A 288,358-nucleotide genomic window follows, 5' to 3' on the forward strand; every position below is an offset into this window, starting at 1 on the left:
TAGCTGTTGTGTTTTAAAATGAAAAAACTAAAGAAAGTGAAAACATCTTTGTACATTTAAGTCTAATATAATAAGCAAAAATGAAAAAAAAAAGTGTGTTTATGTATTACATGACAGGCAATAGGACTAGGACTCTTTTAACATAATTTTTTACAACTTTTTTTGTATTCCATCCTGTGCAATATACCGTAGAAATTCTGTCTAACCATCAAGCCACAAAACAAAGATTTGAGGCATCTACCAATGCCAGCTCATCATGTCTATTTCACTGCCTGTCAGATTGTTGATATACCTTCTGTAAATTACTTTTTTTAAAGGAAATAAAATCAGCTGGAACTGAACCCTTAAACATGAGTGGGTTTGTCATTCTTGTATTCTATATTTGTATTTTGTGTGACTTGCCAGTGCATCGTGACTAGTGCAGAGGAGGAGCTTAGTTCTAAAATTAAAAGCATTGGTCCTTCTGGTAAAAAAAAAGAAAAAGATCTTAAATGTGAATGGGTAACAATGTAACCTCTATTCTGAACACGTACAGTGGAAGTAGGGAAATAAAAGCTTGGCAGGCAATTCCTCCAAGTAATGAGGCAGAGGCACAGCTCAGTCTGCTATCTAGGAAAATTTCTAGGAGTGCACTCTTATGGAAGATCTTATTCTCTGTTAAAGCACAATTAATACTAATTGATATAACCCTTGTCTTACCAGTGTTGACTGCTATTTGCTTTATAGTTACCCTGTTGCACGCATACACTGCAAATAAAGGTTACCCCTACTGCAATTACTTTATATCTATTCAGGTTCCCTGTTAACATCCCAGATGCCAAAACAGACGACTATTTTGATAAGCATGTTGTTACCATATAGTCATAAGAAGAGGGAGAGGTAATAAGCCGCTAGTACCTTACAAGAATGAGCTGGGGCTAGCTTAACATGGATGACACAGCATTTCTAACCCATAAGAGAACCTCACAGTTACTGTCTCTCCTCATCCTGAGAAGCAACATCAGCCATTTGTCATCCCTTCCTGACCTTGGTGCCTGCAGATGCAGTTCAGTGCACTGTGTCTAGCTTCCAGTAAGAAGAGCTTCATTTTTATTGCTCTTGTAAATAGTCTGAAATTTGAAAGCCTGGGACAGTTTAGTGAATTAAATTACCTTTATTAGCTTGTGTGTCCAACATTTCGGCCCCCCTTGGGGCCTTTTTCAAGGATAAATGCTTACAATAGTGATCACATATTTATACCATCACCACCCCCAGTGTTTTTGGCCCCAAGTGTGACGTCATACATTACAAAGTAAAACTATTTTGGACCTGCACCCACAAAAGTGATCTGCATGGTCAATGGAAGGGACTATCCTTGCCACACATTAAAGTGGTCACCCACATAAAAAGCTGTATAATTAAAGTCCTTTGCAAACCAAATATGAAACCCAAATTCGTTTTTTCTTTAAAACATCCATACCTTTTATAAACTCATTTAAAAGTTTCAACTGTCAATCAAATATTGCCTGCCCCTCCTCTAAGTGCCTTGGTTTGTGCAATCTCTCTCTCTCTTTAAAGCCATAGATGCTAATGGCTAGTCCCATTAGACATTTTCCATGTACACACACTTATTGTGTTATTCATTTAGTTCTCCTTTACACTCTTTCATTCTATGCTTACATTCATACACATTCCCAAATACATACACACTTTTCCCTTTTCACTACCATACACACTTTCACATTTCACTTATACATGTATACATACTATTTTTAAACTGAACATATCACTCTACTTTGTTTTTAATTACATCACTTTACTTCTACTTTTCTAAAATGGGCGTTGGTTAAGGCAGTCTCTCCCTCTTAAAAGACGCTCAGCAGTTGGCGGGGGAGGATTTAGCACAGAGTTTGAAACCAAGGCACAGGAGATGGTAAAATTCCTTTTTTACTATGATTAGAGATAAATAAGTTAGGGACCACCATGTGGGGTTTTACCTTGACGTGGTATGGTGGCTTATCAATATTATGATCATAACTTTGTAACAAAAAAAACCCTGTTTCAAAATTACATGACCTTGAATATTTACTTGAATCATTTAGACAGGGCTTTAAACTTGTGTATCCACAACCCCCCTAGTTTTGCCCCTCCTCTATGCCTCAGGCATAGAGGCAGGGCAGTCACTTACTTTCACTTTCCATTCAATACTTCCTAGATGTCACTGCACTTCTTACATTCCCCCTCACTCCTCACGCTCTATAATTGTGTATGGTACCATGCATGGGCATTAGGTCCCCACATACACAAGATTTTGAGACGATAAACAACTTGCCTTGTCACAAAATGGCACCTGCCTGCCTACTATGATTGTAAGTTCCAAGACTGAAGGAAACAAAATGTAAGTAATAAATATAGTGTGAGTAAACATTATTTTGCTCAACTAACATGATAGAAAAGAATTTGGAATTATTTCTTAGGGTGACAGGTCCCCTTTAATGCAGCATATATGATGGCAAAAAGTAAAATAAAACCCAAGCTTCAAAGTTGCACGCTGCTGTTACAGAAGATGCTCACCTTTTGAAATAACGATGTGAACCTTGATGGTGGATCTAATCTAAGTATTAATCTAAGTATTAATGCAATTAGCATCTGTTCTTTCTAGGTGTGGTGTCAGTTAGGCAATGCTATTATTTTTTCATTGTTGGTGTACCTTTTTTTCTTTCTGTTCAGGCATTCTTATTTAACTTCTGCTCTAACAACCAAACCACTAGTAGGCTACTAGGGTCAGGAATCTTAATAATAATAATGATAATAATAAATACTAATTGTAAACCTATTACATCAGACAATATGAAAAGAGATCTCCACCCAAGAGCTATTTTTTCATAATTAAACAAAATGTATTTTTAACCAATTTTTCAGTTTGATTAATAAAACTTGAATTTTTTTTAAATGTAATTGCAATTCAAAATATTATTTGTTTATCCCCTTCTGTAGTTTAGTCAGAACCAGAAAAACAGAAAATAAAAACAGAAAGACAGACTGCTTTTATTGGCAATTACATTAACAAATAACTTTAAAATCATACATATCGGAAAGTTGCATAGAATTATATTTTAATTTATTTTGCAAAAACAGTTTTACATCATTGAGTCTTTTAGTAAACGTGTAGTGTTTCTAGGAGTGTTTACACTAATTTTCTTTGAAAGTCAGCTTGTTTCTGCAGCAGCTGTGCTATGAGCTTAGACTCTGTTCATAAAAGCAGATTTTAATGTAGGATTAACTGTTTATCTCCTGTAGGCATAACAATTATGCTTTTCCTGCATAAGAAGTGCAGGGATTTCTATTTTATGGACTGATGGAAAAATGCAGGAAAATATCTTTTCATAGACAATTGTGGTAATATAGGACTCTGCCAGTACAATCGCTGGCCAGTCAATTATTGCTGACTGCAGAGCCGGGCCAAGGGGTAGGCCTCTCTAAAACTGATATGGTTCTCTTTCCTCCAACTAACACCAGTGACATCCAGGAAGTATCCATCATAGTTAACAATTCCACTATCACCCCCTCTCCCGAGGCCCGGTGCCTTGGGGTTATCCTAGATTCTGCCCTGTCATTCACTCCTCATATCCAGTCACTTATTAAATCACGTCACTTCCACCTAAGGAACATATCCAAAATACGATCATTTATCACCCAAGATGCTCCCAAAATTCTTATTCACTCTCTCATCATATCACGTCTATACTACTGTAACTCTTTTTATTGGCCTTGCTCTCCAGAGACTGTCACCTCTCCAGTCCATAATGAACACTGCTGCAAGGCTCATACACCTCAGCAACTGCTCCTCCTCTGCCACGCCATTCTGTCAATCCCTGCACTGGCTTCCGTTACCTTTTAGAATCAAATTCAAATTGATGACCCTGACATTCAAAGCACTTCATAACTCTGCCCCACCCTACATCTCTGAACTCATCTCTATATACTCACCCAACCGCTTACTACGCTCCTCTACTGACCTGCTACTCAACTCTTTTCCCATTACCTCCTCACATGCTCGCATTCAAGACTTTGCAAGGGCTGCACCCCTCCTCTGGAACTCTCTCCCACGGTCTGTCCGACTTTCTCCCAACCTTTCTGCTTTCAAGAAATCTCTGAAAACGCACTTCTTTCGAGAAGCCTACCCTCACTCTGCTTAACTACCAAACGCAACACCACATACAGTACCACATTTCTCACCCACTTAATTCGATCTTGCCCACTCCCACATCTTGTGTATTACTCCCTTCCCTTTAGAGTGTATGCCTATGCATAGGGCCTTCCTCACCTTTTTGTACCAGTATTGATTGTGATGTATGTAACGCCATATGTTCTATCTGTATAATTCATGTGATTTAGTTGTATAATCACATTTACTTTACAGTGCTACGCAATATGTTGGTGCTATATAAATACATGTTAATAATAATAATAATAATAACAGGCAGGGTAGGCAACTGCCTAGGGCGCAATCACTGGGGGGGGCGTACTTCTCAGGGGAAAATTTTTTTTAAAATTTTTTACTATTCAGTTCACTTGACCGATGTTGGCCTTTATTAAAAGCATTATAATTTATAAAAAATTGCATGCAGCAAACCCCCCCTCTGGGGTTTGTTTTAGCCTGGCAAAATTGGGAAAGTGCTACCCCATCCTGGAGCGTGAGTTGATGCTGGTGCACTGATGCACTGACGCGCTAGCGCGAGATGTCAGTCACATCAAACGTCATTAAAAAGGATCGGTTGGAGTGTTTGGCAGCTGCAGAGAGGGCCTGCTGTGTGCCTGCCTAGGTGGGAGCACACAAAGTTATGCTGAAGAGGCTGTCTGTCCTGCTGGCTGTGGCCTGAGCACTTTTGGCAGCTACACCTAAGTTTTACTACTGTCTTCTTTGATGCTTGCTGCTGGTACAGGTAGATCATGGGGGCTTCTTGGGTTGGGCACAGGCTGGTACAGGTGGGGCGTGGTGGGCTTGGGGCCTGCAGTATTAAAGGTGCAAATGGCTGGGCCTGCCCTGGGCTGGCAGTGGCACAACCTGTGGTGGGGTACAGATCATGAGGGTTTGGGCTGGGCACAACAGGCACATGTGGGCAGTGTGATGGCTGCTGGCACAGGTACATGGGTAATGGTAAGGTGGGAAATATAGGATGGGGGGGCGGTACCTGGAACCCTTGCCTAGGGTGCCAAACTACCTTGGCCCAGCCCTGCCTGACTGCCATAGTACAATTACCATATTTGCCTAGTGAAGTGTATTTTTCAGATTTTTGCAAGAGCTAAAAATGGCAATTGGGTTAGGTTAGTGAGCAGAAATGCTGTACTAGATTTAAGGTTAATGGCAAAAGATAGATTTTGACACAGGGCTTTCCCTCCCTTAGGCAACAAGCAGAGTGGGGAAACAAATGGTTGTTGGGAAGCAATTTTTACAAGGTCACCTGATTTCCTTTTACCTCCCACCTACTAGCAATACCCCTGCATTCTATCTGTCACACCTATGTTTTCAGCCCCCCAGGCTTACACTCACACATACAGTTTTCCTTTAGCACACACTATTACAAATGCTACTTTTTTAAACCTTTTCTTACATTTTTACATGCATAGTGTGAACATTCACACACAAATTAATACAGTATATACAACTTTAAATGTTTTGGGGTGTCTGTAAAACATTTATTGCACAATGAGACAATGACCACTGTGAAGTGTACCACCAATCTCACTGCTGAATTTTTTATTGGATTTATTGACTTTCTGTTATTGGAATGCTTGGAGGATATGGGGCTTTTCAAATCTGGTTTATTTTATTGCATATACAGATGTGTTTATAAAGTATAGAGTTATATAGCTTAAAAAAGAAGCTGCATTCAGAAAGTATATTTAGAAATGTTAGGATGTCCAAAAAATATTACACAAGGGGACACAACAGCAAGGTAGTGTTCAAAGTGCAAAACAAGCACAAGCCACCAGGATTTTTGCACTTTGAACCCAGATCCACCAAAAGTGTCTACAGGCACAGGAAGGACTTGTACTTTAGATGAACACAGCGATGCCTGCTTTTGGCATGGTAAACTAAGTCCTTCCCTTTGAAGAAATTCTATTGTTAGTAAATGGGCCCCTTGCAGCGTATGTTCTGTGCCAAACTTAGCATATTTGCCCAAAATGGCATTGATTGTTTTAAAAGCAGATACATAACATTTCTTATTTCTATTTTTCTATTTAACTTTTTTTTAACTATTTCTATTTTCTTTTTAACTTATTTCTATTTAACTCTTTTCCATCTTGGATAAATGTCCTCGTCTTGGCTTGTGTTGTAGACCATTTCTTTTCTTTGCTCAGTTTTTATATTTAGCTTTCTGCTGTGCTCTGTTCCAGTTTATATACAGTAAATGGTCTAGTTTTTTAATCAGGATACCTTAGACATGCTTATAAAGAAAGTTTCAGTTCTTTTGGTTTTATTCAAGCACATTATAAAGATTTACAGAGAATACACAAATTGGATGTTACTTGACATAAATGTCTTGATTTTATATATTGCTGTGGTTACTAATTTTAATAGGGCTACTAATAACTCCAGAATACAGGAGAATAATTTACATCTTATAATTTACCCACAACAGTATTTTGTTTCCATTATATTCATTTTATGCTGTAAATATGTTTTGAACACTTTCTATGGTATTTGTTGGCCAGTCACTACTACGCTATTAAACTGATGTTTTTTTTTGTAGGGAATAGTCTATAATTTTAAAAACTTTAATTCAAAAAGCTCTAGAATGCATGAATTATTTTTTGCATAGGGTACTATTAAAAGAAAAAATCCTAATTTTTCATAGATTTGATGTTTTGCTTGTTTGATGTTAAAATTGCATGTGCAGGAACAGTAACACCAAAAAATTAAAGTGTTTTAAAGGAATGACAATATAATGTTTGCACCTGAAAATGCTTTGTAAAATAGTTCTGGAAAATGAAAAATGTGGTTGCTTGATCAAATGTGTACGTCTCTTTCTTTTACAAAATTGCATTTCTATCCTGCTTAGGGTTGCCGCCTTTTGGCTTGTCTAACTCCAGGCAGGGGTCGTGGTCATGACGCGACAGCACGCAGTTGTGGCGTCAGGCAGTTTTGACCCGGACAGCCCTTCAAAACAACGGACTGTCCAGGTCAAAACCGGACAAGTGGCAACCCTAGTCCTGATTTATATCATTCTTTCTAACATTAAGATTGCATCTTTTGTGAAATCACTGCATTGTATTCATAATTTTGAGGGTGATTGGCCTGGGCCAGTGTAACTATAGAGATTTTCAGCCACTATATATATAAGTTGGCTAAAAACATCAGGAAAGGAGCTGTTTTTGGCCTGAAAATGCTTGCGAGCATTCTCAGGCTTAAAACCAATCACACTGACACTTTTACTTGTTTGGCAATCATATCAATGGCCTTATGCGGGGTGTCTGTTGTTTTGAAAACATTGAGTTAGCCAGATGTTAATCTTTTTTAACTACTTGTTCTTATGTTTAAATGTTTTTAGTAGCCTTAATTAGTTGGTTTGGTGATCCAAATTGCAGAAAGATCCCTTATTAAAAAATGTAGATCCCAGGAATTACAGATATTTACTTTTTCTGTATAAGTTCATTAAAAAAATATAAAGCAGCCATTCTCTTGGGCCTGTAAACTTGTGTCTTCCACTTTTAACTTCACTTCAGTTTTCTGTAATCCCTTTTCCTTTCGCTATGATGTATACATACATAAAGCATGTATTGCTATAGCCTCAACTAGAGTGCATCACTCTATAACTAACATGATTAAGAGTACAGTGACATCGCAAGGATGCTGTGGATACTAATTTGGTGTCACTCTGAGATGAGCATATAATAACTGGTGGCAAAATTTGCATTTTTTTTCATACCTTGCAGAGCATCTCGGATTGGTAGACCCTGCTATAATGTTTGCTTCGGCTTGGTCCATGCAACTGGAAAATATATGTATCTGAAATCAACAAACTATAGTGAAAAGTGTTATGGACCCTTCTACTTTTGTCCTCTTCTGGACCCGTGGAAGAAGTCTGCACCACAAAAATCTTTGTACTGTGTTTTTGCCTTAGAAACCACATGGCATACTCTTTTCAATCTGCTTCATATACCCTTTTTTCCCAAAAGGGTGGATACAGGAGAAAACGTGTGCTGAACACCAGATTATCTTTAAAACATTCATCTTCTGTGATTCTAGCAAAAAAGCCAAAAGCAGACTTTCATTATGTTAGCTCCATATCTCTTTACCTGGCTTCTTTTTTTATTTCAAATATTTACAGATCCTCATTTGCATTCCTGAATTGGAGGTTGCTATGGCAATGCTGGGTGCAGGGGTTTAAGGTCTTTGCATTAGATTTTTTATTGATTCAAAATATCAAAACTTCCAAGAATATCCAATAGTGGAATCACAAAGAAAACCTTTCTTTTAACATGTGATGAGAGAAAAATGTGCTGGAATCCTAGATATGCTTCTTTTCAGTGTGCTGTCTTTGGATGTCTTTTATTTCAGTTAAAATGGACCTGTTGATGTGCATTTTCATTAAACTCCATTTAAAGAATTGTTATAATTTTTTTCTTCATAGGAAAATAATTCATACTTTCAGGAAATGTAAAATATCTGCTTAATTGTGTGGCTTAATGTTTCTTATTAGGCTTTTGGCTGAAAAATATTAAGAATTTGTAACAATTTATACCTGAAAGTATTAATATGTTTTTGTAATTAAAATGCATTACAGTGAACAATATCAGATATTTTGCTTCATTATTGTGAATAAGTACAATTTAGCTAATTATGACATGCAAATCAGTTTGTTTTTTTGGTGTTCTTGACAGACCCTGTGCATTGGGTATCAAAGCAACAGATATCCATCATTCAAAATGCTTCCTATTTTATAATTACTATTAACAATCATTACATGACAAGATTTAAGTAATTTCTTATCTCCATGAATCATACTCCCAACAGATGGTCTCATTTAATATGTCAAACAAGGGAAAGTTGTGCTCACCACTATTTTTTAAAACCATTAGGCGGGGGTGCAATGAGGCTGTGACCACAAAATACATATAGTCAAATACAAGAGTCCTCTGCACTCAACCCATTATCAATATATTTAAGACAGCGACATTTTGTGCATACTGCTACTAAAAAATGCCTTACCCTTTAAACAAAACAGGGATTGTTTGTCCATATATTGCAATATATTTAAGCTGGCCAACTACGTCAAAGTCATCCCATATCTGGCCAGTCCTATGCTCAATTTTATCTGATTCATTAAGAATTCTGTTGCTTCATTATACATTTTACAAAGGGACTTGGTTTTACCTGCAACTTAACTTGCTGCTTTCAAAGTAAACCTCCATACTTGGCTGCCCTTTTATTAGACACCAGTGGGATCACCTGACCACAGCTGGGAAGGGTGGGAGCTACAACATGGAGCTGGTCACTGCTCCTGCATAAACTATAACAAACAAGGGAAAGTTGTGCTCACCACTATTTTTTAAAACCATTAGGCGGGGGTGCAATGAGGCTGTGACCACAAAATACATATAGTCAAATACAAGAGTCCTCTGCACTCAACCCATTATCAATATATTTAAGACAGCGACATTTTGTGCATACTGCTACTAAAAAATGCCTTACCCTTTAAACAAAACAGGGATTGTTTGTCCATATATTGCAATATATTTAAGCTGGCCAACTACGTCAAAGTCATCCCATATCTGGCCAGTCCTATGCTCAATTTTATCTGATTCATTAAGAATTCTGTTGCTTCATTATACATTTTACTTTGTAAAATGTATAATGAAGCAACAGAATTCTTAATGAATCAGATAAAATTGAGCATAGGACTGGCCAGATATGGGATGACTTTGACGTAGTTGGCCAGCTTAAATATATTGCAATATATGGACAAACAATCCCTGTTTTGTTTAAAGGGTAAGGCATTTTTTAGTAGCAGTATGCACAAAATGTCGCTGTCTTAAATATATTGATAATGGGTTGAGTGCAGAGGACTCTTGTATTTGACTCATTTAATATGTGCCACTTTTTTTATTCACTCAACCAATGCAGCCTCTTTTGTTTTGGTGTATTGGATTCTGATCTCTGCAGTGAAATTCTACCAGTTAAAGGGAAGTGTTGTGCTTTTGCAGAAGAAGACTGAGGGGCACATTGCACATATTTACCAAGTCCCATTAGAAAGGCTCCAGAAATATCAATGTTGCTATAAATTAAAGCCCCATCCATGCCTAGACTGGTGGGTTCTGGCAAATGTCATAGGAGCTGCTGTAAGATGTCATAGACAGTCACTTTTTATAGGGGGATGGGGTAGTTGTTTGGGCCTTTGTGTACCTGATATGCCAGGGCCTGCTCTGAGTATCAGTTTGGACCTTGTCCCGTCCCCCAACTAATCCATGCAATAGTGTTATTATATGTTAAGGTATTTTCTCTAAAAAATACCAATATTTTCTACAGAAAAAAATGTTTAATGCAAATATTATGAAGATCTGTAAGGGGTTGTTCACCTTCCAAACACTTTTTTCAGTACAGTTGTTTTCAGATTGTTCCCCAGAAGTAAAGACTTTTTTTTTTTTTTTCAATTACTTCAAAATCTAAGTTTAAAGTTTAAGGTTCCTGTTTCTAGTGTTTGAGTTTGGCAGCTCAGTAATTCAGGCGCATACTCTAAACTGTTATAATTTTGCAACATTTAGTTGATACATTTCTCAGCAGCATCTGTGGAGTATTAGCAACTATTGTATCAATTCTAATAGCTTCCTTTAATGAAACCCAGAGATTCTGCTCAGCAGGACCAAAGATAAGAAATGTATCAACTTAGTGTATCAACTTAGAACAGGGCTGCTTTAGAATGTGAAACATGACACTTTACACTTGAATATTAGAAAAACGGTCACGCCTAGAAAATAGAAAGTAATTGTAAAAAGTCATAATTTATGGTAAACTATCTGAAAACAACTAGGTGTTCGACGGTGAACAAGCCCTTTAAGACTGGAATATTTATGTTTTTATATTATAACCCATTGTAGGCACAATTAAAGGCCTATAGTAGTTTGCTTTAATATTAATCTATCCAGGAAGCACATGTTGAAGCACTAAAATAGTGTTCAAGTTTCCTTCCTCTATTCAAGTCACAGAGAAAGAAAATAAAAAAGAGCCTCTCAATCCAAGATATTTTAGGAGCATTGATAAGTTTTACATAGGGAATCCAGTAATTGGGTAATAGATTTTAGTGCCAGTGGACACCTTTAATTGCGGCCTACTATAAGAAATAACCTCCAAAATATATTTACAGTGGATGAAAGAACAACCTGACACATCAAAGCAGCAAAATCCGAAAAGAAAATGCTTTGAGTGTTTGGGTATTTTATGAAATTGAAAACTGTAGGAACAAAACTGTGTTTCCTTTGCAGGATTGCTTTTTTGCATTGAAGGCTAAAATGTAATCGCTTAGTTTGGTTGGCATCTCTACTTTATGAAAGGCAAGTGCTAGAGCACTAATCACTAGAGATGTCGCGAACTGTTCGCCGGCGAACTTGTTCGCGCGAACATCGGGTGTTCGCGCTCGCCGGAAGTTCGCGAACGTCGCGCGACGTTCGCCATTTTGGGTTCGCCATTGTTGGCGCTTTTTTTTGCCCTCTCACCCCAGACCAGCAGGTACATGGCAGCCAATCAGGAAGCTCTCCCCTGGACCACTCCCCTTCCCTATAAAAACCGAAGCCCTGCAGCGTTTTTTCACTCTGCCTGTGTGTGCTGAAGAGATAGTGTAGGGAGAGAGCTGCTGCCTGTTAGTGATTTCAGGGACAGTTGAAAGTTTGCTGGCTAGTAATCGTTTTGATACTGCTCTGTTATTGGAGGGACAGAAGTCTGCAGGGGTTTGAGGGACATTTAAGCTTAGGTAGCTTTGCTGGCTAGTAATCTACCTTCTACTGCAGTGCTCTGTATGTAGCTGCAGTGGGCAGCTGTCCTGCTTCTGATCTCATCTGCTGACTGCTGCAATAACAGTAGTCCTTGTAAGGACTGCTTTTATTTATTTTTTTGTTGTTTTACTACTACTACTACTACTACTACTACTACTACTACTATAAGAGCCCAGTGCTATTAGTCTAGCAGTGTTGGGGAGTGGGACTGGTGTGCTAATCTGCTGCTCCTAGTAGTTCAGCAGCACCAACTTTAATTTTTTTTTTTAATATTCATTTTTTTTTTATTTTACTTTTTTTTATTTTACTACCGCTGTAGTAGTGTATAAGTTGACCTTTTAGGCATTATTTGCCCTGTAGGCATTATTTGCACACTGTTTTCTTCAACCCGCCATCGAGCTGTGTGACCTTGTTCACATTCTGTCTAAATATCCATAATATTACCGTCTCCAGAAAAAACACCGGAGTCACTTTTTTCAAGCAGCCATAATATATTTTACGTAATCCGTATCCACCGCTGTAGTAGTGTATACGTTGGCCTTGTAGGCATTATTTGCACACTGTTTTCTTCAACCCGCCATCGAGCTGTGTGACCTTGTTCCCATTCTGTCTAAATATCCATAATATTACCGTCTCCAGAAAAAACACCGGAGTCACTTTTTCAAGCAGCATTCATATATTTTACGTAATCCGTATCCACCGCTGTAGTAGTGTATACGTTGGCCTTGTAGGCATTATTTGCACACTGTTTTCTTCAACCCGCCATCGAGCTGTGTGACCTTGTTCACATTCTGTCTAAATATCCATAATATTACCGTCTCCAGAAAAAACACCGGAGTCACTTTTTTCAAGCAGCATTCATATATTTTACGTAATCCGTATCCACCGCTGTAGTAGTGTATACGTTGGCCTTGTAGGCATTATTTGCACACTGTTTTCTTCAACCCGCCATCGAGCTGTGTGACCTTGTTCCCATTCTGTCTAAATATCCATAATATTACCGTCTCCAGAAAAAACACCGGAGTCACTTTTTTCAAGCAGCATTCATATATTTTACGTAATCCGTATCCACCGCTGTAGTAGTGAATACGTTGGCCTTGTAGGCATTATTTGCACACTGTTTTCTTCAACCCGCCATCGAGCTGTGTGACCTTGTTCCCATTCTGTCTAAATATCCATAATATTACCGTCTCCAGAAAAAACACCGGAGTCACTTTTTTCAAGCAGCATTCATATATTTTACGTAATCCGTATCCACCGCTGTAGTAGTGTATACGTTGGCCTTGTAGGCATTATTTGCACACTGTTTTCTTCAACCCGCCATCGAGCTGTGTGACCTTGTTCACATTCTGTCTAAATATCCATAATATTACCGTCTCCAGAAAAAACACCGGAGTCACTTTTTTCAAGCAGCATTCATATATTTTACGTAATCCGTATCCACCGCTGTAGTAGTGTATACGTTGGCCTTGTAGGCATTATTTGCACACTGTTTTCTTCAACCCGCCATCGAGCTGTGTGACCTTGTTCCCATTCTGTCTAAATATCCATAATATTACCGTCTCCAGAAAAAACACCGGAGTCACTTTTTTCAAGCAGCATTCATATATTTTACGTAATCCGTATCCACCGCTGTAGTAGTGAATACGTTGGCCTTGTAGGCATTATTTGCACACTGTTTTCTTCAACCCGCCATCGAGCTGTGTGACCTTGTTCCCATTCTGTCTAAATATCCATAATATTACCGTCTCCAGAAAAAACACCGGAGTCACTTTTTTCAAGCAGCATTCATATATTTTACGTAATCCGTATCCACCGCTGTAGTAGTGAATACGTTGGCCTTGTAGGCATTATTTGCACACTGTTTTCTTCAACCCGCCATCGAGCTGTGTGACCTTGTTCACATTCTGTCTAAATATCCATAATATTACCGTCTCCAGAAAAAACACCGGAGTCACTTTTTTCAAGCAGCATTCATATATTTTACGTAATCCGTATCCACCGCTGTAGTAGTGTATACGTTGGCCTTGTAGGCATTATTTGCACACTGTTTTCTTCAACCCGCCATCGAGCTGTGTGACCTTGTTCACATTCTGTCTAAATATCCATAATATTACCGTCTCCAGAAAAAACACCGGAGTCACTTTTTTCAAGCAGCATTCATATATTTTACGTAATCCGTATCCACCGCTGTAGTAGTGTATACGTTGGCCTTGTAGGCATTATTTGCACACTGTTTTCTTCAACCCGCCATCGAGCTGTGTGACCTTGTTCACATTCTGTCTAAATATCCATAATATTACCGTCTCCAGAAAAAACACCGGAGTCACTTTTTTCAAGCAGCCATAATATATTTTACGTAATCCGTATCCACCGCTGTAGTAGTGTATACGTTGGCCTTGTAGGCATTATTTGCACACTGTTTTCTTCAACCCGCCATCGAGCTGTGTGACCTTGTTCACATTCTGTCTAAATATCCATAATATTACCGTCTCCAGAAAAAACACCGGAGTCACTTTTTTCAAGCAGCATTCATATATTTTACGTAATCCGTATCCACCGCTGTAGTAGTGTATACGTTGGCCTTGTAGGCATTATTTGCACACTGTTTTCTTCAACCCGCCATCGAGCTGTGTGACCTTGTTCACATTCTGTCTAAATATCCATAATATTACCGTCTCCAGAAAAAACACCGGAGTCACTTTTTTCAAGCAGCCATAATATATTTTACGTAATCCGTATCCACCGCTGTAGTAGTGTATACGTTGACCTTGTAGGCATTATTTGCACACTGTTTTCTTCAACCCGCCATCGAGCTGTGTGACCTTGTTCACATTTTGTCTAAATATTGATAATATTATCGTCTCTAGAAAAACCACTTGAGTTACTTTTTTTCAAGCAGCATTCATATATTTTACGTAATCCGTATCCACCGCTGTAGTAGTGTATACGTTGACTTTGTAGGCATTATTTGCACAGTGTTTTCTTCAACCCGCCATCTAGCTGTGTGTATTATCGTTTCCAGAAAAACCAACTGAGTTTTTGTTGTTGTTGTTGTTTTTTTAAAAATAATGCCAGGCAAAGGCAGGCCGCCACGCAGAGGCCGTGCTAGGGGCCGTGCTGCTATGCAATCCTGTGGCCCTAGCAAATTGCCCAGTTTTAAAAAGCCAATGACCCTGAACTCCCAAAATGCTGAAGAGGTAGTTGACTGGCTTACACAGCACACCCCATCCTCTACCGTTTCTAACTTTACCACAACATCCTCCTCATCCTCCACTGCTATGGCCACCCCACGTAACACTTCCTCCACCACCGGTGCCCCTTCTTCACTGGGGTCAGAGGAGTTATTTTCCCATGAGTTTCTTGAACTGAGTAATGCGCAACCATTATTGCCAGAAGAAGATGAAGGAGATGAGGACCTTACACCAGATTTAATTCTGGCAGAGAACACGATAGAGATGGACATAATGAGTGATGAGGAGGAGGTCCCCGCTGCTGCTTCCTTCTGTGATGTGTCAGAAGAAATTGATGCATCTGAGGAGAATGATGATGAGGAGATTGATGTTTTGTGGGTGCCTAGTAGAAGAGAGCAAGAGGAGGGTAGTTCAGATGGAGAGACGGAGAGTCAGAGAGGCAGTAGGAGAATAAGACTTAGAAGAAGCAGGGAGGACAGCCCGCAGGGATCAGCAGGGCAACAACATGTATCGGCACCTGTGTTCAGCCGGCCAACGCACCCGCCATTGCCGCCAATACCGCCAACTCCGCCAACTTCTACTGTTACCGCCAGATCGCACACTTCCAAAAAGTCAGCAGTGTGGGATTTTTTTAATGTGTGTGCCTCTGACAAAAGCATTGTAATTTGCAATGAGTGCAGTCAGAAACTGAGCCTTGGTAAGCCCAACAGCCACATAGGTACAACTTCTATGCGAAGGCACATGAGCGGCAAGCACAAAGCACTTTGGGAGCAACACCTCAAAGGCAACAGGCAAACTAAAAGCCACACTCCTTCTGGTCCAGCATCTTACTGCTCTACCTCTGCTCTCCTTGACCCGTCTGAACCACCCTCCACTCCGCCTTCCACCTTGACCACCTGTTCCCATTCCCAGTCATCTGCCACCAGCCAAGTTTCTGTGAAGGCCATGTTTGAGCGTAAGAAGCCAATGTCTGACTGTCACCCCCTTGCCCGGCGTCTGACAGCTGGCTTGTCTGCACTCTTAGCCCGCCAGCTTTTACCATACCAGCTGGTGGACTCTGAGGCCTTCCGCAAATTTGTAGCAATTGGGACACCGCAGTGGAAGGTACCCAGCCGCAATTTTTTTTCTAAAAAGGGAATACCACACCTGTACCAACATGTGCAGAGCCAAGTTACCGCATCTCTGTCACTTAGTGTTGGGCCAAAGGTCCATATGACTACTGACGCATGGTCCTCCAAGCATGGTCAGGGCAGGTATGTCACCTACACTGCCCACTGGGTGAACTTGGTAATGGCTGGGAAGCAGGGAATGGGTAGCTCAACAACAACAGTGGAGTTGGTGTCACCGCCACGGATTGCACGCGGTTCTGCCACCACCTCTACTCCTCCATCGCTCTCTACCTCGTCTTCTTCTTCTTCTTACTCTGCTGCTGGGTCCTCCTTCTCCTCCTCCACACCTGTGCACCCCCAGCTCCCCCTAGGCTATTCGACGTGCCAGGTACGCCGTTGTCACGCTGTCTTGGGGATGACGTGCCTGGAAAGCAAAAACCATACCGGATCTGTACTCCTGTCATCTCTGCAGTCACAGGCCGATCGGTGGCTGACCCCACACCAACTGCAGATCGGAAAAGTGGTGTGTGACAATGGAAGCAATCTGTTGGCAGCGTTGAGACTAGGCAATTTAACACATGTGCCCTGCATGGCACATGTGTTAAATTTAATAGTCCAACGTTTTGTCTCCAAGTACCCAGGATTCCAGGACGTTCTCACCCAGTCCAGAAAGGTGTCGGCCCATTTCAGACGTTCCTACACAGCCATGGCACGCCTTGCTGACATTCAGCAGCGCTACAACATGCCAGTCAGGCGTTTGATTTCTGACAGCCAGACTCGCTGGAATTCAACGCTCCTTATGTTGGAACGTCTGCTGCAACAACAAAGGGCCGTCAACGAGTACCTTTTTGAACTGGGTGGTAGGACTGGATCTGCACAGCTGGGGATTTTTTTCCCCCGTTACTGGGTGCTTATGCGCGATGCCTGCAGGCTCATGCGACCTTTTGAAGAGGTGACAAATATGGTCAGTCGCACCGAAGGCACCATCAGCGACCTAATACCCTTCGCTTTCTTCCTGGAGCGTGCCGTGCGACGAGTGACAGATGAGGCTGTAGACCAGCGTGACGAGGAGCTGGAAGCGCACGATTTCTGGTCGGAATCACCAGAACGAACCCAGGCACCTGCTGCAACGCAGGGAGAGGTGCCAGAAGTGGAGTCAGAGGAGGAAGGTGGCTTTGTGGAGGAGGAGGAGGAGGACCAACAGGAGCAGGCTTCCCAGGGGGCTAGTGGTGACCTTTTGGGGACCCCTGGTCTTGTACGTGGCTGGGGGGAGGAGACCGTGGATGATGCAGTCCTTGATAATGAGGAAGCGGAGATGGATAGCTCTGCATCCAACCTTGTGAGAATGGGGTCTTTCATGCTGTCATGCCTGTTGAAGGACCCCCGTATCAAGAGGCTTAAGGAGAAGGACCTGTACTGGGTCGCAACGCTACTAGACCCTCGGTACAAGCATAAAGTGTCAGAAATGTTACCAACATACCACAAGTCCGAAAAGATGCGGCATTTACAAACCAGCCTGCAAAACATGTTGTACAATGCTTTTAAGGGTGATGTCACTTCAGGAACTCATCAACATTCCAGGGGCAGAGGTGCCAGTAATCCTGCCACGAGCACACCTGCAAGGACAAAGCCCTTTGGCCAGTCTGTAACGTCAGACATGCAAATGTTTTTCTGTCCAAGGCAGCGCCACAACCCTTCTGGATCCACCCTCAAAGAACGCCTCGACCGGCAGGTAGCGGACTACCTGGCATTAACTGCAGATATCGACACTCTGAGGAGCGATGAACCCCTGGACTACTGGGTGCGCAGGCTTGATCTGTGGCCAGAGCTGTCACAATTTGCCATGAACCTCTTGTCTTGCCCAGCCTCAAGTGTGCTCTCAGAAAGGACCTTCAGTGCAGCAGGAGGGATTGTAACTGAGAAGAGAACTCGCCTAGGTCACAAAAGTGTCGATTACCTGACCTTTATTAAAATGAATGAGGGGTGGATCTCGGAGGGTTACTGCACGCCGGAAGACTTGTTCTGACTTCTATGCAGCTGTCCTTCTCTTCAAGCCTCATGACTCCACACACAGCTGTCCTTTAGCGTCCTCCTCCTCCCTCCGCCACCGTTACAAACTAGGGTGCAAACCCTACTGGTTTAATTTTTTCTGGCCTCTGTGCTTCAGTGGCTGCAACCAAAAATCTGGGCAAACAATGTCTACAAGGTCAACGTATGGCAAAAAATGACTATTTTCAGCATTTATATGGCATATTTTTTCTGGCAACTGTGCTTCAGTGGCTGCATCCAAAAAAATGCATATTTTCTGCATTTATATGGCATAATTTTTCTGGCCTCTGTGCTTCAGTGGCTGCAACCAAAAAAATGCATATTTTCTGCATTTATATGGCATAATTTTTCTGGCCTCTGTGCTTCAGTGGCTGCAACCAAAAAAATTTATATTTTCAGCATTTATATGGCATAATTTTTCTGGCAACTGTGCTTCAGTGGCTGCGACCAAAAAAATGACTATTTTCAGCATTTATATGGCATATTTTTTCTGGCCTCTGTGCTTCAGTGGCTGCGGCCAAAAAACTGGGCAAACAATGCCTACAAGGTCAACGACGTTGACCTTGTAGGCATTGTTTGCCCAGTTTTTTTGGCCGCAGCCACTGAAGCACAGAGGCCAGAAAAAATATGCCATATAAATGCTGAAAATAGTCATTTTTTGCCATACGTTGACTCAACGTATATGGCAAAAAATGACTATTTTCAGCATTTATATGGCATATTTTTTCTGGCAACTGTGCTTCAGTGGCTGCGACCAAAAAAATGCATATTTTCTGCATTTATATGGCATAATTTTTCTGGCCTCTGTGCTTCAGTGGCTGCAACCAAAAAATTTATATTTTCAGCATTTATATGGCATAATTTTTCTGTCAACTGTGCTTCAGTGGCTGCGACCAAAAAAATGCATGTTTTCTGCATTTATATGGCATAATTTTTCTGGCCTCTGTGCTTCAGTGGCTGCAACCAAAAAAGTTTATATTTTCAGCATTTATATGGCATAATTTTTCTGTCAACTGTGCTTCAGTGGCTGCGACCAAAAAAATGCATATTTTCTGCATTTATATGGCGTAATTTTTCTGGCCTCTGTGCTTCAGTGGCTGCAACCAAAAAAATTTATATTTTCAGCATTTATATGGCATAATTTTTCTGGCAACTGTGCTTCAGTGGCTGCGTCCAAAAAAACTGGGCAAACAATGTCTACAAGGTCAACGTATGGCGAAAAATGACTATTTTCAGCATTTATATGGCATATTTTTTCTGGCAACTGTGCTTCAGTGGCTGCGTCCAAAAAAACTGGGCAAACAATGCCTACAAGGTCAACGTATGGCAGTTGTTTAAAGAGAACAGTAGATTACTAGCCAGCAAAGCTACCTAAGCTAAAATGTCCCTCAAATCCCTGCAGACTTCTGTCCCTCCAATACAGAGCAGTATCAAGCAGATTACTAGCCAGCAAACTTACTATCATCTGTCCCTGAAATCACTAACAGCTCTCCCCCTACACTATCTCTTCCAAGCACACACAGGCAGATTTTTCAGATACATTTTTGCCCTTGATCCCCCTCTGGCATGCCACTGTCCAGGTCGTTGCACCCTTTAAACAACTTTAAAATCATTTTTCTGGCCAGAAATGTCTTTTCTAGATGTTAAAGTTCGCCTTCCCATTGAAGTCTATGGGGTTCGCGAACCGTTCGCGAACCGCTCGCGTTTTTGCGCAAGTTCGCGAATATGTTCGCGAACTTTTTTTCCGACGTTCACTACATCCCTACTAATCACTTCCGCCCAGGCTCTTGCGAAACTCTTCTTTCTTGTACTGGATAAAAAATCATAAGCAAGGTGCAGAGTGCAGCGCCTGTGGGAGCAAGGCAGTGCAGATCTTTACTATCTGTCATGGGTAAGGACAGGCATCAGCACTGCTGAATGCCGGCAGCTCTGTATTCATGGGGCAGATGTAATGGACTAGGATAGTGAATAGTTAGTCTAAAGGAAGTGCAATCACATTCACTACCTGGACCAATTAAGCAGTAAGCTCAAAGCTGGAGATAAATACCATTTTTTTGTACCTTTCAAAGTTGCCTCATGCCTACATAGTAAGTCAAAAATTTAGGTGGAACAAACATCACAGTATACATAACTTAAGTATACATAAGTTCATAATGACAATGTTCATCAAGACCACAAAGATACATACCACCCAGCAATAAACAGCATAAAAGTATGAAATGGATTACCCCAACATTTCAGATGTTCTTAGCACCTTTAAGGAGAATTCAACTGCCCCAACTAATAAAAACTCCTACCCCCTACCCTCCATAGTCCCCCTTCACTGCTTCCACCTGCACAGGTGTTAACACCTGTAAATACCCCTAAGCCTGTAATTACCCCTTGTTGAAGAGTCAGCGCAATGGAGCTCACTGGCACCATCTTCGGTAATATTCGGGTCTTCTTCCGGCGCTTCAGTAATTTTCATCACTTTTGTCGCATGTGTAGTTATCACAAAGCGGAAGACTGCTCCAACTGCGCATGCACCTATATGGAGCTTACTTGCTGAAGATTACTGAAATGCTGAAGATGTCGGTCCTGAGCTCTGCTGCGAAGATTCTGCAATGAGGGGTAATTACCAGCTTAGGGACACCTGTGTGGGGGGGAGCAGGGAGGGGGGGGGGACTATGGAGGGTAGGGGTTTTAATTAGTTGGGGGGTTGAATTTCCCTTTAAATACAAATTGTAAGAAAAATATATATGGTCAAGCTTTTCTAGGCCAGAAAAGCCCTCTATTACTTTTGATTTGTCTATTGTCATGCCAGGCAAGTTTCCAGCATCTGTGAAATATCCACAAATAGAATTTAGGGGCCGATTCCCTAAACTCGAGTGAAGGATTCGAATGAAAAATACTTCGAATTTCGAAGTATTTTTTGGGTACTTCGACCATCGAATGGGCTACTTCGACCTTCGACTACGACCTTCGACAACGATTCGAACGTTTTGAACGAAAAATCATTAGACTATTCGACCATTCGATAGTCGAAGTACTTTCCCTTTAAAAAAAACTTCGACCCCCTACTTCGGCAGATAAAACCTACCGAAGTCAATGTTAACCTATGGGGAAGGTCCCCATAGGTTTGCTAACCTTTTTTTGATCGAAGGATTTTCCTTCGATCGTTGGATTAAAATCCTTCGAATCGTTCGTTTCGAAGGATTTAATCGTTCGATCGAACGAAAAATCCTTCAATCGATCGAACGAACGTTTAGCGCTAAATCCTTCGACTTCGATATTCGAAGTCGAAGGATTTCAATTCGAGGGTCGAATTTCAAAGTATTTTTAACTTCGAAATTCGACCCTTAGTGAATCTGCCCCATAATGTGTTAAAAAAATAGCTTTGGATAAACCAAAGCACATGATCGAACCATTTGCTTATCAGTCTTCTCAATTACACTTGCATTCTGCCAAAAAGATATTGTAATGTCACTCTCGACTCATGCTTTCAAATATTTCTTAACTACCTTTTTCTGTGTGGCACTTTTGTTGTTTTTTACTCAAATTTTCTTGATTGCAAAGAAATATTACACAATATATTGGAAATTTGAGAGACTTTTGACTTGATAGTAAAATAAAAAATGAAAGATTCTCAACTAATTTCCTGGTGTAGAGGAATAGTACAACTGCAATACACGTTGTTGTCCCTATTGTCCCTACTTAATCTGAGTTATTTTTTTGTAATGAGAACTGCAAAAATACTTGTAAATAGCTTTATTTTCTTTGAATTCAAACTACTGATAGATCTGCCCCAGTGTGTTTCTGAAAAATAGCCATACACAGGCCAAGAAAAGCTGCAGACAGTGTATGGGGCCCTCCGACGGGCTTCCACAATCGATATCTAGCCAAAAATCAGCAAAATGTCGATCGGGCAGGCTTAAAGCACACCATTTGAAAATATATTATCCCCAACCAAAGGTGCAGGCTTATAGAGTCCGCACAGGTGCACTTTAAAATTCCGGTGCAGCCGGTGCTAGGACCATGCGGCGGTGGGGGGGGCGTGTGAGCCAGAAGAGGCTGGCGTTGGGACCATGCAGCCTTTTGGGCCCTGCTACTCGAAATCCAACCCTGTCTGCAACATATTAAATTGGAAAGGACACAGAAGAAAAATTGGATGTCTTTAAAATTCTGCTTCATAAATATATCAGCATATTCCACTAGTAAGCAAGGGACGTCGTCGCAAAGAAAAACTTTTTTGGTTTGACAGAAGTGTTGGTGTTGAGGTTGGTAAAAAAAAACGTGCTTTAAGGCTTTTAGTTGGGACATCTGAAACACTTGTCACATATAAAGAGGCTAATAAATCATGCAAACAAAAAAAATCTGACAAGCTAAAATTGATATCGAAAAGGGTATTGCAGCAATGAGTAAAATGAACCCAAAATTATTCTTTAAATATACGAATAGTAAAAAATAAAGCAGGATGGGGTGGAACCATTGTTGTCAGAGGGGGGTCAGTTGATTGATGAGAACAGAAATAAAACAGAGGTTCTGAGATGTTATTTTTCATCTGTCTACACAAAGGAGGAGCCAAGCAATGAAGGTTACCTTCTAAATATAAAAACCTGTATACAACAAATGATGCATGGTTCACGCTAGGGGAAATTCAAAAGAGACTAGAACATGTAAATATAAACAAATGCCCAGGACCGGGTGGTATTCATCCCAGGGTACTAAATGAGCTTAGATTGCCAAACCTCTTTACTTAATTTTTCAGAATTCATTGAGGTCTGGCATGGTGCCAAGAGGCTGGTGAATTGCTAATGTGGTGCCCCTATTCAAAAAGGGATCCCATTCTCAGCCTCAAAACTATAGGCCGATTGGTCTGATATCAGGAAAAGCTTTTCAAAGGGTTACTAAGAGATAAAATACTTGACTTCATTGCAAATCATAATCCTATGAGTTTGTGCCAGCATAATTTTATGAGTAACCGATCTTGCCAAACAAATTTAAATGCCTTTTATGAGGAGGTGAGCAGGAACCTCGACTCTGCAATGGCAGTGGATGTAATCTGTTTTGACTTTGCTAAAGCTTTTGATATAGTACCACACAGAAGGTTAATGGTTAAATTGAGGAATATTGGCCTGGAACATAGTACTTGTACTTGGATAGAGAACTGGCTGAAGGATAGATTACAGAGTGGTGGTAAATGGAACATCTTCTAAATGGAACATTGTTGTCAGCGGTGGTTTTTGTAGATAACACATTGTCAAGGTAGTGTTATTCTGTATTAAAAGCAAATAGTTCTGTCTTGCATAAAAAAGGGTATTAACTCTAAGGATGAAAACATAATTTTGCCTCTTGATAGGTCCATGGTAAGGCCTCACCTGGAGTATGCTGTGCAGTTTTGGGTTCCAGTCCTGAAGAAGAATATCAACGACCTGGTTCAGTGGTTGGAAGATTTAAATTATGTGGGCAAATTTTCATGGTGGGATTGTTTTCTCTGGAGAAAAGACACTTGCAAGGGGACATGATTACTCTTTGTAAGTACATTAGAGAGGGCATTATAGACTGCTAGCAGTATATCTGTTGTTCCATACAATAGATCATTGGTCCAGAGGCCACCCCTTTTGACTAGAGGAAAATAACTTTTATTTGCAGTAATATAGGTGTTTCTTCACAGTGAGGACAGTAAGGTTTTGGAATGCACTGTCAGACTATGGTTCGAGGGCAGATTCTGTTAACATCTTTAAGAGTGGCTTGGATGATTTCTTGGACAAGCTTAATATCCAATGCTATAGTGATACTAAAATCTACAATTAATATAGATATTGGTATATATATTTAGTTTCAGTGGGTGGGTGTAGGTATGTGTGCTGGGTTTCATTTGGAGGGGTTGAAAGTGATGGACTTTGGTCTTTTTTCATCCAAACTTTACTATGTAAATATGGTTTGTTGATACAGTTCTTAATCCTACTGTCTGCATTCCTGGCCTTAAAGGAATAGTTCAGTGTGAAAATAAAAACTGGGTAAATAGATAGTCTGTGCAAAATAAAAAATGTTTCTAATATAGTTAGTTAGCCAAAAATGTAATATATAAAGACTGGAGTGAACAGATATCTAATAAAACAGCCAGAATCCAACTTCCTGCTTTTCAGCTCTATAACTCTGAGTTAGTCAGCGACTTGAAGGGGGGCCACATGGTACATTTCTGTTCAGTGAGTTTGTAATTGATCCTCAGCATTCAGATCAGATTCAAAAGCAACAGATATGACCCATGTGGCCCCCCCTCAAGTCTCTGATTGGTTACTGCCTGGTAACCAGGGTAACCAGTCACTGTAAACCAAGAGAGCTAAAAAGCAAGAAGTAGTGTCCTGACTTGTTATACATCAAATCACCCCAGCCTTTATATATTACATTTTTGGCTAACTAACTATATTAGAAACATGTTTTATTTTGCACAGCCTATCTTTTTAACCAGTTTTTATTTTTACACTGAACAATTCCTTTAAGGTTGACATATCAGTGCAAGATCCGCTCACTTGGCAACAAATGATCGGATCTGCCCATGTATGGCCTACTTTAGGCTTTTGGCATATGTGCTGTCATACTCCAAACATTTGTCATTTTCCAGTTATCAATGACCCAAAATCAATGACCCATCAGCAAAATAGAAACAGCTTTAAAAAATACACATTGTATCAGATTATTACAGATGTCTCCACGTGTCTTAATTGCGTTGTTATTATTATTATTAATAATAACATGTATTTTTAGAGTGCCAACATATTTCATGGCACTGTACAATCAATACGCATGTAAAGCTGTAACCAAACTGTTAAATGAGTAATGCACGGCACATTTTATTTTAGAGTGATTAGCAATAAAACTCTGATAATTTACTGTGACTATAACTATGGAAATTAGCTTTGCTGGCTGTAAATATTGCAGAGCTGTCACCTAAAAGGTATATTAGAAGATTTCTGTTCACTATCAGATAATTGGTGGGTGATTAGAAATGGTAGCCCAGCTCCTGCTATGACTCATTGTTGGGAGATAAATGTGACACCTCAAAAGCCTTTAAAAGCTCAACAATGTTATCACAAATCATGGGTAAATCACAACACAAAGGTGTCACTTTAGGAGGAAGGGTTAATGAGTAAGTGAATACAAACATTACCTAAGAGTAAAAACATCCAGGTGTCCTTTATTCACCTCTTCTATCTGTAACTATGCTTCGTTCTGTCATATGTAGCCTGCTAATCTTTTATCTGCTAATTTCCCATAGCAATTCAACAAATACATTTCATATTGTTAAAGGCAGAGACACACGCTGCTATTTCAGTAGATTAGTCACCCAGTGACAAATCACTTCTTCTTCGAGCGACTAATCTTCCTGAACTGCTTTCACGCCTCACAAGGAAACTTCGGGCGATTTTGGAAAGCCGAAGCGTTCCGAGTGCCATCCCGTCGGCGATTTACATTCTAGCTGATGGGAAGGCAGTTCTGGGAGATTAGTTGCCCGAAGAAAAAGCGATTTGTTGCTGGGCGACTAATCTCCCGAAATAGCAGTGTGTGTCTCTGCCCTAACACATAGATTACAAATACTAATATTTTGGGGTGCCTTTCCAAAATAGATATTATCAAGGAGATATTAATATGATTAAAAAATGACCTTTGCCTGATGTAGCCCTTTTATTTCTTACAGAAATCCTCAGTTTGGCACAATCATTATTTAATTTAAGCAGTTTTTAAAGTGAGTTTGGTAGCAGGTATGTGACTTGGGGGCATATTTATCAAGGGTCGAAGCTATTTTTGTGTACTTCGACTAGGGAACAGTCCAAATTTGATTCTAATTTGAAGAAAGTTCGAAATTTCAAATATCGAAATTTATCATGTACTGTCTCTTTAAAAATTTGACTTTGACCATTCGCCATCTAAAACTTGCTGATTGCTGTTTTAGCCTATGGGGGAAATCCTAGAACCTATCTGGAGTCAATTGGTGGACTTTGAAAATTAAATTTTTTTTTTTTAAAAAAAACTTCAAATCGAATTAGATCGAATACGATGTTACTTCGATTCAAATGATTTGAATTTGAACGAATATGGCCTATTCACCCACAGAAAAAAACGTTTAATTTTTTAAATTTCGATTGGTCTTTTTTTATTCTAATTTCGAAGTTATGGGAGTTAAAAAAACCTCCCATTACTTTGTAATTCGACCCTTGATAAATCTGCCCCTTGAAGTGTTCTTTTGTTTCAAGTATTAAAGTAAAATTAATGTGAGTTTATCTTAATAAAAAGTAAGAACTGAAATGTTATGATGAACATATAGTAACTACCAGTATAGAATATGTGTTGCATCTGTGCTGCTGTCCTACAAATAAAGACGGTTTTAATACTATTGGAGTGCTGTCTATTGGAAGAAAATATCTGTATGGTGGAGAACCTTTGTGAACAGGTCTCTGGACGTGCACCCAAGAACCAATTGGCCGAAGTAACAGGTGCGGTTTAATTGTATTTACAATAGAATATGTGTTGGTGCCTGATGGTCAGGGATATTAAGTGACTTGCTGAAGGTCATAAGCAGAAATATCTACTGTACATCACAGTCCCATGGACTCAGTGAGCTACTTGTATCCTCTGGAAGCAAATAAGCATCAACTCATTTGCACAGTGGTGCAAACTGGCTGCACCTTTTTTTTTAGACATTGCTGGTGACCCAGCATTCATCATTTTATTATATAAAAATGGACGTTTTAACAGTTTCCTTAATACATAATTTAATTCACTTTAGAACACTTAAAATGGTGCCCATCTCTTTCATCATTTAGCACACAAGTTCAAAAAAACATTTAGAAATGGAATTTGTTTCATAGATTGCAGTTTTTTCGCTTCACCTAAAATGTCTGTTTGTGGTATACCACGCTGGAGCCCATCTTGTGGCCTTTTAGAAAGTTCCCATTTGCTTGATACCAACTCTTCTGTCTTCACAATTCTGCTACAACCTTCACATGCATTATTTACTGCTATTTCCTTCCTTATCTCACTTATCAGGTTTCTGTGTATGTATATCTATTTTAAAAAGACTACGGTTGAGCCACTTTCTACCAGTCTTGGAAGATAACAGTGAGGTAGCAGAGTAAACAGGAACACACACTCGTTAAGCTAACCACATGGCTTCAGATACTTGCACCACCAATAGAGGAATTTATTGAACAGTTTTCCTCTCACATGACTTTTTTTAATCTTATTTTGTCTGACAAACATGTATTGCATTCATGATCGTTAAAGGGGAACTCCACACAAACATAAGCTTTTTGAAAAGTAAACATAATTTCAAGCAACTTTGCAATATACATCAATTAAAAAATATGCTGACTTTTCATGATTTTGACATATTGTCAATTTCCCAGCTGCCCCAAGTCATGTGACTTGTGCTCTGATAAACTTCAATCACTCTTTTCTGCTGTACTGCAAGTTGGAGTGATATCACCCCCTCCCTTTTCCCCTCCAGCAGCCAAACAATAGAACAATGGGAAGGTAACCAGATAGCAGCTCCCTAACACAAGATAACAGCTGCCTGGTAGATCTAAGAACAACACTCAATAGTAAAAACCCATGTATCACTGAGACACATTCAGTTACGTTGAGAAGGAAAAACAGCAGCCTGCCAGAAAGCATTCCTCTCCTAAAGTGCAGGCACAAGTCACATGACCATGGACAGCTGGGAAATTGACAAAATGTCTAGCCCCATGTCAGATTTCAAAATTGAATATAAAAAAAATCTGTTTGCTCATTTGAGAAATGGATTTCAGTGCAGAATTCTGCTGGAGTAGCACTATTAACTGATGCGTTTTGAAAAAAACATGTTTTCCGATGACAGTATCCCTTTAAATTTTGGTTTGGAAGCCAGAGTTCCCCTTTAAAGCAAAACTGTATATGCACATGTGCCTTGAAGTAAATATGTTTGATATATGATGTAAAAAATGTACAAAGTGAGGAAAGTCTAGGGCAATAGTTGCATGGAAAATCTGATTCAGTTTACATGATTTGTGTTTAATTGCTATATTCACCAGTCAGGTGCACCATTACAATATAATGTGTTCAGTCCAAGATTATTATTATTAACAGCCCATGATGATTTAATGATAAAAGTCACAATGCACCACTAGAATCTTACATTCACATGCAACAACCAAGTAGAAATAAATACTCAAACCCAGATATTATAAAGGATAAGATAAAGCATAACATTTAAAAACCACAGTAAATAATATTTTACAAAAACCACATACCGTATAGTGAATACAGATTCTGAAAATACCTGTGCTTGACCACCAAATGCTTTATAGCTAAGACTGGAAAGGTATGCCCCAACAATGCAAGAGATATGCTATGACCAGCTCATAGCATTACTCAACAATAACCTACACAAAAAAAAAAAGTGCAGAACACTTGGCTATATGGGCAGGTATAGTTACAGACTCTTTGATCTATATATGGCTGAAACAGTTATGCTCAACCACACCAAAACCTCCTTACCTAATCTTTCTCACCTCCTCTTACCCAGCTATAAATTCAGTCAGCTGGGCCATATAGTTCTATAAAACACTACAGCATAAATGCGAATATCAGACAAATGCATTGTTCTGAACTATAACTTTTATTTGCCATGTGAATGAATATAAACAACATTCATATATGTATGCAATACATATAAGCTGTGAAGGTTAACTACATATATAGTAAAAAAAATAAAGTAAAAAAAAAAACGTTGAAATTATTGGAAAGAACACTTTGTCAAATATGTAATATATTTATGAATAGTTATATTTACATGTTATAGAAGCAAGACTCATAGCAAACAGCTTACTGGTTATACCTGATGAGCAAATAGGATTAATTTTAACCTTGCTACGCTATGGGGCACATTTACTTAGCTCGAGTGAAGGATTAGAATAAAAAATACTTTGAATTTCGAAGTATTTTTTTGGCTACTTCGACCATCGAATTGGCTACTTCGACCTTTGACTACGACTTTGACTTCGAATCGAACGATTTGAACTAAACATCGTTCGACTATTAGATAGTCGAAGTACTGTCTCTTTAAAAAAAACTTCGACCGCCTACCTTGCCACCTAAAACCTACCGAGCATCAATGTTAGCCTATGGGGAAGGTCCCCATAGGTTTTCTAGCCAATTTGTGATCGAAGGAAAATCGTTCGATCGATGGATTAAAATCCTTCGAAACATTCCATGGAATGATTTTTCCTTCGATTGAATGAGTTGCGCTAAATCCTTCGACTTCGATATTCAAAGTCGAAGGATTTAACTTGAATGGTCGAATATCAAGGGTTAATTAACCCTCGATATTCGACCCATAGTAAATCTATTACATCTTTATATACAATTTTGGCTTATTTGTTAACTTTTTTCCTCTTCAAAATTCTCTTTTTCTTATGTTTATTTATTTATATTTCTTCCACTGCATTTTAAGGGTAGCATATACTTTCACAAGATCTGATTTATCTTTTATACATTTCCGATTTTTTAATCTAAATTGAAAAATCCCAATGATAACTTTTACTGTTTGCTGTTCACAGTTGCACTCTCTAACAAATTCTTTTATTCCTCAAGGCAGTTTTGACAGATATCTTTGGTATTAAAACAGGAAAAGTGAAAAAGACAGATGTTTATATAATGGCCTACACATAAGCTATACACACTAAAATATTTTCTTTTTAGCATACACCCTTCCTTAAAGTTGGTAGTTTCAGTTGTATGGACACTGTAGAACAGATGACACTAGAAGTAGGATGAGAAACAGAAAAGCCTTAAAGATGAAACTGATTTGAAGTTAGAGAGAATCGAGTAACTGGGAAAATAGAGTTGGTTACCATGACAGTGAGCCGTTTCTGTGGTTTATTGGTTTTTGATATATTTAATACCAGTATATATCAAACCTTCTCACATGTCAATTTAGGTGTCATTAAAAGTGACCAGTGATATTTATATATATATGTCACTTTATAGAATGCATGTGAATATATATTTATAGCTCCAATTATATGTGTAAATGCAGAGTGCACATTTTTAACTTCGTAAAATCAGTTGGCTGTGCTCTTCAAGAATTGCAACACGCAGGATGTGACATTGTATATAAACATTAGCATGAATCATTAAAAGAGATAGAGCCAAATCAATTTACACACAAGAGCAACATGAAAGGTTAAAATACGTGTCGTGACTTGTATCCACTTGATATTCTGTGTACTTATTATAGGTCCCTTAGCAATGGCCGTGTTCTGTTTGCATGATGTCTGCCACTTGTCAACTTTTAGCTCTAAATTCTTAAAATGTGGTTTGCCTGTGGTTAATTAGTATGTTAAAGAATGGCTAATTCTAAGCAACTTTTCAATAGTCCATCTTTTTTTTATTATAGGTTTATAATTATTTCCCTTCTTTGTCTGACTCTTTCAAGCTTTCACATGGGGGTCGCTGACCCCATCTAAAATGCAACTGCTCTGTAAGGCTCCAATTTTCATGTTATTGCTTCTTTTTATTACTAGTAAGAATTATGGAAAAATCAGATGGCACTCACGTGGCAATTGTGCTAATATTTTCAGTGCTTTATTTAGATCTCCACACAACGTTTTGTACCCCATAGTAACATCATGAATAAATCTTTAATTAACCTGTATGAGACACTTAAATTATGAAGTGTACAAATGCATAATGAACTGTCAATCACACATAGAAATTAGTACATAAAAAGAAATGTTGCTTCAGCTGATGTAGAATCAATATAAGCCTTAAAATACAGGTATGGGACCTGTTATGCAGAATGCTCGGGACCTGGGGTATTCCGGATTATGAATTTTTTCATAATTTGCATCTTCATACCTTAAGTCTACTTTAAAATTAAATAAACCCACTAGGCTGGTTTTGCTTCCAATAAGGATTAATTATATCTTAGTTGGGATCAAGTACAAGCTACTGTTTTATTATTACAGAGAATAAGGAAACAATTTAAAAAAAATGTGGATTATTTGGATAAAATGGAATCTATTGGAGACAGCCTTACCTTAATTTCCTTTCTGGACTATGGGTTTCCGGGTAACAGATCCCATACCTGTATATGTATATATATATATATATATATATACATATATATTAATGAATCAGATGAAAATTAAGCGTAGGACTGGCCAGATATGGGATGACTTTGACGTAGTTGGCCAGCTTAAATATATTGCAATATATGGACAAACAATCCCTGTGTTGTTTAAAGGGTAAGGCATTTTTTAGTAGCAGTATGCACAAAATTTCTCTGTCTTAAATATATTGATAATGGGTTGAGTGCAGAGGACTCTTGTAGTTGACTATATGTATTTTGTGGTCACACCCTCATTGCACCCCCGCCTAATGGTTTTAAAAAATAGTGGTGAGCACAACTTTCCTTTGTGTGTTATAGTTATACAGGAGCAGTGACCAGCTCCATGTTGTAGCTCCCACCCCTCCCAGCTATAGTCAGGTGATCCCACTGGTGTCTAATAAAAGGGCAGCCAAGTTTGGGAGTTTTACTTTGAAAGCAGCTAGTAAGTTGCAGGTAAAACTTAGTCCCTTTGTAAAATGTATAATTAAGCAATTGAATTCTTAATGAATCAGATGAAAATTAAGCGTAGGACTGGCCAGATATGGGATGACTTTGACGTAGTTGGCCATCTTAAATATATTGCAATATATGGACAAACAATCCCTGTGTTGTTTAAAGGGTAAGGCATTTTTTAGTAGCAGTATGCACAAAATGTCTCTGTCTTAAATATATTGATAATGGGTTGAGTGCAGAGGACTCTTGTAGTTGACTATATATATATATATATATATATATATATATATATATATATATATATATATATATATATATATATATATATATAACCTGAATCAGACGCTTGCACTCTAAACCAGTCTTCCATGAACGTGGGTGCTGGGTCAAAGTATTTATGTAGAGTTCAAGAGGACCCGCACACCTTGGTTAGTGAACCAAAAATTTCTTTATTTTTCAAACTTGTGCATAAGTTTGAAAAATAAAGAAATTTTTGGTTCACTAACCAAGGTGTGCGGGTCCTCTTGAACTCTATATATATATATATATATATATATATACACACAAAGAATATACAGTATATATTAAGGAATACATGCAAATACCATAATAGAGTATATACTTTCAAGTAAAATGTAAAAACATTCAAATGTAAAAAAGTTTGGGAGCATCACAAGCATGAAAAAGTCCCTTGTGGTGCCAAATAAGGGCTGTGATTGGCCAATTGGTGGCCCCTATGTGGACTCTACATGGCAGTATACTTAGTTTGTATGCAATCAAAACTTGCCTCCAAGCCTGGAATTAAAAAATAAGCAGGCCATTCAGAGCAACATCCAAGGGATTGGTGAGCAACATGTTGCTCACAAGCTACTGGTTGGGGATCACTGCTTTATAGTGTCCCAGGGAAAATTCTTACCGTAGACTGAAATATGATAAATACAATGCTTACTGCAATTAAAATCTCTGTAAAAACTGTGAACTTGGTTGCTCTGCTGTTTCTGTTACAAAAAAAAGTTTATTCTAGTCTTCCCAACATATGCATATGTTGGGATGGAGTTCCCACCTGAGCAAACTGATTTTGAAGTATCTTTTTTGGACAAGGCCATTACAATGTTGAAAGAGGAATTGGCCATCTCCAAATTGTTGCCCAAAGCAAGTACTGCTATTATTTTACTATTATAGTTATTAATAGATTTTTAAAAGGATTTACCCAGATGCCATTTTAGTCACGCATTAAAAAAACACACAAAAAGTAGCAAAAAGAAAATGATATGCATGATAGTGAGTCTATATTGAGCCGACATTGGCACCTGGGGTATGACTAAAGCTTCTCCACTCTATGTAACAGAAACCACAAAGGATACAACTGTTCAGTGAGCTGGGAAATAGCTGACAGATTAACAAACAGTAAATACACAAGTAAACATGTTATGTTGCTTCCTAAACAGAATCAAGTTAGTTCAATACTTAATATAGGTATGTACATACTAAAGTAAGTACGTATAGGTAAAACGATTCATGCCGAAAAAACTATGAAAAAAGCTGTGTAAAATAAATGGTGATAAAGATGTGTGTTTCATTATATGCCACCCTAATGCTGGATTTGATGCTGTTATTTTACACCACTTCAAGACCTTATAGAATAGCCTATTAATTGTGTGTTCATTCTTTAGGCCTTATAGTTTTTGAATTAACCACGATCTGTCTCTTTCCAACTTGCTATTTATAATGCTGTTGTTGCTTGTCAATGGCCCCGGGTAACCAAAAAATATGTTCCGGGATGCTACCAATATAGTATTATTTTCACTTTTTATTACTAAACATTTTACTAATCAGGCCTTATCCTGTTTATTCTCCAGTCCTTGACACCACTGTGTAGTTGCTAGGGCAGATTGGACCCAAGCAACCGATAGCTAATGAAATGTCAAACTGGAAAGCTGCTGAACAAAAAGCATCATACTGAATTAATTTAAAGGAATTGTTCAGTATAAAAATAAAAACTCGGTAAATAGTTAGGCTGTGCAAAATAAAAAATGTTTTCAATATAGTTGGTTATCCAAAAATGTAAAGTATAAAGGCTGGAGTGACTGGATGTCAAACAGAACAGCCAGAACACTACTTACTGCTTCGCAGCTCTCTTGGTTGCCACTGATTGGTTGCCAATGACTCGGGGGGGAGGCACATGGGTCATAACTGTTTCTTTTTGTAACTGACCTGCATACTAAGTATCAATTGCAAACTCACTGAACAGTTATGTTCCATGTGGGCCCCCTTCAAGTCGCTGACTAACTCAGAGTTAGAGAGCTGAAAAGCAGGAAGTTGGGTTCTGTTATGTTAGACATTCAGTCACTCCAGCCTTTATTCATTAAATTTTTGGCTAACTAATTATATTAGAAATATTTTTTATTTTGCATCTATTTAGGCAGTTTTTATTTTTACACTGATTAACTTGCCCAATGATATATACACCAAACACAACTTCAATTCATATTACACATTATGCAGCTGGTGGGTTAGTTCTTATAGCATTTTCTTTTTATCAGGTATCCTTGCTTTTATGCTGTGATAGAAGACAGCAGAGGTTGTAGCATTAAAGTAGTCCCTTACACAAAAGCTGTTTTTGCACAATGAAGAAATGTAATTCTAAGCAACTTTACAATATACGTTGATTTAAAAAGTTTTAAGGTTATTTGAAAATGTAACTGCTGCAATTGACAGCAGTGTTTGTTTATCCTTCATCGGTCTTATTATACAATATAAAAGATCAAGTTTATTTCTTTTTTATTTTAAGCATACCATAGTATGTAATAGCCTATCTTGGTCCTGGGAACGGGCTGTAAAAAGCATGCAAAAGTACAAAACATGCAGCTGAAAGATCCTTTATCTAGAAAACCACAGCATACCTGTGATTAAGTACAAGGCTGTCTAGTATCTGAAGTGCTAAAATCTGCACCTTGTACCAGACTTTGCATTTGGGAAATAACCCATACAATATACTGTTTAGTTGAACATTTCATTGAAATGAACTGCCAGTGGTTTTTTCATCACTTGGAGCATTATTCTGAGTTAAGTAACATCAAGTAAGAATTGTCAAGGAATTGTGTAACAACTGATAAAAAATGTTGCATTTGAAAACTGCATTTGTAACTAATTTTTATGCCTGCCCATCATAAACAGCTACAGGATATTTTCATGAACCAAAAATGTATAAAATTGTCAAATGCCGCATTCTGCAATATGCAGCATTCTATTTATTAATATATAGTTTTATTTAATTATTCCTCTGCGTGGTAAAACATAATAGAAATAGTAATTTGGCCCATGTTAAGAAAAGCTCACAATCTGTTTGTTTCGTCTGATCAACAACTAAACTATAACTTTGCCAGAAAAGTGCAGAATGCATGTGTAAATGGCTCATTAGCTTTTTTACAATGCTAAGTGTTTATGTCATCATATCAGAGTATTATGCAGACTTGTAGGTTGGTACCTGACATGTTAATTAAAATAACATGTTAGAACATACCTGCAATTTCGCATAACTTAGCCCTGATTTATTTGAATAGACTGACATGAAGTATAGATGTATCTTTATACTATGTTTGTTCTGTTAGAAATTCCTATAACCACTGTGTAAATTAAAAAGAAGCCATTATTTAACCAGCTGCATGCACTCTGCTCTTGTTCAACCTTTATGCTTTAAATAAAGGCAAGTGGAAAACCCATTAGTTCTGGCATTGCTTGGGAAGTTTGAAACCTAAGAGGAATGTGAAAACAGGAAGAGAGATGAAAGATGACAACATTTACAAAACTGGACACTAGAAATATAGTTTACAATAAAGGAAGTAGAAAGTATTTGGATATAAAATAAGCAAGGGCATGACGCATGTTTTCTCCTTCCTCTACTTATCAGATTGCTTTGTTTGTAAGGTATCACAAAGTGCTCAGAACTTTACAGGTATACAGGGAAGGCTCAACTTTTTTACGAACACTCTGTATTTTATAGTAACATTCTTTTAAATCATATTTCCGTTTGTTGCTATACGTTCACACTGTTAGAAGGACCTGTCACTGTATAGTGGCTGTAACTTGCAGGGATGTTAAATTCAAACATAAAGATCAGTGGGAAAATGTTGGGAAAGTGAATGCACGGTGACTTCTTTCTTTTCTCAGAACTCACACAGCCAATGTCGGGCCTGCAGAAGCATACACCACAAGAGTTTTTTTTAACAGACACCTAAATAGCTTTTAAATGCTAGATATGATAAAGTAGATAAGGATCTGTGCAGCTTCAGGGGTACTCTTATACTGTCAATTTGGGATTAAGCTGATATCCAGCCTGGAATATGGAAAGAAACTTTGAAAAACTTCATGATTCAGGTCCTTAGTTCTGGATGTTGTGGATTGGGTCAGCAACCAGAGAGACCTGACCTCAGGCAGTATTGTGTAGGATTTTGGAAATATCACAAAATAAATAATGAATACCAACTGGAATTATGGGGCAAATTCACTAAGCTTCGTAGTTGCGCCAGTGTCCGCTTCTCCACACTTCGCCAGGTGTATTTTCGCCAGCGCTACGCAAATTCACTAAATTCCGAAGTTGCGCTCAGGGGAAGTGTAAGGTTGCGAAGTTGCGCTAGCGTTAATTCGACCAAGCAAAGCGAAGTTACGCTAGCGATGCTTAATTTGCATACGGCGCCAAATTGAAGTTACAATGGAGGTATATGTAGTAGCACTACACAAGCCTGGGAAACCTTCAAAACAGCAAATTAAATTTTTATTTTGCCCTACACATGTGCCCACTGTATAGTTAAGGTGCCATGAGTTAGGAAATGTAGGGGGGAAGGAGGGTAGCCCCTAAAAATGTTTCGATCTTTTTCAGCCTATCACCCATAAAAAATTAAAAAATGCCAGCGTTTTTTGGGACTTAGAAAATTTTTTAACTTTTTTTGAAGCAATCCCTATCTACTCTATTGCACTTCGCCTGGTCTGAGGTGGCAAAGGAAGTCTGGCGTAAAAGGTAGCGTTCAGAAAAATCATCACGTTAGTGAATTTGCGTAGTTACGTCTGTTGCGCAAATTCGCCAGGCGTAAGGGTGCGAAGTAACACTAGCAAATTTACGCCAGTGTCCATTAGTGAATCGGCAAATAAACGAAAATGCGATACGCTGGCAAATTAATGCTAGCGTTAGGCGCTTCGTCGTTTAGTGAATTTGCCCCTATGTGTCAGTATGGCATGGGTTAAGTATTTCTTTTCTAATGATTGATTTACATTGATACTCACAGTTTTGTTTTTTAAAACTAAATTAACTATGTAAATATCTAAAATGACAAAGGTTACATGTCCCTGGACAAGGTGATCAATAATACAGTTAAGGGTATAAAAACTATTTACGGTACTAAGTAAAGAACATTTTGGCATATGTGACAGGGATCCCATAACAATGTTCAAATGTTGTCATTTATTACTTTTCTAATAGAACTTAGAAATTATAATTGTAATATTTTCCTTTTAATACAGTATATTTTCAAACCTTTGTCATATGTAAAATGACAAGGTAACATAGGACTAGGTGATCAATAATACAGCTAAGTGTAGAAAAACTAGTCACTAAGTAAAGAATATTTTGGCAAATGGGACAGGGATCCTATGACAATGGCCAAATGTTGTAATTTATTATTTTCCTTTTGTGTTTGGAAGTACTGTACGAGGAGCTGATTGTGTAATTATTTCCTTCTCTTCTGTTTTATCTAGGTTCTATAGATATATCACTGACTTAGTATGCAGTTTTATGCCTTGGGTAATCCTCCATTCTTCAGTGGGTGACCTACCATAGTCATCCTAGTGTTATAAGCCTATTAGGGTAATGGCTGACAGCAATTTATTGCAGTTTGTCACCAATGTTTTGTAGCAATATGGGAGAGTGATAGATGCTAAAAATAGCCCCCATTCAAATTTCATGGGAATGGCTTCCAAGTGCCCGTGCTTACAAGTGACAGGCTAGTATCACCTGGAAATGCAGCACTAGGTGCTTGGTGCTCAAATTCACCTCTCTGCCATTAACTTTATAAATAACCAGTGGGAATATAGGCAAACAGACATTGTCTAATGTTGCGATCAGTAATAAATAGACATAACATTTTAATTTTACAGCCGTAACTGCAACAGAAAAAAGCTGCTAATAACCTGTATGTAAAAAATAGTACAAAAGTATGTCATCAATGTATTGAAAATGCAGATTTCTGCATTAATTTGTTGTATGAAACTTATAGAGATATAAGCAGTAATACACCTCCCATAAATACATTTACAACTTACTATACATTACTATTCTAGAATATGGAACGGCACTTATCCAACTAAATATTTTTTTAGGGCCTATTAAGTGCAATTTAATGGCATTTATAATCTGCAATGAAATATATGAGCGCAAATTTAAAAAATGACAGCGCAATGCTGAGTTCTCTTATGTCTTACCCACGCATTCCAACCAAAGTAGCTATTGTCCTTCCTGCAAAAGATCAAGTTCATTACACAGAGCATATCTTGTCCTGCTCAGATTCTGTGCAGTTTTTTATACTGTGAATTTTTCGTTTTTCTGCCACATTCTAAAATCTTAAGTGTCCGTAAGCTACTGGAATGTGTGTTATCACTCCCTTGATATTTTCAGTCTCTTCTTTACCAACACCTACTTTGTTTCTTTTCTGCTCTTGATAGAGATAACCTCAAGCTCTGTCCTGTGACCTTCTCAATTTTCCCCTTTTGCATTCTGTTTAGATTAACTTATCACATTTCCCTGTAGAGGCTGAAATAGACTTAATGGCTTTTAAACATGTGTAGTTACTTTATTTTAAATAATTTGCAGCTGTGTGCATTTTCAAGGTAAACATGAGTCAATTAGGCATACAGGCATCAATATCTGTGTTCTAAATACCACGTGTTAAGTTCTGATTGCAGTTGGACCAGTATTTATGCAAATCATATGCTCTTACTGATATCTGTATAGCTGCACTTATATCCACTGACTGCTGCTCCATTTCTATCAGTAAATCCAAAGTTTTGGCTGATATGGACTGTCAGAATGTATACTGGACAAATGCAATTTCTAGTGAATATAAGTACCCTTATATGGAGTACTCATATACTATTTACACTACAGATAATGGTTCCAAATGGAATCTGTGATGGTAAATAAATTGCCATGTTTGTTACACATTCAATACGGTAAGGAGTGGCAAATAGGCAGGACATGGGCATACATTGTTAATGTGCTACAGCACATCTGATAATATCTGAAAAGAAGAACTAATTTCATAGGCTGTTTTTTTTTATTCTTATTTTATAATTTCAATACTGCAAAAGTTGCATACATTTTTAATGAGAGCTAAATCTTTTAAATTAACTTTTAATATTGTCAGTTTGTCTTTTGTGTTTAATTGTATTTATTACAGACACTTACAGTTCATACATGGGATACTGAGATGTCTTTTTTTATATTGTTTTCATATGTTTTCCAGATTCTGGACCACCATGAGACTTTGTTACTTATGCTTGTTAGACTGCCTACCACTTTGCCATGTTTCAAAGGCATGCAACTCAGTTGGAGATATACAGCTTCTGCATTTCCAAGGTAAACAGACCGCAAATCTGCTGAATGTATGTCTTTTGAAGGGAACTTCTCTGAGCCAAAAAACACAACACTTTCTTTGGGACACACAAACTGCCTTCTTTTTGAGTACACTTGTCTATCCTGGTGCCAGAATTTTAACACAAACTATCCATGTAAGAAAGAAGGCCCCACTGCCAAACTAGATATTAGCTACTTGTCTTACATTCCAACCCCCTGTCAGACTCTCACTGGTCTTTTTCAACCTCTTCACTGTATTTTATGTAAACTAAATCATATTTGCTGACTGGAGGTTTGCAAGCAGGACATTCAGCCTAACGGTACTTTAGTTATTTTTCAAAATTCTGCATGGGGTATTTTACAAACTTAAGTTTAAGGAAAAAGCACTGAAATTTTAGTATTAACCAAAACATGTGACATAAAGAATATGCTATAGTCACTGAGAACTGTTGTGCCAACTATGGAATCTGCTGAATAAAGACAGCATCATTCTGTCTTCATCCGGGTCCACTGATGTACACCTCACTGCTGTAAACAAAACAAGATAGAGGATCTCACATCAGCTACTGCCAGGGAAAAAGCCTGCAGTCACAAACTCAAGAAATGAGTCTGGGCCTAGTTGATTTGTTATAACCAAGGGGCTAATTAAGAATGCATGAGCCTTCGGAGTTGAGCATTTGGGTACTAAAATATAAAAATAGTGCGTAAACTCTTCTGTAGTTTCTTGAATCAAATATCTCAGCTTCCTGCCAAGAATTTTATGCCCCAAGCAGGTTTTTTCAATAATTAAAAAGCTTGGCACCTAAAACCTGCTCGAACATTCTTAAATCAGGCCCCCAATATAGAACCATGCAATAAACAGGTTGTTTTGATCACAGCATGCCAATGTCATTTGAGGACCCTAGATGGCATGAGTTGGGGTCCCAGAGCAGAAAACAGGGGGAATCTATGCACTGAATAACTCCACAAGAGCTACCAAAATAGGGGCAAATACACTAAAGAGTGAATTTTTGATTGCAAAGGCTTCGCCACACTCCACGCCACTTCGTGAGGTGCAAATTCGATATCACTACTCTAATTCACTAAAATGCAAAGTTGCATCTCTGCAGACGAACGCTGGCGAAGTTTCACACTTTGTTGTTTTGTAGGGGGCCCAGAGACCATCCTGAACCTGTTTATTGAAAATACCACTTAGGGTTACAAAAAGCTCGTTTGGGCTAGAAATTTGACCAGTCTTTGTGGTCAGAGTCTGCATAAAGCCAAATTTGTGCCAAATTTGTGCCTTTGTTTTCTTTGCTGGTTAGCAGATGAATATGAATATACTGTATCTTCAATGCAATATGAACCCAGATTTGATTCGGTTTTTATTCACAATTCTAATGGTATATTATTTATGAAAAAATTTGGTACAATAGTCCAGACCTGAAAATTCTAATCGAATTTGAACTTTCAAAAAGAACCTTGAATATTGCACGTCAAAAATATTTTTTAAATTTGAAATTGTGAGTTTTGAACAAAAAAAGTAGAAAAATGAATTCAAAAATCTTTAGTAAATCTGCACCTTAGGGGCAGTTCAAATGGTACATTTTTGGTCAAAACTCATAATTTCGAATTGAAAAGCACCAACTCGAATTTGAATGTGAGATTAATCACAACTTGATTCTTGCATACAGTTCTAATTTGAATACCTGCCGCGTTCATGTAGAATCAGAGGTCCTTTGAACTACTGTATTTAAGATGTTATTAGTGTTGAGTCAAAATTTTGACACGCGTCAAAAGAAATTTGACGTGTAAAAGACAAGGTTTTTTCCATAGGTAAACTCGATTCAAATTCAATTCAAGTTTTATGGTCGGTACTGTTCGATCGAATTTTAGACTATTTTTTAATTGATAACATTCAAATTGTGAATAAAATCGAATTTATTAAAGCTTATAAAAATTCACAATCACATTACTCTAAAACTGGACCTTTGATAAATAACTCCCTACATGTTAATACATGTATGATTAAAGTGAAATGTTTGCAGCAAAGATCTGCGTCTAATCATTTTTCCACACTTGCACTTTGCAATATGAATATATAGCAGGGTTCCTAGTCTTTAGTCTCTATAAAACAAACTTCTACCGATGTGGATATTTTCTGTTATAAAATAGTGAATAACATACACTGTATTGTAAAATATTAAGATATACCATGGAGTTCCAAGTGCTTTTATACAGGTCATGAAACTTGGAGGTGACTTCTCATATCTTCATGTTTAACAGGGGGTACTTTATTATGATACACAAGTTACAGTGAATCATGAGACAGAATTACATTACTAAGCACGAATTATAAATTATATCACTATTTACAGGATATTCATTGCTATTGGCCAGTTTTTATTGCAATTGCTTTTAAATATAAGCGTTCATTTTGCAAAGACTCCACACTATTTTTTATGATGTGCCAGATCTGGAGCAGGTTGTGGAACTTCTGTGGTTTATTTTGTTTAATAGTACAGGTTTAGTTACAAACTATATTGAAACTTCCACTTTACATTACAGGCAATACGATTCAGTGCAGAGCAGATGTTAGTGGCGCTATCTTGATATCATCTGTATTGTTAATGCATTGAGGGAGAGGTAGTCATCCCCCCATCTTGAAATACACAGGGGCAGATTTACTAAAGGGCGAAGTGGCTAACGCTAGTGACTTTTCACCAGCGTTGCCACCCGCAAGGGACATCGGAGATTTTCTAACGGGAACAGGCGCCAACTCGCTATCATCAGGTGATTCTACTCCGCAACTTCACTAAAATGCAGATTTTACTGAACGTTACTTCTTTCGCCAAAGTTGCCTTCGCCATCTCAGACCAGGCGAAGTGCATTAAAGTAGCTAGATCTTCCTCAAGATTCTGTCACTTACATTATATTCTGTGAGTGGAAAATGCATCAAAGTCCAAAAAACTCTGGCATTGTTTCCTGTTTTTAGAGCAAAATCCTGCAAAAGTCCTACATTTTTTTTTTGTGTAACCGGTTTCCCCCATACATTTTCTAACATATGGAACATTAACTATACAGTGGGCTCATGTGTAGGGCGTTATAACAACTATATTGTCTTTATTAAGGTTCCCTGGACATGTGTAATTAACACAGTGGAAATGCAATTTATTTGCTGCAACATATAACATAAATTGTGAAGCAATTTAATATAAAGACATCCATTCAACTTTAAAATTTCCACCGTATGTAAATTAACCTGAACACAAGACCTCTAGTGAATTTGCGCTAGGCAGAAATGAAAATTCACCAGCGTTCGGTGCCCAGGACTAAACTGCGCAAATTATCACCTGGCTAAGTGTTGTGACGCTGGTGAATTTTCCCTGGTTAGTAAATTTGCCCCACAATTCTAGAACACACTATTCTAAAATTCTCAGTTTAACCTAAATAGTTGCCATCTAGTTTATTGGTGCTAATGCTCTAAAATATATATACACTTTTTCTCCAGAAAACAAGTTGTGCGTAATAGGTTATTTATAGCTTGTGTATGTAGTGCAAATACACCAAGTACACTAAGAGATTACTTTCGGAACAGGACCGTTTAGAAATGTGTTTACTTTATGTATGGTTTTCCCAAATGACTGCAATTCTTTATGACAATAAGCACAAAATAACCACTGTGCTTGCATTGGATATATTTAGTCACCTAACCAAAAGGAAATTCTTTCTTTTTTCAATATGTTAACTGCTAAGTATATGTATTTATCCCACACATTGCTGTTAATGCTCCCATGTGCAGATCATTACATGATTTCCTACCCTAGAAACTCAGATGCAGTTAACTTTTTACCTTTTAGGATACACCACATATTTTATAATTTAGCAACAATGAAATCATCCCTGAAGTTTATTAGAACTTCTGAATACCCCTGCAATGCATTACTGCCTCCTACTGTCCCCTGCTTTGCTACACAGCTTTAATTGTGCCCCTACAGTATGTCCCAGTTTAGTTTTCCTTTGCCCTTGCAATACACCACAGATTCTTAACCCCACTTGCAACATATCAGTGTTTCCAAATGCCTACTTCAGTACATTACAGCCTCACAGTGCTCAGTATTACATACTAATACCAGCCCTTTTCATCTACACTCACCTATACTTGCAGCAGTAGGGTTTGTATTATTTCAATTTAGGTATGGTATCTTTTATCCACAATGCTTGGACCTGGGATTTTCCAGATAACGGATCTTTCTGTAATTTGGATCTTCATACCTTAAAGTGATACTGACACAAAAAAAATATTTTCCAAACATAGAGAATTTTCTTATTGTGGGGTTAGTTCTCCATTAAGTCTACTAGAAAATCATGTAAACATGAAATAAACCCAATAGGTTGTGTTTGCTTCCAATAAGGATTAATTATATCTTAGTTTGGATCAAATAAAAGATACTGTTTTATTGAGGAAAAGGAAATACTTTTTAAAAATGTGGATTTTTTGGATAAAACGGAGTCTGTGGGAGTTGGCCTTCCCATAATTCTGTGCTTTCTGGATAACAAGTTTCCAAATCCCATTCCTGTAGTCAGTCAAGCCCTAGTAAATGAGTTAAACAACATAAATGGATAATAAAATGTACATAATTAGAGGTAGTGTCTAAACCTTTGTGCTCTACCTTCTTATCCCTGCAACTACTGCTGTCAATTTTTGCCTGGTTTTCTCTTCACAATACTAGTCTGTGTAAACTGTTTTTCCTGGCTTTACTTTTGTCCAGGTATGCCAGATTTGATCAGGGATCTTTTATCCAGACCTGGGGTTTTCCAGATAATAGACCTTTCCTTAATTTGGATCTTCATACCATAAAGGAGAACTAAACCCCCCAATAAGAAAATCCCCCACCTACTACCCTAGGTAGTCCCCCCTCCCTGCTTCCCCCCCAATCCACACCAGCAGGCAGTTTACTAACTCTTATTTTCATCTGATTGTAAGCTTTTGTGAGCAACCTTACTTTTTTCCTGTGTAATCCTCGTTTGTTAAATATATAATAACTATCCTCTGTTCTAGGAATGCAATGATAGCTAGGTGGAGCAGCTCCGAATAGACAGCTCAGAATTACTATTTGGGCCAAAAGCACAAGCACAGTTAGTTTAGGATCATAAATTCACTAACAAACCAGGAGCTTTCTATTTTTTACTAGTAATGTTATTTTGTGTTACCCTTTGCTCTCCAATCATCACACTAATCTATTTATCTGAACCCTTTGAAAGAATCCATGATTATCTAGACTTAGAGTATTCAGTTTCACATTCACCCCTGGTAGATTGCACCATATGCCAATTAACCCACTATAAAATAATAGTGATTTTATATCAGTAATATTTATTTAAGCCCTTAGTAAAATTGTATGCACCATGGAAGCCAGCTGATATATCTAAAAAGAATGTGTGTGTTTTAAAAGGTCCTTTAAGATTGATTCCCCCTTATGAAAAGGAAGTACAGTATTTAATATCAGTGGACTTGGCCTTTTCACTTTCTGTACAAATGTGATGAATCAGCCTGACGAAGGGGCACGCCTCCAAAACGTTATGTTGAATAAACACGCAGGGCTTGTCCCGCTTGCATGTTTGAGTCCGTAGTGCCAGTATATCTTCTTTCTATTGCGGCTAATTGAGGGTGCCGATCCCTGTTACTGAGCACCGGACCAGCTTCATCATGAGAGGCCAGGGTGTGCTGGTGGGTTTGGATTTGGATGAATCAGCCTGTCCCATAGTTTAAAAAAAATGCTTTGTATTTGCTCTCAGAAAACTCTGGATAACTGGAAGACATCTCCCATAGAATCCATTTTAAGCAAATAATTCTAATATCATAAAAAATTATTTACATCTTTGTCTGTAATAATAAAACAGTACATAAAAATTTCAAGCCATATTCAGAAAATTTCAGGTCTCAATCATTTTGGATTATTGATCCCATACCTGTGCATACAAAACTACCTCCTATATGGTATCCAATCAGTTGTTCACTTCAGTCCATTGAAAGACAGGCTCTATAAAGTAGGTATCAGTTCCTTAACTGACCTCTCTTGCAACATTACCTTACATCATGCATTGCTCTTTTATTATTGTTGCTTTCAAGGTTTTAAAAGAGAGATTCATTGAAAAGCCACTGTTAATTATTATCAGTCAGTAAATAAATCAGCTTTAAGACTTTTCTGTCTTGTGTGACTGATTGAACCATTTAAAATAAAATCTCCTGAAACACTTGTCTTGAGGTCACTGGAATAGGTTCTCCCAAACAAATGAAATTAATTATAATACAGCCTAAGATTAAAAATCTATACGTGCTCATTAACTAACCCAGTCAAAATTTGTTCCAGTGCAATAACCAACAGATTTGATTGATCTATTTTTTCAATAGTTACCAAAAAGGAATCTACTGTATATTACCAGGATATGTGGTGGTGTTGTTTTTTTCCAACAAACTGATCTCCTCAATAAGTGAAGGAAAAGAAAAAGTGGTTATGAATATCAAGATAAGACTTTAGGTCGAGGAAAGTTTAGATAATAACAGTGGTTATATCAACTGGACTTATTATATTTTTTGAAAGAGCAGTAAAGGCCAAAAATTGTGGGTACAAATGGTTTGATCTATGTACCGAACTTAGTTTACCAGCAGAGTGATTCAGCAGTTCTATAATACAGGTATGGGATCTTTTATCATGAAACCCATTGTCCAGAAACTCTGAATCACGGGAAGGCTATCTCCCATGGAGCCCATTCGAAACAAATCATTCTAATTTTAAAAAAAGATTTACTTTTTTTTCTGTAATAATAAAACAATACATTGTACTGGATTGATAAATAGTATTATCACTGAGCCCCTGGTAAAATTCTCAAACCATTACGATATCTCTGGAATGAATCTACCAAAACTGTCCATAAAATGAAGGGCTGCATTGTAGCTACAAGGCAGTCGCAATACATTTTAATTACTAAACTAAGGGTCTGATTTACTAAAATTCTTATTTTTTTCACGTATCGTATCTTTTCTCTAAAAATTTGTTTTTTTTCTCAAAAACTCAAAAAATTGGAGATTTATAAAGTGTAAAAACCTCTAAATACAAAACTGCACCAAGTAACAGCTGTCGAGATCCCATAGAAGTCAATGGGAGCTATGTTGATCCTAATGGATGAGTTTTAATCAATTCAGACTTTTCCAAGGTTTTCAAATTACTTTTGCAAGTAATTATCAGAAAAACGTGAAGTTTTAGAGAGTTTTTGTATTTCTTAGTGCATTTCTTATGTTCATACTTTTTACATTTGGATCTTTTAATAATTTCCATGGAATTCATAGTTTAATCATAGTTTCAAAAACCTCAAACCACTTAAATTTGACCTGTAATAAATAGTCCTCCACACAGACAATATAATGTATTGTGTATTATAGGTAAGGAAACTATATAGAGACTATCGGAGTCAGTATATTGTACTTAACTAAGCTGCATGAATCCACGTTCGTGGCAAAACATGCTATTGGGCTTATTTTATGTTTAAATGTTTTTTAAATAGAGAAAAAGTATGGAGATCCAAATTACTGAAACAGTACTTATCTGGAATACTGCACCCCAAGTATTCCACAGGAGCATGCCATCTTGGATTCTTTGTTTTGTCTCAATGATACTCCACATGCTTAGTGTGCTTTTGGCAGATTTTAAGAAGCTAAGCATAGAGGTCATCAGATGTCATCAAGCAGAAAATGTGCTTCATCTGTGTAATGGAAACAGAAGTTTCTTACCTCCAAGATGGCGACGGCGTCCAAGATGGCGACGGTGTCCAAAATGGCGACTCCTTCCTTCCCCACGTGGATCCTGATGGTCGCGGTGTGATGACGTCGGCTTCCTCTCGCCCACCGATTGGTCGCCGGCGACGGAATGGTCGCCGGCGTCAGAACGTGCGTCGGCGTCACGGCGATAGCATCTTGACGCCGGCGTCAGCGTCATGACGTCATCGCATCCAAATCTTGGCGCCAAACCTTGCCTATTTAAACCCCTTGGACACTACAGATGTTGCCCAAGTATAGGTTCATCTTCGTGATTCCTGGGTGTTGTATTATTGACTGATTTCTTGTGTACCTACCTTGCCTGTTATTCGGATTGACCCTTTGCTGCCTGGATTGAACCCTTTGCCTGTACCTCGACTATTCTCCTGCCTGATCCCGTTGTACCACGAACTCGGTGACTACCTGCCTCCTCCTTGGTCCGCACTCCAACTGTTCCTTCGGGCCCTTACATTATACTTGGGCCATGGACCCATCTGAGGAGGCCGCGGCTCAACCAGATTTTGGAAGAGCCTTTCGTGGGATTGCCTCTCGCATGGAGGCCTATGAAGCTCAGCAGACGCACTTCGGCCAAGCCCTGGAGGCCATTCTGGACAAATTGTCGGCTCTCACTCCTACGGCTCAGGTTCCTGCTTCAGCCACTATTCCAGTGGCGCCGTTTCACGTCTCCGAACCCCCGGATTCCGGCACCTCCGCTCTTCAGTGGTGACTCTGAGGCTTGTAGAGGGTTCATCAATCAGTGTGAAATCCAGTTTACTCTACTACCTCATCAGTACGTCTCGGAACGTGCCAAGGTGGGATACATCATTACCCGCTTGACTGGTAAAGCCCTGGAATGGGCATCACCGTTGTGGGAGAAAGAGGATCCCCTGATCGATGACTCGAAGGCCTTTATTTGTGATCTACGCACTGTGTTTGATGCTCCTGGCCGGTCTGCATCTGCCTCTTCCCGCTTATTCCAGATCCGCCAAGGAACACGTTCGGTGCCCGAATACGCCATCGAATTCTGCACTCTGGTTGCCGAGACTAATTGGAACAACGACAGTTATCACGCTGCCTTCTACAACGGGTTGTCCATGTGCCTGAAGGACGATTTGGTCTCACGTGAATTGCCTACTCGTTGGGAGGATCTGGTGGCCTTGGCAGTCAAAGTGGACACCCGCCAAAGAGAGCACCTTGCCGTAAAGGAACGTGTGAGGAAGTTTCAACCTCCCCTGGCTCCCCGCTTCCAGAGACCTATCCTTCCCAGTACTACTCCTGCTTCCTCGGCTCCGGCTTCTTCTCCTCCCACCTCTGAAGAACCTATGCAGATTGGTCGTGCTCGTCTTTCTGAACAGGAAAAGTTAAGGAGAAGGGCTGCTGGACTCTGCTTATACTGTGGGGGCAAATCCCACTTTGCCCATGAGTGCCCTGCAAAGTCGGGAAACGCCAACGCCTAGGTAAGTTTGGGGAAACTTACCTGGGCGGAATTGATCAACTTCCCCAAACCTCTGCTCATCGTTTCCTTCTTCCTGTACAGTTCCATTTGGCTTCCAAGACCATCTCTACGCAAGCTTTCCTTGACTCCGGCGCAGCTGGGAACTTCTTGGATAAAGCCTTCGCTGAGCGTCATTCTATTCCTCTCCAAAGTCTGGCTGTTCCACTTCGTGTCCATGCCATTGATGACCGGCCTCTTTCTTCTGCCTTCATCTCCAAGTCTTCGCAGGAATTATCATTCCAAGTGGGCACCCTGCATACCAAAAGACTTTCATTCTTGCTTATTGAATGCCCCTCGACTCCAGTGGTCCTTGGACTAAACAGGCACTGAAAGTGGGAAGGAGGGTGGCGTCCGGAAGGTCATCAAAAGCGGTGGAACCAGAAGATAGGTTAAAACAGATAAACTTTAATGAAATCCTTAAAATTGACAGTACAAGCAGGCAGGGTGAGTGTAGCTTGACGCGTTTCGTGACCAATACGTCACTTCATCAGAAGCTCAAGCACCTCCCCGTGAAACAACAACTTTATAGACAACACCAATAAAGGAATGAATTCACCAATTAAAAGATCATGTTATTGCATATAAGCTATAATATAGATAAAGATACAAGTTGTATTGAAAATATATAACGATCATAATAATAATGATGGTAATAATAATTATTAATTAATTACAGGGAATGGTCCAGACATTAGAGTTTTATTTGGCCAATAAAATTAATATGAATATGAAAAATAATATGCTAAACTCAAATCCAAATTAGTTCTGGAAAATTGGGTCCTAAACCATATATTAAATAATTGTAAATTAAATTAAATTTGACCAAATCAATTTAAATCAAAAAAGGGACCCACCAAACTAATAGTAGTAATGACTAATAATAATATGGTAATAGTAAGTGCAGTGAGAGAAACATTGGCCGAATCGATGTTATATAATATATGGGATCCTCAAAGAAGATAACAAAGTATACATATTTGAAAATGTTGCAACTCCCAGGGGAATGTAAATGTCTTATCAGTTACTGGTAACAAAATAGATACAAAAATGAAAACCTGAACAATTAAGCTAAAGATAAGAAACAAAGTCACAACACAAGAAAAAGCCAAGGAACAGATATGAACTACCAATGAAACATATATGTATAGGAGACTAATAGCTTTTACGACAGGATGTTCTTGAGAGTGCATAAGAACAGGGAAAGATCGACACGAGCACAATTGGGTAGGGAACTCGAACTATAATGTTAGCCAAAAGTAATAGTAGTAGTCATGATGGTAATTAGCTGTCCGTTTTTGGCTAGACCACACGAACCTTTACTCAGAAATACAGAACGATTTTCTCTTGCGTTCCTTGCACTATCTCCTGAATACTAACTATTTTATGTTTAATGGTTCCTATTACCTCCAGAGAAGAGGCGCTGCGATGGGTGCTCGGTTTGCCCCTTCGTATGCCAATCTTTTCATGGGGTGGTGGGAACGTTTATTCATTTATGGTGAAGGCAACCCTTACCGTACTCAAATAGTTAAGTACTACAGGTACATTGACGATCTGATCCTAGTATGGGATGGTGATGTCTCTTCAGTGGAGGCTTTTGCAAAATATTGCAATAGCACAAATTGCGGTATTTCCTTTACTTGTGACCAAAATCCTGCACATATATCATTTTTGGATATTACCTTTTTGATTGACAATGGCAAGGTAGTTACTGATTTATACCGCAAACCAATCACACGCAATACTCTATTGCATGGGGCCAGTTGTCATCCTTCCAATGTGATACGGGGGGTCCCTGTAGGACAGTTCCTGCGTCTCCGCAGGATCTGTACCTCATGGGACTCATTCAATGATCAGGCCATGCTTCTGTGGGATCGTTTCGTCCAGAGGGGTTACCCCTTTTGGGATATCAAGAGAGCTTATGACAGGGCCGTGGGTACAAGCCGCGAGGATCTTCTGACTGTGAACAACACTATAAGATCCAATAGATATTATCGAAACAAACAGAGACCCGAAAGACCTCCAGATGAGGCATCAGGCGAGATTGATAGTTTCCCTCGCATAATTACTACCTACTCACATGATAGTTCATTGGTCCGCAGAACAATTGAAAAACATTGGAGAATTTTGAAATTGGACCCTAATCTTAAGGATATCTTACCTTCACGTCCACAATTTACATATAAGAGAGGCTCCAGTTTGGGGTCTATTTTATCTCCCAGTTTATTTGTGGATCCAAGGTTACAGAAACCCACACATTGGCTAGATGTCAAGGGCTGTTACAGGTGTGGGGTTACTCGCTGTGGAGCTTGCACATATATGAAAACATCTAAGGACTTTGTAGGTAATAATGGCCCCCGCAGGTTCAAAATAGATTTCTATGCTAATTGTGGAACCAAAAATGTTATCTATCTCATTACGTGTCAGTGTGGCCTGCAGTATATAGGAAAAACCATAAGACCCATTCGGAAACGCATTTCTGAACATTTGGGTTGTGTGTCACGGCGTGATCACAGCTATGCAGTTGCTAAACACCTATTGGAACATCATAATGGCAATTTATGCCTTTATTTTCAGGTCATAGATAGAGTTGTTCCGGGGGTCCGTAAGGGAGAAACGGAGACCTTACTTCTGAGGAAGGAGGCCTTCTGGATCTATAAATTATGCACGGTTGCACCAAAAGGATTAAACAGAGAATGGGAACTTAATTGTTTTGTGGACTAAGATAGATGCCCAAATTATTTATTTATTTTTTATTTTTTATTTTTTATTTTTCTAACTAATTACCATCATGACTACTACTATTACTTTTGGCTAACATTATAGTTCGAGTTCCCTACCCAATTGTGCTCGTGTCGATCTTTCCCTGTTCTTATGCACTCTCAAGAACATCCTGTCGTAAAAGCTATTAGTCTCCTATACATATATGTTTCATTGGTAGTTCATATCTGTTCCTTGGCTTTTTCTTGTGTTGTGACTTTGTTTCTTATCTTTAGCTTAATTGTTCAGGTTTTCATTTTTGTATCTATTTTGTTACCAGTAACTGATAAGACATTTACATTCCCCTGGGAGTTGCAACATTTTCAAATATGTATACTTTGTTATCTTCTTTGAGGATCCCATATATTATATAACATCGATTCGGCCAATGTTTCTCTCACTGCACTTACTATTACCATATTATTATTAGTCATTACTACTATTAGTTTGGTGGGTCCCTTTTTTGATTTAAATTGATTTGGTCAAATTTAATTTAATTTACAATTATTTAATATATGGTTTAGGACCCAATTTTCCAGAACTAATTTGGATTTGAGTTTAGCATATTATTTTTCATATTCATATTAATTTTATTGGCCAAATAAAACTCTAATGTCTGGACCATTCCCTGTAATTAATTAATAATTATTATTACCATCATTATTATTATGATCGTTATATATTTTCAATACAACTTGTATCTTTATCTATATTATAGCTTATATGCAATAACGTGATCTTTTAATTGGTGAATTCATTCCTTTATTGGTGTTGTCTATAAAGTTGTTGTTTCACGGGGAGGTGCTTGAGCTTCTGATGAAGTGACGTATTGGTCACGAAACGCGTCAAGCTACACTCACCCTGCCTGCTTGTACTGTCAATTTTAAGGATTTCATTAAAGTTTATCTGTTTTAACCTATCTTCTGGTTCCACCGCTTTTGATGACCTTCCGGACGCCACCCTCCTTCCCACTTTCAGTGCCTGTTTTGTTCGCTATAGTGCCATACCGGACCGGCATGGAGGGCTGCCTCAAGAACCGGAAGTTGATCCCCTCTCTTGGTTAGCGGCGATTTCATTTTTTGCTCTATACGCATTGCATGCTAGTGGTCCTTGGACTCCCTTGGTTGCGCACCCATAATCCAGTCATTGACTGGTCCGCAACTCAAATTTCTCGTTGGAGTTTCTTTTGTCAACAGAACTGTCTTCCGGCCCAGTCCCTGGTCAAGGTATCCTCTGTTGTTCCAAATTCTTCAATTCCTCCTGCCTATCAAGATTTCTCCAATGTCTTCAACAAAAAATCTGCTGAAATTCTGCCTCCTCATCGACCCTATGATTGCCCTATCGAGCTTCTTCCTGGTACTATGCCTCCTCGAGGACGTACTTACCCGCTCTCTCCTTCAGAAACCGCAGCGATGAAAGAGTACATCCAGGAAAATCTGCTTAGAGGCTTCATTCGTCCTTCTTCTTCTCCTGCTGGGGCGGGCTTCTTCTTCGTTGAGAAAAAAGATGGCAGTCTACGTCCCTGCATCGATTATCGCGGATTGAACAAGATTACAGTAAAAAACCGCTACCCGCTCCCTCTCATTTCCAAGTTATTTGATCAGTTCAAAGGTGCCAGCATCTTCACCAAGCTTGATCTCCGTGGAGCCTACAATCTTATTCGGATCAGAGAAGGAGACGAATGGAAAACCGCATTTAATACTCATGATGGGCACTACGAGTATCTCGTGATGCCCTTTGGACTGTGTAACGCCCCTGCGGTTTTTCAAGAGCTGGTTAACGATGTCTTTCGGGACTTACTTGGCATAAGTGTGGTCGTATACCTAGACGACATTCTAATCTTTTCTTCAAACCTTTCCGAGCATCGAATCCAGGTACGGGAAGTTTTATCTCGGTTAAGAAGAAATAATCTGTTTGCCAAGCTGGAAAAGTGCTCCTTCGAAGTTTCCTCCATTCCCTTTCTGGGGTACATTATTTCCCAACAAGGCTTCAAGATGGATCCGGCTAAAGTTTCTGCGATTCAGGATTGGCCTCTCCCCACCAGTACTAAAGCCATCCAGAGGTTTATTGGCTTTGCCAATTATTACAGACAGTTCATCAAGGGCTTCTCCTCCAAGATTTCCCCTATCCTGTCTCTCATTCGGAAGGGTGGGAAACCTCAATGTTGGCCTCCTCAAGCTTTAGAAGCTTTCAAGATCTTTAAAGATTCTTTTTCTTCTGCTCCAATTCTTAGACACCCGGATCCTCTTCTACCATTCTTCATTGAGGTGGATGCCTCCGACGTTGGGGCTGGTGCTGTGTTGTCTCAAAGGTCTTCTAATGATGGCAAACTGCATCCTTGTGCTTTCTTTTCTAAAAAGTTTTCTTCTCCTGAGCAGAACTATGATGTGGAAAACCGTGAGCTGTTGGCAGTCAAATTAGCTCTTGAAGAGTGGAGACATCTGTTGGAAGGATCATCTGTGCCAGTATCTATCTTTACGGATCACAAAAACCTTGAATACATCCAGTCTCTTAAACGCCTTAATCCCAGGCAAGCTAGATGGGCACTTTTCTTCTCCAAATTCAATTTCGTAATCACGTTCCGCCCGGGATCCAGAAACAAGAAGGCTGACGCCCTTTCTAGAAGCTTCATTCCCGAAGATTAGTGTTCCGAAGATCCTGAACCCATTGTGCCTCCCGTCAAAATTATTGCTGCCTTATTTCCCACCATGGCCTCTCAGTTATTTCTGCACAGTCCTCTGCTCCTGGTGATACTCCTTTGGGAGTCGCTTTTGTTCCTCCAGATCTCCATCATTCCATCCTTGCTCAGTCCCATAATTCCAGACAAGATGGCCATCCTGGAATTAAGAAAACTACCGAACTCCTGTCTCGCCTAGTAAGGTGGCCTTCTCTTCGAAAGGACTTTAAAGATTTTGTCTCTTCTTGTTCTGTTTGTGCTGCCTCCAAGTCTGGTCACTCTCCTCCCAAAGGATTACTTCTACCTTTACCCATTCCCTCTCGTCCATGGACTCATCTGGCGATGGATTTCATTGTGGATTTGCCTGTTTCCCTCGGTCATACAGTTATCTGGGTCGTGATTGACAGATTCAGCAAGATGGCCCATTTCATTCCCCTGCGAAAGCTACCTTCTGCTCAAGAACTCTCTAAATTATTCATCCAACATATCTTTCGCCTTCACGGATTCCCGGCTGAAGTGGTGTCTGACAGAGGTTCCCAATTCGTTTCCAAATTTTGGAGATCGTTATGCAAAGCACTTCATATCTCTCTCCAATTTTCCTCTGCCTATCACCCCCAATCTAATGGAGCTGCCGAGAGAGTCAATCAAGCTTTGGAGCAATTTCTTCGTTGCCATGTATCTTTGTGCCAGGACGATTGGGCAGATCTTCTCCCTTGGGCAGAATTCGCTCATAACAACGCTATGCACGCTTCTTCCGAGAAATCACGGCAATAGCGTCTTGACGCCGGCGTCAGCGTCATGACGTCATCGCGTCCAAATCTTGGCGCCAAACCTTGCCTATTTAAACCCCTTGGACACTACAGATGTTGCCCAAGTATAGGTTCATCTTCATGATTCCTGGGTGTTGTATTATTGACTGATTTCTTGTGTACCTACCTTGCCTGTTATTCGGATTGACCCTTTGCTGCCTGGATTGAACCCTTTGCCTGTACCTCGACTATTCTCCTGCCTGATCCCTTTGTACCACGAACTCGGTGACTACCTGCCTCCTCCTTGGTCCGCACTCCAACTGCGCCTTCGGGCCCTTACAATCTGTAATTGTAGAGTGAGATTATGCAGGACTGAATAATAAAGTCTGATACAGTATCCACTGGTCTCTAAATGGCATTGTAATGTGAATCTAAATAATTGACTTATATATCATATATATAATATATTGTGAGTGGTGCCTTAAGCTTAGGCATCTGATGGCTGCCAACCATATGCTGGGGGCAAAATTATTCAGACGCCCATTCACTTTAATGCATTTGGACAAAATAGTTGCGCGTATAAAAATTGTTACTCTCGTCAAAATTGTCATGCGTCAAAATTATTTAGACACCCATTGACTTCAATGCGTTTTGCCCATCACTTTACAGAACCTAAAACAAAACTTTTTTTTTGTATTATGTCAGAATAAACCCTCCTTTTAGGCTTGCACATAGGAATTCCTGTTCAAAAATATGATGGGACAATAAGTCTCAAAACATTTACAAAAGATCATGACAACATTTAATGGTTAAGGGTGTTTAAAAGTAGGTGGCACACATGGTTTTGTATACCTTTTCTGAAGAGACTGGCCTTGCAGTTCTATACAATACTTTCTATGTATTATTATTCTTTATTTATACAGTGGACATGTTCATACAGTGCTTACAGTCTAAGGTCCCTACCTCATTCACTATGGTCAGTTTCATTAGGAGTCCTATGACCTGCCTTTGTGTTTTTGGAGAGCAGGAGGAAACAGGAGCACCCAAAGAAAAACCATGCAGATACAGGGAGAACATACACACTCATTGCAAATATTGCTGAGGCTGAAATCAAACTAAGGATCCGAGCACTGGAAACCAATTAGCCACAGTTTCTTTCAGGCCCATGCTTTAAATTTCTAGCATTTTCCCAACAGGACTATTTGTATTGTTGTTATGTCTAGTTGTAAAGCAGCATGTACAGTTGTGCACTTTTAAAATAACATATATGCCTTTTTTGACAACTCTTACACCGTGTTGTTACCAGCATAGAGATTGTACTATAGTTTCAAGCATTGTGTGTATGGGCTTTACAAATGCTAATATAATACAGAACGTCCAGTAACTGCTGCTCCTACAGTACAGTTATCTCCTCATTATTCTTGACTCCAGTTCATGTTGGACAGTTACTCAAGCTTTATTTGTATGTTTTTAGGGTCTATCTAAGTTTGTGCATTATACAAATCCATGCTTAGCATGTATGTATAATTCTTTGCTGAAGGTAAGTTAAAGAACACCAAGATAATTGTGTGTTTGGGCTTCAAATACTGCCATGCTAGCCACAACTCCCTGAAAGACTTATTATACTGCATTTCTCCCTTTCAGAACTGACCAGGGTGCTGCACTGAATGGGGTGGTGTACTTGTTACCCTAAGATAAAAAGACAGCGGAGTGTTGAGAAAGTAGGGTGTCTTTTTGTATTTTGTGGATTTGAGGATTTTAATCTTTTGTCCGCCTCTCCTTTTTTTGCCATCCAATGCCGCTTCTTAGAAAGTCTGAGTTTGGAAAGTTGTGAAGTAGCTTCAGCTCAGTACGTCAGCATGGTTTAAACTTGCAAACCAAGCTGTGAGCGCAGTTTCTTTGTTCTGCTAAGAAGAGCCCAAGAGAAAGGGAGGGAGAGGACATCAGGCAACAATGAACTCCTTCATTGCTGGAAGAAGCAGCTCGATGTGTTGCTGCTTGTACCTGCAGCACTTACAGGGTTAAAACAATGTTTTACTTTCTTTTGTCGCCACAGTAAATTTAGAAAAGTGCTTACTTTGCCTGAGCAATATCTTGTAGATGACGTCAGTGTCATAGGGGGCTTACAACCTGTCCAAAATCATTCATCAGTGAAGCCACTACTAAAAGGAGACTGCGGGTGTCCTTCTTTCAGGTGAGTGATAAAACACTGTGTTTTCATTTTTGTTATTCTTAAGTTTCATTTTGCAATCTCTGTTATTTTTCTTACGTAAAGTTTAGCACATACAGCTTCAGGATGTTTATATGTAAATATATGTTTATTTCTATATGCGTGTTTGTATCAGACACACACACAAACCCACCCAGGTGGACATGCAAACATTAGGCAAGATGAGTACGACAATGTCTCAAACTAGTATGAAAGTAACGACAAACTTTCACATAGAATTTTCTATTGTTTTAAAGAGCGCAGAGGCAGCCTAGGCAGTCCAAACAAAAGTGAAGCATCATCCAACATTATGGCATTTGTTTTAGCTTTTGTGTTCACAATTATTTGTTGATGAACATAAGCAAAAATGACCAGACAGCTATGGTGTAAGGGCTGTGTCTTTAAAGGCTGTGTTTGTTTTGAACTCCCTCCTCTTTCCTCTCCACTGCTGGAACATGCAGTTTGTAAGCGGAGAGGGTCTGAGAAGCTGCCCATGAAATTGACTCTGTAAAAGAAACTGTTCCCAGTGTTTGTGCTGAGCCCATATCAAAACAATCATTCTCCAGTCATCTTCATTATACAGATAAAGTATTTTTCAAGTGAGTAAAGCGAAAGTGCAAATGCGCTATATCACTTTTTTTGAGTGCACATCCCTGTCCACCATCCTGGACTTTTGTTTAGTGGGAGGTGCCACAAAATTCATCTTGTTTCTAAATGGGTGTTGTTTGGGACAAATGAACTTGGTGAGGACTGGGACAGACCTGTTTATCAGTGGATGCTGCTGCTCCTGCTGCTGCCAGTGCAACAGGTAGGATGTTGTAATCTGCAATTTACTCTTTCATGGTCACATTATAGCCATGGGCAATGATAGGGAAATGCCTCAGATATTTTATAGTAATTCTTATAACTTCAGCTAAGTGTATTAGCAACCTGCTTCTCTTTAAATGACATGTATCAAAACTGTGTTATCTAAGAGTAGCTAGTCAGGTTAGGGATTTAAACAAAGTAGGATGAGTTTGGAAATCCACAAAATTAGTGTATTTGTGAAATACTGGCCAAGTGAATGAATCTAACAGACACATAAGTTTATAGCTATCAGTGCATTTATGGGGGATTTATGTGTTATGGGGCAAAAGTTTTCTGATGAAGTAACATAAGTAGTGCAATTGGTGGTGGGGAGCAGCACTTTGTGCTTGGAGCAGACAAGGGAGGAGGGCGAGGGAGGGAGGGGGAGAGAGGGAGAAACCTGCTGCAGCTCTCCAGCCCTTTGTTTGCTCGGGGAACTTGAACAAAAGGAAAAGTCTGAAGAACTCTTTATCTGCATCCATATCTTGCACTCAGTCCTACTCTGACATGCCAGGCAATGCTTGTGTAGCTCACAAGCCCCACACAGCTCTGGAAAGTTCAGCCTCATTGTTACCTGAATTCACAAAGAGCTTTTGAAGTTTGCTTTCTAGAGGTGAGTTGTAATAGCTGTGTGTGAAGTGAGAAGTAGGCAGGAGATGATCAGGTGGAGAAGAGAGGGAATTGTGGCTGTGTGTCTGTTTGTTGCACTTGGAGTACATCAGTACTCAGTACGTGTTATGGGCACTTCAGTACAGCACTGAACTTTGTGGGGTTTAGGGATACATGTAAATGGTCCAGCCTTAAGATTCATCAATGATTCTGAAGGGAAGAAAACTCTTAGTCTGTGAATGAGATTCTTTCTTCCTTTGTCAAGTGTGTGTCTATGTGGAGCCTAATAAACATTTGAAAGCAAATACATGTTGGTAAAGCTTCTGTTTGCAGATTTAACAGGAATTTAATGTTTATACAGTGTCTTAGTAACATCTTTCTCATCTAAAGATATATATTATTTTTACATGCATTTTCAGGGTATTTGCTTTTTTTTTTTAGAAACTACTTATAACTTATTGAGAAGTTTCATGTGATTTGCAGTTGTCTTCTGGAACATAAGACTAAACTTTTAAAATGCTTGTTCATTTGTAAATACAAATACAAATACAAATTTGCCTTGCAGTCTCATTCAACATCTTTCAAGAAGTTTTAAAATTTGCTTCGATGTCCTACTTTTTTGTTATATATTGAAAGCACAGAATTTTATATCTGTACATGTACATATCTCTAAATTTGTACTTTGTGGACTTTGTACAGTCTTTGTAACAGTTTCTGTTAATGGTCCCTATTGTGATTGACAAAGGTCACAAAGTTAGGGCAGCTGTTCTGTAGAAGTCTGATTCTGTTGCACAAAATATGGAATAAGGAATGAGTTAAAACAGCGTCTACGTTAAAAAATGGCAATTTATACTTATAATCTTATATTAAATATTATATTGAATAAAAATGTTCAAGAGTCATAACTGTGCTTAAATATCTCTGGGACCGTATAAGTGGCCAGATGTTGAAAGATGACTTAGCCCTTTAGAAAACTCTAAATTAACAAGAAACTTTCATCAAGAAAATTGAGGTTTCCCTAATAATAAAGACAAAATAACACAACATCATGCAAATGATCAAGTGCTTTCCTTTCCATAGTATTTTTTTACTTGAAACTTTTTTCACAACTGCACCTGAAAAACTTTATTTACCTGAAATGAACTAGGTGAGATGATAAAATTCAATCCCTCATACAAACATAAATTCAGTATATTAGTCACATTCATTCTTGTTTTTACCACCATCTAATAATAGGAATCAAGATCCAATGTTTTCAATGAACTATTGTTAAATAATACTCGTGGATCCACAGCAGTGAGGACTAAACCATTTTACTTCATCTAAATAACATAAATAGTTAATGGATTAAGAAAACCTTGTTAATAGTTAAGCTATTTAATAAATGTTAGGTGTGTGTTTAATGCCTATTCTAATTTCTCTTGTTAAATACATCACTATAATAACAGGACCCGTTACATTTCAAGCATTCAAAGAAAGTCACAATCTAGTAATAAAATAAAAATATTCCTTGGAAATGAATAACACGGCTTCCTACTTATGCAAGGGAACTTCTGCCTGTAACTTGTATATTTTTATCTCTTTCAGCTCAAGGTGCATGTGATGGATGCATTTAAAGTTCCTAAATGAAACTTTTGAAGGTTTTCAAAGTTTTGGCCAATTCATCATGGGCTTACTTCAAAAGATGTACAGAGACTTTCCTGTGTACTTTTCTCACCCATGGATATACTATCTCTAGCAAAATGATCGTGGATATACAATTATGTTATTTTATGAAAATTAAAAGAAGGCTACACACAAATTTGCTTAAGGAAAATGAAGATAGCTGATGTTGATAAAACTTGTTAAAGGTAATGTTTCTTTCTTTCTTTATGGATTAATGAGAAGCTTCAATGTATTTTTAAGAGACCACAAGTGAAACTTATTTTTCATATCATATATTTTTTAAAATAATGTCAACAGTTGCTGAGCTAATAATGAGCTACATTTATGAAGATCTTGCCAGCATAAAAGTTATAATTTTGCTTCACTTTTGGAATTGTTCTATTTTTGCTGAAAGATATGATAATTGTTACAAGCACTGTAACATGACAATGGTGCTGGTATATTACCAAAATAAAATTCAATCAAAATCAAATTTCGAGTTGAATATGGTGTTGTTTTTATTCATTGCTCAAATTCTTCTGTGAACAGACTTGTGCCATCGATGTCTCAGCCTTGATCGCAAATGTCAGTTTTGCTTTTTTGTTAAATTTTTATTTTTATCAGTGGGTTATGTATGTTCATAGTAGTTCTGTGGAAGCATTCTTCTTGCTAAAGAATGATGTTATACAGTAGAAAATTCCATTTTGATTGTAGGGGAAATGTAGAATGTTTGCGTAGCATAAAAGGTTGTCATGTGATTCATCTGCTTTATTCAAGATGGTGTCATTGTGTGGCTTTGTGCATGGGTTTACAAAAAGCTTTGAGCAATAAAATAAATATAAATGTAATAAAATACTGCTACTACTAATACATATAAACATTAATAAGCACTACATGTTAGGGTATGATGTGATCTTAGAGTGAAAATGAGCATGCTAGACAGCAGCAGGGGCTTTCATAGTCAATCATTCCTTTTTTAATGAATGTGTTGGACCATCCAAACCCAGTTCAGACCTGAGGTTTCTCCACGATACGTTTGCATGTTTTAAGAGATGTGTGCATTGATAGTCTATCTCCTTTTATTAATTTCTGAGTAATTTGTTACCTGGTTATATCAGTGAGATATATATGCATTTGTATGCTGAAATATTAAGACCTCCAACACCCTAATTCTTTGATAGTACAGAGAGACACAAAAACACTGTAAACAGAGCAGGTCTTTCAATTAAGATGGCTATGCTGTAACAGTAATCTTGTTTGTAACTAATTACACTGAAGGAACATGATATAACCTGCCGTGTGGAAGTCCCAGTTCTCTAAGGGAGAATTTTTGTCTACAAAAATTCTTAGGAAAGAGTCTACAATCCAAAATACATGTTTCACTTCAATAGTGATGAGCATTTATGGCTTAGGGGCTTTGCCCTGAAATTGTATGGTTCTCCTCATTAATATACTCTGTATATCTTGATGAATGAAAAGGAAAGATTATACAGTACAATGCTGTATCATGCTTTTGTGCAGTAACAGAAGTAAGGCATTGCATTTTTTATTTCTCTGTGCAGACCAATGTATGAGAAATCCATTTTTTTCTGTTGTCTTAGAGCACAGAGCTATTGTACATATTTTATGGTCTCGTACAAAGGAGTTTAATGAACATTCAGTGTGCTATAAGCCACACTATCCCTTTGCGCTCTTTCTTGATAAAATACATTTTATGGCGTTTCCTACAACTTTTCGCTATAAATCACTTTTGCCTCTATTAATGTTCCACCATTTCTACACATTAGAGGAATCACTGTAAATTGCTCTTACATAAAAAAAGGGATTGTTTCAATATAAGTTCTTTAAAAACATATGCTTACTTACTGCTTCTATGCTTGGAACATCAAGCCGTCTTTCTTTTTTGACTGTACATCGCTGTATGAGTGATTAATTATCTTTCAAACTATGTCCTATAAAATCTGTGAAGAAATGTTCTTTACTTGTATGTGCAATACATTTTATTCTTTATACAGGGAAATGTATGTGCTAATATACAGAATGTACAATGAATAGCACACTCTTAATGCCCCAAGCTTTTGTCCCTTCCCCATTATATAAAAGGGAGCCCTCTTTTGTACTGTAACTGAATGTCTGCATTGCTGTTTTCTCATGCTGCCTCTGCTTTCTACTCATTGTCTATGCCAAAGAAACTGTATTATATAATTTCATAAATGCTGCATAAAAATATGTAGAGAATTCTGCAACATTTATGAAATGCTTAAACTATTAATTGTGAAGTCACCTCTTATACAGTTTTTGAAAATCTTCATAGTCTCTTTTACAGTCATAGCTTCTTGGGATATAAGTTTTTTTTATATGTGTAGACATTTTCTATAAAGGCCCCACTTCCATTCACACAGAGTTGGACAATACATTGGTCTCTGTACTTGTCTCCACCATTTGTTATTATTGCATGTTTTCTGCATGATGGGATCTTGAATGTTACCCAATAATTGGGGGTATATTTTCCCAAAGAATTTGAAACTGGTGGAAAAAAGGCTACAAGTCGTATAGATTTTATTTTACTTACAAATAGCATATAAGGGAAAAAAGGTACAAGATGATTTTAGAAAAGGTTAGTTTGGAGTTTATGGAAGTGATGATTTTACTCCATGCCCATGCTCTATATTCAAAAATATATATTTTTTGGCATGTTCTCATTTTTCAAATTAGGAAAATGTAATTAATTTAGTAAAATAATTCTATTACACTTTCCACTGCTTATTTTAAAATGGGAAAGATCATGTAACCTTGTAGTTAAGAAATCCTTAGCCATCAAACAGTTAATTTCCATACGGTGTAGATTGGATAACCTAACTGAAATTAATACACTCTATTCACTGTAGGATTCTGCAGAAATCATTAGGTGCATAACTTTAGGGAAAACTAATCTCATTGAATAATTATTTTTCGACAAGGGGTTACAATACTTATGAGGCTACAGGGTTTTATTACACTAACAAGGTACCACCCCTGTGCATTCCACCTTTATCTCCTTTGATGATACCACCATTCTCCTTGCCTGCATTCTAAGACTATTTTTTTTAGTCTAGAAATTCTGGATTCTTTGCTATTCAGGTTTTGCCTTGATGTTTTTCCTTTTTTCACATTGCCACTTAGAGCCACTGCTAATGGTATTTTGAGCGGTATTTGCATTTCTTATTTTGTTGTTGTTTTTTTTTCTTAATGGGTGATACTGTTTATTATAACAATGGTGATTTGGGTTGTTGCTTTCCCCTTCCATTTCTTGCTTAGCAGAGTTATAGCAACGGATGCTCCCTAACATCTCCTGTGCTTAATCACCTTCTGTGACTATTTGGCACACAAAGAGAGCCTCCCAATTGGTATTCAGAGGATGATGGTTACACGGCTTTTTCATATCATTAATCCTTGTATGCTAGAGGAAGGTGGATTAAAATCTGGATTTAATATTGTTTTTTTAATTATATTGCTTGAGTTTTTTTAATTGTACATGAAACTTTTTTTAATTATTATAAACCTCCGCTTTCCAAATTCCCAGGTAGTTTGTTCATGGTTATAGCTGTGTTCCCTGCACAAACATAAAATGCTCTAATTTCCAGCAGACAGGTCATATCTGTTGCAAATATGCATGGTACATCTTCTATAATGTAAAATGTTTAGATATAGCTGGCATATAGTCTGATTTCTCAAATCCATAATGCCTATTTATTTTAGCCTGTAGGCACAATGTACCAGTTTTGGAAAATAAATAGTCTTAATTGAAGCTTGGGTGGATCAGGCATGATTCCAAACAGGAGAATACCAGCTAAAGGTGCTGCAATCTAAATGGTACATAAAAGAATTTGTATAAGTGATGGTAATAAGCAATTATTTCATGCTTTTGGCCTCAAAATGAGACAAATAGTCCATACTCTAAGCTTATTTTGTTCCTAATTAAAATTAATAAATCGTCAGATAGTAATGTTTCAGGTTAAGTGTAACATTCTTGCCATATGATATTGCTGGCTTCTCAATAAAGGCCTTATATAATTATGGCCAGTTTCTGTAGATATTGCATTAATGGAATAGCTTATTATGTTATCAGTGTTCTCTGTGTAAACACGCTAACAAACAATATAGTGAAAATATGGAGGTGTAAAGATGACAAACGTGCTTAGGTTTATAAACTGATATCATCTTAGCTGGGGTCTAGAAATTTGCTCTGTTTTCTTTTCTCATCTCATCTCTAAAGGTGAAGAATTTGGATTTGTCAGCCCAACTAGTGTGTTTTTCATAATAGTAAAGCTTATTGATTGTAAAAGAACAGCTATATGTTCAATTTACTTTTTATACTGCTTCTATATTCATCATACTAGTATTAAAGGTTTTATCCTAATCGGAAACCCAGAAATCCTGAAACTTCTTTAGGACCCTTATGTACTTATTTGTACTATGCTTACATCAGAAAATTGTATTGCTTAAATTAATAGAGTATGTTATGTATTACTTTAGACGCACAAAAACTCTCACCAGACCTTTGCTTCTTCTTTTCAGGAATACTTGCATATAAAGTGGCAAATGGCTATTCATCTTGAAAATTAACCCGTAGCATCTTGTATCAAACTAGGGAATTTTACCCTTAGTCTTTTTGTTTTTTATGGTTTTAATGTTACCTTCATTCTTACTAGAAAAACAAAATGCCTCAGTGCACATACTTAAGGAATACATCAAAAAAGGCAAAATTATTGGTCTTAAACAAATCTGCAGAAAAGGTTAAGTGGAAAGATTTACTCACTTATTGTTTTCACCCAAAGTAGAGCTGTTGAGTGAATAATGCTTTGAACTTAACCTTCTTTGCAGATTTCTTTAAGACCTGTAAGGGGTATATTGCATGAGAGAGAGAGAGAGAGAGAGAGAGAGAGAGAGAGAGAGAGAGAGAGAGAGAGAGAGAGATCTCCAATGGATAACACACTGTCAATCAATGCCTAGATGCAATGTAATTATAGAAATATATAGAGAAGGGGCCGAAATGTCACATTGGTTGTGCATATACCTTTAATATGCAAATTAAAATGATCTCTCTCTCTCTCTCTCTCTCTCTCTCTATATATATATATATATATATATATATATATATATATATATATATATATATACACAAACAAAACAAAAAAGTAACTAAAATCTAAAAAATCAGTACCTGTAAAAAATTGCCTTAATCTGTCTTCTACTTGTTTGGTACAGTTACAAATTAAGCAGATCTCTAACTGATCTGGCCACCCACATGGTTGTCCTTTTCGGTATAATCTAATCGTTAGGCTCTAATTCTAATGATCAGAACGCAATTGAGGCCTGTACAGACCCATAATGAAAAGACCATATTTATGGACTGATATGGTTCCTTAATTTTAGAATTTCATGGCTACGTTTTAGTTTAATACTAACCCAAATCCTAGCTGTAATGTTTCATGAAGTTATCAGTCCCAGACAGGGGTAGCTCTTGTATTATACTACTTGTAATGCTACATTAGACACTTATGTATAAACTTCCAAACAAATGTATTACATTAAGGGTATACCCAAGATATATTACGTGTCACCCACTTGCAAGCTGGCCTTCAGTGAAAATTAGGCCTTTGACATCTGGCATTAATGTGGAGGTCAAAACATCTCCCCGGCTGTCAGAATTTCCATTGGTAATACATTGGGGTAAATGGCATATTAGTCATCACTGTTCTCCCTGAAAGTACTGTTGAGTTCATAATACTAGGTGTGCCATAGACCTTAGTATAGGGTGGAATTTGTTTTCTCCCTTGACATTTATTTTTTCGTCAGTAATGGGTCCAAATCATACGGTCAAACAAATGGCAGTAGTTGAAACTGGGCAGAGAGATGGTGCACCAGCAATGTTCAAATAATACCTTCTGATCATTAAAGGAAGTGTTATAACCAATGGTTCTGTTATATCCTTGCTATTAATGGTGAAAAAAGATGATTTCTCACAAAGTTATAATTATTACTAAAATGTATCAGAAAGTCATCTCTGACTTATTTGATTTGCCTATATGACTGGAATATATGTTACATTATCCCACTGTGTGGGAAGTTCTCTGCTACTCCAGCAGTAGTGATTAGTGTTCCTGCAGACTCAAAGAAAAGCCATGCACTTTATAAAACATGTGCTAAATTGAGCTCATTTCTGGTATACAGCGACCTCAGAGGGAGGTATATTGTGAACATGGTGCCATGGGTATTAACCCTCGCTGTACCTGTTTGTAAACTCCCCTTGCAGAGTCCGGTTTTGTTAACCTTTTATTATTACAGATTATTAGAGACTATTTCAGGTAGATTTGTTCCATTCTTCTGTAGAAATAATAGGATTATAAATTATAATATAACCATGTGCATTCCAGAAGTGTGCTTTTTTCTAAACAACTAAGTTACTCTTTTTTAAATAGTTGTCTGAATGATCCTTTGCATGGGAAGCTATCCACATCTTATTGAACTAAAGGTACAGGAATTGTATCTGTTATCTGGAAACCTTATCCAGAAAGCTTTGAATTACGGGAAGGCCATCTCCCATGGACTCCATGTTAATCAGATAATTCAAATTTGTAAAAATATTTCCTTTTGTCTGTACTTATAAAACATTACCTTGTACCTGTATTGCTTCTAAGATATAATTCATCCTTATTGGAGGCAAAACAATCCTATTGGGTTTATTTGATTCTTAAATGATTTTTAGTATACTTAAGTATGCAAAAGTATTCTAAATTACGGAAAGACTTCCTATCTAAAAAAACCCCCAGGTCCTGAGCTTTCTGAATAGTAGGTCCCAAACCTGTATAAGCAGTGTACCACAGAGTTCTGTATTTGTCACAATTTTATTGTCATTTCTATATTAATGACTTAAAAGAGACCACTTAAATTAACCTCCCCTTCTTTAATATAGGGGAAGAAAGATATCAGGCATTAGGGCAGGTTGTTCTTGTATGAGATAAAGGGGCCTATTTCTGGGACCAGACAAGTTGATATTTTTGGTATTTAAATTCAGTGTTCTGGCCTGTATTAACAAATTGTTAGAGGACAAGGATTTCCCTACATTTTTGTGCAATCCAAATGTGAAATGCATTCCATGAAGAGGGCAAACCATCAAATACCAGCATCTTTGTTAATTTAAGGAATAAAATTGAATGCATTAGATTTACTTGTTACTACATTACTGTCTGTGGTAGTTATTTAATGGTGGGGCATGTCAAAGTACATTCATATACATTCTTCTATATGGATACATGGGCCACATTTAAATATAGCTAGGGAATCTATGGAAAGACATACTGAAAGGTTTCCTTATTGATTTCACGGACTGATGTTTTATTAAGCCTGCTAGTGATATAAAGATTAAACTACCCATGTACATGAACTAATACCTTTTACATGCTTTATACAGTAAAGGGATGTGTTTTAAGGTATATTGAGAGAATGTAATCTAATAAATGCATTGTCCATTAACGGTCAATTTATTCATGTAATCAACAACAGTTCAAACAGGGTTTTGCTACATAGTTATGCTGCTTATTCATTATAAAACATAAATCTTGAGCTTTGTTTAACAGTTCATATGGAGCATGTTTGATTTCCATATCCCAACCCTAATTCTCTTAGATGAGCAGGTAACAGATTCTGTTAAATAAGCTACTCTTCGTGAGCTCACTTCTTCAGACATTAAGTTAATGGCAATTAATTTGGGGTTCATTATTTAAGAGAGCTGCTCCCATATTGAACACAGAAATGTAATGTGAATCAATTTTAAATGTAAGCTCTAATTTTAGTTTCATGTTGGATATATACAGTATGTATATAGTTTCTTCTTTCTACAGTGTCACTTTACAGACATAAGATCTGAGATATAGACTGAGAAAGGGTTGCACCTTTTATCTTGATAGAACACCTTTCTATGGGCATAACTGAGAAATTCTAAGGGGAAATTTACTGTGCGCACAATGTGTTCGGCCATCATACAGATGGCAGTATTGCAGCCAAAACCCTGATCACAGGGACTGCAACAGGAAAGCTATTCAGAGAAATGAATGGAGCTTCAACCAGATAAATGGGATCATTTCCATTCAGCTATTTGTAATAATGACTGTCCAGCTCTACTTTGTTTTTTTATGTATGATTAAATCACGAGATGATAAACAATACTAATAAATAGAGTTTCATTTCTATTTAATAAAGCTTGAAAATAAATTATTGTTCAGAGGACATTCAAATAATGTAACCAAAAGAATCCATAAGGAGTCATTTTGATTTGGCAAAAACTGCCCTCATTCCTCATTCTGTTCCTAATGCATCCTTTGTGAAGAAAATGTCCATCATGTTTTAGCAAAAATTGACAGCCGTTGTATTCTTTTTGCTACCCATTGATGGCTTGATGCATACATCTGGGAGTTAAAGAATACTATGTGATATCAGTGGGTGCTATGGTAAGAGAAGGGCATTTAAGATGCAGTTCACAATGGAACATTTACTGAATAGCTAGGTATCAAATTAGCCAGGCTGTCATGAGTTTTCTATTCAATTCTATTCAATTCAGTAGGTGGATGTGGGTAGAGAATATGCCCCATGTGCCACAGACAAAAATAGCAGCCTGACACTATAACATACATGTCCTTGGGAATTTCACTAGAAGCCCCGTGACCCTGATATTTGTCGCATCTCAGGGCACAACTCTTCTGCGATCACCACTATGTACATGTGATTATGTTTTTGCCCAGCAATGGATCTAATAGAGTTATATATTAAAGCTGGAAAAGTGCTTGCCATACAAATTCAAGTTGCAGCAGCCCCTCATTTTGGTTTAAGTCAGTGCTATGAGTATAGCATGAGGCACACAAGTCAAGTCAAGTCAAGTCAAGTGGATTTTATTGTAATTTCAGCCATATACAGTAAATACAGTACATAGTAGAAACGAAATGACGTTCCTCCAGAACCCCCCAGTGCTATACAACAACTCTAGTACACGGTCATGCTGGGTAAAGTGGACATTTCAGTTCCTTATGAATATATTCAGTTCAGTCCTTGGGAGTTGAGATACCTGATGGCTTGTGGAAATAGACTGTTTCACATTCTGGAAGTCAGCGCTCGAATACTGCGGTATCTTTTACAGGATGGCAAGAGGGTAAAGAGATCATGTGCAGGGTGGGTGCTATCCCTGACAATGCTGGTAGCCTTCTGGGAACAGTGGGTGTGGTAAATATCCATAATGGCAGAAAGCGAGACCCCAATGATCTTTTCCGCTGTCCTCACCACCCGCTGCAGGATCTTGCGATCTGAACACATATCTCATATTATGAGTCTTCAGCTCCTTTTAGCCCATCTTTTCCTAACTGTGGTGATATTTCCTTTTTGCAGCAACCCCTCAAACTGTGCCAAGTTTGCTCATAAAACTATACCAATAATAGTCATGAACGTACAGTATATGACTACACTGTCAGATTGGTTGCTCACTCTCACAAGGGTGTCCAGATCTTGACATTTTGTTAGTACAGAATAAACATGGTTGTCATGCATTATCATGCCATTAAACAGCAGTGAAAATAATTTATTTTTAAAATATCACATTAGAATCTGCAACATCAAATGCCACCGATCCTTATCTGTAGAGAATGTTGTTTACAAATGCAAGCACCACATTCACAAAACCCAATTCTGATTGATTCTCCATGTGGGACTTCTGTCTACCTCTTCCCATGCATGAGAGAACTGGCACACCTTTCACCAAGGGCCTGGCCTTCCTATAGCTTTCTGGAATCACAAGAGGGCTAGAAGTTAATCAAACTAAAGTGGAACTGGTGTTCCATTCTGTATTAAAACATACACTTAAAATATCTTTTTTAATGCATGTCCCTGTGGATAATGTCTTTAACTCAGTAAAAGTCTTATTCAGTACTTTATTCTGTGATCTGTAAGCAATATATTAAAAAATCCCAAATATAGAAATTGTCATTCACATTATATAGGGGTACTATAAAACATGAATACAAATAAAAATCAGAGGAGCACAATCGTAATGTCTGTAGGGCTCATTTATGAAGCAAGTGCAATGGGCAAGAAGCAAAATCCACATGCAGTCTGCCAAACAGTGATTATAAGTAAGTAATACCGTATCAAGGCATGTTTGAATTCCAGGGCTCCTTGTGTCCATGCACACTAGTGTCTTGTACTTTGTACCTCTCTCAAAAAGGTAACACAACTGCCAGTTCAGTAAAAGTGCAAATGTAATCCATTTATTAAAGGTTAAGGTTTGTAAGAATGTGAAATCTCCTCCCACAGATTAAAAATTTCTGACCCAAATACTGCCCTCTGGTAAACTCCCAAACCAGTTAAGCTCCCAAACACTTCGCAGGCAACTAAATTCACCCTTAAGATCTGGGAAACCTGCTGTGGAAAGACACCCTTGGTGGGCTCCCCTCGCATAATGCAGTCAATCCTAGCCAATTTTCAGTTCCCCCTGGTCTCTCCGCTTCTTTCCAAGGACGTTGGGTCACCTGTTTGAGACAGAAAGTGTTTAGAAGACAATATTTTCTTGGAATTATGCCCCAGTAAAGTTTAGCAAAATGTTAGCAAAATGTGTCCAAACTCCTCAGCAATGTGCCGTAGGGCTTGTGAGCATGAGAGCTCTCTCTTCCACATTCTGTTGTACTGTCCAAAGCTATCTGAATTCTGGAAGGACATCAGGGTGATGATCACTAATCTTCTTTTGGGAAATTTCTATTCAGGCCTCTAATGCCCTCCTAGGCCTACCCCATATGGACATTTCTGCCCCTGAACAGAAACTCTTAAACATTATCTACACGACAGCTAGGCTGTCACTTAACTTCAACTGGAAAATATCTGACGCCCCAACAGTGGGTGAGATGAAAGCAAAACACAAAGGGCCTGTCCCTCAGCATGAGAGAATGTGGTCAAAATGGGACTATTTTGTATCTCAAAACAATCCGCCCTGACTGGGGAGGCAACCCCAGCAGAAGTGACAACGTCTCCCTCAATTAAAAGAGAATACATCTGTAATAACAGGCTCCCTACCCCATCTAGAGGCCTGACTAGGAGGCCTACATCCCAGGACTCTGGGGCACAGCTGTAGAGATATTGCTCCTTGTGCTACAGATATATCTTTTCCCTTTGAACAACAAGGGCACGAAAACAAATAGAGAGAGGTGTTAGGAAAGGATCCATAAACCTCAGCATGCTGATGTCTAAATGTTATTCCCTTGACTGCCTTTTTTCGTGTAACTTTTTGTGCCTATTGCCTATATATAAGCTTTTGCAATTCCATCACATGACCATTCTGTAAAATTGCAATTATGACTTTATATATCTGTCTTTTGGGAAAAGTCACAATGTCTGGAAATATAACTGTTAAAACCAAATAAAGCTTTAAGTTACAAAAAAAAAAAGATTTTCTGACATAAATAATTTATAGCTACAGTTTCCACCTAAAACACAGAAGTGCCAAACTCAGTCCAGAATCTTATAACAGGACTTATTTTTATTTCAGCTGGATTGAGGGGCATAACTACGGAGGAAGCAGACCCTGCACTGTAGGGGGCCCAGGAGATATAGGACCCCCAGGAAGCCCTAATTCATATACAATTTCAATCAATATTGGTAAAAAAGATCACCATCTGAAAAATAATTTGCTGTGGGGCCCATTCATTTTTAGTTACGCCACAGGCTGGATTAGTAAATTTATAGAGAAAAAGACAATTTTTCTTACATATTTTCACTCTTAAGAGAGCTCACTAATAAAAGTGATAAAAAATTGAAAGAAGAACTGTTTTGTGAGATAAATTGATTAAAACTAAACTAAACTAAACTAGAAAAGTGTCTCCTATTTTGATAAATTTGCACTTACATGTGCATTTTCATATATAAAAACCTGCATCGTTTAATGGGTAACTAGCTTCTTCCTATAAACTATTTCCAGATTGGTATATTTAAGGGTCAACCTAATTCATACTGCAGAGCACCAAAAGATGGCTGTTTTTTAACAGTTTTTTAACATACACTCCTTTTGTACAGGAAAAATATTGTCTATTTGTACATACTGTATTTTAGGTCTTGTGCCAGAGATTTGTCATGTCTCTGCCACACCACGTCCATGTTCTGCATCAGCACTCCTTTTGCACACACTCCAGCACAGTTTAAGAAGCACGCCCAGTCACATTTTGGCTGCAAAAGCCATATTTAAACCCTGTCTTGTCATCCTACAGAGCCAAAGCTGACTTCTGTTATAAAGAACCTACGGAGGCCCTTCCTGGTTGTCTGTTTATCTGCTGGTTTCGACCTTTGCTTGCTTCCAGGACTATTTCTTGCTAAATACCCTGACATGGGGAGGCCTACTTGAATTTTTGAGTATTTATTTTATTAAAAAAACTTGAAAACCCACCAAGATTGTGAGATTATTTATTAAAAATCAATAATGTAAAAATGTGGAAAAAAAACCCTCGAATGTAGTGAAATCACCTTCTACCGTTATTTTCAACGAGTCTGCCAAATTTCGAATAACTCTCCAAGACTCAAATTGAAAAACAGCTTTAATTTTTCTAATTGACTTCAAATAAACTTGCCATCTTAAAAGCAACAATGAATTATTATATTTGAGTTTTTCATTTATTGTGTGCTTAATAAATCTTGAATATTCGAACTTCAGAACCTCAAATCTAAATTTGGGATTTTTACAGCAACACTTTATTCGGGGTAGAAAACTGAAATCTAAATCTGCCCCTTTACCTAGCAACATATCCTGGTATCTACTACAGACCCTGACCCTTCTCATGAACTTTACTATGCTTTCAGTTAAAGCAAAACGATACTCCCAATCAATGAATGAAACATAACATGAAGCAGTGCATATATAAAACCCTGCTTCATCCAAATAAAACATTTTCATTAAAATATATTTTTTTAGTGGTGTGTGCCACTGGGTAATCCTAAAAAGAAAATTGCCATTTTAAGAACTAAGGCCCCTCCCCCGGCACCATACGATTCACCGTGCACAGAAACAAACCAAGCACATACATACACATTAGGTCACATGAGCCAATTAATGAACAAAGTTATGACTGTTGCTTCAGTAGTACAGAGAAACCACGCGCACACTCAGGCCCTTCGTAAGATCACCTGACGAAGGGGGAACGCCCTCCGAAACGTTGTTTGATGCAATAAACACACCAGGGGTAGGACCCCGGTTTAACTTGCTCCGTATGCCAGGCCTTTTTTCCTTACATGACTGTTGCTTCCACACTTCTTCCTGGTACAGTTAGAGCTGCAGTATTTCCTCAGGTGGAAACAAATGTGCAAACAAATTGCTATTTCTTTTTTTGCCCTTTCCATATACTGTACTTATAAAAGCTGTCCCAGAAGTGTTCTCTTATTTCTCCATCTATGGAAACTCCATTTATACAGTTTGGTTCTGCATATCATTTGTACTTGTGTATCGTGTGCACTCAGGAGCCCTGCTGTAAAGAATGTACATAACACGTAAAGGCTGCATTGGCCTTTGTATAGTAGTATTTGTGTGCCAATACAAATACACAAATACTAGAACAATATAAATTTAAAATAAGAGATGATATTGATTTTATTTAAAACCTTATACATACCTGTGTTTTATATATGATAACAGTTGAATGCTAGAATGCTAAAATCAGATGCAAGTGCTTGAAGCATGCTAGAATGCTAAAATGAGATGCAAGCCCTTGTGAGCACTTGCACCCAATGTTATATGTAAGCAATCAGTGGCACAACTATAGAGGAAGCACTGTTTCCTTTACAGAAATCCCCCCTCTCTAGCCACTCTATTACCTAATTTGTGCACACGACTGGGAGCGGGGGACACGGCCAACAGTGGGGCATATGTGTGGACAGCAGGTGCAGGGAGGACTGAGTAGGTGTGTACTAGGCCCCTCGGAAGATTTTTTTTTGCAGGTGGTCCAGTTGTTACACCACTGTTAGCAATCAAAATAAGTGCAAAATAAGTGTAAATGCAAAGCAGTTATGCACAAAACCTCACTATTCCAAGACAGACATTTTCCAGCTTTTGCATTATAGTTTTAATCATAGTCAAACACGTAGGTTCTTGCAAAGAACAGACTGCTGGTAAAGAAAAGCAAGAACCTCATTTATTTATGTGGTAAATCATATCAGCAGTTGTGCCAATCAGATTTAACCTGCTATATTGAAGTAGTCTTGCCTTATATTTTAGTCTTTAAGAATATAGGGTTAATTTAGACTTTTAGAGGGAAACAAAGTAGAATGCAAAAATGCCTGAATCACTTTGAAGCCACAAATGCTTCATGTAAGATCTGGGAAATGTCAGTCAGCATACTCAAAGTGAACTATGTGCAAATGCACATTGATGCAGGGTAACCCAGGAATTAACTCCAGCCTGGACTTACCAGTAATTCCTAGATACCCATACTTCTGTCAGTAGCTGTAATTGACTCCTGCCAAGCAAACCGGACACTAAATTCATGTAGTCATTTAAAGGAGAAGGAAAGGTCTTTTTACTTGGGGTTGCCAAAAGTTAGGCACCCCCAGGTGATCACATTTACTTACCTGAAACCCAGGGCCAGGGGATTCTTCCAGCGAGCACCATGGAGCGATCTTCTTCCGACTTCTGTAAGTCAAAAGAAGTTTCCCCGGGCAGACGCAGAAGAAAGAAATAGTGGTCTTTTTTGCTAAAGTTTGGCTCTTTGCTCTACTGCACATGAGCATCCGCGAGAAAAAAAAAAGAAGCCGGAAGATGACCAATCTGTGGTTCTCGCTGGAAAAATCCCAGGCCGGTGCAGTTTTCTCCTAATAGGTGCACCAGCCTGGGGTTTCAGGCAAGTAAATGCGATCACTCAGGGGTGTCTAACTTTTGGCACCCCCGAGCAAAAAGACCTTTCCTTTAACAAAATTACAAGAATTCTAACACAAATGTTATAGAAACTGTATCCTTCGCATCTTGGTGCATTTGGTGCACAACTTGTGCCACTGCAATTATCAACGAACAGATGCGGCTGCGATCCAAAGGGATTTTTAGTCCCGTCCGATCGATATCTGGCCGACTTTTGGCCAGATATCGATCCCCGCCGGAGGGATAACAGCTCCCTGGAAGATCTAAGAACAGCACTTAATAGTGAAAGCCAAGTCCCACTGAGACTGATTCAGTTACATTAAGTAGGAGAAATAACAGCCTGCCAGAAAGTAATTCCATCCTAAAGTGCAGGCACAAGTCACATGACTGGGGCAGCTGGGAAACTGACAAAATGTCTAGCCCCATGTCAGATTTCAAAATTGAACATAAAAAAATCTGTTTGCTCTTTTGAGAAATGGATTTCTGTGCAGAATTATGCTGGAACAGCACTATTAACTGATACATTTTGGAAAAACATTTTTTTCCATGACAGTATCACTTTAAAGTTACTTGTTTTTCATGGGAGTGAATATAATTTCTCCTGACCTAAGTGTGCCATCTGAGACTACATAATTGTCTTGCCTTTTTGTTAATCCCCCCATGCCAAAATAGAAGAGACAGCAAGCATACCTAAACTAAGGGCAAGGGTTCAGGTACATTTTAAGTACTGAACCAAACGTGTATTACAGGAATGGGATCTGGAAACTATGGGAATCATCTTAAGCAAATAATTACATTTTTTAAAAAAAAAAGTTTCTCTGTAATAATAAAACGGTACCATGCTTTTGATGGTGACTTCACTGCATGGATCCATATTGGTGATAAAACAATACTATTGGATTTATTTATATAATTGGTTGGATTTGATTTGATTGGATATGGTGATTCAATAATGTTTTCTAGTGTTTATTTTTTTTTTTTACACAGTATGATAATAGGCCCCTAAGGCTTCAGATTCAGTTACAATGAACTTGAGTATTAGAGGGAATTTGAATCTGGTTATACTCTGAATTGAGTCTTGAATTTGGTACATTCCTATTTGCTATTAGTGGGTACAGTGCTAATGTAAAAACATGTGCAAATCTAAGCATGTGTAAACACCATAAAATAAACTGATATACCTATGGTTCTTGTACCTATTACTAGGTGAAATTGGAGGGCATGTATGAGAAGAACAATGTTTGTCCATTCGAGGCCAAGTATAAAGAGGATGCAAATTGTGCAACCTTTACAGTATAGTTAAAAGAACACACACACAATGTTTCTGCTTGCCCACATGTACAGTGCAATGTTGTGGGGGGGATAGCAAATTGTCACAATATTGTGTATTGTGTATTGTGTATTCTGTGTCAGTTATAATCAGTGTTCATGGCCATAATTTTTATCACATGATTATACTGAAACTTGTGAATCATAAAAAAGAATGTACCCCCTGTTGTAAAATATAAGGATATTAGAAGTCACCTAGGAGTTCCATGACCTGTCAATTGGCTTTGTGCCTTCACATTTTCATGGAACTCCTCAGAAACATAATTCTTATATTTTACAGCAGGAGGTATTCTATTTCCTATACATTATATTATACCTCTAACCCTTTCTGGACCCAGCATAAATATGTTTATTCAATAAACTTATTAATACTTACTTACTTTGTGTGTTTGTATGCAAGCAAAATAACAGCAGACTACTTTTATGAGTATCCTGGTCATGAATTGGTTAAACAACTTCCTGTATTTACTACATATCAGTTGATGGAAAGTCTTCCGTTACTGTCTCTTGGTTAACAGTTGTGAGGTCACAGTATGACTTGAGCATCAATCAAATATACTGTGTCAAGCCATGCGAATAAATATTTTTTAACCATGAAATCTGAATCTTCAAATCACATTTGCATAACAAATGCACAGGTGCAGCACATCTTTGAATGCAAGTAAGGTAAAGGTAATGTTTTGCATTATTTTACTTGTATATTCGTGGTATAAGCATTTGTAATTACCCGTTATGGGCATAGGATCTATTATTTGGAAAGCTTGGGGCCTGGGGATTTCCAGATAAGTTATACCTTAAGTCTGCTAAAAATAATGTAAACATTAAGGGGGTTATTTATTTAAGTCCGAATGTTATAAACTCAAAAAATTCTAATTTTTTTTTTCTAGAAAAACTGAATTTTTTTGGAAAAAAAAACCTTGAATTTTTCGAGACTTATTATACCCCAAGGCTGCAAAAAGTCAGAATCTGAAAATCCACCATCTCAGACCTGCCGAGGTTGTATATACTGTAAGTCAATGGGAGAAAGGCAAAAGAATGAGGCAAAAATCCCAAAAATTTGTGCTTTTCGGAAAAAAGACGGAAAAAATATAGCTATTTGGGAAAAAAAATCTGAAAAATGGTACCATTCAAACTTTTCTCGATTTTCTCGAGCTTTTCCCCAATCAAATTAAATCATACTTTTTAAATAATAAATATCGTGGATTCTAGTTTGGTAGAAAAAATCTGATAAATTCAGATTTTGATAAATTACGCCCTAATTAACCCAATAGGATTGTTTTGTCACCAATATGGATCATGCGCCTAAGTTACCATCAAGTACAAGATACCGTTTTATTATTACAGAGAAAAATAAAATCATTTAAAAAAAATTCTAATTATCTGCTTAAAATAAACTCTATGGGAGATGGTCTTCCAGTAATTTGGAGCTTTCAGGAACTCTAAGGGAGATGGCCTTCCCATAATTTGGAGCTTTTAGGAAATCTATGGGAGATGGATTTCCCGTAATTTGGATCTTAGAATTAATTGGATTCCATGTCACTATTCAACTACTTACTGTACCTCGTGATCATTAGCAACTCTATTCAACTCTATTCTATTCTACTCTATTCAAACATGCATCTTTCAACACATAATAAAGATCCGTAAGAACTATTGTACATATTTTCTTTTGTTTATCTTAACTGATTAGTTGTTATTACAAAATATTAAATTCTTGGTTATTTGCTTTGCTTTACTTTGACAAAATTCTGCTAATATTGTACTTTGAATTATATGGCTAAAAGCAAAGTATCAGGAAATAAACACAGTCTGACAGTCTATTCACTTTTGTTTCTGAACATGGCAGCTCTCTAAGCAACTGGCTGCTTGACTTATTAGGGGTGCATGCTGTAGTAACTCAGGTGGCCTTCCTGAAAATATAAGGATAATGTAGCTTGGTGTATAAGATGGCAACTTATTTAATATGGGTATATATTAATATATTACTGATGCGTATTTTATTAAACACTGTTAGAATAATTTGCTGAGAGGTAAATCTAGTATTACATTGGAGAAATGCCAGGTGCCATTGGGTGTTTGACAAAAACAAGAAAATGAATGGTTCTGTGTGTAAGTCTATACTCCGTCAGGGAACTGTAACAGGTCACATTTGGATTGGCAGTGTGGAACCAAGTATGTTAAAGTATATCTCCCCTGACAGGATTCTAATACAGTAAATTCTTTGCTTAGTTTACATTGCTTATCGTTTTAAAAAGTGTAAACTTTAAATACAGCTCCTGAAGAGAGGACCACAATGCCAATTTTCTCTTACACACACACGGAAGTTGTGCAAATAAAACATGAAAATTGTGCTAAACCAAAGGAAATTTCTTGAGGTCATGTATATTGACTCCAGACTCAAGTACTAGAGCACTATGGGGCTGCAAAATCGCATCCTTCACTTGTGTCTGGGGTCTTGCTGAGCTCTGCAACTCAGACTGGTATAAAAATTGGTCATGAGTTATAGACTGAAGTGCAAGTTATAGAGAGGATGTCAGACTTAGGCAGCACTGTATTATTGGGGGGATGTAATAAAAAATGTAGTTTACTGATCTATGCTAGGGGGGGTCAAGTTAGTCATGTCCCATAACTTGTGCATCATTCAGACATGCAAGATATGAAGTAGCAATGGAGAGAGAGGTTGAATGGGCCCTGTGCAGGTGGTAAGGACATGGCTGGCCTGTGCATGCTGATGCTGCACTCTGCACTTTCTTTATATCTGTCTTAAGGAGCAAAGTGCAGTCAGAAAATGAGTGAAAGTGCTCTTCTCTCTGCATTTTTCTGTAACTGAGCAAACCCTGCACATGTGATTATGTTACTTTCAAATATTACTTACCTAAACATTCTGAAATTACAATATAGTACAATATATTGACAGCCTTTCACAGCCTGACAAGATATTGGCAACTGGGAGTCACACTGAGAACGTTGGGTGGAGAATACAAATAATATACAGAAAAAACATTGAAATTGATTTTTTTTTATTGATAAGTGTCTTGCATGCTGTGCTGGATGAATTTTATACATTAAAAATGCCAGCCTGTAATCCCTTCTGTCTATTTATACATAATATGCCATATTTAACTGGAGGTAACATACTCCTTTATGTTTGTATGAGGGTGACCGAACAATATAACTGATAAACTGCCATTATATTATTTAAATTATTACAAACCTCTACATTTTAGAGAGGAAGGATCACCAAAAATAGGTGTCTATACTTACACTGGTTCAACAATTCCCCATCCTTTACATGAGGTCAAGCTCACTTCCTGCACAAGAAACATATGTTATCAGTGATCTCAGTATGATCCACATTCAACAGGAAGTTAATCAGCGTGGGATTAGGAAGAAGAGAGAGCAGGACAAATGTAAACATGTATATCTAGCAACAAAGCATTCCTTTACATGAAAGAATAATCACGTAACAGAAGTGACATTAGTAATAAGTTGGCATACACAACAAGGGAAGAGAACAGTGTCCATTGTCTCCTTTATTTTTCTTTACCGCTCATCCAGATTTATAGGTGCAACAATGTTTACATGTTCTATTCCTGAACAACCTGTGCTTCTCAGCAGCATTGCATTGTAGGGGCAGCCTTGTGCCATTATATTCACTGAAAAGTGCAGTCTTCTGTCCTCACATCTTACTGGAAATAAAATAGTTACATGTACACAAATGTTCTGCACTATTGATGCTTTCATACAAATTCATATTTTTTTTAGATTTCAGGGTTTTCTGTTTAATGTGCAGATGTGTGGTTGCATTTGCACAAATAAAATTCAAATATTCTGGTTTCTCTTTGCCAACCTAATACACTGGGATATGCCATTGCACACAAGTTTTCTTTTTTCCCCCCTGACATGCAGTGATTGTGTAGCCCATTTAAATTGGATTCAACTTATCCCAAGTGGACAAAGCAATGAGAGTTTACAGAAGTGCCGCGCGGCAGCTGGTGGCACAGCATCTGACCCACTAAAACTGTTGAGGTGCTGGATCTTAATGATAAATTAGCCCCCTGTGAGATTAGATAATACAGATCTCTGTAGTATTACATCAGGATTGTCACTTCATATGCACTGTACCATTGTGCGGGTGAGATACTGCATTTAAATCATTGTTATGAAGTCATTGTGCTTTCAGAACCACACACATTTTCTTCAGCAGCTGAGGCCCTTCGGTAAGAAGCTACATTGGATAGATGTACCTCAGAGGTGACAGGTTTCTTCTCATGTTAAAAACAGAGTTTGTATATGTATAGCTTTACAGAAAAAGAGCAACAACACCAGGATTTCATTATCAACAAATTCTCTGTATTAAAAATATAACCAACATGGGGTTTCGTTCCCCACTTGGACCTTTTTTAAGACAAACGTACAGCTAACACTATCAAGTATATATAACCAATTTCCCACACCAGGAAATTACATCACAGTGATCTTCCTTAAAGTGACCAGTGAATGATTACATATTCACTCCCACCATATACTTTGAAGTGAACATCTCCATACCTTAAAAGAACAGTTCAGTGTGAAAATAAAAACTGTGTAAATAGACAAGCTGTGCAAAATAAAAAATGTTTCTAATATAGTTAGTTAGCCAAAAATTTAATATATAAAGGCTGGAGTGAACAGATGTCAAATAAAACAGCCAGAATCCAACTTCCTGCTTTTCAGCTCTCTAACTGTGAGTTAGTCAGCGACTTGAAGGGGGGCCACATGGTACATTTCTGTTCAGTGAGTTTGCAATTGATCCTCAGCATTCAGCTCAGATTCAAAAGCAACAGATATGACCCATGTGGCACCCCTCAAGTCTCTGATTGGTTACTGCCTGGTAGCCAGGGTAACCAGTCAGTGTAAACCAAAAGAACTGAAAAGCAGGAAGTTGTGTTCTGACTGACGTTATACATCAAATCACTCCAGCCTTTATACATTACATTTTTGGCTAACTAGAAACATTTTTTTATTTTGCAAAGCCTATCTATTTACCCAGTTTTTATTTTTACACTGAAAAATTCCTTTAAGGGTCAGGGCACACACTCAGATTCGGGGAGATTAGTCGCCGGGCGGCAAATCTCCTCTTCTTCAGGGCAACAAGAATGTAAATCACCGGTGGGATGGCACACGTAGCGCTTCGTTTTCCGAAAAGTTGCCCCACAATGAAACTTCGGACGACTTCTGAAAACGAAGCACTCCGAGTGCCATCCTTCCGGCAATTTACATTCTAGCTGGTGGGAGGCAGTTCAGGGGGAGATTAGTCGCCGCAAAGAAGAGGAGATTTGTTGCCAGGCGACTAATCTCCTCGAATCTGAGCATGTGCCCTGACTTTAAGGGGGTTATTTATCAAAGTCCGAATTTATCTCAATATTTTCTGAAAAAAACTCCGACCAAATCCACACAGGTTTTTTGGGCTTATTTACTTTCCCGAAAATTTTGTTTGCTGGAAAAAAACAGACTTTTGCGATTTTTTCGGATTTTTCACCCGAAAACTTTGGGGTATTGCCAAAAACCCAGCGCACATCAAAAAAATTTACTTATATGCAACCTCGACAGGTCTGAGATGCCGGATTTTCAGATTCAGACTTTTCCATCCTCTGGGTTTAATAAATTCCGAAAAATGTTTGATTTTTTTAAAAGTCTGATTTTATAAAAAAAAATCACAAATTTTTCGTGATTTTTGCATTCGGAGTTTAGTATATAACCCCCTAAGTCTACCAAAAAATAATTTAAACATTAATTAAACCCAAACGGGGTGGAGTCTATGGGAAATGGACATCCCATAATTTGGAGATTTCTGGATAACGTGTTTCTGGATAATGGATCCCATACCTGTACATATTCTATACAAGTATATGTCCAAGTTAGCTATAGCTGAACTACATGCTTCTAGCTCAAATTCCGGGGGCCCCTGTTCTACCTAATTATAATAGCATCCAGATATATCTGTATAGGTTTAATTAGTCATACAGTATTTACAAAATATTGTTTATAAAATATTATTCTTTTGATCATATAATAAATGGTAAAAATGTTCATAGCAAAATAGATCATAAACAATGGAAATTCCTCTAGGGGCCACAAAATCTAGTTCATGTCTAAAATGCCTTCCTTTGGAGCAGAATTTGATCTACCACTGGGGGGGAGGGTCCAGAATTCAGTCAGTTGCCATGTGTTTGTGCCCCCCGCTGTTTGGAAATATCCTGTTTTGCATCCATTTTAGGTTTGGGTCCAAATGATGAATATGATGTTGGCCACAGAATTTGTTAAATCTTTTTTGAAATTTGTTCACTAAAAATGAACATTGGTCCCTTATCCCCTTTGCTGTTTGATCTGATGATTGAACCATTAGCAATAGTAATAAGAACAGACATGGGTTATGAATGGGGCCTAACAAGCATATTCTGAGCCTATTTGCCGATGATGTTATTGCAATGATTTTTCGTCCTCTCACCGCTCTACCAAATTTATACAGAATACTGCAAAAATTTGGGTAAATTTTTGGTCTAGTTTTGAACCCTTCAAAAACGGAAACCCTAAACATAAATCTCCCTCCAGAATTAGTTAAATTATTAATGATCAACTTTCACTTCCACTGGTAAAAAAATAAAACATTTTACAATTCTAGCTATCCAGTTTATTTTTTTATAACCCGCTACATCAAGCTAATTATCCATACATCTACAAAAAGTTAAAAAAGATGTTTGAGATTGGATCAAGTACCAAATCTCCTGGATAGGCAGGATTACGCAATAAAAATTACTTTACTTCCAAAAATCCTCTATTTGTTAAGAGTGCTACCAATAAATATCAAAGTAGAGGATCTCAAAAAAGCTTGAAAACACATAATGGCATTCATTTGGAAGGGCAAATCTTCGAGAGTGAACAACACTTCATTATACAGAAGACCACTGGAAGGTGGCCTATGCTTACCAAACTTAAAAAAATATTTTATAGCATCCCAAATCGCACAGATCCCAATGCTCCACATACAACACCAGCCACCACTGTGGGTTGAATTAGAAACTTCTTGACACATCACCCGGAATCCAGGCCCAATCACTTACGTGGTGGATATCCAAGAATCTAACCAGATTAGCTGACCTATTTACAGTTAGGGGTCCTTGTACAATACCCTATGTAACTGACGCCCATGGACTTCCAAAGACAGAATTATTTAGAGTGTCCCAACTCCTACACTGCGTTAAGGAGAGATGGAAACAAATGAATCCAGGCACAGCTTCCCAAACATACTTTGAAAGGTGGTGCTCTAAAGAATTCATACCTCCAAAAACCGTTTCACTTTTATATCATAACATTATATCACCTAAGGTTGCTGCTGACCTCATTTACATTAAACTTTTGGAAAAAGAGCTGGGAAGTACTCTGATGGAAGAGGAATGATTTAAAGCTTGGTCTAACCTGAAACATACTGTAGCTCAGTCAACACAATCCTAATAGAATAGTTTCAAGGTTCTTATGCGATGGTATTTAACACCGGAAAGAGTAGCAAAGATATACGAAAAAACCCCAATAACCAATGCTTTCAGGGATGTACAATTCCTGGCTCTATTGGGCATATATGGTGGTCATGTCCTAAGGTGATCAGGTTTTGGGTAGGAGTTTACAATTAGATTTTTTCAGTACTACAGCTAAATCTAAGGAAAAATCCTTGCAAACTCTTAATGGAATTGCCCCCTTAGGATGTCCCTAAAATAAAATATAAATTATTGAACCATATATTCCTAGCAGCTAGACAAACTATAGCAAAATGTTGGAAGTCCCCTAACATAAATTACATTATGTTTAAAAGTAAAATCGACTGTATTTATATTAATGAGAGGTTAACAGGGCAGCTACAGACAAGATCCGTCCAAAAAACATGGCAGCCATGGGTTAAATATAGATTTAATGGTACACTCCCTACTTGACTCCTGCCTATAGAATAGAGATGACATCAGTTCACTCCAGACCTAACAATACTTAAATGATGACGAAAAATGACCATCAGTCTCCATTAGATTGTTTTAGAAACAGTTTATTTTCTCCAAGTTATATAAATTGTTAATTTATTGATGATATTAAACTTTAATGTACACTTTATTTGTATAATTTACAAATAACATTCATAGCTATCTATGCAATCTGCTGGTTTATCAGGGCAAAGCTTCTTTCAGCACATGTTTATGGATTATATCTACATCAGATGATATTCTGGGTTTTATCAAGTGCTCAACTTACTCGTAACTCTCAGAATCACTGGCAACTTTTGCAGCAAAGAAAGCTAAATATCTAATCAACTAATTAAAATATAACTTTTTTCTTGTCAGTCATGTTTCAGGAAACTGGTTCAAAGTTTGTTTTTTGTGAATTAATGGAAAACTGTTTTTGCTTGCTATTGATTAAGTCTTTTGTCTTATGACATTTTCTTAATCATAACAGAAAGCTTCTAAGATACTCAAAGTTATCATATAAATGAAAAAAGGAGCACTAAGCCAACGATTGCACTGGGTCCTTGATGATTTTGCTAAAGAGGTGCATAAACCACCGCTCCTCCACACTCCTCCCCCCTCGAAGGTTCGCTCTTATGCACACGAGCAATTTTCTATTCAAGGGACTTAGAACACAGGACACTTAAAGGAGAAGGAAAGGTTAAAACTAAGTAAGCTTTATTAGAAAGGTCTATATAAATACACCATTAAATCCTCAAATTAATGCTGCTCTGAGTCCTCTATCAAATGAAAAAACATATTTCTTTCCTTCTATTGTGTACACATGGGCTTCTGTATCAGACATCCTTCTTTCAGCTTGAACCTCCTGGGCTTGAGCATGCTCAGTTTGCTCCTGTCTCCCCCACCCTTCTCCCTCCTCCCCTCCCTGCTTTAATCTGAGCCCAGAACTATGAGTGAGCAGGCAGAGCCTGGAAGTTATGTCACAAGCTAATATGGAAGCTGCTATCCTAAACAAACAGAGAGGTTCTAGAGCTGTCTACTCAGGTATGGTAAAGCATTCTACAGAATAAATATAGTGTTCTAGCTTGCACTATTGTTGCTAATCTATTGGCAAGAAACTGCTTTGTAGCTTTCCTTCTCCTTTAAAGAACAACATTTTAAAAACTATGGAAGAAAATTCAGAAGCGGCTAGATGCAATTTTGCCCCAAAATTTGTGCCGCCGTAGGCCTGGGCTTTTGTGGCATTTCCACAAATCTGGGCCTGATCATTTCAGTAGTTAACGGTCCCAAAAACACTCCCAATGTGAATTGATGTTGAACAAGTGAATCAGTCTGACTTGGCCCAAGTGAATTTTTATAGTGCATTGCCAGTTTAAGGTATTGGGGTCAGTGCACAAGGACCCTTGGAATTTCTGACTGTCAAATAGTGGTTGAAAGGATGAAAACTGACCTTTTTATCAGCCTCGTGGCATTTACTACATAAACCAAACGCAACTGTATAGCCGGCACAAAAATGTTTTATGCATTGCTTAATGTCTAAAGGCAATATTGTGTATGGTGAATTGGTGCTCATTATCTGCAAATCTGTTTATTTAAAAAATATCCAGGAAAATATAGACTCAGGGGCCTAACTTCCATACTGGGAAAGAACAGGAAAATATTTTATTCAGGATTATATTGTAAACAGTAAATGCATTATGTACAGCCAACATGGTTTTATGAATAATTGTTCATACCAAACAAATCTAATTTTGCTTCTGTGAAGTAATAAACTGGATCAGTGCAAGGCTATTAATGTGATATATTTCATACTGTTATACTGTATATAGGATTAATGAGCTACATAGAATAGAAAATAATTATTGACACATATTCAGACTGCACCGGGCTTCAACGATGGACGTTACAGGGATCAGTGGTAGACCTGATCATTTCTATCTCTGCATGTAATAGTAAAAAATACAATAAATCATTATTTGAGTCTCAATAGAAAGCAAACCAGATAAAACATATCAGCTAATACCACATCAAATACAATTTGTATTTAAATAATGTGACTGCAAATAACTTGCAGACACTTGTGGGCTGGATTGATTTTGGCACCAACCAGAACCTAAATGCAGTTCTAAATGCAATAACCTGGTAGCAAGTTCTTTTAACATGTCCATATTCATGGTAATTGAATATATTTACCAGGGAAAAAAGACCATTAAAAGCAATTACAAAGACTCCCTGTATAAAATGCATACACTTACGTTGCCTCTATTAACAAGTTGTTACATCAATTGGTACAATAGCAACCAAAGAGTCCTTGTATTAATTAGACTGCAAAGATTTAAGTACAATGCAGATGTAAAAGCTTAGAGACAGTTTTATTACAAAAAAAGGCCTTTAAGTTGAACTTAATTCTGCTGGTTGGAGGGTAGTTTTACAAGGATACATTCCTCAGATCTTATATCCCAGTTCTCGTTACGCGTGGTTACTTGATCCATTCAGGTCTCATCTCTTACAGGTTATTGATTTAGCTGTTTCTGAGAACTGCACGTGAAACAACAGCGCCTAAGAGTTCTCTTGCTTTTTTTTTTGTTATCGTTGAGAAACTGTTTGTAAGGAAACAACAAGTAGGACACTGGAAAAAAAAAATTAAAATAATTATATATATAACATGGCAAAATGTGACAGTTAGATATGCATCAATTAAAACTATCCATTATAGAGGCATCTGACTGCATATATGCACTGTATTTCCTTGTGATTCCATCATTTAATATTGCTTGGTTTTGTTGTCTTTATTATATAAGTTAGCATTACTGTCATTTCCTGCATCGTAGAGCTTGCAGTCTAAGTGGGAAGTGAACGGACTTTCTCAATGTCAAAGGGTACTGAAGCAGAAATAAAACTCAGGCCTCTGTGAGTATATTCACTTAACCCCTCAACAACTCTTGTCATCTGAAAGCTTTTTGAAAGTGGGGATGATTTTTAGTGGACCTTCTCACACAAAGCCTTGACTTCAATGTATCTTTCAAATTCCTGTATTTGTTTTTTTAGCTAATGTTTTGTCAGTGCTTTATGTAATTCAGAAAAACAGATATGACAGATTGATGTACAATGCCAGGACAACTAGAATGTGTGGGAAGATGCCGTAGTACACTCCCTTTAGTCATTGTAAATGTGTCTCTGGCCTGGAATCCCTGCAAATAGAAATAGTGACCTGTTCCTTGTCTCTTCCCTGGTCCAGTGCAGAGAACAAACCCAAGATTCCTTTTAAAAGGAATGTAGCAGAGGACAGTTTGGGTGCCATGTTTTGGTATGTTATAGTAAGACAAATGGCAGCAAAAGTTGCAAGTTTGAATTCATACATGTACATGCCAGATGTGCACAAATATGGAAAAGGTATGCAATACATTTTTAGTAAACATGGAATAAAAAGCATAAATACAAAAATGTAATTGCCTGGAAAAGAAAAAATACATTTCACAATATGATTTCCTTCTTTATAGAGTAATTCTATATAACATACACTGTGCAAAGGAAATGGTGTCTGCAAAGAGGGATAATTTCTTCATATTTTCTGTTAATAATACAATAACAATACATTCTCCCATTATTTCGTACAGTGCACCTGAAGTATGGGCTTGTTTAGGTACACTATGAGACCCCTACCAAGCTATTCATGAACAGGGTTCTCATATATTATAAGGGCAGAAGCGATATCCATGCGGTCGTATCTGCAGTATGTATTGTACAATTATTGGGTTATATGATAAAAGGTGCAAAGTTTGCTACCAACAATAAATTAACAGGCAGCATTTATTGGTCACGTATTTTAATCAAAGACCTAATTAGTTGCTATAGGTTACTGCACCTTGGCAAACTTTGTGCCTTTTATTACATATTACATATACATATATTCACAGTAAAATCCATCCTTCTGTTGCCTGTGAGTACATAGGTGCATTGCTTGCAGTGCATACCTAAGCATGTCTATCTGTGATCCTTCAAGCACTTAGGGGGTTATTTACTAAAACTCTTTTTCCTCGACCAAACTCCCAAAACCGAATCCCCCTTTTTTTTACACTAATAAAACTTCTTGAAAAATCTCTGCAAACAAAAACGACAAAATCAAGAGTGAATTTGAATTGTGTGAAAAACTTGAATTTATTGGATTATCGAACGTAAACCAGCGCAAAAGCGCAAACCTTTCGAAAATCCTGAAGGTAAAAAAACATATTCCAAAGGTTAAAGGGACCATCTGTCCTTGACTTTTACATGATTTTGACAGGTTTTAGCTGGAGTATTTTTGGATTCTAATTTTTAGCAGCCTCAGAGGATAATAAATCTCGAAAAAGTTTTTTTGCCTCCGATTTTTTACCTTTTAAAACTCAACCAGAGAAACTTTAATAATCAAACCCCTTTTGTCTATCTGTCCTTTGTTTCTTACTGCCTCTTTTTTTGTAAATGTTAGAATACAAATATTCCCATGGTTTTGGGTTCACATAGTAAAAGTATGCCAGTGTGTATTTTAAGGGCTGATTTTTTTCCGTAATTTTTTTCAAGTGTGAATATAATATGTCTGCCTATAGGAAATTATTGCTTGGGACAATATATTTTGTACACTTTAAAGGACCAGTAACATCTAAAAAATTTTTAAAATAATTTGTTATTGTACATCGAAAAAAAACCACTAAGACAAATTAAACTTTAAAATCAAAAAGCCTTTATTAAGAAATAACTTACTGAAACAACGCTTCCCCTCCTCGCCTTAGGGCGACGATCCATCCTGCGGTGCTTGATTTCTCCTCCCTGGCTATTCTACTGACAGCATGTGAAGGAGGCTGGAGTGTGGGCTGGGAAGAGCAACAAGGGGTTGCACTGCGGAGCATGGGGGGCTGCTGTCTCCACTCACGGCTCCCCTGTGGAGCAGCTTGCCCTTGCACCAGTTGTACAATTTCCAGAAACACAGGGTAAATATTGGCTCTTGTCTTTCGGAAATCAGTTTGATGTCAATTTATCTTTTTGTACATGTGTGAATCTTGTTGAATGTCAAACTCTGTAATTAAAATGCAACAATAATAAAGTTTAAACACACAGTTATTGAATGCAACCTGTAGACAGGCAAATTCCTCTCTGCTGGCGCATAATGTGTTGTACATAGGTATCTAAATACTGTCCAGGTACTGGTGCCACTACCTCCTCCTCCTGGCCTTCCGTTGCTACTGGCCCTATGAAGCTAAGTTTCAGTGGCACGGCCTTGGACTCCTTATCTCCGCCTGCCGAGGCGCCCGTAACTGATTACAGCTTGGAGGGTGCAGGGTCTGGCTTCCAGATCTGTGAACAGGTCTGCAACAGGAGTGCAAGGGGACTCTTCTTGGCGTCCAGGCCTCAACGACTGCATTGCAGCGCAGGAGGAGGTAGCGGCACTGGTACCTGGACAGTATTTAGGTACCTATGTACAACACATTATGCGCCAGCAGAGAGGACTTTGCCTGTCTCGTATATTTGTATGCATTCACTACAGGTTGCATTCAGTAACTGTGTGTCTAATATTTATTATTGTTGCATTTTAATTACAGAGTCTGACATTCAGCAAGATTCACACATGTACAAAAAGATACATTGACATCAAACCGATATCTGAAAGACAAGAGCCAATATTTAGAATCGTACAACTGGTGCAAGTGTAAGCTGATCCATAGGGGATCCGTGAGTGCAGACAGCAGCCCCCCATGCTCCTCAGTGCGCTCCCTAGTTGCTCTTCCCAGCCCACGCTCCAGCCTCCTTCACATGCTGAGCGGAGTTTCAGTAAGTTATTTCTTAATAAAGGCTTTGTATGGATCCCCATACCATAAGGCTACTAGAAGTTATTTAAACATTAAATAAACCCAATAGGATTGTTTTTTCTCCAATAAGGGTTCATTTAAACAAGGAACAAGTAAATTGTGCTGTTTTATTATTACAGATAAAAAGGTAATAATTAAAAAAATGTTAATTATTTGGTTAAAATGGAGTCTATAGTAGATGGTCTTCTGTAATTCAAAACTGGATAATGGGTTTCCAGATAACAGAACCTTAACCTGTACATTTCCCTCACAACGACATGACAATAATATGGGAAGCAAGTCGGAAAATTATTTTTACTGATGTTATGGAGCAGATGTATCAGTAACACAGTGTACTTTTTTTATTGTTTAACAATGATTGGTACTTGGTAAAAGCATTTCAGATTTTTCCATAAAAATTGCATTAGCCTTTCTAGCTGACATGTTCCCATAATTTATCTTCTTACTTCTTCTTCCTCCAAAGTATTTCCTGTGCCAAAAGCTGGTTACATCCACAGTAAAGTAAATTCACCAATAATATAATAATGTGCCCCCAATGGGTAGTGCGTGGGATGCACAGAAATAATATGAAACATGGCAGCAAGTTGCTATAGAAAAAAGTACCCTGGGACAGTGCAACTTTTATGTAAGATGCACACTAGACTATTTTCCTTTTAATTGGTTAAGGGGCAGATATATTAAGGGGCGAATTGAAAATTCAAATTCGAATTTACAAATCTTTTTTTTTATCAAAACTTGATTCGAGTTTTCGGGCAGATACAATTTGTCTGAGTTTTGCATATTCAATTTTTTTAATAAATGACCTCCAACTGAATTTCGAGTAAAATCTAATTCATGTGAGTTAAAAAAAACTTGATAAACGTGCCTCCCTGTGTTTTAACCTCTTTCTTAAAGTAGAAAATTCATGTAAACTGCAAAAGTGCTCAGAGCACCACATCAATTTATCTGTTTGGGTTTAGATCCCCTTTGATCCCCACTTGAGCTCTAGCACCCCAAAAAGCAGAATGGACACAGACATAAAGTGTTAAAAAATAGGGAAATATTGACGTTTTAGAATTTGTTTCAGCTTTCCCAGTTTGATCTCTGATAAATCTGCCCATGAATTCCCTCCTAATAGTGTTAGTTTACAGACTATGGACATCCTTCCATGGCTTATACAACCATAATTTGTATTGGGTGTCTTCTGTACTAGGATTCAGATTGTTTTTATTTTAAACAAACTACAGTACAAATTGCTATCTGTTTTTATAAAGGCAACTGTTATGTCTCAAGAATACTGTAAATAGTCTTTGACAAAAACAAACGCCTTAACTAGGCCCTAAAAATAATATTGTCAAATGGAAATTAGTGTGGGAGGGAAGATTTCTGCTTCTAATTTCCTTTCTCATCGTGAGAACACAAGTCTATCTGTAAGTAAGCATTTACAGCAATTCATTTATTAGCAAAGTAGATACACAAAGTACACTTCTTGACAAACAAAACTCTTAGTTAATTGCTAAATAAATTATTCCATGACTATTGTATTCCAGAGACACAAACATGCTTTGCTATAAAATATTAATAAGTCTCTTAAAAGGAAAATATTGTATAGGTAAAATACTAGGGGAAGAGCATATTGTTTACTTAGAACAGGGCTGTCCAACTGGTGTCCCACGACCCCCCTTGTGTGGCCCCCCATATGAAAGTCGACCTACTGTGTTTGCTTACCTTGTGTAAACTTTAAAAAGCATCACTAATATGATTAACTGGCCCTTGCATTGTTTACACCTCAAATTCAGACTGTTATCCCCTGTATTAATACCTGTAATCTTCCCTGCATTGTTCCCACTTGTAACACCTCTATTGTTCACATCCTACTGTTCACACCTAAATCCCTGTTCACACCAATGTGGCCCTACTGGCCACATTGTTCACCTATTCACACTCATACAAACTGCTGAAGGGGCACCAGCACTGTGTCACTGTATGTAGTACATCTTAGAGTGATCCTGATATGTTTCCCTGTCTCCTGCTCTGTTCTGCCTTCTCTATGCTGTGTGTGCCATACTCTGCCTGCCCTATACTCCCTGTGTGTGTCATACTCTGCCTGCCCTATGCTCCCTGTGTGTGCCATACTCTGCCTGCCCTATACTCCCTGTGTGTGTCATACTCTGCCTGCCCTATGCTCCCTGTGTGTGTCATACTCTGCCTGCCCTATACTCCCTGTGTGTGTCATACTCTGCCTGCCCTATGCTCCCTGTGGGTGCCATACTCTGCCTGCCCTATACTCCCTGTGTGTGCCATACTCTGCCTGCCCTATGCTCCCTGTGTGTGTCATACTCTGCCTGCCTGTGTTCCAATGCATTTCAGTATGCTTTCTGACATTTCCCCCCTTTTTCCTTAAAACCCGTTGTTTTTACCTCTAAATGTGGCTTTTCATATTTTTAAATGTTTTTTTATATGCTACACTTTTTTTTAACTAAAAACCCCAATTGTTTTTTTTTTTGATTTTTACATTTATTTTTTCCAACAATTGTCCAGTGCTGTTGATCTAAAAGTGCAATCCCACAGTCTAAAAGGCAGTGCATGGCTTGGACTATTTGCATATCTTTATTGTTTCAGTTTGATCTAGGCCTGAGATAAGTCCAAGGTGTGTGCTGGCTTTGAACCTCATTTTCCAGTTTGCTGCCCAGTTTTCCAATTTAGTCAAATCACTCTGTAAAGTGGCAGCATCCTGCATGGAACCTATAGTTCTGCACAGTTTACTATCATTAGGAAAAATAAAAGCAGTGCTTTCAATTCCCATGTCCAGGTCAATAATAAACAAGTTGAATTTGAGATTTCTGCTTTTTTCTATATGTTTTTCTCGAATTGAAAAAAAAAGCCAGCTAGATTTTTGATAAATCTGCCTCTTAGAGTTTTTGAGTTCATCGTGATTTCAAAATTTCTAAAACCACTAAAATCTACCTTTAATAAATAGGCCTCCACATGTGTACTTCATAAATATGCTGGAAATATAAAAATCAAGGATATTAATATTAAATAGGAACTGATACTTTACACGTGAGCACAACACAAAGAATGTAAATTGAACAATGTAGTTTGTGTAGTTTTATGCTGCATTTATTGAAAACAATAAGCTAAATAATATTATAACACTCAAAATAATATGTTTAACTGCTGGAGAACCTAATTTCTATGGCATGAGCTGTCAGGGACCTGATAAGAGCAAAGACCCCAGATTTGTTTAGACCAAACCACCATGTTTAAAGGGTTAATGTTACAACATGCTAACATTCTAGCTTTTGATTTAATATTTTCTTTATTGTCAGAAAAACTGATACTTCCTGTAAAGGTGGCCAGAACCACTATGAGAGTATACGATCAAACGTGCCGTCCCAGAATAGCCAACAAAACAACTAACCGTTTTGCGCTGGGGGGGATAGGGTCATGTTTCCCTGCCCCCTTTTTTTACAGTTCTTTTAAATCAGCTCTGACTTGACAGCTTGCAAGAGGAACAAGCAGGGTTTATGAGGTTTTCCTATACAAAAAATACTTAGTATTAATGGGATCAGCTAAGACTCGGTCAGTGCCCCCCAATTGGCACTGTCTTAGCTGTTTTTTTCTTAACTGTGGAGTCATATATGAAATCATTTATGGGTAACCATTGTTTCTGCTAAGGCACTGGCTTCTATTGACCTTAGAAAGGTCACTGTATATCTCTGTGCCTCAGGCACCAGCACAAGCTTGAATGCTCTACAGGGAGACTGTCATGGAATAAAAGTTATATCTATATATATATATCCATCTATATACAGTATATATATATATATATATATATATACACATATATATAGTGAATAAAGTACCCCCTCTTGTAAAATATAAGGATATTATAAGTTACCGAGGAGTTTCATGACCATATAAAAACACGAGGCCGAAGGCCGAGTGTTTTTATACAGGTCATGGAACTCCGAGGTAACTTCTAATATCCTCATATTTTGCAACTGGGGGTACTTTATTTATTATAATACACAAGTTTCAGTGAGTCATATGACAGAAATTACATCAGAACTCACCGTTTATAACTGATGACATCAGAACTCACCGTTTATAAGGATATAATTTACAAGATATTCATGGCTTTTGTGTATTATATATATATATATATACAACTTACACTTTCTTATTCTTCAAAAATGCTTGGATCATATAAAATCGTTCATGGTTTTCAAGGAATTCCTAGTCCATAGAACTGTAGAGCCATATCGATAAGTAGCAAACCATTGCTTCTCACGAATCACTATTTACTTCTGCATGCTGTATGAATGTGACAAGTACAATTTCTGTCATTTGTCCAATCTAGTCCCATAAATAATTCCTATTTCCTATTACTATTGCCTATTTATCTTGTATAAAGCCAAAAGAAATGTTGATTTGATTTCTAACGGGACTGCTGGATTATATATCCCTACTGAATACCTGGTTCTGATGATGACGAGAGTGAGACAATTACTGTAAATTCACTTAAACCAAATAAAACAAAAATTCCAAGTGTGATCCCTTATTTATTTGAGAAAGTCTCCCATAGTTCCTTCTGGCAAATTAAACAGAAAACCCCTTCTCGATAATTTTTAAATTTATTAAGAAGGATGACAATTGTTATGATTTTGATGCAATTTTATCTGACAGGTGAAATGATCTTAGACCTTTATTCGCTCCTTTGCACACTATTTTAATTAATGCAGTGCTAAAAGCCATGGCCAGGATACCAAGCTCCACTATCTAAATGAAGTGTAAATCAGGCTTCTAAACCCATTTATTTAATCAACTGAGAGCACTGTTCCCAGGGTTTTTCCCACATCTTTACAAACTTGCAATGGGTGTAATTGAGATGCCCAATATTAAGTATTAAACTATTAAGAATTATTATATTAAGTAGTAAAATATTAAGAATTTAAAATGTTATAGTTGAATGTAATGAAATGCCTATTGAAAACTCTATTTATGAGCTTTATAAATACTTCTTAATAATAATGATGATAAGACTCATTTACAAAAGTAAGTGCACCTGATTTCAGATGGATGCAAGACTGTGTTCTTGGTGACGCTATTCATTAAAGGTACTTCACCCAAACAAACTCCATACACTTCGTAACAATGTAGCTGAATGCCTGGTTAATTGAAGCTTGGAGCTAGAACCAGCCAGAACATGGTGGTAATTTCAGGGTTTCCACTGCATCCTATATCTATAAGTGCAACAAACTTGCTACTAAAGAATCACACACTAATGCCCTTTTGATGCAGAAGTGATAAGTTCCCCACTATGAACAGTTTAGCTGTAGCATATACCCGGTTAAGAAAGGAATGCTTGTGAAATTGAAATCATTTTGACAAATGGATGCAATTGTAGTGAATGCATCACTGCAATAAAGCTGGAATTGTGGGTAAAATTCTGCATTCTACTTAAAAAACAGGGTCATTTGCATCCAAAATTACATATGAAACTGCATTTTGTACACTGCATTTGTGTAAGTATTTGAACCAGATTGTAAATGTTTTCTGAATTCATCGGTTTCCCATACAGAATACGGCGCAAGGTGGCCATACCCTGTAAAATGCACTTGGAGAAGCACATCTTTCCCTAATATGCTCATCTAAGTTGGATTTGAGCTGTCGGAACAAGGGCTGCATTAATTAGCCAATGCTCTCCCCAATCCTATGGGAAAATCAAACTTGCCCAATCAACATCCGGACGATTTTTGCCCAGATATCGGTCAGTTAGGCCCTTTGGAGGTCCCCATAAACGGGCAGACAAACTGCCAAATCGGTCAAGAGGGCCCGAATCGCTAGATTAAATCTGCCCGTGCAAGGCTCCTTTAATCACATGGTACTACCCAAGGCCTAGGAGATAGTTCCCCTTTATTGCCACTGTCACTGAATAAGTGTAAACTATGTATACTATATGCAAGCACACAGAAATACAAGGTTTGTATAAGCATATATATTTATTAGACTGAAAATGCCTTTATTTATGGAAGAAATGATTAGTTTTAGGAGAAGTACGAATCAGTATATAGGATTATCCTTCTCGGTTTTTCACACCTTATTGTGACGACACTTTAAATTATCCATTTATACAATATAACTTGCAGCGTCTTTATTAGTGGGGAACAAAATATAAGTTATTGCTGTTGATCTAGAAGATCTGTGGATTTAATCAATGTTAAAAGGACAACCCATTAACATTCTTCATCTGTACTCTGTTTCAATGCCCATTTTTAAAGACTGATCTCTGTGTTTTGTTCCCCTGAGGCTCCACTTAAGGTAGTCTGGCTTCCTTTGATGTTTGAATTTCAACCGGTCCGGCAGTGTTATTTTAGTAACTAAATATTCATGTATGTTTGCTCACTACCATGCCTATTTTACAGGCCTGTGATTAAAGAGTTCTTGACATTCCCCTGGTGTACACCATGTTATTTCTTTTTTCGTCCTAATCTAAATGGGTTCATACGTGTAATTTACATTGCATTGCATTTTGACACACTCATTTATTTATAGCTTGACATGTATGACTAAAAGGGAAATAATCATGGGAAATTAAAAATTGTACGTCACTTCAAATCACTATTGTGGAATAGCACAGCTGTCGTGGATTCTATTGCCTTTGCTTTGCAACTCTGGGAACCAGCTGTGTCTTATAAGAAAGCTACAATTTGCAGATTTAAATGATAAAACTAGGGGTGGCCCTCTTTTTTTGGGTGGGGGGTTCTGATTATATTACAGCTGGAAAGCACTGTTCATGTAACCCTGAAATAAATGGCACTACACTGCAGTGTGAGGTGCAGAGCGTAGCCAGACCCTTTATATACAGAAAGTGTTTTTTTAAGTAACCTTGCTCTTGCACTTGCATCTAGGTTCTCAGTAAATGACCCCATATGGTTCACAATTCCTTGACCCTTTTCAAGAAATATATAAATTATTTGAATCTGCAAGTTTCCAGTTGGGTCCAAATGACTGTAATTCAGTACCCTTCTCACCCACAACCCAAACCCAGTGTATCCGTCCAATAAAAATTAGCAGAGTGCAGATGAAAAATAAAAGAATTAAATAAAATATGTAATACACATTGATAAATCTACCAAATCCATACATGGCCCATTGACAGTAGAAGGACTGCGTTCCAATACAATTTTATATAGTAATATATAAATAACATATAATTCACCCCATAACATTTTATCTGTGGGATAGTTCTACACAAGCAAACAAACAATCTCTAAGCTGCTTAGGTGCAATCGCATCTTTTTATCTTTCTTTCGTCTGGTTCCATAACATCTTCCCATAACATAATAACTGCTTCTCCTCAAACCTTTTCTCCTTATCCCAGTTTTTCTCTCCACGTTTAAACACCTTGTTTTCTCTTTACATTTGCACACTGTGTTTACCATTTTTCTTCTCCCGTCAACTTCTGATTTCTCTACCTTCTGTTTTTACCTTAAAATGTATTTTCTTTTTTGCTCTCAATTATTTCCTCTCCAGGCCCATTGTCTCTCCCCAGATAACTTTATTTTATGTTCTCTCCTTATCCCTTTCTTGCTGCTCCACTTTCATTCCTAGCCTATTTTCTCTGTTCTTTACCCTTTTAAAATGTTCTTCACTCTCCTATACTCGTTTGCTCCCTTTTCTTTGGTTAAACTTTTCCTTTTTTGTCTTTTGCTATGATTTCACCCATTCCTTTTGGCCTGTGCCTTTTACGTTTCTCTTTTGCTTTGACCTCTCATTGTTCCAACTAAACTTGATCCCCTTTTTACTTTATGCCTTTTCACTCTTTTCAACTTTTTTTTGCTCTAATTCCACCTATTTCTTTTCTTTACTCTCTCTCTTTCTACCCAGTTTTCTTTTTCCCTTTATATCTGCTCTCCCCAAAGCCTTCCCCTTAGGACAATGGCACATGCAATTATTTTAAAAGTTTGTTGGCTAAGCAATCAATAGCGCCATGTGTGGGCGATGAAATGCATAGAATTGCTTACTGCTTGAACTACAGTCATGGGTGCATTCATGGGTCAGGCAATTGTCACTTGAAAATACTGACTATCACTTTCTGAGCAGAAATCTTCTGGCACATGAGTGTGCCTAGAGACAGAACTCCTGGAAACGTTACATCAGCTTAAAGTGTTCCTTCATTAATCATTAATATAGTTGCTTTGAGAGTTGGTAAGTAGTGATGGGCGAATAAATTCGCCTGGTGTGAATTTGCAGCTTATTTCTCGCGAAAATTCACCGGCGTCAACAATTTTTGGATGCGCGTCTGAAAAGTCGCTGCGTCAAAATCATGGGACGCCCATTAACTGTAACGGCAGCGTCAAAATTGACATGACGACTTTTCAGACGCACGTCCAAAATTGGATGGTGGTATCAATTTTCGAGTTTTACGATATTTTCACGAATATTTCGCCGTTTCGTTTTTCTGCAAATTGAAACGGGAGAAATTTGCTATCGGTAAGTCTTTCTTGCCTCTCTAATATTTTGAAAGTGATAATGCAAATCTGGGAAATTCAAATTTGCCAAACGTAAGCAGTTTGTGTTCCACTAACTTGTATCTGCTGGTATGGACAATTGTTTTTTAAAACCTTAGGCAGCAGTAAGTATGATTACTGCAGGGTTTTGGAAAAGATAAACATTTAGAGGGGAACTGCAGATGATTAGTGGTTCAACTGTGGCCTAAAGGTGGTTTATAGATACAGATATTATTGCATACCCAATGAATGGTCACCAGACTGATCAACTGGCATATAGTTTGGTTTATCATTAACATAGCAAAGACTTCTGTTTTGGAGACATGCATGCAAGGGCATAAATGGCTGTACATATGCAGATATCGTTATAGCATGAGGTAAAAAGAACAAAATATTCTAACCTTTCTAAATGAAAAAAAGAAAAAAACTATTGCTATCAATGCCACAATAATATCTGTCCCAATCATTTGTTCAACACACACATTTAGGGGCCGATTCACCAAGGGTCGAATATCGAGGGTTAATTAACGACTGGGAATTAAAATCCTTCGACTTCGAATATCGAAGTTGAAGGATTTTAGTGCAAATAGTTTGATCAAACGATCGAAGGATTATTCCTTCGATCGAATGATTAAATCCTTTCGAATTGAACGATTCGAAGGATTTAATTCCAATGATCGAAAGAATATCCTTCGATCAAAAACACTAAGGAAAGCCGATGGGGACCTTCCCCATAGGCTAACATTGAGTTCGGTAGCTTTTAGATGGCGAACTGGGGGGTCAAAGTTTTTTCTTAAAGAGACAGTACTTCGACTATCGAATGGTCGAATAGTCGAACGATTGTTAGTTAGAATCCTTCGATTCGAAGTCGAAGTAGCCCATTCGATGGTCGAAGTAGCCCAAAAAACACTTCGAAAATTCAAAGTTTTTTTAATTCGAATCCTTCACTTGAAGTTAGTGAATCGGCCCCTAAGAGTTTATTGTATGATATCTGATGACAATATCTGTATGTAAATGAACACCTGTAGCATCTATCTATGCTGATGGTAAGTAATGATAAAACTGTCTTTGCAAAGACCTAGCTTTCAGTATTTCTTAGCTTTTTCACATGGAGAAAATAAGCCAGAATACACCACCACCAAGTTTGCTAGTCATAAAGGATAGGTAAATAAAGTTCTTTTTTCTAATAAGATGCCTAGTAAAACAGCCTCAGGGCTAGGAAAGGGAGCAGCCCATTATATGTAATGCTAGCACTTACTCTTAAGCTTGTTAACAATAAGCTAGTATGATGCACTTGAAAAGTACACACTACACACCCTAATTAAAATGGTGAAATTGATTAACCCTTAATGGAATACCCTTTAGAAAGGTTTAAGTCAAAATGTTACATTTACATGCATTAGTTAGTAATAACTGCTAATGATAGACACATAAAAAAAAAGATTTTAGAAGAAACATAGGGTATTTCATTACATAATCTATAACAGTTAGATTATCCTCAGTTTAATCAACATACCACTTCCATGACATGACTTTCTATGTGGCCTTTAGCATACAGACTGCCACTTGACTTCCCTTATACTGTACTTTTGCTCATCAGTAGGGATCGAGTGCATGCTGATATCATTACCTGAGATCATAGTCCCAACTTTCCAACAATAATGACAAAAACATCATGCCGCACTTGTTTATCATAGAATGCCTATGTATTAACAGAATAGAGCTGCCTCCAAAGTGAAAAAGCATACATAGCTCTTCAAAGGGCAAAAGCAGAGAAGTATTATTGGGCTTTAGTTTTAAAAGGGTGGAGACATCAGGGAACAAAACCAATACATATTACTAAAATCCAGAGCCTTTTTAAATAAGTGAACAAACTTTACAAAATGGGGACATCACATCTAGGGGCAATATTATTATTTTTTGGGTATCAGAAATGAAATGCCATGTAGAATCTGGTTTTGCAGTCTTTGTGGTTACTCGTTCTTCTGTTATATTGTCACAAAGGTTGTACCAAGTCTAGTAATCTATATTGACCAATCAAATGTTTGCTTTCCAGTAAATGATGACCAGTTAACAATTTCCTGATTGGTTGCTATAGGCTAATGGATGTGCACATTTGCAAACTTACATTATATCACCCCCCCATAAGCTTTTGTAACTGTCAATCCTGGAAAATAACTGGCACCCTCTTTTACTTTGTTTGGGTGAAATCTGTCCTATTTCTGTTGATCAAGGTTTAATCAACAGTATTTCATTTTGCCTTTAATGAACATAGTAATATCCAGATGATTGATATCTGATTTAGAGTAGATGTAAGTCATGCTGATGGTGAATTGGATTTAGGGGCATATTTCTTATGTTCACCACACATCCCCATGCTTTCGCCAGGTAAATTTTTTTGACTTTTTTTTCTTAGCATGATTTCCACGAAAGCAATGTAAAGTAATGGCATCAAATGTGGCATTCGCATGGCTTCAATTTACACACACCTTAATAAAGTCACCGTTTATATTACACAGCTTTTTACAGTGAATTTTGTTTTATACAGCATAATAAATATGACCCTTAATTAAACCCTTTGCAGAATATCTTTCTACGGTATTCAATGTCTGATTACTGATGCCATCAAATAAGACTCTCGTAGCCCCTTTGTAGAATATCAGTTGTATACAGATTTTTCTTCCATTTCAATACACTCTAGAATAAAAGTATAATGTACAAAAGTAATCAAAATATCATGTAATTAACATATTTTCTAAAAATGACTATGTTATGTTGTACTAAAAATAAGTATGTAGACAAGAAATATATACGAAAGATGATTTCTGCAGCATTCCCATGGCCCAATTCTTAATAATTTATGGTAAAAATGACAATCAATGTTTCGGCCTTTGCCTTTGGAAACATCAACTGTCATCTTTCCCATCCATTATTAAACAGCATGTCTCGGTGTAGAGCTCTGTACATCACAGTTGCCAACACATAAAAAATCATTTGCAGTCATGATGTGCCGCATAAGACTTGTTTTAAAATGGATCTAAGTGTGTCTTGGAAACAGGACATTATTATTGAAGCATTCTTATGTTCTCAGTAGCCCTTTAAAAAAGGTGGCTTACTATGACAATGAGAATTGCTTTCCATTAACAGGAAAATTTAAATGTACATGCTGGGATATTTGGCCTGGGTTGTTTCCAGAATTAATAATCTTTCTGTAGTTTTCCTGCGTAATAATTTTATTATAATCTGTCTCTCATGTCAGCTATACTATTATAACTAGAGCAGATTACTAAAATTCATTGTGTGTTCAATCTGCTGAGTTGTAGCCAACTAAGTGGTTTACAAGCACACCCGGGCCTTTAATTAGCAATACTACCTAGTCCATGAGCCCCAGGGCAGACGGCACCCCCCCAACCCAGCTACGTATGTAGAAGGAAACAGAAGGTACTGGCACGCAATACAAGCAGGGAATAAGCACCTTATGTTTATTGATTGATTTTTTTGAGACAATTTACAATCAGTCTTCATTTTTTGTGAATGATTTTACTTTTTGCTCAGTAGCTCTTGAGTTTGGCAGGATACCCTAGCAACCAGGCAGTGGTTTCAGTGGCAGATTAGAAGGTGAAAAGGAGACAGACATTAACAATTTAATTGTAGCCTCTCAGAGCAATTTGTTTTTTGGATGCTGGGGTCATCAACATAAAGCGATTTAAATTGCAAGCTGAAAAAATACAAAAAAACAAAGGCAAATAATTTAAAAGTAAGTAAAAGTAAAAAATAAAGACCAATTTATAGTTGCTAAGAATAGCAACATACTAAGGGGCAGATTTATCAAGGGTCGAAGTGAAAATTTGAATTTTGAAATTCGAATTTCTGAGTTTTTTGTGTGAAATTTGACTAGGGAATAGTTAAAATTCGATTCGAGTTTTGAAAAAAGTTAGCTTTTCGAAATTTATTATGTACTGGCCCTTTAAGAATTCAAATTCTACTTTTTGCCACCTTAAACCTGATGAATTGCTGTTTTAGCCTTTGGGGGACGTTCTGGGATCAATTTGGAGTTGTTTGCAGCCTTTTTGAAAATCAAGTTTTTTTGGGAGAAAAAACTAGAATCGAATTTGATTCAAATTTAAAAAACTCCCATGAACTCATAAGTTCGACCCTTGATAAATCTGCCCCTAAATGTCAACTTAAAAGAGATCTACCTGCTTTAATACATATATAATATATCAGCAATGTGGTATTGCCAAAGATATACCTTTGGGATAGTGAGCGAATTTATTCGTCAGGCGTGAATTGACGGCGAACGTTTGCGTTTCGCGGCAAAAAAATTTGTGAAATTGCAGTGAAAATTCACCGGCGTCAAAGTTTTTTCTGACGCTGGGGACAATTAAACGGACGCCCATGGACTTTAATGCGCGCCAAATGACTACCCATGATTTAAAGTCAAAATTATTGTTTTGCGAATTTTTTAATTTTTACAAATTCGCTCATCACTATTTTGGGATAATTCTAGATCACAAGTTGTATGTACAGTGCATCTTACCCCTGACTGAAAGATTTTATTGAATTACAAATCCTACCATGCCAACAGCAGTTAGTTTATGAAGAATACAGGGAAATATAGTAAAGAGCAGATGCAATGCCATGGGCTATCTGCCTCAGCTTTATACTCTGTATTTACTCATTAAAAAAAGTCTGTTATGCATAAACATGTGTAAAGTTTGCCTAAGCTCCATAACACATAGAGACAAATAATATCTTTGTTTTCAATATTCTAAATGCTCTATTAAAAGCGAAATGCTTATTGATTGTTATGGGTAATGTGGAGAGGGATAATTTTGTATGTGAGCACAATTAGAGTTTGTAATTAGTGATGGGCAAATTTATTCACCAGGCGTGAATTTGCTGCTAATTCCCGCAATTCGCCGCTGGCGAATAAATTAGTGATACTGGCGCAAAAATTCGCTGGCATAATTTTCACCAAAAACGGACGCCTGCGTCCAAAAAACGGACACGGTGTCAAAAACAGACACCAGTGTCAAAATTGAGGCGTCATTTTGCAAATTTTTCGCTGTTTCGTGAATTTCGTGGGAAATTCGTGAATTTTTCGGCTAAACGCCCCAAATTCACCCATCACTATTTGTAATCTGCTGGAAGATTGTTGGGGTGATAAATATGCCTGGCATCATCCCAGCTTCCTTTTTCAAGATTGACATTCGTTTATTGCCACAAAGTATCACTTTTCCATTATTGCATGTGCAATGTTTGGTAAAATTCACTGGCAACAATATGTCAAACTAAGTCTTACACAGACTTATTAATACAGGCTTATTTTTTACAGAACTCTAGATTATGCAAAAATCTCTTGTGACATTAATACATTCATATAATATACAAACACTTCAGTAAACCATTCCGCTTTTTACTTACTCTTCCATTAAGGAAACTTGTTCACCTGTTTAAAGGAGGATTAAACCCTAAAAATTGATATGGCTAAAAATGCTGTATTTTTATAATGACCTTATTGCATTAGCCTAAAGTTTCAGCTTCTCAATAGCAGCAATGATCCAGGATTTCAAACCTGTTACAGGGAGTCACCGTCTTGTAAAGTGTCTGCGACACTCACATGCTCAGTGGGCTCTGAGCAGCCGTTGAGAAGCTAAGCTTAGGGGTTGTCGCAAATTATCAAGCAGAAAATGGCCTGGTTGGCCTGTAATATAAGCTGATGCTACAGGAAAGCTGATTAAATTTGATGTTAGTTACACTAACATCAAATCTATTTTTTAAAAGAGCAAACATATTTTTTCATATTTAATTTTGAAATCTGACATGGGGCTAGATATGTTGTTAGTTTCCCAGGTGCCCGCAGTCATTTGACTTGTACTCTGATAAACTTCAGTCACTCTTTACTGCTGACTGCAAGTTAGAGTGACATCACCCCTTAACTTACCCCCTAACAGCAGCATAGCAGCTTCCTGAAACCTGCAGTCCTAGGTGTAGATATGAAAATAGCAATCATTGAAAAGGAGAAACATAGCTTATCCGAAAGCAGTTCCAATGTGAAGCGTTGGCTCTTTCTGAAATCACAGGATCGGGCACAATGACCTGAGATGGCTGCCTACACACCAATATTACAGCTGCAAAATACATTTGTTGGTTTAGGTATAACATTTTATATAGGTAGAGTGAATTATTTCTATGTAAACATTGTAATTTTGAGATAAAACTACATCATAGAAATCATAACAAAATCCTTTTAATAAAAACAAGTAAGGTGGTAGCCCACAAGTTAGCCCACGTGTTCTGTTTGTTATTGAAGACATATTTAAAATATATTTGATGTACTTTAGCAATTTGGAAAGTTGTGCTCACTGCTAAACATAAACCCATAGACTGGGCTGGAATGATGGTATGACACGTGATTCAAAAAGAGACAAAGATACTCTGCACTTAATCATATCAATATATTAATGGCATTAAGACATTTTTGTCCAAATCTTAATTTCTATATTATATTGATATGAATATGATTATTTATTTTCTGATTAAAAACCAAGAGATCAGGATACAGAATTCTCAATCTAAGCGTAAACAACTGTTTGATATGCAAGCAAAAGCTTTCTTTTTGTACATAGAAGAGAAACAGGTGCTTAAGTCTATAAATGATGATTATTTATACTCTGTTTTTAGATCACACCATGCATCTATTTAAGCATTTTTATTAACTGCCTGTAAAATATAGGAGCCATAACATCGATGTTGTCTCTTGTATTAAAACACAGTAACCGGAGTAAGCCCAGTAATTGGTTTGTGATAGTTTTTCTCATAAAAATCACTGTGGATTTTTACAAGAGTTTGAGGCTATAAATTTCAGCCCATCAAACCATGAAATGCCATGTGTAAGCTTGCATCATCCTTGCAGCCTAATCTCATTCCCTAGGAAGCTAAAGCTAACACATCTCGCTAGCTATACAGAACACTAGATTTTAGCAGGGAGAATATTTTTTTCAGATGTCAACATCTCTTCCCTTACCCACATGTTCCTGTTGAATTAGTGCAGGGAAAGGAAGAAAAATAACTTTCATGGAAAAGCTAAATCCTTTCCAGGATTGGCACAGTAGTAAAGTGGAAGAAGGGAGATTTTGGCAGAAGCAGTTTTACATGTGTTATTGCTGGGTAATGAATGGTAATGGCACAAGCAAATGTGGTTTGCAGTTTAATAAATCTGCCTGACAGTTGTGCTCTTGGATTGGGAATACTGTTCCTTTCATGAGGGCACAGAGAGGAGTAAACGATGGACTAGGTTAGATCAATTATTAGATGTATGTGTCTTGTGTGTCTTTGCAAGTACGTTTTCCTAGAGGGCCCATCTGCAGTACCTAACTCAGAGCTCCTGCGCCTCTTACAATCTTTCATACTGTAAAAGGATATTCCCTTAGGTAAGAGTGTGCATCTCAGGAGTAATCACGCTGTCTTGCAGTGAAACTGGAGTGTGTTGATTCAGCATGAAGTCATTGTTAGCTTCTTACTGTCTTTCACAACAAGCAAATGGCCATTATTTCTCTGTTTTGTTTTATAGATGGAGCCATTTTTTTCCATGCATCAAGAATTTGTTTTGGTGTCATCAAGAAAAGGTCCATTAAACTCATTTTATTTCATGGTTTAGAGATGCTGAAGAATGCAAAGGGTTCATGTGCGGAATAATATATGCCATTATGTTGTAGCTACATTTTACAGAAAAATAAAGCAAAGCTAACTAGCTAAAATTCTTAATTTTTTTTAAATTCCTGAATATTATTAAGTTAAATGTTTTAAGTCCTTAGATTCAATCAAACATTTTCAAATAATATTTAAACTTTTGAAATGACCCTTGGTTTTTAAAATCACTAATGTGGTGCTGTAGGCGTTTACCCAGGGACGCTCCGCCAATGAGGCGAGTTGAGGCATTCGCTCAGGCGGCAGTGCCAGGGGCTGCAAAAAAAAAAGCCAAAAAATCAGCGCAATTGCGCTCTCTGCACTAGCGACCCCAAGAGACCACTGTCTGGAGCTGAAGGTGTGTGTCGTGGGGAGGTGGGAGGCGGCAGGCCGCCTCAGGCAGCAAATTGTGGAGGATCGCCCCTGCGTTTACCCAAAGGCAGAATAATCAAAACATTGCTGCATGTGATGAACTCCCTGGTTTTGAAACAGGGACCTGTTATGTTCCAGGCACTGTGAATCAGAAGCTTTAGGAGTGATACTGGATTTTCTTCACGGATAGACTTCTGTGTTGCAAGCTAATAAGGGCAAAGTTCAGTGCTTTTCTTACCTAAAGATAAATCCACTTGACCAGCAGTTGCCTGGATAAATATGGACTCTTCTGATTGAAAATCAGGTATTTTGGACCAGAAGACACTTAGGGGTTATTTATCAAAGTCCGAATATCTGCTATAAACTCCGATCAAATCCGCTTGAGTTTTTAACGCTTATTTATTATTACATTTTCCTGAAAAATTTGCTTTGCGGGAAAAAATCTGATTTTCACAATTTTTTGGGATTTTTTCATACGAATTCACGGTTTTTCCAGAATTTTTTACCTAAAAACTCAGAAAACGTTGGGGTATTGAAACCCAGCGCACATCAAAAAATCATTGGGACTTCTCCCATTGACTTATATGCAACCTCGACAAGTCTGAGATAGCGGATTTTCAGATTTGGACTTTTCCATTCTCAGGGTTTAATAAATTCTAAACAATTCGTGAATTTTTTAAAAGTCTGATTTTATGAAAAAATTTTCATTTATGAACAATGGGCAAATCTGCACCTAGTCCCATAACCTATAGCATGCTTTTTGCAGCCAGCTGCGTGTACAATAATGAAAGAAAACATTTTATGGTTACCATATGTTTCTACCCAGGTGCAGATTTGCTCAGTGTTCAGAACTGAGCCCCACATTGTCAACCAGTTTAATTGGCTAATGTGCTCGTGTGTGCCCAGCTTGAGGCTTTCAATTGGCACAGTCTAACCAACTATTTAAGTCATTTGCAGGTTTCATTTATTATATGATGTTGTTGAGTCAGTGTTTATTGGATTGCATAATCAGACCTGTGGTACACACACATGTACATAACTAACATTCAATACCACTGCAACCAGGTGGACTTTGTCAATTTGATTTGGTTAATATGAATTTAGATTAAATTTTTTGTTTGTTTATATAAATATTATTTACTAACACTTAAGTGTACAGAATTAGTAGATGCTGTAAAATGCAAGAAGGGTCATTTACTGATCTGTGCTGCTTGTCATTCCCCCCAAAAGGTTCTCTTTTTTTTTTTTTTGGAATATATTGGTATTTCATTGTAGATTCATACAAGGTTTTCAAAGATGTGAAGAATAGGTGACTTCCCCCAAGTATATATCACTCTTAGGAGATGTGCATCTGTGGAACCAAGGCCTACAAGGAGAAAATAGAATAATTTCTAATAACAGATGCACTTTAATGTAAGCATTTCTAATAGAATCCAGCTTGCTATTGCAGTCCAAAATCCTCTTTATAAATACACATTTAAAAAAAAAAAAAGCTCTATATTTTGCATTATTTGATGCCGTTTGGACTATTGCAGGCCCTCTGGGTAGAGATAGAGTCTGTTATGAGCCAAGACCTTGGCCTTGTAGGTTTTCAGTGGAGTTTGGTGTTGGTTCAGTGCAAGCAGGCAGGAGGTGGAAGGAATGCAAGCAATGGTTGTTTAGGCTGCCTTAGGAGAGGAAGCCCTGGGATTATATGGCTAGTTTTTGCCAAGTGCAGTTTGGCTGGCTGCTTTCTCTATAGTATCTGCAAAAGTAATTTTCTCGAGCATACTGCGCTGCTGTCTCTGGCCACCTATGGAGATAATAAGTATGTGTTTTTCTCTTATAAACGTTTGGTCTCCAGTGATGCTGCTGTTTATACAGTGCTGCTAATAATTCACAAGAGGATAAAAACAAGCTACACATGCTGTATTTATCAGTCATAAAATGAACATAGGTGCTGGGCACTTTTCTGAAGAATATGGTTAAGGACAGACCTATAAATTAGCATTACTGATACAGAATTATACTATAGTGTCATTAGCATAGACTTACATCAACTGGGTTCTCTTGCATCAGCTGATCTCAAGACCTATACAGATACATGACTTCTATATGAACTTGATCATTTATTGGGAATGTGCTGCACTGTCTCAGTACTACATGTACATTCTAAAAAACAGAGTTTTCCCTGGCCAGTAGCCAGGTACAGTCATATCATTCAAAATGGCATCTGCCATTAGATCTTGGGTACAAGTGCTTTGTGCCTAATCCTGTCTGCCCCCCAAGAATACAACTCTTTCAATTACATGCACCTCTGTACTCCTGCAAAAATTACAGGTCCTTTTGGGCGATCAGAACTGCAAGGATCTCTACATGTGGGTGCTAATCTATGGGGCAAGATAACAACCACAGAAACATTTGCAAAACCACAAAGGTAAGGTGTTTTTAGCAAAGCAATTGCATATACATTGCCTTACCTTGGCAAAAAAAAGCTCTTTTCCCCTATGCTACAGTAAAAGGCCCCCATGTTGCCAGATAGACAAGGGATGAGCTTCCCATTGGTTGATGTGGATGACAAGAAATAACATCTAAATTTTTTTCTCTGTGAAACGGGCTGTGCTTTTTATCTGAAATGAGCTGCAGAATGGGCATACTTGCTTTATAGTAAAACAATCAATGTGTTGTATTTATTAGCATTAATTAGTATGTCATGTTTGAAAATATAATGGCATATATGCACCCACAGGCCCATGGCTAGGACAGTTTTTCTGAGGGGCAGCCCTCAAGTTCCTATATGGTAAAAATAAAAATTTGACTGCAAAATTTGGAGGCAGAGCTGAAAGGGTGGGAAGCTTGCTTGTTCCTCGGCAATCGGCCCTAGGAGAAGTACAAAACAGAACCATTAGAGCATGCACAAATAGCATGGGATCAGGGGCCTAGGGCAATGCCAGACCTAAATACATCCCTGATAGCAGACTAATCTTTCTTTACTTTTTTGCATATTTGTATTTGTTTCATATGAATGGGAGCTGCCATACTATTCATTTTCAGAATAACTTCATGTAAACAAGACGGGTTGAACAGTGACCTCCAGAGGGCAATTTATATTCAAGAACAGGATTAACAAATGGTAACTAGAGATTAGCGAATTTGCTGTGTTTCTCTTTACATCAAAGTTTGTGAAACAGGAAAATTTAGCAAATCTGCGAAATTTCACGAGAAATGGGAATGGCAATGGGGAGATGAATCTGCATCTATTTATACTAATGTGAAACACTTGAGTTTGACATGTTGCTTTATTACCATGTTAAGGTTTATGCCAAAGTATATTTACCTTTAAAGAAGCTTTTTATTTGTTTTGTATGAGCACAAATATTTATTTTAGGCTTGTATATAACTATAGATGCCTTATTCAGCACTTCTGAGAATGCTGTGCTCTATGTGAGGTTTTTATATCTAATGTCTATACAGTATATATGTCTATACAGTATATATATATATATATATATATATATATATATATATATATATAATATATATATATATAGATATATAGATATATATTACTCGTCAAGCTGGAGCACTTATGTAATAAAGGCCAACTGCCTGGGTGCAGGTTAATGGTAGTATGTATAACACAATATTGAAAAAACCGCACTCACAGGACTTGTAAGATGCAAAAAAAGAAAAATGTATTACAACGTTTCGGCTCTAATACTAGAGCCTTCCTCAGGTCTGCAAAAAAAGAAAAATTTATTACAACATTTCGGCTCAGGTGTGTATATATATATATATATATATATATATATATATTAATAGAGTGATATATGCATTTTTTATGGTTCAACAGACAACATTTTCTTCTAGTGAAATGGACAAACTGGCAAATTTTTAGTGCAGATTTGAAAAAAAAATGTAATAATGACAATGAAATGTCACCAATGTCTCTTCTGCAAGCAAAACTGCACTGAGTATCTGTCATTCCTGCAGCTATATGCACTACACATTAGAGATATTTATTCATGTGCTTCCAATAAATCCAAAATCTGTACACAGTTATGTCATATAATATACACAATATTATTAATGTACTCAAAATGTTCGAGTGCATTTATATACCTATACAGTATGAAAGAAAGCTGAAAACTAAATATGCAGTAGCATATTTATTTATTTTGCAACAAAACTGCGACAAATCCGAATCTGAAAATACTCCAGCTAAACCTGAGGAAGTCATGTAGATATCAATGGCAGATTGACCCTTTAACATGTTGGGGGTTATTTACTAGACTCCTAAAAATTCTAAAAATTCCTGTTTTTTTAGTAAAAACTTGGTGCAAGTTATACTCTTGTGTCTGATTAAAAAGATTGAGCAGAACTGAGAGCTAACCTTAGTGAGGGGCAGCTCTTTGTGCTCCATTCTATAGGGCAATCATAGGGCAAAATCATAGACCCGCAGATGGAGGGGAAAGGGAACCAGCCTATAAAATGCTGCAAAGGAAAAAAATATGTGGGCTATTGGTATGAAGGACATGTAGATCATGAGATGCTAATGTGTTTGTTGTATCCTTACTTTCAAGGGCCTGTTCACTTTTAAGTCAGTTTTTAGTATACAATAGAATTTCCTATTCTAATTAACTTTTCCAATTAGTATTCATTTTCTATTTTTTATACTTTTGAAATGATTTGCTTTTTATTTCTGCCTCTTTCCAGCTTTCAAATGAAAATGAAAAACGTACTGCTCAATGAGGCTACAATTATGTCGTTACTGTAACTTTTAATTACTTACCTTTCTATTCTGGCTTTTATTCATCTTCCAGTCTCTCATTCAAACCACTACCTCGTTGCTAGCACAAATTGGACCAGATAGCTGCTGATATTCTAAACTAGAGAGCTGCTGAACAACAATTAAATAATTACAACCCCACCCCCAAAAATGAACACTAATTGCAGATTGTCTCAGAATATCATTGTCAATTCTACATTATACTAAACGCTAATTTGAAGGTAGACTACCCCTTTATTGATTGTTTGCCATCTTTTGGCAAAAACCAAACAAAAAAAACAAAAAGCATATTTTGAAGCTGCACAGTTGTGTCATTACTCCTAATGGAAAGATGAACATTTGTAAAGGTTGATATATTAGGCTTTAGTGAATATGTCCTTATATGTAGCAAAAATTAAATGCTTTGGGGCCAAACTTGCTGCATGCCACCATTTTTGTTTGATATATTGAGCTGACCAAATAATTAGAACAAGCATGTGATAAGTCAATGTAGCTGCATGCCTGGCTATAGAGTATGTAAAGTAGCACTTCAGATTACAGCAGTGTGTACCTAATTCTTTATTTTACAATTTGACATGTGTGAGAGGTTGTCAGGAAGAGGGAACAAATAATGCATAGAGATCTGTGCCATATATACAGTGCAAAAGAGGGTTGGGCACATCTACATGCGGCTTCAGTGTAACCACAAGCTGATAATGCCCCGGGGCATAAGAGGAAGGATTAATAAATACAATGTATCCACAAAGCTCTCACATAATAAAAACAGTATCCAATGCTGCCTAAAGCAAAGTAACAACCTGCCAAGTGCTAATGTACAGAGAATTTGCATGGCAACAAAGTTCTCAATAACAAAATGTCTTTCCCATTAAATATAACCCCCATCCATAATACTTATAGAAAGACACATTGTCAGTAATAAGGACCAGTCAAAAATGTGCCAAAAACACTAAAACTACCATTTAAACATGATCATCACTGTGTCACTGTGTATATAGTTTGAATCCCTTTTCTGCTCATTTGGGTGTAGTTTTCCTAACCACAATTTGTTCAGTGTTTAGATGAAGGAACTAAATAATAATAATAAAATAATAATAATAATAATTATATAATTATTAATAATAATAATAATAATAATAATAATAATAATAATAATAATAATAATTTTCTCTTTTTGTAACTCCACCAAAGTTTGCATCAATAATTTTGTGGTAATATTGCATTCATTCTTTCTTTTATCCTAGTAAAATATGCCTCAACGTTTTTGTACAGAATTTTGTTCATCAAAGAGCCTTAGTTTTATTGTGCTTGTGGAAAATATTCTATGGGGTAGATTTACTAAAGGGTGAAATGGTCGTTGCTAATGAAAATTCGCCAGAAATCCCATCCACAGGGACATTGCCAATTTTCTAACAGTAGAGGACAATTCGCTAGCGAAAGAAACCGTCGCTAGCTCAGTTTTGCGCCCTATCGCCAGGGGAATTTTCGCTCAGGCGAAGGATTGTCACTAAAGTGCGAATTTTACAGAACGTCAAAATTTCCTTTGCTATCTTAGACCTGGTAAACTGATAAGATGAAGCTACATCCTCCTCAATCTTATGTAAGTGACTTCATATCCTGTATGCCAGAAAGTCATAAAAGTTCTAAAAAGAAAAAAGAAAAAGTGTTGTCTTCAAAATTATTAAAGATTTTTGTGATTTGTTTTCACCAAAGTTCAGCTGCCGAAACACAACTTTGCATTTTAGTGAATTAGCGTAGTGGTAGCGAATTTGCACCTGTTGAAGTGGCACGGAGTGTGGCGAAGCCTTCGCAGGCGAAAATTCGCCCTTTAGTCAATTTGCCCCTATGTATTTAGATAGCGCTAATGTGTGAAAAAATTCTCCTAGTGAATACATTGGGTTTTAAACCCAAAAATCAAGCATTGCCCAATGAAAGAAAATATAACTCTAAGGCTCTTTCCAATAGGAATTTGTGGTTTGCTCCATATATATTTTCAGATATATTTTTCTGAAACTAGAATTATTTATGAAATTTGCCCCATGCAGTGGAAGAATCCACAATACTGTATATCCGAGCTGTGCATGCTCCAGCACATGCATGGATAATATTTCTTTGTTTTCAGTAGTAGTTATAAACTATCATTTTAGGTTCCTTAAAGGACAATGCAACCCTGCTAAACATATGTTACCAATAATTTGTCCCCACTTAGCTTTCCACATTCACTAAGTTTGTACTGCGGTACATTTCCCCCTTATGATGTCACTAAAGTGGCCTACAAATGACTTTGGCGCATGCACCAAATTTTTCCTTCTCTCTGATTCAGATAAAACACCATCTGCATATGTGCAAATCCTGGCTTGGATGATTTGCTTTGGATGATGTGCGCAGAATCGCTGGTCTTGGTCTTGATGTTAGACTGCTGCATTACAGGGAGTTTACATTGCATAAGGAATAGGCATGACTGAGCTACTGAGAAATCATGCAGGATTAAGAAGGATTAGCAGCGCTGCAGACTTCAGTGTAAGTAGGCAAATACTTTAACAGGTTATCTTTTTGGAGATCATTAAAACATTTTATAAGGGCATGATACTAAGAGCTAAGAAATCATAGCTCTTAGAGCCCCATGCACAAATCACTTGCATGCAGCTCTCCCAGCACTGCTTCTGCACTCCATTGGCTTGCACCATTACTGCGGGATCAAATGAGCCTTGTACCAAAGGCCTAACATAAATGCTTTAAACCTCCTGGTGCTTTGTTTCTAAATGATTGTCACGCTAGAGAATACCTAGGTGCTGCCCATTTCTTACCCATCCTCTATGCACTGCAGCCAATCACAGACACTGGTGCGTACAGAGGGTGCCATAGTTCTTTGTGATCCATTCTGGTGGCTAAAGGCAAATTGCATTAGGGAAAGTTCAAAGAACATGGCTCTTAGCACCTGTTTTTTGCACTTTGTGCCTTGCTGCTTGTCTAGATTGATATTATTTTTTATACAATCATTTTCTTTCTATAGCGCTTTTTAATCCAAGTCAAAATGATATATAGGGCTACCACCTATTCTGTTTTTACCCGGAGAGCCCGGTTTTTGGGAGGAATGTTAAAAGGAATAAAGGAACTGGATAAGTGAAGAGTTTGTAAATGATAAAACTAACTTCTAATCATTGTTTTTGTTATTGATCATGTAGGAACCTTGTCTACATTTTCATCATTTAGTGCAGTATTTAGAATATATATATATATATATATATATATATATATATATATATATATATATATATATATATATATATATATATATATATATATACTATATTTAGACTCCAAATTACAGAAAGGCCATCTCCCATAGACTACAAATAATCCTAATCTTTCAAAATGATTTCCTTTTTCTTGTATACTCAAGGTAGGAAGATCCAAATTATGGAAAGATTTGCTATTCGGAATACCCCAGGTCCTGAGCATTCTGGATAACAGGTCCCATACCTGTACTGTGCAATTAATTGGTTAACTAATTTAGTGTCTTATTTTGCTAGTAATTGAGCAGCTATGGATTCAGGCAGTCTACTGTAAGCTAAAGGGATAAACTATAATTATAAAAATGTATAGTAGTTGAAAAGAAAAGCAAGTAGCAAGTGTTTAACAAGTTTGGAAGAGTGTTGAATGTTAAACAGCAGAAACAGGTTGACTTATTCAGAGGACATTTATGTAAAACTTAGATAAACCCATATTTTTTTTTATCTTAATAAACCTTAAATTATATGTGCCAATGTCTTTATGAAATGATTGTTGATTGGTTGTTATGGGTTACTACACTAGTGCTGCATCTGGCTGACTTGGATTTTTGAGCTGTACTCTTGCTTTGGTCCTATAGTTGGGCAACTTTTATATTAAAGGAAAACTATACCCCCCAAACAATGTAGGTCTCTATAAAAAGATATTGCATAAAACAGCTCATATTTAAAATCCTGCTTCATGTAAATAAACCATTTTCATAATAATATACTTTTCTAGTAGTATGTGCCATTGGGTAATCATAAATAGAAAATTGCCATTTTAAAAAATAAGGGCCACCTTCTGGGATCATAGGATTCACTGTACTCACAAACATACCAACAAACCATACATGTTAGGTCACATGAGCCAATTAACAGACAGAGTTGTGTCTTTTGCTTCAACACTTCTTCCTGTTACAGTTAGAGTTGAAGTATTTCTGGTCAGGTGATCTCTGAGACAGCACACAGACCATCACAAAATGGTGGCTCAAGGCAAGAGATGTAAAAGGGCAATATTTACTTAAATATATATTCCATTTTGGTAAGATTCTTTACTATGCCACTTAATATTATATGAAATATCTGTTGCTTAAGTGTTCATTTTGGGGGTATAGTTTTCCTTTAAGGAATGTATTGAATGTTGCTGTGTGTGTTATTGCACGTTGGTAGCATTTACACAGGGATGTTTGTAATTGAACATTAATAATTTTATCAGCTTAAATAATATCATGTCTTTATTATTTCTAATAAACTAGCTACATGTTGTGTATTTATTGCAGTGCATAAACGTGTTACTGTTAGTAAGTATAAGAGATACTGTATTAAAGGATTAATAAATTACACTTTCCTAAGACTTTAGAAGAGACAAATGGAAAAAGTTAGCTAAACAGTACACTCTAGAACATATTGATTCAATGAAATTATTCATATGACAGCCAAAAAGTAAAAGAGGTATACTGTATATTTAGCACTGATGCTAAAAAGTAGTGGAAAAAAAATAAACTGGAAACTTGCTACTGGTATTTCTCATTCTCATGCAGGATAAATACATGATTCTTAATAGAAGTTAATAAAATGGTTCTTACTTGAACTCTTGAAAGTTATGCTTCTAATACAGATTCCAGCAAACTACAAAGAATGGATAAGGAATGGCAGGTATTCACTGAACATAATGTACTTTTGTCTAACTGTCAAACATGCTGAGCCATCCATAGAAAGCTTTTCGGCTCCGGAATCCAAGTATGCTAGGTTCCCATAAGCTTTGAGCTGGTGGAGATGACTTGCAATGATTTTTTAACCACTCTGAGTAAAAAAATTTGGTTCAAGTAACGTTAACACAAAAAAAATGAGTATATAGGATTTTTTTTCCCAGTGAATTAATTTAAGTTCCTCTCTCAACATGACTCCAGGAAATCAGGAAATTCTGTTGGGATTTTCAGCTTGTGTGAACCTTTGGGAGTGATCAAAACCCATTAAAGACATTAGTTTGATTTTTTTGCTGAGTTAAAAATAAATGAGTACTATCACTATAACATACAACATAAATTAAATATACAGCCTATTTCAAAGATAATTTAGTGACTGTTGGGGAAACAGAACTGGATTGGTGCATATTGAAAACAAAGCAATGGAAGGCAGTTATCCCAAGATTTTAATGTTTCTTCAGAATCTATTAAATTTTATTCTATATAACTCCATTTAGGCTTTCAACCTTCCCAAAACTCTGAAGGTTATTTTTATTTAAGACATTATCTGCCCTGTAAAATGTGTACTCCTGTTACTTTCAATGTAGGTTGGTAAAGAACACCTACACATTACCTCATTTAAAGTTTCTTAGCAGTTGCTTTTGTTGTAGTCTTAGCAACTTGGCCATGCCTCAGGCCATCCTGAGAACATGTCAATACATACTTGTACATATTCATATGGACCTAATTTAGGCAGTTGGCTATAGTCTATTTGTAATCGCTGGAAGGGTTATTCTGGTTTAGCAAAGTGCTGTCTCGGAGATTTGACTATCTGACCAGGATTATGACGTAAACAGGTAACACAAGCAAAAACACATTTTGCAACAAATGCTGGAAACACAGGTTCTATCCAACTTTTCTGAACTGAAGCAGCCATTGCATTCTTACCTGAGTGCGCAAGTCCATGAGTTAGATGTGCCATCATAGCATATACTGTTTTCAATAGACAGTATAATACACATTTCTCCATAGATCCATGTCATCCTTGGAGGCTCCCAGCTTCAACCACTTTCCCTTTTTCATTTCAGGGGCCTAGTCCTGTATTTTAGCCAGGATATCCATGTCCAATGGCCCTTTGTGGTCTTTCTGGAAGCAACTTACTGTCATTATAGGCAAGAGTGCAGCTGACTTGGCTCTCTCGTCAGCTTTTGCATTTCCTTGTAGCTTCTGGAGTTTGAAGCTTTGTGTGCGCTTATACTTTAAGAATGGCTACCTCAGTTGGAAGCTGTAAAGCTAACAATAGCTGTTTTACTAAATTTGTATTTGTATTCTTATTTGGATTACCTGATGACGTCATAACATTTCTGGCCCTCCAAATCAGAAGATAGTCGAGACAAATACCAATACAGTACCTGCTATCAGAAAAGATGTTTGCCCTTTGACCTTCCACTAGTGTGCATGCTGTGATGAGTGCTTGTAGCTCATCTTCTTGAGCTGACATGTGTGGAGGTAGATTCTGCTGAACTAAAACATCAGACAAATGTTACAACAGCATATGATATTTAGCATCCTCAGTACAGTAGCGAGAACCATCAAAAAACAATTCACAATAAGCATTTAACAAAGGTTCATCATTTACATTATCAAACCCATGTACCTCACTTTGTCAGGGTGTGTGAAGCATTTGATGTATCCCAATGTCTTTACAGATTTGTTGAATCTATCTGCAATATCTGAAATGGGTACATTGATTGTACATATTTGGCTACGATAGATGAGAACCCGGGGCAAACCACACTCTTGATACTGCATCACACCTCCCCCTTTTTGAAATGTGGGTGAGACCATGTGAGGCAACAACCAAAAAATGTTAACAGAGCACGGGGTGCAATAGGGCAATTGCCTAAGCGCAAAAAAGAAACATCACCTTCTGGAGTTTTGCAACCTGCTTTGGTAGTCAGATTAGGCACTACCAGATGGGATGCAATAACAACTTTGTTAACTGCTGTGAGATCATGAACAAAACGCCACTCATTCTTGCCGGGCTTTTTAATTGGCAAGATGGGCTGATCTTGTGAATTAACACTCCCCTGTCAAGTAACCCTTGAATGACTGTGCGAATCCCCTCTCCTTGCGCCCTGGACAGTGGGTGCTATGGGATGTTTCCCCAACAACAACAAACATGGTAGGCCAGATGCACATTAACACCATAACCACAGGATGAGGACCTTCTGGTACAGTATGATTGCAAACAGTCCAGAAGGAAGCTTTGTGGATGTATGAACCTGCAAGGCCCTTTCTAAAATATCACTGTCCACCTTAAAATAGATCCATCGCATTGGGGTTTGGAGTATTATAACATAATAGTGTAAAATGTATGAAAGAGAAAAATATAGAATGAAAACTCACACTAGGGACGTGGAATGTCTGGAAAAATTAGCAGAATATGTTTATGACACAATACAACACCTGTATGGTTCCAGTGCCCTAAGGGGTCCAGTGCACAAGATTCTTTCTTTTATAAGTCAAAAATGGAACAATTACAGTTGTTTTGCCATGTTAGAATTAAGTGATTTGGTCACACGCTAACTTGAGCAAGAATAGAATTGGGTATTACTTTGCTTATATCATATTTGGGTTAATAGTTTTCTTAGTATGTTACAAAAAGTGTAGGAAAATACAGACCACATCTTATATTAAATGAATATAGCAGTTTTTACCCAGTTACAACATTGATATACCGATCATGAATAAAACAGTCCATTTAATGTGTTTGGGTGCACCCAAAACTGTAATACTTTGTCCACTAGAAAAACACAAAGACCACAACAGTGCAAGAGGGCTTTACTTACCTGTAATGAACTGAAATTGTCTGCAATTTGTATATAACTGATTGGATAACACAATTGAATATTTTTTAAAAATAATCATTTATTTTTGTATTTGAACATGAGTGTTAGCAGCACCTACTGTAATTCTAAATACTGACAAGAGATTTCCCTCTGCAGAAGAAAGGAGTGGGCTAGGGAACAGGACTTGCCATTAAATATCATTGCTGAATAGCCATATGGACCAAGGCTATAGCCCAAAAGTCACATTGAACCCCCTGAATTTTTTTACCAATTGGTGCTAGAACAATGCAGTAGGATAGTAAAAGAAGGGTGTGGTGTTAGAGTAACTGCATGAACTACAATATTTTACAATTACCCTGCAATCAATAACGAGTTAGACTTTGTCTCGCAGAACCATATAATGGGTCCCTCAGAAAACAATATTATTTAATATTAAATATGAATCTTTGTCAATAATAAGGACATGAATCAAAGCAATAACACGCCTTAATTCCAAGGATCACAACCCCCTTTGCCTTTCACTCTTGGGTCATTCATAGTCTCAAGGTTCTTTTGGTATAACTACATACTTATCCTCCCTGTTGACCTTCACACATGGTGATCCTAAGGCACACAGGAACCTGCCAAACTTACTGGGTATGCAGATCCTGCAAAATATACAAATTCAGAACATTTCTCAATTTACAGAATTTTAGCATTATTGTGTTTTACAAAATTCAAGGCAGTGTTGATTGAAGTGTTTTGGGTAGTATGTATGTAGGTAAAGGGGGTATTTTCAGAATAGAAATCCAACATCTTATTGACTGATTTACAGCACTGCTGTTTTGTACCACCTGTTTCATGAAAATCTGGAATGGCTAAAGCTGGCCATACACTGAAAGATCTGCTTTTTGGGCTACCGCATTGATCTGATTATTTGACCTTAGGGCCATACAGTTGTAATACATTGATGGGATACAGACCGTCAGTGCACGGGAGGCAACTTTTATCTGTCACATTAAGACAAAAGTTATGGCAAAAAGAACTGCAAACAGTTAACCATTTCTAGGTGCTGAGATAATTCTTTTAATCACTTAGAGACTTTCAAATGGTTATTCATAATATACATGGCAATACACAACCATACTAGTGCTGCAAAATTGTTCCATTTTATTTGACCACTATTTGTTTGCAGATAAAGGGGAACAAGTTCTGGACCGGGGTCCCCAAACTTTTTTTTTTACCTGTGAGCTACATTCAATTGTAAAAACAGTTGGGGACTGGGGAGCAACACAAGCATACAAAAGGTCCCTGGGGTGCCAAATAAGCACTGTGATTGGCTATTTGGTAACCTCTATGTGGACTACAGAACACTCTCTTTAGCAGTACCTCGGGTTTTATGTAAGCAACACTTGCCTCCAAGCCAAGAATTCAAAACAAGCACATTTGAGGCCACTGGGAGCAACATCCAAGGGGTTGGTGAACAACATGTTGCTCATAAGCCACTGGTTGAGGATCATGAGTTTGCACAAAACTGAGGTTGTGAAGTGAATTTTAGAACTATAGTATCTGGTATCGCTACTCTGTGTGTTCAAGACAGTGGGTCTCTTGAGATAAATTCCATGATGGTAGTGCTTTATGTCTGTACCTTGATGAAGTAATAATTGGAAGTACTACTGTATATTCCAAACTACTGCAACACTTTTCAATTATATCTTTCCTGATAGCTTACACAGCTTTAGTCCAATATAAAAACATACCTGGTTTTAAAGGTGCTTAAAGGAGAACTAAAACCTAAAAATGAATGTGGCTAAAAATGTCCTATTTTATATACTGAAGTCTAAAGTTTCAGCTTCTCAATAGCAGCAATGATCAAGGACTTAACTTGTCACAGGGGTCACCATCTTGGAAAGTGTCTGTGACACTCACATGCTCAGTGGGCTCTGAGCAGCTGTTAAGCTAAGCCTAGGGGTCATCCATAATTATGCAGCAGAAAATTATGTTTGTCTGTAATATAAGTTGATGCTTCAGGGCTGATTATTAAATTCTGATGCTAATTGCACTGGTATCTGTGCTGCCATGTAGTAATTATATGTATTAATTACTAATCAGCCTTATATTGTGACATTTATATTCTATGTGTACTGTATATTGTGAGTGTGTCCCTAGGCTCAGTAACTGTCAGCAGCACAGAGCATGTGCAGTGAATCAGCAGAGAAGAAGATGGGAAGCTACTGGGGCATCTTTGGAGACACAGATCTTCCCTGCTAAAGGGCTGTGGTTGCCTTGGGCTTGTACAGAAGCACAAAACATAATGTACAACATTATTACCTACTTAGTTAAGCTTTAGTTCTCCTTTAAAAAATGTATGCTTATAAAAGTTGATCCTGCAAATTATTATATATTATTTTCTCCAGAATGGTGGAATGGTATGTGGAGTTTGAAGCATTGTGCTTCAATTCACTGAGCAGTAAGTGCTGTGTGGTCAGACACATTCCAATGCCTTAAGAAACTCGATTTGGCTCTAACAATGCCCCATAATCTTTTCTTTTGTGTGTACAGGACACTGAAGTTCCACATGTACAATAGAATTTTTATTTTGTTACCTGCATTACATTATTCTTTTATATTTACTTCTAGACCTTGGGATCAGCCAAAATTGAGCTAATAAAAAAAGTATTTGTGTACTGTATATAGTGATGTCTTTTTTTGCATGAAACTTACTTTAAATATTGGATCTGATTTGATCTCCTATATACAGATATCTCCTTCTTGGAATTTTAGTCATTCAGATTTGTTGTCACACACATGGAGTCACATTTGCACAGCACTCTAGATAATGATATCTTCAGATCTTTGATACTGAAAATAATAGCACAGTTGCAATGTTGATGTAACCGCACAGGAATAGAAAAGAAGCTATATAAGATGGGAAGCAGACTATAGATTTTGAAATAACAGGAAGAAATGACTGTCTGGCTTGTAGACATAGCTATGAAACAGCTTGGGGCGCAACAAGGGTCATAAATACATAGTTTGCAGCCATTTTTAGAGCCAAATTCCTTACTGCGCTCAAAACACAAAAGGACGATTATAAACTCCTATACAAGAGACAGAAAACATTCAATATATTCCTCTTGTTAATGCTCTTGGCAATATTAAACAGTAAGTCTCTGTTACTTAATATTTTCCTTTCTTCTTTAAAGATGTGGCTCAGATCTCTTCCATTGCCAAAGTTTATACGTAACAGCAGACCATTCTTTATGGCACATTTACAACCTAATTCATTTCTGAATCATAAATATTTAATGAATATTCATGCTAATGCCTGTAATACAATTACTCTCCTCCTTTGATGGAATTGAATTTTTGAATCAATGATTCTGTTATGTTCTTTTCTGATAGAAATAGGTTTAAAGAAAAAAAAAACCACAATGCTTTGCAAGCTATAGAATGTTATTTTATTGATAATGGGTGTTTCAGGTGACATTCATTCAGTAAATGTGTTGTCTGGTGGTTTTTGATTCAATATATGTCCATAGTAAACTGATAGCAAAGTCATATTTCAACAATTAACCCTACACAAAACCTTCTTCTTCTTTTTTTTTTTAGATAAGTAGACAGTGTCATTAGCTTGTTCAGTTATTATAATAACTGTGAAATCATTTATAGAGTAGTCATATAATATACCTGTAAATATAATATGATATATATATCATATTATATATACAGGTATATCAATTGACTACAAAACACACAAAAGGATCTATCGGCTCAATGTCCTGGTTCAATTATTGAGTATTTTGTCAGAGCAATAACCCTGAGGCTAATGGTTATTTTTTTTTGTTTTTTCTCATATTGTTAAAAGTATTTTGCATCTCCTATTTATTAGTAAATTCTGAGTAAGTCTTAGAAGATCAGAGGACATGGGAAGACAAGAGTTAAGCTGTCGTTCAATTACATTCTTGGTTGGAACACTTCACAGATCAATATGGCTAATCTTTCATGTTGAGGCAGTTAGCTTAATATAAACTAAAGTTATGGTGTAATCAACTAATAAACAGGGAGATGGTAGTGGGTCTCACTGAAGGCAAGTTGCTGCCTCCTCTGTTCTGTTGTATGTGATCCATCACACTCAGTATGTTCATTGGGTTCACTGGGTTCCAGATATGCTCAGCAGGACAGCATTATAATTAAGTCCTAGGACAGATTCATCAAAAATTTGTGCTTCTTCTCGATTCAAGAAAATGATGCCGTGACTAGTTGCAGGAGTATTATTTGAAAGCTTGAATAATGGGGATTTATTAAAGAAAAAATCAGTGGCAGCCTTATTAAATATGAATGCAGCAATGTGATTGTCATCAGTTTGCAACTTTTTTTTTTGCAAAAAAGTGACTATGACTATTCGATTTGAGGTTTTTCATATATGAGCAAGTATTAGAGGCAAAGTTGTGTAACAAGTCACAATTTTTTTCCCTCAACCTTGAAACTTAGAACATTTATGGGGGAATGTGATGTGTTTCATTAGCACAAAAAACATTTGTAAAGACCATTGCAAACAGGTTTGTACCATTGCATTTATCTATTAATTGAAGTTGAGGATCAATATGTTGCTCATTATCATTCTATAGTTGGAAATGCCATCCAATATTGATCCTGACTAGTCCTTGTTACTCTTCCAGATCCTGCTCTGCAGCGATCCAGTAATAAAATTCCAGAGATTCCACATTGGAGACATCTTTGTCCTTAAAAAATCTACCTTCTTCCCCATGAAATGAACACCGCAGGGCAAATTTACTACCACAGGTACCAAATTGTACTTATTAGTTACCAATAGCAGCTAATCAGAAATGCATGTGCTGCATCTTTGAAAATTTAATAATTTAATTGGTTTATCACTTATGTTAAAAGATCAGTTCCTGTCAGTTTAAAGAGAGAGAATGACAAGCGTGTATTGTGTAGCTTGTGTGCACCCATATGTATATCCATGAGCTTGGAAATGAAATGTAGCACAAAAGAAAGCAGTGGTGTAACAACAGAACCACTATATACTCCTATAGGCTATTTTCACCCCATGAATACCCCCCCTCTTCCCCCTGCACCATTCTTACCTAAAAACTCATGCTGTGGGATCCCATGCAGACACCAAGAAGGGGCAGGATTGGGTGCACACCCACTGCCCACAAAAAGGGTGCCATATATTGCAGTGGATGACATTGGTTATGAATTTATACTGTAATACCTTCCATGTTATAGCAACCCCTATCCCAAAAGTAAATGGCAAGCTTCAACACTTGCAGTAAAAGTAAAATTTTACTTTGAGCTTTAATAAGGTGTTATGGGCAGTAAGATTTGGGTTTTGCCTCTTTTGTTCTCATAAATTCATATGTTAATGTTGATGCCCTTGTAATAGTTGATCATTATCCCAGCCAATAGAAATAAAGCCCCTCATTTTATTTACTAATGTAGGGCAAATTTTCCCCAGTATAGTTATCCATCGAAACCAATGGGCAATTAGTTAATCACATTAACTACATAATAATCATTAACACTGATGTGTGACTGTTTGGTATAACCATCGGCCAGCGCAGTCAACCAGACCATTCTTATACAAGTTAAACAATGAAAGCATATGCATTATTAATTGTTATGGATTACTGCCCTAGTATAATAATGCACATATTTCTGGCAAATGAGCCCCATATTTGGCCCCTTCTATTTATTCCTCCACTCATTCTAATACATGTTTTCCCTCAACTATAAAAATGACCAGTAGTAAGTGTATGTGGTGCTATTAAAATCACAATGAAAATGCTAATAGAAACCTTCATTCGCCCTCTTCTGAGCCTCACAGCGGCGACTTCTCATTACTTATTTTATCTCATGCCCCAGTGTTTCCCACATGGCCGCTCTTCTTTCTTCTATCTGCTAGAGCAAATCCCACCATCTTCCTATTGTTCTAGCTATGCTCATCTCCAGAAAAGTTTCTTTTGGTACATTCATACTTTACTTTTACAAGAAGGACAGATAACTTAGGAAAATAAAGTCAGGTTACTTGGAACATTATTTTTCCGAATTGACCTTGTGTAAATGTGGGTCTTGGCATGTCAAATCTCACAGTACTCTCCAACAAATAAAAAATGTTGGTTTCTGAACAGGGAGCAAGGAAATAGTTCACTGTAATTGTGAATATTTTAGGCCCCTTTTATGTCTAGTATTATCCCTCTGTGAGGTATTGTTAAAATGTGAATGCATGCTTGTTACCAAACTAAATGAAAACTAGCAGAAAAATACATTGAAAGCACTTATGGTATAAAAAAACATCAATTTGGTGGCCTCATTTTATCCTAGCCTTGTTCTGTGGAGGTTAAAATGTACACAGCTTTCCAAGTGTATCTATTTTATCATAGCAAAGATTTTCAATTCTATAGTTAACACATTACATCTGTAATATAAGAATTGTGTCTTATTGGTGGAGGGACTAGAGGCTTATTGGGCCTTAGTGTAAATTTGTGAACCCAATAAATATTTATTGCCCCACCTTTGTTTAGGTTTGAGGCAACACACTTTTATAATCACACAAACACACCACAATAACTCCTATTACATAAACATGATATTATTCAGGTACGGTATGCAATCCCTTATCCAGAGTCCATTTTATTCAAATAATTCACATTTTTAAAAACAATTTCCTTTTTCTCTTTATTAATAAAACAGCACCTTGTACTAAGCTAAGACATAATTAAACCTTATTGGTGGCAAAACAATCCTGTTGGGTTTACTTAATTTTAAAATAGTTTTTTTTGTAGACTTAAGGTATGGAGACACAAATTATAGAAAGATCCCTTATCCAGAAAACCCCAGGTCCTGAGCATTCAGGATAACAGGTGTACACCTAGCAGGTTCTCCTAGAGTAAGCCAGTTCTTCTTTTCCAGATTCAAACTTAACATAGGCTCTTTCAGCAGTCCCTGCATGTCACCAGCTCCTGCCGCTCCCGCCCCCAAATCTATCAGCCTTTTATTCTATCAAACAGCCGTGAATCTCTGCCCTTTTCTAATTTATCAGTTAGTCTTTTCCTGGCTAAAACAGCTCCTTCATTCACCCCCTATTTATAAACCTCCATGCCTTTAGTTACCAATTTTATTCTCCTTTCTTGGAACAAGTTCTTGAGTCTCTATTGTTGTGAGGACCCCTATCCAGGGTAGTGAATGGGCATAAACATCAGCTTGCTGATTATCTGCCTTTTTTCCTGAGTGCTACAATCAGTAGCACTCTTTTATTAAATATTAATGGACCATTCTATGTGCCTCTGTTCAATTAAATAATAATAAAATATAGCTGCACCCTGTATTTGTGCTGGTATAGTTACAACCAACCATTAGTTGCTTGAGACTGGCATACAATAGCCTTTATTTCCCTCCACCATCTAATAGATTGCCAGTTATACACACATATATATATATACTCTGAAATAACAGGAATAAAAGCTGCTCTATCAAGGTAACACATAATTAATCATGAAAAACTGCAGGAAGGTCAAATGATTTTAAGCATATTAAAAGCAAACCCAGCTTCTTCATAGCCCTACATTTATATCTATGTACTTTATGTACAATTCATACTTTATATTATTACTGACCTCTCTTTCTATAGTTCTTTTTGTTATATTATGGCCAACAAGAATTATCCCTTCTTCTGCAAGACCCATCTCAAATGTTTTAGCTTAGTAAATGGGTTCCACATCTCCCAGTTGACCTATTATTGCTAAAATATGACAAGCTTTATACACAGAACAACTAGTGTTCGTAAAGTGACTCCTATTTCAGTGTTTTCACATGTCAATTACATGGTAAGTGTTGGAGGCATAAACAGCATTGTTAAAAAGACTTGCTTTATTTTTTTTAGTGAATTATTTATTCCTTTTGCTGTGCTTGCATTAGATTGCCTGGAAACATTGAACCTTGTGGCATTGCGAAAATATGAATATAAAAGCATACATTCATTTATATTGTATATAACTGTATATAGAGCCATGTAGATCCATTACAAGTATAAATGATGAATAAGGAAAATATTCACCAGGAATCAAATTAGCTAATGGCCGAGTGGGTAAATTGTCATGCCAATCAGTAAGATTTTATTCTCTTATGTGATGCCTCCATTAAAGCATTACATAATGGCCAACAGATTTCAGGCACCTATAACTGCATGGATTGAATTCCAGGGTAACAATAGAGAGAACAATTGTACAGGATATTCCAAATAGATCTTTCCTGTTTTCCTGACTATATATGCTTATGATAATGGTGTGACAAGCTTATACTGTAAAATCCAATATACTTTAGTTTTAGCTAAAGAATATTGTAGGCCTTTAATCTAGGAATCTATAAAAAAAATCTATCCTCACCTGTAACGTTTAGGTGATCAAAAAAATTCTTATTCATGTTAAAATTGTGCTCAATTAATTTTGGCAAAAAGGACAGAGAGCATAAAGAAATAAATTCAGATTACTTGGAAGGGGAATTTTCCAAACTGACCTTGTGCAAATGTGGGCCTCGGAGGGTCAGATCTCACAGTACATTCTCCAACAAACAAAAGCCGCTTGGTTTCTGAATGGAGAGCAAGAAAGTGGTTTAGCTGAAGACTGCATGAGAAATGCCTGTTTTATATAAAGGCCCTTTGCCTACAACTCCCACTTGCTTCTTCTTGGTTTTCATTCTCTTCTCCAAATCACTTATTAGTGAGGATTTTTTCTTTTAAAGGGCACATTGGACAACAGTCGTTCCTAGACTCTTATCTGTTTTTATTTTTTGTTGTGATACAACAAGGTGTTCCAAATGTTAAGAATAATTATCTCAGTATACATTTGATGATGACCACTGCAGTTTGATCTTGAATCATCTGTTTTGGGGAATAATAGGCACATGATAAAGGTTGTAAACTACATTTTGGGGTTCTGATACCCTTTCTTACAGTGAGGAAAAATATAAAAAGGGAGAGGAATTGTCCTTGTCTATTAGATCGGGGTGTTCCCATGGCAACCTGAATCCTGAGAGGCTTCCTCAGGTCCCTCCCTCTTGTTTGTTGAGTAGGAAGTTCTCCCTTTGCATTTCAGCAGCTTTGCTTTTAGCCAGGGGGGCTGAAGACCTAGATGCTGGGTACCAATGACTGATTATACTCTCATAAAGGTCAGATTAGTTCTGTTGAAGGAGAGGAAGCAGATATGAGATAAATGTAAATACATTTTAACAATGTTATATATATATATATATATATATATATATATATATATATATATATATATATATATATATATATATATATATACACATATATATATATATATATATATATATATATATATATATATATATATATATATATATATATATATATATATATATATATATATTGCCTATCAATTGGAAATTTGTATACGCTCAGTTTTGGATTACGTTGTTTTGAGCCATCTTGTTAAATCAAAATTGTTACATATTCAGGAATCATTTTTAAACACTTTCTTAGCATTCATTATTTATAATTAAAGTTGACCTTTTTCTCATATATTTCCTCAATCCAACTCTATAGCATTCCAGCAGGCAAAGCTCAGGTTTTAGTAACACCAAGTCCCTTTTTGTCAAGCTCAGAAAAAGTGGTATAATACAGTGTCTAACAATGGTATGAGTGTCCAGAGGGGCATCTGTATCACATGAAGATATAGGAAACACTTGTCGGTATTATATTTCCTAGACTTATTCTAAAACCATCAATAACTGCTTTTTGGATGAAGAACCCGTTTAAAGGAACAGTAACGCCTAAAAATGAAAGTGTTTTAAGTAATTTAAATAAGATTTACTGTTGCCCTGCACTGGTAAAAGGGATGTGTTTGCTTCATAAACACTACTATAGTTTATATAAATAAGCTCATGTGCAGTCTGAAGAAAGGATAAAAAGCACAGGTTAAATAGTAGATAACTGGAAAGTTCCCATTGTATTCTACAGAGCTTATCTGTCATTTGTTATGTAAATCTGAGCATTTTCTCCTTGAAATGGCTGCCTGCATGGCTACACAGCAGCTTATTTAAATAAACTATAGTAGTCTTTCTGAAACCAACAAAAAATCTTTTCCAGGGCAGTGCAACTGTACATTATAAATTAATTACTTTTAAAAAAAACATGGTGTTACTGTTCCTTTAACACCATCCTGGAATAGGGTTATATATGTTTTTCGTCTGACAATGATGAGGCAAATAAAATGTGTCCGAACTCCACACTTGATCAGACTGCCAGGAATCACCCAACGTATGGCCATATTTTGAAGTGGTTCTGCTCCTTGGATAGCTTTCTTCATTAATACATGTATAATTATGTTCTAGTCTTTATGTAACAAACAAAGAGCAACTACAAAAGGTGCAGCAGGTGAAATTCATCAACCAACTGGAAAGCATGCCATAGACATGCAGGTTTATTCTTATGTCAGATGAACAATCATCCATTGCAATCTTCCAACTAAGATTAAGATAAATAAAGTAGAAAAAAAAACAAATCACACAATGTTCTAGCCATTAATTGACAGACAGCAATCATACAAATGTTATGTCCAACAAATAGTAGTGACAATCCCCCCCTGATATTGTCAGCCAACAGAAATATTCTAACTTGTTGAAAAATTTTGGGGCGGCCCAAAGACTTTATCTTTGCGCCTATGGCCAGCTTAAGAAATGACTTGCGTTATACAACGTACAATGTACATTATAATGTACATTTTAATTTCTACTTGTTTTAGCTTTTTAAATATATTAAATGGATTATATTGAACTTTAACTTGTAGTATATCAGTTTATCAGTTAATGAAGCAAAAGCTGGATCCACAAAATGCACCATAAGTCAGAACAAGGTCGCTGTCCATTTTTTGAAAATTATCTTTGTCTAAGGGTAATTACTGGTTTATTGTTGATAATGAGTTAAGGGGATGCAGTAGTTATACCTGGACAAATTCCCAGCTGGGTGTCTGACAGATAAATACATGCAAATGTGTATATATAAATATCTGTATACAATTTACATGTTTAATGAGACTACAGAAGGAGTTTGGGATATGTAAACTACATGCAAACCATCCTAGGCACGCTTTAGAAAGCTGCAATGGAGATTTAATTCCATTTAAGGTGTTGCTTCACAGATCAGTTCTGCAAGTGAGCCATCATCCATTTTACACAACAAAAATATTATTACAATTACATAATAATTACAATATTATGATCTAATAAATTATAAAAATTATACTAAATACAAATATTTCATAGCATATTTAGCCATACTTCTTTCAAATGTTTGAGGTCCTTCAGGCAAGTGTATATTTTATTGGATATTCACAGAATAGGTTTTGCAATATGATATACTGCACAATACAGGAGCTGCATTTGTTGGGGCCCCAACAAGGGCCGAAACGTTGGATACACGAGTGATGTTATGATAAACTATTTGTTTGGAATATATATATATCTGAAAACCTCTAGAAGTCCAAATGAATTAAAAGCCATCGAATCAGATCAGCGCAGCTCCCGTTGACTGAAGTTTTTGTGGATTTTACATTTATAATTCTTAATTTTTTAGAGCTTTTAAAAAATATTGGAAAACCAGGCTCACTCTTTCGCCTATAACAACCACTTTTGACTTCGGGAGGAGCCCACCACTATTTGGGTGCCGCCAGGTCTTAATGTGAGAGGACCAAGGAGAGAGAGTTTTGGGCAGACCAAACCAAACGTTTGTAACTGGAATGGAGAACAAAGAGGCAGGTAATGGGACAGGTCAGGTTGATACCAATCAGGAGAAGCAGTACAGATTCAAGAGACAAGAGAGTAGTCAAGGTCACAGGCCAAGTCAAACACGCCAAAATCGCAATACAGGACAGGCAGCGGACTAGACAAAGTCAGGGACGGGCAAGGATCAAGAACGAATATCAGACTTGGAAAACACACCCAGGAACTATGGAATAGAACTCTCGTTGGCCAAGGACAATTGAACGAGGCCCCCTTAAATATTTGAAATTGGCACCAAGCGTGATGACATCAGACGCAACGCTTGTGCCAAAACCCAGAAGTGCATTGGCATGCGAAGGAGAGGGAAGTGACGGGCGTCTCCGCACCACTAGACCACCAGGTACCCTTACACTTATGTAACAATAGTTACTTGCATCAATACACTCTCCTAAACACCTTATGGCAAATTCCAGTGTGTCGATTCAGTCTCTCCTGAGAAACTTGTACAATTGTACATGAGCTTCAAAGTACAGAATGCAGTATCAAACGCAAGGGAAGTCTGGTGCAACGTGTGTGTGATTTATCAAGGTGAACATCAAGGGCATGATTTTTCGATATTTTTAGTGTTTTGCTCTAAAACTCTTAAATTCTAATTTTAAAAACTAATACAAAAAGTACCAAAAAAACTTTAAAACCTTGGTAGAAGTTCATGTTCAGATGACCTAGGCAACATTTAAGCAATCTTCTTAATTTGAGTTTTAAAAAAAAAATTGAGTTGCTACTATCCAGTCCACTTTGGCTGATTAAAATACCAATTGGCTGCATTTGAGATTTTCTCAACATTTGGTTCTATAAAGGTTTATATATAGAATGTTTCTTACTAAATAAGCACATGTTCAAGTTTGGAAAGTTTTGTTTGAATCAAAAGTTAGATTAGAATTTTGAAAAAATACAGTAGGCCTTAAATTTGCATCTGTCTTGGTAAACTGCACTGCAGATCTGACAAATTATTTTGTGTGTGTTTGCTATGATACTAGAATTTTAGTCTCCATTAAAGCATCCCATTGCCTGAACTTGCCTCTGTTAGTTGTTGTTCTATAAAAACAATGGAATTTCTGAATGCTTTAGACCGATAATCATTGATATTGGCATGAGTCTATTAAGATTCATATACTGCTATAAACAAATCCAAAATCCCGGTCATAAAGCATGACAAGCCCTATATTAGACAGAATAGAATTAGAGCCATTCACAAGACTATGTGAAATCGCACTTTAAGGTGAAATATTTGGCAAGTAGATTTCAGTGCTGAACAAGCTCAGCCTTGAATACCTATACATGGAGCCATGCCAAATAATAGGGGGTACTGTAAAAACTAGGTAATGTTAGTTCTAGCAACCTATAGCAACCAATTCGTAGGTATGAATTACTGTTCTGCTGTTTGAAAGCAAACATTCAATTCACCATCAGACTGGGGGTCTGGGGCTTACCAGGCTTCCACACCCAGAGCCCCCACATGCCTCTGGCCCCCCCCCCGCCCAAGCAGCAACCCCCCTCAAGCCCCCCTGCCACAGCATGTCGCATGCGTTCTCTCCTTTCGGCTGCGATCAGGGTAGGTGGAAGGTCAGGAGAGCTAGGTCTGAGACAGGTAGTGGGTCTGGGTCGGAAGGGCATACGAGGGCCGGGGTCCACTGGGTTTTTTCCAGGTGTTCCGTTGGCCTAGTCTGACCCTGATTTCATTGATTGCTGTTGGGTACTGACTAATACTGGAAATTATTACTTTATAGAACCTCTTTATTTAATATGTGCTCTTGTATATCTTCATAGAAAAATATGCAGATTTTATTTTTACTACATCCCTCCCACATACCATACTGGGGAAAAAAATACATTAAATAAAGCTTTATACAACCAGAACTTGTGAAACTGGGCATCCAGCATTCCCCAGTCAGCTGCAAATACACTGCAAAAAATTAGCAGGGCTGCCATTATTGGGCAACACCTCAGCAGTTATACAGGTATGGGATCTGTTATTTGGAACCCCCTTATGCAGAAACTCCGAATTATGGAAAGGCTGTCTCCCATAGACTCCATTATAATAAAAGAATCCACATTTTTTAAAATGATTTCCTTTTTCTCTGTAATAATAAAACAATATATTTTACTTGATCCAAACTAAGATATAATTAATCCTTATTGGAAGCAAACCCAGTCTATTAGGTTTATTTCATGTTAACATGATTTTCTAGTAGAGTTTAGGTATGAAGATGCAAAAACAGAAAGATCCATTATCCGGAAAACCCCATGTACCCAGCATTCTGGATAACAGGTCCCATATACCTGTATACTATTGGACGTCTACTGCCACATCCTTCTGCCTATACTGTCCAATGAATCAGTGTAGTTCTGCTTTTATCTTCATTTAAAGCTCTCCCATGATCTGGATCTGCACCCTATGTCTTATCATAAACAGCCCCTAGCAATACCTCTTACCAAAGGATTCCAGAGGGTGCTGGGAAATGTAGTGCAGAATCAGCTGCAGAAGTAACATGCTCTATAATGCACCCAATAATTCTCAAGTACATACACAGAGTAGCACCTTTTTATAATATTTACAGTCATTTTTTATAGTACTGTTGCATAGGAATACCAAATGTTCTTGACCTCTTACATGTACAATCCTACTGACAGCCAATGACTGTCAGGAGATTGTAGTTCCACAGCATCTATTGGGCTATAAGTTGCCAGTCTTTGCTGTAGCAATTATAGGGAATGCTGAGTGCTCGAGCGCACAAAAGAAATCACAACATTTTGTATGCACGTCCATACCTCAGTATCAGTTCAGACACACCCACTGCTCCACACACAAGGTTTGAGTACAATGCAGTGATATTGTGAAGCGCATAGTGACCAGCGGCCCACCATCTTTCTACACAAAACAGAATTCTGGGACAGAGATTCATTGAAATAGTCTGTTACTCTGTACCATGTAGAATTTGTTCTCTAACGTCTCCAATAGAGCTAAAAAAAAGTGAGCTGTATATAGTGCATATATATATAGTGCTTATATCATACAATGGTATCGGCTTCTAAAAGGCTCATTCATTTTGAGGTCTTGACAAAAGTTTAAATATCTTTTTTTGGGTGAAATGCATAATGCTTTCTTTGTCTAACTGGAGTCCATATTTATAGAAAGAGAGTAAGATAATAAGGTCTAGGTCCCATTGAAAATCCCATCTCCGCTTACACAGACATCCTTGTTTGCTAGATTTGTCTGCAATTGAGTTGAATAACTTGTGTCTAATTCACTCAGAACCTGCTCTCTGGTGTCTGCATTAGAGCTGCAATAAGTAAAAATTCATACTCTGCAAATATTAAAAGTTCAGAGCACTGCTAGCGTGGCAATTTTCAAAGGAATAATTGGGCTTTACATACAAATTCAAGAATGCTTGCTTTCTCCCATTTTAATGTCTATAAGAGTGTAATATATTGTGTCTGACCTCCAACTTTGATCCATTTAAAGCAATATAAAAAGCAAGAGTAACAATTTCCTTGATGGAAATACTGTATAGAATGTGGTTAAGAGCCTTACTTTCAGAGCATGTCAGCTGGCGTTCCCTATTTATGAGTGCATTGTATTATATTCTATAAAAGGGTTAGTGCACAATACAGGCTGAGCCTTCAGTCGTGTATTGCAAATCTAATGCAGGTTCTTCGATTGTTAATGTGGCGCACCCATTTATTGGCTGCTGCTGAGGTCAGACTGAATATATATGATCAGTTGTGGCCATTCAGACAAAAGCTGCAGAATCCTCTGACTTTGCGGCAGATTCACTAAAGGTGAAAGCTTTACACACTTCGCACCACTTCGCCAGGTGAAAATTCGTCTTGTAGTCGAGAATGGGCAGAAGTGAGGGGAAGGTCAGAAGCAGAGTGAAGGTTACATAGTTACATAGTTAAATTGGGTTGAAAAAAGACAAAGTCCATCAAGTTCAACCCCTCTAAATGAAAACCCAGCATCCATACACACACCCCTCCCTACTTTTAATTAAATTCTATATACCCATACCTATACTAACTATAGAGCTTAGTATCACAATAGCCTTTAATATTATGTCTGTCCAAAAAATCATCCAAGCCATTCTTAAAGGCATAAACTGAATCAGCCATCACAACATCACCCGGCAGTGCATTCCACAACCTCACTGTCCTGACTGTGAAGAACCCCCTACGTTGCTTCAAATGAAAGTTCTTTTCTTCTAGTCTAAAGAGGTGGCCTCTGGTACGGTGATCCACTTTATGGGTAAAAAGGTCCCCTGCTATTTGTCTATAATGTCCTCTAATGTACTTGTAAAGTGTAATCATGTCCCCTCGCAAGCACCTTTTTTCCAGAGAAAACAACCCCAACCATGACAGTCTACCCTCATAATTTAAGTCTTCCATCCCTCTAACCAATTTAGTTGCACGTCTCTGCACTCTCTCCAGCTCATTTATATCTCTCTTAAGGACTGGAGTCCAAAACTGCACTGCATACTCCAGATGAGGCCTTACCAGGGACCTATAAAGAGGCATAATTATGTTTTCATCCCTTGCGTGGAGGAGTGTATTTGGAGATCAGAGATGAAATATATGGAGGGGCTTCATTGTTAAGGGCTTTGAATGTGAGTGTTAGTAATTTGAATTTGATTCTAGAGGAGATTGGGAGCCAGTGAAGGGACATACATATGGGAGCAGCTGATGTTGAGCGGTGAGATAGATGAATGAGTCTAGCAGCCGCATTTAGAACAGACTGGAGTTGTGAAAGGTGACTTGTTGGAATACCTGCGAGGAGTAGGTTGCAGTAATCAAGGCGGGAGATGATAAGAGACTGAAGTGTTTTAGTTGATTCTGAACTGAGGTATGGTCATATTCGAGAAATGTTGCGTAGTTAAATACGGCAAGATTTTGCAAGTGTTTGCATGTGTGGTGAAAAAGACAGATGAGAGTCTAAGATAACTCCTAGGCAGCGTGCCTGTGTGGTGGAATGAATGGTGGCGTTGTTTACTGTGAGTGATATCTGAGGGAGAGTGGGTAAGATCTTGGAGGAAATATAATGAGTTCTGTTTTTGAAAGGTTCAGCAGAGAGACAGTCTGTGACTTGGGAAAGGACAGAAGGAAAGAGGTCAGGAGTAGACAAGTAGAGTTGGGTGTCATCAGCATAAAGGTGATACTGAAGTCCAAACGACTGAATATGTTTTCCTAGTGAAGTAGTATAGAGCAAGAACATAATGGATAATGGACCCAATATCTGTACATCTTTTTGTGGTACTGAAGGTCAGAGTGTCCCATAGTCAAGGACAAGTATATGACATTTCTCTCCCCAATGAATGGTGCTTACTCTTAATAATACTGCCTCTCACATTTCTCTGTTTAACAAGCCATAACCCAGTCACTCATGGCAAGCAGGCCCTTGAAAACTTGAATATATACATGATCGTGTGTATTATTTTATGCTACACTACAACTCTTTGTATCCTCCATTCTGCTTGTATACATAGAGGTTATTTACTAAACTCCGAATACCCGAAAATCCCAGAAATCCGAAAAATTCATGTTTTCTTCCTGCTGCCCTAGGCCCGGGCCTAGGTGGCCTTTCCACAAATTCGGGCCTGATTAACTGATGTATTTTGAAAAAAACATTTTTTCCCATGACAGTATCCCATTAAAGTAAAGAAATACCCTTCTTCATTCCATAATGGGCGGTGCACATATTCCCTGCAAAGCAGAATTTTTCACTATGAGACAAGGTGAGGGAGGGGTGGCATTACACTGTGACACTAGGAGGGGAATGAGCTCCAGTGATCACAGCCAGACTATCAGGTTTTCTGTTCAATCAGTGGAATCATATATGTACTAAAATACATGTATTTATTTTTGGTAGGTGTATGCTATTTTTTTACATATACCCTACTGAAGGAGCACATGTTAAAAAATCAAACAAACAACTAAAAGTATATATATATATATAAATATACCATCAGTGCTCACTGGGCATTTTTCTTTTAAAGGTCTGAATATGTTATGTTGATTTTTCACAAATAAAATAATTAATTACTTTATTGAAACAAGTCCTGTGAGTGCTTAATTAATCTTGTGTACATATATATATATATATATATATATATATATATATATATATATATATATATATATATATATATATATATATATATATATATATATATATATATCCCCCCCCCTTTCAGGATAATAGTACAGGTATGGGATCTGTTATCCAATTCAGGACCTGGGGTTTTCTGGATAAAGGATCTTTCCATAATGTGGATATTTATACCTTAAGTCTGCTAAAAAATAATTTAATCATGAAATTAACCCAATAGGATTGTTTTGCCTCCAACAATGATTAATTCTCAGTTTGGAAGAAGTTCAAGGTACTGTTTTATTATTACAGTTAAAAAGCAAATACAAATTTGAATTATTTGGATAAAATTGAGTCTATGGGAGACAGCCTTCCCGTAATTTGGATCTTTTTGTATAATGGGTTTCAGGACAATGTATCCCACACCTGTAGTTAAAATCATAAGTCACATGACGGATAACTACTTTCTGTTTGGTTGAGATTTCTTTTGGAAATATTACATTAATGTACAAAAATAAATTTGGTGGCTTGGAGGGAATGGCAATTTGATTTATGGCATATGTATGGTGCAACTCATAGTTCTGCAATACGCTTTGTTCTATTTGACTTTATCAAGGGTAGAATCTGTGTTGTTATGAGTAAGATCATAATGTACCTGCAACTGATTGCATTGCATACTTGATCAGCGATGTATGTTCTACCATTCCTAATACAAAACAATATTCACATGAAACAGGCTAAACTGAAGCATCTTTAGTAAAAGGTGTTTAGTCTTTATTATGTGCACCAGATTGGTAAAGTTGATTTCATGTGTAGATGATTCAGATTTAAAATTTTCAGCAAAACCAAAACATCGCTTTTGCCACTACCATAAAAGTCGAAGCATCCATGCCACTGCAAAAGGCCTGTGCAAAACTAGATATTCTACATTATACATATGGAGCGCATTGCTGATTTCAGTTTGTGGTTGAATGGTTTGGTGAATACTTTTATTTATCACCTATCCATATGCCTCTGTATAACAGGGTCAGACGCTATCTTTGGAGATTAATGATGGTCAATAATAAAAACTGGATATAATGGAAGACAATTCCATTATATCTCTATACTTTGGGGTAGACAAAAGGGCATAATTTAATACACAAAGCTACCATAGCAGTGTGTTTGTTTACTATTCCTTCTACAATTATGGAGTAAAACAAGTTTCTGTATTTCAAGCCATTCTTCTGTGTGGGAAACACCCATTTGCAGTCACAATTTTAAGCAGTGGTTTGTAAGTGCTTGTTGCCAATCTTAATGAAATCCTTCAACAACATCACCTTCCTGAATTTATGTCTTGCTGCTTTTTGGCTTTGTGTGACTCATCTGGTTCTTTGCCTACGGGACTGACACACACAGCATACATATCACGCTTTGCCAAGGTTAGAAAGCAGAACACTGCAACAATGCCAGCTCCTTTTTTGATACTTTCGAGAAACTGAAGACATGCTGTAGTTTCTAAATAAAGACCCACAAAGGGTAAATCTTCTAAATAAAGAAGCTCAGGAGTGTTACGTGTCTTGTGTGTAAAATAAGGACTTAATTAGAGCTTCTAAGTAAAGGACGTTTAAGAAAATCATTTTAACTTAGTACAAGTATTTGAAAAAAGTGAAATGACATTTCTTTGCACTTTCTATATTTATACATTTTATAATATTTTGTATCTTCTTTGTAACCTCTTGAATCTGCAGCATTCTGGCATCCAAGCCTATTAATTTTCTAGCTGCTGCCGACCCCCCTTTAGTATGCCGAATTGGTCACATGGTCAGTGCTATGGGAACATTAGTGCTGCCCGTTGGACCCACTCAGCATGCAAAAGGGGAGCTGCCTCCTGTAAAGAAATATCAGGAGAAAGAGGCTCAGAAAGAGGGTGGAGTATTCGCATACCAGACTGTGGCCTTACTGCTTAATTTTGGCTCAGCAGTTAAGTTGTAAGAATAGTACAACTATATACATCAATATGCACTTGTCAAATTAAGTCTGTTTAAAACTGATACATCTGAATGCAGATATAGCCTTCTGCTTTGCAGTGGGGAGTAGCAGGTGAGATATGAAACTCATTGCACTTGTAGGGAACAGCTGGAATTCTCCCCTTGGTGCTGTCCGGTAGTTCAGAAGGCAATGCACAACCATGTCATTCTATTCACTGGCACATCATGTTTTCAAAGTATTTTGCTTAATGACAATGAAAAGCAAACATTTGTCCTATGAATGTATTGGGATATCCATTTTAAATGTCAAATATACTTTTGTATTTTAAAGGGAGTTGAATCTGAGACACCCCCCTGTTACAGAGCCTACAGTATTGCAGCAAAGTGAGCTCATTTGTTTCAAAGAATGACTGCTGTATACTGTTTAAATGATCATAAAAATCACATAGGCACTCTTCACAGAATTTATTTCTGCAGTAATGTCCTTTCAGCAATAAGGTTATGAAGCAATCCATTAATATAGGAAAAGGCAAGTAATGAAAATTCAGAAGCAACTTGATACATGTTAGCTGCTTGCATGCATTAAATGTGAAATCCAAACACCACAGCTATTGCTTTACTTGAAAATATTTCCTCCTCATTGACCTAATCTCACCTAACACTGAAATAGAAGCTGCCTGTACATGAAACAGCTTACTGCAATATACTCACATCCTCCTGCTTATATCTGAAAATTGTTCTGATAGAATCACAAAGTTATTTGAACATTAGTTCAAAATTATAATTAGGTAACATAAATGCTATGATGCTTTAAAGTGAGGTATTACCTGCCAATTAATATGAAAATGCATTTAAGCTGTCCATCCACGGGCTAATATAAGCTGCCAGCCATGGCTGAACAAAATCTGTCCAAAAATTGTCCAAATATCTCTTGGTCGAGTTCGAAAATTCAACAGTTACTAACCACATTGACAGTTCACCCACAGCAGGTCGGCATATGCCTACATTATGATCTCATATTGGCTTGGGGACACATGGGTGAATTGATATTTTACTTGCATGCCCAGCTCTACAGTTCTGTGATGATCTGTCGGTGGCATTGGTGGAGATGGTCACGATGCTCTACTATACTCTACTTTCTATATTACAGTTTTTACTTCCTGGTTTGTTTCTGGTTTGTGGGAGGGTCATCATAAAGGCCAGTTAGAAGGCCAATAAGATGTGGTTGAATGCTTATTTATTATCCTTAATACTATTTCTGCTGTAGAAGAGTAACTAATACTCTTATGAGCTACAGAAATTGAGGCCTTATTAAATGATGGACCACAAAGAGTCAAAAGACCTCTTCTAAAGGAGGCATGTAAAATACCAGGAAAATAAGAGACACCTAGATAAAAACAGTAAGCGCCATGTTTCTTGCCTTTCATTCCCTACCCCTTGGGGTGCAGCCTTAGGTGCACCTTTCCTATTAATAGATTGATGGCTGCCTTCATTAGAGGTGGGATAAGAGTGGTCCTTACCTAGGAGCGGTACATGCAAGCTAAGGTAAACCAGTGAGTACAAGAAGCAGAAAGGCCTTACCACATATGGCAGGCAATAGGCAGAGCCAGAACTAGGGGTAGACAGGTGTCTAGGGCACAACTTGGAGGGGGCACTGTTTTGGTGAGGAAAATTACAAAGTTGAAACAAATCTGCACAGAGCACCTGGGATGGGGGACAGATGGGAGCTGTAGCTGCAGAAAAAAGTGTGGGGAAGTAGGATTGGGTCTAGTGTGGGGTGAAGGGGATCTGGTCTGGTGCCTGGTTGCGTATGAATGAAGGGGATCGGGGTTGGCAGCTAGTTACGGGGGAGAAGGGGTTCAGGTCTGGGGGGTGACTTTGACAGGTGGATAGAGAGCAGCAGGGGGCCGGAGCTGGGCTTGGGCACCGGTAGCTGTTGGACAAGCTCTAGCAATAGAGAACTTGCATTTGCCCTTGCCCTCATTAAAAATGAGCACCTTCAAGTATCAAGACCTAATCCTTTATTTAAATGCTTCCAGATCACAAGTATATTTAAGACATGTTGCTATTGCACATGAACAAAAAGGATGGAAATGTAATAATTTCCATTATTAAAAAAAACATCTATACATGTTTTAAAAAGTTGCAATTTTAAATTCTAAATCTTGTTTAGCTCAGGTGTTGAATCACTGAAGGCCCGCTGTAGTTTTCTTTCCAGTATCTCCTCATTTTCCCATGTGAACTTGCGCACGTCACTTAATCTCCCTGGGGCTAATTTGATGTGGGACTGCAATGCTCAATACAATTAATTTTGGTGATGGCCATTTGCTCCCCAAGCTTTAATACAGTTTTCCTGCAATGCAGTATTGCTGTGGCCATGTGCCATTTGCTCATTATCAGGGTACAGAATTAATGGGTAGGATAGTGGAGCCTTGTGATTGAAGATTATCATTCACGCCTATTTATTTATAAGATTAAAGAACAAAGACTGCAGAGTGCAATGTGAGCCCTGACAGAGTGGCCTGCTTTGGGGTAGGTGCTGGATACTCATATCTCTAAAGGAAAGCAACTAAATGATACTTGTCTTTTGTAGCTTAGACTTATGCAGACTAGCATTCTTGGTGTGGCTGAGAAATCCTGTCTAAAGCACTATGCAGTTTTCCATGATGGATTAAGAGAGATATTTAATACATAATAGAGAGAGAGATGAAGTAAAGAAAAAAAGAAAAAAGACGTTTATAGAAGAGATATAAAGGGAAAGGAATAGATCATAGCTTTGGTAAGTGGTCATCTAGTAGTTTTGAAGAAGGTGGTTTTATGCTAAATAAAAAATACATTTGCCCTGAAAATGGACAATAATGATTGAAAATAGTTCTCATAACAATACTAGAAATATAAAATGTGTATTGGCTTTAGCTGTTTCATACGTGCAACATAAGTCAAACTGATAGCTCTGGGTTCTTTATTGTGCAATCATAGTTGTTTTAAGAGCTGTTCAGGAGAAATTCTTGCTTCCCAGCAATCACAGTTGATTTATGAATGCGTTCCAAGAAGGTTCCCAGAGGTATTGAATATCTGTGATTTTGAAATTTTAACAGCATACATTTAATTGATAATTTCATAGGCAATCTTTTGCTCCCCGTTGATGTTAAATCATGAGGCATATCCAGTGGACTAAATCCTGTTTGTGTCTGTGGGCTAGAGGTAGAAAAAAGGTGGTGGTATTGTCCGTAGGCTACAGCTGCTGGCTTGCTTAAATCAGTGATGTCCAAGTTGTAGCCCTCCAGCTGCTAATATGCTACAACTCCCAGCACTCAACTAATAGTCTTCAGCTTAAAATCAGAAAAGTATCCTCAAAACAAAGATTTTTTTTCACATAAGAAAATAATATACAATGCTAAGAAGGGTTATGTTGACAAATTTGAAAAATCCTGAGAAATCTGAACTCAATGTAGCCAATACTCCTTTCTCGGCAGAAAATGAACCCCTAAGAATCCCGAGAAAGTTGCAGGAATTCTGGTTTCAAAACTTGTTTGAACCAAATTTAAGTTCTTAGGAGGCAGGTGCACACTGTGCTAGAAAAATTATATGTATAGCAGTACATGAATTTAACATAGCTCTATAAATAAAAAATATAAACGCTTTATGATAGAGGTTTTAACTGTCTTTCTAGAATGAGTCATGGATGCTGTAGTTGAAAGATGGATGGCTTCATTACAGCTTTAGGAGAGAAAGTAGCCTTACTATAGGCAGAGCTGTTTAGCAGGTGAGTCAGCAAATGACTTTGTTCACCATATAGGAAGGCTCTATTTCAAATCAGGCCTGTTATGGCCCTTTGGAACTGATCTAGTAACTACTACCCTATTGTTTTTACCTAGGAGCTAGCATTACTAATATAGAGGTACTATGCAAATATAATAAGTAGGAAAAGTATATTGTCTTACACTGTCAGTAATCCTATATATTTGGATTCTAATTCATATAAATTCTTACTCTATTCAGAAAACTCAGAAGGAAATTAATTATAATGTTTAACAGTTAGAAATTACTCTGGTTACAAAGTGGAAATTCATAGCTCTCTTTAATTTGCAGAAAGACTTGATGAATTGTTTGAACAGTCATTACTTACTCACAGGTCTAAACTAGTCAAAGGAAGCATTTTTCAGATGGTCACTTATTTGGCATAATGCTTTAATGAATTCAGTCCACTTCTGGAGCTACAGCAAACGAACAAAAGGCAACAGCTTACGGTGCACTTTATATGTCAGTCAGGAGGCATTGTGTTGTGAAATACTGATCTCTCAGAATAAATGACCCTGTATAAAAGATGCAAGGCTACTGGAAATTTCAAGTAGAAAGTGCTGATTTAAATCCCATATTGTGTGTTAAACAAGACTCACAGATCAAACATCCAGCTATTAAGATGATCTTGTGGTGCAAATGAAGCCTGGGTGCAATCATAGTTGAAAACGTTCTTCACCAGTGGATTCAGACTGTAGCCCTGGCAAACTTCATATGTGTAGAAGTGGTCGCTCATCATAAAAGGCTTTCAATGAATTAGAGATTAGTAAAATATTGAAAACGACCTGCAATCGAGATCTAGATATTTTAATTTTCAAAATCTCTGTGCACTTTTCTCATTACCTCCCTTTTTGTTATGGAAATGGCTTTGTGCTTTTAGAAAAAAATGCTTTTTCCATTTGGTTTTCTTTACCTACCCATAAACTGAATATAACATTTGTGGGTGAATCATTGGTAGCTTCCTCTTTGCTTCCTCTTTTTCTGCAACTATACCCTAAAAATGAGCACAGTTGAGGGGGTTAACGACAGGGTCAACAATATAATTTTACATTCTTCACATGATTTGTCTTATCTTTGTCTTATCCCCATCTCCTAGTGCCTTATACCCCCCTTCTCCCTTAGATAGCTCCAGCTTGAGCAGAGCGCTCTATATTACCTGCATATGGCATTATTTGTATTTAATACTAGGGATGCACCAAATCTACAATTTCAGGATTCAGCTAAATCCAGAATTCTTTGTAAAAGATTTGTCTGAATACAGAACCAAATCCGAACCCTAACTTGTATAAGCACTCACCCCTGGATTTGGTGCACTCCTATTTAATACATATTAATACATATCTACTGTATCTATCATTCTGTTGTATAGTGTGGCAGAATTTATTGGTGTTTTATTCAAAAAGATATTAATTAGTTGGTTGTGTGATATTGCTTTGTTGTTAATAACTATTATTTCTGATTGCAATACTAGTGTTAAACCTCACTTGAAATCTGTGTGAATATTTACACATTTATTGCTAGTTCATTTATTTGTGAATATGACCACAGTCACATCACAGTTTGCTGCTGATACAAGGCTTCATCTGAAACCATTCTTAGGATTTATCACAAATAAATGGGGAACCTTGGGAGCTACAATCAGTGAAGCAGAGTTAAAAAGATGTTATCGAAGCTACCTATTAACAGTAATTAAACAACATACTTCTCATCCAATTATTCAAACCTGAAGTAATAACAAGAAAAAGGTTAATGTTCCTTTAATAGACAACGGTGTCCTGGGGAGCATGCAAATAAAGGTACAGACTTTGTATGAAAAGTAGCCCCCAAAACTATCAAAAGGGCCCACCAGTGGTGCTTTCCCTTAGAATATCTCAGCTTCTGGAATGGGGTGATGTCATGTGCAAAGCCTGAGGGGTGTTTTTGCAGGGCATCCATCCTTTGTAGTCAAACAGCCGAAACCCATTATGTGTTTTATGTCACCATGGTGATGGTATGGTCCTCTAGTGAATAATTTAAAGGGTATGCCTATTTGAAAGAGGGAGCATTCTTGTATTCAAAACAGATAATGCAATGTCTCAACAGATAGTTTGTGAGTAAACCCATTCCTATAATGTGCCCTAAAACAGGACTTTGCATCTATTGAATCTCCAGCTGTTGCCAAATTACCGCTTCTCATAGCCTCCGACGGCCAGAGAATGAAAGTCATAGTTCAGTTATGTATTCAGAAGCACATCAGTGGCAGATGTTTGCCCTAATGTACCTTGAAAATTCAGGGTTTTTTTTATCCTTGACTCATTCTGTAACCATAAAATATATTTATCCCCCTAACATTTCATGTTTAATATATATGTGTTATACGTTTATAGGTCTTACTTGTCAACACAATCTACTGAAACGTCTTGGTTTAAGGAGAAATATGAGAATACTACTGCTGGCCAAGTTTTCATGGAAAGAAATGCATGCTCATGAGATGGAGCTTTTTGTTAATCAAGAATGTAATAAGAAAGATATATAGTTCTCCAGCAGATTGCAGGGAAATGAAAGACCAACCAGAAGCCTCCATTTTGACATTCTTGGCAACTGTCAGGTTTGGACTGCATCGAATAAAAAGGGGTGACACACTCACCTCACTTTTCGATCCAGAATAATGTATGCAAGATATTCCATTATCTCTATATATCACTATAACTTTTCAACAGAGAGTCACTAATAAGACTTATGATAGTGGAATGATCACACATATTCATTCCAGAGAATTCTGAATAGAAATAGAAAAACAATAAATCCATCCTCCTATCTCTAGCTATCCTCTATTGTGTTTCTTAGGGGCCTATTCATTACAAAAATGCTTACCAATCATAACCATGTGAATCAGGAAAAGGAGGAAGGACTCAGAGGGAAGCCTTTCTGTACAAGTGACTAATGATATGAGAGGACTGGGAGTAGCTTAAGGGAAAGTTCAATAGCAGCCCTAAGTTTCTCTGCTTCCATTTATGCCTTTGTGTACATTTATCTTTAAAATGCTATTCAGCTACTATCATGAAATTTGTTTTCTTTTGAATAGTTTAACCACTGCTGACCATGTTCATATTAAATAGTAAATTGTTGCCCAGCCAAGCTCACTGTAGTACAAGGCATTGAACATGAAACAACCTACAGTATATTATTACAGATATTTACATGGCCAGGAAATGTTCTCAGTTATTCTTACCATCACATACTATAAACACATCGTTTCCTTTTTAGGCATAGGATCTTTAAATCAGTATCCTGTTATTTAGAATGTGCCAAAAAAACTGTCATTTTGTCTGTAAATAAGCCATTACTCACTCTTGCTTGATTCATTTCTCCTTTCTAATAACAAACTCATACATTGTCATTCCTGAAAAAGTTTAAAAGGATTGTACAAGAAATGTAGCCACCTTTACATAGAGTTATTATATATTACTGGTTTCCTTTAAATGTCTTTAAACTACCATAGATTTGTTCACATGTACTTGTAATATTGGTGTGAATGCAGCCTTCTCAGGTCATTTTGCCTTGTCATGTGCTTTCAGAAAGAGACTGCACTGTGGAACTGCTTTCAGACAGACTATTGTTTCTCCTACTCAATGTACCTGAATGTTTCACAGTAGGACATGAATATATAACTATTGAGTGCTGTTCTTCTACCAGGCAGCTGTTATCTGGTTACGTTTCAATTGTTCTGCTGATGGGCAACTCGGGGGTGATATAACTCCAATTTGCAATGCAGCAGTAAAGAGTCACTGAAGTTTATCAGAGCACAAGTCACATGACTGGGGACACATGGTAAAACATATAATGTTGTGCCCTATGTCAGAATTAAAAATTAAATATAAAAAAAATTAGTTTGCTCTTTTGAAAAACAGATTTGAGTGCAGAATTTTGCTGGAGTAGCACTATTAACTGATTTTTGAAAAGAAAAAAAACATGTTTTTCCATGACAGCATCCCTTTAATGTAGATAGTTTACTTTCTGAAGGCACTGCAGTGTCTTTTTTATTGTACCAGGTGCCAAAGAACAGTTTCATGCTGTTTATTACAGGGTTCTATTACCCAGTATGCTAGGGACCTGGGGTTTCTGGAAAAGGGATCTTTCCTTAATTTGCATCACTATATCTTAGGTCTGCTAAAAAGCTTTTCAACATTATATTAAAGGAACAGTAACACAAAAAATAAAATGTACTGTTGCTATGCATTGGCAAAAGTTATGTCTTTGATTTAGAAACACAACTATAGTTTATGTAAATAGGCTGCTGTGTAACCATGGGGACAGCCATTCAAGCTATAAAAGGAGAAAAGGCACAAGCTGATAACAGATAAGCTCTGTAATATAATACAGTAAGATTCTACAGAATCTGGTATCTACTGTATATCCTGTACTTTGAATGGCTGCCCCATGGCTACACAGTAGCTTGTTTATATAAACTATTGTTATTGCCACCAATATAGATTCATGGAGCTTCGAAACCATCAAATACAATGTACTGTTTTTTCATTACAAAAAAAGAAAGAATTTTAACACATTATTTGTGTAAAATGGACGCTAGGGAAGTTGGTTTTTTTTAGTTCAGAGCTTTCTGGATAATAGGTTTACTGATAAGGGATCCCACACATTTATATGATACCTTTAGATTGAATGTGAGATGAAAATTGATTACAGGGTTCCTTTAAAAATATTCAAATAATTCAGTGAATTATTTTTTTCCCATTTCATCACTCTCTCTAACTTTTACGTAATATATTTGTCATAATACTTAACATGGTCCCTTTATTGGCAGTAAACTCTTACAGAACCGCTGCTTTATGTCTAAACTTCAGATGTGATCAACTAATTTGCATTCTTAAACCTTTTGTCACTTTTTATCTAATGATACCATTACTAATCCCAAAGCAGTTTAAAATAATAATTCAAAGAAATTTTTCTGAAATAATTATGGAGTCCGAGGTTTGCTAATTTCACTTTCAGTGTTCCTAAATCTACTATTCCAATTTTTCCATTGAGGACAACTGAGAAAAGATGAATTTCCTGCGAGCTAAGATATTTATATTCATATGGTGTGCCTCCAAATTCACTCATATTGATAAGCATTTTCATGCAGAAAATATAGGGTTATCTACTATGTAAATATTCATTTTTAGAATTATTTAATATCAGCTTGTTATGTCATTTACAAAGCAGCTGCTCTGTAGGTGGCCTCTGATCTTCCCTTCTCAGTGTGGCATTACCACCATCTGGAAGAAAATGTTTGACTTAAAATGTGTTGCAGGCAATACTGAAAGGGGGCATAAAGGTTCTAGAAGCATTGTTGGCTATTAAAATCATCTTGTGAGTTTGTCTAAATTACCATCAGCACATCCTTCCTTCCAGAGACAAGTAATGGTAAAAAATACCTTGAACTTTCTGGATCCTGGATCATTTTACTTCAAATACTTGAAATACATTTTCATACCTCCCAACTGTCCCTTTTACGGAAGGACAGTCCCTCTCTTGACAGCTCAACCTGCAGTCCCTCATTTGTACTAGAAAGTCCCTATTTTCTCTGCGCTGAACAGCCAGAAAAAGAAACAAAGTTTCTCACTTAATTGGCTTTTAGCAGAGAGCACAGAACAGCTAACAGGTGCAAATAAGATACTTTGTAACAATTTTGAGATGCAAAAAAAAAAACAGTTTAGATAAGGAGAATTATTTTCAAACTTTCATAACCTGCCAAATTTTGTAGAATGAACATGGTAATTAGAGTGTGTGGTCACTGAAAGGGGCGTGGTCAAAAAATTTCGATGCGCTACGTGCGAAAAAAATTTATTGTCCCTCTTTTTACTTCCAAAATGTTGGGAGGTATGCATTTTTATTTCAGTTGGCCCTTCAGAGGTTTTTAGTTACTTGTATATCATATTTGTATTTCAAGCTGTTTTAAAGATATTAGCAGCTTTATGTAGGTGGAGTCTCCAATGAAATCCTTAAGCTAAATATTCGACTCCTCAGCAGTCTGACATAGACCTGCACTCATCATTACTTCTTATGGACTTTTAATGCAAAGTCATAGTATATTTTACTCATGTCTGTCTGCACAAACCATGTTTGAATAGCTTCATTAAAGAAGCTAGGACAGACATCTCACATGCAGTTGGCATCAAGCTAAGGTAAAAAAAAAGGCACCAGAGAGGCTGGAAGTCAGGCCAAGACCAGGCAATATAAAGCAAGTGATCAAGTAAACAATCAATGGGCCCCTACACTGAGAATACAACTTATATAGACTAGAATACAGATCTGTAAAATATCTTGGGAAACTGGATATCAGAGATGTGTGGGTTGACTCACGGGTGGATTAGGGTTGAAATTTGGACAACCATTATGGGTTAGGGTTGGGTGCAGGTCAGACTGGGGAAGTACATTCCTCCACTACTCCTGAAGATTCCATGTCTTGGAACCTGTGGTGCATGCACAGAAGTACAACACAGAGCCGGGTGACATGGGTATGGGTTAGGTGTGGGTCCTACAATAGCAACATCTTGCAGGTTAGGACGGTTTTACAGGATAAACAAAGGATAAAACTACCTACCACCTCATCACATTGAGCGATGTATGAAGCAATACAAGCAACAGGCCATTACATGGCTAAAGCAGTATTTTTAAAGAAAACAAGAATGAATTTACTTACCACAAATTCACTTATGTAAATAAAGGATTCCTAAGGTGCCATCTCCAGGAAATGGTATATATATATATATATATATATATATATATATATATATATATATATATATATATATATATATATATATATATATATATATATATATATATATATATATATATATCATCTTCCTTTTAATATACATTATCTACCTTTTTAGAATAGTAACTAAGGCATTGCTATAAAACAAATATTGTGTGCATCCAATTTTATATCCATCCTAAAATTAATTAACACGTGTATCAGAATTAATACTTCAAATTCTGATCAACTCTTCCCTAAATTGCATACGCCACAGCCCAACATCTGTACCATTTGATCTGGATTATCTTTTTTACTCTGAGTTGCTTAGAATCAATTTAATTGCCCTGTCAGAAACTATTACATCTTTCAATGTATGTTAATGAAGTGTAATATAATTCAGTACTTTAATGAGGGAACTAAACAATCACTGGAGCTCTCACTGTGTTATGCACAGAGCAATAGGCACCACATAGGCTGGCGCTCAGTATTATGCTTCTTTCTCTTCCATTACAAAAAATATTAAATATTTTCAAAACTATGCTATAAATGAATACCGTTCTGTGATATAGATACAAGAAGGTTTTTTTTTTTAATTATGGGTATATTATAAATATTTAACAGAATATAATATAATAACAGAATTATTTCCGATGAGTAAGCTCTGTAAATGTAGGAAAGGATCCAGATCAAAAGGATCTCTGATGCCCTGTGGAACTGGAGAGTGTATTCTTTTTTAAGAGCTCTATTACTGTGAAGTAGTAAGATAGACACCCTTGGTATCTCTGCCATGTGGGTGGTGGGATGATGGAATTTGCAGCTCTGCCATTACTGTAGTATAAAAGGTTGCCTGACAAGATGTCCATTATTGGTAACACCTTCAAACATAAATTCCAGCTTTAGCACAACTCCATAGCTTTAGCTTGAAGAGTTTAGAGGCCTGCCTGTTATGCTGGAGGTTTTTATACTGGAAGTGAAGTTAGTAGAGTAAGTTGTTCTGAATGGGAGTCAGATAAGGTAAAAGAAAGCAAATTAAAACACCAAACGGCCTTTTCCTCTATGGGTAATAGCTACAAAGTGACTTCATAGTGAAAGTTACAGTTCAGAAGTACAAAACCACCAGAAAACAATCCAAGGTCTCCTGATAAACACAAAACTGTTCATATTTGGTGGCAAAGGGAAAAAAAACCATAATATTTTAGTTGTTTCCCTTATTAAAAATACAAAGAGAATGGTTTTGAGGTTTGTCTTTGCCTTTCGCGGGCTGCCAGATGAAAGAATTAGCCTTGGGCTTCTTATTAGACACTTTTCTGTAATACGGGCTGGTTGTATTTTAGAAAGCATGGCTGGTGTGCAGAGAATATTTTCATAAGGATTACTTTACTTTAATAGCAGTATTTCTGTATTGTGGGAGTAGCTTTGTGTGCCTGGAATACTTTTTTTTATCGGATCAAATGAATATGTCCATGCAATCTGAGAAATAAAAATAACTAGAGACCAGGACAGAAATCATAACATGAACGGTAAATGGATTGTGATAAAGGCAGAACACTTTTCTCCTGTAGAAAGGGCCCAGTTAAAATGATGTGTATTTCTCTGCACTCCTCGGGGCACCTAATGACAAGGGTAGATATGCAAGGCCTTATAGTGCTTTTTGAATCATTTTCACGCTTGATGGCAAATGCTGCTGTCATCCTGCAGATAATGCACTGCTTCTTTCCGTAATTCTGGCTTTGGGCTGCCACATATCAACAAATACAGGGGCCTATTATTACTTGACTGGACTACTGAAGATGTTCAATAACATTTTGTAATATGGCGAGGATATCCAGCACAAGGTCTGCCCCCACCCCCTTCTTCTGTCTCAAATTTTTTTTCAGCCCAGTGAAAATGTGATGCAGATGGGATTACTGGATGTCTGACTGCCAAGTCACACTGACCCAGTTCCATTTCGTTTAATCCCTTTGGTGATTCAGTGTTTTTTTGTTTTTTAAATATGTATTTACTTTTTTTCATGAATCTGTTTATGCAATACAGAATGTACCAACATGAGTTATTATAGCCATGCTAGATAAAAAGCATCCACATATCCCAGCCATATAAAAGTGTGGAGCACAGAATCAATGGATCTTTTAATGCAGGTGTTTACACTACACAACACAAGGTTGTGGACACTGCTGTGAATTCTGCTTTTCCAGCTTGATTGCTTTGACATTGGCCATATTATTCATGGCATACCTAAGACTGGCTGTTTATTTAAATACATATTTTTTCCTGATTACTGGAAAGCTGTTCTGGAATGAAATGCTTCTTACTTTAAACAGATTTTAGATGAATTTTACAGTATCACTTGCCAAAGGGGTTTTGCAGTATATTGAATCTGTAGAATAATCTGCCTATATTGCTTTTTCATCTCTGTGGTCTTGGGTGTTCTTGAACGGAGATAAATGTTTCAGGAATGTCTGTCATTTTTCACATGTATGCCTGCGCTGCATAGAAATACCAAGTTAATGGAAAATCCATCTGCCCCCCCCCAGTGCTCCATAAATCAAGGACATACAAATCGGCCTTCCAGCTCCTGCTGGACTACAACTCCCAGCATGCAATGTCAGCTACAGGCCTGGTGTTGCATAAAATTAATTTTCATTTAATCAGTTGCCAGAGAATAATTGGAACTGTTGGCTGTCTCTTTTGGTTTTTTTGTTGTTACACCATGGGATTCTGTACAACTGCAAACAGAGAGGCATATTACATGAATTAGTGTATCAGTTTTTATGTTGCATTGGACTGAAGACAATTAAAATCAGAATTTTTCATCTAATGATAGAGCTCGGATATCCAGCTGTGCCAGATCCTCATTTCTTTTAATTATTTGGCTTCAGGGTTGCGTTTTATGGGGGGGGGGGGGAAATTAAGCACACAAAGGCCTACATTTTTGTTTCATTTCATTTCAAAGCAGAGTTGTGCACGTTCTTTTATCTTAAATGAATATCTTGCATTCAGCCAACACAGACTTCATCATGTTAAAAGATTTAGTAAGAACTCGTTTGCAAAATCATTACACCTTCCACCTGACTGAACGGTACATATGTTCCATGGTGTGCAAATCTAAATATAAAACAAGGGTAGAAGAAAGAACCCCACCATGCTCTCTTCTCTGTGTATGATGACATTTTTGGCTTCTATTGCCCAGGTATTTTCTGCTCACTGTTACTTTAGAGCAAACTAACAAATTATGTTTGGAGAAAACTAGTCAGTCTTCTCCTGTGTTAAGTGCTGTGTACACCAAGGGCAGGCCCGGATTTGTGGAGAGGCCACCTAGGCCCGGGCCTAGGGTGGCAGGATTTTAGGGGGCGGCAGCTGCCCAACCACACCTACATTGGTTCAAAAACATTGGAGATGCACTGGAGATACTATAATAATTTTTTTAATTTCCTGTGCACCAATCCCTATTCCTCCTGTCCCCCTGAACGGCAGTGGGCCTAGGGGGCGCCCACTATGTAAATCCAGCCCTGACCAAGGGACATATATATCAATACAGGTATGGGACCTGTTATCCAGAATTTTTGGGACCTGAGTTTTTCCAGATAATGGATCTTTCCATAATTTGGTTCTTCATACCTTAAGCCTACTAGAATAGGATACATGAAAAAAGTCCAATAGGCTGGTTTTGCTTCCAGTTAGGATTTATGATATCTTAGTTAGTATTAAGTATAAGTTACTGTTTTAATATTACAAATAAAAAAAATATTTTTCAATATTTGGGGATATATTTATCGAAGAGTGAAGTTAGAGTTGGAAGCAGCTCATAGCAATGGGAACATGCTCCCATTTTAGCCAAATACTCCAAGGGGTATATTTATCAAAGGGTGAAGTTAGAGACCACCACAGTCCACTAGAGTGAAATACAGCCTCTCTCCATTAAATTCTATGGGATTTTTATAGGCGTATTTATCAAATGGTGAACTTTCATTTTCACCCTTTGATAAATACAGTACGCCTTTATCAATCCCATAGAAATGAATGGAGAGAAGCTGTATTTTACTTTTGTGGACTGTGGTGACCTCTAACTTCACCCTTTGATAAATATACCCCTTGGAGTATTTGGCTAAAATGGGAGATGGCCTTTCTGTAGTTTGGAGCTTTCTGGATAATGGGTCTCTGATAACAGATCCCGTACCTGTATCTGAGAAACTTTTTTGTTGTTTTTTTAGTTGACCACACACGCAAAATCTCAAGTACCACTTCTTAAGATTCTTGCATAAATTCTCAATCTTCTGACAAACTCCCATTAAGCTATGGGAGCATGTTCCCATTGCTATGAGCTGCTTCCAACTGATGGCTATGTGAGCTGCATAACAAATTCCCGGCCCAGCCAAGTGCTTGCTTTGTAGGCACGGTCTCTCCAATTGGACTCTTTTATCTGGAACTTCTGGATGGTAATAGTGTTGACCGTATTACATTTCGTTTCTGCGAGGTATCAGCAGATGAAAAGCTGCTTCCAGCCTGGTACAATCACATGCTGGGATACCAGAAATCTCTGGAAGACGTATAAAGGAAATTTCAAAGCAAGAATAGTCAAATAATATGAGCACATCACACCACCACGAGTGCTGCTTCAGAGAATATGGAATCGCTCCCACAGTGAGGGTGACATAATGACATGTGGTGAACAGAATCATTTCTATCTGCCCTAGCTATACACAGCTCAGGTATGTTTTCTTAGCAAACCTACAGTAAAAAGCGTGCTACATGAGAAAGCTTATTAATACATCACTGACTGAAGCACACAATTGCTGAACACTGCTGTTTAGCTGGAGGAACAGTGTGAGCTGACCATAGACATGAGACATTTGTTTTGCCTTTAATAAAGTCTGAAGGATTGGGTGAGATGTACATCAGTATCACACAGAAAAGAGGCTTATTTGTTATCAATACAGCAACTCCCTAACTCCTACCACTTCCTTAAACCCTCACATTCTGTAAAAAATCATCTTCCAAAGCCTAACTACAATTTTTTGCAACTCTTCATTGCTCTCTGTTGCCACTGCCCTTGATGTATCTGCACTTCTTATGACTGGGCCTATGAGTTATGTCCTCTTCTAATGGGCCAGTATTTAAAATGAGCTGTCTTGTCATTATTACTCCAAAACAGGTAATACCGCAGGCTGGTAAGTGCGTTATAAGCAAATAACATATGGCATGTGCAGCAGTTCTTCTCATACCATGCCTTTCTATATTTTCTATATTTCTCTTTTTTAGGATTTGACATGGCAGTTAATTTATGGAAACATCAATCAGTATTTCATATAAAAGCAAAGGTTGTGTTACTTGTAGTATTGCCTAGGTAAGGGTTCCACAAACAGCAATTAAACTATGCAGGAATTTATGTATGCAGCTTTGCTGACACCTTGTGCTCATGTCTCAATCCCCTTGTGCAGGAAAATGGATAGTAAAGGGTGGGAAATGTGGGACTTAATGTGAATAGCATGTGTACGTCTTAACCAATTACAGGAAAGGACACTGCATGTTTTTTTTTTTTTAATCAATGAGCTGTTTTGCTGTGTGCTATGTTCAATTCAGTCCATGGACTGCAGGCAAGTTAATGCTCTGCTTTATACAGACATATATATGTGTACAGCAGCAAACAGTCAAGTTGTTTAGAGATGTATATTGTATGACACATGGCCTACCTTCACTCGTTGCCTGGAACTTTTTCACCAGACGATTGCACAGTAAAGAAATGTTCAGGTTTAGGTGGCTCAATACAAATTCTAGAAGATTTATGACACGGCCCACCTATTATTGTTCCATGTCTCGATTGCTACAAAAATCTTATCATGTTCTTACCTATCATATATTACCTATCATGTTCTTACTTCCCTTATATTTGTGGATTTGTTTATTTCTGAAATATTCACAAGACTCTTGTTTATCTTACAAAGGGTTTTTTTTTAGGGCACCTTGTTCCATCCCAGAATTATGTTATAAATGTAAGTGCACACGGAGATGACTTGACCATATAATATTTAAAACCAGAAAGTGGTGAGACAAAACATGCCTAGACTGGAAACAGAAAATGTAACCGCCTATCCTATTTTATAGTATACATGGCATGAAGTTGAGAAATGATATGCATATATATATGGTTCTGTATTTCTAGTGTTCTGTGTATTAAACCAGACTGGATTTAGGGTGGGATCAGCTCTTACTAAACTATAGGATATTTTTTATGTACTTCTAAGTGCCTTTTCAGGTGTAAAGGGAAGGCACATTACAGTTTGGAAATTCTCCATTGTTTCTTCATAACTGATTTCAGTTATTAAGCCTCAAGTCGTGAATTAGGTGCAGGTCAGGGGCGTAACTACAGAGGAAGCAGACCCTGCAGCTGCAGGGGGACCAGGAGGTATAGGGGCCTCACGGGGCCCTAATTCATATACAATTTCAATAAAAATTGGTAAAACAGGTCAACCTCTAGACATTTGGGGGCCTGAAAAATAATTTGCTGTGGGGCCCAGTAATATCTAGTTACGCCACTGGTGCAGGTCTTTTATTGAAATCTTCTAGCTCGGATAAAAAGCTGTTAACACGATGAAGAATAATAAATGGTTCAATCCGATTTAGGCAAGTACCAATGCATTATTAATTGCTTGGATTTGTTCTTTGTTCCATGCTAATTTTTCTACCTACACCTTGTGGAAAACAGCTCCCAAGGAGTAAGAAAGAATAGCATTTGTCCATTTGTGGCTTTTTAAGAGCATCACAAAACTGTCCCTTGAGAAATTCTCTGGACAATATGTGGTTTTAAGCTATCTGTACGAATTCTCGTCTCCTGCGGATCACATAGAGTCGTCTGAGCACTCAAAATGGAAATGTACCATTTATTTTTCCATTTGTGCTGATGTGCGTGTGCTTTGGGGTCATGTGATGGTAATCACATAATTCTGGCGATAGAAAATTACATCATCCCGGGTGCTACTTAACTATTTGAACGGAAGATGTTATTTAACACTTTGTCACTTAAAAACACTGAACTGTTTTACTGGGATGTTGTTGCCTGTATATATATATATGTATATATATATATATATTATTTTAAAGATATGTGTATGTGAACTTCAATACATTTTACATGTTTACAATTTTTCTCATTAGTCACACTATGGAAATGAAGAAGCCTAATTAGCATTATGGGTCTTAGCCCACAAAAAACAAATAAATTAAAAAAACAGAAAGTATCTGATCAATGCCAGTTACACAGCAAACACTGTGTCCCATAAAAAAAAGTGACCAACAACAAATCATCCATAAATATAATAATAAATATAATCAATATAACATTAAAGGTAACCTGCACTCACCGGGATCACTGATGATTTTAGTTGCTGAGAATATGCAATAAGGTGAGTGAGACTGGGTACTATTGAAAATGCTTTATCCTAAAGGGAATAGTATATTAATTGAATAGATTAAGATGAACATCTGTTATGCTCCTGTTGGGTTTGCTACATTATTTTGTATTCAATTTTCAATTATTGTGCAATTGCTTAATGGGTCTGGATGTTTGTAGTTACATAAATGGGCAGGACTTAGGAATGGTATCCCAAACAGAGCAGAGGAACTGGGGGTTCACTTCTGCTTAAAGTGGCCTTTAAGCAGAAGTTTTTTTAAATGAATGAATGAATTAATTAATAATTCATAAGATGCCCCTGAACTCCAACAAGGGAAAGGTGCTGTATGTGGGTTAGGCAAGAAAATGATAAGGAGTTGGGATTGGCAGAAAATTGGGACACAAAAAAGAAAGTCTATGAGGCCTAGAAGGGTAGGTAGAAAGAAAATGGATGGATAGCCAAAGTCCAGAGTTAGTAAGCAAGACAATGCAGGATCCAGGTCTGCTCTAAACAGGATTGGGATACAATCTAGCAAGTTAAAAACAAGGTCATTCACAAACCAGAATAAGAAAGGAAGACCTATATTGGGCAGGTAATGAATGGCAAGTCATAGTTTCAAAAGGGGAAGACTGCAGGGAAGTACTTAATAATGAGCAGAACCTGGAGTTTAACACAAAGCAGCTGTGTAGTAATAGAATACAGCTGGGCCTCATTAAGCTTCGGCAATGAGAATAGCTACACAAACCCAGTAGCCTGCAGGGAGTCCATCTAGCAGAGTGGTTAGACTGAAGCAGCCAGAATGTAGGAATCAGTAGGTTCACTGTGAGAATATATCCATGTAGGCAAAGAAATGTAAGGCAGTTGTACCTGAATGCTTGTGAAGCTGCATTTATCATTTCGTTATGTAAGTACTTTGTTTTGTACTTTTAATTTTTAAATATCGGTTTACTTGAAACCTAAAACTGAATATTCAGGAGATGACCCAAGAACTCTGCTGTCTACTTATTTGGCACAGTTCTGTATATGAGTGAGTGCAGAAATAATTTATCTTCTCTGATTCTTTACCTTTGCTCCCTGGATGTTGATGGACTACAATCATGTTTAAACCATTAATTATACTGTGTCTTGAGGACTGCTGAGGAGTATGTTGAGGAGTCCAGAAACATATGTAGACACAGGGGTTTAGTACCTGGGTTCAGATCCAGACACTGTATAAGTCCCACTGGAGTGGATGTCACACAATATTTATATTTACTTATGAGCACACCTTAATGTATGTCATTACGTTGATAAAATTAATTACAGTATATGGTAGTTAGAAATAATAACTAATAAGGAGGAACAGCAAATGGGTTTATTGTGGGAATAATGGGGCTCATTTATTAAAGCAGCGCAGCGCATAAGTGGACGCAAAAGGTTGTCTGCGCCATCACAAGCGTGATCGCTAATATATTTGCGTGATATTGCGCATAACACAGAGCTTTTGCGATGGTTTTGTTTATGCGCATTGCGCAAAAGATTGGGCATTTATGTCGCAAACGATGCCGTGGTTGTTAGGGGCGTGGCTGTGGGCGTGGCTACAATGCGCTTGCACTGCGGCCGTCGCAGATTTGCGTCTGTATATGTGCAAAACTGCACCCGGGCAACAGCACCACAATTTTTACGCCTGCCTCTTCGTGGCGTAATAGTAACGCTCTTCAAAATGCGCATTCCTGCCCAGCTGCGTTAGTATATTCAAGATGAACAACCCTTGTAAAGTGCATATTAACCACGCCTTCCACCCAACATGTTTATATTGACCAAGGTTCCTTTAAGGGTATCAGGTAGGCTAAACACCTTTGCAACCAAACAAATATTAGCACAGAAACAAATGCAGATGCGTCTAAGTGAACGCAATATGCGCAATATGTGACGCAACTAATTAAAGCAGCGCATTCATACATGAGCACAACTAATCCTTACCTTTGCGGTATCTTCCTGTGCGCACAATTTATTATAAGCACTGCGACAGCTGATACGCAGTTTCACACGTCGCACCTGTCTTGTGTCTACATTAGCGCACAAATCGCACTGTTAAGGTATCGTGCGCTACATTATTAAATACTCGCATGCGCTGGGCAAATGTCTGGCCACTGCGCTCTTTTTAGCGCTGCGCTGCGTTAATAAATGAGCCCCAATGTGTCTCTCAGTGGGATTTTTCAGACCCCGCAGGGCTACTTAAGTGCTTTGGTCACTTCTTCATATAACACCATTGTTTTAATACAATATGGCTCCCCCAGACATTTACAGTATATTGAATATCTGGTCTTCAGTGTTTAAAATGTGCTCAGCACTGAGACAGGTGAATAATAGTGATGTAATAAATGTGGGTTAGGGTTTGTGAAGAGCAAAATAAGGATTCTTTGTTGTTACTGTATGTGAAGTTTTAGAAAGAAACTTTTTCCTATTGATATCAGCACAAGGTTTTATTCATTTGGGGACATTTTAAAAATGGCATTAAAAAAAATCTTTTGCAATTAAGTAATAAGTTACATAATATATTATTGATATTTCCTTCACATGGAATCGTTATTGATTTTTATTGCATCTTTCTTGCATCATACTGTTATTGGTAGAAATGGTCCTTCAAGAATCAAACCAAAATCTCAAAAATGTTTGGCATGAGTGGCCTCATAATATTTTGGGAAAAGCCCATTTGAGACAGGGAAATGTTGTCAGATCTTAAATGCCAGTCTGTAGATGGGTTGAGACTTAGAAAAGATGGATGATAACTCCTAGTGCAGTGTCCTTGTACCAGTGTGTGAATAGAAATGAGTTAAACCCTCTATCTGTCATGTTCAGTCGGGCCTAAACAAAGTAGTAGACAAAGAGTGACAGCTAAATGTAGTATAAATTATAGCAAATATTTTGTTGAAGCAGTGAAACACAGTACAGGATTAGAGCTTACCCATTTTATTAAGTGTGAAATATAAAGTGACCTTTATCCCCTTTTATGAAAGTTTAAAGAGGTAGTACATATTTAAAATCAGTCATTCGCAGTGTTTGACTGTACATGAAGTCCATATCACAAGGCGCATAGGGGGAATGTAATAAAAGTTGCAAAAAATGACATTCTGTGCAATACATTAGGTAAAAAGGCAATGGTTTCACACAGTTTTTGTTCATTTCTTTCCAAATACTAAATGAGCATATACTTTAATTTTGCCTTCATATAGCAACTGAATTTTAGTACATAAATGATGTGTCTACTGTTACATAAGGCATAGTTAAGTGCAATGTTAGAACACTTACGGGGGAATGTAATAAAAAACGGTAACGGAAAAACTATTCGCAATGCGTAAAGTTATGCTTTGCGTGAATTTAATATAGCTTTTGTGGAACCCGGAAACTGTTTAGCGACCACTTCCGATAGTGGAAGACCGTTTGTGAATTTTATAGTTTGCGCCAATGAGTCAGTGTAATAAAACTTCTTACTGAAAAAGTTAGGTTTGCTCCAAAAGATTACGACACCTTCAAGCACTTCTCAGGAGCGCGCAATTAAAATTCGCAATGCAATAACAGTTTAAGGAGAAATATTACATTGCAAAATGTGCATTTTTATTCTTATTGGTGCAAATTGTTTTACTCTTTGCGACTTTTATTACATTCCCCCCTTAGAGGGGTGTTAGTTGTACCTATAAAACAGCTACAGCAATGGCACTTTGTGCAAGAAAAACTTCCCACCCTAGGATTCCCTTTGAATGGTTTGAAAGATTTTTATAATAAATTAACATATCACCATATCACCATGATCATCCTCTAAAAAAACATGGGTGTGTGAGATTTTTTTAGGTTGATGGGACCTTGTATCCAGAATTCTCTGGACCTGGGGTTTTCCAAATAATGGATTTTTCCATAATTTGGATCTCCATACGTTATGTCTGCTAAAAGTAATTTAAACAATAAATAAACCTAACAGGATTTTGCCTCTAACAAGGATTCATTATTATCTTTAAGTTCAAATACAGGATACTGTTTTATTGTTATAGTGGAAAAGGACATCATGTGAATTATTTGATTCAAATTGAGTCTTTGGGAGATGGCCGTCCCATAATTTGGAGCTTTCTGGATAACAGATTTCATACCTATAATAAAGTTCCTTAAAGGAACAGTAACACCAAAAATGTTTAAAGGAACGATAATATAATGTACTGTCGACCCTGCACTGCTAAAACTGTTGTGTTTGCTTCAAAAACATGAAAATAGGTTGTACGAACAAGCTGCTGTGTAGCCATTGGGGCAGCCATTCAAGCATAGGATAAACAGTAGACAACAGATAAATTCTAAAGAATCCCATGGTATACTACAGAGTGTATCTACTGTGTATCCTGTGCCTTTTCTCTTTTTTCAGCTTTGAATGGCTTCCCCCATGGTTACACAGCAGCTTGTTTTTATAAACTATTGTAATGTTTCTGAAGCAAAAACAGCAGTTTTACCAGTGCAGAGAAACAGTACATTATATTCTCATTCCTTTAAAAGACTTACATTTTTTGGTGTTACTGTTTCTGTAGAAAACACTTTCATTTTGACCTCATACACAAACACATTTGTAAATGATGGAGCTGCCACTGATCCCAGCTGCTGCCCACAGAAATGATCACCAAATTTACAGGCAATCAAGATTAAAATATATGTGACCATTTAGTAATGTGGTGCTCAGCCTCCTTAGAATGTCTGAATCCCTCATCTTGTGGGAATGACATGAATACTTTTTGTATAGATGTACTAAAGATGGTGGTAGTACCCCCTATCTGGCCAACCAGTGTTCGCATATCTATATATGTTATATTAGCTATCACACTCTTCAGATGATTGGATACTAAAGGGGTTTCAGTGTTGAACACATGAAGTTACTTAGTTAATATTTGATATGTTTCATATTTTAGGCAGCACATGACTGGTATATTTATATCCTTATTGTGTAGGCATCATGCTGCATGTTATCAATTAATTTATTGATCACTCACCAAGGAGGAGGCTGCATTATAAAAGTGAATTAATGGGAGCAGCTGGTTACTAGCTTCTCATTTAGAATTTTCAGTCAGGCCCCCCTTTCATGCGATACACTGGAAACAGCCCTATTTTCCAATAACTCTATTTGCATTATTGTCTTGAAGGTGAATCCATTTTGAAATCAGTGTATTTCTTTACACCTGCATTCTACCAGCATTTCCATGAAGTCCCCTAAAATGCAGTGTACTCTGTATTCTTTGCCAAACCCATCAAAAACCCTTTAAAGCAATTGACCTTGGTACTCATTGTAGGTACAGCTGTAGCTGTAGGTAGTTGGCAGCCGTCTGTGTCGCATAGGGAAATTATGCTGGAGAATAATTGAGAGGGGATTCCTTTAACTTATCTTGGCAAGGGAAGAATCAGGGATAGATTAATACAGGCTCTTCTAACTAAAGAAAGCAAATAGAGGGTGGACAGTGTATGAAGAAACAGAAAGGATGGGGGCAAGAGATATAACTTAAAACCTTACATAGGCATTGTATATATTGCAACTATGCAAATGTGGAATTTGTGTAATCTGAAAGGTCTTGAAAATGTAGAAATATGTAAATGCTCAGTGACTTTGGTCCTTGTCGGTGGTGGGGAAGGCTTAGCACTTCATTTTAGACAGTCTGTCCTGTATTTTTTACTAAAGATTAATGGGGCATTTAATAAAGCAGAATGAACATGTGAAATGACAAATACAATTATCATGTACCTATAAATTATAGTAGGGATCCACTATTTTGGATGTGGCCGAACCACCTATTCCTTCACAAAAGATTCGGCCGAATGCCTAACTGAATCTGAATCCTAATTTGCATATGCAAATTAAGTGTGGGAAGGGGAAAATCCCATCTTCCTTGTTCCTTGATTTCCCTCCCTGCCCCTAATTTGCATATGCAAATTAGGATTTGATTTCGGTTCGGCCGGGCAGAATCCTGCTGAAAAACACTGAATCCTGGCTGAATCCTGAATTCGGTGCATCCCTTAATTATAGTGCATCATAAATTTATTACCGGTACATAGGGATGTAGCGAACGTCGGAAAAAAAGTTCGCGAACATATTCGCGAACTTGCGCAAAAACGCGAGCGGTTCGCGAACGGTTCGCGAACCCCATAGACTTCAATGGGAAGGCGAACTTTAACATCTAGAAAAGACATTTCTGGCCAGAAAAATGATTTTAAAGTTGTTTAAAGGGTGCAACGACCTGGACAGTGGCATGCCAGAGGGGGATCAAGGGCAAAAATGTATCTGAAAAATCTGCCTGTGTGTGCTTGGAAGAGATAGTGTAGGGGGAGAGCTGTTAGTGATTTCAGGGACAGATGATAGTAAGTTTGCTGGCTAGTAATCTGCTTGATACTGCTCTGTATTGGAGGGACAGAAGTCTGCAGGGATTTGAGGGACATTTTAGCTTAGGTAGCTTTGCTGGCTAGTAATCTGCTGTTCTCTTTAAACAACTGCCATACGTTGACCTTGTAGGCATTGTTTGCCCAGTTTTTTTGGACGCAGCCACTGAAGCACAGTTGCCAGAAAAAATATGCCATATAAATGCTGAAAATAGTCATTTTTCGCCATACGTTGACCTTGTAGACATTGTTTGCCCAGTTTTTTTGGACGCAGCCACTGAAGCACAGTTGCCAGAAAAATTATGCCATATAAATGCTGAAAATATAAATTTTTTTGGTTGCAGCCACTGAAGCACAGAGGCCAGAAAAATTATGCCATATAAATGCAGAAAATATGCATTTTTTTGGTCGCAGCCACTGAAGCACAGTTGACAGAAAAATTATGCCATATAAATGCTGAAAATATAAACTTTTTTGGTTGCAGCCACTGAAGCACAGAGGCCAGAAAAATTATGCCATATAAATGCAGAAAACATGCATTTTTTTGGTCGCAGCCACTGAAGCACAGTTGACAGAAAAATTATGCCATATAAATGCTGAAAATATAAATTTTTTTGGTTGCAGCCACTGAAGCACAGAGGCCAGAAAAATTATGCCATATAAATGCAGAAAATATGCATTTTTTTGGTCGCAGCCACTGAAGCACAGTTGCCAGAAAAAATATGCCATATAAATGCTGAAAATAGTCATTTTTTGCCATATACGTTGAGTCAACGTATGGCAAAAAATGACTATTTTCAGCATTTATATGGCATATTTTTTCTGGCCTCTGTGCTTCAGTGGCTGCGGCCAAAAAAACTGGGCAAACAATGCCTACAAGGTCAACGTCGTTGACCTTGTAGGCATTGTTTGCCCAGTTTTTTTGGCCGCAGCCACTGAAGCACAGAGGCCAGAAAAAATATGCCATATAAATGCTGAAAATAGTCATTTTTTTGGTCGCAGCCACTGAAGCACAGTTGCCAGAAAAATTATGCCATATAAATGCTGAAAATATAAATTTTTTTGGTTGCAGCCACTGAAGCACAGAGGCCAGAAAAATTATGCCATATAAATGCAGAAAATATGCATTTTTTTGGTTGCAGCCACTGAAGCACAGAGGCCAGAAAAATTATGCCATATAAATGCAGAAAATATGCATTTTTTTGGATGCAGCCACTGAAGCACAGTTGCCAGAAAAAATATGCCATATAAATGCTGAAAATAGTCATTTTTTGCCATACGTTGACCTTGTAGACATTGTTTGCCCAGTTTTTTTGGTTGCAGCCACTGAAGCACAGAGGCCAGAAAAAATTAAACCAGTAGGGTTTGCACCCTAGTTTGTAACGGTGGCGGAGGGAGGAGGAGGACGCTAAAGGACAGCTGTGTGTGGAGTCATGAGGCTTGAAGAGAAGGACAGCTGCATAGAAGTCAGAACAAGTCTTCCGGCGTGCAGTAACCCTCCGAGATCCACCCCTCATTCATTTTAATAAAGGTCAGGTAATCGACACTTTTGTGACCTAGGCGAGTTCTCTTCTCAGTTACAATCCCTCCTGCTGCACTGAAGGTCCTTTCTGAGAGCACACTTGAGGCTGGGCAAGACAAGAGGTTCATGGCAAATTGTGACAGCTCTGGCCACAGATCAAGCCTGCGCACCCAGTAGTCCAGGGGTTCATCGCTCCTCAGAGTGTCGATATCTGCAGTTAATGCCAGGTAGTCCGCTACCTGCCGGTCGAGGCGTTCTTTGAGGGTGGATCCAGAAGGGTTGTGGCGCTGCCTTGGACAGAAAAACATTTGCATGTCTGACGTTACAGACTGGCCAAAGGGCTTTGTCCTTGCAGGTGTGCTCGTGGCAGGATTACTGGCACCTCTGCCCCTGGAATGTTGATGAGTTCCTGAAGTGACATCACCCTTAAAAGCATTGTACAACATGTTTTGCAGGCTGGTTTGTAAATGCCGCATCTTTTCGGACTTGTGGTATGTTGGTAACATTTCTGACACTTTATGCTTGTACCGAGGGTCTAGTAGCGTTGCGACCCAGTACAGGTCCTTCTCCTTAAGCCTCTTGATACGGGGGTCCTTCAACAGGCATGACAGCATGAAAGACCCCATTCTCACAAGGTTGGATGCAGAGCTATCCATCTCCGCTTCCTCATTATCAAGGACTGCATCATCCACGGTCTCCTCCCCCCAGCCACGTACAAGACCAGGGGTCCCCAAAAGGTCACCACTAGCCCCCTGGGAAGCCTGCTCCTGTTGGTCCTCCTCCTCCTCCTCCACAAAGCCACCTTCCTCCTCTGACTCCACTTCTGGCACCTCTCCCTGCGTTGCAGCAGGTGCCTGGGTTCGTTCTGGTGATTCCGACCAGAAATCGTGCGCTTCCAGCTCCTCGTCACGCTGGTCTACAGCCTCATCTGTCACTCGTCGCACGGCACGCTCCAGGAAGAAAGCGAAGGGTATTAGGTCGCTGATGGTGCCTTCGGTGCGACTGACCATATTTGTCACCTCTTCAAAAGGTCGCATGAGCCTGCAGGCATCGCGCATAAGCACCCAGTAACGGGGGAAAAAAATCCCCAGCTGTGCAGATCCAGTCCTACCACCCAGTTCAAAAAGGTACTCGTTGACGGCCCTTTGTTGTTGCAGCAGACGTTCCAACATAAGGAGCGTTGAATTCCAGCGAGTCTGGCTGTCAGAAATCAAACGCCTGACTGGCATGTTGTAGCGCTGCTGAATGTCAGCAAGGCGTGCCATGGCTGTGTAGGAACGTCTGAAATGGGCCGACACCTTTCTGGACTGGGTGAGAACGTCCTGGAATCCTGGGTACTTGGAGACAAAACGTTGGACTATTAAATTTAACACATGTGCCATGCAGGGCACATGTGTTAAATTGCCTAGTCTCAACGCTGCCAACAGATTGCTTCCATTGTCACACACCACTTTTCCGATCTGCAGTTGGTGTGGGGTCAGCCACCGATCGGCCTGTGACTGCAGAGATGACAGGAGTACAGATCCGGTATGGTTTTTGCTTTCCAGGCACGTCATCCCCAAGACAGCGTGACAACGGCGTACCTGGCACGTCGAATAGCCTAGGGGGAGCTGGGGGTGCACAGGTGTGGAGGAGGAGAAGGAGGACCCAGCAGCAGAGTAAGAAGAAGAAGAAGACGAGGTAGAGAGCGATGGAGGAGTAGAGGTGGTGGCAGAACCGCGTGCAATCCGTGGCGGTGACACCAACTCCACTGTTGTTGTTGAGCTACCCATTCCCTGCTTCCCAGCCATTACCAAGTTCACCCAGTGGGCAGTGTAGGTGACATACCTGCCCTGACCATGCTTGGAGGACCATGCGTCAGTAGTCATATGGACCTTTGGCCCAACACTAAGTGACAGAGATGCGGTAACTTGGCTCTGCACATGTTGGTACAGGTGTGGTATTCCCTTTTTAGAAAAAAAATTGCGGCTGGGTACCTTCCACTGCGGTGTCCCAATTGCTACAAATTTGCGGAAGGCCTCAGAGTCCACCAGCTGGTATGGTAAAAGCTGGCGGGCTAAGAGTGCAGACAAGCCAGCTGTCAGACGCCGGGCAAGGGGGTGACAGTCAGACATTGGCTTCTTACGCTCAAACATGGCCTTCACAGAAACTTGGCTGGTGGCAGATGACTGGGAATGGGAACAGGTGGTCAAGGTGGAAGGCGGAGTGGAGGGTGGTTCAGACGGGTCAAGGAGAGCAGAGGTAGAGCAGTAAGATGCTGGACCAGAAGGAGTGTGGCTTTTAGTTTGCCTGTTGCCTTTGAGGTGTTGCTCCCAAAGTGCTTTGTGCTTGCCGCTCATGTGCCTTCGCATAGAAGTTGTACCTATGTGGCTGTTGGGCTTACCAAGGCTCAGTTTCTGACTGCACTCATTGCAAATTACAATGCTTTTGTCAGAGGCACACACATTAAAAAAATCCCACACTGCTGACTTTTTGGAAGTGTGCGATCTGGCGGTAACAGTAGAAGTTGGCGGAGTTGGCGGTATTGGCGGCAATGGCGGGTGCGTTGGCCGGCTGAACACAGGTGCCGATACATGTTGTTGCCCTGCTGATCCTGCGGGCTGTCCTCCCTGCTTCTTCTAAGTCTTATTCTCCTACTGCCTCTCTGACTCTCCGTCTCTCCATCTGAACTACCCTCCTCTTGCTCTCTTCTACTAGGCACCCACAAAACATCAATCTCCTCATCATCATTCTCCTCAGATGCATCAATTTCTTCTGACACATCACAGAAGGAAGCAGCAGCGGGGACCTCCTCCTCATCACTCATTATGTCCATCTCTATCGTGTTCTCTGCCAGAATTAAATCTGGTGTAAGGTCCTCATCTCCTTCATCTTCTTCTGGCAATAATGGTTGCGCATTACTCAGTTCAAGAAACTCATTGGAAAATAACTCCTCTGACCCCAGTGAAGAAGGGGCACCGGTGGTGGAGGAAGTGTTACGTGGGGTGGCCATAGCAGTGGAGGATGAGGAGGATGTTGTGGTAAAGTTAGAAACGGTAGAGGATGGGGTGTGCTGTGTAAGCCAGTCAACTACCTCTTCAGCATTTTGGGAGTTCAGGGTCATTGGCTTTTTAAAACTGGGCAATTTGCTAGGGCCACAGGATTGCATAGCAGCACGGCCCCTAGCACGGCCTCTGCGTGGCGGCCTGCCTTTGCCTGGCATTATTTTTAAAAAACAACAACAACAACAAAAACTCAGTTGGTTTTTCTGGAAACGATAATAAACACAGCTAGATGGCGGGTTGAAGAAAACACTGTGCAAATAATGCCTACAAAGTCAACGTATACACTACTACAGCGGTGGATACGGATTACGTAAAATATATGAATGCTGCTTGAAAAAAAGTAACTCAAGTGGTTTTTCTAGAGACGATAATATTATCAATATTTAGACAAAATGTGAACAAGGTCACACAGCTCGATGGCGGGTTGAAGAAAACAGTGTGCAAATAATGCCTACAAGGTCAACGTATACACTACTACAGCGGTGGATACGGATTACGTAAAATATATGAATGCTGCTTGAAAAAAAGTAACTCAAGTGGTTTTTCTAGAGACGATAATATTATCAATATTTAGACAAAATGTGAACAAGCTCACACAGCTCGATGGCGGGTTGAAGAAAACAGTGTGCAAATAATGCCTACAAGGTCAACGTATACACTACTACAGCGGTGGATACGGATTACGTAAAATATATGAATGCTGCTTGAAAAAAGTGACTCCGGTGTTTTTTCTGGAGACGGTAATATTATGGATATTTAGACAGAATGGGAACAAGGTCACACAGCTCGATGGCGGGTTGAAGAAAACAGTGTGCAAATAATGCCTACAAGGCCAACGTATACACTACTACAGCGGTGGATACGGATTACGTAAAATATATGAATGCTGCTTGAAAAAAGTGACTCCGGTGTTTTTTCTGGAGACGGTAATATTATGGATATTTAGACAGAATGGGAACAAGGTCACACAGCTCGATGGCGGGTTGAAGAAAACAGTGTGCAAATAATGCCTACAAGGTCAACGTATACACTACTACAGCGGTGGATACGGATTACGTAAAATATATGAATGCTGCTTGAAAAAAAGTAACTCAAGTGGTTTTTCTAGAGACGATAATATTATCAATATTTAGACAAAATGTGAACAAGCTCACACAGCTCGATGGCGGGTTGAAGAAAACACTCTGCAAATAATGCCTACAAGGCCAACGTATACACTACTACAGCGGTGGATACGGATTACGTAAAATATATGAATGCTGCTTGAAAAAAGTGACTCCGGTGTTTTTTCTGGAGACGGTAATATTATGGATATTTAGACAGAATGGGAACAAGGTCACACAGCTCGATGGCGGGTTGAAGAAAACAGTGTGCAAATAATGCCTACAAGGTCAACGTATACACTACTACAGCGGTGGATACGGATTACGTAAAATATATTATGGCTGCTTGAAAAAAGTCACTCCGGTGTTTTTTCTGGAGACGGTAATATTATGGATATTTAGACAGAATGTGAACAAGGTCACACAGCTAGGTGGCGGGTTGAAGAAAACACTGTGCAAATAATGCCTACAAGGTCAACGTATACACTACTACAGCGGTGGATACGGATTACGTAAAATATATTATGGCTGCTTGAAAAAAGTCACTCCGGTGTTTTTTCTGGAGACGGTAATATTATGGATATTTAGACAGAATGTGAACAAGGTCACACAGCTAGATGGCGGGTTGAAGAAAACACTGTGCAAATAATGCCTACAGGGCAAATAATGCCTAAAAGGTCAACTTATACACTACTACAGCGGTAGTAAAATAAAAAAAGTAAAATAAAAAAAAATGAATATTAAAAAAAAAAATTAAAGTTGGTGCTGCTGAACTACTAGGAGCAGCAGATTAGCACACCAGTCCCACTCCCCAACACTGCTAGACTAATAGCACTGGGCTCTTATAGTAGTAGTAGTAGTAGTAGTAGTAAAACAACAAAAAAATAAATAAAAGCAGTCCTTACAAGGACTACTGTTATTGCAGCAGTCAGCAGATGAGATCAGAAGCAGGACAGCTGCCCACTGCAGCTACATACAGAGCACTGCAGTAGAAGGTAGATTACTAGCCAGCAAAGCTACCTAAGCTTAAATGTCCCTCAAACCCCTGCAGACTTCTGTCCCTCCAATAACAGAGCAGTATCAAAACGATTACTAGCCAGCAAACTTTCAACTGTCCCTGAAATCACTAACAGGCAGCAGCTCTCTCCCTACACTATCTCTTCAGCACACACAGGCAGAGTGAAAAAACGCTGCAGGGCTTCGGTTTTTATAGGGAAGGGGAGTGGTCCAGGGGAGAGCTTCCTGATTGGCTGCCATGTACCTGCTGGTCTGGGGTGAGAGGGCAAAAAAAAGCGCCAACAATGGCGAACCCAAAATGGCGAACGTCGCGCGACGTTCGCGAACTTCCGGCGAGCGCGAACACCCGATGTTCGCGCGAACAAGTTCGCCGGCGAACAGTTCGCGACATCTCTACCGGTACATTGGATTTTTAGTTTTTATTTTACAAATACTACACAAACTGTCATTCTATAATGCAGTCTTTTGCTGGTGGCAGTTAAAGGTAAAAGGAAAAACTGTTCACACAAAAGTAAAAATTGCTGGAGATTTGTATGTTTTTCAGTACATGACATTCATTATTTAGAGTGCTAAATACATGTTTTTTGTAAGGTCCTTGTACATGTTTACATTTTCTACTTGCGCTAAAGTTGCCGTACACTGCCACTGCAAGTGCTGATAAGCAAAGGTCAAATGCCTTATATTTAAAGTTCTGTAACAATATAATGGCTGCAATAACTGCTGGCTCCACCAGACTGTACAACAGGTTTAAGCTAACAATGAACATAAAATACTTGATATACATTTATAGATCATATATGTCTCCCCAGCTACTGCAAATAAAATATTTATCGCCAGCAACATTCTTGTTGGATTATAGACAAGCTTTTCACCATATACAGTAGGTACAAGAGCCATGAGTCAAATAGTGGCCTGTGGCTGATGGACTTAAAGGTGTCGGACCTGCAGCCACATGAGCTTTTAGTACACATTACTGTATTGTTTCCTCTTACTTTAATATTTTAAAAAAGTATTTTAATAAAAACAGTCCGGCCAAACTAAAATCTACAGTTGGACCTTATTTATTATTAAAAAGAACAGTTTAATCGGATGAGGGACAAACCCAGAAAAATCAAGCGAAAATCAGAATAGTATGATTTTATAGAGTTTTTTCTCGAATTGCTAGAATTTTTCGGATTTTGCCTGAAAAGTCTGATCGGTCTAATTCCAGCGCAAACTACAGAAACTTCCAAATAGTACAGGGACCTCTCCCATATACGGTAGGTCTGAGATACCAGATTTTTGAATTCTGACTTTTTCCATCCTCAGGGTATAATAAATCTCAAAAACTTCGAGTTTTTTTTCCCCAATAAAAATACTGATTTTATAGTGAAAACAACTCGAATTTCAGTTTTTAGCATTCAGACTTTAATATATAACCCCCTTAATGTAGTAACCACACTCTTGGTTTGCTTTGTAGGGAGGTGTGTGTAAATATCTGCCCAGGTTGACTATTATTTTATTACCCTTACCGCTCACTTACTTCTCTAGATGCCACAAATATATGTTTTGGGCACACATGACTTAAAAAAGAAGAAGGCCAAATTGACAAAAATGTTATGAGGAAGAGAACTTAACAAAGAATTGCCATGCAATTAGATTTGCTAAGTCCCTGTCTTGGCAAATACAGAAGCTTAACGTGACAAAGTGCTCCAGTAAGTTGAGCCCTCATTAACCCAATTGAAATGATCAGCAATGTTTCAGCTCAGCCATTCAAATTAATGTAAGGAGACTTTCAGTTTTATTATGCAAAGCATGCTCATAGTTTTGGCACCATAGATTGGTGAAAAGCAAGCCAGCTCGTGCATGAATGTAGGAATATATATATATATATATATATATATATATATATATATATATATATATATATATATATATATATATATATATATATATATATTTATGAAGAGAAATTTTTGTTTCTTACACACCTCCACAAGCAAATAAAGATGGAGTATTTTCATATATAATTAACATTCTAGAGAAAGTATCTAAATAGCCTTGTGAGCTTGTCATACTTCTATTGTAGTCAGCCTGAGTTATATAAGACCTACCCAGAAAGTTGTCCTTTTAACTTTATGAATGAAAATGATGGGGATCTCTTGTTAGGGTTGAAAATAATTTTTAATGAGACTGGTTTTATTTTTCTGATGGAGCAGTCAAAGAGAATCATCGTTAGAGGATTTTTCTTATGAATGTCACACCATTGATCTTCCCATGTATTCAAGTCAAAAGTCAAAAGTGATAGATACAAGGACATCTTTAGTTATTTTATTTCATGATTACTACATTTAGAGATTGGAATGTGGGTCAGACTTTGATCAACTGCATCAAAGGTAGATCAGACTTGAGAAACACACTGAAAATTATGGAACAGGTTAAATATAAGGCTGACTGGGATAGAAACACAGGATGTAACAGGGCAGGATGTAACAGGCAAAGTACATATCAGATTGGATATTGTAGAGCAGGCAAAGTACAAGACAGAGTGAGACAGGACAGAGCAGGCAAAGTGCAAAGTAGACTTGACATTATAAAGTAGGCAAACTGAGATAGGAAAGAGCAAGAAAATTACAGACTAGGGCAGGATACAGCAAAGCACAAATAGACTGGAACAAGGCATATTGAACAAATTACAAACAGACTGGGACAGGACAAAGCAGTTATAGATTGCAGAAGATTAGGGCAAAATCAAATCATGACAAAGCATGGCCTCTGAGAAGCAGATTCACAGTCACAGTCTGTAAGATGTTAAGGTTTTGACAGACAACAATTAAGCACATATAGACCATGATTAGGAACATAAAGATCAGGCCAGGATACTCAGGTAAGGATTTGCAGATCAGATGCAGTTTTCAGGTCAGGGCACATAGGGGTTTTTAAGTGAAAAAACTCAGATCAGGATGCACTGGCCAGGGTAAGTCCAGAAAGGAGGAAGAGTAAGGGTTTACATTTAGAGGCTATTGCTGTGATTGGCTACCCCTAATTAAACAATAAGACTGAACTTTATTCAACACAATGAAGGCAGCTGACAACCCTGTGTTTACCAAAAACAGATTAATTGCCTTCCTAAAGAATAGCAGCCACCAACGGAGTGTTCCATGGTTCAAATGTCAGAGGTTCCAAACACTGTTACACTGATTGCAAATTGATACTGTTTGATTCCCATTTAAATATCAAAACACATGCAACTGTATTATAAAGGGTATACTCACATCCTTCATTTTTATGTGTTAGCCACCTTGATTAAAAAAGTGTAAAGGGATTTTAAAGTGACATTTGTAAATGAAACAGAAACTGAAAGCAGTTTGTCTGTCCTAATTTATCATTCTGTCAGTTTGCCAGTAAGAGCATATTCAGATACAGGTTTTTAGATATCAACTCTCCACCAGCCAAGACTCCAATTCCCACAATGTCTTGCACGCTTTTGTGATTCTTGTTCACAGGTTTGTCAGTCACAGAACACGCAAGGCATTGTGGGAATTGGAGTCTTGGAATTTGGAGAGCTCGCTGCGCTACAATGTTGCAATGGTATGAGTATGCAAGGAGAGAAGGGAAATGTAAGAGACAATTTAATTTCAGTTGCACATGCATTTTAAATGAATGTAGATTGGAAATTAAAATGTAATTTTGCAAAAATTGCTTTTGGGGTGTACATCCTCTTTAACTTCACTATCTGACAGAATGGCACAGATTTCATCATATCACTCTACTAAACGTTTTCCAGTGGCGTAACTACCGGGGGAGCAGGGGGTGCAATTGCGCCAGGGCCCACCCCCCTCTAGTTACGTTGCTGTTTCCAAGTTTCTCTAGGTAGACCGGGTGTTGGGTTGCCAGAACATACCACAAAAAGACACACTAAGGGGGTTATTTACTAAAATCCGAAAAATTTCTCACTATTTTCTTAAAACCACTTCGACTAAAGTGCACTTGTTACCATATTTATCAACAAATTCACTGGAAAAAATCTGGTGTGGGAAAAGACTTGATAAAATTGTGAAAAAAACTAATGTACGTAATTTTTTTTAATATGGCAAAGCCTGGTGATGTGTGGTTTATTATCTTGCTGTTTTTTACACAATATAATAAATATGCCCCTAAAAATAGTTTGAGGTTGTTCTATTGGCATTGTGCATCATATGCTTTTATCATTGTTACAGCTACTACTATATTGTATAGTATAACACTGGCATTGTATGAACCAAGTTGCGATCACCCTTACATTAATGATGGCTTTCTCACTAAACCTTACCAATAAAAAATTGGAATCACAAAAGAAAGGGACTTGTAACAATTATCAAATCAAAGACTGGAACACAATGGTGTCATTTATTCTAGAAACACAATCTACCCTTCCTAGGAGAAATTTCTTGATTTGTGGAAGATCTACAGATATATCTACAAGAAACTGGATCTTTTTTTCTGGTCTATGAGATTCATTATGTTTTTCAGTTAAAATTTTTTATTTAAAAAAAAAAAACAACAAAAAAAACTTTACAAGCGTTGTCTACGTGTAAATTAAGAATAACCCAGCAGAGTTTAATTCTACTAATTGCTTTGTCCTGTTTACATGTACAATGCAAAGGTTTTCCTTCACTTGTATTGCTAAGTCTTACAATTCATTCTCACTATGCACTTACAGGATAATAGACCACCCAGTCTTTACCACCAGCATCTGGATGAAACTGACACTTTCGGAGGAGGGAAGCTGGCAATGGTGAGTAAGCACAAGAAATTAATGATAGACACATGCATTTTCCTAAATTGTACATTTACAGACATCATTCTAGATTCTGAGAAAGTGATTATTCTTTAATTCAGAAAATTCAACACGTTTACAAAGTTGTTGCTAGACTACAACTACCTCTGTCCATCAGATAGAATGTCATCACTGACACCACTGCTTTAAAGGGGTTGTTCACCTTTGAGTTCATTTCTTAGTATAATCTAGAGAGTGATATTCTGAGAAAATTTGCAACTGGGTTTCATTTTTTAATATTTGTAGTTTTTGAGTTATTTATCTTTTTATTCACCAGTTTGAAGTTTCAGCAATCTGGTAGCTAGGGTCCAAATTACCCTAGCAACAATGCATTGATTTGAATAAGAGACTGGAATAGGAATAGGAGAGGGCCTGAATAGAAAGATGACTCATAAAAAGTAACAATAAGAGGGTTATTTACTAAAATCTGAATTTTTCTTATCTTAATAAAAAAATTTTTGACCAAACTAAAATTCACGATTGGACATTATTTATTATTAAAAAAAGCACAGTTTAATCGAATCAGGGGAAAATTCAATAAATTCGAGCAAAAACCTGAATCGTACAATTTTTTTTGTATTTCTTTGTAATCATAAATTTTTTCTCTCGAAAAGCCCGAATTTTTTAAAATTTTACCGGAAAAAACAGAAATATTTGGATTTTTGAGCTAATTCCAGTGAAGACCACAGAAACTTCCAAATAGGATAGGGACCTCTCACACTGACTTACATACAACCTCGGCAGGTCTTAGATGGCAGATTTTCAGATTCAGAGTTGCAGCATCGAAAAAAAAGTGAAATAAAGAACTTAACCTAATAATAGATCAGCCCATAAGGGGCCAATTTTATATACAGGGTATTAACTAATTATTTTAAACCATAAAAAATGTGTAATTTTTTAAAAATGTAAATATTGGGAAAAGTAGTGGTGGGCGAATTTATGGCGAAAAATGCACAAAACGGCGCCGGTGTCTCATTTTTCGACCTCAGCGTCCGTTTTTGACGCCATTGTCCGCTTTTTTGACGCCGGCACAAATTCGCTGGCGAAAATGCGCCGGCATCCAAAAAACAGATGCCAGCGCCCATTTTTTTTGACGCTGGCGAATTTTCGCTGTGTCTTCGTGAATCAAGGGAATTCACCGTGACTTTGCACCTGGTGAATAAATTCGCCCATCACTAGGGAAAAGCACTAATACAAAACTTTGCCATCTAAAAGTTAGAAAGGTTGTGTAAAAGTCAATGGTAGTTGTCCTTGTTGTAAAATCTGTTGCTGCTTTTGGGTTTTAGAGATTTTTGATTGCAATCGCACAAAAGCAGGGATTTCAAGGTTTTTGTATTCTTATAAAAAAAAATTATTCTTATAAATTAGTTTTTGTCATGGTTTTAAAAACCTCTAAAACCACAAAGTTCAGAATTTTGATAGAATGGGCCTCCCAGTGTTTCCTCTGGTAGGGATGGAAATAATAAGGGATTAAAGCAACAAATATCTGTGAGGCATTATTGATGGTTACTGGTTCTATTACAATGGCAATGCTGGAAGTAACTTTGAAATGGGTTTGATTTGCTGATTGAGGGGAAGTTTGATCATGTAACGTGTTCTTTAGTGAATACGCAATTGAAGTGAAATCACTGTATCATTGTAACAAACATTCCATTATCCACACAATTTGCCGTGCATTTTTATGCAATATTTTTAATAGCATTTGCTAATGAATACAGCTTTGTTTTTGTAGACGGTTACCCTATTTTGCCCTCAATTATGGCAGATTTGTTCACATTTCACACTTCTACAGCAGCAGAACATTTCCTTTGATTCAACGCGGCTTTACCAAATGCTTTTAAATACAATTTCAACTTTGTAAACTTGAAATGTATAATTTCTCTATCTATCAAAACCTCCCTTTTGATACAAACATAACAGAAATATGTGTAAGTTTTCATGCTACAAAGAATTTACGCTTTTTATCTTGAACTACTAAGCAGATTTTCATCTCTAGGTGGAATTTAAATGTTCCATTTGCTGTGAGTTTATTTTATATTCAGGAAGACTTAAAGGGATTCTGTCATGATTTTTATTTCTAAATTACACTGTTTACACTGCAAATAATTCACTCTAGCATGTAAAATTCCCTGAAATTTCCTAAACCAGCACGTGTATTTTTTAAATGTATAATATTGGTGTGTAGGCAGCCATCTCAGGTCATTTTACCTGATCATGTGCTTTCAGAAAGAACCAGCACTTTAGGATGGAACAGCTTTTGGCAGGCTGTTGTTTCTCCTACTCAACTGAATGTGTCACAGTGGGACCTGGATTTTACTATTGAGTGCTGTTCTTAGATTTACCAGGCATCTGTTATCTTTTGTTAGAGAGCTGTTATCTGGTTACCTTCCCATTGTTCTTTTGTTAGGCTTCATTACTTCACAAATTCACTAAGATGCGCCCTTTACTCAACGTTACCGGTTATGCCAGACTTGTATTCTCCAGCTCAGACCAGGCAAAGAGCAATGGAATGTATAGGGCTTCTTCAATTATTAGTTGAAAAATTTTCTAAGTCCCAAAAAACAATGGCGTCTTTTACTTTTTCAGGGTTATAGGCTGCAAAAGTCCGTACCCGGGCTCTCCCCTACATTTCATTAAATATGGCACATACACTATACACTGGGCACATGTGTAGGGCTATATTACAACTTTATTTTATTCTATTAAGGTTTTCTGGGCTTGTGTAGTATAATGTATTTGCTGCAACATTTACGTCATTCAACTTTAACTTTCCGCCTTTTGCAAATTAGCCAACTCTAGTGCAACTTCGCTTAGCTTGGAGCAGTAACGCTAGCGCAACTTCGCCAGAGTTCGGCGCCCTGGATGCAACTTTGGCTTTTAGTGAATTAGCATTGTCCTGGCCAGGACCGCCATCAGAAATCGCAGGGCCCCCTGGGCTGCACCCACCGCAAGCCCCACCTACAGGTCTGCCCTCCCCACCCCACAGGTCCGCCCCCAATCACACAGTAAAAAAACAAAAAAAATATTGGTGGCTAGGGTTCCCACATTTTAATAAAAAATAAAAAGATATTGGTGGTCAGGGCCCCCCATACAAAAACATTTGTGGCCAGGGCCCCCCATTAAAAAATATTGGTGGCTAGGACCCCACATGAGAAAAAAAAATTGGTGGCCAGGGCCCCCCCCCCACATTATGAGAAAATTGGTGGCCAGGGCTCCTGAAGTCAGCAGCTCTCAGAAAGATGGGGGCCTGTCTAATCAAGTAAGTGTGGCGTGGCCGGGCCCCCCTTACCCTCGGGCCCCCTACAACTCTCCCCCCTGTCCCCCCCTGATGGCAGCCCTGGTCCTGGCGAATCTACACCTGGCGAAGTGTTGCGATGTGAGCAAAGTCGGTGCTGGTGAATTTCCGCAGGTTAGTGAATTTGCCCCTATGAAAGCATACATCACATGACTGGGGGCAGCTGGGAAACTGTCAATATGTCTAGCCCCATGTCAGATATCAAAATTAAATATAAAAACATCTGTTTGCTCTTTTGAGAAATGGATTTCAGTGCAGAATTCTGCTGGAGCAGCACTATTAACTGATGTGTTTTGAAAAAAAACATGTTTTCCCATGACAGTATCCCTTTAACCTCTGCTGTATTTAGTTCCTTACTAAAAGTAATGTGCTGGAAAAAATGCTTCTTGTAATACAGAGAAGGTTTTGATGACTCCAGGGACATTGGCCATGTTTACTTAGCCTGAGCTGATCTTAAATGTTTAACAACATGCTGTTGCATTTTACAGAATGCCTTTCCACAGAAGACGTTACAAGCACAAAAATGCTACCTCACATTAGACTGAATTAAAGGGGCAATACTCAGCATATCAAGAATCTTCCATATTAGGAAAACATGGAGTTTATTCATTGTATCCAATTGTATTGTTTTGCATTCAGTTGAGGTTTTCAAGCAATAGATACTGGTTTTTACTAAATAATTGATTCTCCTTGTGTTTCTGAAACATACTGTAGTTCCCTGCCATTGTTTTTTCATAGTTGTAGAAGAGAATCCTTTGTTTTTTAAAAGATAAGTTAATAAGGGGATAGCCTTCTCTCCTATGTCAGCATTTTTTATTGTTTTGTCTACTATGTTTTTAAAAATATAGCAAAAAACTTTCTAATAATTATACTCATTGGGTTTTCATCATCAGAGTTCTGTCCAGTCTTTAATATTGCATATACTGTAACTATTTGCTAATTTGAACAATATGTAATTTGATGGATTATGCAAAGAATATTGGTTGTTGGTAACACTATTGATTTTACTTGTGCAGATTTTTCAAATATAGCTGATTGTATGCTGGAGACAGCAAGTTAATTTAATAAGGGCTAGGCACAAATCCAGGGGTGCTAAGGTAAATAGCACATGGGGCAATTTCCAGCAGGCTGAAGCAACCAGGTTCCCTAGGTAACTTGGTCAACCTGAATGGCCACCTTGGCCCCCTCTGTGCATATATGTGAACCAGAGCACACATGTGCATTGACTACAGATGGTGGAGGGACAACAGCTAGGATTAGGTAGGTGGAGGAAGAGGTATGTGCCTAGACTTGCCTTTCAACTTTCAGATTGTATAGGCAGCGCTCAGAAAATTACTATTCAGGTCAATGGTGGGGCAATTCCCAATGTTATGCTGCCTGCCAAGCTGGAAAGGGTCGTTGGCTGATACAATCCAATGGATGATGCCAATGTTTCTCTATATCTATAAACTTGTTATGAGCTAGGGTGTCCCTGACCTAAAGATGGACCTCAAAATGCTTAAAAAAACTGAAAATCACTGCCTTATAATCTGCAAGGTAGTTCTATTCAGTATGAGATGCAAGGAAAGAGTTGTGCGTATATGTTAAAAATGTAAGTTCTATGAGGGCAAGGTACGACATGCAAAAGACAATACCTTTGCTTTGCCTTGCCCTTTTTTTGGAAATAAGGCTGATGATTCCATTTACAGGCCACAATAAACTTTACTGAAATTAAATGAAAATTAGGGCAGAGTGCTTATGAATCTTTAATGTTTTGTTTGATTCAACCAATAGTCACTGGAAATCCCAATAGATGATTGGTTGGCCTATCAATACAGCTTTTGCTTATTATGGAATGAAGAGTCACTTTATTTCTTTCAGGTTCAGCCACGCAACTGTAGCTGTGTAACATTTTCTGAAAACATTTAGCTAAGGATTTAGATATATTTGGACAGGTTTTCAGAAAAAAAGAGCCCTCAGCCTTTTACTATTAAAATACAATCTGCAGCTTTCTGAATTTTAATGCTTGATTATATGCACATTTGGAAGGGAATTTTTGCAACTGCATTAACCATGGCAGGAACGGTATTAAAATAGACCATGTGTCATTGAAAATGTTGCCAAGAAAAGCATGCCTTTAATATCCAGCCAACATAAAATGATTAAATTACCTTGTCACGTAGTTCCATTACTCACTTACGAAACTGTATTTTTGGGCATTTATGTTGGAAAATATTGATCTCAATTGATATGAATCTTAAATGTATTTAACCATAACATTGAATTACAACTTGGATCAACCATTTACATTTCATTGATTTTGCTCCTGGTTCTTCAATATTTGCTTGTTAATAATAAAAAATAATATTTTTGATATATATTTCAAAGGCTTTAGAGTAAAGTGTGCTAAAAAAAAAACAATATTTACTATAAGAATTTAGTAACCTATTATGTGATTTACAGTACATTGTCAGAGGCATGGGGCCTCTGGGGCTACCATCGGCCTGGATTTGTGGGAAGACCACAAAGACCCGGGCCTAGGACGGCACATTTTTAGGGGAGGTATTCTGTATTGCTTGGGAGCTGCACTGGGGATACCACTACCTGTCAAACCTTCTGTATTCAGTGTAGCTAATTATTTCTTCCTTTGGTAGTGCAGTGTGTAGGTCACATTCAGAGTTGAATCCTTAGAGAAGATGGGACACAGCTCCTGTACTTGTGATGGTAGGTGTTTGTGGCGGTAGTGGTAGGGTTCCCGGATAAGAACTCTTTCTAATTTGGATCACTATACCTTAAGCCTGCTAAAAAGCATTCAAACATGAAAAAGTACCCAGATTCCAGGCAAAGGATCCCATACCCATAAAAACTGAAAAGACCATTTTCATTGACAAGTCAGTAAATATATGGTCAATAGAATACCTGGTGGAATATTATCAATTTGCCCTCATATATAAATACCATATGTAAAAACTCTGGTCTACTTATTATGAAAGTGTGTACGCTATTTCATTTAGGTAAAATTATTTGACCTACACAGCAACAAACTAGGTGAAGCCCATTTAGATGAATGAACTTAGAAGAAGCAGTATAGTTGATAAAATTGCTTAAGCTAGCACTGGTTTATATGCAAGTTTCTAGAAAACATTTTAGTTTATATCTAGATCGATTTCTAGATGGTGATCATTGGTTTAAACAGTGCGCTGAAAATTCTGCACCATTTGTGTTACATTCTTTATAAAAAAAAAGAAGCTAAATGATGCTCTAAAGCAGTGCTATAAACAAAACTATAATAAGGGGAGCCCCTAATGACAATTTTAAAATGCTAAAAAACCCCAGAACAACCCTACCAGGCTCATGTCCCACAGGTTACAGAGTAGGGCAGGCAGAGTATGGCACACACAAGGAGCATAGGGCAGGCAGAGCATAGCACACACAGGGAGCATAAGGAAAAACAGAGTATGTCTCACACAGGGAGCATTGGGCAATCAGAGTATGGCACACACAGAGAGCATAGGGAAGGCAGATTATGGCACACACACAGATTACTTAATTTATACTTACTGGTTTATTTATTTACAACAATGCTTGTGTACTTTTCTATACTGTAATATTGCACAGTGCTGTGTACCCTAGCATATCACACTGGCTTATAATAGTGTCAGCCTTACATTAATTATAATGTGGGGCTACTATGATCATGTTTTTGCTACTATGATACATTAGATAGAAGAATGACCTGAATAAATGAATCCGCACTAGCATATAAAAGAGCTAATTCAGCATTAAATTCATGTTTCCCAAGGTCACACTCATAGATCACACAATTGATGAGAATTCCTAAAAAGTGTCACTGACCAAATTTTTGTGTGATAATATAGAATCTAGTAAAAAAAAAAAAATATGCATAATCGATTCTATTTTCCTGCCTTAGAGGGGAACTTTTGCAGCACTGAAAGCATCATATGGGTTAAAAGTAATTCTACACCCACCCTCCCTTCAGCTTGTTATGATTTAACTCACAGCTACAGTTTGTTTATTTGCAAAACTGTCTTAATAAGCTGTCTAATTATGAAGACAATTGTGGAAGTTATTAAAAGCTAATTGTCGTCTTGTGACAAGAAGGCTCTGATGATGATTGTTTGCTTGATGTCGTTCTTGTGCTGTAATTTCATTTTTTTGAATTGAGTTTGCATTTGCACTGTTTGTGCCCCAATAACCCCGCTGCTTTCCTCTTGCCAAAAAAATTAACTAACAATGGCAGGAAAGTGTCTTTTCCTTGTCAGAAATCTGTACTCTGCAGTGCATGCCAAGTTTTTAATGTATTTTTTTAAATGTGCATTATGTACACTAATTAAAGAGTCTGGGGAAACAAATAAGGTAAATGACAATATTACATATGAAATATTACAATTCAGTACTAAAGTCTTGGAAAGGTTGTATGCATACATAGAAATTTTGACTTTGTGGATATTTTGGATCTATACCAAATAGTTGTACCCTATGCAAAATATAATAAAAAAAAATATACAGCTACATAGTTCAAAATAAATGAGGCAAAGTTCAACATGCTCATCCCATCCCACAAAAACTACCCTCACTGTACATCACCTTATTGCAAAAGTCATTCTCCTCCACCAATACAGCTCTGTCAATCCATTGGCTTGTGTTACTTGTTTCAAAAGCCAGAGCCACCAGGGCAGAGAATAGAAAGGGAAAGAAAAGCACTGCTTTTAATAGCAATATACACAGTATACAAACAACTTAAAAACCATAGAAAATGTGTAATGAATGTATATTGCAAAGTTGCTTAGAGTTAGATTTTCTTTTATTATAAAAAAAAATAATTTTTTGGGTTGACATGTCCTTTAAGTAAGAAGTTGGCACCAGGGAACAGGCAGAACTGGCTATTATCCATTAGCCAGGCATCTAAAGGGTTAAAGAGTGTACACATATCAGATACAGGTCAAGGCAGTAATCAGAATAGACAATAAATGGACAATAGTTGGTGGCTAAAAGAACAGAAAAAATAAAGCAGCCAGGAACTTTGCTGAGACAGAATTGGCCAAAAATTTTATTTTGAATTTGGTGCTGTGATTGGAAATTTGGCACATCTCAGGTGTGAGAGTCATGGTGTTGGCACCCGCATGGCCAAAAACAACTTTACGAATTGTAATTCTGTTCTAATGGTGTGGTGTAAATGAAACACTACGGGCAGATCTATCAAGGGTTGAATAGTAAATTAGATTTTTTGGTCAAAACTTACAAATTCAAATTGGGAATAATCCAAACTCGATTCGAATTCGAGATTTATCAAACCTTTACACTGGGAATAATTTCGAAGTCTGCGATTTGCCGCCTAAAACCTGCTGCTGTTCATGTTTAAGTCAATGGGAGCGGTCTAGTGACCCATTTGAAAATGTTAATTTTCCTGACATTCAAGTTTTCTTTTTCTGAGAAAAAACTTGGTTTGAGTTTAGTTGAATTCAAATCAAATTCGATTCGGAGTCTCTATGGGGCAGATGTATCAAGGGTCGAATATCGAGGGTTAATTAACCCTCGATATTCGACTGCCGAATTAAAATCCTTCGACTTCATATATCGAAGTCGAAGGATTTTGCGCAATTCGTTTGATCGAAGGGATAATCGTTCGATCGAATGATTAAATCCTTTGAATCGAACGATTAGAAGGATTTTAATCCATCGATCGAAGGATTATCCTTCAAACAGAAAATTGTTAGCAAGCCTATGGGGACCTTCCCCATAGGCTAACACTGGCCTCGATAGGTTTTAGGTGGTGAACTAGGGGGTCGAAGAAATTTTTAAAGAGACAGCACTTCGATTATCGAATGGTCGAATATTCGAACGATTTTTAGTTTGAATCGTTCGATTCGAAGTTGAAGGTCGTAGTCGAAGGTCGAAGTAGCCAATTCGATGGTCAAAGTAGCCAAAAAAAACATTCAAAATTCAAACTATTTTTCCTCTATTCCTTCACTCGAACTTAGTGAATGGGCCATGTAGGCCTTCTACTACTACTTTTGCATCATTCACCATCTGTGGTTTCTGAAATGTACTTATTGTAATTTATCACCTGTCTTGCCTTTTAATGAGGCTTATATGGTTTACCTTACATTAACCACTTGTAACATATTTTCCAATAGTTCAAAAGGCTATGGCTATATTATGGTGGTGCTCTATCCAGAAACCTTGCTGCTTTACTTGGTTCCCATGTTACATACGCTAAAAAAATAGGATGGCACACACAAGTAGCAAATGTGCTAAATCCTTAGTGCTTTTATTTCGATCTCCAACACAAAGTTTCGGAGGTATAACCTCCTTTAACCACTTGTAACATAACCTACCATTTGCCTGCCAGTAATAATATAATATACAATAATATACAATAATATACAAACCTTTTTTTAACAAGAAAACCTGCAGCTCCTATTCTACCACTTTGTATAACTTTGATATGTTTAGTAACCTCAGCTTTTTGCTTTCTGTCACTAAGAACTAAACTCCACGAGTGCTTTTGTAGGATGGTGTTAAATCGACAAAACTGACTAGTGTGATGGTGTCGCATGGGTCAGAATATAAGGGGACTGATGCATAAACTACATATAAAGTTTTCCATCCGACATGACCTGTATAAAAACTTTATATGGTCATGAAACTCCTCGGTAACTTATATTTTACATTATATTTTACAAGAGCGGGTACTTTATTCACTATATATTACCCTACCAACCATGCATTAAATAAGAGACTGAAATATGCATAGGAGAGGGCTTATACAGAAAGACGAGTACTAAAAAGTAGTACAGGTATAGGATCCCTTATCTGGAAACCCAATATCCAGAATGCTCCAAATTACGGAATGGCTGTCTCCCATAGACTCCATTTTTATCCAAATAATCCAACAATTCAAATTTTTAAAAATGATTTCCTTTTTCTCTGTAATAATAAAACAGTAGCTTATATTTGATCCCAACTAAGATATAATTAATCCTTATTGGAAGCAAAACCAGCCTATTGGGTTTATTTAATGTTTAAATTAATTTCTAGTAGACTTAAGGCATGAAGACCCAAATTACGGAAAGATCCGCTATCCGGAAAACCCCAGGTCGCGAGCATTCTGGATTACAGGTCCCATACCTGTAGTAACAATAAATGTGTAGCCTTACAGAGCATTTTTTTTGATGGAGTCAGTGACCTCCATTCGAAAGCTGGAAAAATTCAGAAGATGAAGGCAAATAATTCAACTATAAAAACAATGAAAGTCAATTAAAAAGGTGCATAGAATTATCCTTTCTATATCATACTAAAAGGTAACTAACTGAAAGGTGCACCACCACTTTAAGATTATCATATTTTCAGTTGGTGGATCTTAAATGGTTAATGAAGGCATTGACTTGTTCTAAGCTCAACTCAGAAAAATACAATGAGGCTCATTTATAAACCTTGCACAATGCAGAATGATTCACAAGCTGGATCAGAGTGGTGTATTTAATGCGCAAACAGAATTGTGAATTTTTAGTCGCACTGCAAATGTCCATAAGGGCTTTGTAAATATGGTATAATCGCAAATTGGGAATATTTATGCACACACTCTTCGTTTTGAGTTTCGCCAGAACTGTGGTTGCGGAGAAAATATTTTATAATATTTAATTGACAGTCAATGCTAATTTTCTCACACAGTGACCTCGCACAGTCACAAATAACCATCTCATTTGCGAGCCATTTGCGAATGGTTTTGCGCAATGCGAATTCACAAAAAATGGAAAGGCTGGCACAGTAGTGCAATATTTTAGCGTTCAGGAAAAAAACACGGGCAATACAATCACCTGCGAATAAATATGCTCTGTGCAAACTAAAATTACCCTCAATGTGTCCGTGTAATGAATAAAAGTTCGTGAAAATGGCCACTGGCTTGATCCTTTGGGGTATCCACTAATATTATAGGTGATGTAGAAGGGGAAGGAAATATTTATTCCCCTGTTTTTTTTAACTAGCAATTTTCTAAATACTTAATTTATTCATTAAATAAAGACTATTTAATTTCTTTAATCTCTTTATCCTGTAATTCTCATGATTATAATTCACTTATCATCATAAAAAACAATTATTGTATAACTTTTTACACCAGATGTTACGCTTGTCCTGCTGTATAAGAAGCTTTAGTTCAGTCGCTTGTAAATCAACCAATTTGCACTCCCACTAAGCTTTATTTATTCCATATTTGGACTGCATTCAATTTGACTGTAAGGACTGTAATTAAATAGTGCAGATGGGGGACATGATGGGGGGGCATTTTTGCCTATGGAGGTTGTTATGTAAAATGCTGCTTTTATTATATATTGGAGATTAAATAACCACAACCACAGGGAAATGCAGACAGAATGTACAACATTCTCACTGGTCAACTCTCTTGTATCTGTAAAGAAATGATTACTAGTCATTGTTTACCAGTGATGGGCAAATAAATTCCCCTGGCGCGAAGGGGCAGCGAATTTCCATGTTTCGCCCCCGACTAATAAATTTGCTGACCTCCCTCACTATTTGGATGCCCCTTGACTTTATTTATTAAGGGTCGAATTGAATATTTTTTTTATTGTCAAAAGTCTCAAATTTGAATTGTGAACAATCCAAACTCGATTTGAATTTTAATTAGAATAAGAATTTCGAGATTTATCAGACCCTGGCCCTTTAAAAATTCGAATTTGCAGTCTAAAACCTGCTGAGTTCATGTATAAGTCATGGGGAGAGGTCCAGGGACCAATTTGAACATGTTACTAGCCTTCCTAACATTCGAGCTTTTTTCTGAGAAAAAACTTGATTCGATCCGAACTTGTTTTGAGTTTTTAGGCCAGTAATATTCGTTCGAGTTTTAGATATTCAATTTTTTTTATCAGATAATAAATGTGCCTCTTAGGGGCCGATTCACAAAGGGTCGAAGATCGAGGGTTAATTAACCCTCGATATTCGACTGGGAATTAAAATCCTTCGATTTCAAATATCGAAGTCGAAGGATTTTAGAGCAAATACTGCGATCGAAGGATTATTCCTTCGATCGAACGATAAAATCCTTCGAATCGTTCGATTCGAAGGATTTAAATCCAACGATCGAAGGAATATCCTTCGATCAAAAAAACTTAGGAAAGCCTATGGGGACCTTCCCCATAGGCTAACATTGAGTTCGGTAGCTTTTAGATGGCGAACTAGGGGGTCGAAGTTTTTTCTTAAAGAGACAGTACTTCGACTATCGAATAGTCGAATAGTCGAACGATTTTTAGTTCGAATCCTTTGATTCGAAGTCGTAGTCGTAGTCGAAGGTCGTAGTAGCCCATTCGATGGTCGAAGTAGCCTTCACTCGAAGTTAGTGAATCGGCCCCTAAATGTTTATATGATTTTCTAGTAGACTAAAGTTCTGAAGATCCAAATAAATAAAAGGTTCATTATCTAGAAAACCCCAGGTCCTGAACATTCTGGATAACAGGTCCCATACCTGGAATGTCACACAGTCAAAATGGCACAGTGATCTCTGTATGTGAGATAACACTACTGTGACACATGAGTCCTGGTAAGTAGCAGACTTATTTTGCTAATCTGCTTGAGAATACTAGGGGATGCAGTAGGAAAGAATTATGAAGGGTTTAGTGTCAATTTAATTCATCGTTGTATCAGCTGGGAAACGTTAGTGTCTTTTTACCGTGGGGCCGTCAATATTAACCAATAAAAAGCTTTGGTGATCAAAGCTTTGGCCATTTCCAATGGCTCTTTGAAGCAAATCCATTAAAATGGACATACTATATGTAAAAATGTACATTGACTTTATGATCTCTACATGTTAAGAAAACTATGTATGTTATAATTGCAGGCATGCAACCAGGCAAGATAAGCTCTTTTGTTCTGGCACCTTGTAAGTGCACTTTTATGATACGGCTGCACTGAATCCACTATTTTGGGATTCGTCAGAATTACGAATATTCTATGAAGGGTTTGAGCAAACTCTAAACTGAATCTGAACCCTAATTAACATATGCAAATAAGGATAAGGGAGGATCACAAGGAACTGTGTGCTCAGTGCACTCAAAATTATTTTTTTATTTCCTTGTTTATATGAAGAAAACTCAAGTGATTTTAAGGGGGTTATTTATCAAAATCCGAATGCCAAAAACTCAAAAAAAAGGTTTTTCTATAAAATCTTATTTTTCGATTATTTTCACAATTTTATTTCTCTCCCACACACGAAAGTTTTGGAAAAATGTATTGATAAGTAATGGGAAAAAAAATCGGTGCGGATTTGGTAGGACTATTTCACCGAAAATGTTCAGAAATTTTCGGATTTTGAAAAATTCGGATTTAGTTTGGCCAGGCACTTTAATTCATCCTCATCAAATTCTGACTGAATATCCTGGATTTTTCAGTGCACCACTAATTTATATTATATAATGTGTTTATGGGATTTATTCTCTCCTCTGTGTTTATGTGTATAATAGTTACATATAGGTTTTTTTACTTTTAAAGTTATCTTCAGATAACGCTTTTTTTCTGGACATCTCCACAAAATGTAGATCCTTTAATAGCATAGATGGGCATGTCAGAAGTTTGCTTGTACAGAGCTGGAATTAGGTATAAGTAAACCCTTGGCACTGAACAAGTCTAGGACCCCTTTAGCTCTAGTTCTAGGGATTGTAGTTCAACAACAGGTGGATGGTCACAAGTTGGATAGTTCTGATTGGCTTGACAAATAGTACAAATACTGGAAAAAAACAAAGAATAATTCCTAAATTTCACATTTTTTTGGCCATTTTTTTTGCATCTGTAGTTAAGATTTTAGTCATCTTCTTTAAAAAAACAGAGCGTGCAGAAGAAGAGGTTTAGGGAGGGTTTAGATCCCCTTTAGAGCATAGCCAGGCCCAGGACAACTGCTAATCAGAACTAAAAATGTATTTTGCGTGCATAAGGAATTTCTCATAGGACAATTCACTTGCATCTGTTATTATTTTTCTGGCCACTAACTACCTTATTTTTCATTCCCTTGCTTCTGTATCTCTTGGTCATCATCTTTACAAAAGTAAGGGTTAAAGTGACACTTTTTAATGGAGAACTATTCGTTTTCCGAAGTCGCCTGAAGTTGCCTCACGAGCAAACTTCGGGCGACTTCGGAAGACGAATCACAACAAATGAGATTAGTCGTCCATCGACAAATCTCCTCTTCTTCGGGGCGATTAATCTCCCGGAACTGCCTCCCACCAGCTAGAATGTAAATCTCTGGCAGTTCCGGGAGAAGAAGAGGAGATTTATTGATGGACGACTAATCTCCCCAAATATGAGCGTGTTTCTCTGCCCTAACAAAAAGTGGGAATAAAAACAGGTAATGTAATCTTGATCCTTTTGTAATTTGTAAAACAGGAAAGATTTGTTTTTTTGTGTAACCTTCGGGTCTACATGACTTTATATGGCTTGTAAATCAGTTTCATGCACAAATCAGGATGTTGTTTTACCAAGTTAAAAATGGAAGATTTTATTTCCTTTTTTTTTTTTAACTCAACACCTGTTAAAGCCAGCCTTTCACATAGATTTCCTTTAGTGAAGTAACTTAACCTTTCTTTGTATTCGGAATTGGGGAATGGATTTCTCACTAACTCTGACTACTAATTGAGTTTGCAATACTCTTGGAAAGCACAAAAATGTCAGTATTCATTTGGCAAGACCTTCTAAGACTGTGGAGCTAAGGGTGAGCACGTTGTGATTTATTTAGCCCTTGACAAAGCACTGTTTCTTTAGTCAGAACTTCTCTTTCATCATGCAAACCGCACACAACTTTTGTTTGAAACATAATCATTAGCTTATTCCAAATGAAAAATATTTCTGGTGAGCTTTTATTACCATTGTTCCGAATGGAAGGAATTAAGTTACTAACGTACAGAAGAACCCTCATGTTCATAAAACCAAATTCTCATGTCAGTTTCTAGGGCAGTAGAACTATGATTTCCCTCTGGGAACTCCTCCTATCAGCCTTGCAGAGATAAACTAAGTCCTCAGGTGGCAAATAGGAACACAAAGAAGTAAGTAAAAAAAGTCCTTAGTTTGGATTAATTTGGGACATTGTGTGAGCCATGACTCAACTACAGTATTCTTATAGAAGTGCACTTATAGTAACAAAGATACCCATACAGCATTGTTATAATAAAATTAAATAATTACCCCAACATACCAACTCATTGAAATGTGCTAACTTCTCCGGTGGAATTATTCATGTGTATAGTCATCTTTAACAGCAAGCAGCCATTCCTCTTCACTTCCTTTTGACTGCCAAATTGAAATTTTCCATTAGGACCAATACAACTCTATCTACCATGGCAACGGGATTATCAGTCTGAACCAAGACTGAAGCTAGGGACAAGCAGCAGAGGCACATGAAGGGGGTTGCTAGGAACCCTATATACATGCCTCTGCTATGTTTAGTCTAACTGGTAATGCAATCACAGTCAGAAATGCCAAATGGGGATTTGGTATGTGGGTGTGGTGGTACCAAGCAGTTTCAGAGACAACCAGGTCAGGTAGAGGTGTGTGTTCACCAGTTTTAGTATGTTCTTGCCTAAGCAATTACAGCATAGTTTAAGAATTTCTCTGAATTCTAATGTGAATCTAACACACAACTGTATTAACCTAAAAAAATGTAGGCACCCATTGGCTTCATATAAGAAGAAAGTCAGTAGTATTGATGGACATTGATTTGCGGTGAATTTCTACGTTTCACCAGAAGAATGTTTTTGTGAAACTGCGGCAAAAATTTACAGGTGAAAAATTCACTGCAGCTAAAAAAATTGGCGTGAGTCAAAATAATTTGAACGCTTATTGGCTTCAACGCATTTGGATAAAATAGTAACACGTATAAAAATTGCCGCTCGCGTCGAAAGTGTCGCACTTTATTTTGACGCCCATTGACTTCAATGCATTTCGCTAATTGTTTGCCGTTTCACTTCGCCAAAAAATTTGTGAAAAGCATTGAAGTGAATAGGCGTCAAAACAATTTTTCCGTGAGCGACAATTTTTATATGTGTGACTATTTTGTCCAAGTATATTAAAGTCAACAGGCGTCCAAATTATTTTGGCACTCGCATAAAATTTTTTATGTGCGCGCCAATTTTGACGCGCAACAATTTTTTTGTTGCAGTAAACTTTTCGACACAGAACTTTGCCCATCACTAGTCAGTAGTATTACTTTATGGAACTAAAAATTATTTATTCTCAAATGTCACATTTATAAGATACTGGAATTTTTGGCCTCAGTGAAGAGGGTGAACAATGATCATGCTTTGTAGTAAAAAAAAATTTGATTTTTGGGGGAGCAAGACATAAAATGAAACAAAAATAAAATTGTGAATTTTGGCTACAGCATTTCAATATGCTAAAAAATGTTGGACTAAATAAATATTGGTAAGTAGAGTGAGCATCTCCATAGAAGCCTGATACATTTTCTTTAAATGATCTTACAACATACAATATTACATGATATTACAACTATTGTGCATAGAGGTTAATTGTTGATCAAGACCATTTTATTTTTATTAGTGTATTTTGCTAATGATACCAATATAATTAAAGGCTTACTGGGAAACTGTGTTGATACTAGATGACACCAGAATAAAAATGAGCCGAAAGAAACAAAAGTCACAAGTAGCTAATCAGTACCAGTGTTTTTAAACATTAATTGAAATAGAGTAATTAAAAGTGATAGGCTAATTGGCAAACAAATGAACACTTGTTAATTCTTATGTAACTCTGCTTTAAAAAGGGTGATTAAAGAAAGAGCTTTTTCTATGCTAACATAACAGTATTGCTGCAGGAGGGAACATGATGCCGAGGTTAGAGTAGCCATTACTATGCTTCTGGCAGGTTGGGTAGGCAATGATCTGCTGGGTGCATTGTACTGTGCTACTCATGAGACAATACATTGATTGACTGCTGTGACCATGTGTCAGTGAAATGCTTAAAGGGACATTGTACTAGCCATTTAGGAATTCATAAAAAAAATGTATCTTAATTATTTTACTGGCTTCATGAAACAGGTGCATAACTATGTCTGTAGGTAATTAATTTAAATGGTAGTACCTGGTAACCCATGTATAAAAAACGTCCATGTATTTTTATATAATAAATATGACCTTCTATTGAAATATAGTATATTTGTCACTGACATCAGAGGATATATAGTAGGACATATTTTGCTGTAGAAACTGCAACATTCACTCATTTGTCATCCATGATATTGAAATAAAGGCTGCTCTAAAATACACTAAGATCTGTTTCTATAATCCATTTATATATTGTATAAAATGCATACAGGTTGGCCATGTCTTCTTCTGATTATTGTTAGGAAGTGATTTATACAGTGCAGCCAACGACTGACAGCTTTTCATATATGCCTAATCATGTGTAGTTTGGTAAAGGATTTGACAATCCAGGAAGGTTTTGGCCAGCTAAGAGTTGGACCTGATTTATAGTTGGTAGGGGGGGTAAGGGGATGTTAACACTTTAGGGGCCCCTAACAACAATTTCAAAATGCTTAGGGCATGGAAGGGTATGTCATACAGAGGGAGCATTGGGCAGGCAGAGTATGGCACACACATAGGGCATAGGGATGCAGAATAGAGTAGGAGACAAAGAAACCTACCAGGACTCTAAAATGAACAATTCATTCTGTACTACATATTGTGAACAGGTGAACAATGTGCACAGTTTCAGTCCGGGTCTCAGGTGTGAACAGTACAGGGCTTTAGTAGTGTGAACAATAGAGGTGTTACAGGTGTGAATAATGCAGGGGTTTACTGTCTGAATTTGAGGAGTAAACAATGCAGGGGCCAGTTAATCTCAGTACTGATACCGTTTAAATCTTACACAAAGTAAGGAATCACGGCACATACTTTCATGTGGGGGCCACACAAGGGGGGGGTTGCGGGCCCCAGTTGGACAGCCTTGTTTTAAGCTATACTGGCTCAACGGCAATGTGACATAGGAATATTTCTTCAACTTTTCTCAAAGTGTTTTACTGTTGGGAAAGCCCCTGTGAGATTTGGGTTTAGTGATTTTTCTTAGGAGAGAGACATATTATGGCAGAAGTACAAGACAAAGTAACAGATTCAACAGTAACAGAATGTAAGACAAGCCAGAGAGCCACTTTAGACAGTTTTGTATAACACACAAGATCAGGTGTGCAAAGTACGAACAAAGATTAGCAGAAACTGTATTAACAGTCATACAACCCCTGTTTCATTAGACTTTGTCAGGGATGAAAGCCAGCAGGCCAGCAATTGGCTGCAGCAGCCTGAAAGGGTCAGTTCCACTGTAAGCACACATAATAAAACTAAATGGCATTCAGTTAGACTGGACAGTGAACATTATTAGTTGAGCAGTAAAGCAGGCAATATATATTCATAATCTAAGATTATAATTTATACAGTAAATCATAATATTGTATTAGACTGAAACATAGTATGATGTTAAGATTTTATTGTTTATGTTTTATCTGCCAAATCCCATCAGTTATCTTCTTGTCTGTGATACATGGTATCATATATATTAACAGGCTTGGCTTACTACTTATGCACCCCTAGGCCACATGGTCCCACGGCGTCCACAGTGCTCCTTAGATTGTGGCTGGGTGGCATGCCACCCCGAAAATCTTCCCCCCCTAGGCCTGGGCCTTTGATGCCTTGCCACAAATCCAAACCTGTATATTTAGCTAACATTTTGTGATGAGCGGCATTTATTGCCTTGCATTAGTGATGAGTGAATTTGTCCCGAAAACTGCGAAAAAATTTGCGAATCTGTGGAAAATTCGTCTATGGGCTTTAAAAAAGATTTTCCGTGTGTCAATAGGCTTTTATTTTGTAGGTAGCGTTTTTTTTGGTTGTGTGACTTTTTGTCACAGCAAGCTTTTTGCTACAGAAAATTTCAAGCCGCAAATTTTTGCCACAGTTTCAATAAAAAAAAAATAGCAGATGGCAAAATGGGGAATTTTGCCGCAAATCCATGGCTGGCCGAAAAAATTCGCCCATCATTGCTTTGCCTGGATTCACAGAGAAATTCAGTGTTTCCCAATATGCAAATTTCTTCGTGAAACCATTTCAAATTTTGCTAAAAAAAACACCGGTGCAAAAGCACCCACTGACATCAATGCATTTTGCATGAATAAAACACCAAGAAAAAATGCCAATTTACTTTAATGTATTTTGTGTGACAAAAATCATAAGAAAAAATGTCTATTGAAGTCAATATCTTTTTGCAAATTTTTGCTCTTTCACAAATTGGACAGGTTCGCACTTCACTACTACCATTACTTTAACTCAGGGATCCCCAACCTTTTTCATCCGTGAGACACATTTAAATGTAAGAAGAGTTGGGGAGCAACATAAGCATGAAAATAGTTCCTGAGGATGCCAATGAAGGGCTGTGATTGGCTATTTGGTAGCCCCTATGTGGACTGGCAGCCTAAAGTAAGCTCTATTTGGCAGTACAACTGTTTTTTATGCAACCAAAAGTTTCCTCCATGCCTGGAATTCAAAAATAAGCAACTGCTTTGAAGCCACTGGGAGCAACATCCCAGGGGTTGGGGAGCAACATCCCAGGGGTTGGGGAGCAACATGTTGCTCACTGGTTGGGGATCACTGCTTAACTAATTTGAGTTTCCCACATAGGCCTTATTTATATTTTTGTACTGAACTGATCAGCCAAACCAAAATATGATCATCAGTCTGTCAAACTGCATTCCCTCTAGCGTTACTTTTTGATAGAAGTTCATAAGCATGTACCAAATTCTGAAGCCTTTATCAACACATTTGTTAAATTGCACATACATAAATTGCAGCAAACTGACATGCCACATAATCATTCAGTAACTGTGCTCAGCCACTTAATATTTAATTTGCTTATGTACATGTGATAAGTGACTTCTACATAAGTATTTTCCATTTTTCTGAGAATCCAAGTAGGGTAGAATGTTCTGGGCATGTCACAAAGTGTAATGATGAGCTAAAGGACAGATTCAACGATTTTTACTTTCTAGGTTTTTTTTGTGTGTAAATTCAAATCAGAGTTTCTGAAACTTGAATGTTCATGGTTTATTAAGCACAAAAAAAATTCAGCACCTAAAAGCTGACGAGTTCATGTAGAAGTCAATTGGCGTTGTCCTAGGATTTTTTTTATCTTCGAATTGTTCTGTTTATAACATACATTGAGAGAAATGGGCAACCATGGCATTACAAAGAAGGTGGCATTACATCTAGGCTAATACCATAGACATACTTTTGGTGGTAAATGGGGTGGCAGTATTAACAGCAGGCCCGGATTTGTGGAAAGATCATCTAGGCCCGGGCCTAGGGTGGCAGGATTTTAGGGAGCGGCATGCTGCCCAACCACACCCACATTGGTTCTAAAACACTGGGGATGCACTGGAGATCCAAACATTTTTTAAATTTCCCATGCGCCAATCTCCATTGCTCTATTCCAGATGATGAAAATCTGCTCAAATAAAGGGGAGGGGACAGGGGCGACGAACTGCCTTGGGCCTAAGGACGTCCACTATGTAAAACCGGCCCTGATTAATAGTGTGCACAAGTAAAGCCCCATATTTAAAAGTTCTCCTTATGTCTGTTAAACAAAGGAACAAAACTGAATAAGAAATTAACAAGAAAAGCATGATGGAGCAACTCACTTTTGTCCACACAACAGATGCTAAGTGGTTTTCGGCAAGATTTATAAACAAAGTAAGCATTGTTTTAAATCCCAAATTAAAATGATTTCTTTCTGAGGATTGTTTCTGATTTTGAAGTTCATTTTCCCATTAAAACGCCTTCCATCACTCCATCAAAATTCTTTTCTCTCTGGAGTGCTGCTGTCATACAAACATCTCTAACAAATACACTGAGGATTTGTCATTACTCACCAGGGTGACAAAATAAAGCCTAAAGAGAATACAGAAGTCATCTTTCCATCACATTGTATGGCTTAACTGGAATCATATTGTACCTGCTGATAAAGTAAATGTCTTGGACATCTATAGGTCCCTGGGTTTCATCAATACGTTCCCGAGCAAAAGTTTCAAATGCATGGAAACATCTGGGATTCACTTTTGTATCATTATGTTCACCCGTGGTGGTCTATTTCCCACTCCGAAGCTTTAAAAAAAAAAAAAAATGGTGTGTTCTAAATAAATTGTAATCACTGTGAGGCATATGACCTTTCATAGTTCTCTGTTTTCTTGAACAGTATCATTCAACAATAGGGGTTGAGTCGGAGATCAATATCTTAAAATCTCCCACATCTGCAAGGAAGTGACACCATTCCCTACCTGCAGGTTCTAAGTGCAGTTATCTTTTCCGCCACTTAGAGCAATTTCTTTTCAACAATGTTTTCTTTGATTTTCTCCAACCATGAGCTCATACTTGCTTCTTACTTCCAGGCCATTTATTTGCGGAAGCCGTTTGTAGATCACTCCAGGCAATGGGTTTTTACCATTTTGTTCATTAGCATTTGGTGTGTTAAAATGAACTATACAAGGAATAAATTAGCAGAATATTTGTGCTTGGTGTATTAAATGTAATTGTTTTAATATAGTATTTATATATCTGTTTTCTGCATGGAACACTTAAACTGTTAGCCCTGTTAAATGTTTCACTGCTTCAGTTTCCAGGGCAGGTGCATGTTTTAGGGTAAAGGGCTTTTCTTTTCCTTTATAGAAACACACCATCCTCTGACATGTTTTGAAGGTGGTTCCTTTTGTCACAGTTTCTTGGAAAGGGGAACATTGGAGTAATTGGAGTAGCCCAACCAAGTGTGTGCTAGACATTTATAAAACCAGATCTGCCCTGGATGCCTTTGTACTGTGCTGCTTCTTGATTTTATCCTTTCTTAAGGCTCCCAACCTTTTTTTAAACTGGTGAGTGATCTTGCCCTTGAGCCTCTACAATGGCCTCCTGAGCCCAGCTCCACCTTTTAGCCCTGAGACAGTTGTGTTTTCTGAGGCCAATTGTTCACTGGTAGAAGTAATCACTGGGAAAGGTTATGGTTCTTAATGTTTCTGATCAACAATATGATATTCAGTTCAGATCTTACTGTTGCCACACGATTTCATATGCTGGTAAGTCTCTAGCAATCTGTGACTTTCCCAATTAAAGTTTTATGAAAAAACAGTATATTTACTAAAACGTCCATTTACAGGAATGCCCAGGTCTGTTGACAAAACTTTCTTCTTGGAAGTTTTCAGTCAATATCAATAAAAGCAGGTAAAGTAGTTAAGTGTTTTATTACCTAGTAATTTGATTTTGCTTTGTTGTTTGCCATCACATTGATAACTCAACCCCTCCCTTTCTTGCAAACCAGCATTCTCCAATGTAAGGATAATGAAATAGCTGACTTGCTCATCGCTTTGCATGATATTAACTGCACCTTATACAGACCTGCTACCATCTAATTCCAGGTTACCGGTCACTAGCACAAAAATAAAATGACCTGGGTTCTGGCTTTAGACTATTCCACTTTCTCGGCTGTGCAGCAAATGACCCTATTTTGTTAATAATGACATATTAGTATTATCTTTTTGTGCTCTCTGTAGAGTAATTTATTTCTCTTTTACAATGTTTATTTGGACATTTCTGCCTTATCACTCACAACACATTAGCTCAAAAAAATCTATAAAATACAGGCCCATTCCAACTCATGAAAATTTCAATTTTGTCCAGATACAGTCCCCTAGGCCACTTGAGATCTCTCTTTTTGATTAATGCTTTCTATGAACATATTTTATCTTATCAATGGGAGAGCAGGCAATTCACCAAAAACTCCAAAGTGTGTAGAGCTGTTGCTAATATATAGTGAATAACATACCCCCTCTTGTAAAATATACAGAGGAGTTTCATGACCATATTCATGACCTGTTTTTATACAGGTCATGGAACTCCGAGGTAACTTCTAATATCCTCATATTTTGCAACTGGGGGTACTTTATTTATTATAATACACAAGTTTCAGTGAGTCATGTGACAGAAATGACATCAGAACTCACCGTTTATAGCTTATGACATCAGAACTCACCATTTATAAGGATATCATTTATAAGATATTCACAGCTTTTGTGTATTATATATATATATATATATATATATATATATATATATATATATATATATATATATATATATATATATATATATATATATAGTGTGTGTGTGTGTTTATATACTCATATGAAAAATTTTGGGAACCCCTCTTAATTCTTTGAAGTTTTGTTTATCATTGGCTGAGCTTTCAAAGTAGCAGCTTCCTTTTAATATATAACATGCCTTATGGAAACAGTAGTATTTCAGCAGTGACATAAAGATTTTTGGAACAGAAAATATGCAATATACTTTATATATGCATAAATTTGGCAGCCCAACAGAGATATTACATCAATACTCTAGACGCCCCTATAGCCTTTGATGAGTGTCTGGATTCTGGATGGTGGTATTTTTGACCATTCGTCCATACAAAATCTTTCCAGTTCAGTTAAATTTGATGGCTGCAGAGCTTGGACAGCCTGCTTCAAATCATCCCATAGATTTTTGATTAAGTTCAAGTTGGGAGACTGTGATGGCCATTCCAGAATATTATACTTCTCCCTCTGCATAAATGCCTTTGTAGATTTCGAAGTGTATTTAGGGTCATTGTCTTGTTGGAATATCCAACCCCTGCGTAACTTCAACTTTGTGACTGATGCTTGAACATTATCCTGAAGAATTTGTTGATATTGGGTTGAATTCATCCGACCCACAAATTTAACAAGGGCCCCAGTCCCTGAACTAGCCACACACCCCCACAGCAGGATGGAACCTCCACCAAATTTGACAGCAGGTAGCCAGTGTTTTTCTTGGAATGCGGTGTTCTTCTTCCTCCATGCAAAGCGCTTTTTGTTATGACCAAATAACTAAATTTTTGTCTCATCAGTCCAAAACACTTTGTTCCAAAATGACTGTGACTTTTCTAAATGAGCTTTTGCATACAACAAGTGACTCTGTTTGTGTTGGCGTGAGTGTAGAAAGAGCTTCTTTCTCATTATCCTTCCATACAGATGTTCTTTGTGCAAATTGTACTGAATTGAAGAACAATGTACAGATACACCAAAAGCAGCAAGATGTTCTTGCAGGTCTTGGAGGTGATCTTTGGGTTGTCTGTAACCATTCTCACAATCCTCCGCATATGCCGCTCCTGTATTTTTCTTGGCCTACCAGACCTGGATTTTACAGCAACTGTGCCTGTGGCCTTAAGTACATTTTCTCATGATTAGACACACCTGTCTATGACAAGGCTACCCATATTTTTATCCAAAACTGAATACTGCTTCACTAAAAAATCTTTGTTCAGAAAACACTCCAGTACTCAGATTTCCTAGAAAATGAAAGACATACCACTGTTTTCCTTTTTGTTGAAAGTGGAGTAAATTATTATGCAGGCTGAGAGGGGTTCCAAAATAATTTTGACGCCCATTGACTTCAAAGCGTTTTGCAAATTGTTCGCCATTTCACAAATTTCAGGGCAAATTTGCGAATAAACATAAACCTTGCAACTAGTGATAAATTCGGCAGACATGAATTCGCACCGAATTTCTGCGTTTAGCTGCAAGTGAATTAATTTGTGAAATTGCAGGAACAATTCGCAGGCAAAAAATCAGTTGCGTCAAAAAAATATTGACGCATGTCAAAATTGGCGCACATAAAAAATTGACTCTAATGCATTTGGACCAAATAGTCGCACATATAAAAATTCACTCTCACGTCAAAATTATTTTGATGCCCATCGCAAAATTTGTGAATTTCGCTGCAAACTGCACAGATTCACCCTCACTACTTACAACCTAAGGTTTAGCTAAGGTTTATCATCTATTTGTTTTTCTTCAACAATGAGGAATTGATTAATAGGCATATGAACAGGTAGATGCTATTTGTAAAGTTCTATTTATTACATGATTTTTTTTTTTGTATTAATATGGTTCGTGTAATATATTGGAGATTTGTATCATGTGTATATGTTTTTTTCTCCACTTTTTTTTTGGAATGCAGCTATCCACGTATATTTGTTTGCTGAAGTGGCAGCTGTTCTTCATGTAAATAATAGGACCCACACACACCTGAGAGTTAATGTGAATAATTATCCTGTCTGGGTGCTGCCATTAAGGATTCAAATACTCTTCATATCATCAGCGCACTCCAAGGACTTTTAATAAAGTGTACAAACCTTTATTATTTACAGCTTTATAATCAGTGTCCATGTTTCACTCTTTTCCAGAGCCGTTCTCAAGACAAATGGTCATAATTAAAATCACACTAAAATACACATCGATCAGTACCACCCACAAGGAACAGTCACCCCATGTAATGACATCACTTTCCCCAACTGTTTAACCCCTTGTGGTCCTGCCATCTCCCATAGGGATATACGTGTTGAATCAATTACTCTACCTATCAGCTATAAATGCAAACATCTATAGTCAAACTAAGCCCCGATTAAGCAAACAAATTAGAGCTCATTATTTAACAATACATTGTTCACTTCATCTATCAGTTAAAAATAAATAAATACACACTGTAACTTTAGGCCACTTAGATCAGCATTTTGTATCCAGCATCTCTCCCTCCTTAACAGTAGATGGGGACTATTTCCACCCTCAAACATATAACCACTCATGGTCCAATCCTCCCGTCTGTCAACTACCATAGGGATTTGTGTGTTGGATTACTGTATGTACTTTGAATACTTTGGCACATGACCAGAAAACAAATAAACTGGTCAGAGCACATTTTTTGCAGATGGGACATAGACTCCCAATATTTAGAAGGGTTTGTTATCAAAATCCAAAACGTTCTGAGAATTTTTCTGAAAATCACAGTGTGGCCAAATCTGCACTGACTTTTCCCCTCTTTTCATCAATATATTATTCTTGTGAGGGGGAAAGTCACGATAAAATCGTAAAAAAATCAGAATCGTATGATTTTTTTCTTATTTTGCTATCGAAACCTACGATTTTTTCATTAAAAAAACCAGTGCAACTCAGAAAATCTTCCAATTGTTAACCATTTGCCATTGACTTTCATATGTTCTTGGCAGGTCTGAGTTGGAGTACTTTTTTCATCTGACTTTTAACACCATCAGACTTTAATAAATCCTGAAAAAAAAATAGTTTTTTTTTATTTCTCTGAAAAAATTGTATTTTCCCCTTTTAAAAGTCTGATCAGAAAATTTGGAGCTTAATAAATAACCCCCTTAAATTCATTGGGCTTGAGCAAGCTCCAGTAAAGAGCAGAGTCGACACTGGTTATCATGCAATAATCAACAAAAGTTTACACACTTTTTTTCAAGCCCTCGAAGTGCACTGATGAGATAAAGAACTACATAAATCTAAATTTATACCTTAATAGAATGAGAAATCTGTGCATTTCAAATACAGACGAGGAAAAGAATGAGAAAATGGAGAAGTGAGTAAAAAATACAGAAGGCCACATAAGAAGAAGGAAGTGTATTCGTTTCTGCAAACTCAACAGTCATTAAATGGGTTTCATGATGTATCATTAATCATACCTACAGTGTGACTTTTCCAACACCTGATTCAGTTAGTGCTGATATGCATGGCAATTATGTTTTTTCTTCAGATTAACAAAAGAAGCATAGTTGCGTGGTACTCATTTGAAATACAGCGGAGGTTTGAAGGCGAGACAAAATACAGACAGCAGCTGTGCCGACTGAGGAGGAGGGGAGAAGAGAGGAAGGGGCCCAAGGATTGCTGACAAACAGAGCATCTGTCATCATATTCAACATGGAAATAGGTGGGAGAATTTCAGGAGGTGATTGTAGTGTCATATTCATTACCTAATAAAGTTATAGAAATGCATATGGGAGTTGTACAGCTGCAGGAATCTATACAGACATGTACATTTAAAAACATAGAGCAGCTGGCATATACTAAGGGATGTGAATTATGTTTTTTATTTTTTATATATCAATACCAACAATCAAGGTTAAACATGGATTTATTCATGTTGGTTCTTCATTAAGTATTATTAAACCAATTTTCCATGTTTTTTTAATCATGTATTCCTAAATATTCTGTTTATTTGGGGTGACTTTTATTTATGGTGTCCAACCAGATACAGTATCTGACTGATTAGCCCTTGGAGCATATGGACATATACTGTACAAAAGGTCATACATGTGTATGGGTCACCTTTGTATTGCTTTTAACTTGTTCAGATAGACTTTTGCATCCGCCCTGTTGGGTGGACAGCCCAAGTGATCAGAACAGCAGGAAGTGAAGAGGAGCTACAGAGCTACGCCTTCTTTTTACTTTCTTTTAGCCAACCAAGGGAAATTTTCCATCTGGACCAATAAACCTCAGTCTGAATGGCTTACATCTGGTTAGCTGGGCAGTATAATCAAAATTGCCCAAACTGACCAAATCTGAGCAAGTATGGCAGGCTTTAGTCTGCACAGCTCTACTGCACAAAGATTTTTCTGTGTCTAGACCTTACATTTGTTACACTGAATATCATCATTTTGGTCCAGCCAAGAATAATTTTAGACTGAATGAAAGCAAGGCAAGATTTATAATGTTTCCACACAATTCTTCTCATGCTCAGACAGGGCAAATGTTATGTGTGTAATGCTCCTGTTTCTTCAGCACTAGAAAATTTGTTTGAGCTTTAAGAATAAAGATCAAAGAAACAAATATTCTCCCCCAAAATGTATCAGATTGCCAGAGTTACTGAATTTGGCCTTTCGCTCACACAGAAGGCTAATTGGGTGCACTCAAACGCAGAGGTCAGAGATGCACTCAAGAAAATATGTAAACAATCAATGCATTTCAATTCCTTAGCATATACTTTAGATAAGTGTATCACAAACAAATAAGCCCAAAAGTGTGTATTTTTACCTCCAAGCTAATATTTTCCTAAAAATATACTTTTGTCTCTATCTTTTGGAGTATGTTAAATGAGCTTGGCTGCATTGTAAATAAAAGAGCTGCATTTTACTGCAAAGTGTATGTACACCCTACTAAAACCCCTTTCTGCCTTATCCATTGCACATCTCTCTATTTCTAGTTACTGTTGTCCTGTTCTGCCCTGGCCCTTGTGGGGCCCCACCGATCCAGACCTGCTCCTTGTCTGTGACTAAAGGTGCTCCCCCTGGCCTACCCATCACGATCACAATAAAAAAATTTAAAGGTACACATGGGGGGAGCAATTCCTTATGATACCATGCTATGACCACATGGACATAAAGGCATTTATTTCTACTTTACATTTAGGAGTAATGCGTACTATATTTCTAGTTGTGGTTAAGCTACAAATGACCAAACTGATTCTGTTTTCTGTTTCCATTGAGGGTTAAAATCCATTTTCCTTAATAATACTCATGAAAAATGTTGTCTCATGCAGAGTTTTATACACATTCTTTTGCCATGTGTTTTTCAAATGAAACCATTTATAGTAGCATGCAATTAAAATATTTCATGGCTTTAATACCCTGAGTAGTAAACTGAGTCTCTTCTACTAGGTTGTACTTAAGATACCTTTAGGGTTCGTGCAGCTTTCCACAGATAAGAAACCCATAACAACCAGCATGCCTTTGGGTTTCATAACTCTAATAGTAAATACTAAACTAAATACTAAACTGCATTTGTGTTTATTTTGCCACAATAGCTGCAAAACCAAGATCTCCAGTAGCAACAATAGCCTCTTATTTCCTACTAAGGGTCTGGCCACATGGGCAGATTCGGGGGGGGGGGGATTAGTCCACAGCCGACAAATCTCCTCTTCTTCATGTCGACTAATCTCCCCAATCTGCCTTCCCCTGCCTTCTGCCGGCTAAAGTGAGAACCACCTCGGGGCAGGCACTCAGAGTGCTTCGTTTTCAGAAGTCGCCCGTAATTGCCTCACGATGAAACTTCAGTCGACTTCGGAAAATGAAGTGCTTCGAGTTCCTGCCCCCAGGCGATTTTCATTTTGGCCGGCGGAAGGCAGGGGAAGGCAGATTGGGGAGATTAGTCGCCCTGAAGAAGAGGAGATTTGTCTAATCTCCCGGAATCTACCCGTGTGGCCAGACCCTTAAGGTGATTCTTTTGTTTACTGATTGTGGAGAACAGTCAAGTCAAGAACCAATGTCGAGCAATTTTATCAACATCTGAATTTGACTTTTTTAACCACAATTGAATTTTTTTTTTGCAGCAAAAAATATGAATTCCCATTTGAGTTTCCAAAACTGAAAACAGAAGAATTCAAATTCCATGCATTTAAGTTTTTTGGTCGCATTTTTATTCCATTATGTTTTTTTAGATTTGAATTTTTCAATCAATGGGCAAACATGTTGGGAAAATTTTGAGTTTATGCGATTAAAAAACTCTAAAATTCACATTACATGTTATATTCCTTTACTTATCCCTTAATGACAAACAAAAGCAGGGGTTATAAGTGTTAAATCTAGTCCAATATCAAGGTGAAAGAAAAAAAAAACATTTGCCCAAGGTCTTACATACTGGTTTCTTTACATTATATTTCCTTAGTTATTTTTTCTGACATTTTAATTCCTACCAAGTAGAAACAGGAAAACATAATTTATTACAGAGTAGACACAAACCTTTCATAATCTTCCAGCAAATGCAAGGAGAGCTTGAGGCTACATTTGTGACATTGCATATCATTTCTAAGCACTCTGGTGTGGTTAATAGATTTTCTCACTCTCTCTCCCCCTGTCTTTCATCTGGGCATGACAAACTAAGCACTGCTAAAATACCATCTTTTTTAAATCATATGCATACATAGTATATTAGATAACTTTAAGCCATTAGCAGTAATATCAGCAGTTATAAAATCAAGAAAGAGCCAAGATATATGGTTTTAATTAAAATGCTATGTCACAAAGGTTTGCCTCACCATTGAAAGCATAATATTTATACATTATAGATGTTAGAGCATTTAGCATGAACAGGAGGGTGCAAAGAGCCAGATCACATTTGCATGACAAGCAGAGGAAACTATACCATATTATCCCTGCCAGAAAGTGCTGGGGAAATAACTGGCACAGTTTGCTGGTTGCATGTTGGTAAACATTACAGTTAACATTTTATAGTACATCATTACGCATCATAAAATATTGATAAAATATTAAAGGCAAATCAGTCTTAACTGTTGACTCTAGCAGTTTGCTATTCTAACTCTACATAAAGCACTAAAACCTGAATGGTATTGTACATACTACAACATATTCAATAGACAAAATTTGCTGCATATGCTAAAACGTAGCAATAAAATATACAGCATGTTATATTATATTATTATTTCCTTCTCTCTCTCCCCCCCCTCTCGGTGTACCCTGTTTCCCTTTGTTTTTGACTGGATGCACAAAAAAGTCACATATAAAAAAAATTGGGACAACACAGGACTTAGCAAAAAGAAAAAAGAAAAAGAATTAGGGCCTTATTTATCAAAATCAGAGTATTTTATTGAAAAAAAAAGTCAGACCAAACTAGAACCACGATTTGACCTTATTTATTATTAAAAAAGAACGATGTGATCTGATCAGGGAAAAACTCGATAATAGAGAGCAAAAATCTGAATCATATGATTTTTTTCTGATTTATTTCCGAATTGCTTGATTTTTTCAGGCTTTTTCCCGAAAGGTTCTGAATTCTTTCGTTTTTTTGCCTGAAAAGCCTTAAATAGTTGGGTTTTCAGGCTAATTCCAGCGCAGACCACAAAACTCCCAAATAGGATATGGACCTCTCCCATTGACTTATATACAACCTCGGCAGGTTTGAGATGCAGAATGTTTCAGATTTATAGTAAAAAAAATGCAAATTTTTCAAGTTTTTTGCATTCAGACTTTAATAAATAAACCCCTTAAAGTTTATTAAAAGAACACAAGAACCAATGTTTCAATCCCACTTGTGAGCCTTCTTGTCTTTAAAATCTATTAAATACTATTTATAGTTGGTTCATCTTCTTCTCTTGTAACCCTATTGTTTCTAATTTCTATTTTTATACTTACTTTCTCTGAAGTTTTTGTCTAATTCCTCCCTCTCTATGTGCTACATCCAAGTGATGCATTACAAAATCTTTCTCTAAATGCAGGTAGAGTTCTTTTTACACAGTCCATCTTTGCCCCAGTATTAGATTTACTCTGCAGTCCATTATATGATGTGTCTCCATTTGTCTCCCAGTATCTCTTGTATTACATAGTCACTAGCATTTAGTTTTATAATCCCACCATTTCTGTTCATAAGCAAAGTATCACATGGCAAGTATCATATAGCCTCTATAGAGCATCTTGCAGTTAAACACATAACCCCAATGTCTTCCAATGTCCTTTTTAGTGCATGAGGGCCAGAAAATTCTAAGACCAGCAGGCATGGATTCCACCTTTCACTGCCAGCGAATACATTTATGAAAGTTCGCCACCAAAAAAAAATTATTGTGCGTCAGAATAGTCTCACGCATAAAAATTATCATGCGTCAAAATTATTCGGACGCCCTTTGACTTCAATGCATTTGGACAAAATAATCACGTCGATAAAAACTATTTTGACGCCCATTGACTTCAATGCATTTTGCAAATTTTTAGCCATTTTGTGGATTTTTTGGTATATTTGCAAATTTTTCAGTGAAGCGAAACGCCACAGATTCTCCCATCACCACTTACAACAGATCACACTGCCTTTGAGTGCTCCATTGCAGGATCACACTATCAATACCAAATCACCAGACAGTCGAGCAAACTGGAAAATGTATTAATCCCCAGTAAATAAGTCACATTGTTTTTAGATTCGTAGGAGCTTTAAAATGCATGCATATCTACACAAATATATCCCCTGCCCCATTCTGGTCTTTGAAGGGAAGGAATACAGAAACGCAAGATCTTAATGTTCTAAGATCCAGCTCTTACTATGCTGCCCAAAAAAGGTATAACTTTTATTTCCATTTTATTATTATTATAAATGAAACAGATGTACAAATATAATATATACAAGTATACTGTATATACAAGTGTATTAGCTGCAAAAAATGGAATAAAATAAACCGCCGCTTGCTAAAATAAGTATTGCACAGCACTTTCACAAAGGTCGGTGTATCTATAGGTTTAGCAATTCTGCTGCCGTCTTCATTCATCTAAGGGTCACATAGCATGACATGACATGAGTATAACCTCATCTTTGCTTTTTCACAACCATAAATGGGATACCTTTCCAGTGTTTTAGTGAGCCCATTTTTTAAAAATCAGGCAGGCTGTCACTTCCCCCAGCTAGTTTAAATGAACTCTCAATTTACTAAACACAAAGATCTCTTGCTGTTTAGTGGTACAGGGTGCATTATCTAGAAACCCATTATCCAGAAAGTACAGAAATATGGGAATTCCATTACCCATCTGTAAACAAATGATTCTTCATTTTGAATGTTTTTCTTTCTTTCTGTAATAATATAATTGTACCTTGTACTTCATGGCAACTAGCCCACATACATTCATGCTGACAGCAAAGCAATTCTATTGGTATATCCTTTATTTTAACCATACCTGGTTTGCAATAGTGTATAGTCCAGTGTGCAGTTTATTTATTTCATAAATGATTTTATACAGCGTATATCATGTTACTTATTCAGATAGGTTTGCTGGTCCCTTTGTCACAAATCTTTTTAACCTTTTTAAAGCATTATTAATGCCAAAAAATTTAAATATTTTAAAGTAATGAAAGCATAATGCACTGGTACAACTGCTGTATTTGCTTCAAACTACTATAGTTTATATAAACAGTATATAGACAGTGCAGCAACAGCACATAATATTGCCATTTCTTTAAAATGGTTTCATTTTACTTTTACTTTATTTTACTGTTGCTTTAAATACCCAGCCATGCTGGTGAACTCAGGATAGTATAGTATGGCTTTCAGCATACTGGATGTAAACTGCCTTGTGGAGGAATTCAATTAAGGGACAGCTTTGTATTAAAGGGTATCTAAACACTGTTGATTCACTACACTTTACACGATTATTGCTCAATTACAAAGCCCATCATGCATTAATATATTTGTTTAGCAACACTGATCAATAAAACGTCATCTCAGCTCACAGTGTCCATAACGCAGAACTGTCTTCCAGTGAGAATGCCACCTAATCTATGTTTCTGGAACTAGAGCTGGGAGTTGTAAACACCGTTTTTCTTTTGCAGGGTAACTTAAACATTGTTGATGTTATGGGGAATAATATCCTACTGTTGTAAAATATCTTCTTTAGTCATGAGTTCCATGGCTGCAGGCGAGTTCTTTTATACAGGCCCTGGAACATCAAGTTGATCTCTAAAATGTCTTAAAGGAGAACTATACCCCCCAAACAGTGTAGGTCTCTATAAAAAGATATTGCATAAAACATCTCAGGTGTAAAACCCTACTTCATGTAAATAAACCATTTTCATAATAATATACATTTTTTAGTAGCATGTGCCATTGGGTAATCCTAAATAGAAAATTGTCATCTTAAAAAATAAGGGCCGTCCCCTGGGAGCATAGGCTTCACATTGCACACAAACAAACCAAACAAACCATACATGTTAGATACATGAGCCAAATAAAAGACTGTCTTTTGCTTCCACACGTCTTCCTGTAACAGTTAGCGGCAGATTTATCAAGGGTTGAATTTTGAAGTAAAAAATACTTTGAAATTCGACCATCGAATTAAAATACTTTGAATTCGAATATCAAATTCAAACTTTTTTCATCAAATTTGTGTATTCTGCGGTCAAAGTAAAATCGTTTAAATACTTCGAATCGAACGATTTGACAATTTTAACATATGATCGAACGATTTAACTTCGACTTCAGAAAACTTAGAAAAATGCTGTAGAAGGTCCCAATAGACTAACATAGCACTTCGGCAGGTTTAATTAGGCAAAGTATTGAAGTCGAAGTTTTTTTGAAGAGACAGTACTTAGATTATCGAATGGTCGAATATTTGAAATATTTTAAAAATATATTCGAAATGTCGAATTTGAAGTTGAAGTCATAGTATCCTATTCGATCAGTGCCGGGCCATGCTGGGCAGGCGCCCTAGGCAGGCCCGGCACTCGCGGCGCCTGTATTGTGTGCGCGCATTTGCGCTGGCGTGCGCATGCGTGCATTTGCGCTCGCGTGCACACGCGCAAATTTGCGCATGCGCAGAAGCGCACAAAGCGCAAAAGTCGCCAAGAGAAGGGAACTGGACAATGGGGTAGGCGACAAAGGAGGTACGTGCCTGGCGCCCTCCCAGCTTTGCGCCCTAGGCACGTGCCTACTCTGCCTACCCCTAGTTCCGGCCCTGTATTCGATGGTTGAAGTATCCAAAAAATTACTTTGAATTTCGAATTTTTTTACTTTGAAAATTCCCTCGAATTCACTTTGACCCTTGATAAATCTGCCCCTTAGAGTTGCAGTATTTCTGGTCAGGTGATCTCTGACGCAGCACAGAGACCATCACAAAATGGAGGTTCAAGGGAAAAGATGTAAAAGGCCGATATTAACTTAAATATATTTACCAGTTTGGTAAGATTCTTTAATATGACACTTAATATGATATAAACTATCTGTTGCTTAAGTAAAAAGTTTTCCAACAGAAGTATTATTGTTATTGTTATAACACGTACAAGCATGTCTAAGACCCAAAAATGTTTCTCATGTTGTACACTGTACACTGATACACAGGTTTTCATAATTTGTGTGAGGCAAGTGACATTCTTGAAGAAAAACTGTAGTCCAAAATAATGTAGGTTTCTATAAAAAAGATATTGCATAAAACAGTTCATATGTAAAACCCTGTTTCATGTAAATAAACCATTTTATCATAATAAACCATTTTAGTAGTATGTGCCATTGGGCAATCATAAATAGAAAACTGCAATTTTAAAAACGAAGAACTGTCCCCTCGGATTCACAGTGCACACACACAAACTATACATGTTAGGTCACATGAGCTTCCCACACTTCTTCCTGTTACAGTTAGAGCTGTAGTATTTCTGGTCAGGTGATCTCTGAGGCAGCACACAGACCATCACAAAATGGTGCCTAAAGGGAAAAGGGAAATACTTACCACTTATAATGGTGGTAGTATAGTGTATTGAACTTAATTCCTTTAGCTAAGGATCTTCCTAGAGAAATAATAAAGGTTCTGCTCTTGCACAAGCTGTTTCTCATTTCCTCATTCACAGAGTATAATGATTATTACATAATGTTAATGTCCCCCATTTGCAATCATGTTTAAGTGGCCAGTTATGGTTTAATTACTCACTGTAACATTTTATTATATTTGCAGAGAAAATCCTACCCAGAGGCCCCGTATCTACTTTTGAACTGAATTCCTTTGATGATATATGTTCTCACTGAGAATTGAACACAAAAAGGACTCTCATAGACACATTTTATAACAGCCACGATGAGAGATTCGCAGAATGAAAAAAGACACAGCCACGTGGAACTGAAACAAACAGGAAACACGAGTCTATTTCAGTTATTATCTGCCTTGAATAAAACAACAGAGCGATGATTTCATCATGAATGGGCAACATTGCCTTGCAGTGTCAGGCTATGATGGATCATTTTCTCACGGGCTGACTAACTGTCTGAACTGTGGGAGGAACAAGAGAACAACTTTGGCTCAAACCCCAGTGAAAAGTTGGCTGTGCCGAGACAATCATTCTACTGAAACTAGTTGGATTCTCAGGCAGTTTAAATTGGTGGAGGAGGAAGGAGATGGAATAACCTTGACCTGACAGTGAGATGGGAATGAGAGCCAGCACCTCTGATAGCCCCTGGGCTTTTATCTTCCTACTCTAAATAGCTTTTAAATTAAAATAAATATTTAATGTTATCTTTTGCTTTTGCTTAGAATTTTACAAAGTGTATGTGACAACATTGTTAAACCTACAGGCAAAGACATTTAATGCAACATGTTTACCCTTTAATAGCCACATGGATTAGCATCCTCTCTATACACAAAATTCTGAATGTAATATGTACATATATCAGATTTTTTTTCTTGCTCGGTTATGATTCATGCAATCATGAATGGGTTTGGGTGTGTACTGTTTACCTATGTACTATGCACTTTCTGGGATCTTTAATAAGGGGAACTAAACTAAAAACATTTTTGCAATGAAATGTAAAACTATCTAATAACTTGCTCAAAGAAAAGAAATAAGGCCTAATAAATAGTAATTTTATGTAATTGTTTCTATTGTTATATTGTTTATTCATAGAAATTGTCACTTTTTGGACTCTTTTCAAACTTAACCAAAACCAGAATATCCTGATAATGGATTTTTGTGTCATTTGGAACTTCATACCTTAAATCAGGGATCCCCAACCTTTTGAACCCGTGAGCAACATTCAGAAGTTGGGGGGAGTTGGGGAGCAACACTAGCATAAAAAATATCTTTGGGGTGCCAAATAAGGGCTGTGATTGGCCATTTGGTAGCCCTTATGTGTATTGTCAACCTACATTGAGACTCTGTTTGGCAGTACACCTGGTTTTTATGAAACCAAAACTTGCCTCCAAGCCAGGAATTCAAAAATAAACACCTGCTTTGAGGCCACTGGGAGCAACATCCAAGGGGTTGGAGAGCAACATGTTACTCACGAGCTACTGGTTGGGGATCACTGCCTTAAATCATGTAAACATTAAATAAACCCAATAGGCTGGTTTTGCTTCCAATAAGGATGAATTATATCTTATTTGGGATCAAGTACAAGGTACTGTTTTATTATTACAGAGTAAAAGGAAATCATTTTTAAAAATTTGGATTACTTGGATAAAATGGAGTTTATGGGAGTCGGCCTTTCAGAGATTTCTGGATAATGTGTTTCCGGAAACAAATCCCATGCTTGTATAGCTACCTATAAAAAATTGGAACATTACTAATCTACATTACGCTATGCAACTGCAAAATTCATGACAGCCTTGGAAAGATTTTGGTAATAACCATCCATATTCCTAGGACATCATCAAAAACATTCTTTGATAAAGGGCCCTGTGCGGCCCGAAACGTTGCCTTTTTCTACTGTAATGAGCCAATAAAACACTTGAAACGCAACAGAAACCTGTTTGTCAGTGTGCTATGGTCGTATGGACTGAACATCAAAAACATTCTAGTCCACCAGAGACAATGTATACATACAAGTGAGATGTTTAAACATAGATTTAGAGTGCATTTGGTTAAAAATGATTACTCCACAAACAGTATAAAAACAGGTTTCACAATGATTCTAGCATAACAGAATTATAGTAATTTATTTTACACAACATTTTCCCAGTAAAAGCTTAAAGAATGGCCCACTGCATATAATTAGGAACCAAACATTCATACATTTTGCCTTAACTCACTGCTGAGAGTATAACTACTGGGACTTTATGGGAAAGTCCATAAGTCCTTGGACATAAGGGGGCACCTTATAAGCAAATATTCAACACTTCTTGAACAAAATATGTAGAATAAAAGAGGCTACATCATGATCCAATATGCAGGTGTTAAGTGAGTGTATAGGTGCTGAAATGAAAAAGCTGATGGTAGTTCCTAAAGCAAACAGGGCAGGGTAACAGTACATTATATTTGAATTACTTTAAAATCTTTTATTTTTTGCTGTTACTGTTCTTTTAAGACAGCACTAATAGATATATTCCTTTTGTAAATATGCTCTTTAACCTACAGATCTGGACCCAGAAATGGGTCTCCTTGCAGTTTAGGGGGAGTCTCCATGATAACCTTTAATAATATTTAATTCCTATAACATAAATAATTTAAATGAGCTCTAAACCAAGTGTTGGGTCCCAACGTTCATTCATTACCAATGTGGGTCCCTTGATTTGTCTTTAGTCCACTTCCAATCAGAAATATTCATTTTACACTACAGTATCTCTAATTTAAAAAAAAAGGGAAGAAAAGTATCAAGATATTTAGTATGCATCTGCCATGCTGTTGGACACTAGTTTTCACCTTTTTTTAAGAAAAAAAGTGACTTAATGTGCATGCATTTAATCGTTTTAATTGGTTAATCATGATGTAAATGATTTGATTAAGTGTTTAATTAATTGTAATGAGTATACCACTATGGCAAGTTATATTTTAATGTCTATATTACCATAATTAATTAAGCAGTGTAGCTATATCTCTATAATTGATTTATTATTAGGAATATATAACGGTGAGTGACAGTTCTGATAGCAAATTAGCAGGTAAAAAAGTCAAATGACTGACAACCTTGCCTAAAGGGAAAATGCTCCCAATTCACCTTGTGTATGATGGTTATAGTGATTTCTTGAAACAACTGTTCAAATTATGTTATTTGAAAATTCATCTCAAATAATTATTCAGCTTTTTTCTAATCTAATATGTAGTATATACATTCATAACTTGCACTGAAAGTGAAGACATTAAGAAGATATTGAAGCAAGTTTTGGTTTCTGTTTTGAGTTGTAGCTAATAGGAGGGATCTACAAATAAGAACTACTGCAATCTTTTGCATTTGAGGCTCTATTTGTCCTGTTCGAGGGCCAGGTATGTATTGATATTCTGATATTAAAAAAGAGGTTTATGGAGCCCTAAAGCAATATAAAAAATATTAAAAAATCATTTGAAGGACCACATCAAGCCCAAGGTTCTCCAGTTGAACATTTCAGTAAACCTAATCTAAGCTCTTGGGGGTATATGAATTGAGAGCTGCGGAACACTCTAGTGGCGGAACTTCACTCTTTGATAAATTTACCCCTTGGAGTCTTGGATCAACTCAGTAGACTTTTTCTGAAGTTGGATATGCATTATAGTAGATCAGTTTTCTGGTACTTGTTTTAAAGTTCTTTATCAAACTCTATCTTTTGTGATCTTTTCTTTGCTCTATTTTTAAGGAATTGCATGCAAATATCTGGAACATAGCTTATGTGTATTTGCCACTTATTACTGGGTTATCTGTAGATCACACAGGTGCCTAGATTAACAGCAGTAGTTTGTCTTGGACACTTGCTTTGTTTGTGTTGGAGAAGGTTAACTGCAGAACAACTGAATTCACATTGTCACTTAGAAATTAATCATGTGGTTTCTGATGTGAACAAACCTGTTTGTTTAAAACGAAATGGTTTTCTTTTAAGGGCAACAACATTGTTACAAATGTACAATTGTATCTATTTATAGGCCCTGAAAAAATATTGAACACAAAAAAAATTTAAAAAGCCAAGACGCTTCTTAACATGTTCAAGTATTATTTTAAACACATAGGGGGTTATTTATCAAAATCCGAATTTATCTGATTTATTTTAAGTCCGACCAAACTAGAATCCACGGTTTGACCTTATTTATTATTAAATAAGCACAATTTAATCAGATTGGGGAAAAACTTGATAAAATCGAGTGAATATCCGAATTAAAAGTTTTTTCTGATTTTTTTTCCCCAAATCGCTTGGCCAAAAAGCCCGAAATAGTCTGATTTTCTGGCTAATTCCAGCGCAAACCACAGAAACGTCAAAATAGGATAGGGACCGCTCCCATTGACTAATATACAAACTCGGCAGGTCTGAGATGGTGGATTTTCAGATTCAGACTTTTTCCATCCTCAGGGTATAATAAATCTCTAAAAATTTTAGTTTTTTCCCCAATTTTTTGAGTTTTTAGCATTCAGACTTTAGTAAATCACCCCCATAATCTCTCTACCTTCTTTGAGATACAATAAACCGTTTTAAAGTAAGACTTCTGATGAAATGAGAGAAAATTGAGAGAGTGGAGCAAATACTTTTTTTTACTGTCTTGGCCATGCTAACATAAACTATGCACAGAAGCAGATAAGTAGACATGGCTTATTTCTCCTGTTGCCAATATGGCCACAGGTGATCTGTGTAAACCATTAAGCTGCCTATAAAACCCCCTACAATGCACTGACTCATTGCCCAACTTATACAGTAGGTTACTTTTTCCTGTTTATGACCTGGCTGTATCACTGCCTGAACCGACTCTTGTTAGACCATTCTTCTGGATCCTAACTGTGTACTGTGTTACCGATTTGTTTTGACCCCGGCCTGTTTACCCTGATTACGCGCATGGCTCCTGATTCTGTACTGCACTGTCTGACTTGTACTTATCAGGCCTGTTTATCCTGACTACACTCCTGGCTCCTGATTCTGTACTGCATCTGGTTGGTCTGAATGCTACTGATCCAGCCTGGTAATCCTGACTGAACTCCTGGCTCCTGATTCTGAACCGCACTGCATCTGGTTGATCTGGTCGGATCTGGTTGGTACTGTTACAGCCTGTTCCACAACTTCACTCTCCCCCCATTCCTCCTGTATACGTTATGTTTCCCTTCCCTTGCCTGCCCAGAACATTCTCCCTGGTCCTCTCACTTTAAGACCTGGCGGCACATGAGTAGCGGAGGGCTCCTCCCGAAGCCAAAGGTTATAGGTGGAAGCATGAGATGAGGCCGGGACCTTGGGGATTGTTCTGGGTTTAGGATACCATATGTGACAGTAAGATTCAAAGCAATCTGTAAGATCTAACTTTGCTATTGAACTTTGATCAATGGTGAACAGTATCTTAAGTAACCCCGAAATCTCTTGAGTTAAATGAAAATTTGCAGAGAATACCTAATTAGCTCATGTATTTTATATGTATGCATCTGCACTGAAATTCATTGTACCTGAAGCTGTGCTGTAGAAAGGGAATGTGCAATTTCCTGAGCTAGCTGGACTAGTTGGAATATTTAACCTGTTCAACTCTAATGATCTTATATTGGTGGCATAGAAGGCCATTGAGATTTTCCAGTTGCATCTGATCATAGTACAGGTATGGGACTTGTTATCCAGAATTTCTGGGACCTTCCAGATAACAGGTCTCTCCATAATTTGGATCTTCATACCTTAAGTCTGCTAGAAAATCATAAAAACATTAAAACAATCTAATAGGCTGGTTTTGCTTTCAATAAGGATTAACTATATCTTAGTTTGGATCAAGTACAAGGTGCTGTTTTATTATTATTACAGAGAAAAAGGAAATCATTTAAAAAAATGTCTATGGGAGACAGCCTTTCTGTAATTTGGAGCTTTCTGGATCCTGTACCTGTACATGTTTAAAGGGATACTGTCATGAGAAAAAGTTTTTTTTCCAAAATGCATCAGTTAATAGTGCTGCTCCAGCAGAATTCTGCATTAAAATCCATTTCTCAAAAGAGCAAACAGATTTTTTTTTATATTTAATTTTGAAATCTGACATGGGGCTAGACATATTGTCAGTTTCCCAGCTGCCCCAGTCATGTGACTTGTGAACTCATAAACTTTAGACACTCTTTACTGCTGTATTGCAAGTTGGAGTGAAATCACCCCCTCCCTTTCCCCCCCCCCAGAAGCCTAACAACAGAATAATGGGTTGGTAACCAGATAGCAGCTCCCTAACACAAGATAACAGCTCCCTGGTAGATATAAGAACAGAACTCAATAGTAAAAACCCATGTCTCACTGAGACACATTCAGTTACATTGAGCAGGTGGAACAACAAACTGCCAGAAAGCAGTTCCATCCTAAAGTGCTGGCTCTTTCTGAAAGCACATGACCAGGCAAAATGACCTGAGATGGCTGCCTACACCTCAATATTACAACTAAAAAAAAATATATACTTGTTGGTTCAGGAATTAAAATTTATATTGTAGAGTGAATTATATGAATTGTAAACAGTGTAATTTAGAAATAAAAACTACACCATAAAAATCACGACAGAATCCCTTTAAGATGCCAATTTGTGTCCTTTAGACCAACTTGGCAGCTTATCTGCCTGTGTATGGGGACCTCCTATGATATCTGGCCAAAAATTAGCCAGATGTAGATTGGGTAGGTTTGATTTTCCTGTCTGATTGAGGACTGCATCATCTAGTTCATTTTGGAACCTTGCCTAATGAGCGGCTCTTATAGTGTATAGGACCCTCCTGCAATATCTAGCCAAAAATCAGCAAGATTTTGATTAAGCAGGTTTGATTTTCCTATCTGATCTAGAACTGCATTGGCTAGTTGATACAGTCCTCATCTCGTCTGTGCCTATTCCCACCATTACTACCTGGTGGGCATATTGGGGGGAAAAGATGCATTCATTTTGCGACCTCGCCAAACAAGTGGCTCTTATAGTGTATGGCCACCTTTAGTCTTTCAGTGGATCTGTAGACCATTTTACTTGTACTTTAATCAAATTAGTCCCTACATTACATATTATAACTCATCTAATTAAGACATTATTTTCTTGTTTATCCCTCTCAAGTTATGCAGCAGCAGCTCTTGCCCTTGCTCTTAAATATATTGTTAAAATGTCCTGTCATCTCCTTCTGTGACATGCATTATTGATACAGCTAACTGTACAAGTAATTTACAGGCTTTTGGCATGATCTGAATTAAAATGTGTGACATTTTAACAGATTGCCCTTATGTTACGCATAATTCAACCAAGAAGACAATTTATAGGTTAAAATGATCCAATAAATTTGGCTTTCCATAACTTGCATGTCAACAAAAAACTATTGTAACTAAAGCCTTTGATGTCAGAGAACAGATGTATTATAGTAGTGCAGGATCTCGCACACAAATGTGCTTAGCCAGCATGTATCAATAGAGTATTAATTGCCCGTGGCATCACATCTAAAGCAGTGCTTCAGAAAGGTTCCTTCCTTCGTTTAGTGGCAATTTATTTTTCAGTGTTACAAAATAAAAAAATAACAAGCACATCTGGTAAATTCTTTCTTGCAAGCACTGGGCCACTGATATGGCTTTTTGGATAACGCCTGCTATTTCCCTGGTGCGAATAAAAACTCCCACATCATTTTAAATGAATGCACTATTCTCCCATGAACTCTAACCCTATAATTGGAAACACCACTTTGGCAGTATTCTTTTTTAAAATTACAATTTTATGGAGTTAATATATCAGTCTATCAGAAAGTGCTGTAAGTGCATTGATTTTTAGGTGTGCTCTCTTCCTCCTCCCCGCACACATTGTTGGTTTGTGAACTCCTGATCAAAAGGCAGCATTCGCTTTCTTTGTGATTTTCAAAATTATCTTTTAGCTCCTCATCCATGACTTTGTTAAACTGTTTGAATGCTGAGAAAGTCAGCATTTTAAGCACTGACGTACAATACTCAATCTGTGTACAGAAAACTATTCAATATTATGAGAAAGAATGTCTGAAACTCAGGTTATTGCTTGACAAGAAAAAAAATCCTGACACACCTATATATTGCACATAAAAGCCCCTGGGCCATATTTTCTAGGATAGACCCATATGGTGGTCCTTAACTATTTGTATGATGCTGTGATGACTCCCCCTCAATTAGCTTTTAAAGGACTAATTTTAATAGGACAATAAAAGTGTAACCAGAACATGTCTCAAGTGTATGAAAAAGAAACTGCAGCTTATTTGGACATGTATAAGAATTTGTTTGGCAGCAGGGCTGCCCATAAGGTTGTGTGATCCTCATACCAAATCATGTCTAAATGCTCATGTGCAAAACACGACAATGTTGTCCACTGAGTTATTCTGAGTAAGTCAGTAGTGTAAATATTTTCTAGTATCCCCTTCAAGGACAATATTGGAAGTTTGTTTAGAGATCTGAGTAGGCAGGTCCTAGTGTGATCCCAGTGCCATAAGACTACAGTAGCTTGATGCTAGAACTGTTTGTTTAAAGGGGCACTCCGGCTTCCAAACCAAAATTTGATAAAGAGGTCCACATAACACAGAAACCCCTAATATACCTATCACCGTTACCTGTTTCTTCAAAACGTATGAATAAATGCCATTTTCTATGCTGAAATCCAACAGTTTAACAGTTCTTCTCTTTCTGCATCATTTGAAATCCTGGCAGGGAAGGAGGGACCAAACAGATGTTACAAATTGTAACAACTTCTCCACAGCTTACAGACAGCATGCAGGAACTACATAACGCTCAATGCATTGCACTGTGATGTTCCATTCCTTATTGAAATCCCATGTGCAGGGAATTGTGGGGTTTGGAGGATGGAGACTGAGGACAGATGGCTGCTGATACAAAGTAACGGTAGTCAGCCAGATTATCAAAGTAGTCAGACAGATCAGAAGGAGAGCAGGGGGCAAGGCTTAGGAAACTGTTCCAAACCATTTCAAATCATGACAAGTCTGCATATTTTTTAATTGATCTATATTGCAAAGTTGTTTCAAATTGTATTTACTTTTCAAAAAGCTCAAGTTATGTTTTTGTTGAGTTCCCCTTTAAGAAGCATTGGAGCCCAACACTTTTATTGTTATAAGCGAAGAATCACTAATACTAATAAAAGTAAATCTTTATACTTCACCATCCTCCATATTGTTTTAGGCAGTTAAACTAAGCAAAAAGGTGTGCATAGCATAACCAATGCCCTCTATTGTATAGCTGAAATATTTTTGGAATCATGTTGTTGCATTTCTGTTTTTTGACAGAAAAGAAGCAGACACAGCGGGAACATACATAGTGATGGGCGAATTGGTGGAGTTTCACTTTGCTGAAAAATTCGCAAATTTCCCACGAAATTCGCGAAACGGCGTAAAATTTACGAAACGGTGCCGGTGTCTCGATTTTGATGCCGGCGTCTGTTTTTTACACCAGCATCCATTTTTTGACACCAGGGTAAATTCGCTGGCGAAAATGCACCAGCGTCCAAAAAAACGGATGCCGGCGAATTTTCGATGGCAAATTTTTGTGCTGGTTTCGCAAATTTATTCGCCAGCGGCAAATCGCGGGAATTCTCCACAAATTCACGCCTGACAAATAGATTCGCCGATCACTAAGCATACATTATTTTCTTTAAAACTCACAGAACACATAGACCATCGAAGTCAGTTCAACAGGAAAAACACTAGGTTCTTTGATTTATAACTATATCAGTCCACCACTATTTTAACATCACCCATTGTTTTTTTTGTTTTTGGAAATGAAATATTTCATGTGATAATCTCCATACTCTTTAAGAAATGAAAATGAGTGAAAGTATTTGCATATAAACTCCAGTTTTTACAGTAATTTTTTGTCACATGACAAAGTGATGTAATTACTGTCACTTGACTCACTGAAACCTGTGCATTATTATAAATAATGTACCCTGTGTTGTAAAATATGAGGATATAAGAAGTCACCTTTGACTTCCATGATCTCCATAAAAGCACTCTGCCTTTGGCCTATCCATATATTTTACAACAGAGGCAACATTATTTACTATACAATACACAAAAGCCATGCATATCCTATAAATGATATCCTTATAAAGAGCTCTTAGTGATGTCATCAGTTATAAACTGAGCTTAGTGATGTCATTTTTGTCACATGACTCACTAAAACTTGTGTATTGTAATAAATAAAGTAACCCTTGGGTTGTTCACCTTCCAAACACTTTTTTTTAATTCAGCTGTTTTCAGATTGTTCCCCAGAAATAAAGACTTTTTTCAATTACTTTCCATTATTTATTTTTTACTGTTTTTCCAAAATCTAAGTTTAAAGTTGAATGTTCGTGTTTCTGGTGTTTGAGTCTGGCAGCTCAGTAATTCAGGCGCAGACTCTGAACTGTTACAATTTTGCAACATTTAGTTGATACATTTCTCAGCAGCATCTCTGGAGTATTAGCAACTATTGTATCAATACTAACAGCTGCCTGTAATGAAACCCAGAGATTCTGCTCAGCAGGGACAAACATAAGAAATGTATCAACTAAATTTATCAGAGCTGCTTTAGAAGGTGAAAATGACACTTTACACTTCAATATTAGAAAAACGGCGACATATAGAAAATAGAAAGTAATTGGAAAAAGTCGTTATTTCTGGTGATCTATCTGAAAACAACTAGTTGTTGAACAAGGTGAGCAACCCATTTAATATAAGGATATTAAAAGTAACTTTGAAGTTCCATGACCGGTACATGGTCATGGAACTCCTCGGTGACTTATAATATCCTTATATTTTACAATAAGGGTACTTAATTTACTATATTATACTGTACTTCTAGCTTATAAGACATCATATATATTAATATTACACTCCTGTTTTTAGTGATTATGGTACTGATATTTCCATATTTATACATTTACTTGGGGGCCATGTGGACACTCTGCAGTACAGTATAGTAAATGAGGACGTATGCATAACTGTACAAAATATGTCACAGTGCAACATATTGCAAAAGGTTAAAATTCAATACAATGGAAAGGGAGTGTTTTTTGTTTCTGTTGAGCTGTACGTATGAATGTACCATTTAAACCCGCACCTTCTGTAAATACGTATATCTATTAAATACTGGTATATACTGGTGCTGCAGCCTAATCCATTTTAAAAATCTAAAGGCAGAAATGTTTGTGTAGCACTGTGTGAAAAACACATTGTTATATTTTATACTGCAAGACTGAAGGACTTTGGAAATGCACTTCACTTATAAAAATAGATGTTCATATCTTCATAAGAGGTTAAACATGTTTTCCCCACGCTGCCTCTTGAAGTGGAATTCACTGCTGAGGTCATTTTCAACCAACTGGACATTAATTACCCTTGACTTGAATAGCAGCTATTTTCAGTTCTATGTAGATGACTGGCTAGAGCCTTAGTAAGTAACCTTTCTAAGTTAGTTGTAGAAGGCAATGCTAAAGCCTCGGTGACCCATGTATAATGAGCAGCACTGCTTTTTTTTGCACCTGTTCATGCATGTTTCAGCCTTACGCTTAGTGCTGCGCTGAGCCCTGAATAGAGACCATTGATTTCATTCCAGATGTATTGCTCTTATCTCAACAATGCCATTGTAGGTAGGGATTTGATTTTACTGCTCACCAACTCCTGAACAGTTCTGCCAGACAAAGCAGCCCAACAATATGTGTCAATAACCTTTTCAAAGTTAAAAGTGAAGGAAAAAAAAAAGAGGTGACACACTGGTGAAAGAATCTGCTATTTCCATGGCTTCTTCAGGATGAAGATTATTCACAGCATTCTTTATGTATTTCATGATCGAATCAGCCAAGCCTGGTTCTGTTTGTTGCTAATCATTCTACTAACGTTGAGTCATTATTGTGTAATGTGATTACAGAGCAAGATCACTTTTAAAATGACTTTGCAGCCATGTCATTAAATGAGTTGACATTTCCCATCCAGGAATATGCTGCAAGGGTTCTGCTATGTATAGGATGTGTCAGCTGGATTGCTGGAGGAAACGCTTATATGAGAGATCAGTAAAATACTTTGTCTAATACATGTGTGCTAACAGTTCAAGGTTTTATTGACTCTTCAGATATAAAACCTATTCATATTTATTGCATACTGTCTGCTGTATGGAGCCTCATAGCAATGCACAGGATTTCCATTGCTCTAATGAATTTAAGGTATTTAATGTGGCACAGGGAGGCAAACACCAACTGATGTTTTGCATTACACATTAATCACTTCATGACCAATTATCCTTTATGGTTTTCCCTTAGAGCCAGCAGCATAATTCTCTGGCATTCTTCAGCTATAAGATAACTGGATATACCGTTTTTTTTCACTGCTTTTCTCCCTCTTTCTTGCAGAACACATAAAACTCATTAGGGAGCATGACCTCTTTCATACATCTGTATCCCCCTCCTACTACTTTATGCTCAGAATAGAATGAGGGTGGTTTGGAAGGCGAAAAAAGCTTCTCTCTGGGTGGCCAAAAAAAATAAAGGCTTCAAAAGTAACAAAGGCTGCAGATTTTGGTGTTTGTTTTGTCTTGTTTCATTAAGACATTGTGCACAGAGGGCAGTAAAAAATTCCAGAATTCTTCATAACCACAGAACTGCGAATTACATTGCAAAGTTTCATTATCAATGTGATTGGCCCAAGCTGCCTAACAGCTGTAATCTGCTAGTGATTGAAGAAGAATGGAGGATGAAGGAGAGTTTTGCTCTTATTACTGTACATTAAATAAACCCTTTAGTGTTGTGCTTTCATTTGTGTTCTAAATAAAAATAATACTGTAGCATTGCTATTTTCAAGTAGACCATTTTGGACTCATTTACATGTAGTATGGGCCCAGGTGCTGAAGTATTGAGGTGTGAAAAATCAAGACTCTTAGGGCCCCTACCAAGAGAACTAGTACCATTGGTAGGTGCAAGATGCTCTGCCCCTTGGCATACAATGCATATAATGTAGGCTTAAGTGTGCTTAACACTTAATAGCAGGCATGGGAAGGTTGCTGTAAAGAAAGAGTTAATTTTATATGTTTACCTGTGGTAGAAAATTGTAGTCAGCGAAGTCCCTGGCTTGATTGAAGGTCCCGGGCGACAGCTGGGTAGAAAAGAAAGGCGATTGGTGGTTAGCAATCACGTGACCTAAAAGAAGGGGTATAAAAGCCGGTTCGCGGCTAGCTTACCTGTCAGTCGGCGAAGATCGGTGAAGGAGGAGCATCGTCAACATTCTGTCCAGATTTGCACCCACCCGCCCACCCGGTTGTGTAATATATTGAGTATATGTTGTTAATAAAGCTTATAAAAAAAATAAATAAATAAAAAAAATATATATTGTCAGCTGGAGGAAAAATTTAATTTTGTTATATAAGTAGTTTCCTGGCCTGAAGAATCAAAAGGCAGAACTATTTGGGATAGGCTATCCAATGAAGGAATTGGGCTGGCTAGTTTATGTATTTTGAGAGTACATTGTATGTTTAAAAATCTATTAATAAATTCTGCTGCGGACATTCTCCAACTAAAGTATGTTGTCATGTGTATTATTTGATATGTGTTATTTTCTGTATTATAGCATACCGTTCCCATGCTTACAAGGTTACAATGGACACATACAGATGGAACACAAGATTTTGCACTGTATGCCCCAGGTCCATACATCCATGTGATCCAGATCTTGTAAAACGTAAAGGGTAACCTGGCATAAGATGTAAAAGCCTAGTCGTGCCTGTAGAAAAATATACCTAATACAATGCTCCTGCATTTATGGAACTATATCTGCGTGTTATGTGACCTCTATTTCTTACATTTTAAGCAGCTAAATGGCAAAATGAACACACCATTAATGTCTTGACAATTTAGGTGTAGAATGCTTTATGTCAGTGATCCCCAACCAGTAGCTCGTGAGCAACATGTTGCTCTCCAACCCCTTGGATGTTGTTCCCAGTGGCCTCAAAGCAGGGACTTGTTTTTGAATTCCAGGCTTGGAGTTTTGATTGCATAAAAAACAGATGTACTGCCAAACAGAGCCTCAATGTAGGTTACCGGTCCACATAGGGGCTACCAAATGGCCAATCACAGCACTTATTTGGCAGCCCAAAAACATTTTTCATGCTTGTGTTGCTCCCCAACTCCTTTTACTTCTGAATGTTGCTCATGGGTTCAAAAGGTTGGGGATCCCTGCTTTATGTTATTAATAGTAAATAGGGCATCTGACCCACAGACTACAAATTAGTACTTATTTCTGGCTTTGCTTGGTTTGCTTCTTCCATCCACCAATGACATTAAATACACTGCTTTATTGTTCTTAGAAACCAGTATAATTGTCAACATATTAAATGCTTCCTATTTAATAAAGCTGAAATTTATTTTTATTGATTCAACATATTTGAAGCATTTTCATTGAAATTATATTGCTTTTCTATCTTGTTCAGCTCTCCAAAGTTGGACCCAGTTAATTATAAAGACAAAAATATTATCCAGTAAGAGCCCTGCCAACTAGTGCTATGTCATGAAACATAAGGGCAATTATTACACTATAATCACTCAGGGTTGGATATAGAGCTGTTTAACTGCTAGGAAATGTTAAGTTGCAAGAAACAAGAACATGGAGCTGGATTTACATAGATCAGGTGCAAATCACTGGAGGATTCTCTTGCTTTCACTGGGATACTGATACTAGATAGTTAAAAAGAAGTCTTGATCTATATTGCTTTAGGAATACAACCCTGTGTTTTGCATCAGTACATGGTGAGAGCTGAAGTCTAGCAACATCACGTATGTCGACTTAAAGCAACATTGCTAATTATTTTTTTCCCTATATCTTTTAGATATAACCAGGGCCCTTTTTACCACTTGTGGTTGCTGTATGGAAGCTTATATGTTCACTGTATACACTCATTTATTGTGCAGCCCTGCAGAATATGGTAACGCTTTATAAATTTATGTGAATAATAATGATAATAATACCTAAGGCTAGCAGCAATGCTAAATAAAAATCCCACCTGATTTGAGTAAATCTGACTCCATGGGGGAAATTCACTAACGGGCGAAAATTCGCCAGCAACGGCTTCAACACCTTCGCCACACTTCGCCAGATAGAACTTTGAACAGAAAACGCTAATTCACTAAGTTGCAAAGTTTTGTTGCTGGGGCAAAACGCTAGGGTTACACTAGCGTTACTGCGACAGGCATAGCGAAGTTGCGCTTGCGTTAGATAATTTGCATACGGTGGGAAAGTTAAATTACAATGGACGTATATGTTGCAGCAAATACATTACACACACAAGCCCAGGGAACCTTAAGAAAATAGAGTTGTTATATTGCCCTACACATGAGCCCAGTGTATAGTTTATGTGCCATATGTTAGGAAATGTAGGGGGTAAGGAGGGTACCCAAAAAAAATGTACGATCTTTTTCAGCCTGGAATGCTGTTGAAAAGCTATAAAGCCACCTGAATTATACATTATTTGTACAGATTAGTTAGTCTCTAAGGCATTCCTGCTAGTCTCCTGAGTGGAGTTTATTCATTGTGTACTGTTCTTTTTTTAAAAGGTGTAGATACCGAAGGGGGAACATACTGCTAAGTTCCACTGACATTTAAATACTATAAGGGAAAATGCAGCAGGTTCAGTTTTGAATGCAATTCGCCATGTTGTTTACACAGTGATTTCACCACATTGTTTCAGCATAACTCGGCAGCTGTGTCTGATGAGGTGTTAAAGGAGAACTAAACCCTAAAAATGAATATGGCTAAAAATGCCATATTTTATGTACTGAAGTTCTTGCACCAGCCTAAAGTTTCAGCTTCTCTTTCTTTTCAAGTGTTTTTATTAACATTTAAAAAAAAAACAGAAAGAACAAAGAGCAGCAAAGCAATAGCTTAGCATAACATTAGCCAATTACATAATAATAAGAAATATTATGCAGCAATTCATTGTTAACAAAACATCAAGTAAGGACATTAACAAAATTCATCAAAGAAAAACAAAATTATATAAAAGAAGATAAGGTCTTCCTCTCGATCAACAAACATAACAAAATATTTGCCCAAATAAATAACAAAATTATCACATCCTCAATCAATCTTCCTTGGCTCATTGTAAGTCTAAGTTTCAGCTTCTCAGCAATGATCTAGGAATTCAAACTTGTCACAGGGGGTCACCATCTTGAAAATCATAAAAGTTTGGCCTGTAATATAAGCTGATGCTACAAGGCTGATTATTACATTATGATGCTAATTGCATTGATTTATGAGCTGCCATGAAGTAATTATCTGTATTAAGTACTAATCAGCCTTATATTGTGACATTTATATTCTGTATATGCAGTATATTGTGCTTAAGCTCAGTAAGTGACAGCAGCACAGAGCATGTGCAGTGAATGAGCAGAAAAGAAAATGTGGAGCTACTGTGGCATCTTTGGAGACACAGATCTTTACTGCTAAAGGGCTGTGGTTGCCTTGCGTTGTACAGAAGCCCAAAACATAATGTACAACATTTCTAGCCAATTTTAGTTCTCCTTTAAGGGATAGTGCTCTTGCATTTTAATGTAAATTGAACAGAATTATGCTAAATATTTTTTTTATTTAAGGTATTGATGCTGTCATTACTTGAACTTGGTATCAGAATTACATTTGCACTTGATTTTTATAGCACACGTAAGCTATGCATATAGACGCTGTCCACTGGGCAACCCAAAATACCTTGCTTAAAAGTTGCAGCAGCTTCAGGGCTATTCTTCTTTAGTACGCACACTGGAACAGGAGAAGGGATGGACGGACCAGTGTGGAGCACAAGTATACGGAAGTGGGATTCCCATTAAAGAATATTATGCATTTTAATGTTGTTGCCTACTTTAAATAAGTGGGACAAACTATTGTCCAGAAATACTGCTCATTCCAACCTTTATGTTGTTGCATTACAGCTCCCATAAACAACTGAGTTGAGTGTGGTTGAGCAACAGTCTTTACATTCCCTTTCAATGTCAGACTGGGGTGTCCACTGGAGCTGCCGTCTGGGGGTCCCCCACTCCAGTCGCCAGCTGCAGCACCTCCATATAGCAGCAGCCATACATTGCTGCTGCGGCACAGCTTGGACTTCACTTTCTCCTTGTGGCGAGATGGGAGGAGATCCAGCGCTCACATGTCCCAGCAGAGGGGAGTGGGCCTCGGTTGGTGGGTGCTGCAGGGCCCACCAGGTTTTTACCTGGAGTCCTGCCAGCCCAATTCAACCCTGCCCCCTTCAAATACACTCACAAGTACAAACTTACTAATTACATCCCCTCATTGTCCATGACATCCTACCTCAAAGTGAAAGATGACATAAAGGAAGACAGTAGTTAAATACTTTCCAAAAATGTATATGTATTATTTGTCTTAAACAGAAACACTAGTTGTAGGTAATGAACTTAGAAGATACTTTTCTGATATTACTCTATCATTTCATGCTGCCTTCTACTTTATCTTGACCATTAAACACTGCAAAAACATTATTAAAAGCATCACCACTTGTGCCCATGGTTGCTATGTATCATTTGATAGAGTGCAAAAGATTTTTTTTTAGAAATGTGTATAGATCCTATACCTGTACTACCAGGCACAGGCAGCTCCACATTTTAATGGAAAGGTGTTGGGGTGCAATGGCTTAGACACAGAGCTTTATGAACCAAAATATATTCACTACTGATCAATTTGTTCTTGTTCCTCTTCTCTTGATCAGCCTTTATGTTGTAATGAACCTGGCTTGATTGGCATATATATTTTATCACCAGTATATATTGTCTTACAGTATTATCACTATTATCTCAATAAGGATGTCAGTATAAGATCTAGTAAAACCTCACCCAACCCAGCATTGATTCTACATGAGTCATGGAGAAATAAGCAGTTAGTCATGGTTAAATGCACAAAATAGGAGAAGAGTAAATAAACGTGTTCTGCTTGGAACTGGAAGAGTCACAAGTATATGTGCTTCCAGTAAAGGTTGATTGAAACATCCTTCATTCATGTGGTCACCCTTTGGGATCTAACAAAACTGAAACTGAAAAGAGAGAGAGATCAAAGAGGTTTTTTTTGTAAACATAGAAAACCTGCAGATCTAACCACAATTATTTTCCTTTACTACTCCTGTGTGTGCGTCAGCTTTCACTGAACTTTGTCAAAACGCTCTGTCTGGCACACCTCTGGGAACTCTGAGTGAAACCTACTGATGTGGCAAATGGCAGGCCTGATGCGCTGTACTAATATAGATATATATTATTACAGATTAATAGTGCATAGCAAATTAGTAATTACAATCACTGTGAAGACAAATACCAATTTAATGATAGTAGGCAATGATAAAAGGCAAGGAAGCAGTAGGGAAAAGACACAAAGTCATTTACAGACAGCACCCAGTATGTTGCGTCTACTATTCACTATTCAGTTACAAAGCTAATGCTCTAAAGTCCAGTTTTAAAACAGAAAGCCCTCTTTAGAAAGAGTCCCAACTCTGGGCAGAGATAGTTAAACTACAGAGAAAATGTTCCGTGCATTTATTGCATAGTGTGCAATCGAAATGTATTGCTTAAGGGCAATTAAAGTGCCTACTTCTGTGATTGAACGTTCTATAACAATACAGATTCACTACCATAACCTCACTTGGGACAGTAACTGGCTTTTAACCACTTTAATCCTAACTCTAATAGGCACTGCTAATTATGTTACATTTGCAACTGTAGAAGCCCTGAGGGAGGGTCATATGAAGGTAATCCAATTCCAGCAGTGCCTTATTGCAGAAACAGATTCATGCTGATTCATTGGACTTCTCAAAAATGCAGACAAACCAGCGGGGGGGGGGGGTGAGCTGACCAAATGCAGAGCAAGAGAGGGAGTAAACAGTAAAAAGGGGATTCAGGCATGTCGTTTTATCCTAAATAATCATTTTTATTTGGAAGTATTGGCATATATATTAAGGTGTATAAAATACAACATTAAGATACACATGCCTTTAATTCCATGACACAGTGGGATTGTCAGCAAAATTGTCCCAATTCACCTCTCTCTTGATCTCTTATAGTGATGGGCGTTTTTTTCCTGCTAAATTCGCAAATAACTATTTCCAATGCCAAGGGACAGATTTATCAACGGTCGAATTTCGGAGTGGAAAATACTTCGAAATTCGACCATCGAATAGAATCCTCCGACATTCGAATTCCAAGTCGTTATTCATCGTACGATCGTATTCCGATTGTAGTACGATCGTACTCCGATCGTACTTCAAATCGTACGATTCCAGCATTTTTCCTTCAAATACAAAAAACTTGCTCTGGAAGGTCCCCATAGGCTAACATAGCACTTCGGCAGGTTTAAGTTGGCGAAGTATTTAAAGTCCAAGTTTTTTTAAAGAGACAGTTCTTCGATTATCGAATGGTCGAATAGTCGAACGATTTTTACTTCGAATCATACGAATCGAAGTCGAAGGTCGTAGTAGCCTATTCGATGGTCGAAGTACCCCAAAAATTACTTCGAAATTTGAACTTTTTTAACTTCGAAAATTCACTTGAGCTTAAAAAAAATTTGCGCACTAATTTTCAGAATTTATTCACCTGCAGCGGAACACAGAAATTCGCTGTGAATTCGTGTCTGGTCAATAAATTCGCCCATCACTACTCTCTTGTATACATTGTACTTATTTATATATCACCACAAGTGTACACAGGCTTTACAAGGTAAAAACAGGACATGGCAATATGAATTGGGTTCCTGTCATGGAGAGTTTATAATCTGAATCATTTTTTTTTTTAATTTTTCAAAATTAATTTCAAACGAACAAGCTATTCCTATCTGAAATAAGCAGTGTGCCCTATTAACCCTTGCAAGACTACATATGAAATGAGTGTCACTACAGACCTATGAAAAAGATTGCTTTGCAAACCCCTGCCAGTGAAATTTAAGAAAATCAAAAATAATGATGTTTTTGTGTTAATTTCTACATTTCATGACTGCATCAGTTAAAAAAAAAGGTTATAACAACCACCTGTTTCCTTTTGTAGCCCTACAAATGACTTTTGAAACTGCAGGGGGAAAAGTTGATTGCTGTGATTTAATTAAATATATTTAACCTGCAATGGATAATAAAGTTAGGCCTGAATGAGTCTTTTATAATTGGAAATTATTGGCCTACCTTTTGACAGTAAACGTAATGGATTGCCTGAATTCTTACTGGAAAAACCTGTAGCCACATCCAATAACTGATCACAATATCATTTTACCCGCCAGCTGGATTAAAAAACTGATTTTGCAAAAAAAAAAAACTAAGTGGAATATTATTAATTGTATATTAAAAAGCAACATTTTAGCATATGTTGTAGCTGCTTACAGTACATGAATGCAGTTATTTTTGGTTAATTATTTTGTAGTTTTAGAAATACTTGTGTTCCAACTGGTTCATCACAGACATTTAAATGAGTGTAAACTAGAATATATAGAGAAGGCGCAAGCTATATTACATATGGATAAAGTGGCACTTACAGACAACGGGACACAGGGTTGTTTATCTGCACCAAACATATTGATACAGGATTTCTCTGGGTCACAGTGAGTCCATTACGGCCCTATACTGTTGCTTGGGTATTGATGACCTCTAGTAGGTGATCCATGGAGAAATTACTTTCCATCCTTCTGATACTACAATCAGAAATACTGACAGGTTCTGCAGTGCCTTACCTAGGGCCCAATATTTTATTAGAGATGGCACATTTCCTCCAAAAACAATTTATTTTTATGGATAAAGCCACACAAATTCAGGCTGCAGTCAATGTTCAGTTTCATTGGAAATCAAGTTGCTAACTTGCTTGTTGTCTTATTATCAGAGAAATTGAGCTGCTGAGTTTCCTATAATTCATTCAGCTTGGGTAAAAGATTATTAACAGGGATGATTTGCTTGTCATTTTAAGAACCTGATAGAGTTGAAGGCAGGTTAGGGTTGGGTTTTAGCATTCATTATTATTTTTTTCAACTCTTTTCTTGATCTGAACCCACGCTCAGGGATAAATAATGAGGCAACGAGTAGACGAATAGAATATTCATACCAACGTGCATATTCAAAACCAATGAGCATCTCGTCTTGGGTTTAAAAAGAACACTTATATCCATTAATAATATTTTAATAATTCTACCAAAAATATCAAGAAATAGCTGATGACACTTGGGGGGTTATTTATTCCGAATGCCAAAAACTCAAAAAAAAATCAAGTTTTTTATACTACAAAATCTGAATTTTTAATGGAAAAAAACCTTGACATTTTTGAGATTTATTATACCCCTAGGATATAAAAATCCATCATCTCAGACCTGCAGAGGTGTATAAGTCAACTGGAGAGGTTCCTATCCTATTTGGAAGTTTTTGTGGTCTGAGTTGGAATTAGCCAGAAATTAGGCAAAAATCTGAAAAATTCTGGCTTTTCAGGGAAAAAGCCCCGATAAACTTTATGAATCCGGAAAAAAAGGTATTCGGGTTTTCGCTTGATCCAATTAAATTGTGATTTTTTTAAAAATAATAAATAAGGTCATTATGGATTCTAGTTTGGATGGACTTTTTTACTTAAAAAAATATGACAAAATCGAATTTTGCTAAATAACCCCCTGGGGTTTTTAAGGGTTTCCATATGTTTTAATTTTTCTGCATTGCTGTAAGCAAACATTCATATATGGTACATGCAGTCTCAATATCATGGATAACAACACAGTATAATCCTCTTTATTCCAATTAAGTTGCTAAGAAGTGTAAAAGAGGATATCAGTCATTTTAACTTTAACTTTGGGATTTAGTATCTAATACAGATATGAGATCTGTCATGCAGAATACCTTGAGTGTTCTAAAAATCATTTAAACATTAAACAATATAGGTTTTGCCTATGAATGCATAAATTCTCCAGGCATGGATTTGTGGCGAGTTTCGCCGCCCGCAAATGTTTTCGAAACAAAATTGGCATAAGAATTGTCGTGTGTTAAAATTATTTAGACGTCCAATGACTTTTGGACAAAAATAAATATTGGGGTGGCCCGTATAAAAATTGTTGAACCCATAATCAGTATTCAAACCAGCATGTATAATAAAATATCAAGACCTTTGGAAACTTAGAAACACGGTTTTGTAATAGGGAATACTCTCATTATCGCTAGGAGCCTTGTTTATGTGCTCAAAATTGTAAAACTAAAGTAAATACAGGTGATTATTTTTTACTAACTGCCAATAAGAATGGAAGATGCAGTGTCTCTGAGATGCACTTGCTCTTTAGGCCTTAAAGAAGCAAATTGGGCTTAATGGGGACATAATGTAATTACTGGCAGCCACCAAAATAATGGGCACATGTAATGTACATATTTAATGGGCTATTGTGATACTAAAATCTATATACATATATATATATATATATATATATATATGTATAGATATTGGTATATATAGTTTATGTGAGTGTAAGGACAGGTTGTGAGTGTGTGTGTGCGTATATACTGTATATAAATACAGTCATATGAAAAAGTTTGGGAACCCCACTCAGCCTGTATAATAATTTACTCCACTTTCAACAAAAAAGATAACAGTGGTATGTCTTTCATTTCCCAGGGACATCTGAATATTGGGGTATGTTCTGAACAAAGATTTTTAGTGAAGCAGTATTCAGTTGTATGAAATTAAATCAAATATGAAAAACTGGCTGTGCAAAAATTTGGGTACCCATGTAATTTTGCTGATTTGAATGCATGTATACTGTTTACTGGCAACACCAAATTGGTTGGATTAGCTCATTAAGCCTTGAACTTCATAGGCAGGAGTTTCCAATCATGAGAAAAGGTATTTAAGGAGGACAATTGCAGGTTGTGCTTCTCTTTGACTCTCCTCTGAAGAGTGACAGCATGGAATCCTCTAAGCAACTCTCAAAAGATCTGAAAACAAAGATTGTTCAGAATCAGGAGATGGAAGGCCACAGGCACAGTTGCTGTAAAACCCAGGTCTGGCAGGCCAAGAAAAATACAGGAGCGGCATATGCGGAGGATTGTGAGAATGGTTACAGACAAACCAAAGATCACCTCCAAAGACCTGCAAGAACCTCTTGCTGCAGATGGTGTGTCTGTACATCGTTCTACAATTAAGCGCAATTTGCACAAAGAATATCTGTATGGCAGGGTGATGAGAAAGAAGCCCTTTCTACACTCACGCCACAAACAGAGTCGCTTGCTGTATGCAAAAACTCATTTAGACAACCCACAGTCATTGTGGGGTTGGAGGATGCAATCTAAGGACAGCTGGCTGTTGATACAAAGTAATAGTAGTCAGCCAGCTCAGCAAAGTAGTCAGAAAGATCAGCAGAAGAGCAGGGTTCTAGGTTTAGGGAACTGTCAGAAACCATTAAAAATCATGAAAAGTCTGCATATTTTTTAATTGATGTATATTGCAAAGTTGCATGACATTATGTTTACTTTTCAAAAAGCTGAAGTTATGTTTTTTGGAGTTTCCCTTTAATGGCTAGCACATTAGACGAAAATGTGTTTTACCTATTGTTTTAAATGGCTAAAACAAATTCCTTATGCATACACTTTCACTCATTATTTATTGCACATGAGAATTTGGGGTGGACAGTATGTATCAAATATAATGATCTCATTATTATTATTGCACTGGAAGGTAGAGTTAAAATACATAAAATCCTCTCCTGTTTTAAAGGATGGGAAAATCATTTCATGTATTTTATTCTGCGTTAAAAGGGACGTTTTACCCAATTTACAAGAAACCACAGAGGTTGTATGGCTTTCCTTCTGAATAAATCAAGGGTACTCCCATACAGTATCTACAAAATGCTTCATCCAAACATTGCTAATTGCTAATTGATAAAGCCAAGCTAAGTATTTTACCATTGTACTAACAATTTGCCACTGTTGAACACATATACTATACTCATACTATAGTATGAGAGAACCTAGCCTGGTAAGGGTGAGATGGGGTCTTGCACGTGAAGGGCTTTTTGGCTCCTTTTAGCCCATGGGTGCCCAAAAGGTAGATCGGGATCTACCGGTAGACCTTTAACTGGTGTTCAGTAGATCTCAAGACACTGTCAACAAACAGCTTGACTAAATTACCCTCCTATTTCATGTTTTTCATTAAGATCTTTATTATGTTAAGGTTACATAAGAAATATTTGTTTCTTAAAAATAGCAATATACATTTTTTTCATAAATTAAGTTATATTTTCCATGGATCAGAATGCTAACAATGCTTTAATGGATGTAGATCATAATGGGACAACATCACTAAAAGTAGACCTAACATTATTAAAGTATGGGCACTCCTATTTTAGCCCATTTCACTTTAACCAGGCTAGGTTCTCTGCTTCGCTACTCCACAAGTCCTACCTACTCAGACGCCATGTTCCAATATCTTGCACTGAAGAGATCTAACAAGATTGAAACAGGCTGTCTGCAAGTTTGGATATATCGCTCCGACTTATTAGGCTGTATCCATATTTCAGCGGTTCTGGATGTATAGTGGACCAGAGGGACATATAGAAGTGATTTGCAGGTCTCATAATGCCTCATGTGAGAATTAAACTCTTGTTTGTGGTATTAAGGCAGTGCTATGTGCTATGTATCGTACAAAGCAAGTAAATACCTTCTTTATGAAGAAGCCTTTATGTTGTGTTATAAATGAGAAGGACTCATCATGGCTGCTCCCTCTGCAAAAAATACACACAAACGCCCAGCTATATAGGGTTCCCTATAGGGATAAACCAAATCCAGGAATCCTTCTGCCCGGCCAACCAATCTGAATCATATGCAAATTAGGAGAAGGGAGGGAAATCTAGTGACTTTTTGTCACAAAACAAGGAAGTAAAAAAATGTTTTCCCCTTCCCACCCCTAATTTGCATATGCAAATTAGGATTTGGATTCAGTTCGGTATTTGCCTGAATCTTTCACGGAGAATTCAAGGGTTCAGCCAAATCCAGAATCCCTAGTTCCCTATGCAGAATAACCAATGCAGTCCATTCGCTGTTTCAGATACATGAATCAAATAAATAAAATGAGTTTATTTTCTGCCATCTCCAAGTGATTTTGCCCATTATGTCATGCCCACAAGCATACTAGTCTCTAAGGATTATAACAGAAGAATAACATTTGGAAAATGTCTGTAGCATCAAAACCAACAGTATAGTTATCTTCCTATACCCTCAAGCATACTACTCTGGTATACTGTGAATACCTGAAGGAGACTAAACAACCTGCAGAACTGACAGGGATGGGAAGCATTAAAACGTACAGGGCAGTCTACGTCTTTTGTCATGGCAAAACATTGGGTGGTATGTGATTAAGGACCTAAATGGCATAAAGGTTTTTCGAAAACAAGAAATTAAAAAATTGCATTTTTCAGTATAATAGTCTTTGATGTTCATTTATCCAGCACAGAGAGGAGGAATAGGCTTAAAAATCACCTTAATTGGGGAATTACCTACACTGTAACTAATGAGTCTGTAGCTGTGAACAATGGCAGGCAGAGCCAGAGGGGATAAAACATCATTATTAATTACAAAGCTAAGCCTTGAAGCCTCCTCTGACTAAGGAGCACAAGTGTCAGTACCAGGTATCTGATTCTATACCCAAGAGGTTCTGACAAGCAGGGTCAGATTTGTGGAAAGGCCACAAAGGCTTGGGCCTAAAACTGAAAAATGAAGGAGTGGCATGCTGCCCAACTGTATCTCCCAAGCTTTTAGAATTGGAGGGCAGGATTTTGCTGTTTATACCTCCTGTGCAGAAACCAGAAGAGTGCAAATGAGCAAAAATGAGAGAAGAAGCAAGAGTGCAGAAGTCTTAGGAGCGAATGTACCTTCCATGAGGGATCTGGCCTTGGGGTGTCCAGCTGCTAAATCCAGGCCTCTTGACAAGAACTTTATAATAGTGAGTGTATCTTGTCTCGGGTAAAAAAAAAAACGTATCCCCATTTTAATTGTTCTAGCAAAATTATCCAGAAATAGCTGACAAGTTTTTGTAGTTTTAAGGGTTTTCATGTGTTTTTCATTTTCTTCACTGCTGCAAGCAAACATGCATATATGTTATGTATAACAACATAGCATAATCCTTTTTATCCCACTTAAGTGGCTATGAAATGTAATAGAAGGATATCAGTCTTTCTAGCCTTGGGATTTTGTAATTACTACTTCCTTTAGTTCCTTAACCACCTTTTCTTTTGAATTCTGGCGTTACGTGGGCTAACACTGTCCCCAGGCACGGTGAAATCTGGAAACAAGTTAAAACCACCATTTAAAAAGTAAGGGAAAACCCTGTAGGAGGAATATAACTGTTAATGTGCTTCTATTGTTCTGTCTTTCACATGAATCCTACATGTAGCCAGATGCAACTGGTAAGCAAGTAGAATAGTATTAAGAGAAAGGTTACACAGGGCTGTCTGTTCCCAATCTTTATGGTTTGTTATCTTTTTCTTTTTTTTTTTATAAAGAACATTTGGAACAAGAACATTTTCTTGTGGATGATTTTTACAGTTTTATAAAGTTTTCTTAGAGCATTTTATAATAAAAACGACACCTCCTGCACCATAGCAGAGTCATGTAATGACAAGCATTCGATTTACCGGTAACGCATGTTACAGATATTTTAAATGAAGGCTTTACTTAGTGGGTGGCTTTAAATGTTTCTATCATACTGGCAGAGGAAGATAACTGAACACAATCATAAGCCATTAGCTTTGTCTTACAAACACACACATTGCAAGAACCGTTTATTTATTCAGGGCAAGATTGACAGAGGAGATACAAGTGTGAAGGGAAAGCTTTATGGTGACAGAATACAGATATACCTTGCAACGTAGCAGCTCCTACTATAGCGGTTAAAAGAAAGGAAGGACGTGTAACTTGTTTGTGCTTTCTGCAGCACATGTCTAATGTAAAAGAAACCATCCGCTATTATCACTTAAAATCTAGTGAAGGATTTAATGGATATAGAAAGCGGCAGGTGTGAACGAATGCGACTTGTTTGAATGACATTTTCATAGTAGTTAGAATGACTGATTTAAGGCCTCAATGTGCTCAATTTTAGGATGACTGGAGTTGTTTGTTAAAAAAACTTTTCTCTGAATTATAAGGTGGCCTAAGGTAAATCCCATTTTTTAAGACAACCTTGAAAATCAATGTTTAATATTGTTCAGAGGATCAAAATTAACTCCCATATATAAAAGATCCTTGTATGGGACTGAAAGGAATTTTATATGGTAGCCCTGCATTTATTATAGACACTCCGCCAAGTCTCTCCCATAACTGTGGTTTATGAATTTAACACATAATATTTTTCTGGATGTTTATTTCTCACTCAATAAACGATAGTTTTTTAAAATGAGGGTTTAAAGCAAAACAGAATAATCTGGTATTTTTGGCAAACGATGTGTATTAGGCAAAGTGGAATATGCCCTTATGGAATGTAATTCACACATGGCACAAGCCCAGCAAGTTTATATCCTACATGCTACTGTATATACTTTTAATATTTACAGTACCAAGTTTATTGTTTTGGGTGAGATTTATTTATGATAGGAAAAGGCTTTCTCTCTTGGTTTAGTGCAGGTGTGTATGCATGTGTGTAAATCTGCTTGCTCCATTTATTATCTATAAAGTACTACAGATACCTGACACCAAAGCTCAAATGATATTCTCAATGAGTTTTAACCATTACAACAGAAAAAGGGACACTTGAAGGAACCTGAAACTAGGATCTCTTGACATCCCACATCACCTTAGTCAGGTTGTGTATGTAATATTTTAACAGTCAGCCAGATAGGTGTGGGGTGCGTACTTGAAAACAGTGCTCTTGGTTAGTGATAAGTGAATCTGGGCCATTTCGCTTTGCCGATTAATTTGCGAAACTGCGAATTCACAAATAGGCAAAAATTAGTGAAACACATTGAAGTCAATGGGCATCAAAATTATTTTGCCGTGCGTCAATTTTTTGACACGAGCGACAATTTTTATACTATTTTGTACAATGCATTAAAGTCAATTCGCATCCAAATAATTTTGACGCGCAACAATTTCTATGCGTGTGCCGATTTTGACACGCAAAATTTTTTTCCGTTGCTGCGGATTTTTCGCAGGCGAATTTTGGACACAAATGCATGCCTGCCAAATACAATAAACAATGAACTCTCCCATAATGCACTTGTTCAGCTGTGCGTCTAAAGAAGGGTATAAAATGTTCGCACACAGTGGTAATAAATATATTCTTGTTTAAGCATATGTGAACAAAAAATGACACTTTGGAAGTGTATTTCATAACACTTAATTCTATTCAGATACATTTACCATTTACTGTAAAAATATTTTTCAAATACAGCGCTGAGTGCTCCCTGTATCTGTGACTCATTATAAACATGAGCATGTCCAATTATGTATATATTCACATTCAGTAAAATTACTACATTCAATAGGGCATGTTTGTTGTGAGCATAGAATGCAAATTACAAAATGCAGCACCTCCTAAATATTTTTGAAAAGCAATTCTGCACAGTGCTGCCTACTCCTTTGTCTGCTAAATACATTTATTAGCCGTTACATAGAAAAGCTACTATATATGCTCTTTAAAGGGGGTCTTAAACTGTAGTGAATGCCAATATGATTTAATAAATGATCAAGGCATTATATAAAGAATCATGATCGTTCTTTGTATAGACACATTTATTTTTATTGTCTTTTGTGTCTCTACAGGCAGTTATTTTTACTCATGTTAGTACTTTTTCTATAGGTTCTAATTGTGTGGATCCAGAAATTCTAGCTTCAAAGAGTATGGATAGAAAAACAAAATAAAAGCAAAGCAAGCCCACACAATTTATGACTATAGTGCAAATATATAAACTTGTGTTTTTTTTTTTTTTTAATCTCAAGTGATAAATATAGTATTTTCCAGAAAACTGGTTCTGGGCATATTCTTCATGGCAACACAGCTTAACTAATAAGCAAAAGGACAAACAATGAAACAACAAGAACAACACAAACTCTTCATTTGCAGTGAGTGAAAAGTCAGTTGTATGGCATATTTTTTTGGTCAAAACTAACAATTTAGAATTTAAACCCACCAACTCGAATTTGAATTTGAATGTGAAATTTATCACACCTCAGCCTTGGAAACAGTTCTAATTTGATAATTCACCACCTAAAACCTGTCGAGTTCATGTAGAAGTCAATGGCAGAGGAAAACTCGATTGTAATTTGATTCGGATTTTCAGGTCGTCCCTATTCAATCAAATGTTGGACGTTCGAGTTTTTTTTCATATTCGAATTTATTAGAGTTAACAAAATTCACATACGGTAACTTTAAAATTTGACCTTTGATAAATAACCCCCTTAATGTTCATTATAGCCATGGCCAGTATGTATCACATTCCATATCACATAAGCATATTTATTATATTGAAGTCTGTTCATTGTAATGCCAATAAAATACACTTGGTTTTCTAAGGACAGCAAATTATAATGCTGTTGCTAAACATAGCAGACGGAGAACTGTTGATGATCCCCAGTTTTTCGACCTCCTTTGCTGGTCCTTTCTAGGGCTGGGATCATGGGATAAAGAACAATGTTGATCTCTTGGACATTGCCAGAGTCAAACTTCAAGTTGAAAAACATGAAGCTTAGCTCTGGAAATTACTTGTGCTCCTCTGCCCCTTTTTATGACATTTTTGTAAATTAAATTTCATTATGACAATAGAATTCTCTTTATATGTAGTTATATATGGAATAATAAAAATTGATCAACTCTGAATTGGCCCCTCCCATTTATTTTACCTTAGAGTGTTCATCTTTTCAGTCATATTCCCTAATATTAACCTGTTGGAGGTTATATGTTGCCCCTTTTAGAGTGCGTATAGTTACAAGGTACATTTAGCTGTACCCAAGAAAACTCAAAAAAAGAAATATTATTTATTTCCTAGGCATGATTACTTGTAATGTGATTTTTTTCACCCAGTCTTCTAGACAAAGAGTAGGTCATTGGTGAATGCTTAATTGAATATTCAAAGTATCATTTATTTATATATGAGCATTACTATACTCAACTTAAATTTATATGTTTGAGTATTTTTAAGGAAAATAAAATGTGTCCCCTCTTGGCTGTGGGATTCCACATTGACAGAGATTGTTTGAGGTACAAGACAGAAGTTGTACTATTATTTGTGTGAGTTTGTGGCAGAATTGCTTTGACATATCATTTAGTTTAGGTGGAGAAATGAAGGGGAAAAACAAGAGGGAATGAAAGAATAATGTAGAAGTAAGCACGACCAATCAGGCATGCCAAGCACTTCACACACAGAAGATGAGGAATTAGAGATGATGACAGTTATTTAATAACACGGATGCACTAACACTAAAATAACACTGAGTAGTTCAAGAGTAAATAACAAGTAAATAAGTAATGCAAGCACCAGTCAATACAGTATACTCACATAAAGGGTCTTGGTTAGAAATGTCTGGAATTAATTTTGCATTAAAAAGTGTAAAAAATTTTTTTTTGAAGGCGCGGCCTTGGTTCTGATGCTTAACGGGATACTGTCATGAAAAAAACTTGTTTTTTTTCCAAAATGCATCAGTTAATAGTGCTACTCCACTATTAGCACTAGTAAAAAAATTGCCCCCCAGCAGCTAGGGCACTCACACCGGGAGGGAGCTCCTGGTGTGAGCAGAAATGTTGGTCAGAGTGTATGCGCTTAACACGCCTCTGACATCATACACATGTGCATAATGAACACGTTGCACCATTCGCACCCTTGCATTGGGAAAATATTTTTTGCCAACAAGTGCCCTTTAAAGAAAATCCCATATAGTGGTTCCTAACTATTAATCAATCATCTCACTTTTATGTTTGTATTTAAAACTGACCAGGTTGTTTGCACTTCCATTGTACTTTACTTATATTGTACTTAGAATTGGAATGTTCTCACAAGCCTAAATTTGTTTTCTAATGGACTTGCTCAATTTCTACAGCAAGGTTCTGTGTATTATGCATAATTTTTACACACATATATAAATATTGATTGATAAGGTACAATGATTTAAGTTGCACAAACAATCTAAGGGCCCTTATAAACATCAGTTGTTTTTTTATTTATTTTTTTGTGGTTGATATGTGTGTTTTAGGCACAGGTTAGAGCTCAACTAAACATATAAGCTACTTGATGCCATTTTATTCTCCCTTGCACTCAAGTGCATTAGGAATTGCATTTTAGTGCAGTTAACTTTCACTGAGGCTCATTTATCAACATTGGGCAAATTTGCACGTGGGCAGTTACCTATAACAACCAATCAGTGATAAGCTTTTTGAAGCCATCTGCAAGTAGGACAATGAATGCAGCAATCTGATTGGTTGCTATGGGTTATTGCCCATGGGCAAATTTGCCCAGTGTTGATAAATGACCCCCACTGTGTTTTTTTTAAATGCAGCATGCTGACATGCATTCATGATACATAAAATATTCAATATATTTTGAACCCACAAACCGCACTTAAAGGGCATGTAAAGGCAAAAAAAAAATCAAATTTTTACTTTCTTTATTGAAAAAGAAACCTATCTCCAATATACTTTAATTAAAAGACATGTACCGTTTTTATAAGAAACCTGACTGTATGCAGTGAAATTCTCCCTTCATTTACTACTGTGGATAGGAATTGTCAGACGATCTCTAACTGCTCTGCAGGGAAACAATCACACTTATGAACAGCAGGGGGAGCCCCTGCCTTACTTCCCAGCCATGCAGAACTCAAGCAGCTTTGTTTGTTTCCCTGTAGAGTAGTTGGCCAATGTGTAGAAATTTGTATTGGATTTTATTTTTGCCTTTATATCCCCTTTACTGTTTCCAACTCCAGCTGCAGGGACAAAGATCATAGATTCTATTTGGAAGATTATTTTGGTGCAACCCACTGGTTCTGCAGAGTTGGAGAAAAGTTTGTATTAAACAAAAACTATTAAAATTCCACATTAGATTACATGACAACACAGGTGCAGTCTGTATATTCTGATTATTAATCAGTCTTGCTGTGTCGGCTTCTGGCAGATATTATTTGACTTGCACTGAGCATGTGCACAGTCTTAAGGTGGCCATACATGGAGAGATCTGCTCGTTTGGCGATGTCGCCAAACGAGCGGATCTCCCTCCGATATGCCCACCTTGAGGTGGGCAATATCGGGCTGATCTGATCGTGGGCCCTAGGGCCCAATGATCGGATCCTAACGATGCCTAACGGGCGGTTGGATCGCGGGACCACATCAACGAATAGATGTGGCCGCGATCCGACGGGATTTTTTGTCCCATCCGATCGAGATCTGGCCGACTTTCGGCCAGATCTCGATCGGTGAAGCCCGTTGGGGGGCCCCATACACGGGCCAATAAGCTGCCGACACGGTCTGTCGGCAGCTTTTATCGGCCTGTGTATGGCCACCTTTAGTCTTGCAAAGATGTTTAGCAAAGTTACATTTATTCATTAGTTTCATTTGTTTAATTAGGCTTGTGGTGCAGTAAGTTCATGTTTATATTTATGTTTAGTATACAAAATACAAATTGCATTTGAAAAAAAAGCAAACAAACACATATAAATGCAAAATATGCAAAACCTGTGCATAGGGACCCTTATTCAAGTGGTCCTTCAGTGGCCAAATAGAAATGAGCATGATAGAGTGCTCAATAGGTCTTTCGACCATTTGAACAATACATGTCTCATAACTATGTTCAAAGTCTGTGTAGGGTTGCTATAATACTGCACTAATGACTGGTCCATTCTCTATTAGTAACAAAAGGGAAAGAATGATACTTTTATTCTGAGTATCTGATGAATGCTCATTTAAGATGTTCTTTAGGCACTACTATTAAAAGCATAAACATGCATTTATCTACATTGAATCCCATCTGACATTTACATATTGTGCTTTTTTGCTGAGGACCCAATTGCTTTGCACAGCTTTGTGTCATTCAGCAGAGATATGGTTTCCAGTGCATATATCATTATAACACAATGTGAAGCAACACTATACTTAAGAGTAGAAAGCAAACAATATTTATAAATTCTTTTTGGCTTGGTGAAGAATACCCTGAGTCTTAGATACATTTAATATAAATGATTTCTCAGTAAAGCCAAGCAACCCTTTCGCAATAACTATTTGGGCACTTATTTTAGAATATGGGGAGGATTGAGCACAAGCTGTTCCAGTACATTGCACCTCACCCATGCCATCAAAAGCAATAAAAACAAGACTTGTATCAGGCTTCAGGTTCGGATTTGTGTCAAGGCTACAAAGGCCAGGGCCTAGGGTGGCAATATTTTAGGGACGGCATGCCGTCCAGCCACATTCTTATTTTTGGGATCTGATGATTTTTTTAAATAGGCAGCACTCCACCAGTGTCCAGGAGGAATACTGCGCATGCGCGTGCAAGCTCACGAGGGGAGGGGGGAAGGAGTTCTACCCTCCGGCCTAGGGGCGGCCAAAAGAGAAATCTGGCTCTGGCAATATATAGTTTTTATCAAATTAAGTGGCATATTAGAGAATCTTAACAAACTGGTATATATATTGCACTTTTACATCTCTTGCCTTGAACCACCATTTTGTGATGGTCTCTGTGCTGCCTCAGAGATCACCTGACCAGAAACTGTAAAAGGAAGAAGTGTGAAAGCACAAGACAGAACTCTATCTGTTAATTGGCTCATGTGACCTAACATGTATGGCTCGTTTGTGTGCACCGTAAATCCTAGGATGCGAGGGGGCGGCCCTTATTTTTTAAAATATTGATTACCCAATGCACATACAGTACTACTAAAAAAGTTTATTATTGTGTAAATGGTTTATTTACATGAAGCAGGGTTTTACATATGAGTTGTTTTATGCTATATATTTTTATAGAATGGGGGTATAGTTTTCCTTTAACTTACCACTCTGTTCACCAGTCCTCCCATTACATGCACTTCTCTGTAGCGTAGAAAGGATAATTTATACTCTGTTAAAAGGTAAAATAAACTGGTTTTGTGACCAGCAACTGTCACCTGAAAATGTGCTGTACATCCTCAATCTGTTAATTCTGCTAAAACAGACTAATGTACTATATATAGCCCATAGAGAACTATGACTTTCTAACATTATCTCATATATCAAAGCTTTCTGTATTTGTGAAATATGCCTTTAGATATGGACAGTATGTTAAGCTTTGCAGAAGCGAGTTACACAATATTTTAAGATACTTTAGTCTTGGACACATTAACATAAATATTGTGTTATTCTGGCATAAACTGCAAAGAATTATGAGCCTCAAGTATTGCCGTATCTTATCCTGCTGTAACACTTCTTTAAGTTTCCACATATAAATGGTATGCAAATTGAGACTGTTTAAGAAAATAGGAGCCAAATAAAGATAACTTCAGAGAAACGCTTCCAGCCACATAAGAAGGATTACAAAAGGAGTTTGCGAAAACATACTTGTTCTACTGGTGGGCATTAGTGTTTGATACATCTGTCCAACAACTGCACAGGAGAACTGTATAAATAAAAGAGGCCTACAGCACGTCAACTTATTGCTCCACTATCCTTACAAACAGAAGCTTCTACCTTCTGGCTCATTGAAGATTCAGGGAATTGTTGCTCAGCCATAAACGAAGCTTCAGTGTTTGTGATACTTACTAGTCTTCTTATATAGGCACTTGTCTCATTGGTGAGATGAGAGTCTAGATGGTTCATTTCTTGGAAATGTCAACTTCTACTTCAAAGCAACAGAAAAATGTTCTTACCCATTTCTAAAGAACATGAAAGGGAAACCTTAATTTTCAGGAATGATGTAAGCTTTAATGATTTATTCAACCGTGCAGATTATCCTGTGCCCCAATACACTGGGACTGGACATGATATATAAATCTCACATACCAGCTTAATTATCTGTCTACTGTCGCAATTCATCCAGGCCAATGACTGAAAACAGAAGAGCAACTCATCTGGTGAAGCCATTTAGCATTCCTTAATAAAATTTAGAGACATTGCAGCAATATATTTCGTTTCTAAATGCAGAATTTGCTCAAAGCTGCATAGACCTTTTCAATGACTGTACAAGGGGGAATGGTATACTGGCACACACACACAGCCAGTTCTGTACAATTAGACTACAAGCATATAAACAAAACTTTTTCTTTTCCCTGTCTGGATAAAATAAAATACTTTGTCCTTAGAGCACATTGACAGCCAGAATGCAGCCGAAAGGATGGCAGTGATTGGTCTATTCCAGCTGAGTTCTCTGAAAGGCAACACTTATGGAAGGTAGAATTGCGCTCACTGTTCCAATAGATGAAAATCACTTACATATTTGTTTTTTTTGTGCTTAAAACTTTATTTCCAGGTTTGCCATATTTACATGGGAGTTCCAGGAGATTCGTTTTGTTAGATGGTGCTTGCCAACTTCTTCTCCCTTTGGTATAATCCATATACAAGAAGGTACTTTGTGTATAATGATTTGCTGACAGGACCTTGCTGCAAAGCCATCTTTAAATATTGACAAGGAATGAATGAGCAGTGACTATTTGTGTATTCAGTGATGTCAAGTGTGCTACTGAAAGTGCTGGTTTTTCTTATCCATGCCTTCAGTTTATTCTAAAGCATGTGAACTCAGTATTTAGCAAGACAAATCGAACCACATCAACAGTGCTTAGTATCTGTAAATGGCGCCAGAGAAGATTGGCTGAAGAAGATGAAGCATTACCTTGGCCCTATTGATTTACTAACCCATGTCTTACTAGCAGGACTTTGGTGATTGAGGCCCTAAGTTTTTTTGTTTTTTTTTAGATTTGTACAAAACATACTCTATATTAACATTGCTCATGAATGCCTAGTTTTTGACCTTTATGATCTACCTCAACATGACCTTCAGATCTAGGGCATTCTGGATGACATGGTTGGCACACAGCTACATTGCACCATTGGGTCCTAGGCTTGATTCCAACAAGGGCACTATCTGTGCATGGATTTTCTCCAGTTACTCCAACACCCCAAAACCATCCAGAAAATGTAATTGGCTCCTGATATAATTGACACTGGTGTGTGCAAATGTGATAGGGATTTTAGATTGCAAGCTTCAATGGGGCAGGGACAGATGATTAATTTGTGTAACTTAATGCAGAATTTCATATAAATAAAGGATAATAATGGAATCATATGTAGTCATTGTATCCAATGAATAGGATTAAAATACTGTCTAAATGATTATCATAGGCCCCCCAATAGCAAACAACACACTTAGGGACAAATTCACTATAGGACAAAGCGCCTAACGCTAGCGTTAATTCGCTAGCGTATCGCATTTTCATTAATTCGCCGATTCACTAACGGACGCTGGCGTAAATTCGCTAGTGTTACTTTGCACCCTTACGCCTGGCGAATTTGCGCAACGGACGTAACTACGCAAATTCACTGACGCACAAATTTTTCTGAACGCTACCTTTTACGCCAGACTTCCTTCTCCACCTCAGACCAGGCGAAGTGCAATAGAGTAGATAGGGATTGCTTCAAAAAAAGTAAAAAATGTTTCTAAGTCCCAAAAAACGCTGGCATTTTTTCTTTTTTTATGGAAAAACTCATGGCACCTTAACTATACAGTGGGCACATGTGTAGGGCAAAATAAAATTTTATTTGCTGTTTTGAAGTTTTCCCAGGCTTGTGTAGTGCTGCTACATATACCTCCATTGTAACTTCAATTTGGCGCCGTATGCAAATAAAGCATCGCTAGTCTAACTTCGCTTTGCTTGGGGAATTAATGCTAGCGCAACTTCGCAAGCTTACGCTTCCCATGAGCGCAACTTCGGACTTTAGGGAATTTGCGTAGCACTGGCCAAAATACGCCTGGCGAAGTGCGGCGAATCTTAGTGAATTTGCCCCTTAGTGCTTGTACCTGTTCCATTAGTTGGTAGGTATCCATGTGTCATTTATGCATTTGTCAGCCAATCTAAAGCAAGGCATAGAGTGCCTCTCGGTCTCTTGGTTGAGAAGAAGTCCTATATATGTCTTGGACACTCCTGTGGCACCCCTTGCCTGGCAATTTAAGTAGTGCTTAAACACTATGCATAACATTTGCATTGTGTGCAAAAAACAGTGCAACTTGCACCAGTATCTGTAGCAAATAGATCTATACATTGTTGCTAAACCACGCTTTACTCAATTTATGCTGAACTACAAATTCCAGTATACAAATTATCAGGAGTAAGGCATGCTGGATGCTGTAGTCAAATAGCTGTAGTCAAATAGTTTGAATGTTGAAAATACAGCTCTCTTTAAATTCAATTTAAGCTTTCTAAATGTTAGCTACTGGTTTCTTTATTCTTATTTTATTCTTATTTTTGAAATCTCAAGTTTTAAAATAGTGCAAAATATGCACTGTTTGCATCAAAAGGCGCCCCTTGCACTTTATCATATTTGTGCTGTTCAAAAAGTCCATTCTAACCCTTCTTGTGAATTGTGCACAGTGTACAGTACCTGTTGGCTGATATACTGGAATTATGGGAACAAAACTGCACTGAGAGTAAGAAACGCTGCAAAACTGCAAAACCTTTGCACAATGTACTTTTTTTGTCTCATAAATGAGTGCTGATATATTTTATCTCAGTTACCTGCCTTAATTTGCCCTTCCTTTTTATGAAAAATGTGAAGTATAGGCATATAATGTGAGTGTATTTATATAATAAATATTTACATAGTACATATTTCCTATACACAAGAGATGGGTTTTGCATTAATAGAAAGCAATTACTTTATTTGAAAAGTGAAAGGTTAAGAAATACACATTTACACATTTTCCTCATCAGAAACAAAGGAGAGAATGATAATCTCCATCTGTTGTTTAGGGGTTGAAAGAAAGCCAGTGATGCACTAATGACCTTTCTAAATCAAACGAGGTGCAAGTCAATCCATGATCAGCTACAGCTGGTGACTAATAATAGAATTGCATTAACAGCTTGGGGATCAGCAAAAAAATGAAATCCTAGCCCAAAACAGAAATTACCAAAATTATTTAGACATTGTAAATAAATATTATTAAGAATTATAACTCAGAAAAAAATATAAATTATAATCCAGGGATTCATTCCTAGTATTTTAGGGTGACTTTAATATATCAGCCCTAGATTTGCCATCTCCCCTTTTGTCTACACGAAGAAGAAGCAATGGTCTACTCTAATGAATATTTTATTGTCTAGGCTAGTGGCAACCACAGGGTTGTAGCTAGGATAGAATTTTTTTTGGTGGTTTTCTCAAATGCAAGCAACTCATTCTGTTTGGGATTGAATGTTTATGGCTCATTTGAATGTTGAAGGCTCAGTTTTGACTCATTTGAAGGCCCAATGCCACCGTGTGTCCATTGCAAGTGACACCCACCTGTATTTGTGCACATGGGGTACATTTTGGCCAGAAAACACTTGTTTGTGCATCTGTGGCAAAAATCTGTACTGTGTTTGCATTGACAAACAGATGCCATTGATGTCACCAAACGCAGTTCATCTGGTGTTACTGGTGTCTGTTCCACCTATTGTTGCAACAGCCTTTTAGACTAATGAACTCAGTCTGTGACTAACTCCGGTGATCAATAATAATAATAGCTGCTAACAAACTACTGAATCTCTGAAAGATTAAAATGGTATACAAATAGAAAAAACAAACAATTCATAGGGCCCACTTAGGAATGCAACCACAGTTGCTCAAAGTTGCTGCAGCTGTTAAAGAAAGATACTTGCATCTAAAGTTGTGTTAGTCCTGTCTACTGCTACAAATTGAGTGCTAGTATGGCTTTTGACACTGGGCAACACTCATAGGTAACCAGGGTCAATATACGTAGCATACGTGTGCCTAAAGGATCATGCATATATATCCTTTTGCCAGGGAGCAACAGAAATGACACAATCTGGACTACAAACATTTTTTTTAATGCAATAGTGCACATACAAGTGTGTCAGCCAAAAATGACCTATTGTGTCCACAATGACACTGGAGCTATGGAAAAAATGTTGCATTGTGGATAAAAAAAACATGGTTTATTGCATCTGAAATAGCACATTGTATACTGCACTTGTAAATAAATGAGCCCTTATAATGATCAATTAAATATTAGTTGTAATTTGTTGGTTTCGCAACACCCTAAGGACCGTTGCACATATGTTTCCAGTACTGAAATAGAGAATACTGAAGTAGCAGCCCATATTTGTTCACAAGTAACATTGCCAAGGCTAGCATAATAAATACACTTGAATGTTCTCCCACATGAAACTATAACACATTATTCAGTGCAACTCATCAGTGGTTTAGCCTGCTGAAATGTGGTGTGTTGCTGTAATCTTTTCATATATGTAATAGAGTAAAGGGATTTTCCCAGTTCACTGCTATTGGTGTGCATTGGCTTGATTTATTAAGAAGTTCACTGTCTAATCACAGTTGGCAGGCTGTGCTGCACCTTCAATAAACATATTCCAGGTAGGTCAAAGATGAAAGTGCATGGAGATCAATATGCACTGATCCGGTTAGCAAGAGTAATGCCTACTGGAATTAAATATAACCACATGAACCAATGCTGATTTTTCTGGATGATTAGCTGGGGTTTTGTATTGTGCACATTCCTTTTTTAGTTTACAGGGATCACAGCTTTTACGAAGAAAAACAAACCGGATAAAAAAAGCTCATTCATTTAACTTTTGACAATTTTCATCTGATCCAAATCCATTGGACAGCAATGTGAATTTCATTTCACCCTATAGTGCTGTATATAAATATTAACAACAACTTTTGTTACATTGATTTTTCATTATAAATGGCATTGAACAAAATCTGACCGGTAAATCCGCTAGTGTAAACTAACCGAGAAAGACTCAAACTTCAGAAGGAAAAAAAAGGAAATCCTTACAATGTATGAGACTTGAAAATGTCCAAGCTGAGTAGGTTCTATTAAACACAAAGTTACCGGAAATATAACATTTGTTTGGAGATGTACAGTGTGGTTGACCATTTGTTCATCTTGCTGTGATCTGCACAATGCAATATACCTGGCTTTGGGCCCTTCCCCTTGAATCTGCCATCTTTGCTGTCAATTGATTTGGAACACTCTGCCGGCTGGAAGTAATGCTTCACATTAAAGGAAAACTATAACCCTCAAACAATGTAGGTCTCTATAAAGATATATTGCTTAGAACAGCTCATATGTAAAACCCTGCTTCATATAAAAAAAAACATTTTCATAATAATATACTTTTTTAGTAGTATGTGCGATTGGGTAATCCTAAATAGAAAATTGCCATTTTAAAAAATAAGGACAGCCTCCTGTAATCGTAGGATTCACAGTGCACACAAACATACCAAACAAACTATACTTGTTCGGTCACATGAGCCAATTAACAGAGTTCTGTCTTTTGCTTCCACCCTTCTTCCTGTTACAGTTAGGGGCCAATTCATTAACTTCGAGTGAAGGAATAGAAAAGAAAAAAAACTTCGAATTTCGAAGTGTTTTTTGGCCACTTCGACCATCGAATGGGCTACTTCGACCTTCGACTACGACTTTGACTTTGAATCAAAAGATTCGAACTAAAAATCATTTGACTATTCGACCATTCGATAGTCGAAGTACTGTCTCTTTAAGAAAAAAACTTCGACCCCCTAGTTCGCCACCTAAAAGCTACTGAACCCAATGTTAGCCTATGGGGAAGGTCACTTCGTGTGATTTGTAGTCAATAATAAAATGTTTTAGCAGTATCTGCTTCTATGAGTGCTCTCCTCTAACTACTATTTTATGGACTAATATGGGATTGCGGTAACCCTTTATAGAGGATTGAGGCACCGGCAAACCTATTCTAGCATCGGCAGAGCGAAGGAACAATCTTCCTGTTGTTCACAAACTATCTGTTGCTCAAGTATTCATTTTGAGGCTATAGTTTTCCTTTAAGGGCTCTGCTGCAAAATTGCCTCTGAAATGGCAGGGATTTCTCTATGTGGAGTGAAAAAGTGCATTGCTGCTGCACTATGCATGGCAAGGGGATTCCTCAATTGAGCCATCGCTTTCAGCCATCCCACTTAACCCCATTATTAACACCAGGAGACAGAAATGGTGTAAAATGGCCACAGCATTTATCAAATAAATAGGAACTAGCCAGCCTCACTGCAATGCAATATTCAAAGCCAGAATTCCATAAGACATAGCTACAGTACTATGCTCTGCCATTCCTCAGTGAAGACTTCATATCAGCACTATGGCATTATATCCACCACTGAGTATTAGGCTGCCTCTACATACAGGCCCCAAACTCTGTTACCAGCAGGATCTGCATCCCCACCATGAGAGAAGTTCAGCAGCCCTGCTGTCAGTCCAGAATCTGCAGTGTGGAAAATCAAAAGCACGCTATCACCTAGCACAAGCAGTAGAAGCGTCTGTATCAATCAATCCACTGTGCAGTCACAGGAGAGAACCTCCTTTTTTCCTTTTCTAAACTTACCTGTGAAATACTCTGACAGGGTCCTATCGCTGCTGTGACAAATAAAACTTGAAATAGATTATTATGTATCCACTGTTTTGATCCAGAGGAAGGCAAAAAACCCAGCCTGAAGCCAGAGCCAATAATGCTTCAAGAGGGAAACATTCCTTCCTGACCCCAAAAGAGATCAGAAACATTCCCTAGATCAAGCATTTGACATTCAATTAACATAAATAATTCCATGCAGACTGACTGTCGTGTTTATACTGTATAATAATATCGAAACCACAATATAACAGCGCATGCAGGAAAACATTCACATTCAGTTATTAATAGATAATATGTGAACATAAAGAAGAATAAACTCCTTACATTTCACAAAATATTCAAAAAGAGGAGAGGTAGGGTGTTTATACCTGCTCAGAAGATAAGGAAGTGAACAGCTTCTTCTCTTGATATCACATCCCTCTATTTCTCCACCCCTGCCCAGCTTTCCCCTTCATTCTCACCCAATCACAGCTACATCTGAGTCTGCCAATATTTCTACAGAAACCAGTGTAATCTACTGGTCATTCAGCTCCCTTGTCATGCAGTCCCTACATGTATAGCTCCAGTTCTTTCCTTTCTGGGTGTGCAAGCAAAACAACTTCAGCTGCATATCAAGGGAAATAAATAAGCAACAGATGGGGCACTTGTTACTATAAAACATAGCGAAGATGTGTCTTTACACTGTGGAGAATGTTTCAATGATAATTGAAACACACAACTTAAATATTTCTACATTTATTCTATCTACAAGCATTATACTTTAATTTAAAACATGTATTTTTAGTGCATTTCTAAATAACATTTACATGTCTTTGTATTTTTAGAAATCATAGCCCATAATTACATTTGGTGTTTCATAACTGACACAAGCAGAACTTTTTCTGAGCAACATGTAAGAAATCTAAAAATGTCTATGCAGAGTGACAGTAAGCCCAGCAGAGGCCTGTGCTTGACATTAATAACATACTGGTAATGCTAAAGAGTTGAGTACTGACATTCATTCTACTTCGCAATCAGTCCTATTAATAAACACTGAAGGCCCCAAAAAAAGAATATCTAAAATTTGATAGCACACTGAAAGACTGTAGCTCAGACCTAAATTATCTAAATGTGAAGAAAATGGTTTAACTCTCTCCTCAAACAAACAGAAAACTTTCTTGTTCCCATTTAAGCCTTTCACAAGGCTAGTATGTCTGTCCTGGGTTTTTGATCCATATACACTACATTTGAAAGTACAATGCAAAGTTTTTTGCTTCAAAAATTCAACACCAAGTTTCCCTCCAGTATGCCTGATTTATATTTTATAGTCACTACCCATAAAAAGTAGCTCCCTGAGTTCATTGCCAATCAGATGTCTCTGAACTACTAGTACCAATGCAACCATTGCACATGAATTTTAAACATTCTGCTACTTGCTGAAACATTTTCAAGAATCTGTGCTCACTATACTGAAAGCAGTGCAGTTTTTTTGAACCCCTTGCTCTAACCATGTCAATGATACCAGCCAAGTCTTCAGAATTCCCCAATTACAGAAAGGCCGTAATAATAAGAGCCATTATCTGGAAAGCCCCAGGTCCTGAGCATTCTAGAATCTCTAGATAATAGGTCCCATACCTGTATCATGTGAAGTTAATCTGGCATTTTTCCAGTTGATATGATAAAATGTGTTGTTTTGGCCTCTTCAACTCAGTTCTCACTAGGGGATAAAGTGTACTCAGGTATGTTTGTTTTTCTAAATAATTTAATTGGTAACACGTGAACATCCTAGTTATATTATGATCTATTTAGATTTCTCCTTATCTGACCCACTAAGGACCTAAACCCTGAATTGACACCGACTCCATTGCAGAGACTGCAGACTTATCTGACCAATACAAGGAATTATGAAGAACCCTGTTCTTGAAAACAAGCCCACATTAATATTTATTATAAGATCTTTATTGTAGACATCTAGGGGATCCAGTATTGTTTGTTATTTTCCATGTCACATCCAATATCACATCAATGATGGCAGGAGTTATAATTAGGTGTGGCACAGGATCATTAGTTCTTCACGACCCTGTAAAAATATTCCAGAAAAATACATAAAACCTCTTTCCAATACATAAAAATGAACGTAAAAAGACAAGAAAATAATGGCAGTAATAATAATCTCAGATTTTTTATGTATTTTTTTTTTACACCAATAATATTCTTATATTTTAAGATTATATGGCAGGGATCCCCAACTTTTTTTTTTTTCTACCAGTGAGCCACATTCAAAATTGCTCACAAGCCACTGGTTGGGGATCACTGACTTAAGGTAAAAAAATCGAGTTCCCTTATTTCTTTATGCCTATATATTATCAGATTACATTATCTATATTTTTCTGCCATAAAAGTCCCTAGGAGGTAATTTAAATTTCTCTGGGGTGCAAATGCTTAAGCACTAAGTATAAATATATAAGGGGATTGTATAATAATATCTCTAATGCTTTATTTACCAGTAGGTCTTTCCAGCTGACACAAGGTCATTGATTAGAAGAAAAGAGGTTCCGCCTAAATATTCAGAAGGGGTTTTTTACAGTGAGAGCTGTGAAGATGTGGAATTATCTCCCTGAATCAGTTGTACAGGCTGATACATTATATAGCTTTTAAAAGGGGTTGAATGGCTTTTTAGCAAGTGAGGGAATACAGGGTTATGGGAGATAGCTCATAGTACAAGTTGATCCAGGGACTTGTCTGATTTTGGAGTCAGGAAGGAATTATTTTCCCCTCTGATGTAAATTGGAGAGGCTTCAGATGGGGTTTTTTGCTTTCCTCTGGATCAACTAGGCAGATTAAAAAAAATAAAAAAAACCCTAAAAGGTTGAACTTGATGGATGTGTGTCTTTTTTCAACCTTACTTACTATGTTACTAAGAGACACAGATGCTTATGTAACAAGTACTGGCAATTTGTAAAGAGGGGAATTCAGTTTGCAAACATATGAGTGATTGGGGCCCTTTTTGCACTTTGCCCAATACAATCTCTCATATAAATATACTCAAAGAATTCAAGTATATATTTATATATACACACACACACTTTGGGGCCTTGGTCAGACTAACTGGCTGGGCCTGTGGTACACATTGCGCTGTGTTTATTATTCCAAGTAGAAGGTCAAAACCTCTCTGAAATTCTGCTCTGCTTTGACCCCCTGACCAGACACACTAAAATAAACATAACCTTGCTGCAGAAATCTTTCACAGCTTGAGTTTACAGCATTTTAATCACTCAAACTGCTCAAAGTTGTAAAGAAGCTGGTGGTTGTTTAATCCCCTGTCAGTGCCTTGCTATTTTCTAATAACAGACTCAATGCAGAGATGATTTTATAAGGCAAACACCACAGGACGCTCACCATAAACAAGGGGTTAAAGAATATCATTAAGTAACAGGCGCTGCCCCTGCTATTTGGCTAATTGTTTTTGAATCAACAAAAAAAAATCACTTCCCAAAGGCCATGCATTCTTTTTTCAAATTGCTTAAAAGCAACTATTTAAATGTTATTTTTTTCTGGCAAACTGTGTCTTGGGAATGAAATGTAAATAACATAAATTGAATGTGATTTACATATCCCTGTTAATATTTGCATAGGCATTCCAAAGAACGCCACACCAGCCTCTCGCTCTTGCAATTTTCATTCTTCAGCACAGCTAACACATACTTTTCTAGAAGCCCGGCCAACAAAAATCACTCAGAGGGCAAAATTCCAATTACATTAACCATAGAACAAAGCTTTCTCATGTTTGTTTAGGTAATCAGATAATGAAATCAAGCAATTTAGCTAACAAACAAAAAAAAAAACAAAGTCGCCTTTACGATTTTCAGTCCAAATTTTGTAAGCACATGGTACCATGGCCACAATTTGCATTTAAACACTTATTGACATCAATAATTTATGTAGCCATTTTCTAAACCAAGCTCCATTTTTTAAGTAGTGATAATGAAGTGCGGAACAGTATTGTAAAATAAAGCTTTTCTTATTTATTTTTTTTTGCTTTGTCAAGGAAATGCTATGTAGCTGGTAGACTAGTTAGCAAAAGAAAACAGCTGTTTCTCACCTCTGTATGCCCTGAAACTAAATGTAGTTGCAAAACTCTGTGGCATTTATAAAGAATGTCCCACTTCCTCCAGTGGAAAGTATAGCACCAGTCACTCCATGTAACATTTCCAACTGCTTGGAGGGAAAGATATTTATGCTAACCCTTCTAATGCCGGACTAGGCAGACAGAGCATAGGGTAACAGTATTAATCCCAAACAGGGTCAAGTAAGAACTAACCATTCGTTGGATTAAAATTAGTAATATCTTTAAAAAAATCACAGTAAGGCAAGTTACATAGATCATGTTATTAATGATCTCAACATTATCCACTCAAACATGGAAGAGAAGACCAGCCAGCTGTTTAGTAAAGTTATCAAATGGCCATGACGCTAGGTGGCCAGTTACCAGGGGTGACAAAAAGCTACCTCTTGTTACTTTAAGAGCCTAATTTACATTTTTTAACATAGAAATTCGTATCTGCTGGTTCAGTGATCTCACTGCACTAGTGATGTGGCACTCCCTGGACCCGCTCTGACTCTAAAGCACGGATCGGGGGGGGGGCGGCATTGGGGAAACGCCGCTGCAAAATGGTAGTACAGGTATGGGACCTGTTATCCAGAATGCTTGGGATAATGTATCTTTCTGTAATTTGGATCTTTATATCTTAATTCTACTATAAAATCATGTAAACATTAAATAATGCCAATAGGCTGGTTTTCCTTCCAATAGGGATTAATTATATCTTATTTTGGATCAAGTACAAGGTACTGTTTTGTTATTACAAAGAAAAAGGACATTATTTTTACAAATGTGGAATATTTATATAAAATGGAGTCTATGGGAGATGGCCTTTCCGTAATTCGGAACATAACATGTTTCCAGATAACAGATCCCATACCTGTAATGTTAACTAAGGATTCAAAAATGTTAAATGCTTACCTGATTATAGCACTATTAATACTTACAACTAGCTTACAAATAAGCTTTTCTGTGAGCTCACTATATAGCTGGAAAGGAATGACTCTGCTAAAGAGTCATAAAGTCAGACATCTTCCTCTCTTCAAAATTTGATATATTTTAATTAGGATTTCATGTCACTGATCTACAAAATTAACTCTCTCTCTCTCCCTCTCTCTCTATCTCTCTCTATATATATATAGAACTACAAATGCCGGCACAGCACATATACTGGTATAAGGTGCCTGGGTGCAGACCCGGGAGGGTCTTGATAAAGGTCCTAGAGGTGGACCGAAAAGTCAGCCTGTTTTTTAATTATCTAAATTGTTGAAGTAGAATTAAATGATCTTTTGCCTTAATGGACAATCGATCCGGAAACCTTGATGTATCATGTGGTGATGTTGCGCAATCCCCTGGAAATAACGTCACAGCAGTCGTTCTTAGCTGGGGTCCAGTATTCTGCCTCCTTCTACAATGGCCAGTGGTTTATTATACACTAAGAAAAAAGGTGGTCTTACAATATATCCAATCAATGAGCATTTTATGCTATGAATCAATTGGTGGAACCAGCACACAGACACATGTCCATGGAAGAGGGGGGGGGAAGGTAGACTTCCCTAGGCAAACAAAAGACACCAAGACAAAAGGCACTTCCCCCGGTAATATACATATACACAGACAGAGTGATCTTAGCATGGCTTGTACTGATCTTGTAAAAGTACACCTTTGTTCAGTGGTCCGTATTCCTCAATCCCAACCGGCGCCACACCCGGAATGCTGCAGTCATGCCTGATGAACACAAATCGGATGGGAATCGGAAAGATCGGGCGACTGTGCAAAGGTCGGTCATAAAGACGCTTATCCCGCATCGGTGGCGGCCATATGGCGAAATATGAGAAATTTCCACGTCAAAATAAAATTATGTTTTTAAACTAAACCTGTCAATAGGTTCCCAATGTGCACTCGTTCACTCTGGACTCAGCACGTATGGAGAAAAAAAGGTTTTTATTTTAATAGAAAAAAACTAACGTTTCGGCTAGGTCCCTAGCCTGATTAGTAGTGCAATGTATCAATCTTAGTCGATAAACAGATCCAGCGCCGGATTTCACTTTTGGGCGCCCCTAGGCCGCGCGGTCCGACCAGGCGGCCGCGCGGTCTAGCGCCCCGCCTTCCAAGCGCGCCGGCGAAAAAACGCCGACGCAGCTGGTGCAGTTGAATGGCGGCTGGGCGGCATGCCGCCCCTATTTCTTTGCCGCCCTAGGCCCGGGCCTATGCGGCCTTGCCGCAAATCCGGGCCTGAACAGATCCTAAAATGTGCGGCCGCTAAATAGAGCTGATATGCGGCAGCGTGTAAAAAGATATTAATGGTATATAGCAAGAAAGGTGTTAGATCGTTAAACATATATATATATATATCTAAAATGTCAAATTGGAAGAAATATCTGTAGAGCTTTCAGAATTATTTACAAAAAAAAGTCTTGATTAGTTTTGGTGAAACCCTTAAACTAAATAAGCTCTGGCACAAGCAATTACTTTTAGATGTGTGGAGTTGCTTTCACTGGCAATGGATTGAGAGACTAGTCAAGGTTAAAGGCAAGATGGGTAGATAGGGCAATGTTAGAAGAATAAGATGAATACGCTATAGGGAGTGCTAATGGACAGTCAAAAAAGGACCAGAGTATAGGGATATAACTCCCAGAACTAACGGTAAACAATATATAAAAAAAAAAGTATTCAAAAGGTTATTCAAAATTCCATTAAAAAAATACATAAAGGCTCTATGGTACATGATTCATACCCTCCAGTACTTAATCATAAACAATGCCTATACTTTTTTGACATTGCTAGAGCAACCCCTATTTCAGTCTGGAAATGACTTGAGAGTGGGGTAGAACTTCACATTCCAGCAGAAGAATGATAACAAGATACACTAGTGTAAGGTACTTGGGCCAAAATTGTCTAGTGCTCTGTCCGATGTGGGGCGCAGGCGCAGGGGTGCGCAGGCTTCTGGGCATCTTCGGCGTCTGACGCCCACGTTCGCGTCTTTGCGCGGGCGCGCGTCCGTTTATTCGGACGCGAGCGCGTCGCGACGGACGCGAGCGCGTCGCGACGGACGCGAGCGCGCTAATTGACGCTCTGCGTCAATCACGCTGCGGCGTCACGTTTGGCGCCAAATCTGTCCCTTTAAATAGTCTTCAGCAAAAGCAAACGGTGCTTGGTTATTTCCTTGCTTGGACTCGTTCCTGTTTGTTCCTGCTTGCCTTTTGGATTTGCTTCTCTCGTTACCGACCTCGGCCTGACTTTGGATTTCGCTTGTCTTCTGCTTGCCTACTGACTTCTGCCTGTTTATCATTTCGATAATCTTCTGCCTGCCTTTTGACCTCGGCCTGTCCCTCACTACGTCTTGTCTGCTGCCTGCCTATCGACCATCTGCCTGTTCTACGACTACGACTTCGCTTCAACTTGCACTTGAATCATCCCTACGGGTTCAGTGAGCTGTACACTAAACAGCAGTTCTAACTGCTCTTCCTATATTGTCTCCAAAGAGCCTGACAGAATAACCAAGCCAGAATGGAGCCTTCGGAAGAGTTGCCTACGCTGGTCGATCTTTCTCAACAGATTTTGTCCCTTACTCAAGTAGTGAGAGAACTTCGGGATGACTATATTCATGTGCAAGAACAATTACAGAGTTTGCAGATGTCCACAGTACCGCCAGACGCCTCCGCTTCCGGATTATCAGCTACTGCGTCAGGAGGGGCAGCTTCTTCCTCTCATCAGGAACCCAAGGTTGCTATGCCCGACAAATTTTCTGGAGACCGAAAGACTTTCAGAACCTTTGTTAATAGTTGTCGGCTCCTGTTTACCTTAAAGCCTCAGTCTCATGCTACTGATCAGATCCGGGTTGGAGTTATGATTTCGTTGCTTCAAGGGCAACCCCAGGCCTGGGCTCATCGCTTATTGGAGCAAAACAGCCCCTTGTTAGCAACTACCGACTCATTTATCCAGGCTTTGGCAAAGATTTATGAGGATCCTCATAAGGTGGAAACAGCAGAAGCGGCTATACGAAATCTGCGTCAGCTTCGCCGTCCTGTTGAAGAATATGTGGCAGAATTCCGGTGCTGGGCCCCAGATACTCTGTGGAACGATAGGGCTCTTCGACATCAATTTCGTCTGGGGTTATCGGAAACTTTAAGGGACGAATTGGCAAGAGTCGGGTTACCGTCTTCATTGGAGGAAGTAATTTCACTGGCCGTCCAGATTGATCAAAGAATTAGAGAAAGACGCCAAGAAAGAGGTGTTGGTCCCTCAATTCCGGAATGGGTGCTGCCTACAGCTCCTCCTCCAGTTTATCCTATTTCTTCCTCTGATCCCGAACCTATGCAGATTGGGGTGGTTCGAAAGACACTTTCTGTGGAGGAAAGACTTCGTCGTAGACGGTTGAATTTGTGTCTTTACTGTGGCCTTGCTGGACATTTACTTAAAGATTGTCCCACACGACCCAATGGTAAAAATCGTCTTCTTCATTCTCCTATTTTACCATGTATTCCACCTCTTCAGTCTTATATTCTTCTTCATCTGTCGTTTCAGTGGAACAAAAGAAGAATTGAAGTAGATGCGGTTGTGGACTCAGGAGCTTGTGGGTGCTTCATCAACCAGGCATTCGCAAGTCTTCATCAACTTCCTTTGGTCCCAAAGATTCAGCCCATTCCAGTTAAGATGGCGGATGGCAATTTCATTTCTTCTGGACCTGTATCCTTGGAAACCCCACATATTTTGACTTTTTCTGTTCAGGGGCATTATGAGTTATTAAAGTTTGATGTCATGGAAAATCTGCTTTTTCCTGTTATTCTTGGAATTCCGTGGTTAAGAAGTCATAACCCTAGTGTTGATTGGCAGTCTGGGACAATCCTTTTTAATTCTAATTATTGTCGAAAAAATTGTCTTCCGTCCGCACCAGTCTTGGCTTTGAATACTTCGGATGACGAGATTCTTCAGTTCGTTCCTCAAGTTTATCATGATTTTTCAGACGTATTCAGTAAGAAAGCAGCAGATACTCTTCCTCCTCATAGGAGTTATGATTGTCCTATTGATCTCCTCCCTGGGGCAGCTATTCCTTTCGGAAGGATTTACCCTTTATCTGAACCTGAGCTGGCTACTTTGAAGGATTATATTGACGAAAATCTCGCTAAAGGTTTTATTCGTCATTCTACGTCTCCGGCTGGAGCAGGTATCTTTTTCGTTGAAAAGAAGGACCACTCCTTAAGACCCTGCATTGATTTTCGAGAGCTTAACAAGGTTACAGTTAAGAATCGCTATCCGTTGCCTCTTATTCCTGATCTTTTTCAAAGACTTCGTCATGCCAAAATTTTTTCAAAATTTGATCTCCGGGGGGCTTACAATTTAATTCGTATTCGAGAAGGGGATGAGTGGAAGACTGCATTTCGTTCTCGTTATGGACATTTTGAGTATACTGTAATGCCGTTTGGTTTGTGCAACGCCCCGGCTACGTTTCAACATTTTGTTAATGATATTTTTCATGATCTTCTGGACCAATTCGTCATCGTCTATCTGGATGATATTTTGATTTTTTCCAATTCATTAGAGGAACATCGAAGTCATGTGAGAGAAGTTCTTTTAAGGCTCAGACATCATCAATTATATGCCAAAGCTTCCAAATGTGACTTTGAGAAGGCTAGTATTGAATTTCTGGGTTTCGTAGTTTCCGATCAAGGTTTTAAGATGGACATCAAAAAAGTGGAAGCGGTTATCAATTGGCCTTCTCCTGTGGATCGAAAAGGAGTGCAACGTTTTGTGGGGTTCGCCAACTTTTATAGGAGATTCATTAAAAAATTTTCTGCTATTATCAAACCCCTCACGGATCTCACAAGCAACAAGATTAAATTTTCTTGGTCGCCGGGTGCTCAACAAGCCTTTGATTATTTGAAAAAATTGTTTGTCTCAGCTCCTATTCTTGTTCATTCGGATGTCTCTAAACCTTTTACCCTAGAAGTTGATGCTTCAGAAGTGGCCATCGGAGCAATTCTCTCTCAGCGAGCTGGTCCTAAAGATGTTCTACATCCGGTGGCATTCTTTTCTAAAAAACTAAGCCCTACGGAAAGAAATTATGATGTTGGGGACCGTGAACTCTTAGCCATCAAAGGGGCATTAGAAGAATGGCGGCATCTTCTTGAAGGGGCTTCTCATCCAATTATTGTTTTCACCGATCACAAGAACTTGGAGTACTTACGTACGGCAAAAAGGCTGAATCCTCGTCAAGCGAGATGGGCACTTTTCTTTTCTCGCTTCCAATTCCATGTTACTTATAAACCTGGTTCTAAGCATATAAAGGCAGACGCTTTATCTAGAATTTTTCCAGTGGAAAAGGATACTACGCTTCCTGACACTATTCTTCAGCCTGGACATTTTTTATTGTTACAATCTTCTTTTATGGAGAATTTGAGAAATGCTCCTCAGTCGGTGTTGGATTATCCTGGGGTTAACGATTTGCTTCTTGAAGGTAATCTGCTTTTACGAAATAATAGATTGGTGGTTCCTCCTAAACTTCGTGTAGAGGCTCTTAAACTTATTCATGACCATCCTTTGGCCGGACATTCTGGAATTCGGAAGACTCTGGATTTAGCAAGACGTTTCTTTTGGTGGCCTTCTTTAGTAAAAGAATGTATATCTTTTGTTCGTTCTTGTGACTCCTGTGCCAGATCTAAACCGTCCAACAACAAACCTGTTGGTTTACTTCGCCCTTTGCCAGTTCCTGAAAGGCCATGGAGTTCTATTTCGATGGACTTTATTGTAGAGCTTCCTCCTTCCAACAATTATAACACTGTTTTTGTGGTCGTGGATCGTCTCACCAAGATGGCTCACTTTATCCCACTCCCTCGGTTACCTTCTGCGGCAGCTACGGCAGATGTCTTTATTAAAGAAATTGTGAGACTGCATGGTTTACCTCAAGAAATCATTTCGGATCGGGGTTCGCAGTTTACTTCTAAATTTTGGACTGCTTTGTGTAAGGCCCTTAATATTTCTTTATCCCGATCTTCTGCTTACCATCCGCAAACCAATGGGCAAACAGAAAGAACCAATCAGACTCTTGAACAGTATATCCGCACCTTTTCTTCTCATCTACAAGATAATTGGTCTTCTCTTCTTCCTTGTGCAGAATTTTGTTACAACAATTCATTACATTCTTCCACGGGCCAAACTCCTTTTTTCTCTAATATAGGGTTCCATCCTATTATGTTCCCTGATGTCTTGCCGGAAGTGACTCTTCCTTCTCTACAGGATCGCCTTAAATTTCTCAACCAGAACTCCGGGATCCTAAAGACACACATAAGTAAAGCTCAACAAAACTTTAAGATTTTTTCAGATCGTAGACGAGGAAAAGATCCTGAGTTTAAGGTCAATGATAAGGTTTGGCTTTCTACACTGAATCTTCGTCTTTCAAATCCCTCCAAGAAGTTGTCTCCAAGGTTCTTGGGACCCTTCTCCATCAAAAGGGTAATTAATCCTGTTTCCTTTGAATTAGATTTACCGGAGTCTTTGAAAGTGTATCCTGTCTTCCATGCTGCACTACTCAAGAAATTTGTGCCTAATACGTTTCCTGGGCGTATTCCTCTTCCTCCTCCAGCGATCTCTTGTCAGGATGGAGTTGAATTTGAGGTCGAAAGAGTTTTGGACTCAAGGTTTCGGGGTAAGAAGTTACAGTATTTGATCAAGTGGAAGGGATTTCCTAATGAAGAGAATTCCTGGGAACCAGTGGAGAATATTCATGCACCAAGATTGGTTTCAGCATTCCACAGAAATCATCCGGAAAAAGCCTGCTGAAGACGTCCTGAGGCCATCCCTCAGGGGGGGGCAATGTAAGGTACTTGTGCCAAAATTGTCTAGTGCTGTGTCCGATGTGGGGCGCAGGCGCAGGGGTGCGCAGGCTTCTGGGCATCTTCGGCGTCTGACGCCCACGTTCGCGTCTTTGCGCGGGCGCGCGTCCGTTTATTCGGACGCGCGCGCGTCGCGACGGACGCGAGCGCGCTAATTGACGCTCTGCGTCAATCACGCTGCGGCGTCACGTTTGGCGCCAAATCTGTCCCTTTAAATAGTCTTCAGCAAAAGCAAACGGTGCTTGGTTATTTCCTTGCTTGGACTCGTTCCTGTTTGTTCCTGCTTGCCTTTTGGATTTGCTTCTCTCGTTACCGACCTCGGCCTGACTTTGGATTTCGCTTGTCTTCTGCTTGCCTACTGACTTCTGCCTGTTTATCATTTCGATAATCTTCTGCCTGCCTTTTGACCTCGGCCTGTCCCTCACTACGTCTTGTCTGCTGCCTGCCTATCGACCATCTGCCTGTTCTACGACTACGACTTCGCTTCAACTTGCACTTGAATCATCCCTACGGGTTCAGTGAGCTGTACACTAAACAGCAGTTCTAACTGCTCTTCCTATATTGTCTCCAAAGAGCCTGACAACTAGACAGCCTGAATATCTTAAAATGGTGCAATCAAAGCTCAGACGGTCAGACCTCTTTCCAAACAAAGCATCTTTGACAAGACTTGAAAGTATCTACTCACCATGACCTCCCTCCAACCTGACAGAGCTTGAACAAGATGAATGGCCAAAAAGGTTGCTTTTTTTTGTTAATTAACTTTTGTATCAAAATTTAAAAAAACTACCTTAAAATGTTAAGTACATGTTGTTAACCAAATGATAAAAATCGAAAACAAATAAATACATTTTATTTCCAACAACAATATGTGTAAAATCCGGTGGGCCGAATACTTATGCGAGGAACTCTCAGTGAACTGGTTGAATATTATACATATTTTGAACCATTTAATCAGATTAACCCCTAGGTTAGAAAATGTACATTTGATTTGACATAGCCAGTGCTCCACCTGTATTACAATACTGCAAATGAAACATATCACTGAAATAAAAATTGCTTTCAAAGTGAAGTCTGATCAAATTACACAATTGTGTTGGGTTATTGAACAAATTGGATTTATAAAGCACAATTTTGCAGTCATTTTCCTTGCACCATTGTTTTCATATAAAGAGCAGCAAGCAAGATTTCTTTGATCGGTAATTTAGTGAGGCATTGATGTGTTGCCGGAAAACCAACCAAAACTAATGAAACACTACAGCTCAGAAAACACAGGTTGATACAGGCCAAAGTTGTTATTCTTATTTGAAAGCACCATATAACACATGATATTCCTATTACATCACTTTATTCTTTCAGCAGAAAGTGATTACTATCAGTAAACTGGGACTTACAGTACAATTAATGTTTTTTTTTTTTATTTTGAAAACAAGGTCACTTCTTTATGGGAGAGATTTGTTCAGCAGTTTTTCATTAGTAAATCCAAGCCATTTTCATGGTTACTTGGCTATTGGATTTAACTAGAGTCCATGTAATGGAATGCATTTTCTGAATTAGGGATCTTTTTTACAAGTGGAACTCCATGCCATGGTGCTACCATTAAAATAATTTTGACATTAGATTTGAGAATAGAGTAATAAATACTATAAAATAGAGCATACTAGTGGAATATGAACAATTATGGTGCAATATGGATACTGACAATACAGTATTTAGGAACGTTTAGATAAGGGCTAGTCCACACGGGGAGATAGCCCTGCGTTTGCGGTCGCGGCGACAAAGCGCCGCGCCAGTCGCCGCGACCGGCGCAGGCGACAGTTTTGTATGGGCGCCTATGTAAAAACGCCTGTGCTAACCACACGAGGCGATGCGCTTTTCAACAGTCGCCTGAAAAAGCCTGGCGAGGCATTTTCAGGCGACTGTTGAAAAGCGCATCGCCTCGTGTGGTTAGCACAGGCGTTTTTACATAGGCGCCCATACAAAACTGTCGCCTGCGCCGGTCGCGGCGACTGGCGCGGCGCTTTGTCGCCGCGACCGCAAACGCAAGGCTATCTCCCCGTGTGGAATAGCCCTTAAGGGCTTCTGAACGATAGACCCCATGCCTGTAATACTAAGAGTTACATGTATTATATATTCTAATTAGAGTCTACTCTAGTCTACTTGTAGCACTGCACCAGAAATTTGCATTATTCTTTGACATGTAGAATTCAGAACAGATAGAATATTATTTATCGGTCAGTTAGAAACCAAATTAAGATAGGACATAGGAAGGACCAGGTGTTTTTTTAGAATATGTAATTCTGGACATTACCAAGGAGGGAGTGAAGAATTCATTGTAAAGTATTCATTGTTGCCATTGTCGCAACCATATGTGGTATAACACGATCCCTGCTAAATGCTAGAAACTTTTCCCTATTTTCTCCCCTTTATAACAAGCTCGTTAAAGGACTTTTCCTTTAACGAGCTTGTTATAAAGGGGAGAAAATAGGGAAAATAGGGAAAGGCTTGCAGTACTTGGGGGTTCCAAATGTTAGGCACCCCCAAGTGGTTGTATTGATTTACCTGAAACCCCCAGGCCTCCTATCAGCTCCTATCAGCAGAAAACTGCACCGGCCTGGGGTTATACCAGTGAGCACCACAGAGCAATCTTCTTCCGTCTTCCTCCTTCTTCGCGCGGCTGCGCATGGGCAGTCAGCTTTTACATTCAACTGTGCATGCGATTTCCCCGGGAAATTTGAAGACAGTAGAAGACGGAAGTGGATCGCTCCGTGGTGCTCACTAGACCCCGGGCCAGTGCAGTTTTCTGCTGATAGGAGCACAAGCCTGGGGTTTCAGGTAAGTCAATACAATCACTTGTTGGTGCCTAACATTTGGCACCCCCAAGTGCTGCAAGCCTTTCCTTCTCCTTTCAGGAAAGTCTGAGTAGCTTGACATCTTATTCTTTATTACTAGCTTTTTAAGGTCTATGTCCCTGTGGCCTGTTTTATGTGTATGTGACTTCTTGCTTCTATATACAAGTAGGGGATCTGTTATCCGGAAACCCATTATCAAGGAAGCTCTGAATTACCGAAAGGCAGTCTCCCATAGACACCATTTTATCCAGATAATCCATTTTTTTAAAAATAATTTCCTTTTATTCTCTAAAAATAAAAGCATACCTTTTACGTGATCCAACTAAGATATAATTAATCCTTATTGGAAGCAGATCCTGTCTATTGGGTTTATTTAATATTTTTCATGATTTTCTAGTAGACAGGGTTTGAAGATCCATTATCCAGAAAGCCCCAGGTCCTGAACATTCTGGATAAAAGGTCCAATACCTGTACAAGATGCTCACTTGTGTGTCAAGAGTTTGAAGTAGCTTCAGGCGTTGGCTTCAAATATCTAATAAGCACATGGAGCAGCATAATATATAAATGAATGTAATACCTAATACAAATAAAGTTTATTTATACTTGAAAAAAAGCACTGGTATTTTATGACGCTGAACATACAGGTGACCTAGTGAACCAGTACAGTAGGTTGCTAAGATCTTCACTAGAGCAGCAGCCTGATAAAGTCTTGTTTTCAACTAAGAAAAGGAAAGCTAATCTGCTGTGATATACTTCACCTACTATGTCTAGTTCATAAGGAACAATTGTTCTTGAGGCAGAGAAAGTCTATAAATGTCTTCAGCTGACTACAATGCAGACAAGAGCCTGGTGATAAAGCAGACACAGTTTATTTATTTATTTTTCTCCTTGTGGTCTGTCTCTAGACTGTGCAGATTCAGTGTCAGTTGAAAGTGACGCCTGCTCAAATCAGCTTGCTAAAAGTCCTGCCTTTCTTTTGCTGTCCGTGGAGAGTAACCGGAGCTAATACTTTATATAAGAGAACTATCAGTAGGGAAGGAATGTTAGCGTGGGATAGGATTTTGCAATATAATCTCTCCGGATGGACCACCCCATGGCAAGTAGATTACAGTCAATTGCAGCTATGTTGGTGGCACAGCTAACTTTTCAGGAGGTTTAGATATATCTTAGAACAGGTCTCTTTCAAGCTGTCTTTTTCATGGCTGTGCCTTTTCCTTCTGATCGAATCATTAAGGGATTGGGTTTCTTAAAATATCTGAATGAGCTGATCTTCTGTTGGCCCTTAGTTGACTATGGGATTTAATACCCTGCAAAGCAAAAGTGAATCAAAATGCAAGTCCGATGTTTGTATGTATAATAATGTTTGCAGTATATTTATGATATGAAACATATACTCGTGTTTTGCATATGTGATATCACTTCCTTCTGAATCCCTTTAAATGCATTCTGTGTACCAGTTGCATGTAGCTTGATAAAGGGCATGTGACTTGCCCTAAACGTCGCATTATGATGTGATTCTTTTAATACACGATTTTCAGCAAATTACTAAACCATGTGCTGCCTCTGCTTCTTGGACTATTATCTAGGATTGGGGACCGAACGGAGTTCCTTATGGTGGCTGAGCACTGGGACGGACGCTAGTAGTGAGTGTGCAGGGGCAATTCTTTAAGCTATATATATATATATATATATATATATATATATATATATATATATATATATATATATATATATATATATATATATATATATATATATATATATATACAAATACAAGAGTCCTCTGCACTCAACCCATTATCAATATATTTAAGACAGAGACATTTTGTGCATACTGCTACTAAAAAATGCCTTACCCTTTAAACAAAATAGGGATTGTTTGTCCATATATTGCAATATATTTAAGCTGGTCAACTACGTCAAAGTCATCCCATATCTGGCCAGTCCTATGCTCAATTTTATCTGATTCATTAAGAATTCTATTGCTTCATTATACATTTTACAAAGGGACTAAGTTTTACCTGCAACTTACTAGCTGCTTTCAAAGTAAAACTCCCAAACTTGGCTGCCCTTTTATTAGACACCAGTGGGGTCACCTGACTATAGCTGGGAAGGGTGGGAGCTACAACATGGAGCTGGCCACTATATATATATATATATATATATATATATATATATATATATATATATATATATATATATATATATATATATATATATATATGCAATTCTAATTACAATTTTGATGCATGCTATTTTTTTGCTTATAATAAAGAAGGTATTGGGTTACATAATATTGCAACTGTATGTACAATTATTTTTCGGGCTTCTCTGGGGTAATGAAAGCAAAACTGAATGGGAATTCTTATAATACTAATGTATGTTGCCCAAACTTTCATGTTCCTTGTGCATCAGAATAGTAAAACTGTCTTACCGAAAATGCATACTATCTATGTTCTAGCTGTTGTTAAAAGTAAAGAAATGATGCAGTTTTTTTCTACAGAATACCTACTGTGGGTTAGCATGGCTGACAAATGTCATTTACCTTTTGCTAAGTTAAGAAACAGAAAGAACAATTCAAGGTCCAACGATTATGTAAATTTCGACCTCTGAAATATGAGAAATATGAGATATATAATAACTTTAAGAGATTTTGCTCTCTCGTTTCTAGCATAATTTGTTCTCTTAAATTACTTATGATTTTCATAGAACTGAACATCTTAGCACATCGATTGAAAGACCTGAAAACACCTACTGTATGCATATCATTTTATATGCAAATTAGTAAATATATTTTAATTGAAAACTTTACTAGGCCTTAGTTTTTATTTAGACTAAATCTTTTTCTTCTACTAGTAGATATTCAGTGGCCTAGGTTCTGAAACTTACATGAATCCACCTTTTAATAATTCCTTGTCCAATAAGGGCCTAGAACTAGACTTACATCATTATGTTAATCTAATTTAGCCAACAAACAAGTTCTTATTGGATATATTGTTGAATATGTTTAAACTGTGTTATTTCTTTCAAAAAGGTTGCTTAATTTATTTGTATTTTGCCTCCTGCCCTGCGTAGATGCACAAAAGATCCATAGTTAATTTCTTGCTATGATATTTTTCAAATCTCGTAGCAGTCTGTAGGAGAGAAATGGTAAATTTTGGAAAATGTCTTTCAGGTAACATTGTACTGCAAACTATTACAGGGTCCTCTGAACAAGTCTTGATCAATTGTGCTTTGTTTCTGTCTATAATACTGTATTGTATAGTGCTGTGAAGCTTTATAAATGAGCAATAATAATTGGTTGCAAATCCTTTGCTATTCTCAGTTCTTCTGGTTTTGAATTGTAGGATGCAATCCACAATCCCCACAGTCAAGTCTGGACAAGATCTTCCCTTGATACCTTTGTGCCACTAAAAATATAATTTTCAATCCCTCTGTGTATTGCCTTATACTTGGTTTGGATGTAAATATGCTTCCAAAACAGTCCAGAGGGCTAGGATGTCATCAATAAAACAGATTTAGGCTGAAGGTTGAGTACAACAGGTTGACAGGAAGTTCCCTTTTCTCTTATTCTTACATGTATTTTTGGATATGATATATTACAGAGAATGCTCTTTACTACCTGAACTGCTATCCTTTTAGTTATTGTTTCTAGATTTAATACGCCAAACCCCTACAACTTTCCAATTTACTGGAGGCTTAGGACCCAACGTGTCACCCAGGAAAACTAGTACTAAAAAAGTTTCTTCAAGTTAGCAGTCCAATCATAGGTGCAATCAACCAAATATTATACCTACCATTGTAAAATATATAAAATACAATAGCTTAAATAATTCTGGTATATCTAGCCTTAAACAGCAAACCATTCCATTGTTCGTTATACATATCAATTAAATAATTTACTCTAGTTAAACGTCCATTCATCTCATGTTCATTTCCTCTGTTTCTATAATTATAGCACATGTATCATCTTTCAAAAATGTCTTCATCTCCTATCATTCTTTAAGACATCCACATTCAATGAATAGTCTGTTTCTTTACATGCTCTAAACTTTGTCCTGTCTCCAGTCACAGAAGCCACTTACATCCTCAGACCAGTATTATCTTGTGTTATCTATAATAGTCCCCTGTTTCAGTGGTCTTTAAAAGCAGCTTTAGTCTATACATTCCAGGATAAATAATGGATTAGGTCATAAATTGAATAACGTGGATCCAAATATATAGCACCTTATTTATATGTACTCTTCACTGTTAGATATATTTGTTGGAAACTGTAGTAGCATATATATTTTTTCTATTTTTATATATACCTTTGCAAATGACAGGCAGCAGAAATAGAGCTTTCCAGTTCCTATAGCTGTATAATATGTTGAAGAAAGATTTATTAGAGCTGTATTACACTGAGCATATAATAAATTGATACATCCCGGTATACTCTGGTGTGTAGCGGAATTTGACATATACTGTTTGTGTCTATTGTGTTTTCTAGGTCTCTGTTAGGATGAACTTAGTCCAGAAGCACTGTAATTGAAAGTTTTTAAATAAACTGACCAGTTTTAGAGGTGAATGCATTTACTGTATACTTTTCACAAGTATCAGGTATATTATGAATCATAACAAAATATTAGCAAGTTCCTGTTTAAAGATCAGATATACAGTATGGGGATTATTTACTAAACTTTAAATGCAGAAAATCCGAAAAATTTGTGTTTTTTTAGTTTAAAACACAATTTTTTCAGAATTTATTATACCCCGAGGATGGAAAAAGTCTGAATCCGAAAATCCTCCATCTCAGACCTGCCGAGGTTGCATATAAGTCAATTGAAGAAGTCCCAAAGATGTTTTGATCTGCACTGGGTTTTGTGCAATAATCTGAAGTTTTCAGGGTTTTTGGCTAAAAATCCGAAAAAAACTGAATTTTCAGGTGGAAATTCCAAAAATTCATATTTTTCACGATTTTTTTTCAGATTTTTTCCCGAAAAACAAAATTTTCAGGAAAGCATATTAATAAATAAGCTGAAAAAATCAGTGCGGATTTGGTCAGAGTTTTTTTCAGAAAATATGGAGATAAAATTATAAAAAGTCGAGCTTCAGTAAATAACCCCCTTCGACTCAGCAGCAGTTCCCTGCTGCAGACTGAGCATTAAATTACTTTTTTTATTACTAAAAATAAAAAATAAAATATCCTTAGTAAAAAACTACCTGTAGTCTTTTATACGTGTTTGTAAATCTATAGGTGATCAAATAAAAATGATATTTATGATATATATATATATATATATATATATATACTGTATATAGCATGCTGTTTCTTTCATTTTTATTTCATTATATTATATCTATATATAGTTTATATGAGCTGCTGTGTGGGAATGTGACATTTAAAGAACCCACGAAAGAGTATTATTATTTGAACTTCATGGTCGGGATCTAAATATAGAACTTCCTTACACAGCATGGGGTTCTTCTTAAACAGCCACAATATTTGGAAACCTTTGATCTTTGCATTAAAGAAAATATACAGTAGTAGAATGTCATTATTAATATTGGATCCTTACTGCAATGTGGTTTCAACTTGAATGACCTTTCATGGTTTTGAAAACAAATAGTAACAAAAAACATTTAATTTAAGACAGAGCTTGGCAGGTAAAATGTCCAGATCTTCTAAAGCCAGGAAGAGATTTGACGACTGGGTACATTGTAATTATAAGAAAACATCAAGCTGTTAGATATATTTAGGAGGTTGGTGTTCTGGTGGTTTAACCAATACACAAGTTGAACAAGTTACAAATTTTAATTTCAAGTAGATCCGTTTCCTCAGTCAGGTGACATGCCTGTTTTATCCATGGCCACCAAAGACATGGAATCCTTTTCCTCAAAACCCCCTATACCCCTAATTGCTGCCTATCTAGAGCTTGTGTCTTTCTCTGACCTTAGGGGGCAGATTTATCAAGGGTCGAATTTCGAGGGTTAAAAACCCTCTAATTCGACCCTCGAAGGAAGGATGTTAAAGTGGACCCGTCACCAAGACACAAAAATCTGTATAATAAAAGTCCTTTTCAAATTAAACATGAAATACAATTTCAATTTTTTATTAAAGCATTCATAGCTGTTGTAAACTCATTTAAAAATCTCAGCTGTCAATCAAATATTGCCTGCCCCGCCTCTATGCCTAGGCATAGAGGCGGGGCAGACAACTGCTTTCACTTTCCATTCAGCACTTTCTAGATGTCACTGCTCTCTCCACATTCCCCCGTTCTTTTCACCATTAAATTGTGTAGCCAGGACATGGGGATGGACACCAGGTCCCCCATTTTGGTGCACAAACAAGATTCTGAGATGATGCAAAGCTTGTCTTAATAACAGTGTGCACAAAATGGCTCCTGCCTGCTTGCTATAATTATGAATTCCCAGACTGAAGTAAACAAGATTCAAATAATTTATATAGTGTAATTAAAGTTCATTTTGCTTGACTAATGTGATAAAATAGGATTTTGAATAATTTTCTTGGGTGACGGGTCCACTTTAAGGCAAAAGCTTCGATTGAACGATCGAATAAAAATCGAAAGATTCGAAGGATTTTTAGCGGTCGATCGAAGGATTTTTATTTGACCTCAAAAAACTTAGAAAAGTGCTGGGGAAGGTCACCATAGGCTAACATTGCACCTCGGTAGGTTTACAGTGGCGAAGTATGACGTTGAAGTATTTTTTAAAGATACAGTACTTCGATTATCGAATGGTCAAATAGTTGAACGTTTTTTACTTCGAATCGTTCCAATCATTTGTTTCGATCGAATTTGATCAAATTTGAACTATTCGATGGTCGAAGTACCCAAAAAAATACTTTGAAATTCAAATATTTTTGCATTTGAATTATTCACTCGAGCTTAATAAATCTGCCCCTATGACTATCCGCCATGTGCTGGCCAAAGCTGCATGTGTTGCAAAAGATTGATTTTGTGCCTGCCATAAAATGCTAACATGGTTCCTTCATTGATAATCCCCAAATTCTTTACGATGGAAAATCTACGGTTAGTATTGAAGGTCGAATTGTAGTGGTTTTAGAGGTTTTTGAAACCACAACTAAACTCTGTTTCCCCAAAACCATGAATGCCATGAAGGTTGTTAAAAGATCTGAATATAAAAAGTACAACTTATTTTAATTGTTTCTGTGAAAACGCAACTTTATCGACTTTCCATCCCGAAAATTCACATTTATCACATTCTACATCATTTAAACAGGTTTTAGCTGGAGTATTTTTTTGGATTTGGGTAGCAGCTTCAGAGAATAATAAATCTCGAAAAAAAAATTATTTTTTCCTTCAAAAATGTGAGTTTTTCCCTTTTAAAAACGTTGATGTTTGAAAAATAGGCCCCTTAATAAATCTCAAATTTTGAGAGTTTCAAAGAAATTAAAAAAAAACACACATTTTTATAGATTTGTCATAAAAAGAGAAATGTGAATGTTAGTAAAAAGGCCCCATAGTTATGTGTTACAAATCAATAGAAAAAAACATCACTTTTCAGTGCAGCTGGTGCATTCAAGCGGGGGCTGCTTCCACTCTACATGCGCTGCAGTGCGCCGCAAGGCATAGAATAGGTCATCTTTGGCATTTCCGTACCTGCCATTTCTGTACATACTTTGCAAATTCAAGCGCACTGCCCATTTCAGAATGTTATACTAATCTCTCCAAGGAGCAGTAAGAACTCCCAAATAAATTGCTAATAGTAGTTGCACTTGGGCTGATTGGTATTGACGTTTTTAAGGTTATCATCGGTTTTCACTGTAATTGGGATGCATTACATTTTTTTTATTGGAAGAGATACCAGTGAATATGATTATTATAATTTCTTCAAATGCCAGTGCAGAAGTACATGTCCTAATCTTTTAGGAAAGTGGTACTTTTTAGTGTATATAATAGTTTTTTAACTGGGCATAAATAAGCCAGTAAGCAACTCCAAGCTGTGCTGGGTATTATCTATCTGGGAAGTTACAAGCCAAATATATTTTTATATATAGCATAGATCTAAGAGGCCTAGGGCAACTGTCCTTTTGTATATGGATATATGTGTGATCATAGTGCCAAACTGTGCATCTCCTATAGTTTGCTTCATTGCAGTAACCCACAGCAAACAATTATCTTTTGTCAATTTGCTGCAAGTAGAATAACTGTCAGGAAATGCCAGGAATAAAACTCTTGGCTATTTGTTGAACTATACCTGCACCATTCTCCTGAGCCACTGGGGTTCATTAGAGTGTGGATTTGTTATTATGATGGACTTGTGCTATCTCTCTGCTGACCCTCTTTCCTTATTAACTTCAACTGTTGTCAATGAACAATCTTGCCCCTTTTATAAGCCTATTACAAGCAACTCCTGGTGGCTTGATCATTAAGCTCCCCAGCCAGATCTACCCTGTGATTCCTTGTTCCTTGGCTTGTTACTAGTTCCTAGTCTCTGAGTCATCTCCCTGTTCCTGTACCCTTGTTCCTGGTTCCCTTCCTGCTTCGTGCGGATCTCCCGGTACTGACCTCAGCCTGCTCTCTGGACATTCTCATTAACCCCTGCCCACTTCATGTGAATCTCCCGGTACTGACCTTGTATTGCTCTCTGGTAGTGATGGGCGAATTTATTCACCCATCATTTTATTTATTCGCCAATTTGAGCATTTTGCAGCAAAAAATTTGCCGATTTTTGAAATTGTCGCCAGCATTAGAAATCCCGTTTCGCAAAATTTTCACCCGTTTGGCGAATTTTTCGCCCGTTTCATAAATTTTTCTCCCGTTTCACGAATTTTGCAGGTGATTCGCAAAATTCGTGGACAAATTCGCCCATCGCTACTCTCTGGACTTTCCCTCTGGATTCCTGCCTGTCTCAACCTCAGTTTGTTTATCAGACCTTCACTGTAAGCTGCCTGTCCCAATGCCTGCTGGCATCCCAGGTTTTTTTTTACTGGTTACTGTTATGCACCTTGTTTTCATTAAATCTTTACTTTTTCATAGCTTCCAAACACCGTTCTCCTATTTATAATTATACCCTGGGTTATCCAGTATACAGACTTCCTTCTTCCAATCTGTCCTCAGTGGCAGGACATGACAATAACAAAATCATATCTCTGCTTGCTGTGGGTGATTGCACAGGGCACATTTGCTCTGTTAATATTACCAAGTGACTTGTTTACTATTAATTTTAAAAATGAATGATATTTCTCTTTATTTAAGGGAGAGCATTATTCTGTTGATTACAATGCATCCATGATACCTGACCACTTTCTACAAACTTTATTACTTTTTTATTGATCTTAAAAATCTGGAAGTAATGTGGGAAATGTTTCAGTGGTTGGGGGTAAATGGGCATGTCTTAAGTAGGTAGAATAGCAGTCTAAACAGATTGGCCAATGAGAGAGCACCCCTGCTCTGAATCGCTTCACCTGAAATTTGTAAAACATCCAAAAATTTGCCAAACTCATTGAAGTCAATTTGTTTCGCAAAAATTTTCAAACCACGCAACATTTTTGCTAACTGTGCAACACTTTTTATTGGAGTCCATGGGAGTTTCTTTTGAGGAAAAATATTTCACTCATCCTTAGTGATAACCAAATAGATTCAACCATAAAGGTCAGAATTATGGCGAGCAATTCCAGTATGCGTTTTTTTGTAGTAGTACATTGTACGGTGCAATCTCATTTTCAGCAGCCATAGAGGTCTGTTTGAAGATAATTTCTGATTCTTAAAATTCTAGATACTAAAATATAGCTATTATTTTTATAGAAAAAAATTCTGCTACTCATGGAAAAGTAAATCATTATATTATTTAAAATAAGAACAGCATGCCTAAAACAAGCATGAGAGCAAAGGGCTTTAATGTAATGCAAAAGCCATACTGAAGTCACTGTTAGTGCTAAGTAATGTCAGATAGAAGCCTAAATGATTTAGTCAAAGCCCTTTTTTTGGTCTGTTCAACATATTTCTTCCACCAAATGTTAGGCTTTGATCTTGTTTAGTCCAGTTGTCACAATGAAGATATGCTCACATCCTCCCGTGTCATATTTTCTTAATATAACTGGACAGCGGAATGCTGACCCCTAATTAACTAGTCACACAAAGATAAGAGATAATCTGGGTTACCTATGAACACTGAAGATGTATTAGTGCTTTTCACATTCTCAACCTGAACAGATGCTCTTTTATCCCTCTGTTACTAAACCCTTGCTTATCTAAAGCACTATAAAAGCAAACTGCACAGAACTGGTTGCTTGTTTAAAGAGCTCCTGTCCCCCTACAAAGACCTGATATCAACAGAGTCTGTGCTTAATACTTTACATTTGCCATAATCATCCTCTTTATAAATCAGCTAACTAAAAAATAATAAAAGAGCAAACAAATCAGCTAGTTTATGTTATAGCTTCAAATAGTGCATTAAATAGCTACACAACATAGTAACATAAAATGTTGAAAGTTGAACATTATTTTAATATAATTAGTATTGCCTTTGTTTTTGATTGTCATGAATATTTAAGAATAATGTTACCCTAAATGCAAAACAATGTTCTTGAGAATGGCTATACAGTATGTATTCAAAATATTGCAGAATAACACGTCTGCTAATATTGTACATTTACTGGCAGCACAACTCTAACATCACACTGGTGAACATTAGATATTTAAACATTTGTGGAAGGTCCAGAGAAAGTCATTTAGAGCTCAAGCTGTAAGAGTAAAGTCTTATTTTGATGCAATCATTGAGAAATATGTATAGTTCAGCAATATTTTCTAGCATAGAAGTTAAGTTCTCTTCAGTTAATTTAATTTTGTTAATGAACCAATAGAAAAAAACTTTATGATTGAAAGAAAAAAGTAAAAGCACTGCAAGTATGGGCAAGTCTGGCAACACCATTAAAAAGTAAGTAGAATTGGATATTTTAGAAGAGAAGTAGTAAAGTACTGTAGCAGTGAGTGTAGTTTGCAGTTTTCAAATGCTAGCTTGATATAACAAACCTTCAGCCTAAAGCTGGCCATAGACGCAAAGATCTGATCGTACAAATTGAGGATTTGTACGATTTTTGGACCGTGTGTGTCCCGACATTTTTTGTCCGGCAGAGATCGGTCATTTGGTTGATTGGACAGGTTGAAAGATTTCTGTAGCTACCGATAATATCTCTGCATGTATTGCCGATCGTCCGTTTTCAGAGGGAGACTGTCACCAGCTTTGGTCAGTCATAACTTTGGTATGATTGCTGTCAGGGGCAGAACATTGAAGAAATTCCAGTGGCACACTGAATGCTGAAAAAAGTGTTAAATGTATTCACCCAAATACATACAGACAAGGGCTAAGGGGCAGAACATTGGCTCATCTGTTCTTTTGTGCTTTATTTGATCTGAATGGTGAGTGGCAGGTCGGGAGATGGGAAAGTCCAATCGTACGATGATTCGTACTATCAGATTTTGCGTCTATGGCCATCTTAAGGCTTATGTCAAACTACTGCCACAATACAGCAGTGTATATAACGACCTTGTCTGTCTGGTGCTATGAAATAGAAAGCACTCTGTCTGATACCAGTAGCAGTGAAGGATGGATTTCAGCAACAAACCCCTTCTCTGGTCACAGAAGTCTGTCTGTCCCCACTTTTTATTTCATAACATCAAAAATCGTAACAGGTAGACAGAGCCTTATCGACCACTGGTGATTTCCACCGCACGGCAGTGTCCAAACTTCCCGAGTACCATACAATGCTGTTCTAACATCTGTACCTGTTTTCAGAACACTTCACACGTCCATTCATGCAACTCTCACAAGTAACACCTCTTTCTAGGAGTTGCAGGACACATTGGATAATCCTATCACAACTACACAGAATCAACACCTTCAGTTTCTTCAGATGTCACCTCTCTGAAGAGTTACAATGTGCCATTGTGTTTGGATTAGTGGAAGAGTTTATATGGCGAGAATTTCCCACACCAGTCAGTTGAACTGAAGAAGCTGCTCGGATGAGTAGTGAAACGTCTTCATTGATTACTCAGCAAGCCCAGTTGTTTTTAGATTTACCTATACTAGATATACCATGACCTGGATGAATGAAAATCTTCATAGTGCTTTACAATTAGTACAGAATCTTTTGTTGGATGCTAGAACCAAGTATTCTTCAGCTATGCTCTACTGGTTATTCTTAGCTGTTCTCTATATACTACAGCCCTTGCTTTTATTTTGGAGTGTCCTGGGGCCCTCAACTTAAGCATACGTGTAGGGAAAGTTGCTTCAGCAAATGTGAAGGTATTCACTTTATTATTACTTCTGTGCAGACTGTATAACTGGAAAGGGTCTAGAAAAAGGAATCAGAAGCTTGCAGACAGTCTGCAAGGTTTGCAAATATTTGCAGCTACCATCATAATTTAGTGGGTTAGAGGAACTTTAGCAAGAAAATCATGGTCAGTGTAATCTGCATGTTATGTCTATACAGTAAGCATACAAAACCTTCTTCCTTCTGCCTTAATAGAAGAAATACAGTAAGTGCTACACCATTATCTCTATATGTTACTTTGTTGAAAGCCATAAATAATGTTGAAGCAATGCAAATAATAGTGTTTATGGCACAAAGGCAGAATTATGACTTTGACCTCCCACATTTATGTTACTGTACCTATATGTGATAAGCAATGCACTTCCATGCATTATACTTTCACTTCCATGCATTAAACTGTCACTATAGTTGTTATAATTGTTTTTATTCTGCAACATGGGATTTCTAGGTGCTAGGTTTTACTTTTCTATTCCTTAACATGGAATTTTAGGAAGTTATTTTGTAAGCCTAAATAGAAGCCATAGTTAAAATAAACACTTCCCCAAACTGAAAGCTTAATTTACAGTATAATTACTCACAGAGGAACAAGCGGAATTTATGTAAGCTATTGGTTTTCTTTAATTTTAGGTCAGTATGATAAACTTACATTTCATTGCATTTAGAGTTTCCCAAGAGGAATAGCTTGATGGTGTATTTTTTTATACTGAGTAAATTCTGTAAAAATAGGCAGTCATACATAGTTAATTTATTTAGTAATGTACAGTTTGTTCTCCCTTTTAAAACAATTTAAAAACTGTATTTGATTATTGATACCACTTGATTTACTTGGCATCCAACACGAAAGTTCTCAAACCTGTCTAACACTGAACACATTGACCTCTGGAGGAACCAAGAAACAAACAAAGGAAGGTTTGGCAGCAATATATTAACTGAACAATGTCAAGCTTTTTTCCTAGACAAAGCTTTATATAGAAAAACAAAAACTGATAAAATATAGGCAGATAAAATAAATAAAACCATATGCTTTTTTAATATTGTATGAACCAATTTTCTTTCGGCCAAGACTAGGTTGAGACTAAAAGTGCACACCGCAATCAGGCCATTTGTCAAACATTTCTAGTCTTGCAAGTGAAACCTGTTTGATTTACTGGACATACTATTAAATAATCTAGGGCTTTAGCCTTTACCTTACCACTTCTGATCACTCTCAAATGTGAATACTAGTAGGGCCTGATAAAGTATTACACAAAATATAAAAACACATGTATATGTGTGATACAGAATGGATCTGTTTTGTAGGCACTAGCTGCATTGGAATTGGCATTGCTTATGAGCCCATTGGGATTAACAAAATACTTCCTTAGAAGGAATTACAGACAATTGTTGTCTTTTAGATACTACATAAAGATTTAAAATATGTACTGGACAATGAGGCTGGCTAGAGGTTGAGGCTGTTGTTAAAAAAAACAAAAGCTAGTTTGCATCTGAGAAATGCGTGCATGAATGTTAAAGATTATAACTAACACAAACCTATATATATAGGAAGCTGGCGCACAGTTCACCATATTTCAATTTCAAAGAAACTTTACTGTTGCAATGAAGCACTTTATTAATGCCTTTACAATGTGTTTTCCTCATACCCATGAACCCTGATTGGCCATGGTGGATTTCTCATTTTCATCAAATCAGAATGGCATGGAACTATGCCAACCACCAAAGTTTAAACTTATTGCTTATTCTTTAATATGCCTTAAATTTCATATCAGTCAGATATATTAATTAATGGAGTTTTATCATTTTTTAATAGAGGAAATCTTAGTTATAGATATGACTTGTCTGGCTTTGATTAATTAATAGTTATTACTGTTACTACCCATTCACAGGAACATTATACATTTTATTAACAGTGTGCCCCTACAATTAAAATGAATGTAGTGTTTATCTTTATGGGGAAATTACCAAATCAGTAAGGTGCTATAGTTACTGTAATTTTAAATTTAATAAAATACATTTGACAAACTGGATCAAAGGGAGAATTCAAAAATACCAAAAAAGGCTTTCATAAATATTCCAATCTGTTAAAAAAACTTTCCTGAATGTCAGGATTTTTTTTCCTTACAGTCAGGAAAAGAATAAAAAACTTTGCTCCATAATGGTCACAGATAGGTGGCAAAATGTTTGAAAATACCCCTCCATGGACTACACTGGTAGTTCTGTTGATCCTTCAAGTGCAATTGTGGGTCATCTCTTGGAAATACAACAGTGAGCATTTCTGAATAATAATATTAATGATAGACTGACTCAGGATTGTACTGGCAGGGTTAACATGATTACCACTGTAGGCCAAGCAGGGTATTTTGGAACAGTTTTAGTCTCAAACATTAGAATTTTAGAATTTACCCAGACAGCAAAGCACTCCATCTGCGATAACCCTAAAAGTGGGGACCTATAGAGAAAAAAAGGAAGGTTAGCATGAAGAGTCCAGAATTATAAAGTTGGCCTGTAGCCCCTTATGAAACAGTTGAACTAAGTTTCTAATCAACAAAGCAACTGCAACCTTTCATTGAGACATTGCATCTAATTGTACTTTTAAAATTGTCAAGAGAAGAAAAAAACTTTTATTCAACAGAAAACTAACTTATAGGAGGGTACATGAATTGTTGCTTAAAAAGTGTGCAGTCAAAGCTCAAACAGAATAGAGAAAAAACTCAAAAAGATGTCTCCATATCCTGAAAAGCATAGAATACCATATGTAGATATTCTTCTAAAGTTCTAAAAGTCATATAACAAATTAAACTACTTCAGCACCTGATGCAACAAAATGAAACTATTACATCTCAGTAAATATTGGTATTGATAGTGTAGGCTTCAGATACTTACGAAATTTGAGCTAGGTTCACATGTTCATACTAGTGCTTAGAATATACTGTAATTCTACACCACAAATAACTATAAACATCATCATAATGATCAGACTATATGTTATGTTACATACCTGGTACAGAGTGTCTACTGTATACAGTGACCTTGCTATAATCCACACCATGCCTTTTTGAGAATAAATGCTGGCTCCAAGTTGTTTTTTCTAACTTATGGAACGATTATGATCAGCACTTGTGTGTCTCCACTTGTGTGCTGTATTATTTTGTAATTGACTGGTGAAAGTGGTTCATATTTAGTCAGACACCACTTTTATCCATCTAGCCCTTACAGTATTGCCCGAGGAAGAAAATCATGTGTCTCTGTGTTCAAAAATGCTGTCATTTAGAGTTGTGTTTACTTTGAATTTGCTATTGTTTTGTTGTTAAAAAAAATAAGCTGAGACAGTTAGGTCCTCAAGAGCTCTTTTTAAACCTAATGCTGCTCAATAAATAGTCATCTTTGAAAGGCAACATATTATACAGTGTCCATCAGGACATACAACCATGATCATTTTGTTGAGAATTTTAACAGGTTACCCCCTCCCCCCCTTCTGCATAGAGGTAAAAAATACACTTTTTGTGATATTAATTTGGTATGTCAAAAGTTAGTAAGTGACCCAAAAAACAACCAATCTAAATATAAATTGAAATAGTGTATTATGGTATAATAGCTAATCCCTAATAAACCTTGGAGGTCAAGTGTAACTAAACTCACTTTGCTGACAAACAATTAACTACATTTTGTAGGTAGCGGTAACAAGACTATAATCTTCATGAAGACTAGTTTGCAGTTCTAATTCCACTGAGGCAATTCAGAAATAGTAGGCATTTAGGCTGAGCACCACTGAGCTGACACTGTGATAATTAAAAAGACCTTTGAATAAAAGTATTTCCACTGGAAGGAAAGACAGGACTGTATTTTTGTTAAAGAATGCTTGACAGAGTCACAGTGGCATACTCTGAATCATTAAAGGAAGCTGAAATCTCTTGCTCTACAGAAGATAAAATTAGTCTGGAGATTAGAGGTATGATTAGATGTATGACAGTTCTCCAGAGGATAAGAAATGTTGAGAAATATAAAGCTTTAATTTAACAAGCTTTCTATAAAGGTATGCACAGATTTGGAGTTGAAGTTGGATTCAACATTCAAGTATTTGTTGGTTGCTTTATAAAGTTAATTGGCATCAAACAATTTTTTTTGTATTAATTAATTTAACTTTTTGGGCAGAAACCAAAACTGTACTATAGCACTGAGGTACACTCAACAGCCCAACTACACCTCACTGATCTCTTCTCTCTTCTCAATGTCCATGATCACCCATTGGACAAAACCAAAGGCACAACCCTGGAATGTGTTTTTGGCATTGGCATAGAAAAAGCAGTTTGCTAATTCATTGGGGGGAAAAATACACACACAAAAATACATTTACAAGATTTTTTGTCTTTTTTTAATTTTATCATCTCCACATTAACACTATGATCAATTTACTGGTCTACTTTGGTTTTGCAAAGTACCATATAAAGTGTCACTAGTGAAACCTACCATTATTTTAACCATTAATGAACAAGATCCAGGCGATTGACATGATCAATAATAGTGATACAGTAATTCCCCATGTAATCACATGTAACTCCTTAGTGAATGCAGTTTCAAAAGCAATATAAAAAAATAATTTTTGTTCAAAAGTGATAACGACTTTCAACTTTTATAGAGCAATCTACTAACCATAAAATAATCAGTGTAATATAAAATGGAAATAAGATACAGTAATGTCTACAGAACTTTCTAAACTCCCAAAGTGAGTACACCATATTTATATTATTTATATTGTTTATGTGGTTAAAAGTTTGTACTTTGTACTTGGTATAATAAATATAGCCTTTTATTACAGAATTTATTCCTTTGACCCCCAAAGAACAACCTCATAAAATGTCATTCTTCATACCAGCTGAATGAAACAGACTTTGAACATTTGTCAGTCAAGCAACACAAAAAACATAAAAAAACGCCATTCTGCTTTTTAAAAGGGAAACTTAATACGTGGTCTACAAAATAATGTAATTAGGAAAATGTATGCAGATATGGCATGGGCAGCTTCATTTCAATTCAAATGTGAATTTTAGAGTTTACTTACAATAAAAGTACCAGGCTCGAATGTTTGCTTATTTATTAAAAAAATGTAAAAGACTTAATTCAATAAAACCGTGAAAAAAACATTTCTCTAAAATTTGAGTTTTTGAAACTCAAAAAAACCCTTGAATCACAGAATAAAATTCTAATTTGACAAATTCAAAGTTGATAAATCAGCCCCTTACTCTCTACATATTTATACTTACAGTATTTATTGATTTATTTCTTTGTGCCCTCCCTGTGTACTTTTCTATATTGTATTGTCTAATATTGTACAACTCTGTGTATCCTCGTATCCATGTAGCACTTTATAAAGTCATATATACATACATAAACAATCTCAATAAAAAGGGCCATCCTTTACCTCACATGCTACAACACGGACATATTTGTATTCTACTCAAATTACCTTAATCTTCACCAGAGAGGATTTTTACAGCACCTCTAAATGTGAGTTAGAAATTAAATTTCCTTATATACCAGTGATGCTCTTTATATTGTTTATATAGCAAAGCAGTACAGTGGCTTTGTTTAAATAAATAGCAGTTTGTATAAACCTACAATGCCAGACTAGATAACATTCACTTCCTCAACGCCAGTTTCAGAGTCTAACTCCTCAATGTCTGTAGTGCAGTTAAAAATACCAAGTTTATTAATATTAACTGACAACAGGGATTTATGAATACAAGTACAATTGCAAAAGTCTAAAATGGATACATATATATTAACAGGTATTGGTAGTAAAAGAAATAGTGGTTTCCATTGGGTGAGATATAAAGAGGGCCTGCCAGAGAAAAGTGCCAAAATGAGCACAAAGATTAATGTTTAACAATGTTTACAAGGCAGATTTCTAAATATGAGATTTTTATATGGTGTATGTACCCACCCTTTTTATATGTATATTTCTAATACATTGTATAGATGTACTGCAAAGCAAATAGTCGCCTGCTGGGTCTGGCTGGATTTGAGAACAGGGCCTTGTGTGCTGCAGTTTCTGACCTTGCCTTGGGCTACAGATGCAGGGTACATGCGCCTGGCTTATTGTACTGAAGCCCATGCATCTTCAAGGAAAACTACATTTTGCGAAATTGTGGTGAAAATTCGCTGTGGAAAATTTGCAGCGACAAAAGAAAATTGTTGGGTGTCAAAATTGTACCCTTGTCTTGCTCATGATTGGCATACTTTTCTGAGTTCTTGGGTGTGTTGTAACATGTTGTCATTATATATTTTTAGTACAGGTATAGGATCCATTATCTGGATTAAAGGGAAGATATCTCCCATAGACTGCATTTTAACTAAATATTTCACATTTTTAAAAATGATTTCCTTTTTCTCTGTAATAATACAACAATAAGCTGTACTTGATCCCAACGAATTAATCAGTATATAATGAATCTGATATAATTAATCCATATTGGAAGCAAAACAATCCTATTGAGTTTAATATATGATTTTTTTAGTAGGCAAAGTATGTAGATCCAAATTACAGAAAGGGCCCTTATCAGGAAAATACCAGGTCCTGAGCATCCTGGATAACTGTTTGTTTTATGTTCCCCTTTCTTGTATTTACCTGCTACCTAGTTCTGTTTCTGCCTTTCCTGTTGTTTAGATTTTGGGTTTTGACCTTGACTACTATTTAGTTTAACTCATGTCTGCAACATTTTATCTTATCCATTAAATTCCAGCCTCTGCTTACACATACAGTATATGCAGCTTCCTTTTCTCACCTTTTGGTTACTCTTGCCTCTTTGAGAGCCCCTGGCTTTGGATTGTGTTTTCTGTTGTGGTGAACAGCAACTTTATATCCCACAAACATATACAGGAGTTAATATCTATACTGGGAACCATATCAGTTTGTGCTGATTAGCATTAGCGGAAATGACAAATCTGCGAAGCAATATCTTGTAGTCGTGTCACTGAGAATGGCTAGAGAGAAATGTCTATGCATTTGGTTAATACATGAGCCCCAGTGGCATTAGTACTGAGCAAGAACATATGGTGTTCAAAGGCTATAGCTGAAAGTGAAAAAACACCTTCCTAAATATCAGTGTTTTATTGTCTTCAAATAGAGGTGGTATCAGTATCTTGGAACATAAGGGCAGCATGCGCTGTGTATATTCACTGCGTAAATGATAGGCTCTGCTTAATATCAATCGCATCTCAATATACTGTAAGACCTATTGCTTGCATTAATGGAGATTAACAAATGGCACTGCCGAACTACCTATTCCATTTATTCATGAAATAAAAACATCAAGTCTTCAAGTAAAAGGTTCTTCCCGCACACTGAATGTTAAATACATTTCTTTCATTTGAAAGGGTCCAGCATGTATCGCTGTATTAAACTTTAAGACTCCTGTGATATTCCTTTATTCCCTGCAGCTGTTCTCTTGCATTTTATGAGGGGATTTAGGAATAGTCTGGCTCTGGCACTTGGTCTAGACAGTGTTGATTTTGTTCTGAAGAAATATGAAAGCTCATCTTTCAGCCTATCCCTTCTGCTTGTGAAAGCTACCAGCTAGGTTCATTTTGGGGCAAATGTTTTCAAGTCAGGCATAATTTTGTGCTATTTGAGAATTTAGATCAGTTCATGTATTTAATTCCCTTTGTTGTGGTTTAATAGTGAAATGTTTTTTAAGTGCTTTATTTTGTTTGTTAGCATGGAGACTGGAAGCAAATAAAGTTATTTTAGAGGTAATCAGCAATGTATCAGCTCATGGTTGACATCTGGAAGCTGTAAGGCCTGTTTAAAGAAAAATTCCCTTTTATTTACATTGAAGAAGAAAGGAAACAAAAAAAGCGAGAAACTGACAACAGATTTAACATTATGCTGTCCCTGCAGGAGGCATCGTGTAAGCAAACAGGGGTGGTTTGTTTCTATTATACTAAATTGTAGCCTTATTCTCTTGCCAGATAAACATGATACACTGAGCAAAAAGAACTTCACCCAGTGTAAACAGCGAGATGCCTTATTACAAAGACAATATACCAGTTGTAAAAGACATATCAATATTAGTATTTTGTTATTTTCAACCGCAAGGATGTCAATATTTAGAGCTCAGACTTACGTGCATGCAGCTGAATCGGTACAATATGTTCAGTGGAGTAAACATGTGAAGAACTTAATCTAATGGGACTGGAGAGATAATGGAGAATGTTTCGACATACTGTAAGTCCCCAAGTAACTGCACTGCCAGTTGGGCTCTAAGAATAGTTGCAGTTAGTCTGCAATGGTTATAATGTGACACCTGATCTCTCTTTTCTCTTGTATGATTTACCACTTATGTTCCCTTGTTCTAACCCTCTCCTCTTTCTTGCCCATCAACTATCCACTTTCCCTGTTTTTCTTCACCAGCCCTCTCTCTTTTATACCATCTGTCTACTGTTTCTTATGTTTTGCTCTACTTTCTGTAGACACTTTAGTCATCATAGTAGGCCAGGAGAAAATGTACAGACCAAGGATCTTCTTCCAGCTGTATGTCACCAATGGAACATAAAAGGGGAAAAATGATTATCATTTCATTTTATTCTTTTGTATGTAAATTAATAGTATTAATTAATTAATGGTAATCCTTCTAGTTTTCTGTTATTTTGTAGCTCTGTTTACATAAAATCTTGTTCACTTTCCAAACACTTTTTTCAGTTCAGTTGTTTTCAGATTGTTCACCATAAACAAAGACTTTTTTCAATTGCATTCCATCTTTTATTTTTTACCATGTTCCCAAAATTTAAGTTTGTGTTCCTGTCTCTAGTGTTTCAGTCTGGCAGCTCAGTAAGGTGCATTCTGACCTGTTACAATTTGCTACATTTAGTTGATACAATTAGTTGATACATTTCTCAGCAGTAGTTGTGGAATATTAGCAACTATTGTATCAATTCTAACAGCTGCCTGTAATGAAACTCAGGGATTCTGCTCAGCAGGGACAAAGATAACAAATGTCAACTAAATGTATCTATTTAGAAAGGTTAAAGAGTCGGCGACCCCCCCCCCCAGAGATGCTTTAGATGGTGACAAATTAAA

At 37.5% G+C, this 288,358-nt stretch overlaps 1 long non-coding RNA gene across 4 annotated transcripts; it reads left to right on the forward strand.

Annotated features, from left to right (window-relative positions):
- Positions 1-57,719: 57,719 nt before the first annotated feature.
- LOC108720121 lies at positions 57,720-211,710 on the forward strand. 4 transcript variants are annotated; one of them, XR_005962279.1, is made up of 6 exons: positions 57,720-58,021; positions 60,256-60,518; positions 124,175-124,298; positions 175,047-175,121; positions 202,125-202,298; positions 210,799-211,710. It is a non-coding gene; the product is annotated as an uncharacterized LOC108720121 (long non-coding RNA). The 4 variants fall into 4 exon arrangements; XR_005962277.1 differs by lacking the exon at positions 124,175-124,298 and having other exon boundaries at positions 57,840-58,021; XR_005962278.1 differs by lacking the exons at positions 57,720-58,021; positions 124,175-124,298 and adding an exon at positions 58,451-58,672.
- Positions 211,711-288,358: the final 76,648 nt, after the last annotated feature.

This window comes from Xenopus laevis, chromosome 6S (assembly GCF_017654675.1).
Source record: "Xenopus laevis strain J_2021 chromosome 6S, Xenopus_laevis_v10.1, whole genome shotgun sequence".
Lineage (NCBI taxonomy): Eukaryota > Metazoa > Chordata > Amphibia > Anura > Pipidae > Xenopus > Xenopus laevis.